The sequence below is a fragment of the Heterodontus francisci genome, chromosome 10, assembly GCF_036365525.1.
Source record: "Heterodontus francisci isolate sHetFra1 chromosome 10, sHetFra1.hap1, whole genome shotgun sequence".
NCBI lineage: Eukaryota > Metazoa > Chordata > Chondrichthyes > Heterodontiformes > Heterodontidae > Heterodontus > Heterodontus francisci.
The window spans coordinates 83792823-84081180 of NC_090380.1; the positions used below are offsets into that span (position 1 = coordinate 83792823).

The window sequence follows — 288358 nt, forward strand, 5'->3', positions numbered from 1 at the left end:
AAGGAGCGCTGAAAATAGGAAAGTCACCCAATCTGGCCTGGGATGCTGAGGGAAGTAAGGGTGCAAATTGCAGAGGTTCTGGCCACAATCTTCTAATCCTCCTTAGATAATGGAGTGGTGGCAGAGAGCAAGAGGATTGCATATGTTACACCATTTTTCAACAAAAGAGAAAGGGATAAATCCAACAGCCTAATGGTGGTGAAGAAACGTTGAGAGCCATTAATCTGGGACAAGAATAATTGGCACTTGGAAAAATGGGTCAATAAATGAAAATAAGCACAGATTTATTAAAGATAAATCATGTTTGACTAAGTTGATTAAGTTCTTTGTTGGAAGTAATGGAGAGGGTTGATGAGAGTAGTGCGGTTGATGTTGTGTATGTGGACTTTTAAAAGGTATTTAATTAAGTACCATTTAATAGATCGATGAGCAAAATTGAAGCCCTTAAGATTAAAGGGGCAGTGGCTGTGTGGATATGAAATTGGTTAAGGGACAGAAAGAAGAGTGGTAATGAACTTTTTTTTCAGACTGGAGGGAAATATCCAGTGGCGGCCTCAGGGTCAGTGTTACAACAGCACTTTTTGATATATATTAATGACCTAGAGTTGGGTATACAGAGAATAATTTCAAAGTTTGCAAATGGCAGAAATTTATAAAGGTTTGACATAACTTCTTTGCTTTTGCACTGTATATCTCTATTTATAAAGCCAAGGATCCCGCATGCCTCTTTAACAACCTTCTCAACTTGTCCCACCACCATCAAAGACCTATGGGGAGAAGTAGTAACAGACTTCAGGAGGCGATGGATTGGTGAAATGAGCAGATACATGTGGAAATTTAACACATAGAAGTGTGAAGTGATTCATCTTGGGATGAAGAATGAGGAGAGGCAGTATAAACTAAATTGTGCAAAAGGAGTTCAGTAACAAGACCTGGATGTCTACATACACAGGTCTTTGATGGTGGTGGGACAAGTTGAGAAGGTTGTTAAAAAGGCATGTGGGATCCTTGGTTTTATAAGTAGAGATATACAGTGCAAAATCAAAGAAGTTATGTTAAACCTTTATGAAGCACTAGTTTGGACCCAGCTGGGCAGGGTTAGGAAGGATGTCAAGGCCTTTGGGACGGTGCAGTGGAGATTTAGTAAAATGGTACTGGGGCCAAAAGACTTCAATTATGTGGATAGATGAAGGAAAGTGGGGTTATTCTTCTTATAGCAGAGAAGGGTAAGGGGAGATTTGATGGAGGCGTTTAAAATCTTGAAGCATTTTGATAGAGTGAATAAGGAGAAACTGTTCCAATGGCAGAAGGGTTGCTAACCAGAGGACACAGATTTGAGGTAATTGACAAAAAGAAGTAGAGGTCTGAAAGGATGGTGGACGGAGATTCAATCGTAATTTTTGAAAGGGGATGACATAAATACTTGAAAAGGGAAAATTTGCTGGGTTATGAGGAAAGAGCAGTGAAATGGGAATAATTAGTTAGCTCTTTCAAAGAGCTGGCAAAGGCATGATGGGCTGAATGGCCTCCTTCTGTGCTGTGTCATTCCATTATTTTATGATTTAGGCCAGGAGAGAAGAGAAAATTTCCAAGAAAAAAAACGCCAATAACTGTGCATCAAATGCTGAGTACAGAAACAAATAATATGTATGGCTTACAGATATAGTTCTAGGTCCTGACAAACGAAAGATTTGAATTTTTTAAGGAGAAAATGTACTTTTCTGTTTAATAATGTATGATTGTAGACTCTGCTGTTACTTTTTGATGCCATTTATCTACTGTGCAGTCTGCTGGTAAGCAACTATACAACATAATGCGCTATATTTATAGGTCTATCTGAATTCAGATAAATAGTTTTGGTGTTCTCAATAAATAATAGGACTCTGATCTTCATCTTTCAAACTCATTTTCTGGGTGATAGTACAAAAATGGTCTTCAAATTTACACTTGCATTGCACAACAGGTTTATCCAACTAGGCATAACAACAGTCGCTTCCATTTATTTAAATAGTGCCTTTAACACAGAAAACATCTGAAGATGTTTCAAGGAGGCATGGGAAGACATGTGTGCTGAGGCAAAGATGGACAGATTAAGAAAGGTAACCAAAAGCTTGGTCAAAGGGGGTAGTGGTGGGAGGGGGTGTGGAAATGTGTGGCAGCTTTCGTTACTGTTTTAAAAGAGAGCAGGGAGGTTGGGAGGCACAGGGGTTTGGGGAGGGAATTCCAGAGTGTGGTACCTACATGCTAGAAGTGCGCCCACTAAGTATGGAGAAAAGGAAGGGATGGGTGGATGCAGAAGATGCACTCCCTCAGTACTGCAGTGGAGTATCCCTGGAAACCCTGGAAACTTTTTAATAAAGAGACTGTAGTCAAGGTTGGTCTTTGCCCACAATTTCTTTTTGCCAATTACTGTATTGCAGAAGGACTTTGAATATGGCGTACAGTATTAGAAATGTTTCTATTCAAGGTAATCTGTGAAAAAACAATCAATGCTTAATAATAAAAACAACTAAAACACAAACCACAATTTTTTTAGCCTCTCATTTATTAAAAACATATTTTGAATGACTTTAGGTGCCATGAACCCTCAGTCAATTACTGTGTGCTAATAATCCTACCAAGCCTGAGGCAATTCAAAGGTCATTAAAAGTAATATTCTGTGTCAAGCATTGTAAGTTATTGAGTGCTTTATATGATTCAAAAATCATTCTTACTGTGTTTCAAAGGCCATGGACTCTAAAAATTATTCTTTATTTGGAATAGAGTTATATAGTCGGACTCATTTTCCTCACTAAGTCACATGCAATTACAGCTGCATAAGACCAGATAGCATGTTTGATCTGCATGCAAATACAGACATTGGTGACAAGGATAATTTTAGTTTGGGACAACTATAGCGTTCATATATTTATATATATATTCAAAAAACCCAACCAGGTCATACGTGGTTAAATAGATTTAGCGGGCTGGAATTTGTTCTCCCCTGGATGTCGGGTTCCATGGTGGGGGGGGGGGGGGGGTGGCGGCCTGAAGATGCCTCTGGGAGAGGGCTGCCATGCACCCTGATGCCAGGAGGGTACGGCTCGATATTACAGGTGACAGCGAGACCTCGTGGCTGCCCCCCTGCCACTCGGCAACGGGACCCCAATTTGAATATTTAAATAAATTAAAATGAATTAATTAATGAAACTCACATCACCGCCTGATGTCCCACTGCAATCTTCGACCCCATGGCCGGCACTCCCGTGCCTTTAGATCCCTGTCCAGGGAAATGGGGCGCCACACTGGTGGGGGGGGGGGGGGGGAAAGGGGAGAGGAGGTAGGTTTATCAGTGCGGCGGGGGCAGGGGGAACAGGGAAAAATTAATGTCATTGGTGCAGGGGATGGTGGGAAGGGTTGGAGTTGAAACTTTGTGCAGTTTGTGGGCGGAGGGGAGGTCAGACTGTAAAAAGTAAGTGTTTTGGGGGGAGGAAAGGCAAATAATTAATTTGTTGTTGTGGGGGATGGGAGAGGGGCAAAAAAATTGTATTTATTTATTTTGTTTCACTTCACCATTAAATATTTAAATTTCCCAGTTGGGCTGACAGCCCTTTAAGAATGGTGTACTTTAATAATGCGCACAGGCAGCTGACGCTCATTGCCGGGGCGGACTGCCCACCCCCACCCCGGCTATTTAAATGAGCTGCCACATGGAAGATTGTGAAAATCGGCATTGGGCACATAAGATCCATCTCAATCGGGGTAAATCTGAATGTAATCATTTGTATCTGAATAAAATGTGACTGTTTCCAAACATTTTAAACAACTCTTGTTCAAATTTGTATTTAGTATGCTTGCCCACTTGGCCTCTCATCTCCTTAGCATTTAGATTACACAAAAAATGATCAATAAACATTAATTCTTCACATGTCTCTAACTGCAGAGTAAAGCTAGATTCATTACACAAGTTCTCATACATTTTCAATACTTGCAAATTGATAACCTTTATCATGTGTGTGAATGTTTCTGGGGTTGTACCGTTCAGGTCATATTTAAATTTGCATATGACTAATATCCCACAGAGAGATCCTGTGCACAGTCCATGGGGGATGAGAAAAAGTGTGAAAAACGAGCCAAAAAGTAGTGGGAAAAGTTAAGAGAGATGACTGAAAAGAGATTTTGAGAAGATTTTTAACTGCAGGGAGAAAGAAAGCAAGGTGCAGGGTACTAGGAAGTGAACTTCACAGAATACAGTTAAATCGACAAAAGGGAGAATGAGATGCACGGGGCTAGAATTGGAGGAGCGATGGGTACTAGCTGGGGAGTAAGGGTGGAGTTGTTTGTAGCAGCACAGCAGCCTGAGACTGTGAAGCTATATGTAAAGGTTATTGAGAATTTTGGATTCCGTATGTTGGGGAAGTTGATAAAGATAGTAAGATCAGCAGATCATTGTGTGTGTCAGAAGGCTTTAGATGAGTTGAGTTTGGAAAGGGTGGAACTCAGGAGGCTGTCAAGAAGGGTATTAAAGAAATTGAGTCCAGAAGGAACAAAAGTGATTCCCTTTGGGTTGCCAGCTGTCTGGAATTGGACCAGAAAGTCTGATCTTTGAGTACACTGTGGAAATTCTTGTAATGTAAACCAGATACCATAAGTTCAGTTTGTAAAATTGTAACAGTTTTTCCACCATTACTTTGTCATAATAGTCACTAAGGGAAGTAGGGGTGGAAATTATGGAGGCCCTGGCTACAATCTTTCAATTCTGCTTAGGTAAGGGAGCAGTACCAGAGAATTAGAGGATTGTAAATGTTACACCCTTGTTCAAAAAAGTAGAGGGGGATAAACCATGCAACTACAAACCAGTCAGCCTGACGGCAGTGATGAAGAAACTTTTAGAGCAATAATCCAAGACAAAATTAAATAAGCACTTGGAAAAATATCAAGTTAATAAATGAAAGCCGGCACAGATTTGTTAAAGGCAAGTTATATTTGACTTGATTAAGTTCTTTGATGAAGTGGTACAAATTGCGGGCTGACAAGTCCCCGGGTCCTGATGGACTTCATTCTCGGGTGTTAAAAGAAGTGGCTAGTGAGATAGTTGATGCGTTGGTTTTAATTTTCCAAAATTCCTTAGATTCGGAGAAGGTTCCATTAGATTGGAAAATAGCAAATGCAACTCCTTTATTCAAAAATATGGGATTGGTGTAGGATTAGCATGAATAGGCGGTTGATGGTTGGCACAGACTCGGTGGGCCGAAGGGCCTGTTTCAGTGCTGTATCTCTAAATAAATAAAAAAGGGAGGGAGACAGAAAGCAGGAAACTACAGGCCAGTTAGCTTAACATCTGTCCTCGGGAAAATATTAGAAGCTACTATTAAAGACTTTATAGCAGGGCATTTAGAAAAATTCAAGGTAATCAGGCAGAGTCAACATGGTTTTGAGAAAGGGAAATCATGTTTAACCAATTTATTGGAGTTCTTTGAGGGAGTTACATGTGCTGTGGATAAAGGGGAACTGGTGGATGTATTGTACTTAGATTTCCAGAAGGCATTTGATAAGGTGTCACATCAAAGGTTATTGCAGAAAATAAAAGCTCATGGTGTAGGGGGTAACATATTGGCATAGATAGAAGATTGGCTAGCTAACAGGAAACAAAGAGTCAGAATAAATGGGTCATTTTCTGGTTTGCAAGATATAACGAGTGGTGTGCCACAGGGATCTGTGCTGGGGCCTCACTTTTTAACAATTTATATAAATGACTTAGATGAAGGGATCAAAGGTATGGTTGCTAAATTTGCTAATGACACAAAGGGATATAGATAGGTTAAGTGAGTGGGCAAAGACCTGGCAAATGGAGTATAACGTGGGAAAGTGGGAAATTGTCCACTTCGGCAGGAAGAATAAAAATGCATATTATCTAAATGGTGAGAAATTGCAGAGCTCTGAGATGCAGAGGGATCTGGGTGTCCTAGTGCATGAATTGCAAAAGGTTAGTATGCAGGTACAACAGGTAATTAGGAAAGCTAATAGAATGTTTTCATTTATTGTGAGGGGAATTGAATACAAAAGTAGGGAGGTTATGCTTCAGCTATACAGGGCATTGGTGAGACCACATCTAGAGTACTGTGTACAGTACTGGTCTTCTATTTAAGGGAGGATGTAAATGCATTGGAAGCAGTACAGAGAAGGCTTACTAGACTAATACCTGGAATGGGCAGGCTGTCTTACGAGGAAAGATTGGACAGGCTAGGCTTGTACCTGCTGGAACTTAGACGAGTAAGAGGTGACTTGATTGAAACATATAAGATCCAGAGGGGTCTTGACAGGGTGGATATGGTAAGGATGTTCCCCTTGTGGGAGAATCTGGAACTAGGGGTCACTGTTTAAAAATAAAGGGTCGCCCATTTAACACAGATGAGTAGAAATTTTTTCACTCAGAGGGTAGTGAATCTTTGGAATTCTCTTCCTCAAAAGGCAGTGGAAGCAGAATCTTTCAATATTTTCCAGGCAGAGGTAGATAGATTCTCGATAAGCAAGGGGGTGGAAGGTTATCGGAGGAAGAAATGTGGAGTAATCAGTTCAGCCATGAATTTATTGAATGGCGCAGCAGGCTCAAAGGGCCGAGTGGCCTACTCCTGCTCCTAATTTGTATGTTTGTATGTAAGTAACAGAAAAGATTGGTGAGGGTAGTGTGATGGATGTGTATGTGGTCTTTCATAAGGTATTTGATAAAGTACCACATAATAAACTTATTAGCAAAATTGAAGCCCATTGGATTAAAGAAACATTGGCAGCATGGATGCAAATTTGGCTAAGGGATGAAAGGGAGAGTAGGTTCTAAACGGTTGTTTTTCAGACTGAAGTATAGGAGTTAGTGTTAGGACCACTGCTGTTTTTGATATATGGACCTGACTTGGGTTTACAGGGCATAAGTTCAAAGTTTGCAGATGACTTGGAACTGTAGTCAAAAATGAGTAGGATAATAACAGACTTAGAAGGGCACAGGCAGACGTGCGAAATGGGTAGGCATGGGATGACATTTAAAGCAGAGAAGTGTGAAGTGATTAATTTTGGTGGGAGAAAAGACCAGAAACAACATAAATGGTGCAATTTTAAAAGGGGTACAAGAACAGAGACACTTGGGGGTGTACCTACACAAATCTTTGAAGGTTACAGGACAAGTTGAGAAGGCTGTTAAAATGGCATACTGGATCATTGGCTTAAAAACAGAAGCATGGAACACAAAACCAAGGAAGTTATGGTAACTAATTATAAAACACTATTTGGCCCAGTTGATGTATTGTGGCTAATTCTGGGCACCACACTTTAGCGAGAATATCAAGGCCTCAGATAGGGTGTAGAGCAGGGTTGTCCAACATACGGCCCGTGGGCCAGCATCCGGCCTGCCAAAGGTTTCCATCTGGCCCGCAGGTGTAAACAGTATTCAGGCTGTTCTTCAACCTCATCGGGATCCGTGACTGGAGGTGAGAAATTTCCCATCGTCTTCTTGCAGACTGTTTTAAAAAAAAAAAATTGCGCTGAGGTTCACAGCTGACAGATCCTGACATCGGGAACAGCAGTTTCTGAATTTCAGACAGATTTGGGATTTTTTAAAAGCCCACCAGAAAACTGACTTTGCCACTGGCTTTGCAACTGATTTGAGATTTTAAAAACAAACTGACCAACCATCTTCTGAGTGTTCCCGCTCTCTGCAACTGTCGGAGAGAGAGAAAAGGGGGGGGGGGGGGCAGAGAGAGAAAGGGGAACAGAGAGAGAGAGGGACAGAGAGGAGGGCACAGAGAGATGGAGAAAGGGGAACAGAGAGAGAGAGGGATAGAAGGGGCAGAGAGAGAGAGGGAGAGAGAGAGCGACCAAGGGGGACAGAGAGGGGGCAGAGAAAGAGATAAAGGGGGACAGACAGAGAGGGGGGAGCGGAGAGAGGGGGAGAGAGAGTGATCAAGATCACTCCTGACAGAATGACATCTATCAAGAATACATCGCATCACTACAAGTGTGCGAGCAAACACTGACTACTTGTGCAAGCAAAAAAATGCCAGGTATCTCACTAAATCAGTGTCCAACATAGTGACCAGAAAGTAAGTCAATAGTCTTCTCATTTAAAACTTCTTGGCAAAAGTGCAACTTTGTTGTTGTATTGATTAATAGCAAGATAAATTTTAATGCCTTTATCTTTCCGCAATTGTCTCATCGCCCACCCCATGTAAGACAAAAATTGTAATGTGGCTCACCCCACGCGAAAAGGTTGGACAACCCTGGTGTACAGGGGATTTATTAGAATAGTATCAGGGATGAAAAACTTCAATTATATGGAGAGACCAGAGAAGCTGGGCTTATTCTCCAGAGAAGGTTTAAGGGAGATTTGACAGAGGTGTTCATAATAATGTATATAGTGGGGGTCCCCAAAGGTCAGTATTAGTATCATGACTTTTCTTGACATTATTAATGACCTCGACTTAGGCGTACACGGCACAATTTCAAAATTTTCAGATGACACAAAACTTGGAAGCATTATGAACTGTGAGGACAACAGTGATAGACTTCAAGAAGGCATAGACAGTTAGGTGGAATGGACAGACATGCGGCAGATGAAATTTAATGCAGAGAAGTGTGAAGTGATAAATTTTGTCAGGAAGAACAAGGAGAGGCAATAGAAAATAAATGATACAATTCTAAAGGAGTGCAGCAGCTGATGAATCTGGGGGTATATTTACACAAATCATTGAAGGTGGCAGGGCAGGTTGAGAAAGTGGTTAATAAGGTGTCATGCAGGCCCCCACCTGCCAAGAATGAGTCACATTAATTTTGCCACATTAACATTAAATTTCAAATTGTTGCTGGGAAGAGAGGGCCTGTGACAAGGGGTTGCCAGGCCCCTGGCTGGACAAACATTTTTGCATATTAACAGACAGTACTTGGAACAAAGGAGCTATCCCCTGCTCCAATACAATACACAAAGAGACATGGTCAAACCAGTTAGTCACATGATTAACCTGCTTGGCAGTCTGGTTTTTTTACTGAATTGTTGTGGTTGAACTGGCAGAAAACAGAATGCTTCTGGCTGGCTCGTCACAGCCTCTCCTATCTGTCTGCCTGCTCCCATCTCTTTCTCACCAGCTTCTGAATCTATTAAAAACACATAAATCCCAAGAGAGAAAAGTCTCCTACAGTTAACAAGGTTTATAAAGAATACTGGGCCCCAACAAAAAACAAGATCTACCTACAAGCAAGGACTTTACAGTGAGCTCGAAGGCCCGTAACAAAAACTCTTCAGATGTTGCCTCAAACTTTTCCACTTTATTTCTTCTGCCCCTATCTGCATGTGTGTATTGTGTGTGTATGCTAGTGTGGGCGCGTCGTGTATCCGTAGGTGTTAACCGAATTAATGTTTAACAAAATTTCATTTTTCTTCTTTAAACCTGAGAAAGCCTGTTGTGCTGGTTTCTTTGCCTTATAATTGGAAAGCGGTGAACAAGGACTCAACAAGGGGGAGCTAAAAACACAGTGTGTTAAAAATTAAACCCTGTTAAGTAAGGCCAGGTGAAGGTTGGTAGGGACCCCTCGACAGCTTTCCCACCTGGTCGGAACAAAGGCATATGGGGGAATCTGGGCTTTATAAATAGAAGCATGGAGTATGAAAGCAAGGATGTCACCGTGAGCCTTAATAAAGCAGTGGTTCGGCCTCAACTGGATAACGCAAGATATTGTGAGCCTAGTCAAAAAGAAAAAGGAAGCATTCGTAAGGGCTGGAAGGCTAGGAACAGACGAATCCCTTGAGGAATATAAAGACAGTAGGAAGGAAATTAAGCAAGGAGTCAGGAGAGCTAAAAGGGGTCATGAAAAGTCATTGACAAACAGGATTAAGGAAAATCCCAAGGTTTTTTATACATATATAAAGAGCAAGAGGGTAACTAGGGAAAGGGGCGAGGTACTAAATGAGTACTTTGCATCAGTATTCACCAAAGAGAAGGACTTGGTGGATGATGAGCCGAGGGAAGGGAGTGTAGATAGTCTCAGTCATCTCATTATCAAAAAGGAGGAGGTGTTGGGTGTCTTGCAAAGCATTAAGGTAGATAAGTCCCCAGGGCCTGATGGGATCTACCCCAGAATACTGAGGGAGGCAAGGGAAGAAATTGCTGGGGCCTTGACAGAAATCTTTGCATCCTCATTGGCTACAGGTGGGATCCCAGAGGACTGGAGAATAGCCAATGTTGTTCCTTTGTTTAAGGGTAGCAAGGATAATCCAGGAAATTATAGGCCGGTGAGCCTTACGTCAGTGGTAGGGAAATTACTAGAGGATTCTTCAGGACAGGATTTACTCCCATTTGCAAACAAACAAACTTATTAGCGAGAGGCAGCATGGTTTTGTGAAGGGGAGGTCGTGCCTCACTAATTTGAATGAGTTTTTTGAGGAAGTGACAAAGATGATTGATGAAGGAAGGGCAGTGGATGTTATCTATATGGACTTCAGTAAAGCCTTTGACAAGGTCCCTCATGGCAGACTGGTACAAAAGGTGAAGTCACACAGGATCAGAGGTGAGCTGGCAAGATGGATACAGAACTGGCTCCGTCATAGAAGACAGAGGGTAGCAGTGGAAGGGTGATTTTCTGAATGGAGGGGTGTTCCGCAGGGATCAGTGCTGGGACCTTTGCTGTTTGTAGTATATAGAAATGATTTGGAGGAAAATGTAGCTGGTCTGATTAGTAAGTTTTTTTTATTTAGAGATACAGCACTGAAACAGGCCCTTTGGCCCACATAGTCTGTGCCGACCAACAACCACCCATTTATACTAACCTTACAGTAATCCCATATTCCCTATTACCGACCTACACTAGGGGCAATTTACAATGGCCAATTTACCTATCACCTGCAAGTCTTTGGCTGTGGGAGGAAACCGGAGCACCCGGGGAAAACCCACACAGACACAGGGAGAACTTGCAAACTCCACACAGGCAGTACCCAGAATCGAACCCGGGTCCCTGGAGCTGTGAGGCTGCGGTGCTAACCACTGCGCCACCCAAGTTGCGGACGACACAAAGGTTGGTGGAGTTGCGAATAGTGATGAGAATTGTCAGAGGATACAGCAGGATATCGATCGGTAGGAGACTTGGGCGGAGAAATGGCAGATGGAGTTTAATCCGGACAAATGTGAGGTAATGCATTTTGGAAGGTCTAATGCAGGTGGGAAGTATACAGTAAATGGCAGAACCCTTAGGAGTATTGACAGGCAGAGAGATCTGGGCGTACAGGTCCACAGGTCACTGAAAGTGGCAACGCGGGTGGATAAGGTAGTCAAGAAGGCATACGGCATGCTTGCCTTCATCGGTTGGGGCATAGAGTATAAAAATTGGCAAGTTATGCTGCAGCTGTACAGAACTTTAGTTCGGCCACACTTGGAATACTGCGTGCAATTCTGGTCGCCACACTACCAGAAGGATGTGGAGGCTTTGGAGAGGGTACAGAAGAGGTTTACCAGGATGTTGCCTGGTCTGGAGGGCATTAGCTATGAGGAGAGGTTGGATAAACTTGGATTGTTTTCACTGGAACGACGGAGGTGGAGGGGCGACATGATGGAGGTTTACAAAGTTATGAGCGGCATGGACAGAGTGGATAGTCAGAAGCTTTTTCCCAGGGTGGAAGATTCAGTTACTAGGGGACATAGGTTAAAGGTGAGAGGGGCAAAATTTAGAGGGGATGTGCGAAGCAAGTTCTTTACACAGTGGGTGGTGAGTGCCTGGAACTTGCTGCCGGGGGAGGTGGTGGAAGCACGATAGCGACGTTTCAGAGGCATCTTGACAAATACATGAATAGGATGGGAATAGAGGGATACGGTCCCCGGAAGTGCAGAAGGTTTTAGTTTAGGCAGGCATCAAGATCGGCGCAGGCTTGGAGGGCCAAATGGCCTGTTCCTTTGCTGTACTGTTCTTTGTTTATGTCCATTTCTGAGCATCACACTTTAGGAAGCATTTGAAGGCTTTAGAGAGGGTGCAGAAAATATTTTCAAGAATAGTTCCAGGGATGAGGGACTTCAGTTACATGGATAGGTTGGAGAAGCTAGGGCTGTTCTCATTGGAGAAAAGGTTGAGAGGAGATTTGATAGCGGTGTTCAAAATCATGAGGGGTCTAAACAGAGTAGTTAGGTAGAAGCTGTTCCTGTTGGTGGAAGGGTCAAGAACTAAAAGACACTGATTCAAGGAGATTGGCAAAAGAACCAAAGGCAGCATGAGGAAGAACTCTTATGCAGCGGGTTGTTAAGATGACGAAACTTCTTGTGGATTGGCGTGCACTCCCACGACGACCAGTGGCCACCAGCAGCTTGACAACAGGCGCCGCACTGAAAACAACTCACAGCATCACTTGGCAGTTTTGTGGGCGGCACTTGGGGCAGAATCTACCTCGCAAGGATTGGACTTCACAGCCATCAGCAAAGGTTCACCAAGAGAAGATACCCCACCTAAATGGACTCTTCCGTAGATGGAAGGATGCCAACCAACCAACCAGAATCTGGAATGCACAGCCTGAGAGTGTGATGGAGGCAGATTCAATCAAGGCTTTCAAAAGGGAATTGTGTAATTATCGAGAAGATTTGCAGGGCTATGGGGAAAAGGTGGGAGTGTGGGACTAGCTGAGTTGTTCCTGCAGAGAACTTGCATGGACATGACGGGCTGAATAGCCTCCTTCTCTGCTGTAACCATTCTGTGATTCTATAATGAATGGTTTTGATAGAGTAGATAAGGAAAAACTGCTTCCAGTAAGTAACCAGAGGGCACAGATTTAAGACTAGCAAAAGAATGAGAGATGACATGAGGGGAAAAAAAATTATGCAGCAAGCTGTTACAATCTGAAATGCACTGCAATTAGATTAAACGAAAATAAGAACAAAATACTGCGAATGCTGGAACTCTGAAATGGGAACAGAAATTGCTGGAAATACTCAGCAGGTCTGGCAGCATCTGTGTAGAAAGAAAGAGTTAACATTTCAGGTCTATGACCCTTCCTTAGAACTGGCAAAAGTTTAAATGTAGCAGTCTTTTAAGCAAGTGAAAGAGGGGGATGGGGATGGGGTGGGGGTTGGGGAAGAAGAACAAGAAGAAAGGTCTGTGATAGGACAGAGGGAGGAGAGATTAAATGACAGATGTCATGGAACAGATGCAAATGGAGTTTTTAATTCATTCATGGAATGTGGGTGTTGCTGGCTAGGACAGCATTTATTGCCCATCCCTAATTGCCCTAGAGAAGTGCTAAACAGTTATAGTGAAAGACAAAGCGCGAGTCCAGAGAGAGTGCTAATGGCAGAATAATGAACAGTTCTGTACAAAAACAAAAACATGAAAAACAAGTTTAAGACTAGAACATGGTTAAAAATAAATAAAAGAAAAAATATATTAAAAAAAGTAATAAATAAATAAAAAAATAATGGGGCTCATGGTCTGAAATTTCTGAACTCAACATAGAGTCCAGAAGGCTGTACAGTGCCTCATCAGATGATGAGGTGCTGTTCCTTGAGCTTGTGTTGAGTTTCACTGGAACGCTGCAGCAGGCTGAGGACAGAAATGTGAGCATGAGAACAAAATGGTGAATTAAGATGGCAAGCAAACTGGAAGCTCGGGATCATGTTTGCGGACCGAACAGAGGTGTTCTGCAAAGCAGTCAACCAATCTGCGTTTGGTCTGCCCAGTGTAGAAGAGACCGCATTCCATTTGCATTCTGTTCCATGACATCTGTCATTTAATCTCTTCCCCCTCCGTCCCATCACAGACCTTCCTTCTTGTTCTTCTTCCCCCCCCCCCCCCCTCCTACTGCTCAAAGACTGTTACATTTTTCACTTTTGCCAGTTCTGATGAAGGGTCACAGACCTGAAAGTTTAACTCTGTTTCTCTCTTCACAGATGCTGCCAGCCCTGCTGAGCATTTCCGGCACTTTCTGTTCTCATTAAATTAGACTACTGTTCTCAGTTCAGTCAAAGTACATGCTCAATGGGTCATTATGTTTTCTAATGCTATAATTGAAAATGCATCATTGCCAATAAAGAACACAGGAGACTGTAACATGTCGTCTAACTCTACAAAAGTTATATTCTGTAACACAGCAAGCTCCTCAGTAGAAATCAAATACTGGAGAAACCAACTGGATGTTTTGAAACTGAATGATCTAATCAGATCGAATAAAAACTAACCTGCTTATCTGCCTGGATAATTTTTGATTTGACTTGTGCAGACAGGTTACATTCATCCTCACACTGCTAGCGTTAACCTTCTACTAAGGAACAGAAACAGCAGCTTCCATTACCAAGTACTTATGCTGCCCCCTTCTGATGTGTTTCCGAAACCAGTCACGAAATATGAAATCATAACTCCAAAGATGATAAACCACATTCCATAATGTATTTTATTTATAACAGACAATGAAATTTTCATGTTAAAATCAACATTTTTATGACATTGCTGGTAGGAAACAAACTGTGACAAACCTGTTACATGATATTTTTAAAATACATAAATGATTTATAATTGAGAAACTACATTAAGAATTTTAACTTATCTAAAAAAGTGTAAACCTGATCAACTTCTCTTAATTCGTAGGGAAAATAAAACTGTAAGCATCTAGTTAAAACTAATTAGGTCCACCCACACCCACACAACATTGGCAACTTTAGAAGGATTTCATGCAGTTAATACTGTTAGGATCATCTAAGGTACAAATAAAACTAGATTATGATACCCTTTTAACTGAAAAATTTCACGACAAGAAAATTTGCTTTTATAATCTGTCAGCAGATTGTGTAGGCAGGTGTTCTGCAACAAAATAAATCTTGTCCATCTAAATGTCTATCGCAACTGGCTGGGAGAAAATCCTACAGCACTTTGTAGCTGTTGTCTACTACTTGAAATAGAGTGTGTCCAGTACAGTCTACAACTCCTGGATTGATCAAATCAGTAGATGAAATATACAACAAAATGCAGCAAATTCATTTGTATTATTCCAATGCTATTATACTTTACTAAAAAAAAGTTTAACCATTCTACATACTAATAGGAGTCAAAACTTTACCTTTGGTGACATCAGTGGATGAATGCTTAATATATTTGTATGACATACCTCATAGATATTTTAATGGAGGTGTCAATTCTTACAATTGTATTTTGCATTTATCTCCTAATATTGAACTGATTTTTCTTGAGTTAAGATCAAGTGATCTCAGGGAAACACACTGATGCTAGTTTGCTGATGAACAAAATAATGGTCCAAAATTTGCTATCAAAGTAACGGTAAGGCTAATAGTGCTCAGCATTATTTATGTGCAAATGCCACACAACTTTGAGGCGAGGGCAGATGCACAATTAATGAGCAAATCAAAAAGGTGCTGTTGAAGATGCACTACTCTGCTGTCAGTTTCACACAAAAAAAAACTTCACTGCCTGGCTCCCTATTCAAATGCAATGAGCAGCATAAAGTTCCTGTCCTTTGTGTGGTGGATACGAAGTAAACAAGGCACAGTAAAAATTAAATTGTCATTTCAAGCCCAAGTACCCTTATGCAATAACTGTTAACTACTGCCAGTCAACCTTTTTGGCATTGAAAATTAACTATTACTAGGGTAGAGTCTCATTCCTTTGGGTTTTAATTATTGTTGGAGATTTTTAAAAAATATACATTTGATAAACTTTTGCGTCTCTTTTCTCTCTCTCAATCCAATCTTACACACTTATCAAATGGCAATGGGTCGAAAGGGTAGAATTTGGGGTGCTCCTTGGTTGAGGGAGGAGAGAATGGGAATGTAGTTTTCTGTAAAATCAGGTATTAATTTTATAAATGAGGAAATATTCTTAACATAATTGTGGTCATTGATATCAATACAAACTATTATTACGTGTGTATTAATAAAGAACACATGAACTGAATCAGGGTCTTCTTGGTAGCTTGTTCCTTGTGAATGATGTCATAGGGCCAATTAGTCAAGAGAATTTTGTCAGTTTGGGTGTCAAGCTGAGGTGATTATTGTTGAGTCAACTGGATTGAAATAAAGCAGATCAGAAGCAGAACTTAGTACACTAATTTCCTCATTGGCTTTAATGATATTATAAACTCAAGTCTACTTTTAAAGTTGGTAATGTTGAAGCCTTAGAACAGTCAAGGGTATGCTGGCCAACAATTTTCCCTCAACCCATGTTACAAAAAATATGCATTAATTGGCCACTGATCTTATGGCTGTTTGTGGCCTGTTGCTGGCACAGATCAGTTACATTAGCTCTCATAACAACAGCCACTGCACTTTAAAAAGAATTTTTATATGCAAGACTTTGAGATATTTCAGTGTGATAGAACACTAAATAAATATAAGCATTATTATTTTGAAAAGCATATAAATTATATTCTTGTTCAAATTAATAAAATGTAAACTGGATGACATATAACTAAAGCTGTACCAGAAGCACTAAATATTTTGCATGATAAATATCTCTCTCACTCATGACAAGTGCCAGACCTGCACTCGGAGGGTAAATGCAGTAGCTATGATATGTTTTTGGGTTATATAATAAACAGAGGGCATCCACAACTATTGTTATTTTCACAGGCATACAATAAGCACAATTTTTCCCCAGTAGTACAGTAAGGAAAACAATTCTAAATTATACACTAATGTTAATGTCATAGGCTTTTTCTGAATGCTATCTAAAATTTTCACAACTTCTCCTACATTGCACTTCTGACTGCATTGGCTTGATTGTTTTCCCTCAATTGTTTTGACTGAACATTCACGCTCTTTCTCGTTGGCATAAGTTGTTATTGTTCTTCCACTTCTTTCACTCTTCAACTAAGCAAGTGTATTTATGGCTCCTGTTTAAAAAAATACTTTCTCAGTTGCCTTGATAACTCAGTTGATAAATTCACTTCTGGGGGCTATTGAGATGATAGGTCCCATGTACAAACCCCTAGTTACACGGAGGAAGAAAATACAAATTTGTTTAAGAGTTCTGGCTCCTGAATACTAGCCTGTGATCCCTGCTGGAAGTTCATGTGCCTGGACGTCAAAGAGGGACAGTATGCATGACCATATATAATGAGGCGCTATAGTAAAGAAGACTGATATTTTGTTAAATAAAAGTTCTATTACGTGTTTTCTATCTTCTACATTTCTTAAGTTTCACCAGGGAGTAAGGCAAAATAAAAATATTGTTTCTTTACACCCCTGATTCCATCATCATAACATTGGGCATGAGAAACTGAATAAAAATGAAAAGGTATATACACATCAAAACTTCAAAGGATGCTGAAGTTATCAAGAGCTAATTGCAGTCAAAGAGAACATTGTGAACAGAGATATCCAAAAAATTTTAAACCAAGAGGTTCTGTACAATCAATCTGTAGTTGAATGAACAAAATTATTCTGTTAGTTCATTTTAAATATAGGTGTTTTTCATAATCTAATGAATATATTCTTGCTTGACTGTCCAATTTGTCTAATACTACTAAAATAGAGAACCTTATTTTTTTGAGAGCTGTGGGTAGTCCTCTGGCTTTAGTACAAGAATCCTGCAAATGGGGCACGTGCTTTGTTCCTTCAGCCAGTAATCAATACACTGGAAAGAAAAATATAGTAGTTCAGATACTAGAGAATATAGTTAGGAGGCAAGGCAGAAAAATACCTAAATTACAATTACATTACTGGATGACAGAGAAAAATAATTTAAAACCAGTTTTCAGAACTAATGTACAGGGATAGTAGGAGCACAGTGCCCTTCAATCAAACTAAGTCTCCATTTAAAGATATAAATGTTGTACAGCCAGGATTAAAAGTTTACACGTTTAAATCACAATTAAATGTTTCTGTTATTGAATTTTGTGCAGTCACAATCACTTATGTAAAGCAACAAAATTAAAGGGGATCGCTATTCAGTGGCATTGTTGGAAAGTGTATGCGTGCAGATGATGAACAAGAGCACAATGGGACTTAGCTATAATGCCCTTACTGTTGTCTTGACTCTCACTGTCCAGGCTCATAATTGGAAAATGAGCCAAAATCCACAGAACTAAGTCAGCATCTTTACAGACAATGTGCAGGAGGAGTGGGGGGGTGCGGGTGGTGATTTCAAAAATAAAACGCAATTGAAACTAATTGAAGCACCAGGAAAAAGTGGTTTGCAGAACAATTGTTGCAACAGTTTAAAACATAAATTTTGGTGGCTCAGTTGTGGGCTAAACCAGAATTATTTTGACAAACTATAGATATAGCTATGGCCATCTTAAAGTTCATTGCAATAAAGTTAGCATTCGCCATCATTCTCTGAAACCTTACTACACCTCTACCTCAGGTATCATCCTTATTAAACCTAAATCATCCATTCAGCATGAGAGGCATTAATTTTTCCTGTGCTCTTACAATAAATTAATATTTATTTTTGATTATACTTTTTGCAAGTGCCATATTGAGCATGAGTTAGCTCACAAGTTATGAAACACCCTCTTGCAGACCAGCTATGATATCTGTCTACATAAACATTTTGATGGCATCAGTTCCACTTAAAATGTCACACTTCAGGGTGTCAAGTTATTGTGGTGAAAAAGGGAAAAGCAATCATTTCATGCTGTTTTTCCTGACCTGGAGCCAGGCTGCAAATTTCCCTGAACATGCAGCAGTTGAACTATAATTGACCATAGACTGTGTTTACAGTAATTATACTTCGTGACTTTACAAGCCAGGTAAATAGAGATCCACCCTTGCAGCAGAATAATACATTGTGCATTGTAAAATCTACGTTGCCATTATGAAACGGCCACAGGAACACAACCAAAGTGTTTGTGTGTGTGTGTGTGTGTGTGCCACACAAACAAAAATGAAGATGTTCATGTTATATCTGTAACGTTTGATTTTCTCAGAAAATGTCTTAACATTTCGTGAATGGGACCATCAGACCTCATATTTTAGCTGGCAGTGTTACCTAGGTTTTAATGCATTAATCTTTATTGCTAAATAAGTTACAATCATCCGAATTCATGCCTGAGAGAGAAAGAAAACCATGTTTGGCTGCTTAAAGAACATAATAAAAGGGCTACAATAAAAGAACTGCCAAACAGAAATTCCCATGTCGAAAGCTACATTCATTGTTTCATAGTAGGAGGCAAACAGAAGTTTCTTCTGCTTCTATGACAAATATGCAATGTTTCCGACATTTGCACATGCACAGCCTTAGTGCCCTGAAAGGTACTGCCATTGCAGCTGGCTACTTCAGCTCATGTTATTAAAAATGTTCATTTTATTTCCCAGGGCCCTGCTCTGAATCACATTGCTGCACTGAAGGGCAGTTCCCATGAGTAGTGCTGCGAGAGAACCCTAGTAAGAAAAATAAGATTGAAACACACAATTACATATTCACAGCTTTCTTTATGTGCTTTTAAATTAGAAATTATTTTAATACAATATAATTTTACTGATGTTGTGAAGATCTGTTCTATGCAATGTTATTAGAGCCCTGAAACCTTTTCAAATAATCAGCACAACAATCTCAAGCAATTCAGAATTAACAATTCAATTCCTCTTGTATGCACAAAAGAGATGCAAATGCTGACCTATAGTAAGTAAATGAATATTCTTATATTGACATGTTGGGAATGAGCAGCATAAAAAGCAAAACTGGAGAAGAGGCAGAAACAATTGTATCATCACATATATTGAAGAAAATTGGAAAGCAATATATAGCATAATTTTTATTTATCAAAGTTTTATGGTAAGAATTTCTTATTGAAAGTGCTCGAGAAGTGTATTTTTGAAGCAACTCTGAATTTGCAGAAACCTTGCATCTTTAAAAGGACTTTTGCATCGAATGTGAGAACTAACACCTGTTGCTACACCCTGAAAGAAAAGCTATGTGAAGCCTTCTACAATTGAAATTCTTTGAACGTCTACCCAACACAGATTGTTCATCAACCTCGCCTGGAAAGAATTCGAGTGGCATCCAACTATTTGACTTTGGGACACCTTGCCAAACCAAAGAACTTCCTTCCAGATCATTGCAGTCTAAGTTTTTTTTTTAAATTCCTTCTATTCCTTTGAAACAGCTGTAACCAAAAATCCCCTTTTTTCCCATTAACCCATTTCTGGATGTATGTGCGTGTGCATGAAGAGGAGGGAAAAAATATGGAGCTTTAATATCTCAATTCGCATATATATATATATATATATATATATATATTTACTTCATTATTGGTTAAGACTTGGTTTTATAATAAATGGATAATTTTTGATGGTTATTAAAGAAACCTAGTTGGTGTGCTTTATTCTGGGGACAAATAAGAGTATCTAATTGGCTGTTTCGCTAAGTGGGAAAATTAATTGATATGCTGTGACCTGTGGAGATGTGGGACTGAATTAACAGTGCATTCCTCCTGCCTCGGTCATAACAATTTGTACTGATGCAGTTTTTGATTTTAATAAAAATTAAACTTTATTGACTGGATTCCATATTTTCCCAGTTGGAGAATAATCACCCCCATCAATTGCATTTCTAATTTTTAAACTGTAGATATTTAACCAACAACACTAATTCTAAATTACTGTGGTGTGCACAAGTCACTAATTTGGTGAACATATGAATTAACAGAGACCTGACATTGGCCATTGTACTCAGTTGGATAGTGCTCATTTTGTGCTATTTAACAAGCAAGTGTTTCATAAAGTTTGGAGTTAAAGTACTTAAGATTTCAAAATCCTTCCCAGAGAATTCTTCTGTAATTCTTTAGTTATAGAGTAAACACTATATTTTAAACAGGAGACACAATTAAAATTGCAACAAATCCTACTGGGTGTATAAAATTTATAACTTCAGCAAATTCATGTTAAAAAGTCTATGTATGTAGAGCTGTCAATCGTACGTCAGTGGGACAGAAACAATTTATGAAAACATAGCTGTCTACAAACAGACACTGTAAAGCAACTTCAGATCTCTCAGTTGTGCATGATACACCGAATAATCGCTCAGCAAGCTGAACTGTTACCTATTTCAGTGGCAACACTAGTAATTCCCCATTACGTTCTTTGTGGTATTATCTGGGGTGGAACACTGGGAACTCCATGTACTTATACCAGTGACAAACTACTAGTCCAGGATGTATGTCTTGGAGGAAATGGTTATTTCTGCCTTGGAATTTTTGAGCCAAGTAAAAATTAAGTAAGCATGCTCTTTTAACTTACATTACAGTTCTTCAAGTTATTGGTCTGGATAACAATCAGTGCTTAACAAGACCACAACAGCAGTACATTGGAGAAACTGCTATAAAAGCATACCCACCTTTCTGTGGAAAATATGCTTACATTCCAGCTCATAGCAATCCTTTGGGGGAACTAATTCCTCATGGCAAATGACGCAAGGGTCTTCCTCAATACTCTTGTGTACAAAAGCATAAAATTACAATAGATTAAAATGTCATGAATTTTAGACTTTAGTTTGAAATTCAGGTTACATGCACTTCAAATTTTAATTCCAGATCAGGACCAGAACTGCTTTTTGACACACTTAGACATTTCTGCGGCTCTTGAAGTGAGTAGCTAATCATCAGGGATGGAATTTGCTTAATTGTCAGGGATGCCAGCCAGACATATTGGGCTGGATTCTATTTCGGGGGCAGGGTACCCAGTGACGGGCCTGAAAGCAAAGGCCGACCCAGTCCTGGCCATTTGTCGATCCCCCGGCCACATACAATGGCAGGTAGGCAGGCAATTAACTACCTGCTGTTGGGGATGCCGTTCCCTTTAAGGGACAAGATCCCACCCGAAGAGCTACTGGCCAATTAGAGGGCCGACAGCTCAGCAGTGCCGGGAGCAGCGGCCACTGCTAGAACTGCAGGAGGCCCGGAGTAGCAGCCACGGAGGAGGCCCTGAATGAAGGCAAGTGGGGTTGCGGTCACTGGGGCTAGTCAGGCAGGCTCGGCAAGGGGTATGGGGGGGCGGTGGCGGGGGTATCACTGCTCAAGGGGCAGCCCTTGCTGCTGGGAGGGCCCTCCGTGGGCCACAGGGTGCCAGATCTGGGGGGGGGGGGCTCCACCTCAGCCCACATAGAGGCCGCCCAGTATGTGACGGAGAACCCTCTTGCTGTTGTTAAAGTATCAGTGGTAGCTGGAAGAGACCCATAAGTGGCAAAAAATTGACCACTTAAGGTCTCGGTGGCAAGGCTATCTTTGACCTTCCCTGCTCGTTGTAAAATTCCATGGTGTCGAGAACGCGATGGGAACTCCAACGCCACCCCCCCGGCCCACCGCACTCCTCCACCTTCCCTCGCCATTTTATGCACCCCAGCCTGCCAGACCATCCCTGGAGGGCTGGTAAAATCCAGCCCATTGTGTGAAGTAATCAAGAGCAATGATGTTATATTCCGTCATTCCTCTTTCCTCCACCAGTTTTCTCTTATTTTATTTCCCATCCCTTCTGAAGCTCAAATGGAAGGACAACTCAATTGGGACTTACTGTCCTCCAGTAATTTGCCAAAGTGGTTATTATTCACATATAGGGGTACAAATTCGTCTTGGGCATTAGAGCAAACTGAATGGTAATGAAATGGCCTGCCTGCTATACATCCTGCCAAATATCCAATTCTATTAATGTTAACTGAACATCATTTGGGTCATATAACAGGCCATGGGTGCAATATCACCCATCTTGCACTACAGTCCAAAATGAACTTCTACTCCACTGGCTCCAACAAGTGCAGGAAGACTATTTCAAACACAACTGGTGGCGAGGTGAAAAAATGGTGGCCCGACCGTGCTGGCCGCATGCCATAGAGCCGCAGCAATCTTTCATATGATGGCTCATTTTCATCCCCGGAGCGGGCTGACTGTCCCCAGAAATGGCGTCAGCTGCCTGTGCGCAGGCGTTGATGCCATTTTTTAAAGGGCTGTCAGCCCTACTGGCTAACTTAAATATTTAAAGATAAATTGAATTAAAATAAATACATCTCTTTGCCCCTCTCCCAACCCCCAATAACAATTAAATTAATTATTTGTCCTCCACCCCACCAAAACACCTTTACCATCTGACCGTCACCTCGCAAACTGCACAAACTTTCAACTACAACCCTTCCCACCATTCCCTACACCCATGACATTAATTTGAACAGTGCTGTGCCTCATTCCCCAGACAGGGATCCGAAGGTGCGGGAGTGCCAGCCACCGAGCAGAAGATTGCAGCGGGACATCAGGAGGTCATGTGAGCTTCATTAAATCAATTATTTTAATTTATTTAAATATTCAAATTGGGGTCCCGTCGCCGAATAGCAGGGGGCCATGAGGCCTTTCCACTGCTGGGAATATTGGGCCGGGCCCTCCCGACGCGGAGTGCGTGGTGGCTCTATCCCGGAGGCATTTCCCAGACCCCTCTGCCACGAAACGTGACTGCGGGGGGGCGGTAAAATTCAGCCCGTTGACTGTTTGCTCCAAAGAAGTGCATTTAAAATTACGAAATATCAGTTATCTAATTAGAATACAATGTATTCTGCATCAGTTATTTCAGTAACTATATTATAGAAATGCAATCAATATCTGAGTTTATTTTATACCTGCTGCTGCACAAACTTCTTAGAAGCTTTTTGATTCTCAACAGCTATCCACAATTCTTGTTCAATTTGTCCTTGATCAACAAAACTACTTAATTCTGACCTGAAAGAAAAAAATTATATACAATTACACAATGTTATACAGATAATGGTCCCGTTTTGTGCCGGCAACTATCCCTGTGTCTTAGTGGTGAGTCCCAAGCTGCACCCTATATTGGTCCTTGGGCATAATTACCATTGAGCCGGGAAGCTAGGGGCTGTAACTTACAGTTTTTTAGTGAAGCGGGACTGAAGACTGGGCTGGCGCAACACCAGCAGTGGTCTGTGGATAAGAGTTGAAGGGGGACAATTGAGGAAGTGAGCAGAGAGGGTGGGGGGGTGGATGTTGGTGAAAGGTGGTGGCAGGTGGCTGCAGAGATGGGGTTGGGGCAGGTAATAGTGGCTGGCAGCGTCCTACGTTCTTTGAGTTTGGGGTCAGAAGGAGTCCTCCTGCTCCTCGTTCAGGTATAATTATATTTTAAAACCATACCTGTTGGTTGCAGCCTAATGGACAATCCTTTTAAGGACTGCCTATTAGATAAAAACAGGTCTACTTGCAGCCTGAGTGCAGCTGGCACCAACTGTCTCAGGGCAAACCAATCTTGCAATTCTGGCTTCAAAATAAGTAAATGTTAGGCCTCTTACTTGCGCTTCAAGCTTGTAATGAGCTTATGCTTTCTGATCGCCATTGCGGAGAGTTAGAGGCTGTTTAGCATGCAAGAAACAAACACTGCGCAGCCGGATTTCTAGGCCATAGCATCTAATTTAAATACCAAAGCTCCTACCAGGTCAGGGTGATATTCCCTTCCTATAGCACGCATCATTATAGCCTTTTCTGAGTAGCACTGTTAATTTGCTAGCAATTTACATTGTGAAATTATGCAAGCTAAGAACTAAGAAAGACTAAGTTCATTTCACATTGGAAACTTACAGCTGACAGAGAAACATGACTCATCCAATTGTTGGACTTGAATGGAGACCCTGAGACAAAAAATTAGTGCAGAGTCATTATGCCAACTGTGCCCAGGAACAAAATTTATTCTTCCAGGGACAATGCAAAATGTCTCCAACAACAATGTTACCTCATTTTAACTCACTAGTGTCTCTAAAGACATAGACATATTTGGAAACACATAGGTTTTATCCTGTTTTGTATCTCTTATACGATGGATGGTAAAGGCAAAAGAAAATAGAAGCCACTACCTGCAGCCATCGAAATCAGGAAATGTGTGTAAAATGGGAAATTTTACTTTCCCAAGGGATTTGTTGGTCCATTGGTGAGCCTTCTAACATTGAGGGCAGGGCAACTGACAGATTTGTAGATAACATAAATAATCTTTTCCTAACACAACATGTTAGTGAGGAAATTAGGGATAAGCAGGTACTTGATTTAGCTCTTAGTAGCAACGCTGATGCAGTATCAAATACCTAGGCAACAGTGACTACAACAGCGTTAGATTCAACTGAAGTTGACAAGAACGTTATGCTAGTGCCAGATCACAAGAGCATTAGATTTGCAAAGATGACAATGGATTTGAATCGGGTCGATTGGGTAACCTTATTAGGTAGGGAAATTACTAATACAGAAGAAAAATGGAATACCTTTAAATGCAAAAGAAATCCATGAATGGCCCCAGAGTTAAAAGGCCATATAGTAAAACCTTGGTATCCTGGCTAATATCTATCCTCCGTTAACATCACAAAAACAGATTACCTGGTCATTATCGCATTGCTGTTGTGGGAGCTTACTGTGTGCAAATAAGCTGCTGCGTTTCCTACCTAACAGTGACTACACTTCAAAAGTACATAATTGGCTGTAAAGTGCTTTGAGTTGTCCAGTCGTCGTGAAAAGCACTATATAACTGCACGTCTTTGTTTCTTTTAACAGTAGTAACTATAGCAAAATCTTTTTCAGCTATGTTAGGAGCAATGTTTTTGCTAAGCCATGTGTGTGCATGGCCACGCAGCAGCCTGGAAGGTACTGCGCAGGTCTTGTTCAGTGTTAAATACTACGCCTGCGAAAAAATTTAAAGGTACCACACATTGTAAAACTGGCTGCAAACAGCATAATTTTACAGGGAACATTAGTCAGGAGTCAAAGGGTTGTTAATGACTGCACAAGGCCGTTGAAGGCTCCCTCAGGACAGATGGCGAACTTGCAGAATATGGCAGAAATTTTAAATCACTACTTTGTATCCATCTTCAGTGGATAATAGTCAGTTACTGATGATGCAGTGTACAGATGACTCTAAAATTGGAAGTGTCAAACTGGATGTGGATATAGCCTTGGACAAAATAAAACATCTCAAAACAGATTGGACTGCTTGCCCTGATGACATTAACATAAAGGTGCTCAATGAATGGCAGCTGTGTTCAGCTTGCTCATACATTTTACTGTTGGCTAGAGTCTGGGATTGTTCCCATGTTCTTGACGAAGGCCCAAATGGTGTCAATAGTCATAAAGGTTAACAAGATAGAAACAGGAAAATACAGACCTGTTAGCATAACTTTGGTTGGAGGAAACTTGCAAGAAGGGATCATTAGAGATACTCTATTTGGCTGTATTGAAGAAAAGTGGCTATTAGAGTCTCTTAATTTGGCTTCTGAAAATTTTTTGAGGATTGGTTGAGTTTTTTGAGGAAGTTACTAGACTGCTGAACAAGGGAGGTAGCCTAGTTGACATCATATAATTGAATTTTCAAAAAAGCATTCAACAAGGTACCTGTCATGCAGGCCCCCACCTGCCAATAATGAGGCACCTTAATTTTGTCACATGGACATTAATCTTAAAATTGTTGCTGGAAAGAAATGAGGGCCTATCACAAGGAATTGCCAGGCCCCTTGCCAGAAAGACATTTTTGCACACTAGCAGACAGTGTTGGAACAAAGGAACCAGTCCCTGCTCCCCAATATACAGAAGACTTGGTCAGAACAGTTTAGTCACAGGACTAACTGGCTGTTGCAGAGTTTTGAACTGAGTGTTATAAATTGGCCACAGAGAATTTGAACTCAAAGCTGTTTGCTCTTGGACTGAAAAGACCTCTCATGACTGGCTCGCCACAGCCTCTCCTGTCTGCTCACATCTTGTTCTCACCAACTTTGGAATCCATTGAAGACACAGGAATCCTAAGAGAGAAAAGTCTCCTAAGGTGAGCAAGGTTTAAGAATAATACTGGGCCCCAACGAAAAGCAAGAATTACCTACAAGCAAGGACTCTACAATGAGCTCGAAGCACAGTAACAAGAAACTCTTCAGATAATGCCTCAAATCTCTCCGCTTTATTTTTCTTCTGCTCTTCTGTCTCTATTTGCATGTGCGTATCGCGTATGCATGCTAGCGTGGGGCGGGGCATGTATCTGTAGGCGTTAACCGAATTAGAGTTTTAAGTTTAAGTTTTAATAAATTTCACTTTTCTTCTTTAAACCTAAGAAAGCCTGGCTAATACCAACTTGTGTATACCATGCCGGGTTCAGACTTTAAGACTTGAGTGAGAAAGTAATCTCGGTATTAAGTACATAAACTTCTTGAGGCTCATGTTAATGCCGCAAGGCTGGAGCAAAAACAAATATTGGGATAATCTAATACAAAACAAAAAGCACTACACTATTCTCAATACAAAACCATAGTTAGGTGTCACCTAAAATACTGTGTCCAGTCTGGGTTCCCTTGCACAAGAGGTGACATGGAAGCCAGGAAAAGGTTCGGTGGAAGGCCACTAGACTGATACCAAGCTTAAAGATCCATAGTTACCACAATAGAGAGCGAGGTCTTCTTACTTTAGTAAAGTGTAGACAGCATGAAGATTTGATTGAGGTCAATAATAATGAAGGGATTAGACTCTTGCCAAGTTTATAGACTATTTGAGTTAGATGGATTATAGAGAATTTAGGTAAAATAAAAGCAAAATACTGCGGATGCTGTAAATCTGAAATAAAAACAAGAAATGCTGGAACCACTCAGCAGGTCTGGCAGCATCTGTGGAAAGAGAAGGAGGGTTAACATTTCGGGTCAGTGACCGTTCTTCGGAACCCCGAAGTTCCGATGAAGGGTCACTGACCCGAAACGTTAACTCTGCTTCTTTCCACAGATGCTGCCAGAACTGCTGAGTGGTTCCAGCATTTCTTGTTTTTATGTAGAGAATTTAGGGACATGCATACAAGTCACGTGAGCATAGAACTGTTAAAAAGCAGAAGGTTTTCTTTTTGCAGAGCTATTGACCTCTGGAACAAGTTGCTGGCTAGTAGACTGAGTATGGATTTACTGAAATGGCTCAAAAGGAAGCTGGAAAAATTCTTAATTATGGCTGAGACGCAGCTCATAAAAGATAGGTGAGGCATGAGCAATGCATATCATAGGGGTTTGATACAACTGAGTGGCTTGCTAGGCCATCTCAGAGGGCATCAAGAGTCAACCACATTGCTGTGGGTCTGGTGTCACATGTAGGCCAGACAAGGTAAGGACAGCAGATTTCCTTCCCTAAAGGACATTAGCGAACCAGATGGGTATTTACAACAATTGACAATGGTTTCATGGCGTCATTAGATTAGCTTTTTAATTCCAGATTTATTAATTGAATTCAAATTCCACCTTCTGCCGTGGTGGGATTCAAACCCATGACACCAGAGCAATACCCTGGGTCTCTGGGTTACCAGACCAGTGACAATACCACTACGTTACTGCCTCCCCAGATCAAATTTCTGGAACTCCCTTCCTAACAGCACTGTGGGTGTACCTACTCCACATGGACTGCAGCGGTTCAAGAAGGCAGACCACCACCCCCTCAAGGGCAATTCGAGATGGGGAATAAATGCTGTCCTAGCCAGCGATACCCACACCCTATGAATGAATTTTAAAAAAACATGCCCATTGATCTCCTGCTTTTAGGAGTCAGAAAGGATTTTCTCAGATTTCACCCCACCTTGAAATAGCCTAGGATTTTTCTCTTTTTTTTTTACCTCTCCCAGGAAATTATGTAGCTGCTAGTGGTTGGGGGCTTTAGAACATAGAATGACAGAGAAAGAAGCCCTTTGAGTCCATGCCAGCTCTCTGCAAGAGCAATCCAGCTAGCCATACTCCCCCACCCTTTCCCTGTAGCCCTGCAAACTTTTCTCTTCAGGTGCTTACCCAATTCTCTATTGAAAATCCAGGGTATTGGGGGTAATGTGTTGACATGGATTGAAGATTGGCTAACACACAGAAGGCAGAATGTCGGGATCAATGGGTCTTTTTCAGGTTGGAAAGCCGTAACTAGTGAGGCGCCACAAGGATCGGTCCTAGGGCCTCAACTATTTACTATCTATATCAATGACTTGGAGGAATGTAGTGTATCCAAATTTGCTGACAATACAAAAATAAGTGGGAAGGCATGTTGTGATGAGGCCATAAAGAATCTGCAGATGAATATAGATAAGTTAAGTGAGTGGGCAAAAACTTGGAAGATGGAGTTCAATGTGGGAAAGTGTGAGGTCACCACTTTGGTAGGAAGAATAAAAAGGCAGATTATTATTTAGATGGAGAAAGACTACAAAATACTGCAGTACAAAGGGATCTGGGTGTTCCTGTACATGAAACACAAAATGTTAGCATGCAGGTGCAGCAAGTAATTAGGAAGGCAAATGGAATTTTGGCCTTTATTGCGAGGGGGTTAGAGTTTAAAAATAGGGAAGTATTGTTACAACTGTACAGGCTGTTGGTGAGGTGACACCTGGAGTACTGTGTACAGTTTTGGTCTCCATATTTAAGGAAGGATATACTAGCATTGGAGGCAGTTCAGAAAAGGTTCACTGGACTGATTCCTGGGTTGAAGCGCTTGTCTTATTAAGAACAGCTAAACAGATTAGGCCTTTATTCATTAGAGTTCAGAAGAATGAGAGCTGATTTTATTGAAACATAAGATTTTAAGGGAGCTTGACAGGGTAGATGTTGAGAATATGTTTCCACTGGTGGGGGAATCTTGAACTAGGGTACATAGTTACAAAATAAGGGGGCACACATTTAAGACTGAAATGCGAAGGAATTTCTTCTCCCAAAGGGTGCTGAATCTCTGGAATTCTCTACCTCAGAGTTCTGGAGGCTAAGTCACTAAATGTATTTAAGGAGGAGATAGCTAGATTTTTGAAATCTCGAGGAGTCGAGGGGTATGCGAAGCAGACCTAAATGAGGAGTTGAGGCCTGGGACAGATCAGCCATGATCATATTGAATGGTGGGGCAGGCTTGAGGGGCTGAATGACCTACTCCTGCTCCTAGTTCTTATGTATCTGCCTCCACCACCCTCTCAGGCAGTACATTCCAGATCCTAATCACTCGCTGCATAAAAAGGTTCTTCCTCATGTCGCCTTTGGTTTTTTTGTCAATCACCTTAAATCTGCGCCTTCTGTTTCTCTTTAACTGGACCTCTCATGATTTTGAACACCTCTGTCAATCTCCTCTCAACCTTCTCTTCTGGGAGAACTACCCCAGCTTCTCCAATCTATCCACGTAACTGAAGTGTCTCATCCCTGGAGCTATTCTTGTGAATCTTTTCTGCACCCTCTCTAAAGCCTTTACATCCTTCCTGAAGTGCGATGTCCAGAATTGCACACACTACTCCAGTTGAGGCCAAACCAGTGTTTTATAAAGGTTCACCGCAACTTTTTGCTTTTTGTACACTATGCCTCTATTTATAAAGCCCAAGATCCTGTAGGCCTTTTTAACTACTCTCGTTACCTGCCCTGGCATCTTCAATGATTTGTGCACAAATACCTTTGTTCCTGCACCCCCTTTAGAATTCTACCCTTTAGTTTATATTGCTTCTCCTTGCTCTTCCTACCAGAATGTATCACTTTGCCCTTCTCTGCATTAAATTTCATCTGCCACATGTCTGCCCATTCCATCAGCCTGTTTATGTTCTCTTGAAGTATATCACTATCCTGCTCACAGTTCACCATACTTTCCAAGGTGATGGGAGATCATGATGCTGAATTGCACCATGACAATATGGAACAGTTTCGATGGATTTACCTGCCTGCCACTTTTGTACATGTGTATCTTAGATTTTATGTGATCATGACCCATTTCTAAATAATATGACACACTGATGCCAAAGTGCGAAATATAAAATTTAATAGCATAATTTCATCATATTGTAGCCTCAGTTTTAAAAGATATTGAAATTTTGATACATGAAGTTAGATTTCTTAGTTTCAATGAAGGTAAGAAAAAAGAAAGTTCCACAGGCATCATTTGCCTGCTGTCCTCCAACGCACAATTCAGGGAAGAAGTGAGGATTTAATGATGACTGAATTAATGATGATTGAATTAATTATGTCAAATTTATTGTTCCTGCAAGAAAACAAAATACTTATGGGGTCCCATTTGGATTCTATATTCTATGCCTAGTTTAGAAAGGGGCAAAATTTCATTCTTTTTTCAGCAATTTTCTCCCCTGCCACCCTTGATTCATTAACTTCTTGTTGGGTTATAACATGAGTGCCTTCCAATACGTCATCTGTTGGAAGACTATTTTACCACAGGGAGCACCATAGAGGAGACAAACTCTTTGTACCTAATTGCTGCACACACTCAATTCTAGTGTCGTTGGTTTGCAATTATGAATGGAAACCTGGCTGCTTAATCCAGGTGCAATAAAGACAATTGTAGTACCAAACTGAGACCTCCAAACTCATTACATAATGACAATGGAACCTGGGATCTGCATGGATTACCTACTCACTGGATAATCTTGCTAAGCCATTGGGAAAGCCTTCATGGTATATTTATGAGGCGATGATTGACAAAATATTTTTGAAATTACCAGTGCTGCTGATAGCTGTGTAGATTTTCATTCATTTATACCTGGTTTAGGATTCTGGTAACTGATGAAATAGTATCAATATGATTGTAGCCAAAAGAAAGTTAAATTGGAACAACTCGCATATTTTGCAATTTTCATATGATATCCAATTCTGGAAGAAAGTGAGATTTCAATGGTAGAAGGTTGATGAGAATCAGATAAAGAAACATTTCAAACCCATTGGAATCATTGGCCTACAAAAGATGCTCCTAAGCTATAATCATTAAGTATGCTCAATGGTAATGACATTGACTTCATTAAGACATCAGTGCCAAACATAAAACTTAGAACTGGTTTTATACCTACCTGTTTGCATACCCTTGTAGTAGGCTGGATGCTGCAGTGGCTGTGGTAGCAGCAGTTGTGGTTGTAGCATGCATTTGTAGAGAATGCTGAGCCCCTGGTAAATACCGAGAGTTCACTTTCCTTCCAGATTTCTACAAGCAGAAGTTAAATTTAACAGATAAATTTGTAGGTAAATATGCAATATTTCCAATGTTAAACTCTCTCCAGATTCCCTATTAATACCAAGTTTCAAGATCTTCTTAAATATTTGTCGATAAAGGCAGTGTTGAAGCTGAGCCATAAAGATGAAATTCAATTCATGGTCTGTGCTCATATTAGCTATTCTCAGCATGGCTAGCAGTGGGGGTACCCCAAATGACATTATCATACCTGATCCTGGTGATGTTGGGAACATAGAGAACAGGAAAACATGAACAAATGATCCAGGGAAGGGATAAGTCAGCTAGCGTTATGCTCCTGATTGTTATCTAGTGATTCCCCGATGGAAAGCTTTTTTTTTATTCTTTCAGGGGATGTGTGTGTCGCTGGCTATGCCAGTATTTGTTGCCCATCGCTAATTGCCCTTGAGAAGGTAGTGGTATTGCCCCTTCCTGAACCGCTGCAATCCATGTGGTGCTGTAAGGAAGGGAGTTCCAGGATTTTGACCCAGCAACAGTGAAGGAATGGCGATATAGTTCCAAGTTAGGATGGTGTGTGGTTTGGAGGGGAACTTGCAGGTGGTGATGTTCCCTTGTGTCTGCTGTCCTTGTCCTTCTAGGTGGTAGAGGTTGCAGGTTTGGAAGGTGCTTGAAGGAGGCGTGGCGCGTTGCTTTTTGTATATGATACACACTGCTGCCACTATGCGCCAATGCTGGATGCTATGCACATTAGTGAGAAGGCGAGGCTTAAATATTGGATATAATGTCTCTCATAGTCAAATGGCGTCCAATATTCACTATTTACTCTCTATTCTTACACAGTATGACTACTAGAACGCAATACCAAAATGGAACTTAAGGAAGTCAATATTTACAGGAGAAGTTGGGGGGAGGGGGGGTGGGGGTTTAGAAGATAAGGGTAAAATAGATTGTAAATATGGAATGTCTTGCAGCTTGTTGGGTAAGTGCACTAACTAGTGTGATACTGATTCATACAAGCCATTAAGGTCCCAATTTTAATGCCATGTTTGTGCTCAGCTAGGATAGTCATGTGGGCACTACAATGGCTTCTGTAGACCAAAGATAAGAAATATATCAGAAAGTGCTCCCACATCTGATATATTTGTGTGTGTGTGTGTGTTTGTGCACGTGCGTGTTTGTGTGTGCGTGTGAGAAAGAGAGAAAATAACGACTCTGCACAACATTTTGCATGACTCTGATGTCTCAGGTTTCAATAACCTGCCAATACTCAAACAGGAAGCTAGCAGTTGTCCATATTAGATTAGATTAGATTAGAGATACAGCACTGAAACAGGCCCTTTGGCCCACCAAGTCTGTGCCGACCAGCAACCACCCATTTATACTAATCCTACACTAATCCCATATTCCTACCAAACATCCCCATCTGTCCCTATATTTCCCTACCACCTACCTATACTAGTGACAATTTATAATGGCCAAATTACCTACCAACCTGCAAGTCTTTTGGCTTGTGGGAGGAAACCGGAGCACCCGGAGAAAACCCACGCAGAAACAGGGAGAACTTGCAAACTCCACACAGGCAGTGCCCAGAATCGAACCCGGGTCCCTGGAGCTGTGAGGCTGCAGTGCTAACCACTGCGCCACTGTGCCGCCCAAGTGCTGACAGCCATCCATATAACCATATCTCACCATGAGTCAGCATCTTTAGAAAAGGGGAGCAGGCTGGGAGTAAAATGCAGTAAGGATCCTAATTACATGATTTTGGGGTTTTCTCCAAATCCAACTGCATTTCCTTCTTTTGGTGCTATGGTGGAGCTCTCCAAATATATAAAAAGTGATACTTCTTCAAAAACTGCAGTCATCACTAAAAATACTGCATCTGAAACGTAGTCAATATATTTTCTTCAGATTCTTTTCACCCAATCAAAATTGCTATCTCTCTTAAAACACACACTTATACCCATTAAACCAGTCATGTCAGGGTCCCTCATTCTTTGAGGTGCTGATTTACAAAGTGGACTCAAATCTTTAATTTGAGCTAAACAAATATCCATCTCCAAAAGATGCGACCACAATTAAAATGAACATTCCAGATTAGTTCTTGTATATTACGAACATTCCTGTGGATTCACTTCAACTAGACTTATACCAAATATAATGGGAAAAAATCTGGAGGTAGACATCTGGTTATATTGGTTTAAGTCAAACTTTGGACTGATTTAATGTGAATCCACACTATATTAAAACACATGTTAAACAAAAGTGTATTATTATGTTCTTCCTATTTCTTCAGAGTTAAATTGAAATTCCAACATTTCCTTACAACTCAGTCGTTCATGTTTTCCTGTTCCCAATATCACTGAATGAGCTTGCTGTATCTTTCTAGTTTTTTTTGTCCATTATAACTGCAATTGAATCAAGTATCCACTTATCCAGACTCCACTGCACAAAGAAAACAGACTACTTACTAGAATGTGCAAAGCGAGAGGGGTTGGTGGTTCAGGATTGCTGAGTACAGGAAGATTTCTCAGTTTGGCTCCATTTTTGATCAGATAGATATGATTGCTGAAATTTGTCTAAACAGTGAAGAAAAAAAAGTTTCCAGTTAATAATCACTACTTAGTATCACTTTCTCCATTGGAAATGAATTTGATTCAAATTATAGATCATCACGAGGGAGTATCTATACTGCTTATTGTGGTCCTGAGTCTTACAGTCCAGGGAGGTTTCAAGTCTGATTCTGGTTTGTATTGAGTTAATTAACTGATCTCAGTTGGTATTGTGAGAGGGATACCAGAATTAGTTCCATTGCCCCTGAGATAGGAAGAACAAAAAGCCAAGTCTGAAGGGGATCAGACTAGCTCTATTAAGTAGATATGGATATGGCAGTGTCAATACATAAGAACTTAAGAAAAAGAAAAATTTCCTTACAACCCATTCATTCATGTTTTCCTGTTCTCTATGTTCCCAAAATCACTGAATGAGCTTGCTGTATCTTTCTAGTTTTTTTGTCCATTATAACTATAATGGAATCAAGTATCCACTAATCCAGACTCCACTGCACGGAGAAAACAGTCTAATTACCAGAATGTGCAAAGCAAGAGGGGTTGGTGGTTCAGGCAATACGGCCCCATGAGCCTGCTCTGCCATTCAATAAGATCATGAATATTCTACAACAATTCCACTTTCCCACCCGATCCCCATATCCTTTGATTCCCTCAGTGTCTAAAAATCTATCAATCTCGGATTTGAATATATTCAATGAGTTTCCCAGCCCTCTGGGGTAGAGAATTCCGAAGATTCACAATCCTCTGAGTGAAGAAATTTGTCCTCAGCTCAGCCTTGAGACTATGACTCACAGTTCTAGACTCTTGAGCCAGGAGAACCAGCTCTCAGCATGTCAAGCCTGTTAAGAATTTTATACATTTCAATGGGATCCCGTCTCAATCTTTTAAACTGCAAATAATATAGGCTCATTCTACTCAATACCTCCTCATAGGACAACCTTCTCATTCCAGGAAATCAATCTAGTGAACCTTCTCTAAGGTATATATATCAATCCTTAGGTAAGAGGACCAAAACTGTACAGAGTACACCAGGTGTGGTCTCATGAAAGTCCTATATAATTATACTCCAACTCACTTGCAATAAAGGCTAACATACCATTTGCTTGCTGTACTTGCAATGATTTATATTCACAATTTAATTCCATCAGAAATTCCCTCATGTCTTTGAGCTGTTAAATACTTGAAAACGGCTTGCCAGACACCGTAAATTTATTCTTGGAACCAAGCTATTTGATATGTAGGCCAGGTGTCAAAAGAAAAACAGATAAAATAGCTGGTGTTCATAGTCTATCTGTCAGAGTAGGAAAATTGATTAATAACTTATTTGCACATCTGCTAACAAGGGACTGCTTTGATCTGAGGTCTTCTTCAAATGAAGCTGACAGCTTCAAAGCGAACCACAAATAGAACTTAACAGCGGTCTTCATAGAATCACAGAAGGCCATTCATCCTGTCGTGCCCGTGCCAGCTCTTTGAAAGAGCCATTCAATGTGTTCCACCCCCCTGTTCTTTCCCCATGGTCCTGCGATTTTTTTATTTGTTAATTCACAATTCTCCCCTACACATCCAAGTTGTGGTAATAGGAGAGGCTCAGTGGAGTGAAAGTGTCCACATTATATTCCTCAAAGACTCAGTTAAAAGATTTTGAAAAAAGAGTGATGTTTATTACCTTTTGGAATGGACTGAATGTGATGGGTAGCCAAGGTAATCAAAAGTAGAATGCATAGCTAGCTGGATTCAAGTCAAATAGCACAGACTAGGAGGTAAAGGGAAGCTATTCAGAGTGGCAAAAGGTGGAAAGTGGGATCCCACAAGTATCAATGCTGGGACCTCTGTTGTTCACAATTTATATTAACAACTTAAACTTCGGAATCAAAAACACAATCTCTAAATTTGCAGATGACACCAAATTGGGAGTTGGTCAATACTGAGAAGGACTGCAACAAATTGCTAAAAGACATTTAAAAAACTTGCAGAATGGGCATCTAATTGGCAAATGAATTTCAAGATAAGAGTAAGTTTTACATTTTGCTAAAAAAAAATAATGTCACATATTACTTAAAAAATAACAACCTAAATGGGTTAGAGGAGCAAAGGGATCTGGGAGTACAAATACACAAAACACTTTAGGTAGTGACATAGGTTAATAAGGCATTAAAAAAAGCAAATCAAGCATTGATGTTTACTTCTACAGGATTAGAATTGAAAAGTGGAAAAGTTACGCTAAACTTGTGTGATCTAACCAAGGTTTGATATTATAAAAAAGATAGCGAGGCACTGGAGAGGGTGCAAAAAAAGATTTACAAGGATGATACCAGAACTTCGAGATTATATCCAGTAGGAAAGGATGAACAGGTTGCGTCTCTTTTCTCTTGGAAAGCAAAAGCTGAGGGGTGACCTAATAGTAGTCTTCAAAATTAAGAAAGGTTCTGATACAGTAGACACAGAGAATGTTTTCATATGTGGGGAAGAGTGAAACTAGAGGCCATCAATCTAAGATAGTCACCAAGAAATAAAATAGGGAATTCAGAAAAATCTTTACTGGAGAGTGGTGTGAATGTGGAACCCACTACCACAGGGAGTAGTTGAGGCAAATAGTATAGATGACTCGATGGGCCGAATGGCCGCCTTCTATGCCGTAAATGACTCTATGTATCTAAGGGGAGGTGAGATAAGCACATGAGGTAGAAGAGAATACAGGGTTATTCTGATAGAGATAGATAGCAAAGGACAGGAAAAGGCTTGAGTACAGCATAGTGTGAAGTGATTCATTTTGGTAGGAAGAATGAAGACAGGTAATATAAAATGAAGGGTACAATTCTAAAGGGGCACAGGAACAGAGGGGCTTGGGTGTATATGTGCACAAATCATTGAAGGTGGCAGGGCAGGTTGAAAAAGCAGTTAATAAAGCATACGGGATTCTGGGCTTTATTAGTACGGGCATAAAGTACAAAAGCAAGGAAATTATGATAAACCTGTATAAAACGCTGTTTCAGCCTCAACAGAGTATTGTGTTCAATTCTGGGCACCAGACTTCAGGAAAGATGTGGAAGTATTGGAGAGGTGGCAGAAAGATTCATAAGAATGGTTTCAGGAATGAGAAACTTCAGTTACATGGATAGATTGGAGAAGCTGGGGCGGTTCTCCTTGGAGAAGAGAAGATTGAGGGGAATCGATGGAGGTTTTCAAAATCATGAGGGGTCTGGACAGAGTAGATAGGGAGAAACTGTTCCTGTTGGTGGAAAGGTCGAGAACCAGAGGTGACTGGCAGAAGAAGCAACGGTGAGATGAGGAAAAACTTTTTTATGCAGCGAGTGGTTAGGATCTGGAATGCACTGCCTGAGAGTGTGGTGGAGACAGCTTCAATCGTGGCTTTCAAAAGAGAATTGGATAATTCTCTGAAGAGAAAAAATCTGCCGGCTGCGGGGAAAAGTTGGGGGAGTGAGACGAGTTGAGCTGTTCTCGCAAAGAGCAGGCATGGACATGACGGGCTGAACGGCCTCCTTCTGTGCCGCAACCATTCTATGGGCAGGATTTTATATCCCTGCTGCCAGGTGGCCATTTTACATATTCACAGCGACTGCCCTTCCAATCACATGATGGGGGTAGCCTTGGTGACACCGTTCATGGCGCCACCTGTTGAAGGAGTAGGAGCTGGCACCATTTTTAAAAGGCTGCCAGTCCTGTAAATAGTACATCATAATGCAGAGTTCACCCCTGTCCCTAACCCATCAGTGTGCTGAGTTCACTTCCTCCCCCCACCCATCAGTGTGCTCAGTTCACTTCCTCCCCCCACCCATCAGTGTGCTCAGTTCACTTCCTCCCCCCACCCATCAGTGTGCTCAGTTCACTTCCTCCCCCCACCCATCAGTGTGCTCAGTTCACTTCCTCCCCACGCCCTTCAGAGTGCTCAGTTCACTTCCTCCCCACGCCCTTCAGAGTGCTCAGTTCACCTCCTCCCCACGCCCTTCAGAGTGCTCAGTTCACTTCCTCCCCACGCCCTTCAGAGTGCTCAGTTCACCTCCTCCCCCCACCCATCAGTGTGCTGAGTTCACCTCCTCCCCCCACCCATCAGAGTGCTGAGTTCACCTCCTCCCCCCACCCATCAGAGTGCTGAGTTCACCTCCTCCCCCCACCCATCAGAGTGCTGAGTTCACCTCCTCCCCCCACCCATCAGAGTGCTGAGTTCACCTCCTCCCCCCACCCATCAGAGTGCTGAGTTCACCTCCTCCCCCCACCCATCAGAGTGCTGAGTTCACCTCCTCCCCCCACCCATCAGAGTGCTGAGTTCACCTCCTCCCCCCACCCATCAGAGTGCTGAGTTCACCTCCTCCCCCCCACCCATCAGAGTGCTGAGTTCACCTCCTCCCCCCCACCCATCAGAGTGCTGAGTTCACCTCCTCCCCCCACCCATCAGAGTGCTGAGTTCACCTCCTCCCCCCACCCATCAGAGTGCTGAGTTCACCTCCTCCCCCCACCCATCAGAGTGCTGAGTTCACCTCCTCCCCCCACCCATCAGAGTGCTGAGTTCACCTCCTCCCCCCACCCATCAGAGTGCTGAGTTCACCTCCTCCCCCCACCCATCAGAGTGCTGAGTTCACCTCCTCCCCCCACCCATCAGAGTGCTGAGTTCACCTCCTCCCCCCACCCATCAGAGTGCTGAGTTCACCTCCTCCCCCCACCCATCAGAGTGCTGAGTTCACCTCCTCCCCCCACCCATCAGAGTGCTGAGTTCACCTCCTCCCCCCACCCATCAGAGTGCTGAGTTCACCTCCTCCCCCCACCCATCAGAGTGCTGAGTTCACCTCCTCCCCCCACCCATCAGAGTGCTGAGTTCACCTCCTCCCCCCACCCATCAGAGTGCTGAGTTCACCTCCTCCCCCCACCCATCAGAGTGCTGAGTTCACCTCCTCCCCCCACCCATCAGAGTGCTGAGTTCACCTCCTCCCCCCACCCATCAGAGTGCTGAGTTCACCTCCTCCCCCCACCCATCAGAGTGCTGAGTTCACCTCCTCCCCCCACCCATCAGAGTGCTGAGTTCACCTCCTCCCCCCACCCATCAGAGTGCTGAGTTCACCTCCTCCCCCCACCCATCAGAGTGCTGAGTTCACCTCCTCCCCCCACCCATCAGAGTGCTGAGTTCACCTCCTCCCCCCACCCATCAGAGTGCTGAGTTCACCTCCTCCCCCCACCCATCAGAGTGCTGAGTTCACCTCCTCCCCCCACCCATCAGAGTGCTGAGTTCACCTCCTCCCCCCACCCATCAGAGTGCTGAGTTCACCTCCTCCCCCCACCCATCAGAGTGCTGAGTTCACCTCCTCCCCCCACCCATCAGAGTGCTGAGTTCACCTCCTCCCCCCACCCATCAGAGTGCTGAGTTCACCTCCTCCCCCCACCCATCAGAGTGCTGAGTTCACCTCCTCCCCCCACCCATCAGAGTGCTGAGTTCACCTCCTCCCCCCACCCATCAGAGTGCTGAGTTCACCTCCTCCCCCCACCCATCAGAGTGCTGAGTTCACCTCCTCCCCCCACCCATCAGAGTGCTGAGTTCACCTCCTCCCCCCACCCATCAGAGTGCTGAGTTCACCTCCTCCCCCCACCCATCAGAGTGCTGAGTTCACCTCCTCCCCCCACCCATCAGAGTGCTGAGTTCACCTCCTCCCCCCACCCATCAGAGTGCTGAGTTCACCTCCTCCCCCCACCCATCAGAGTGCTGAGTTCACCTCCTCCCCCCACCCATCAGAGTGCTGAGTTCACCTCCTCCCCCCACCCATCAGAGTGCTGAGTTCACCTCCTCCCCCCACCCATCAGAGTGCTGAGTTCACCTCCTCCCCCCACCCATCAGAGTGCTGAGTTCACCTCCTCCCCCCACCCATCAGAGTGCTGAGTTCACCTCCTCCCCCCACCCATCAGAGTGCTGAGTTCACCTCCTCCCCCCACCCATCAGAGTGCTGAGTTCACCTCCTCCCCCCACCCATCAGAGTGCTGAGTTCACCTCCTCCCCCCACCCATCAGAGTGCTGAGTTCACCTCCTCCCCCCACCCATCAGAGTGCTGAGTTCACCTCCTCCCCCCACCCATCAGAGTGCTGAGTTCACCTCCTCCCCCCACCCATCAGAGTGCTGAGTTCACCTCCTCCCCCCACCCATCAGAGTGCTGAGTTCACCTCCTCCCCCCACCCATCAGAGTGCTGAGTTCACCTCCTCCCCCCACCCATCAGAGTGCTGAGTTCACCTCCTCCCCCCACCCATCAGAGTGCTGAGTTCACCTCCTCCCCCCACCCATCAGAGTGCTGAGTTCACCTCCTCCCCCCACCCATCAGAGTGCTGAGTTCACCTCCTCCCCCCACCCATCAGAGTGCTGAGTTCACCTCCTCCCCCCACCCATCAGAGTGCTGAGTTCACCTCCTCCCCCCACCCATCAGAGTGCTGAGTTCACCTCCTCCCCCCACCCATCAGAGTGCTGAGTTCACCTCCTCCCCCCACCCATCAGAGTGCTGAGTTCACCTCCTCCCCCCACCCATCAGAGTGCTGAGTTCACCTCCTCCCCCCACCCATCAGAGTGCTGAGTTCACCTCCTCCCCCCACCCATCAGAGTGCTGAGTTCACCTCCTCCCCCCACCCATCAGAGTGCTGAGTTCACCTCCTCCCCCCACCCATCAGAGTGCTGAGTTCACCTCCTCCCCCCACCCATCAGAGTGCTGAGTTCACCTCCTCCCCCCACCCATCAGAGTGCTGAGTTCACCTCCTCCCCCCACCCATCAGAGTGCTGAGTTCACCTCCTCCCCCCACCCATCAGAGTGCTGAAGTTCACCTCCTCCCCCCACCCATCAGAGTGCTGAGTTCACCTCCTCCCCCCACCCATCAGAGTGCTGAGTTCACCTCCTCCCCCCACCCATCAGAGTGCTGAGTTCACCTCCTCCCCCCACCCATCAGAGTGCTGAGTTCACCTCCTCCCCCCACCCATCAGAGTGCTGAGTTCACCTCCTCCCCCCACCCATCAGAGTGCTGAGTTCACCTCCTCCCCCCACCCATCAGAGTGCTGAGTTCACCTCCTCCCCCCACCCATCAGAGTGCTGAGTTCACCTCCTCCCCCCACCCATCAGAGTGCTGAGTTCACCTCCTCCCCCCACCCATCAGAGTGCTGAGTTCACCTCCTCCCCCCACCCATCAGAGTGCTGAGTTCACCTCCTCCCCCCACCCATCAGAGTGCTGAGTTCACCTCCTCCCCCCACCCATCAGAGTGCTGAGTTCACCTCCTCCCCCCACCCATCAGAGTGCTGAGTTCACCTCCTCCCCCCACCCATCAGAGTGCTGAGTTCACCTCCTCCCCCCACCCATCAGAGTGCTGAGTTCACCTCCTCCCCCCACCCATCAGAGTGCTGAGTTCACCTCCTCCCCCCACCCATCAGAGTGCTGAGTTCACCTCCTCCCCCCACCCATCAGAGTGCTGAGTTCACCTCCTCCCCCCACCCATCAGAGTGCTGAGTTCACCTCCTCCCCCCACCCATCAGAGTGCTGAGTTCACCTCCTCCCCCCACCCTTCAGAGTGCTGAGTTCACTTCCTCCCCCCACCCTTCAGAGTGCTGAGTTCACTTCCTCCCCCCACCCTTCAGAGTGCTGAGTTCACTTCCTCCCCCCACCCATTAGTGCTGAGTTCACTTCCTCCCCCCACCCATTAGTGCTGAGTTCACTTCCTCCCCCCACCCATTAGTGCTGAGTTCACTTCCTCCCCCCACCCATTAGTGCTGAGTTCACTTCCTCCCCCCACCCATTAGTGCTGAGTTCACTTCTTCCCCCCACCCATCAGTATGCTGAGTTCACTTCCTCCCCCCACCCATCAGAGTGCTGAGTTTACCTCTGCCCCCCACCCATCAGAGTGCCGAGTTTACCTCCTCCCCCCACCCATCAGAATGCTGAGTTTACCTCCTCCCCCCACACATCAGAGTGCAGCTTACACCCCTTCCCCGCACCCCCACCCTTCAGAGTGCAGAGTTTATCTCCTTCCTCCTACCCACCAGAGTGCAGAGTTTACCCCTTCACCACCTGGATGGTGCCAGCTTTCCCTGGATGGGAAAGTGAAGGTGCCTGAGTGCTGCTTGTCATGCTGAGGATCGGGAACTGAAGGTAAGATCACTGCGGTCATGGAAACGTATTATTTAAACATAGTAACTCAGGTCCCATTGCATAGCAGGGGGGGAGGGGCCACCAGGAAGATCGGGCCTGACAATTCTCTCCCCCCCCCACCCCACCCCCACCACGGAACCCGACATTGGCCTGGGAACAAAATCCAGCCCTACGATTCTAAATGCTGGTATAGACTGATTGGGCTGAATATGCTATGTAATTCCATGCACAAAAGATAACAAAGGGCTAACTGTCACTCTTGTGCATTACTCCCTTACAAGGCATGTATAAGGTTGAAAGTTTTAGTTCGTAAGAGATGTGGGTCTGCTTATATAACCTGTTTTTTGCTAAAATTGTAGCTAGGATACCATAGCAACACACAGTTCAAGATTTTTCAGAAAAGCATCAAAATAAGGATGAAATTTATAGGTATATATTAATGACAATTTGAATAGATTCAAATTATTAATTTAGATCTATTTACAAAATTATAATACTCTATGAAAAGAAAAAAATAAATTAAAATTTAGACAAGTACATACCTTTGTGTATTCAATTTTACTTCTGAGATCAGCAGCAACAGCTTCCCACTTGTTTATCGCAGCCGGGATCTGTGATGGGTCAGCAATCTGCCTGCAATTTAAGGGTAGTGTATATGTGTACAAAGTAAACATCTCAGCCTAGGATCTCAATGATGCCACACCCGTTTTTCAAGCCTCTCTCATACTATACTGCGAATACAAAGCAAGGGCAGAAAGTAAGCTGTGAGCAGGACACAAAGGCCAGGATTTTATCCAGGCGATGGGGGTATTGACCTCCGGCAAAAGCACTGCTGAGAACACCACATCGCCCCTTCTGTGGGAAGCCCGCTGAATCAAGTGCCAATTAGGCACTTAATTGGACAGTGGCGGGCCTTCTACGGGATCAAGGACCCCGGCGACGGAAGTCCCACGGAGGTGGTGGCTGCTGCCAGTGGAGCACCCACCCGAGGCCTAGAAGCAATGTTGGACAGAGGCCACAGATAGGTCAGGGTGGGAGGGGTCTCATGGAGTGGTGGCCGCGGGGGAGGTGGGTGTAGGGGGGTCGGCAACAAGGGCAAGGGATGGCTCTCAGCAGGCCCCACTTTGCGATGCCGGGTCCCTTGTTCAGGCACTGTGCCTTTTAACGAGGGACCACCACCCACCACTGCCACCCACCCCCACCACCCCCCCCCCACCCCCCCAAACCACAGGAGCTGGCAAACAACCTGCATGGTTATTCTTGCCGTGCTTCCTGTGCAGTGATAGGCTTGGCCACAGCCGGGCTAATTGCAGTGGCAGTGGGATGAGACCCTTAATTGGACATTAATCACCCACTTCAGGGCCTCAACTCGCAGTGCAGTAGGAAGGCTGTTCACAGGCCTTCCCACCTGGACTTAATTTCAGCAGAGGCCGGAAGGTGGCAGGGCTCCTGAGGTTATTCGCTTTGGTAGGAAGAATAGAAAAACAGAATATTTTAAATGGTGAGAAACTATTAAATGTTGGCGTTCAGAGGGATTTGGGTGTCCTTGCACAAGTAACACAGAAAGTTTACATGAAGGTACAGCAAGGCATTAAGAAGGCAAATGGCATGTTGGTCTTTATTGCGGGGGGGGTTGGAGTTCAAGACTCAGCAGGTCTTGCTGCAATTGTACTGGACTTTGGTGAGACCACACTTGGAGTACTGCATACAATTGTAGTCTTCATACCTAAGAAAGGATATACTTGTCTTACAGTTGGTGCAACTAGATTGAGTCCCAGGATGAGAGGGCTATCCTATGAGGAAATATTGAGTAGAATGGGCCTACATCTCTAGAGTTTTGAAGAATGAGGTGCGAACTCATTCAAACACACAAGATTCTGAGAGGCTAGATAGGGTAGAAGCTGAGAGGCTGTTTCCCTTGGCTGAAAGAGTCTCAGGGTAAGAGGTCGGTCATTTTAGACTGAGATGAGGAGAAATTTCTTCGCTCAGATGTCTGTAAATCTTTGTAATTCTCTATCCCAGATGACTCTGGATGCTCAGTCATTGAGTATATTCAAGGCTAAGATCGATTAGACTTTTGGAATAATAAGGGAATCAAGGCATATGTGGATCAGGCATAAAAGTGGAGTTGAGGTCGAGGATCAGCCATGATCTTATTAAATGGTGGAGCAGGCTCGAGGGACCCTATGGTCTATTCCTGCTCCTAGTTCTTATGTTCTTAAACATTGTGTCAAAAGTGCGTTGCCCTGTATTTTGGTAAAGGCAGTAAAAGGGATGTCCAAGGCCCATGCCTGAAACATGCATTAGGCTCTTTGCATAAGTAAACTATGGGCCCAAAACTTGTTTGAGGCTCCCTTTCCAAAACTGGGCTCCCCTTGATTGCATTAAGGAACGCATGGTCTCTGTGCAGCCTAACCAGTGGCCCTTAATGGAACCAAAAAAGAAAAGCTACTCCTAAGCAGCCAAAGCTAAAAAATGAACATGATTGTCAGAAATTTGGGTAGTTAAAGTTTAGAACTCTGATTGGTTAGTTTGATGACAGCACAGTCTATAAATAGAGTTTAATGAGGCATAGATTCATTCTGTTCAAATGTAATCAGTCTATAGTTATAAGACAAATAATAGACAACTTTCTGCAGAATTCATTAAAATCAAATAAATACCCCTTTATCTTATCCCTAAGCATGCTTAGCTGATGTTCTGTCTCCAACAGGGCATCCTGCAGGTTCCTCAGTAAGAAATCTCTGCGCATCTCCAGCAAAAGACACTATCACAGAAACATAACCACTTCAGTATATATTCCTTTCGTTCAATTTTGGTTCAAGTCTACCTTTATAAAGAACATAATGACAAACCACATTTAGGCAGAGAATCTAGAGAACAATACCTCCCCTGATAAACATTAAATTAATCTGGAAAGCATTTCTGTGAATATAAAAGGCCATCAATATGATTTGAAAAGAACGTTTCTGTTGATTAACATTCAGAATGTAAAACCAGCCAATCTAATAACTGAAAAGTACTAAGTGTACTAAGATATCACAATAAATGTAATGATCTATTACGGTTTCAACTGTGGAATTAGTATTTGTACACAGGTTAAGTTGGTCTTTATTGTAAGATTAAAAACTATATGGCCCCGGCATTTATGGGGCTATGGGGAGGTGAGGAGGGAACGAGGTTGCTGGTGGGAGTAGTTTTGCAGTTGGGAATCCTGCAGGTAGGGTTTCCCCTCAGGTGATGTTGGAATTTTTGGAATCTGTTGCCCAGCTGTAGCCAGCCAGAATGAGGGGCAGGCGAGCTGGCTATTGAGAGGATAGGCCTGCGGCATGAGGTTGCAACCAAGGAGGACATTGATGTGGCAGCTTGGTGAGATTGTGGATCAGAGGTTGGGGGATGGTGGGGGCGGGGGGGAGCGGAAATCATAGGTGGGGGGCGCTGGAGAGATCAGGTGGAGTTAAGGGCAGAGAAGATTGGGGGGCCCATGGAGAAGATCACAGGCTGGGGAAGCCATTGGATCACAGTGGGAGGTGGAGGGGAGGGAGAGAGGGGGTCTGATTGCTGGGGAGGTTAACAAGGTAGCTTGGTGGGCCGGGGCAGCATCCCTGTCCTCTTGGCCCACAAGCAGTACCAGAAAGGCACTTACCTATTCCATCTAGCGGTCATCACCTCCTTTCAGCGACCGAGCTTCCTGAGGCCTGGGAAACCTGCCAGGCTTGAAATGCGTTTGTTTTGGGTTTGAAACTTAAAAAAAATTTACTTCTCAAACTTGAACCTAATCCACCTGTTCTTTGCGGATTAAAATGACCTATGTGTCTGCTGCCACGTTTTCAATTTGTAAATCAGCTCACGTTCTGAATGTGCCTCAACAGCAATTACTCACTTTTCTCATTAAACTGAACCTTAAGGTATTGCGGTCAATTCACCAATTGTGGCATTAGTAAATGGCATTAATAAATTGTAATGTTCCACAAGTATTCATGATTAAAGACATGAATCTGATTTAAAAACGAAATGGATAACAACTTATATTTGTATAGTACCTTTAACACAACAAAACTTCCCAGAATGTTTCACAGGAGCATTATAAAACAAAATATGATACTGAGCTAAAGCCTGGCTTGGTATAAGATTAAAACCTGACTCAGGCCCGACCTGACAACAGCCAACCCGAACCCGACCCAGGCCCGAGTCCTTTAATTTTTTTAAATGCCCGACCCGAAAATAACAAACATAATATATTAAATATAGATAAAAATGAAAACAATATGAAACAAAATAGTACAGTCCAGCCTGACCAGACTCCGAATGCTGGATGCAGAATACAGATCTGACCTGAACCGAACCCGACAAGTGCAGTTGGGTTTGGTCGGGGTCGAGTCGGGTAGCCAGGCTTTACACCACGAGATATTGGGCGAGATTTTAAATCGCGGGTTGGAACCCTGACATTGCAATGACTTCTGGGTCCCTACCCTGTGCCAGTGCAGAAATGCACACTCATCACAATTTTTAATCAGCAAGACTTTAATTGGCCTGGAGTGGAGTTTGCCACCCAATTAGCGGCAGCAGACTTAGGAAGGAGTCAAAACTAAGGCAGCAGTGGGCCTGATTTAAAGAGCGGGTAGCAGCCATGACTAGTGGGCTCGGAAGGCCCATGTACCGAGGCAGCTGCTGAGCTCCCCCCCACCACTGTTTTTCTGACAACTTGCTGGAGGCGGTGACTGCACACAGGAGCATTGTCTTCCCTGCCAGTGACAACAGAAGACTCACCAAGAGAGCATGACTGAAGGTGGCACACGAGATCAGCAGCAGAGGAATGGTGAGGAGGAACTGGGTGCAGTGCCGTAAATGCTTCAATGACCTTCTTAGGCCTGGCAAGGTGAGTGCCAAAAGGGCGCAGCTGGTATGCTTCCCGGTCAGCAGTCACCACAGTGTAAAAGAGAGGGGCATCCTGGGGAGGCACAGAGTTCTCCTCACCATGAGAGAGGAGTTGCGCAGCCACAGGGACGCTGGGGAAAGAGAAGCAGGAGTCTGTAGCAGATAGCGTGAAAAGATTTCAACATCTTCATGTTCAAGGGATGCGTGGCAATGTTCCCTGTGCCACGAGTTGTTAATGCATAAGCTGTCATCTTTTTGCTTTAAGCAGCAGAAGCATCTATTGACTGTCCAGATCTCCCATCAACATCTTGTTATGACTCTCACAGGGCAAGCGGTAGAGTAACAGGAGTCCATGCTCAGAGAACAAGCTCCTGAGGAGTCAGAGAAGGAAGAGACCTCGGAGCCTGCACTGTCACATCTTACAAGCGTACCCTCCACCAGAGCAGACGCTCGCACCTTGATGGGTCCTTGTGCGTCATTGGAGAGGTGGAACAGGGTGAGGAGAACTCTTTGCGACCCCCGGATGCCCCTTATGATCCTGTCTTTTTTTTTCCGGGAAGAATGCGGTGTGCCTTTAAGGCTGGAAAAAGAGCCATACTGCTTTAAGGCAGTAAGCTCTAAAGACTGATTCAAAGGTTGCATTCTCGTTACCTTGGATACAGCCACCTGGACTGAGCATCGAGAGATACATTTGTTACAATTTAATTTTGAACTGGCTTATAGTGGAAAACAGTCAGTTCTAACAGGAGAAACAGAGAGACAGCTGTGTGTTAGTACCTGAAAGGAGAAACAGACCATTTAAACTGAAGGAAAAGCGTTTAGTCTGTTTATTTATTATTCTCTCAAAATTCTAAAAAAAAAGTCAAGCCAAAATAGAGATCTCTGATAATTTAAACTGAAGGAAGGGAAGTTAGACGGTGACAATCTTTTATCCCTCAAAATTCTAAAGCCAGATTGATTCTATTGAAAGTGGTTGCAAGTTGTTGATCTACTGTGGTCATCGCTGGAGAAGGAAAGCATCACTTACTGCTGGAATTAGACTATGGACTGTTCAACTGTTGAAGAACCTTTTTCTCCCCATCGGACGGCTGTGAGGACTTCAAGCAACCTTGGACTTTTCACCTCCAGCAGGAACATAAATTTGCAAAGACTCTAATCTTTTCTATTTTAAATGTTGTTTATATCTTAGTAGTGTTTAAAAATTTAGTTTTTTAAATTAAATTGTTAATTTGTTGATTTAAAGGTGCCTGGTTTAGTTAGCCTCATTCGGGGGATAATAAAATGGTACAATTTGGCTGGGTCTTTCTTTAATTTGGAAAGTTTTAAATTTATGTTAGGCGATCTGTGGAGGGACGGGATTGAATTAACAGTGTGTTTCTCCCACCACAATCAGAATCGTATATTTTGATTGGGGGCTTTGACTGGAGCGGTCCTTTGTTATCTATCTCTTTTGGGAGGAGGCACAGCCAACTGTGGCCAATACCCCTTGAAGGATGGAGGACAATTGCACCCCTGCTCAGCATTGTGGAGATTCATTGCTTTAGGAGTCACAGAACAGGCGGCTCTCCCTAGAGAACCAGCACGAGGTGTGTGCCCACGTATCGGAGCTACCAGAGACTCTGCGGAGCCATGGGGTGAGAGTGGAATGCAGGAGTCCATTCATCTCATCTGCTCCAGTGCTTTGAGCTCATAAGCTCCTCCCTTGAGAGAGTGTCCAACCACTTGGAGAGCCATGTGCTGCATCACTCAGAGTGGATGCAGGAACAGCGCACTAACATGTACCAGATGCATGCCAGATTCAGCAGCACTGACCTATCAGTGGCGCAAATGGCAGAGAGAAGCATGGAGTGGATGCCCCAGCGATCAAGGGCGCCGTGAAAGGGCTCAGAAGGTGACAGATAGCGATGAGGGGGACACCCCTCATGGTGCTCCGTCATCATCCTCCTCCTCCATGGCCCACCACGGATGAAACATCTGTGCAGTCATATCCTGTGACAGAGGCTGCCCCCACAGTGTTGCTGGCGCAGCAGCTTTGGAGGTGCCCCGTCGGCATCTCCACGATGAGGACGACTGCCACAGACAGGAGGAGTATCTTGTAGGAATGGCATTATCAGCGGCCACGTCAGTACTGTCACTTTTTGGGTCACTTGGGTGTTTAGAATATAAATAAGGCGATGTTGCTGGCAACATAACCACTAGATGCCACAGTACTAGCACATGCGCAAATGTGGACTCTTCCACTGAAACGTCACTGTCTGCAAAGTTCGGGCAGCTTCCAGAATTAAAAATGGCACTGCTCAATTTATCACAGAAAATAACTTCAACTCGAAAATCCCCTGAAAGGCTGCTATTGGCGCCTCCATCCCACCCCCAACAGTCCCCCACTGCTCCTGCCACTGCTTCATTTGTATCATTTCTTGGAACTGTTCTGATTTTTTTTGACAACACAAGAACTCTGGTATGATACTGCTCCTCGCTCCACCACGACCCCACCCCCCCCACACTCCACTCTCCGACTGCTCACTGCCCGCTCCTCATTTTCAACGCCCCCGCCATTCTGCTCTCCAGCCACTTGCTCCCCATATCCCCCCACTCCCTGCTCTCTGGTTGCTTGCTCCCCCCCCTACACCGCTCTCCGGACGCTCACTCCTCGCTTCCCCCTCTCCATCCCACTCGCTCCCCGCTTCCCTCCAGCAGCTCCGGGCCACACCACTTCCCTCTTTTCGGCCACTCGCTCCCATATTTGATAGTTCCTCACTGTGCCACCTGAAGAAGCAAGGTGGGCCGTGAGGGACAATGGGCCGACGTAGGAGCAAGCGGTCGAGAGGACAGAAGTGGCACGGCCTAGAGCTAGCTGCTGGAGAGCGGGGTGGTGGTGGTGGTTGGGAGCGGACCGGGGGGAGAAGGGGAAGCGAGCAGAGGGGAGCGAGCGGGGAAGCGAAGAGCAGGGAGCGAGCGGCTGGAGAGTGGAGTGGCTGTGGGGTGGGAGGTGGGAGGCAGAAGCAGCGAACAATCGGCCTGGGAGAGGGGTAGAAAATATTGAGGCCTGGAGCAAGAGGCTGTGGGGGAGAGCGGCCAGTGGGGCGGGAGAGAGTAGCTGAGTAGGGGGAAGCGGGTACCTGATGACGTTTTCCCGCGCATGCACCAACAAGTGGGAAGCTGTGCAAGCACACACCTTAGTGCAAGTTAAGACATGGACAGCAGAGTCTTAGATGACTTCAAGTTTACAGCGGTTAGAATGTGGGAGACCAGCCAGGAGTGCTTTGGAACAGTCAAGTCCAGAGGTAACAAGGGCACAATCAATGATTTCAAAAGGAAATTGGATGGGAACATGGGGGAAATAAACTTGCAGGGCTACGGGGACAGAGTAGGGGAATGGGACTGACTGGATTGCTCCAAACAGAATCGGCATGGAATCGATGGGCCGAATGGCCTCCTTCTGTGCCCTAATGACTCTACGATTCTATGAATGAAGGTTTCAGCAGCAGATGAGTTGAGACGGGCAGAGTCGGGCGATGTTACAGAGGTGGGAATAGGCAGTCTTAGTGACGACACAAATATGAGGTTAGAAACTCATCTCGGAGTCAAAAATGCAAACAGATTGCTTTAGTCTCAGACTGTTGCCAGGGAGAGGGATGGAGTCGGTAACTAGGATACAGGGTTTGGAGCAGGGACCGAAAACATTGGCTTCAATGTTTTTGTTATTATTTTTTATTATTGACTTCGCAATATTTAATTGGAGGAAATTTCTGCTCATTCAATACGGAACGGTGAATAAGCAATCTGATAATTTAGCAACATTGGAGGAGTTGAGAGAGATGGTGGTGAGCCAGAGCTGGGTGTCATCAACGTACATGTGAAAACTAATACTGTGCTTTCAGATGATGACACTGAGGGCAGCAGTTAAATGAGAAATAGGAGGAGCCAACGATCAATCCTTGGGGGACACCAGAGGTAACAGTGCAGGAGCAGGTAGAGAAGCCACTGCAAGTGATACTCTGGCTACAATTAGATAGATAAGAATGGAACCAGGTGAGAGCAGTCCCACCCAGTTCAACAACAGTGGAGAGGCATTGGAGAAGGATGATGTTGTCAACTGTGTCAAAGGCTGCAGACAGGTGAAGGACAAGGAGGGATAGTTTACCTTTGTCACAGTCACATAGGATGTCATTTGTGAATTTGATTAGAACTGTTTCAGTACTACGGCAGAAGAGGAAACCTGATTGGAGGGATTCAAACATGGAGTTCCAGGAAAGATGGCATGGATTTGGGAGTGACAACAAGTTTGCAGAGCAAAGCGAGGTTGGAGATGGGGCGATAGTTTGCAAGAACTGTGGGGTCAAGGATTGGTTTGAGGAGAGAGAGAGAACCCCTGAAGAGAGAACCGTTAACAATATTGGCTATATGTGGTAAACCTAGATCAATAGCAGAATTATAATCTGAAAATCAAATTTAAAAAAGGAATATTTGTATGATTCAGACTGTTAAAGTAAGAGTTTATGATATTCCATAATGTGGAATAATATTGGGAAGTTATTCCTCTCATCCCAAAAAATGATTCTTGCATACCACTCAGAACTAATAAGTCAACTCCTTTCTAACCAGCATTCCATTTTGAGGCACAAGTGAAGAATAATCCAAACCATAGATCCTATCTAAGCACAGTAATCACACAAGGTATGGGTTAACCTCTTTTACAAAGGCAAAATGCATATATTTCACACACTAGCATGACCAGCTTTTTGGCATTCTATTTGGCTGCTGGAGCACCACAGCCAAGTCACAAATTACATATGAACATACGAATTAGGAGCAGGAGAAGGCCACTCAGCCCCTCAAGCTTGCTCTGCCATTCAACAAGATCATGGCTGATCTGACTGTAACCTCAACTCCACATTCCCGCCTACCCCTGATAATCTTTCACCCCCTTGCTTATCAAGAGTCTATCTACCTCTGCTTTAAAAATATTCAAAGATTCTGTTTCCACCACCTTTTGAGGAAGAGAGTTCCAAAGACTCACAACCCTCAGAGAAAAGATTTCTCCTCATCTCTGTCTTAAATGAGCGACCCTTATTTTTAAACAGTGAGCCCTAGTTCTAGATTCTCACACAAGAGGGAGCATCCTTTCCACATCCACCCCATCAAGACCCCTCAGGATCTTCTAGAATCATAGAAGGTTTAAGGCACAGAAAGAGGCCACTTGGTCCATCATGTGTGTGCCGGCCCGAAAAACGATCCACCTATTCTAATTCCCCTTCCAGCATTTGGTCCGTAGCCCTGCCGCTTACTTGAGGTGCAGCTCCAGACTTCTTTTGAATGAGTTGATGGTCTCTGCCTCAACTACCCTTTCAGGCAGTGTTCCAGACCATCACCACCCTCTGGGTGAAAAAGCTTTTTCTCATCTCCCCTCTAATTTTTCTACCAATCACTTTAAAACCACACCCCCTCGTCATTGACCTCTCTGCTAAAGTGAATAGACCCTTAACATTCACTCTACCCAGGCCCCTCAAAATTTTGTACATTTCAATCAGATCTCCTCTCAGCCTTCTCTGTTCCAAGGAGAACAACCCCTGCCTATCCAATCTTTCCTCATAGCTGCATTATTCCAGTCCTGACAACATCCTTGTAAATCTCCTCTGTACCCTCTCCAGTGCAATTACATCCTTTCTGTAATGAGGTGACCAAAACTGCACACAGTACTCAAGTTACCTAACCATGAGTTATACAGTTCCAGCATAACCTCCCTGCTCTTGTATTCTATACCTCGGCTAATAAAGGAAAGGATTCCATATGCCTTCTTAACCACCTTATCGACCTGTCCTGCTATCTGCAAGGATCTGTGGACATTCACTCCAACGTCCCTTACTTCCTCTACGCGTCTCAGTATTTTCCCATTAATCGTGTATTCCTATGCCTTGTTTGTTTGACCTCCCAAATGCATCACCTCACGCTTCTCCAAGTTGAATTCCATTTGCCACTTTTCTGCCCATCTGACCAGACCATCAGTATCTTCCTGCAGCCTACAGCTATCCTCCTCGCTATCTACCACACAGCCAATCTTTGTGTCATCCGCAAACTTCTTGATCATGCCTCCTACATTTACATCCAAATCGTGAATATAACCACAAAAAGCAGGGGACCCAGTACTGAGCCCTGTGGAATGCCACTGGAAACAGCCCTCCAGTCGCTAAAACACGAGTCAACAATTACCCTTTGTTTCCTGCCACTGAGCCAATTTTGTATCCACTTTGCTGCATTTCCCTGGATCCCATGGGATTTTATTTTTTTTAACCAGTCTGCCATGTGGGGCCTCATCAAAAGCCTTGCTAAAATCCATGTAGATCACATCAACTGCACTACCCTCATCTAACTTCCTTGTTACTTCTTCAAAAAATTTGATAAGTTGGTCAAACAAGATCTTCCCTTAACAAATCCATGCTGACTATCCTTGATTAACCTGTGCCTTTCTAAGTGACAGTTTATCCTGTCTCACAGAATAGATTCCAATAATTTGCCCACTACTGAGGTTAGAATGACTGGCCTGCAAGTATTCGGTCTATCCTTTGCTCTCTATTTAAACAGAGGTACAACATTAGCAATTCTCCAATCCTCCGGCACCACACCTGTATCCAGTGAGGACTGGAAAATGGTGGTCAGACGCTCTGCTATTTCCTCTCTTGCTTCTTTTAAGCCTAGGATACATTTCATCTGGCCCTGGTGATCTATCAACTTTCAAGGATTCTAATCCCATTAATACTTCCTCTCTCCCTATTTTGATCACATCCAATATTTACACTCCTCCTCCTTAACTACAATATCAGCATTGTCCCCTTCTTTTGTGAAGACAGATGCAAAGTGTTCATTAAGAACCATACCAATACCTTCCACTCCGACACATAGATTACCTTTTTGGTCTTTTAGGGGCCCTACTCTCTCCTTAGTTATCCTCTTACTCTTAATGTAAAGATAAAACATCTTTGGGTTCACCTTGATTTTGCTTGCCAATATTCTTTCATGCCCTCTCTTTGCTTTCCTAATTTCTTTTTTGATTTCACCCCTCCACTTTCTATAGTCCTCTCGGTTTTCTGTAGTATTGAGTTCTCCGTTTTCGGACATAAGCTTTCCTTTTCTATCTTATCTTATCCTATGGGCTCCTTGACATCCATGGGGCTCTAGATTTGGCCGCATCACCCTTTTTCTTTGTGGGAACATGTTTACCCTGTACCCCTTGAATCTCCCCTTTGAATGCCTCCCACTGTTCTGACGTTGATTTATCTTGAAGTAGCTGTTTCCAGTCCACTTTTGCTAAATCACTCCTCAGTTTAGTAAAATTGGCCTTGCCCCAATTGAGAACTCTAACTCCTGTTCTATCTCTGTCCTTTTCCATAATTATGTTAAAACTGAGTGAATTATGACTTATAGGTTTCAATCAAGTTGCCTCTTACTCTTCTGAACTCCAGAGGATACAAGCCTAGCCTGTCCAACCTTTCCTGATACCTGTTCCCGGTATTAGTCTAGTAAACCTTCTCTGCACTGCTTCCAACGCAGTCACATCCTTCCTTAAATAAGGAGACCAATAATGTACACAGTACTCCAGATGTGGTCTCAATAATGCCCTGCATAACTGAAGCACATAGAAACACAGAAAATAGGAGCAGGAGTAGGCCATTTGGCCCTTCGAGCCTGCTCTGCCATTCATTATGATCATGGCTGATCATCCAAATCAGTTCCGAAGAAGGGTCACTGACCCGAAACGTTAACTCTGCTTCTCTTTCCACAGATGCTGCCAGACCTGCTGAGTGGTTCCAGCATTTCTTGTTTTTATTTCAGATTTCCAGCATCCGCAGTATTTTGCTTTTATCCAAATCAGTAGTCTGTTCCGGCTTTCGCCCCGTACCTTTTGATCCATTTAGACCCAAGAGCTATATTTAACTCCTTCTTGAAAACATACAATGTTTTGGCCTCAACTGCTTTCTGTGGTAGCGAATTCCACAGGCTCATCACTCTCTGTGTTAAGAAATTTCTCCTCATTTCAGTCCTGAAAGGTTTACCCCGTATCTTTAGACTATGACCCCTGGTTCTGGACTCCCCCACCATCGGGAACATCCTTCCTGCATCTACCCTGTCAAATCCTGTTAGAATTTTATAGGTTTCTATCTGATCCCCCCCTCACTCTTCTGAACTCCAGCGAATATAATCCTAACCCACTCAATCTCTCTTCATACGTCAGTTCCGCCATCCCAGGAATCAGTCTGGTAAACCTTCGCTGCACTCCCTCTATAGCAAGAACATCCTTCCTCACATAAGGAGACCAAAACTGCACACAATATTCCAGGTGTGGCCTTACCAAGGCCCTGTATACCTGCAGCAAGACATCCCTGCTTCTATACTTGAATCCTCTCGCTATGAAGGCCAACATACCATTTGCCTTTTTTGCATGCTTACCTTCAGCGACTGGTGTACGAGAACACCCAGGTCTTGCTGCATATTCCCCTCTCAGTTTATAGCCATTCAGATAATAATCTGTCTTCCTGTTTTTGCTACCAAAGTGGATAACCTCAATTATCCACATTAAACTGCATCTGCCATGCATTAGTCCACTCACTCAACTTGTCCAAATCACCCTGAAGCCTCTCTACATCCTCCTCACAACTCACCCTCCCACCCAGTTTTGTGTCATCTGCAAATTTGGAGATATTACATTTAGTTCCCTCATCTAAATCATTAATGTATATTGTGAATAGCTGGGGTCCTAGCACCGATCCTTGCAGTACCAGACTAGTCATTCAGAAAAATACACATTTATCCCTACTCTTTGTTTCCTGTCCGCCAACCAATTTTCGATCCATCGCAATACACTATCCCCAATCCCATGCCCTTTAATTTTACATGCTAATCTCTTATGTGGGACTTTGTCGAAAGCCTTCTGAAAGTCCAAATAAACCACATCCACTGGCTCCCCCTCATCAACTCTACTAGTTACATCCTTGAAGAATTCTAGTAGATTTGTCAAGCATGATTTCCCTTTCGTAAATCCATGCTGACTCTGTCCGATTTCACCACTGTTCTCTAAGTGCTCTGTTATAAAATCTTTGATAACGGACTCCAGAATTTTCCCCACTACCGACGTTGGGCTGACTGGTCTATAATTCCCTGCTTTCTCTCTACCTCCCTTTTTAAATAGTGGGGTTACATTAGCTACCCTCCAATCTGTAGGAACTGTTTCAGAGTCTATAGAATCTTGGAAGATGACCACCAATGCATCCACTGTTTCTAGGGCCACTTCCTTAAGTACTCTGGAATGCATACCATCAGGCCCTGGGGATGTATCAGCCTTCAATCCCATCAATGTCCCCAACACCATTTCTCTACTAATACTAATTTCTTTCAGTTCCTCTCTCTCACTAAGCCCTGTGTTCCCCAACATTTCTGGTACGATATTTGGGACAGAACCAAAGTATGCATTTGGTTGGTCAGCCATTTCTTCATTCCCCATAATAAATTGCCCTGTTTCTGACCGTCAGGGACCTACATTTGTCTTCACCAATCTTTTTCTCTTCACATACCTATAGAAACTTTTACAGTTAGTTTTTATGTTCCCCGCAAGCTTGCTCTCGTACTCTATTTTCCCCCTCTTAATCAATCCCTTGGTCCTCCTTTGCTGAATTCTAAACTGCTCCCAATCCTCAGGTCTGTTGTTTTACCTGGCAAATTTATATGCCTTTTCCTTGGATCTAATGCTGTCTCTAATTTCCCTTGTAAGCCATGGTTTGGCTACCTTTCCCATTTTACTTTTGTGCCAGACAGGGATAAACAATTGTTGCAGTTCATCCATGCATTCTTTAAATGTTTGCCATTGCCTATCCACCGTCATCCCTTTAATTAATGTTTCCCAATCCGTCATGGCCAACTCGCGCCTCATATCTTCGTAGTTTCCTTGACTAAGATTCAGGACCCTTGTCTCAGAATCAACTACGACACTCTCCATCTTGATGAAGAATTCTATCACATTATGGTCGCTCGCCCCAAAGGGGTCTCGCACCACTAGATTGTCAATTATTCCTTTCTCATGACACAATACCCAGTCTAGGATGGCCTGTTCTCTAGTTGGTTCCACTAACATTTTTTGCCCCTTAGTGTTTCTCAGCTCTACCCATACAGATTCCACATCGTCAGAGCTAATAACTTTCCTCACTATTGCGTTAATTTCCTCTTTAACCAGCAATGCAACTCCACTGCCTTTTGCTTTTTGTCTGTCCTTCCTAAATACTGAATATCCCTGGATGTTCATTTCCCATCCCTGGTCACCTTGCAGCCATGTCTCTGTAATCCCGACTATATCATACCCGTTTACATCTATTTGCGCAATTAATTCATCCACTTTATTGTGAATGCTCCGCGCGTTAAGGCACAAAGCCTTAAGGCTTGTCTTTTTAACATTACTTGTCCTCTTCCCAATATTTTTCACTGTGGCCCTGTTTGATTCTGGCCCTTGATTTCTCTGCCTATTACTTTTCTTATTCCCCTTACTGTCTTTTGTTCTTGTCTTTAATCCCCCCTCCTCTGACTTCTTGCAAAGGTTCCCATCCCCCTGCCATTTTAGTTTAAACTCTCCCCAACCACTCTAGCAAATACTCCCCCTGGGACATCAGTCCCAGTCCTGCCCAGGTGTAACCCGTCCAGTTTGTACTGGTCCCACCTCCCCCAAAACCGGTCCCAATGCCCCAGGAATCCAAAACCCTACTCCTCACACCATCTCTTCAGCCACGTATTCATCCAATATATCCTGCTATTTCTACTCTGACTAGCACGCGGCACTGTTAGTAATCCTGAGATCACTACCTTTGAGGTCCTACTTTTCAACTTACTTCCTAGCTCCCTATATTCTGCTTTTAGGACCACATCCTTTTTTTAAAAATCTATGTCATTTGTACCAATGTGTACCACGACCACTGGCTGTTCACCCTCCCCCTTCAGAATGTCCTGTAACCGCTCTGAGACATCCTTGACCATAGCACCAAGGAGGCAACATACCATCCTGGAGTCTCTTTTGCAGCATCAGAAACGCCTATCTATTCCCCTTACAATTCAATCCCATATAACTATTGCATTCCCATACTTTTTACTCCTCCCCTGTGCAGCAGAGCCAACTGTGGTGCAACGATTTGGGCTGTTGCTGCTTGCCCCTGACAGGCCATTCCCCCCAACAGTATCCAAAGCAGTATACCTGTTTTGCAGGGGAATAGCCACAGGAGATTCCTGCGCTGCCTGCCTAGTCCTCTTGCTCTGCCTGGTGGTCACCCATTCCCCTCCTGCCTGTGGGGTCTGAGCCTGCGGTGTGACCACCTCTCTATACATTCTATCCATGATACTCTCCACCTCGTGGATGCTCCACAGTGTCCCCAGCTGCCGCTCCAGCTCCAAAACACGGGGTCCAGGAGCTGCAGCTGGACACACTTCCTGCACACATGCTGGTCCCGGGCACTGGAAATGTTCCCGGCTTCCGACATAAAGCACCAGGAGCATACCATGGCTTTGAGCTCTCCTGCCATGAGTTAACCCTTTAAATTAAATTAAACCTTCTGGAAGACCTTAATGTCCAATAATATCAGTTACTCTAGGGCCCTTCTTCCCTGGTCCTCGTTACTACAGAACATCCTAAATAAAACCTACTTACTATATTTGAAAGAAACTTTAAACTTTTCTTACCTGAGCACAACCTCCCTACTTTTGTATTCAATTCCCCTTGCAGTAAACTATAACATTCTATTAGCTTTCCTAATTACTTGCTGTACCTGCATACTAACCTTTTGCGATTCATGCACCAGGACACCCAGATCCCTCTGCATCTCAGAGCTCTGCAAGTGCTCACCGCTTAGATAATATGCTTCTTTTTTATTCTTCCTGCCAAAATGGGCAATTTCACATTTTCCCACATTATACGCCATTTGCCAGATCTTTGCCCACTCACTTAACCAATCTATACCCCTTTTTAGCTTTATGTCCTCTTCACAACTTACTTTCCGACCTATCTTTGTGTCATCAGCATATTTAGTAACTATACCTTCCTTCCATCACAAGTCCCTTCATCCAAGTCATTTATGTAAATTGTCAAAAGTTGAGGCCCCAGCACTGATCCCTGTGGCACACCACTCGTTACCTCTTGCCAACCAGAAAATGACCCATTTATGCCTGCTCTCTGTTTTCTGTTAGCTAGCCAATCTTTTACCCATGCCAATATGTTACCCCTACACCATGAGCTTCTTCTGCCTTCTGGAAATCTACAGTCCATCCACAGCACATGTTACTTCTTCAAAGAATTCCAATAAAATGGTTAGACATGATTTCCCTTTCACAAAATCATGTTAGTGCTGCCTGATTACCTTGAATTTTTCTAAGTGCCCTTCTATAACGTCTTTAATAAAAGCTTCTAATAGATTCACTGTGAGAGATATTAAGCTAACTGGTCTGTAGTTTCCTGCTTTCTGTCTCCCTCCCTTTTTGAATAAAGGAGTTACATTTGCTATTTTCCAATCTAATGCAACCTTCCCTGAATCTAGGGAATTTTGGAAAATTAAAAGCAACCCTTCAACTATCTCATGATCCCACCAGTTGGAGTTATACCTAGCACAAAGGAAGATGGTTGTGGCTGTTGGAGGTCAATCATCTCAGTCATAGGACATTGCTGCAGGAGTTCCTAGGCTAGTGTCCTAGGACCAACCACCTTCAGCTGCTTCATCAATGACCTTCCTTCCATCACAAGATTAGATGTAGAGATGTTCGCTGATGATTGCACAATGTTCGGCACCATTGACGACTCCTCAGATAATGAAGCAGCCTGTGTCCAGATGCAGCAAGTCCTGGACAACATCCAGGCTTGGGCTGATAAGTGGCAAGTAACATTCACGCCAGTGCCAGGCAATACCATCTTAAACAAGAGATGATCTAATCATCTCCCCTTGATGTTCAATGGAATTACCATTGCTGAATCCCCCACTATCAACATCCTGAGGTTACTACTGACCAGAAACTGAACTGGACGAGCCCCATAATTACCGTGGTCAGAGGCTGGAAATTCTGCGGCGAGTAACTCACCTCCTGAGTCCGCAATGCCTGTCCACCATCGACAAGGCACAAGTCAGGAACCTGATGGAATACTCTCCACTTGCCCGAATGGGTGCAGCACCAACAACACTCAAGAAGCTCGACAACATCCAGGACAAAGCAGCCCGCTTGACTGTCACCCCATCCACCACCTTCAACATTCATTCCCTCCACCACCAATGCACAGTGGCAGCAGTGTGTACCATCTACAAGATGCACTGCAGCAACTCACCAAGACTCCATCGACAGCACCTTCCAAACCTGTGACCTCTACCACCTAGAAGGACAAGGGCGGCAGATGCACGGGAACACCACCACCTGCAAGTTCCCTTCCAAGCCACACACCATCCTGACTTGGAACTATATCACCGTTCCTTCAATGTCACTGGGTCAAACTCCTGGACTTACTTCCTAACAGCACTCTGGGTGTACCTACACCCCAAGGACTGCAGCAGTTCAAGAAGGCAGCTCAGCATAATCTTCTCAAGGATAATTAGGAATGGGCAATAAATGCTGACCTAGCTAGTGACACCCACATCCCATAAACGAATAAAAAATAACTAGCCACTTCTTTTAAGACCCTTCAACACGCAGACCTTTCAGCAGTAAATTACATTGGTTAAAGTTTGACTAGGAATGAGAATTTTGACTTATAATTTTCTTCTCAGTCCTTAGGAATGCTGAATCCAAGAGTTACATTTCCACGACCACTGTGGTAACCTCAGAACAGATCAGGGATCACACTGAGAGATCTCTTAATCTGTATGGATCAGTCCCATCCAACATGATGCTTTACCGAGTGAACATGGGAAGAAATCACAGGGCACTACTTCTGTGAATATGAAGGCACAGCACTGTGGGTCATGACAGCACTGTTGGTGTACCTACCCCACATGTACTGCAGTGGTTCAAGAAAGCAACTCACCACCACCTTCTCAAGGGCAATTTGGGGTGGGCAATATATGCTGGTCTAACCAGCAATGCCGACAGTCCATGAACGAATAAAAAAAACCTTTCCGTACTAAAACAAACTGAAATTTTTTCTTGACTTTTTTGGAATAATGCAAAGCAGTTAAGTTTTGTTGCATGCAACAGAATGCAGAAGAAAAACTGCCCATAAACATAACTTATTGATAGAATAGCTAATGTATTGTTCATAATGCTCAACAAATTTACAAACAAACTACCACATCAACTGCCACATATTTCTAGATTAAATTTCAAGAAATTGAAACAAAATTTGGGCTTCAAGTCATAATACTACATCATCTGATCTTCTGTTACATACTTGACAAGTTGAAATGCAGACTGATGTAGCATTAAAAATTAACATCTAAGTATCAGTAAGTACCCATCAACCAATCTCTGTAAGCCTGTCCAGATTTCTCACCTCCTGACTAATTGCTTTCCTTGTATTCTCTGTTTCAGTTTGTTGTGCAATTGCAAGCTCTTCCTCCAGCTGTAGCTTTTCATGGCGCCATTGTTCTCTGCGAAAATGTCAAGAGGACTTAAAATATTGCGTACTGCAAAGCGATAAGTGGATTATTGTACCAAACTGAATGTCAGCAGCTCAAATACTGCACTTGTCAAAAGCAGATGCCACAAGGGACATGGCAGGTTAAATGGATCTATTGGACTGCAGTGTAACAGTTTCCCTATCTTGTTATTTATTCAGAGGTTCTTTGTACAGTCCAAAGATCAATCTAGTATTAAGTTATATTGAAGTTTCATCCATAAGAGTAGTTTAATTTACAAACAATCAGACAGCTAGGAAGCCGCATGAACACCACTGTAAAATATTACTGCAAAGTGGCATATTTTAAATCATCCTTGATAAGTACTTTTTAAGAAGTAAAATGATTGAACTATGTTTTAATAGCACACAGTCTTTTTATTTCTACCAATTGTGTGGCAACACACAATCACCGTCATTGATATCTTAGGAAAATAGATAGCAGAGGGTCAGGCTTTTAAGGAGAGCTTAAAAGATATGAATTTTGTATAAACATAATCTGTCATTAGTTAGAAATACAAGGGTAAATTGATTAGATGACAGGAAAATTGGGAGCATCATGAATCAAATTCTGCACCGGATTCTCTGATTTGCACCCCTGGCAAACAAGGCTCTGTGCTGGGGCATTGTTGTAAAAACATAAACTGAATATAGTGAACATAGACATATAGTCATATATGTTCTGCTAATACCAAAGGTCAGAAAATCTGGCCCATTTCCCGAAAGTGATGATACATCTGAGGGATAACAGCTTAAAAATTTCACATTTCCCATCTGCCATGTTGGATCTCCTTCTTTCTAGTCTTTTCTAATAATGTCACCTAGAGGAAGGAACCACCTGTTTCAGGAAATTCAATTCATTTTAACAGGGTCTGTGACTTTAGATCAGTCTGACAGCCTATACAAAGTTGCCTGGTTCTGGCAAAACAAGCTACTGGCTGGATATACTGCATATTTAGGCAGTGGCATGTGCATTTTTAATTATAATTGTGTGGAGATTGGGGAAACACTTTGAACAAATAGTTTCCCTTTTTAGGATTTACATTATAGTTTATTGACACATATTTATATTTGAGCTCGCCTCCTATCAGATGTACGTTATGCAATCTATAGCTCAACTTCAGATGAATAATGATGCATTCCACTGTTACTTCAGGACAATATCATCTATTTATATAGCGCCTTTGACGTAGTAAAATATTGCAAGGCGCTTCAGCAGCAGTGCTATCAAACAAAATTGGCACTTAGCCACATAAGGAGGTAATGAAGGGTTCTGATGAAGGGTCACTGACCAGAAACGTTAACTCTGTTTCTCTCTCCACAGATGCTGCCAGACCTGCTGAGTATTTCCAGCATTTCTTGCTTTTATTTCACATCAGGAAGTATTGGGGCACAAACCAAAAGCTTGGTCAAAGAAGTGGGTTTTAATGAGTGTCTTAGAGAAGGAAAGTGGGGTAGAGGGCTTTAGGGAGGGAATTCCAGAGTTTCGGACCTTGGCAGCTGAAGGCACGGCTGCCAATGGTGAATAGGTTATACAAGTCTTTTACACTAGTGACAATTGGTAATACCTAGTATTGTCAATGAAATGTTCCGTTTATTCTTTTAGGACTGTTAGTCTAGAGCAGGGATGGGACAACTTGTGACTTGTGAGCTGCATACAGCTCAGCTATGGAGAAAATGCAGCTCTCTAAATTTTTTGTTTAGTTGCCCTGCCTAAGTGCACAGATTCAAAGTGAGGAATGGAGAATAACAAATGACACTATCAATCACCACAGAACAGGCAGTCTATTTCCACTCTCAATCTAACTTATGTTCTTTCTTCTCTGGTTCTTGAACTTTGAAACTTCAACCAGCTGCGTCTAGAGCATAGATTTACTCCAGATCACTGCATTAATTCAGACACATCTACTTTCATTGCAGGAGAATTATCAACAATGTTCAAAAATTAAATGCTTTAAAAGGTTATAAACTACAGTACTTACTGTTCACTTTGCAATTCCTTTTTTAGTTTCACAATTTCCTCATTCTGGTCATCTACTGATTTTTTGCTTCTTTTAAAAAAAGAAAAATAAAGTACATAAGAAGTCCCCATGAAAATCCCTTGAGAATTCTGAAGTATCCATCTAAATATATTTAACACTGTTGTGCCTAGGGCACATTTGGCATACCACAATTTTCAAATACTTATATACCCATAGGGTAAAAATTAGTGACTGACTGAAATAAATAATTCTTCCAAGGAGAGTTGACTGGGCAAAATGGGCACACCTGAATTTCTAATGATCACAGATGGAGGCCATTTTGCCTGGCTTGCCTTTGCTGAAACTAATTCCAATATGCCAGGAACTCAATTTCGCAAGTTGCACCGTTCAGCTATTGAACCACTCGTGTTTTTTTTCTTTCGCTTTTAGCAACTTCTGCTCAATTATTTTAAACAGCTGAGTCATATCTCAAAAACTTTATTCCACTTTTTTTAAACAGACAGGCAGCGTACTTTTTAAAAAAGAGTATGTGTGAGTAAAAGACAGACTACTGATTACACATGTTTGCAGCTTTTGTTTTGTGATCTCTAAATTTCAGAAGGAAGACTTGCATTTTATACAGCACTTTTCACAACTACCGGACATTTCAAAGTGCTTTACAGCTAATGAAGTACTTTTGATGTGTAGTCACTGTTGTAATGTAGGAAACGCAGCAGCCAATTTGCACACAACAAACTCCCACAAACAGCAGTGATAAGGACAAGATAATCTTTTTTTGTGATGCTGATTGAGGGATAAATATTGGCCAGGACACCAGGGATACCTCCCCTGAAGTTCTTTGAAATAGTGTTATGGGATCATTTACATCCACCTGAGAAGACATGTGGGGCCTCAGTTTAACATCTCCTCCACATGATGGCATCTCCGACAGTGCAGCACTCCCTCAGTACTGCACTGGAGTAGGACTTAAACCCAGAATCTTGTGATTCAGAGGCGAGAATGCTACCAACTGAGCCACAGCTGACACGTGAGGTGCATTAAGCTGAAAGATGGAGTGATTTTCATCACAATTTAAGTTAATTTTTCAAAAAAAGTAAATTTTGAAATGGCCTCTAATTATCACCTCTATCATGTTGTCAGTTAGAACAGCTTTAGCCTCTGATTGTTACCTGGGTTATGTTAAGATCATAAGATCATAAGAAATAGGAGGAATAGGCCGTTCGGCCCCTCGGGCCTGCTCCACTGTTCAATAAGATCATGGCTGATCTGATTGTGACCTTAATTCCTACTTCCTGCCTGCCCCCCATAACCCTCGATTCCCTTGTAGATCAAAAATTTGTCTAACGCAGCCTTGAATATATTCAATGACCCAGCCTCCACTGCTCTCTGGGAAGAGAATTCCAAACATTAACGGTTAATAGTTAGAAACTGCAAACATTCTAATAACAACTGTCTGAAACAGAGCCTTTGGCTGGAACCATGAATTGCTGGGATTAAATTCTCGCTGGGCTAGACTCCCATCCAAGATCTAACAGAACTGACTTTACATGTATCCTGTTATGCTTTTTCTTCCTGTGTTCCAAGGAAGTAGGACAGGTATTCCTCCCTCAAATCTTTTCTCTGTTCAGGGTTTCATCCAATAGGCTTGTCAACCAAACTCATTCCGAAGAGTATACTTGAGGCAGATAGTCTTCTATTTCTCTGAAGCAACACAATGAATTAGTTATTTCCCCCGGTTACTATGGAACACAGTAAGGATAGTTGGCTTATCAATACCCTTTTTGTCTCAGCTACTGAAAGGAGGGTTTTAAATCTGTTTCAAATTACTTAATTTTCATCACAGGATTTAAACATCCCTCATTTTGAAATTCTTTCTGTGGAAAAATTGTCAAACCCCTGCCCCGTCTGCATGACAATCAAATTTTTGCTCCAATATACTAGTTTCCTTGCTTTCTGACTTAGCTTAATCGACTAATGAACACTTTACAATCCTCCTTACACCACTTTACTAGAGAAAGTATCTATGCAGTTTTATGCATACCAATCACAAATAAAACATCTATATTCCGCAGATACTGGATCAAAACAAGGTTGACCATTTTCTGAGAGTAAAGCTGGGATTTAACCCCATATATAGTGTGATGGAAAGATTAAAAAATTGTACTATGATACATTGATAAAATTGTTTCATTTTTGTCACAGTCTAGTTTCCCATTTGGTACTGGAAATCTTTTTAATTTCCCAGTATGCATTATTTTAAAGTCCTTTTTTAAAAGTCTGGTTCTACACATTATTTTTAAAAGATTCCTGTTGCTTGCTAGTTTTTACACTTGCTGGTTTTTTTTTGGAAGTCTGGCTCCAATTGTCTATTCTTGAAATTTAGTCTATTTTTGAGGTCCTGTTTCATAATACGAATTAGTGGATAATTCAAGTTCTTTAGAGGAAAAGACATTTTGAATTGCTAGTAGGCAAATATTTTTTCAGTATATTAGTATCTTAAAATCTTATGTTTGTATGCATTTGGCCTACAAGGTCATACTTCCTCTGGACACGACTTAGATGGAGAGACAGAGAATAATGTATCTAAAGTTTGCTGCGAGCTAAGTGGGAATATCAGCTGTGAGGAAGACACAAAGAGGCTACAATGCGATATAGACAGATTAAGTGAATGGGCAACAAGGTGGCAGATGGAGTATAATATGGGGAAGTGTGAGGTGAACTTTGGTTGCAAGAAGAGAAAGACAAAATTTTTTTTAAAAGGCGTGAAACTTGTAAATGTTGATGTTCAGAGAGACTTGGGTGTACTCGTAAAAGGAACACAAAAAGTTAGCATGCAGATACAGCAAGCAATTAGGAAAGCAAATGGCATGTTGGTCTTTATTGTAGGGGATTGGAGTACAGGAATAAAAAAGTCTTGCTACAATTGTACGGAGATTTTGTGAGACCACACCTGGAATATTGTGTGCAATTCTGGTCCCTATATTTCAGGAAGAATATAATTATATTGGAGGTAACACAGCAAAGATTCACTAGATAGGTTCAAGGGATGAGAGGGTTGTCCTATGATGTGAGGCTGAGTAAATTGTGTCTATATTTTCTGGAATTTAGAAGAATGAGAGGTGATCTCATAGAAACATTCAACATTCTGAAGGGGCTTGACAGGGTAGATACTGAGATGTCGTTTCCACTGGCTGGGGAATTTAGAACAAGGGGACTGAGTTTCAGGATAAGGGGCCGATCGTTTAGGACTGAGATGAGGAGAAATTTCTTCAAAGGGTTGTGAATATTTGGAATTCTCTATTGCAGAGGGTTGTGGATGCTCCATCATTGAATATATGTAAGGCTGAAAAGACAGATTTTTGGTCATCAAGAGATATGGAGAGCAGGCGGCAATGTGGAGTTTAAGCCCAAGATCAGTCATGACATTACTGAATGGTGGAGCAGGCTCCATGGACCATACGGTCTACTCCTGCTTCTATTTCTTATGTTATATTATTATTGTCACACTTTAGGGTCAAAATTTACAGTATCAATTTATATGTCGACATTTAAAATAGAAATGGATTATGTAAACTATCAATACTAATGGGTAGATTTTCTTGTAAAAATAAAAGTGAGGCTAATAGCATTCACTGTTTCTTTATGTGCAAATCAAACAGTAACTTCCGGTGACCACGCATACACACTTAGACGCAGAAATCCGGAAGTTGTTGTCAGAGGTGCCATGCTCCTTCAAAAGCTTCCCAAAAACAGCATCGTGTCGTTTGTTTCCCTGATCAAATGTACTGAGCGGCGTGAATTCACTGTACTTACCTTGTAGATACCAAATAAATTCGCCAAAATATGTTCGGGCTTGTCTACTAATCTAATCTATGGATTACAAAACTTTAAAGAAAAAAAATGCACCAAACATTTCAGTGCATAAAACACCTACCCCGGCCTAGAAAACTTTTCATTTTACAATTTTTTTTGTTGGTATTTTCCCATTAAGTCTAGGACTAGCATCACTTATGCCAGATCTGGCAGTGACTTCGTTTCATAAGCTTAAAGGTTTCCTTTTTTTTGTATACGTTTTTTGTTTTGCGATGTTTTAAATTTTTTTTTAGCTTTTTCCAATGTTTAGAATTTTTTTTCTTCAGTAAATGCAAGCTTCATGGTCCAGTATCAGTAACCTTTTAACAGTATGACAAGTCTTAATTACTGACAAACAACCTCTCTGGCACTGAAAATTAACTTTTTACAAGGGTGCAGTCTTATTCCTTCAGCTCTTAATTATTGTTGCAGATTTTTAAAAAAAGATTTAATTTTTTAACCTTTTTCTTTCTATCTCTTATCTATCTCTCTCCTAAACTAATCTTTCTTCCCCTCTCTTTACTTCAATTTATGTACCTGATTTGACTTGAATTAAATTTTTTCACTGACACTTCCTGGTTCAGACTGAGTTGATTGTTAATGGTTCTTCAATCTGATTGGATAAGGAGATACGCAGTTGTTTGCCTAGTTCACACAAGTCTCAGATGCCCTGCAGAGGGTGCTGCACTTTTTGGATGGTTGATTAACAGGAAATGTGCTGTGCAAATGCCCATAGAAAGTCTATGGTAAGTACAATTCTAATGAACAGCACACAGAAAAGTCAGGCCAAATATAAAGTTCAAGTATTATTTCAAATCAGGAATGCATGATTTTTAAAATGGGGACTGAATTGTATCTCTGCACCTTGGTCCAATTATCTCTGTCCTCTAACCTTACCTCATTTGAAGACCAGATTTAGTTTTGACTCCCCATGTGAAACAGTAAGGAGGATTGACTAATGCATATGGACAGTCAGAAGATATAAAGAAAGAAATACGTTGCATTCATATAGTACTTTTTATACCCTCAGCATGTCACAAATCGCTTCACAACCAATGTAGTCAATGTTGGGAAATGAGCTGCTTCATATGAAAGCAGATCTGTTGTAGCACTTCTTATGGCAAGTGAGATAATATGGTTTGTGGAAGGGGTTATTGGTTTTTAATTATTTTGAGAGCGATCTGAAACTAGTTAAGGTAGTTGAGTAAGTGAGGATTATGGGCATAGTGAATAGTTGGCATGGAAAGTACTGAAGATCTGTTGGGGAGAGGTATAATTGTTACTTGGGAGAGGTGAAGAGATGGAAAGGTAACGAATAGTTGAGGGGTGAACACATTTCACTCAAACCAAGCTGTGACATCACCAAGAATCCAAGTTCAAAATGCATCTTATTATTGTTTCAAACATCACATTTTGGAGCTGGGATCGGGAGGGGTGACACAAAACACATTAAGTTCACCCAGTGTGCAGGGATTTCTTCTTTGTAAGGTGCAGAATGGCGAATGCAAATTCACTTTTAATTAAATAACAAGGTATAGATTAAGGACAGGCCATTCAATTTGTCAACCCTATCATGCAGGCCCCCCCCCACCCAAGAATGAGGCATATTAATTTTGCCACATGGACATTAAATTTCAAATTGCTGCTGGGAAGAAGAGAAGGCCTGATATAAGGGGTTGTCAAGTCCCTGGCTGGAAGGACATTTTTGCATATTAACAGACACTGCTTGAGACAAAGGAACATTCCCTGACCCATCCAATACACAAAGCCAGAAGTGGTTATATCAGTCACGTGACTACCCTGCTGGCCAACTTGGGCAGTTTTAAATTGTAGAAACAGTGTTTGAACTGACAGAAAGCTCTTGGCTCCTGGAGTGAAAAGAGCTTCTCCTGTCTGCTCCCATCTCTTTCTCACAGAACTCCCAAAACCCACTGAAGACATGTGAACCCCAAGAGAGAAAAGTCTCCTACAGTGAACAAGGTTTAAGAAGAATACTGGGCCCCAACGAAAAGCAAGAACATATCTTCAATCAAGGACTCTGCAGCAAGCTCAAACCACAGAAATAAAAAACCCTCCTCAGAGATTGCCTCAAACTTTTCCACTTTGTTTTTTCTTCTGCACTTTGTTGTCCCTATCTGCATGTGTGTATAGCATATGCATGCTAGCGTGGGCACATCGTGTATCTGTAGGCGCTAACTGAATTAGAGTTTAAGTTTTAATAAATTTGAATCTTTCTTCTTTAAACTTAAGAAAGCCGGCTTGTGCTCATTTAGAGTCCAGGTCTGGATTTTACCTTAGGCGGTCGAGAATTCACCACCGGCGTGAAAGTCGGTGGCGAACCCATGTCCGCCTAGCCTGGGGATCTGGCCCGCAGTTTACAAGTCCCCGGGCTTTAATTGTCCCGAGGCGGGACTTCCACCCACATGAGGGAGCAGGTCCCACCTCAGTGAGCTGTCGGCCAATCAGCAGGCCAGCAGCTCTTAGTCCCAGCAGCGCCAGCGGGAGCAATGGCCACTGCTGGGACTGCAGCCCAACTGATACCATGGATCCGAGGAGGGAAGGTAAGTAGGGGCTCACCTCAGCAGGGGGATCGATCCTTCCTTGGTGAGGCTGGAGTGGTCGTTTGGGGGGAGGGGAGGGGCAGCCCTCAAATGAGCACCCTCCACCTGATTGCCATGGCACCACCGACCACCCACAACCCCACCCACCCACACCACCCCCCACCCAGCACCCCTTGATTGGCTTTAGGCGGGCGGGCGGGCCGTTTCCCACCCCTCGCCTGACGCCGTAGTAAACTTGTCCGGAGGCGGAAGTGGGGCGGTTAGGCCTCCCGGAGCCTGCTGCTCAATTTTACGCCGCCCCCACGCCACCATCCGATCTGCTGGGATGGCGTAAAATTCAGCCCTTAGAGTCATATAGCACAGAAACAGGCCCTTCGGCCCAACGCGTCTGCACCGACCATCAAGCACCCATCCAATCTAATCCCATTTTCCCGCACTTGGCCTGTAGCCTTATATGCTATGGCATTTCAAGTGCTTATCTAAATACTTCTTAAATGTTGTGAGGGTTCCTGCCTCTACCAGCTCTTAACACAGTGTGTTCCAGGTTCCAACCACCCTCTGGGTGAAAAGATTTTTCCACAACTCCCCTCTAAACCTCCGGCCCCTTACCTTAAATTTATGCCCCCTGGTTATTGACACCCTGGGTGAAAAGATTTTTCCACAACTCCCCTCTAAACCTCCGGCCCCTTACCTTAAATTTATGCCCCTTGGTTATTGACACCTCTGCGAAGGGAAAAAGTTTCTTCCCATCTATCCTATCAATGCCCCTCATAATTTGGTATACCTCAATCAGGTCCGCCTTCAGTCTTCTCCGCTCCAAGGAAAACAACCCTTGCCTATTCAGTCTCTCATCATAGCTGAAATGCTCCAGCCCAGGCAACATCCTGGTCAATCTCCTCTGCACCCTCTCCAGTGCAATCACATCCTTCCTATAGTGTGGTGACCAGAACTGTACACAGTACTCCAGCTGTGGCCGAACCAGCGTTTTATACAGCTCTAACATAACCTCCCTGCTCTTATATTCTATGCCTCGGCTAATAAAGGCAAGTATCCCGTATGCCTTCCTAACCACATTATCTACCTGTGCTTCTGCCTTCAGTGATCTATAGAGAAGCACCCCAAGGTCCCTTTGACCCTCTGTACTCCCAAGTGTCCTACCATCCATTGTAAAATCCCTTGCCTTGTTAGTCCTCCCAAATTGCATCACCTCACACTTCTCAGGATTAAATTCCATCTGCCACTGCTCCGCCCATCATTTCTTTGCCTTATAATTGGAAAGCAGCGAAAAAGGATTCACCAAGGGGGAGCTAAAACACAGTGTGTTTAAAAATAGAACCCTGTTACAGTAAGACCAGGTTAAGGCAGAAAGGGACCCCGCGACCTCTTTCTCACCTGTTCGTAACAACCCTGTTCACGTTAATGTGTACAATTTCATATTGGTAGGAACATGAAAGTCCTTCCTCTGAAGTCTGATTAGTTATCCCAAATTGGACATGTAATGCATTGCTCCCACTTCCTTCAGCCACTGACAAGATCAAAAATACACAACTTAGCTTCAAGGTAGCCCCCAGTATACAACTCTGGCAGGGAAAAGTGGCCATGCAGTAAAGCAAATCTTGATTAACATATAATAAATCAGTACCAAACAATGTGTAAGTTGATGTGTAATTCAGGTGTTAAAAGCAATTACAATTTATCAAGTATTTTAAGTTTGTGGACCACACTTTTTCTGCTTGAAACATCAAGTTGATTAATAACGTGCTCATACGATTACTGTGAGAGGACTTTTGAGGTGCAGTATCAGTAACCTGGCTGGAAGGAATATAACTACGCTAGTTTTCCCTATCCTGCAGTTTCACTTACTGCAACCTCTAATTTTCTCATCATGGTGGTAAGACACAATTCTGTGGACAAAGAAGCACCCACATAATTTTTATCCAATTCTCAGTTAAATGATTCTGAAAAAGGCTTTAAAATTTGAGACCATTTTAATATTTCTGAGACAGAATGAAGTACTGCATATGTACGTCAAGCAGCCTACAGGGTTAGAAAAGGCACAAAAGGAAAGCTTATGTCCGATACAGAGAACCCAATACTATCGAAAGCCAAGAGTATAGAAAATAGAGGGGTGAAATCAAAAAGGAAATTAGGAAAGCAAAGAGAGGGCATGCAAAAGTATTGGCAAGCAAAATCAAGGTGAACTCAAAGAAGTTTTGTCAAAACATTAAGAGTAAGTAAGAGGATAACTAAGGAGAGAGTAAGGCCCATAAAAGGCCAAAAAGGTAACCTATGCGTAGGGGCTGAAGATGTTGGTATGGTTCTTAATGAATACTTTGTGTCTGTCTTCATGAAGGAGGGGGACGATATAGATATTGTGGTTAGGAGGAGGAGTGTGAAGTATTGGATGTGATAAATATAGGGAGAGGGGAAGTACTAATGGGATTAGAATCCTTGAAAGTTGATAAATCACCAGGGCCAGATGAAATGTACCCTAGGCTGTTAAAAGAAGCAATAGAGGAAATAGCAGAAGGTCTGACCATCATTTTCCAGTCCTCACTGGATACAGGTGTGATGCCGGACGATTGGAGAACTGCTAACGTTGCACCTCTGTTTAAAAAGGGAGCAAAGGATAGACCGAATAATTACAGGCCAGTCAGTCTAACCTCAGTAGTGGGCGAATTATTGGAATCTATTCTGTGAGACAGGATGAACTGTCACTTAGAAAGGCACAGGTTAATCAAGGATAGTCAGCATGGATTTGTTAAGGGAAGATCTTGTTTGACCAACTTGATCAAATTTTGTGAAGAAGTAACAAGGAAGATAGATGAGGGTAGTGCAGTTGATGTGGTCTACATGGATTTTAGCAAGGCTTTTGATGAGGTCCCACATGGCAGACTGGTTAAAAAAAAAAAATCCCATGGGATCCAGGGCAATGCAGCAAAGTGGATACAAAATTGGCTCAGTGGCAGGAAACAAAGGGTAATTGCTGACGGGTGTTTTAGCGACTGGAGGGCTGTTTCCAGTGGAGTTCCGCAGGGCTCTGTATTGGGTCCCCTGCTTTTTGTGGTACATTTTAACGATTTGGATGTAAATGTAGGGGGCATGATCAAGAAGTTTGCGGATGACACAAAGATTGGCTGTGTGGTTGATAGCAAGGAAGATAGCTGTCGGCTGCAGGAAGATATTGATGGTCTGGTCAGATGGGCAGAAAAGTGACAAATGGAATTCAACTTGGAAAAATGTGAGGTGATGCATTTGGGAGGTCAAACAAGGCAAAGGAATACACGATTAATAGGAAAATATTAAGAAGTGCAGAGGAAGTAAGGGACCTTGGAGTGGATGCCCACAAATCCCTGAAGGTAGCAGGACAGGTTGATAAGTGAGTTAAGAAGGCATATGGAATCCTTTCCTTTATTAGCCAAGGTACAGAATACAAGAGCAGGGAGGTTATGCTGGAACTGTATAACTCATTGATTAGGTAACTTGAGTACTGTGTGCAGTTTTGGTCACCTCATTACAGAAAGGATGTAATTGCACTGGAGGGGGTACAGAGGAGATTTATGAATATGTTGCCAGGACTGGAAAAATGTAGCTATAAGGAAAGATTGGATAGGCAAGGGTTGTTCTCCTTGGAACAGAGAAGGCTGAAGGGTGATCTGATTGAAATGAACAGGCCAGTGACTAGGGGGCATAGATTTAAAGCAATTGGTAGAAAAAGTAGAGAGAAGATAAGGAAATATCTTTTCACCCAGTGGGTGATGGGGGTCTGGAACTCACTGTCTAAATGGGTCGTTGAGGCAGAGACCCTCAGCTGATTCAAAAGGAGTCTTGATATGCACTTCAAGTGCTGGAATGTGCAGGTCCACAGACCAAATGCTGGAAGGTGGGATTAGGATAGGTGGGATTGTTTTTGGTCAGCACAGACACGATGGGCCTTAAACTTTCTATGATTCTGTGATAAGTCAAGCATTACATTATTATCTGCTGTAGTCTTTTTGCTTCTGTGTAATTATGAAGCTTGTAAATAAACTCAATTACTAATGTTAGCTTGAACTATATTATCTGACAGCATGGCATTTTCCATGTTTCGATATGGACAAGGTTATGTGCTGCAAGCTGTTGTAAAAGAGTAATTGTTAATTCTGTGGCATGTTACCCCCATTCACTTAAACAGCAGTGCTGTGACATACAGAAGGAGAGGAAGCTGGGAGATGGCCCAAATTGTAATAGTCATAATTGTTTTTATAAACTCTACAACCAATGCATAATTACACTCTATTTTAAATGCTATGGTACCTTTCACACTGATATCTTTTGGCTCTAATTTGTTCTTTGACTTTCATTAATTGTATCTGATGATTTTTCTGCTCCTGGATCAGCTTGCAAGATTCCTCCTGGAGTTGATGGTGGATGCTTCCAATTTCTTGCTGGAGGCCCTGAGGGATGCAGAAGAAAATGCAGTTTGCCTTTTAAATAAACACATTAAAAACAATTTGTAACTGAAATGTGAACAGACTTGCAGAAACGAATTAATCTGACCACCCAAAAATTTCTTAAATGAGCATGGGGTAGGTGCATGACTAAGAAACAGCACTGCAGTAGTCGGAGGAAAGACTTTGATCTCTATTGGGCTGCATGCCAGGATTCTGACTACAAGCCGGGTTGCTTCCCGCAGAAGATGGGTGGAGAAAAAAATCAGTCATCCTTAAATGACTGTTCAAAGTGAATAGTTCATGGAGGCATGGCAGTGATATGGGAGCACAATAAATGCTTGCCTCTCAGCTACAAGATGTGTGCAAGCTAAGGCAAAGATCAAATACAAAGGATATAAAATTTAGCCTTCTAACACTACAATTATCTGACCAATCTTTTCAATCTTTAATTTTTTTTATTCTTTCATGGGATGTGGGCATCGCTGGCAAGGCCAGCATTTGTTCCCCATCTCTAATTGCCCTTGACAACTGAGTGGCTTGCTCGGCCATTGCAGAGGGCAGTTAAGAGTCAACCACATTGCTGCGGGTCTGGATTCACATGTAGGCCAGACCAGGAAGGATGGCAGATTTCCTTCCCTAAAGGACATTCATGAACGACATGGGTTTTTATGACAATGGCGGCACCATTTCTGAGACTACCTTTCAAATCCAGATTTTTATTAATTAATTGAATTTAATAATTGATTGAATTTAAATTTCATCAGTTGCCGTGGTGGAATTTGAACCCGTGTCCCCAGGCCATTAGCCTAAGCCTCTGAATTACTAGTTCAGTGACATTACCACTACGCTACCGTCTCCCATATTTAGCAATAATTGCTCATGATTATGCAAAATTATGCTGATGAAAATAATTTAAAAAGACGCTGCGAAGCATTTTCCAATACAAGCTATTAAAATGTTTACATTATCCAATTATAGAAAAGAGCTGAAAATTATCTTTAAAACACTGCTCTGCATGCATATAAAATTGCGATAACTATCCATGCCATCAAATCCATACATTCCAAATGGTACTCATTTGAAATAAATGGTTGGATAGATAATGGATGTAATGGTTGGATAAGACAGAAAAACAAAATTAAATATTGATAACTAACATCACTTTCCATTCTTTCATAATTTAGCTTCGTAGAATGGCAGATGTATTTTCATTAACAATTCCAGCAAATCTATTTTGATATTAATCCCTTGCACTGGCCAATTACAATTACAACATGAAATTCTTGCTGCTTGAAACTATCTTTCAAATTTCCAAATGTTTATTAAAAAAAATATTCTATTAAAAACATATTTCTACATTAGGGATTTTAAAATTTGAATTGTGAAGATCAGTAACCCGCTGTTAACACAGTACTCTTTTATCTGGCTCCAGCCCAGACCAACTCTCCACTTGCTTCCGGCTGATTCAAAGAGTACTACATGAAAATGGCGCGGAGAGTCTCAACAGAGTTCCTTCTTCTTCTTCTTTGGCCTCCTTATCTTGAGAGACAATGGATACGCGCCTGGAGGTGGTCAGTGGTTTGTGAAGCAGCGCCTGGAGTGGCTATAAAGGCCAATTCTAGAGTGACAGGCTCTTCCACAGGTGCTGCAGAGAAATTTGTTTGTCGGGGCTGTTGCACAGTTGGCTCTCCCCTTGCGCCTCTGTCTTTTTTCCTGCCAAGTACTAAGTCTCTTCGACTCGCCACATTTTAGCCCCGTCTTTATGGTTGCCCGCCAGCTCTGGCAAACGCTGGCAACTGACTCCCACGACTTGTGATCAATGCCACAGGATTTCATGTCCCGTTTGCAGACATCTTTAAAGCGGAGACATGGACAGCCGGTGGGTCTGATACCAGTGGCGAGCTCGCTGTACAATGTGTCTTTGGGGATCCTGCCATCTTCCATGCGGCTCACATGGCCAAGCCATCTCAAGCGCCGCTGACTCAGTAGTGTGTACAAACTGGGGACGTTGGCTGCCTCGAGGACTTCTGTGTTGGAGATACGGTCCTGCCACCTGATGCCAAGTATTCTCCGGAGGCAGCGAAGATGGAATGAATTGAGACGTCGCTCTTGGCTGACATACGTTGTCCAGGCCTCACTGCCGTAGAGCAAGGTACTGAGGACACAGGCCTGATACACTCGGACTTTTGTGTTCCGTGTCAGTGCGCCATTTTCCCACACTCTCTTGGCCAGTCTGGACATAGCAGTGGAAGCCTTTCCCATGCGTTTGTTGATTTCTGCATCTAGAGACAGGTTACTGGTGATAGTTGAGCCTAGGTAGGTGAACTCTTGAACCACTTCCAGAGCGTGGTCGCCAATATTGATGGATGGAGCATTTCTGACGTCCTGCCCCATGATGTTCGTTTTCTTGAGGCTGATGGTTAGGCCAAATTCATTGCAGGCAGCCGCAAACCTGTCGATGAGACTCTGCAGGCACTCTTCAGTGTGAGATGTTAAAGCAGCATCGTCAGCAAAGAAGAGTTCCCTGATGAGGACTTTCCGTACTTTGGACTTCGCTCTTAGACGGGCAAGGTTGAATAACCTGCCCCCTGATCTTGTGTGGAGGAAAATTCCTTCTTCAGAGGACTTGAACGCATGTGAAAGCAGCATAGTTCCTTAGTAGGCATAGATAAACACCATAAAATAGCCACACTTCTGCACAAATTCGTATCAAACTGAAAACTTTCCTTCAGATGGGACATTATACCAGTCGGCCTTCTCAGGTGGACATAAAAGAGCAGCGATATTCTGCCTGGCGTCTTGGCCAATATTCCTCTTTCAACTGACACTACCAATACAGATTATCTGGTCATTTTTTTCATATCTGTTTATGGGAACTTGCTGTGCACAGAATGGCTGCCACGTTTCCCTATGTTACAACAATGACGGCACTTCAAAAGTACTGTGTTATCTGTAGAATGCTTTGGAATGTCCTTAGGCCATGAATGGCATTATATAAATGCTATCTTTTTCTTTTTTCAGGTATGGAAAGAATAAGGATCAGTTGCATAGAAATATAGCTTCAGTACAGATTTAGGTTAAGGCACATTTATGTAACAAAGCATAGTCAGATTTGGTAATGATGGTAGTTTTCCTTCCTAAAGGACATTAATGAACCAATTGCTTTATTTAACAATTCAACCATTTTATAATACTGATAGATTAAAAAAAAACTGAAATCAAATTCTGAAACTGCCATGGTGGGATTTGAACTTATGTTCTCTGGATTATTACTTCAGTAACATAACCATTATTAACACTTTGGTGACTTAAATGTCTTGCATGCCAGTGACAGCAGGAGGCCTTCAGCGACTTTAACCGCTAGGCCTTATTTAATTTAGTGTGCCTGCCGGACTGAACATTGAGTTCAATAATTTCAGAGCATGACGGGCCCCCCATTTTACTTTTATTTTTAGTTATTTTTTTTAAACATTTTTTTGTGTGTTTATTTCATTTCATCTTAGTTTGTTCAGTTTGCTTACCCACTGTTTTTTTTTTCATGTTTGTGCTTGCTGCTGTTCAATCTTCAGTCCGTTAACACCCTATCTGTACCAATGCTTTGTCTTTCACCACACAATTAACATATTGTTTGCCTTTGCTCCATGACCTTCTGGTCAGTTATTCTGTGACCTTGTCCAATCTACACCTTCTCCTTTGTTATCTCTTGCCCCACCCCCACTTTACTTGCTTATAATCTTTGACATTTCTAATATTTGCCAGTTCCGAAGAAGGGTCACTGACCCAAACCGTTAACTCTGCTTCTCTCTCAACAGATGCTGCCAGACCTGCTGAGTATTTCAAGCATTTCTTGTTTTTATTTCAGATTTCCAGCATCCGCAGTACTTTGCTTTTATTTTAGTCCTTATTTAAATGTTGCCGGCCTACTTCTAACGTGGAATGTTCGGGAAGAGGATGCAGAGCGTTGTCTTCTCCGCTTAGGCTCAGGTTAAAATTCAATCTCAGATAAAGTTCAACTCATATAACCGGACCCTGATTTAAATAAATTCATCAGGCCTGCTTTACATGGTTGCCTCAGCTACCTTCATATTAAGATCACAGAGTTAAATTGACCCCATCTGCATGTTATCTGTTCCATTAGCAAACTTGCACAGAGAGGAGAAATGCACTCTCACTTTACAACTCACATTGCACCAATCCATTGATCTTGTACACTGTAACATGTATATTTGATGCAGTCAGGACATGAAGTACATGACAATATCTCAGTCATCTGTTGACAACTTTTCCTCCCAACAGCTACCCCTAGCAGTGGGATTACACAATTTGCCATGTTAATGAGTAAAGGAACATTAGTAAAGCCAATTAAAATACTAGAATAAGTGCCTACTAAACCAAGTGTTTTTTTTAATGTTGATGTATGTCAAGCATAAGCTAAACACTGGTTAAACTGAAGCCACTGTTTTCAGCTCCCACCACAAACATATCAGTCTCACTCCTTGGCTAAGGTTCCAGGCTGAACCAGACTGTTCACAGCCCCCAGCTTCCTGTTTAACCAGGAGTTGAGTTTTCAACCCCATATTTCTCACACCTTTGTAACATCGCCTGTCTCCATTCCTACTTCAGTCCATCCAACGTTGAACTTCTCAATTATGCCCTTGTCACCTGTAGACTCAATTATGCCAATGTTCTCTTTGTAGCCTTCTGAAATAGTTTATCAAAAGTCCCACTGCCAACGAACATTTGGGGCTCTTCTGCTTGTTAGGTGGAAAAGTAAGCTGTGTGGAAGATGTAAAGCAGCTGCAAAAGGGTACAGAAAGGTTAAGTAAGTGGGCAAGAACTTGGCAGGTGGACTATAATGTGGAGCAATATGAAGTTATCCACTTTGCTAGGAAAAACAGAAAAGCAGAATATTTTTTAAATGGAGAGAGACCGGGAAATGTTGGTATTCAGAGGTACCTGGGTGTTAATTGTATATTAATTGTAAGCAGGTGGTGGGCATTAACTGGGGAATCGCTTGAACCCAATAAATATACACAGATTAAAACTGGCTGTTCAGTTCGGAGGTATATGCTTGTAATATGTAACTCTATAAATAAATATAAAAATGTCTAAAGATTGGCTCCAGTTATATCCTTTACCAACTGGCTTTCTGCAATAGAACACTGGGCATCCTTGTACATGAATCACAGAAGGTTAACATGCAGGTACAACAACCAATTACAAAGAGGTTGGAGTATGAGAGTAAAGAAGTCTTATTGCAATTGTATCGTGTCTTAGTGAGACTACGCCTGCAGTACTGTATACAGCTTTGGTCCCCTTACCTAAGGATGGATATACTAGCCATAGAGGAAGTGCAACAAAGGTTCACTAAACTGATTGCTGGGATGAGGGGATTTTCCTATGAGGAGAGATTGAGTAGACTAGGCTGTAGAGATTAGAAGGATGAGGGGTGATCTCATTGAAACATATAAAATTAAGAGTCACTTCTCAGATACTGAAGCAGTCCATACCCTCATGCAGCCAAGACCTGGAAAAATTCAGGCTTGGGCTACTTAAGTGGCAAGTAATATTCATGCCACACAAGTGTCAGACAATGACTATCTCCAACAAGAGAGAATCTAACCAACTTCATTTGACATTCAATGATGTTACCATTGCTGAATCCCTACCATCAACATCCTGAGGGGTCACCATTAACCAGAACTTAACCGGATTAGTCACATAAATACTGTGGCTACAACAGCAAGAAAGAGGCTGGGTATACTGAGGCAAGTAACTCACCTCCTTACTCCCCAAAGGCACAAGTCAGGACTGCGATGGAATACTCCCCAATTGCCTGGATGAGCGCAGTTCCAACACTCAAGAAGCTCGACACCGTTCAGGACAAAGCAGTCCAATTGATTAGCACTCCATACACCACCCTAAACATTCAATCCCTCCACCACCATCACACAGTGGCAGCAGTGTGTAATGTCTCCAAGATGTACTGCAGCAACTTGCCAAGACTTCTTCAACAGCACCTTCCAAACCCATGAACTCTATCATCTAGAAGAACAAGGGCAGCAGGTGCATGGGAACACCAGTACCTGCAAGTTTCCCTCCAAGTCACATACTCCTACTGACTTGGAAACATATCACTGCTCCTTCATCATTAGATCAAAATGCTGGAATGTCTCAAAATAAAGGGTCAGCCATTTAGGACTGAGATAAGGAGAAATTTTTTCACTCAAAGGGTTTGTGAACCTTTGGAATTCTCTATCACAGAGAGCTGTGGATGTTCAGCTGTTAAGTATATTCAAGTCAACTGATAGAGTTTTAGATACTACAAATCATAGGATATGGGGAGTGTATGGGAAGGTGTAGCTGCGGCAGATTATCAGCCACGATCTACAGAATGGTGGAACAGGCTTGAAGGGCTGAATGGCCAATTCCTGCTCCTATTTCTTATGTTCTTATGATTTTATTTTGAGAAAAATATACAACTGAGGAAGCAAACCATCCAGAAACTAATAGTAGCTTTCAATAGGAGATCATGAACTATCACAGCCAGGCTGCTGCAGTGAGACTTAGTAACAGCTTTAGCTTTGGCATCCTTTCTCTACTTACAAAAATACTTCCGAAATATTTCTTCACTCACCAGGGAATTCTCTCTCCTAGCTGGCAACAAACAAAACCTTAACAAGTGCCTTTTGTTGTACTTTGATGACAGATATGAAGACTTCATTTCATATTCAGCATGCTCATTGATTAATAATACTGGCAATGACAGGAATTCCTACCCCCTGCTTTTACTTAAAGTATTAAATCAGTGTATCAGAAATATCTTTGTATACATAGGTAAATTGCAAGGCAAGTGTCTTATTCCTTTGAACTAAAGCAGCACTGTAGCTTCCTATTGTCTATTCTTGATATTTGTTTAAGTAATGGTAAACGTTAGGCATATACCTCGCACTGTTTCTCATTCTCTTGGATTCTTTGTTTCCATACTTTAATTTCAAGATGGCTTTCATTTTCTAATTGTTTGCAGCTGTCACGCAGGTCTTCGATAGTATGTATCAATCTATTCCTCTCTTCCTCTATTTGCTTGAAAGTACCCTGTAAAAAGGAAAAACAGAACTTAGTCTAATCAAAGGATATCTGATCAGATTTTTAAAAAAAACTTTATTTTTGCAATTTTGAGAACTATACATGAAATGTTATGAATGAGTTCTGTATAGATCAACAAGAGACAGGTTTTAAATGCCTATTTTTTCCATCACACGGTATATTACACAGCAAAATGAGGCCATGTTCAAACTAAGTGACAAACTGTTGGGATTAGCTGTGTGCTAACGATGTGAGTGTTTTCCACTTCTCACTTGATCAATCCTCATAGCCTCTCTGTGGGCGGTGAAATATGGGCACTTTTGTGTTGCACTCATTCCCAGTGTGAGCTTGAGTTGAAACTACTGAATAAATTTCACGTAGGACCCACAGACAGGAGATTTCAACACATCAGTCTGAGATGAATTCAAACTCATATTGCAGAGGTGAAAGAGCAGTGTGAAAACTGGGTAAACTATAGTAGAGAAAAGGAAAAAGTCAATAACTTCATTGTGTTTCTAAAAACAAAATTATTTAAACTACCTTAAAATCAACATCATCAGTGTTGACGCTAGCATCAACCATTCTGTTCAAAATCTGCAAACAAAACAGAGCAATAAGTGATAGAGCAACACACGATTTTTCACATTTCTCCTCCAGCCCAGAAGTTAACACTATTTACTTTTATAAATTAACCCATTTAATAGTTTATTCAGCTAACTTCTTTGAGAGCAATGGAAAAATTGCATTTATGCAACACAATCATATTTTAGAAACGCCACAAAGCACTTTACAAAAATGATTTACATTGTGTAGTTACTGTTGTTACATGGAATACCAGAACTGCCTGTTCTTCCTTGAATAATGCCCTGACATTTTTAACATCCAAGTGAAACACTGGAACAGACAGACCTAGGACACAGTTTAATGTCTTATCCAAAGGACAGCACCTCTAATAATGCAACACCAACTTAGTACTACACTGAAAAATGTCAGCCTAAATGATGTGTTGAAGTCCTGGACTAAGACTTGGGCTCATAACCGTCTGACTCAAAGGTAAGAGTGCTACTACCTAAGCCGAACTGACAACTAAGAGGACATGAAGAGCAGTTCCCTAATTTTTGCATCATAGGTACTTATTTTTGGTACAGTTTATATGGATAGTATGGAAATGAGAACTTTTTTGGAGTGAACTGAATACTGTTAATACGAACTAAACAAACAACAGTAATGATGCTCAACTTATCTAATTACATGATTTGGGGTACACAAATAAATACAGTACAATAAGTACAGTACAGTTAGGGCGGCACAGTGGCGCAGTGGTTAGCACCGCAGCCTCACAGCTCCAGCGACCCGGGTTCAGTTCTGGGTACTGCCTGTGCGGAGTTTGCAAGTTCTCCCTGTGTCTGCGTGGGTTTCCGCCGGGTGCTCCGGTTTCCTCCCACCTCCAAAAGACTTGCAGGTTGATAGGTAAATTGGCCATTGTAAATTGCCCTAGTGTAGGTAGGTGGTAGGAGAATGGTGGGGATGTGGTAGAGAATATGGGATTAATGTAGGATTAGTATAAATGGGTGGTTGTTGGTCGCACAGACTCGGTGGGCCGAAGGGCCTGTTTCAGTGCTGTATCTCTAAATAAATAAATAAAATAAATAAAAGCTGTCAAAATGCACCAGCATAACAAATAAAATGCTCCCTTCATTACAGTTTAAAGTACTGCCTGATATGAATTTGTCTGCCAAATTTGATCAGTGTCAACACTGTTGGGTCAGAATTACTTGAGTGCCACCTAATGGCAAACAGCTTCATCTGCAAGGGAGAAAAAAATAAAATGTATAACCAACCTCACTGCACAAAGGCTTCCTGTCAGTCACTCAGCATCATTCACATGAAAAGGTTGGTCAGCTATCCAAGGTGAAGGAGACAAGAATCCAGCAGGAAAGATAAAAATACAAATCTAATAATATTCATGAGGTCATTACTAGAAACACGAGTAGACTACTGGATGGCTGCAGCTGCAACACCACATAAAAGCTCACCACATCCAGCACAAAGCAGTGTGCTTGATTGGTGTCTCTGCTACTGAACTCAGTATCCACTCCCTCCATCGCAGGCATGCTGTGGTTGCAGTATGTATAACCTGCAGGACATACTGCAAAACTTGCCAAACCTGTCACAAAAGCATTTCCCATCCTGGGGACAACTGCCACAAAGAAGGACAACAGTAGAAACAGCATGTGGGCATCATCACCTACAACTTCTTTACCAAGTCACAACTCATCCTGACTTGGGCATACATTGCCATTCTTTCATAGTTGCTGGGTCAAAATCTTGCAATTCCCTACTTATCACTGTGGGAGCACCAACACCAAAGACTGCAGTGGTTCAGGAAGAGGTCCAGCAACACATTTTTACCAACTAGGAATTGGCAATAAATGCCATCCCACCAGTGGGACAGGTGAACAACTTAAAAAAAAAAGCTTGGAAAATAACTTTGATGTACAACTTGCACTTAAATATAATTCTCTACTGATAAATCTGACATAAACTTCCCCTATACACAATATATCCAATTCACTAGTAATCACTGGTCTGCTGTTAAATTAACTCAATGAGGTATTTACATGCATATAAGCTCCCTGTAAATATATTGGAAGTGGGCAGCCTTTAGTTAAAAATAAACCACCCACACAATTCTCCGCACAGTGAGAGATGGTGATGTAATGGTAATGTCACTAGACTAGTAATTCAGAGGACCAGGCTAATGTCCTGGGGAAACGGGAGTTAGTGGAATTTAAATTCAATTATTTATTAAAAATCTGGAACTGAAAACTAGCCTCAGTAAGGCATCATCATCAACTGTTGTAAAAACTCATCCAATTCACTAATGTCCCTTAGGGATGGAAATCTGCCATCCTTACCTGGTCTGGCCTACATGTGACTCCAGACCCAAAGCAATGTGGTTGACTCTTAACTGTCTTCTGAAATGGCCTAGAAAGGCACTCAGTTGTACCAAACTGCTACAGAAAAGTCAATGCACTGGAGGAGTTCAAGAAGGTGGTCCACCACAACCTTCTCAAGGGTAATTAGGGATGGGCAATGCCTTGCCAGTGATGCTCACATCCCAAGAAAGAATTTAAAAAAGTTCAAGTACAGCACTTTAACATGAGAATATAATTCAGGTGCTGTTGATGAGATTGTACTTCAGACTATATACTACTTACCTTCATCTGGCTAGTCTCCTCATTTTCAAGTTCTTCTTCACTTCTACTGTTGGAATCACAGGATTCAGCTGCAGAAGCAGCAGAAACTAGAAAAGCTGCAGACATCCTCTGATTATCCCTGCGATCAGGTGTCGTCGCTAAACTGTCCTGCACAAGTTTCAAACCTAACACAGTAAAACAGAAAAATAAATTTGAAACTTGTGGAAAACCCATGTCAAAATTATACTCCAGAAGTTAAAAATATTCCAAAGTTTTGTGTAACATTTAAACTGCATTCATGACTAACCCTCGATTCTCTACCCCCAAAGGTAGGTAGGATGAGACACATATAATCTGCTTCCTCCTGCATCTACCTTTCCTTCCTATCCATTTACTCAAAGGAGCTTTGCGTGCTTATAAAATTCAGGTTACCTGTTTAGGGCATCCACCTTTTTGAACCATCAGCACCGATGGTTAGGAATTTAACAGTTTTTTTGAACATTGAATTCAGGAATTAAGTAGGACACTTTTTTTTATGTCTTTCAACCCACTCTCAACTTAACGTGTTTCCTGAAGTTCATAGAATAGAAAACAAAAGCCGAAACTAGTTTGCAATCAGCACACTTGCCATTTTATCTCAACACACATATACACAGACACACAGTCAATTAAAAAAAAAATCTCATTTTAAATTTTACCTGAATAGAGCTTTTAAAATTTGAATTAAAATTATTTAAAGAATAGCTACTGGGCTGAAACTATCAATACAACTGACTGAATGATACTGATGTATCCTGGGAAATTAAGTACATTGTACATGCTCAGGTTCCACAATTCACATTCAGTGCACAGCTTCGGGTTAATATATCAAGTCCCAGGCTAGTCTTTTGTTAGAGACTGAGGCTTCAAGTAAAAACTTAATGAAGGCATTAAGAAACACAAATGACAATACAATTTTTCAATTTCATCGTGTTGAAGCATGGGTAAAAGAGGGTTCAAATGTACAGAACTGATTTCAGCATACACTGAATAACAGACAGTAAGGTTCCCTCTGCTACAGCACAATAGAGAAAGGAAGAGATGGAGAGAGAGAAATAAAAAGAGACATCACTTGAACTAAACAACTGCATTTTTACTGTGGCATGGACCATGACAGAACAGAAATGATACTGTTTGGCAGTACCCCTTAAGACTTAATTAAAATGGCCTGGAGGGAAGAGATGAGAAGCCTAAAAAAGAGAAAAAGCAGATGTTTGAAAAATACAGTCATCTTCACCCAGGTCAATTAGTGGTGTAACATTACTCAATGGTCACATTTATATTTAGTAGCTTAGAGAGTACAGTTGCACGTGAACAACATATGAATAGGCCACTCTCAGCATAGATTTAGATTAGTAATTTGTAGTCAAGAAAGGTACAGTGAATTGTCATTTGAATTCAAACCAGCAACACTAAGGTGAAGAACTAAACTCGAGACACATTGTTTTCCCAACTAAACTTTGGTTGGTTGTATATATTTTATCTTATTTGAAGCATTAAACTTTGAACTAGTGAAACTTTGCTGTGGCAGGGCAGCTAATGGCATCTGCAATTAGTTAGACTTGCCCTTGCACATTTAGGATTTTAAATTTTTTGCTGGCAAGTTGCTGGAAGTGTGAGCTGACAACATTGCAGCGTGGGAAAAAGGGCATCTGAGACCCGAGTGAACAGAATAAGCAACTGTGTAACTCTTTAACCAATCAGATTGAAGGATTGTGAAGTTAACAATGCAAGGACAGAGGAGGAAGTGTAAATTAGAATGGGGGACTGGCAGTAATTAACATTTATCATGCTGTTCAAAGGGAACTTAGACTGGAATGGACAAGACTTAACTTTCTGTGGTGAATTTAGTTCATATCTACCGCACTAGTACAGCAACTTCAACCCATTCAATGCAGTTCAATGGTGAGGCAGACAGCGAGATGCTGTTTTCAGAAGGCTAATGACGGAGCAGCGCATCTCAGACAGCAACCTTTTGATTTTTGAGTTTAATCGCTTATTTGACCCGCTTGTAGCTGAAGTATCATTTTCATGTAAATAATAGCAAACGTCATTAGTCTGTCATTTTGACAGGAAAATCTGGGCCATCGTCTGACCATTACTGATCTCTCATAACTAGCAGAAGCTGGCTAGTTAACAAAGTTGCTGTGAAATATGTTTTTTAAATCTTTTGTTGTGGGCTCTAGAAATTCAGTTACTGAGGGAAAAGATGGAAGATTGAAACAAAAAATTGGGAACATGATATCGTTCGACTGCAACAGGACATAGATAGCTTAGCAGAATGGGCAGACATGTGGCAGAGAGCATTTAATACAGAGAAGCTGGGGTTGTTCTCTTGCAGCAAAGGAGATTGAGGGGAGATTCAATAGAGGTGTACAAGATTATGACAGATTTAGATAAGGTAGACAAAGAAAAGCTATTCCCATTAACTGATGGTACAAGAACAAGGGGACACAGATTTAAGGTTTTGGGCGAGAGATGCAGGGATGATGTGAGGAAGAACTTTTTTTACGCAGTATGTGGTAATAACCTGGAACTTGCTGCATACGCAGGTGGTGGAAGTGGAGATGAAGAATGATTTCAAAAGAAAACTGGATGGGCACTTGAGGGAAATAGACTTACAGAGCTATGGGGTACAGCGGGGGAATGAGACTGATTGGATTGCTCTACAGAGAGCTGGCATGGACTTGATGGGCTGAATGGCCTCCTTCTGTGTTCTAATGACTCAAGAATAACTATATTTTGAGCGATTTGTAGGAATCCGGCAGTCAGACTACGTAATGACAAGATGAGTGCACTTGGCAGATCTGGCAGCCATCTGTCTTGTGAGATGATTGTTTGCGTCTTGGTTGTCAACTCTGTGTTAAACATTGCCTAGTGTTGCTCAGGAGGTCCACTCTGACATGGCAACCTCTGCCACACTTGTTGCAAATGAAGGCAGTGGGTTGGGAAGGTGCAGGATTTGCTGGCCTCCGTTTTCCCTGGGTCCTCTTCTCAGCCAGCTGAGCTTTCTCTTTCTCCTTGCCTCTTCCAATGCCCCTCTAAACAGACAGCCTCCAAAGGACCTGGCTGCCAGTGGCTGTCTCCCAGTTGCATGTGTCAATATCCACCATCTTCATACTTTGCTTGCCGGTGTCCTTGTAGCGGAGTTATGGATGTCCAGCAGGTTGTGTTCCAATGTTACCCCGTCATAGCTGACCTTACCACTCATGTTGTCATGGAAGGAGGGAATCACACTGAGCAGCAGATTGAGCAATTACAAGATGAGTTAACTTAGCAAAACACAGTATAAATGTCTGACACATACAGATGAATTTTCCTTGCCCTGTGATGGCGGGCTTGAAGGCTGGGAAAATAGGGGGCAGCTGCGTTGGAATGGGTCCCCAACTCATTCCTGCTGCCAGGGAAGTTTCCCATGGGCAGATGGGGGCCGGATCGGCTGCCCGCACCATGGGGGTCAGCAGCCAATTAAGCTGATTACAGACCCAATTAGGTCCAATTTTGTGGGTGCACTGGCATTTTGCCGTCGACGGAGCAGCCCCCATCTCCATGTAGGCGACTGGTGGTGTCATCGGAGTCGGAGGCTCCATGCCCCAAACAGGGAACTGCTGGCAGGAAAGGCTGCACCCAGTGCACAAACGATGCACACAGATAGGTTTCCCCTCCACTTCGAGGTGCCTAACGACTTCACCCGTAATAATTTTATCTTTAAATACCCGCCTCTGACGGTGTCTCCATGTTGAGGCTCCTTTGTGGTCCATGACCTGCTTCAGCAACATCCAACATCCTGGTGGTGCTGCCAAGGCTCCAGAGCTGTCGGCCCTCTGATTGGGCTGGCAGCACGACAGCCCGCCCGCCATCCTTAATAAGATGTTGAGTTTGGAGGTGGCAATTAGGAGACCGCCTCTGAGAAGACTGCACTGTCGGGTGTGCTGCCGGTAAGCGCGGGCTCGGATCACCCATTTTGTCCCGAAGCTAGTGGGAACATTCAGGCCATGAAGTGCAAAAAAAACTATTAACATGAAATTAGGTTATGTAGATGGGAAGTGCACACAAAGAAAGCCTTTTATTTATATTTAAAAAATTAAAAGTTCCATTTACTCACCGACACACGTGCTCAAGTACTTTAATGTCCTACTTTTCTGCAACATTTAATCAGAAGTCAAACATATTCTAACCTGCCACACCTAATTGGGCCTTTCTTCCCAGGTGACTGACTCCCCGCCCAGTCTACCAGCTCTGACTTCCACTTTTTCAGTAGCTGCAGCATACATTGGAAAAGTACATTAAAGCAAATCAAAGGCAATCAAACAGCTGCGAGCTAGATGTAAATGACAGGAAGTTTAAATGCATTCAACAATGATTCTTTAGAATTAGGATAATTTATACCTTCTATTATTGCATTTCACAAATTTAAGGTGATTGGCAAAAGAAACGACGACATGGGGAAAAAGTGTTTCATGCAGCGAGTGGTTAGGATCTGGAGTGTGATGGAGGCAGATTCAATCAAGGCTTTCAGAAGAAAATTGGATAATTGTAAGGAAAAAGAATTGCAGGGCTATGGGAAAAAGGAGGGGGAGTGGGACTAGATGAGGTGTTCTTGCAGAGAGCCAGCATGAGCACTCAACCCCTTTTCTTATCGATGCAAAACCAGCTTAAAATGTGTTGTAATTCATCTCTCTCTTTCTAAGAACATAACAGTTCTACAATGTCTTCCAACTTCTTAATTGACTGTCAGTCAAACAAAACCAGGGTTTGACCTTCAGAGACCTTTTCACATTTAATAACTAGTTAAATAGGTGGTTGAAAGAAAGGTGAATAAAGGGATTTCAAAACAGGGAAGGGACATGGGATTAGTGCTACTCCTTGTATGGAAGATAAATACCAACACTGACTGGTTGCTAAGTGCTGTAATTTTTCTGTAACCTGACCTGTAACTGACCCCAGCATTCATTTAAAAAATCCAAAGCAATTACACCTTCTAATCTTAAAAGAATAGACACCTAGATTCTATTCTAGCTGCTTTTACAGTCCTGTACTTGTAAACCAGGAGACTCACATATAAATTTTTTCTTCATGTGTGCTTTTTTTTTGCTCCATTTCTTTTTGCAATTATTCTCAGTTATACAGCACAGTCATATATTTAGACACTGTTGCACGATTTAGGGGACATGATGCAGAAAGTTAGAATGACATAAGAAAGCCTTATTGGCTGGCAGCCAGCCAGGGGCCTGTTTCCAGCAAAATTATAGATTTTTTTTAAAAAGCTAAGTTGCTTTAGTTGTCAGTTGCGGCGACATTGATGACTGTTGATGAAAGATTTCAAAACTATCGCAATTCAGCCAGAAAGATCCCTTTTGCAAGGTACCTGGCTGCAGCAGAATACTAGCAGATTTCTAGACATCTTGTAGCAGTAGACAAAGAATAGGAAGTAGGTTCAGGTTCAATGAGCACATAATTTTTTCTAACTGGGTTATTTTCAATAGTGCCAGAAATCACAATGACCTGGGGGTGGTGGAACCAGGCAAGCAAGTAGGGAGCAGATCAGCCTTCCAACACCTCGGTGGGATCCACAATCAGATTGGCATTAGGATGAAATTTTGGAGTTTCTTCAACTCTGGGTACCAGTCATCACTATTTGAAGGCACTGCACTGTGTTTGACTCAATTGTGCTTTGGATTCTGTGCAACAATTCGCCAACAGGATTGCATATTTGGACAGTCAGAAAATATGAAAGATTGTGCTCTCCCCACCAAAGCCTCTCCAGTATTCTGCTGAGGCTTTGAGGTTCCATCTGTATGCGTGTGTCTGAATGTTGATTTTATTTAATATGCTGTTCCTTTAATTTCATGTCAGTGAAAATTTTATTTGCTATGTTGCAAATGGATTTATTGATTCAACTGAGGTCTTTCATTCTCAGGCTATCTTTTCTGTATGAGCACAAGTTTTATATATGCCGAAGAAACTAACCTGGCTGAGGGCTTGGGGATCTAATGTAAAGGCCGGCTTGGGTCTGCAAATAAAACCCAACCTGAGACCGACAGAACAACATCCGACCCCAGCCTGAACCGGCCCGAGTCCTTTCATTTTTTCCCACGCCTGACCCGACCATCTGTTAACCTAGCTTCCGTTTTTCACTTTGTTGCTTATCTGCACAAGCTTAAAAAAACTGCAACTAAACAAGCTTTCAAGTCCAAAAAGTACATTAACATTGGAGCCACGTACCAGAAGTGGTGATAGAGTGTGTCCGACCCAGATATACCTAACCCGAGCCCGAATGCCAGACCTGGAAGAGCCACCTGACCCGAACCCGACACATGTCATCAGGTCCCGTTGGGTTTGGGTCAGGTAGCCATGCTCTAATCTAATGAAGGTTTTCAGAGCTGTAGATGGCAAGTGACTGCCTTTTTCCTGGTTCCTATTATTTAAACAACATTCCTCCATAACTTAAATACAGAGCAGTAAAATGCAAGGAAAATTACAAGAAAACTAAATTTATAGTTAAATACAATGACACTGAGGTAACTGATCCTGTAAATGGACTACTCTTCTCAGTGTGGGGATATGCTCACCTGCAAGCACATGGAACTGAATTTTACAATTACGTAATATTCAGCTGTATGAAGATAACAAAATTTAATTAAAAATAAATCCAATCCCCTCAGCTGGAAAAAAATTCCAAGAAAGAAAAATTGGAAATAGATGAAAACTGCAGCATCTGTTCCATTCGATCTTCTGGCATGCTGCATTAGTTCACCAAGGTACTCTACACATTAGAAACAGAATTTACCAACTGATAACAAGCTCCTTTGACGGAAAACACATAAATACAAAGTAACATTTTGTAAATTATATTTTAACATTCATGCAGTTGCAGAAGAGCAACAATAAAAATAATTTCCACTACTTATGATGCAGCTAACCGCCTGAGATGTTTATATTGCCTGGTTCAAACTGCAAACTTTCTTTCACTGCAGAGAGCACTAAGTAGATGCAGCACTCATCTCCCAGTGATTAAAATGTCAATGCTCAGAGAAGGTGAGATTGAGCATCTACACTCAAAGTTTACATCACCTCCAGGTAGATTTAATAAATGCTTAAGAATCTAAGATATAATTTAAGTTCTTCTTAAACCAGGTCTGGAATTATACTTAATGCAGTGTCAGGCTACCTCCTCCAGGGACTCCCAACTTCAGAGTGAAGCACTGCTTTCTTTCTTGTTCGCGGGATGTGGGTGGCGCTGGCTAGCACAGTATTTATTGCCCATCCCTAATTGCCCTTGAGAAGATGGTGGTGAGCTGCCTTCCTGAACTGCTGCAGTGCTTAGGGTGTAGGTACATCCACAGTGCTGTTAGGAAGAAAATTCCAGGATTTTGACCCAGCGACGGTGAAGGAACGGCGATATAGTTTCAAGTCAAGATGGTGTATGGTTTGGAGGGGAACTTGCAGGTGGTGGTGGTCCCATGCATCTGCTGCTTTGGCTTGCCTTGTCCTTCTAGGTGGTAGAGGTCGCGGGTTTGGAAGGTGCTGTCTAAGGAACCTTGATGAGTGCAGTGCATCTTGCATATGGTACATGCTGCTGCCACTGTGCATCGGTGGTAAAGGGAGTGAATGTTGTAGGTTGTAGATAGGGTGCCAATCAAGCAAATTTATTTATTTAGAGGTACAGCACTGAAACAGGCCCTTCGGCCCACTGAGTCTGTGCCGACCAACAACCACCCATTTATACTAATCCTACATTAATCCCATATTCCCGACCACATCCCCACCATTCTCCTACCACCTACCTACACTAGGGGCAATTTACAATGGCCAACTTACCTATCAACCTGAAAGTCTTTGGCTGTGGGAGGAAACCGGAGCACCCGGCGGAAACCCACACGGTCACAGGGAGAACTTGCAAACTCCGCACAGACAGTACCCAGAACTGAACCCGGGTCGCTGGAGCTGTGATGCTGCAGTGCTAACCACTGCGCTGCCCAAATTGCTTTGTCCTGGATGATGTTGAGCTTCCTGAGTGTTGTTGGAGCTGCACCAATCCAGGCAAATGGAGATTATTCCATCACACTCCTGACTTGCACCTTGTAGATGGTGGACAGGCATTGGGGAAACAGGTGGTGAGTTACCCGCTGCAGAATACCCAGCCTCTGACCTGCTCTTGTACCCACAGCATTTATGTGGCTGGTCCAGTTCAGTTTCTGGTCAATGGTGACACCCCCCCAACCCCCCCAGGATGTTTATAGTGGGGGATTCAGCGATGGTAATGCCATTGAACATCAAGGGGAAATGGTTAGATTCTCTCTTGTTGGAGATGGTTATTGCCTGGCACTTGTATGGCACAAATGTTACTTGTCACTTATCAGCCTAAACCTGGATGTTGTCCAAGTCTTCCTGCATCTGGGCATGGGCTGCTTCAGTATCTGATGAGTCACGAATGGTGCTGAACATCGTGCAATCATCAGCAAACATCCCCATTTCCGACCTTAGGGTGGAGGGAAGGTTATTGATGAAGCAGCTGAAGATGGTTGGGCCGAGGACACTACCCTGAGGAACTCCTGCAGTGATGTCCTGGAGCTGAGATGATTGACCTCCAACAACCACAACCATCTTCCTTTGTGCTAGGTATGACTTCAACCAGCGGAGAGTTTTCCCCCAATTCCCAATGACTCCAGTTTTGCTAGGGCCCCTTGATGCCATACTCGGTCAAATGCTGCCTTGATGTCAAGGGCAGTCACTCTCACCTCAGCTCTGGAGTTCGGCTCTTTTGTCCATGTTTGGACCAAGGCTGTAATGAGGTCAGAAGCTAACTGGCCCTGGCAGAACCCAACCTGAGCACCAGTGAGCAAGTTATTGCTGAGCAAGTGCCGCTTGATAACACTGTTGATGACCCCTTCCATCACTTTGCTGATGATCATGAGCAGACTGATACAGCGGTAACTGGCTGGGTTGGATTTGTCCTGCTTTGTGTGTACAGGACATATCTGAGCAATTTTCCACATTGCCGGGTAGATGCCAGTGTTGTAGCTGTACTGAAACAGCTTGGCTAGGGGTGCAGCTAGTTCTGGAGTACAAGTCTTCAATACTTTTGTTGGAATGTTGCCAGGGCCCATAGTCTTTGCAGTATCCAGTGCCTTCAGCCGTTTCTTGATATCACATGGAGCGAATTGGATTGGCTGAAGACTAGCATCTGTAATGCTGGGACCTCAGGAGGAGGCTGAGATAGATCATTCACTCGGCACTTCTGGTTGAAGATGGATGCAAATGCTTCAGCCTTGTCTTTTGCACTGATGTGCTGAGCTCCCCCATTGTTGAGGATGGGGATATTTGTGGAGCCTCCTCCTCCTGTCAGTTGTTTAATTGTCCACCACTATTCACAACTGGATGTGGCAGGATTGCAGAGCTTAGATTTGATCTGCTGGTTGTGGGATCGCTTAGCCCTGTCTATTGCATGCTGCTGATGCTGTTTGACATGCAAGTAGTCCTGTGTTGTAGCTTCACCAGGCTGACACCTCATTTTTAGCTATGCCTGGTGCCGCTCCTGGTCTGCCCTCCTCCACTCTTCACTGAACCAGGGATGTCCCCCGACTTGATGGTAACGGTAGAGTGGGGGATATGCCGGGCCATGAGGTTAGATTGTGGTTGAATAACATTCTGCTGCTGCTGATGGCCCACAGCGCCTCATGGATGCCCACTTTTGAATTTTTCTATCTGTACAAAATCTATCCCATTTACGAGGGTGGTAGTGCCACACAACGTGATGGCGGTTACCCGCAATGTGAAGATGGGACTTTGTCTCCACAACGACTGTGCGGTGGTCACTCCTACCATGGACAGATGAATCTGTGACAGGTAAGTTGGTGAGGACGAGATCAAGTAGGTTTTTCCCTCACCACCTACTGCAGACCCAGTCTAGCAGCTATGTCCTTTAGGACTCGGCCAGCTAGGTCAGTAATCGTGCTACCTAGCCACTCTTGGTGATCGACATTGAAGTCTCCCACCACCCCCCCCACCCCACCCCACCCCCCAGAATACATTCTGTGCCCTTGCTACCCTCAGTGCTTCTTCCAATTGGTGTTCAACATGGAGAAGCACTGATTCATTAGCTGAGGGGGAGGAGGGCAGTAGGTAGGAATCAGCAGGAGGTTTCCATGCCCATGCTTGACCTGATGCCATGAGAATTCATGGGGTCCAGAGTCAATGTTGAGGACTCCCAGGGCAACTCCCTCCCAATTGTATACCACTGTGCCACCACCCCAGGTGGGTCTGTCCTGGGATGGTGATGGTGGTGTCTTGGACATTGTCTGCAAGATATGGTTCCGTGAATATGACTATGCCAGGCTGTTGCTTGACTCATCTGTGGGACAGCTCTCCCAATTTTGGCATAAGCCCCCAGATGTTAGTAAGGAAAATTTGGAAGGGTCAACAGGACTGGGTTTGCTGTTGTCGCCTCCAGTGCCTTGTTTGATGCCGGGTGGTCCGTCTGGTTTAATTCCTCTGTGAAGCAGAAACCATTTGTGGTATGTAGTACTGCTAAAGGTGCAGCACAAGTGTACCACTTGAGTAGGGACATTACCATGTGGAGAAATATATATATAATTCTGCTACCTTGGGTCCATGGTGGCAGACAATCTGCCCCTTGATGCAGAGCTCAGTACAAGCATAGGGAAAGCAGTTACCACCTTCGGCCGACTTACGAATCATGCACGGGATAACACCAAGCTGACTCTTAAGGCCAAGCTGATGGTTTATAAGGCCTGTGTTCACAGCACCTTGCTGTGTGGCTGTGAAACATGGGCGATTTACAGCTACCAGGAAAAGAAGCTCAATAATTTCCATCTTCACTGTCTGCGGTGCATTGTGGGTATATCCTGGCAGGACAAAATCACAAATGTGGCAGTCCTCTCAAAGGCAGAGCTTCCAACTGTGTTGGCACTAAACAGAGGAGGCTTAGGTGGATCGGACACGTCCGCAGGATGGAAGGCGGTCGTATATCCAAGGACCTTCTGTATGGTGAGGTAGCCGGAGCCAGATGACCAGTGGAACGTCCAAAGCTGCACTTCAAGGATGCTTGCAAGTGTGACATGAAGGCCCTAAATGTCGACTATCGCACTTGGGAGTCACAAGCTGGCGAAAGAGGGAAATGGCGACACATCTGTGGACTGCTGTGCACTACCACGATGACCAGTTGCTACAGTCAATTGACCTCAGGCACCAACGTCAAAAACAACAACTCGCAGCGTCACTTGGTAGCTTCACATGCAGCATTTGTAGCAGAACCTGCCTCTCAAGGATTTGCCTTCACATCCATTAACAAAGGTGCACCAAGAGAAGACACCCTACGTAAATGGATTGTTTGCTGTGTGTCCATCATCTTTTGTAGATGGAAGGATGTGAACAACCATTTCCCAGGATGGTAATGTACAGCTGTTGTCAACTTAATCTTATTGGAGCTTGGTGTGATACAATGTTTAGTTGCATGTGAGATTGACAGCATCTTATTTGGGACTCTGTCATTCATGAATTATAAGGCCACCATCGCTATGGAAAGTAAAATTCATATCATATCGAACTCAATAAGGCATTTGTTAATACTGTGACAAGCATCTGCTTGGATACAGTTAGACTACTAATCAGGACAGATAAGAGATTCAAAAATATTATGGATGAATTACAAAATCAAAACTTCTATATAATCTCTCTGGTTGATAAGCTGTTTTTGTGTTTGAATGAATTAGTGGAATTATTGATTTCTGGTGGTCTGCAGGATTGTGTCTTGTCATAATTACTTTCTTCACAATTTACACGTTACATGAAAAAAGGAACAAGGTTGCAAAAGATAACATGATGTTTGAGAATGATATCGAAATCATGCTACATTTTCGTATCGTCACTTGTCAGCGAATTAAAAACACCATGGGGTAAATTTTCATCCTCATTGTATAGGTGGTAATATGGCAGAGCGGATTGCCTGTCCAGCCGTTCAGAATTCAATGGAATGAAAATTGGATGATCTCTATAATGGGCAGGCAATCTACTTTTATCAGATTACTGCCCATACAGTGATGAAAATATACTTCTTTATTATAACAACAAATGGGTTACATTAACAAGTGACCCCACTGAAAAAATTTTTCTAATAAATATATCTTGACTCTGTTATGAAAGTGCTTCCATTTTAAAAATTTTTTTGAGGACTCATGTTTTAAAATTGTCGAAATGGATTCATTTGAAAGACTGAAGATATTCCATAGATGCTGGACTTTGTTTTTTTTTTAAAAGGTCACTCGAAGGACTTGAAATTTTGTTTAAAAACAACCCTTTACTGGATGACATGCCTTAAGCTAAGTAAACAATAAGAACCTTGGTGACTAAAGGAGTTGTTTACACAGAAGTGACATATCAAGATTTATGGTGCTCAAGAGTTGGTTTTGTTTTGGATATTGTTTAGAGTCAGTTGGGTGTCAGCCCGCTAACAGAGAAGCCATCAGCTCATTCTTTTCCACTGCTTTGAGAAACCTTGAGAATCCAGTGCGTGGACTGGAGAAATTGTTACCACATTTCTCCTGAAAAGCCTGCCAGACTTATCCTCGATGTCGCCTGAAGAGAACTGCTCCAAAAAAGATTCCAGTGACAGCCGTCAATGAGTATCTGGATGTCAGACTCAAAAGGGCCAGCGGGGAACATCACATATTTTCTCCTTTCCCCCTTCAAGAATTAGCAAGTATTTGGCCAAAGTATTTTTTTTGTCTTTTTGTAAAGAGATCTCGGCAGAGAAATCTTCTTTATTTTTTCTTAAACCGGTGTGTGCGCGCATGTGTGTTGGGCTAATTTAGAAGGGGACTTCCATACTTCAACCTGCGTATTAATGCCTTGCATCTTTATAGAATAAGTCTTTCTGTATAATAAAGTAATAATTTTGTTGTTTATTGAAGAAACCTGGTTGGTGGATTTTATTCTGAAATACAAAAAAGATTATATAATTGGCCGTATCGGTAACTTGGTAAAACTTTCAAATATATGTTGTGACCCATGGAGAAGTGGAACTAGAGAAACATAGTGCACTCCTCCAGTCTAGGTCGTAACAATTCATAAAAGGGTGACAGAAATATTGTTTTACTGCTAGTTTTAAAGAAACAAGATCATTGTTTCTGCTATAAAATTTAAAATTGCTGCTATGGAATTAAATCTCACTCCTATGTAAAGCCGAGGTTAATCAGACTAGTTATATTTTCACCTACTAAGTATTCATCATCCTAAAAACACGCCAACGATGACAAATCATTTCATGTGCAAATCATAACTGACAAATCAGCAAGAAAGGAGCAAAAGCAAAATATTGCCGATATTGGAAATCTGAAATAAAAGCAGAAAATTCTGGAAATACTCAGTACATCTGACAGCATCTGTGGAGAGAGAGAGAGTTAACATTTCAGGTCTGTGACCTTTCATCAGAACGGCAAGAAGGGAAGGTGATTCGACCATAAGCAGTGGCTGCTTTAGCTGTAACAATAATGGAAGTTAAAATGCAACCTTTGCTCCTTCTGTGCCATAAATCTTCTGGGGTTTTTTCCTGTTGATAACTTTATTCTCCTGAATTCATGATAAGTTTCTGGCCTTGCTACTATACTTTCCATGAGTAGATGAAGGGGTGTTGCAGCAAAGTACTGGCTTGAATATAAGTGCGAAGTTCAGTATTAAATGTATTAAGCCTACTCTCTACATTGACTTGTTCCAACTATACAGTCTAACCAAGGTCTATTAGATTATCTCAGACCAGTTCTTCTTCAGACATCTTTTCTACAAAGCAGATATTCCAGTTTAGACTGCTTGTGCCGCTAATTGGGAAAGAATCTGTGGTAGAGAGATACAATTGAGCTCTACTGGTGCACCACTTGACACTTAAAAATGAGTTATGTTTGCAATTTAATTAGAGTTTGAAACAAGTTTAAAGCCAGAATCCTTTTAATTGCTGCTTCCTTAATTATTTCGCTGGTGTCTTTTGTAACCTGTCTTTTCTGTTTTTACTGAGAGAGATGTATGGTTTTTCAGTTTTGTGTTAACAGAGTTCATCACACTCCTTAATGAGAATAAAACTGCTCGCTATGAGATGAATGTGCAGGTAATTGCCTCTCGCTGAGCAGAATGGCTACGCGCTACCTCCATTAGTAACCAACTGGCTTTCTCAAACTGTAGTGGTTTAAAGCATACTGGTTCACACGATGTTGACTATAGCATGTTGTTTCTGATATGCTTAATGATCTGATATGATTTATGGGCCAATGTGCTTCATGAGTATGTTAAGGGAAATAAGTGGTTTAGGTAACTAATGTGTTGTGTCATTGAGTGGTAGAACATGAGATCCCAGCTGAGATGCAACGCACAGTGCATTCCTTTTAAAAAAATGTTTTCGTGGGATGTGGGTGTCGCTGACAAGGCCAGCAATTGTTGTCCATCCCGAATTACCCTTGACAACTGAATGCCTTGCTAGGCTACTTCAGAGGGCAGTTAAGAGTAGGCCAGACCAGTTAAAGACTGCAGATTTCCTTCTCTAAAGGCCATTAGTGATCCATATGGGTTTTTATGACAATCGATAATAGCTTCATGGCACCATTACTGACACAAGCTTTCAATTCCACATTTTTATTAATTAATTGAATTGGATTTGAACCTGTGTCCCCAGGGCATTAGCCTGGGCCGCTAGATTACTAGTTCAGTGGCATTACCACTATACCACCATCTCCCCTCTTCCTGACTGTACAAAATAGGTTAGGCCATCTTCTTATCAAGTGGCACTAAGGTTGCATATATGCGCCTAAAGTTCTGCAGGACGGTCAGGATTGAAATACTGAAATCAATAACATAAAAATTCTAAGTTGAAAGCCTTTGGTACCAATTATTCTCAGATATTCTCCACTCATGTGAATAAAAATAAGGTCAACTCTACCAGTTCCTGTAGCTTCAGACTCCTGTAAGAGTTCTTGATTCTGCTCCTCAGGTATTTCACTGTTCTGAGTCAGGGAACTGCAAAAAGACACAACAATGGCCAATAGAACAAAGTGCATCATTTCTGAAAGAATGACTACTGCCCTGTGATTGCCTTTTAACACAACCATTTAATTATTAAATAACTACAAAATACCACTATTGTAGCTGCCAAACCATCCTAGACTAATTTGAGACAATTTTACTGGCAGATTTTCTTAGTTTGGTGTTGCATTCAGAGAATTTTCCTCCCACTATAAAGAAGGCTTAAATGACCGTGAGAAAGGCTGGATGAATCAAGGAATCCTACTCTGGCAACTAAACCACTGAACAATTGTTGAAAAAGGTGGAGCAGAGGAAAGAGATTTTCTTTCTAGGCCATGGTCACACAGTTCTCAGTGGCCCACAAAGCAGAGCAGAGAGCAGTAAAAGCTATTAATGCTAGGAGTACTGTCCACAAGGCCATGCTCCACTGCAGGAAGGAATTCAATGATCTGATCAGGAAGGGAAAGGAAAGCCTCATGCATCATCCATAATGAAATATGTAAGCTATCTGGCAATCCCATTATCAGTCCCCTCCTAAACTTTAATTTCCTTCTCTAATTCATCAGAAACCACTGTGCACCTTATAGCCTCTTCTGACACTTGTCACCCACTTTGACAAGAATGGATAAGGAAAACATACTGACACAATCCTTTAACTGCAGCTGCATGATTCAACCTCAGTCTGATAATCCTTAGCAATATTACTTTGCATCATTAGGTGGACCACTAGGCCTTAATTCCTCAGTAGTTGTCTCTGCAGGAGAGAACAGCACATAGCTAGAGAGATAACAACCACCAGAACTGACCAGCAACAGTTCAATAAGGGCTGAAATCATAAAATCGCAGAAGATTTACGGCACTGAAAGAGGCCACTGGGCCCATTGTGTCTGTGCCAGCCGAGAAACGAGCCACCCAGCCTAATTCCACCTTCCAGCATTTGGTCCGTAGCCCTCTAGGTTACAGCACTTCAGGTGCATATCCAGACACCTTTTAAATGAGTTAAGGGTTTCTGCCTCAAATACACTTTCAGGCAGAGAGTTCCAGACCCCCACCAACCTCTGGGTGAAAAGATATTTCCTCATCTTCCCTCTAATCTTCCTACCAATCACTTTAAACCTATGCCACCTAGTCACTGACCTCTCTGCTAAGGTAAATAGGCCCTTCACATCTACTCTATCCAGGCTCCTCACAATTTTGTACATTTCAATCAGATCTCCCCTCAACCTTCTCTGTTTCAAGGAGAACAACCCCAGCCTATTCAATCTTTCCTCATAGCTGCATTTTACCAGTCCTGCCAACATTCTTGTAAATCTCCTCTGTACCCTCTCTAGTGCAATTACATCCTTTCTGTAATGAGGTGACCAGAATGATTTATACAGTTCCAGCCTAACCTCCCTGCTCTTATATTCTATACCTCGGCTAATAAAGGACAGGATTTCACTGCCTTCATAACTACCTTATCGACCTGTCCTGCTACCTTCAGGGATCTGTGGACATTCACTCCAAGGTCCCTCACTTTCTCTACACCTCTCAGTATTCTCCCATTAATCTTGTATTGCTTTGCCTTATTTGAACTCCCCAAATGCATCACCTCACATTTCTCTGGGTTGAATTCCATTTGCCATTTTTCTGCCCACCTGACCAGTCCATCGATATCTTCCTGCAGTCTATAGCTATCCTCCTCGCTATGAACCACACGGTCAATTTTTGTGTCTTCTGCAAACTTCTTGATCGTACCCCCTACATTTACCACCAAAGCAGGGGACCAAGTCATGAGCCCTGAGAAATGCCACTGGAAACAGCCATCTGGTCACAAAATCAACCGACTACCATTATCTTTTGTTTCCTGCCACTGAGCCAATTTTGGATCCAGCTTGCTACATTCCCCTGGATCCCATGGGCTTTTAACCAGTCTGCTATGTGTGACCTTGTCAAAAGCCTTGCTGAAATCCATGTAGACCACCTCAATTGCACGACCCTCATCAATCCTCCTTGTTACTTCTTCAAAATATTCAATCAAGTTAGTCAGACAAGATCTTTCCTTAACAAATCATGCTGACTATCCTTGATTAATCCGTGCCCTTCTAAGGAACAGTTTATCCTGTCACTCAGAATTGATTCCAATAATTAGCCCACTACTGAGGTTAGACTGACTGCCCTGCAATTATTTGGTCTATCTCTCACTCCTTTTTTAAACAAAGATGCAATATTAGCAGCCCTCCAATCCTTCGGCACCGTATCCAATGAGGACTGCAAAATGATGGACTGACCCTCCGCTCTTTCCTTCCTGGCTTCTTTTAATAGCCTGGGGTACATTTCATGCGGCCTCAATGATTTATCCACTTTCAAGGATGCTAATCCCATTCATACTTCCTCTCTCCCTAGGTTTATCACATCTAATACTTCATACCCCTCTTCCTTAACTGCATTATCTGCATCATCCCCCTCTTTTGTGAAGACAGACGCAAAGTATTCATTAAGAACCATACCAACATCTTCCGCCCCTACACATAGGTCATCTTTTTGGTCTGCTGTGGGCTCTACTCTTTCCTTAGTTATTCTCTTACTCTTAATGTACTGAGAAAACAGCTTTGGGTTCACCTCGATTTTGCTTGCCAATATCCTTTCATGCCCTCTCTTTGCTTTTCTAATTTCCTTTTTGATTTCATCCCTCCACTTTGTGTACTCCTCTCGGCTTTCTGTAGCAGAGTTCGCGGTGTGGACAAGAACTTTCCTTTTCTGCCTTATCTTACCCTGTAAGCTCGCCATCCAGGGAGCTTTATATTGGGCTGTCTTACCCTTTTTTACTCAGAACCCATTGAATCGCCCCTTTTAATGCCTCCCACTGCTCTAACACGGAGTTACCTTCAAGTAGCTGTTTCCAGTCCATTTTCGCTAAGTCACTCCTCAGCTTAGTAAAATTGACCTTGCCCCAATTGAAAACTCTAACTCCTGTTCTATCCTTGCCCTTTTCCATAATTATGTTAAAACTGACTGAATTATGATCACTACCACCAAATTGCTCTCCCACTGCCACCCCTTCCACCTGCCCTAAAACTAAGGCAAAAACTGCGTCCTCTCTTTTTGGACGCTACATACTGGCCAAAAAAGTTCTCCTGAATGCACCTCAAGAATTCTGCTCCCTCAATTCCTTTCACATTAAAACTACCCCAGTTAATAGTGAGGTAGTTAAAATCCTCTCCTATCTCTGCCACATTGTTTTTGCACTTCTCAGAGATTCGCATACATATCAGCTCTTCTATCTCCCTCTGACTGCTTGGGCATCTATGGTACACTCCCAGCAGTGTGATTGCCTCTTGTTTGTTCCTTAGTTCAATCCATATGGCCTCAATTGATGAACATTCTAACCAATCATCCCTCCTCACAGCTGTAATTGTTTCTGTGACCAAAATCGCAAACCCCCCCCCCCATTTTTATCCCCCTCTCTATCGCGTCTGAAAACTCTGTAACCAGGAACGTTGAGCTGCCTGTCCCTCCCTAAGCAATGTTTCTGTAATAGCTATGATATCATACTGCCACGTCTCTGTCTGTGCCCTCAGCTCGTCTGGTTTATTTGCTATACCCTTTGCACTGAAGAACATACCCTTTAGCACTAACTTTATTTTCTAACTTTTGTTTCCACTGCGTTCCAGACTCATCTGCTAATTTTCTGCCTTCCCTTTTCATTTCTGATTTTGTCCCAACTGCGTCTACCCTTAGGTCCCTGTGCCCCTGCCAAACTAGCTTAAACCCTCCCCAACAACACTAATGAAACGTTCCACAAGAAACTCAGTCCTGGCTCTGTTCAGGTGCAAATCGTCCAGCCTGTACAGGCCCCAATCTCCCCCAGAGCCGGTCTCAATGTCCCAAGGATCTAAAGCCCTCCCTCCTGCACCATTCTTCCAGCCACACATTCATCTGTCTTATCCTTCCATTCCTGTACTCACTTGCATGTGGCACTAGGAGCAATCTGGAGATTACTACTTTTGAAGTCCTGCTTGCTAATTTCTACCTAGCATAGTAAACCTTTCTGCAGGACCACATCCCTCTTTTTACCTAGTCATTGGTACCAATGTGGACCACGACTGTTGGCTGTTCACACTCCCCTCGCAGGATGCTCTGCAGCCACTCAGTGACATCCTTGACCCTGACACCAGGGAGGCAACAAACCATCCTGGATTCACGTCTAAGGTCACAGAAACATCTGTCTGTTCCCCAAACTACCGAATCTCCTATCACTATCGCTCTTCCAGTCTTCCTTGTGCCCCCCTGTGCAGCTGAGCCACCTGTGGTGCTATGGCCTTGGCTCAGATGAACCATCACTTTCCTCAGTATTCAGAACTGAATACCTGTTGGAGAGTGAGACGCACTCAAGAGTCTCCTGCACTACCTACCTGTTTCTTCTTGACTGTCTGGCAGTCACCCATTCCCTCTCTCCCTGTATACTCTTAAGCTGTGGGGTAACCACATCTATAAACGTGCTATCCACAAAGCTCTCATCCTCACGAATGCACCGCAGTGTCACCAGCTGCTACTCAAGTTCCGAAACATGGAGCTCAAGCTGCTGCAACTGACGACACTTCCTGCACATATGATTATCCACGACCAGAGAGGTATCCTGGAGTTCCCACGTAGCACAGGATGTGCACTCCAGAGGTTGGAGCAGCCCTGCCATTCCTCTATCTATAGATAGTAACCTTGGTATTACAACTAAACCCTATTAATAAAACTTGCTGCTAATACTAATAACCCTACCAATAGTAACACACCTTACCAATAGTAATAACCTGACTACTGCTCATACTAAACTTAACCAATACTAATATACCTTATCACTATTAATATACCCTACTAATACTAAACGGTTACCAGTAGTAGTAATAACCTAACCAATAGTAATAAACCTTATTTAAAAATAAAAGATAAGACTCACCAGCTACTTGTTATTAACACTTAATATTTTTAATGTTTTTAAACATCCAGTTAAGACTCAGTCCCTAAGCAGCAAATACTCACCAGCCAATCAACTCACCGCATTCCTGCGATGTCACGGTTCGATTTCGTTTTTTTTTTCCAAATGTAGAGGGAGTTGGTTCCTTGCAGGTCCACCGCTGCCGACTCCCTCCAGGTAAGTGAAGGCCCTGAGCCTGGATCTGGATTTATACTCTCTCTGGTAGTTGGTTCCTTGCATGTCTGCCACTGCTACCGCCGCTCTTGACTCCCGCCAGCTAAGTGTTGGGGCAAGCAGGCAGGCGATGAAGAAGCCGAAGACTTTACTGCAGCTCAAGTTTGTTACGATTTTCCTCTGGTGCTGCCTCATCTTCCGTGTATCCTGCAGGCCTTCTGTTCATCCTCATCCATTTCTTCCAGGTAACACATATTGAGAGCTATTACAAAAGGCAGTCCATCCTCGCAGCTTATAAAGTAGCTCCCAGAACTCAGAGATGTTTCCAAAGCTGGATGTTCGTCAAAACTGGACAACTCCAAATACCAGATCTGTGTCCAAATACTGCTGTACCTTTCTCTGCCTTTGTAAATGTAACTCTCAGAACCACTCTGTATTCAAGTGCCCAAGTACCAATCGACCTATGCCTGCCATTAACAAAGGAAATGGGTTTTGCAGGTCAATTTGACATCACAGGAGTGACAAAATTAGATAATGCGGGCACAGTTTGGGGACAGGGCTATGGGAGAAGAGACACAGCATTGCAGGTCTCTGCCCAAATTTCCAGATTGCCATGTGCTGCCAATTGGCACACTTTGGGCACTCGGACAAGGAAAATCAGTCCCATTGGTGTCATTCATAAATGCATAAGCAAAGCTGAATCAAGAAGCAGCACAAGAGGTAACATTCTCCATATTTCCAAGAGATGAATGCAATATCAAATGTCATGAAGGTGCTTCCATTATTAATATTTTTGAGGACTCGTGTTTAAAAGATTGTGAAAATTTGAAAGACCGAGATGCCGCCTGGATTTGTTTTTTTTTAAAGGGTTACTGGAAGGAAGCTTTGGATTTGAAGTGCTAAAATAAACATAAGGAGCCTTGCTGGCTATGGGAGTTGTTTACAGAGAATTCACATGTCTAGGTTTATGGTTGTCAGGAGTTTTGGCTTGGACTATTTGAATGCTTAGTTGGTATGTAGCCTAAGAGAGAAGCTACCTAACTCATCCTTTTCCACCTGTTTTGGAAAATCTTCTGAGAATCCAGTGTGACAGCTGAAACCACTAATGCCGCAATTCTCCCGAAAAGACTACAAGACTACTCCTCGATACCTCCTGAACAGAACTGCTCAGGAAAGACCCCAGTGACAGCTGTCCATGCGAACCTGAACGCACGACCAAAGGCCATCTGGAACATTCCATATCTTATCCGTTTTCTTCAAGAATTGACAATAACTTGGCCAAAGTATTTTTTTAAAAGTTGATCTCTGCAGAGCCAGTTTTTTGCATTTTTGTTTTCTTTAACCGGTGTGTGCGCATGCGTGTATGTTAGGTTATTTTAGAAGGGTATAAATTTATACTTTCATATTTCAAACTGTGTGTTAATAAGCTTTGCATCTTTATTGAATTATACTTGTTTTATAATAAATCAATAATTTTGTTGTTGTTGTTTAAAGAAACCTGGTTGGCAGATTTTGTTCATTCTGAAACTAATATAGATAAAGTATATAACTGGCCATATCAGTAACTGGATAAAACATTTAAACATACGTTGTGACCAGTGGAGTAGTGGAACTAAAGAAGACAGTGCTTTTTTCCAACCTCGGTTGTCACACAAAGCAATAGGCAAGTCGGGTGCTCACTATATTTGAATTTTCACAGCAAACTTTACAGCAACAGCATTAAATTCAGTGGTCCTATTTAGCTACTTCATCTTTAGCGAAGCTCAGCTAATAGGTAGTCAGCAGCATGGTGTCTCCAGCACTGCAGCTGTCACAACACCCCAGAAAAGAATGCATATGGTAAGTATGTTCATGGTTGTGAATATCATGATATGTATGTTAATGGATTGAATCTTTGGAATTCTCTATCCCAGAGAGCTGTGGATGCTCAGGTGTTGAGTATATTCAAGACTGAGATTGATTGAATTTTGGACACTACGGGAGTCAGGGGATATGGGAATAGGGTGGCAAAGTGGAATTGATGGAAAAGATCAGCCATGATTTTCCTGAATGACAGAGCATGATCAAGGAGCCTTATGGCCTCCTCCTGCTCCTATTTTCTATGCTCTTTTGTATTGACACTGCCCTACGCATATCTACTTAATAGAGCTTGTCCAATCACCTTCAGATCATTGTATTCAAGTGGCTATTGTTACAACTGAGGTGGGAGGAGTGCACTGTTTATTCTCGTTCCATTTTCTCCACAGGTCACAATATATATTAGAACTTTTTCCTACTTACCGATACAATCATAGACACTATTTATATTCCAGAATAAAACACACCAACCAATTTTCTTTCATGAACAACAACATGATCAGTTTATTATAAAACAAGTTTTAACCAGTAACGAAGTAAAGCATAAACACACAGATTGAAATATTAAAGTTCCCATTTTACCTTCGTCCCTCACACTCGCACATACACCGGTTAACCATAAAAAGGATTTTGTTTTTAGCGCTCTATTACAGACAAAAACACCCACTTGGGCTGAACACTTGCTCATTCTTAAAGAAACAGCAGATGAGTTATGTTGTGTTACAAAGCTGGCATACAGTCTGGCCTCCGAGTACACACAAACGGGTCAATGGGATCTATTAGAACAGTTCTTTTCAGGCGGTGTTGAGAATTAATTTAGCAGACTTTTCTTCAAAGACAGGAGATGAGATGAGTTGACACAGTGATCTTCTCAGGGTCTTTTAGAGAGGTGCTGGAAAGCTGAGCTGGTTTGTGCTCTTCTCTCCTCGGGAATTCTCTCCCTTTTTATGCAGATCAAACCCAACTCAAAAGCGAAACCAACAACAGGAGGTCAACCTTTTGCCCTCCATCAGTCTTGACCTGTCACTTCTTTGTAAACAACTTCTCCAGTTATTCAAAGTTCTCTGTTATTTATTGAGCTGCAAGTCAGGTAGTTTCCCAGAAAGGCTTGTTGTTGTTGCTGGAAGTCAGGTGGTTTCCCGGAAAGGCTCATTTTCCTCACAAGACCTCTCAGTTACCCTTTTAAAAAAACATTTCCAGGGAATGTTTTTCAAAGTCAAGTGATGCCCTTTGAAAACCCCAAAGTTTAACATTTCTTCAATCTTTCAAAAATGAATCCTCAAAAATATATTTAACAAAACAGAGGCACTATTGTAATACTATGTACTGGAAACTCTGGTTTCCTACAAAACATGAAATGCCACTGAACATGCACATTTGCAAGATGTTACACGGCACACGTACGTGCTTAACAGATTTTAAAGGCAACTCGTCGTGGGGAAAATAACCCTATAGTGCATGTGAGGTAATGCTGCTAAAGAGCCTCATTTACAAATCAGTATCCCTCAGCGCAACAAAAACAGTAGTTAAAACATTCCGTTCTGCAAAAGTTTGGAATGTTAGATGTGAATTGTTGGTGTACTACAAAATTTGCAACATTAGTATAAATTTGGTTAATAGTGACAAAAACCATCTACTGACTGATTTTCATTTATATGTGTAATCAGGTCAAACAAAATAGATCCCTTAAATGCACCAAAGGAGAAATCCAGGATTATCACAATATGATTATAAATAAATTTTAAGAACTTATAAATTAATAAGTATAACAAAGATGCGATTACAAATCTGAATTCTCACTGTTCTGATCAATTTGAAAAGGACATTTTCTTTCTGCCAATCAACCCCCCCTCCCCGCAAAAGGCATCAATGATTCCATATGTATGAATTTCTCTCCTGTACCTCACCAAGTGGCTATGTGATTCAAGAGAGTGAGTGTGAGAAAGCTATTTTGATAGAAGCACCACAGGTTAGCAATTTCTGTCTTCAACCAACATTCAGACATGCACACTTTCCAGGGGTCAATAGTTAACAATCAGGCACATCAACAAACCTGATATTTACCCCTGCTTTAGCAACAACAATTTGCAGTTATATAGTGCCTTTAACATAGTAAAATGTCCCAAGGCATATTGCAAGTGTATTATCAAACAAAATTTGACACCGAGCTATAAAACGGGATATTAGGACAGAGAAGAGTTAGATTTTAAGGAGTGTCTTAAAGGAAACAAGAGAAGTAGTGTGGCAGAGTGTTTTAGGGAAGGAATTCCAGAGCTCGGGGCCTAGGCAATTGAAGGCATGGCCCCCAGTGGTGGAGGGTCTAAAATTGGGGATACCAAGGGGCCACAATTGGAAGAGTGCATAGATCTTGAAGGATTGTAGGGCTGGATGAGGTTACTAAGATAGGGAGGGCTGAGGCCATGGAGGGATTTGAAAACAAGGATGAGCATTGCTGGACTGAATGCCAATGTAGGTCAACGAGCACAGGGGCAATGGGTGAATGGTGTTGGTGTGAGTTATAATACAGGCAGAGTTTTGGATGAGCTCAAGTTTATGCAGTTGGAAGATCTGAGGCCAGTCAGGAGAGTATTGGAATAGTCAAGTCTAGAGGTAACAAAGGCATGGGTGAGGGTTGCAATAGCAGACAAACTGAGACGGGGTAGAATCGGGCGATGTTATGGAGGTAGAAGTAGGCAGTCTTGGTGATGGAGCAAATTTGTGGTCAGAAGTTCATCTCAGTGTCAAATATGATACCAAGGTTGTGACAGTCCTGTTCAGCCTCAGACAGTAACCAAAGAGAGGGACAGAATCAATGTCTAGGGAACAAGTTTGTGGTCAGGAGCGAAGAGCATGGTCTTCCCAATATTTAGTTGGACAAAATTTCTGTCATACAGTACTGAATGTTGGACAAGCCGTGTGACAAATCAGACACAGTGGAGGGGTTGAGAGAGGTGCTGATGACATAGAGTTCGGTGTCATCAGTGTACATGTCCTAGCCTGGTGGTGTTGATGTCAACTCCCACCCAACTGAGAATAGCTAACTAAAAACAGAATGGATTAAAACATCAGACTTTCTGGTTTGCATGACTCCGTTACACATTGTCTTTAGCAACTGTGCCTTTTGGGAAACTTCAGCTGTCAGTAAGACTCAGTAATAGTACTCTCGCCTGAGTCAAAAGGTTGTGGGTTGAAGCCCTACTCTGATTTGACCACAGAATCTAGGCTCACATTTTGATGCAGTTTTGAGGTGCTGATTTTGGATGAGATGTTAAACTGAGACCCTGTCTGTCTGTCCACGCAGATGGGTTTAAAAGATCATAAAGAACCTTTCTGAAGAGGAGTCAGGGTTCTCTCAGTGTGCTGACCAACATTTATCCTTCAACCAACAGTACCAAAAGACAGGTTAACTGGTCATGTTTCTCATTGCTGTTTATGCTTTGCTTTGTGAAAATTGGCTGCCACATTTACTTACAGTACAACAGTGACTACATTTCAAAACAAGTCCAACTATTGTGAAGCACTTTGGGAGGCCCTAAGTATCAGAAAGGTGTTCTATGAATGCAACAACCGTTTTCTGAAGATTAATAAAATTAAGAATTGGATTGAAACTGGACAAGCTCCTTTAACAACTAGCCCTGATGGATGGTTAAGAAAGCATAATTATAGAGCTAGCCTACAACCTGCAAGTAATTGCAAACAATAAGCTCTGAAAAACAGCACAACATACACTCCGTGAAAGAAACCAACAAGGCAGGTCTAATTCGGTAGGGGTCATTTATACTACTTCATACTGTCACGGTCTTGTTTTTTTTCTCTCCTCAGAAATATTGCATGCGCCTTTAAGACTGTAAAAAGATCATTGCATTTTTAAAACAAAAAGTTCCAGAGACTGAGTCTGTCAGAGTTCATTCTGGTTGCCACGCAACAGTAGCAAGAGAGAGGTCACGTGATTCAATGTTGCAAATTGACTTTTGAAAAGTAGCTGGCACAGACTGGTTTGGTGAGAAACTGTCTCAGCAACTGAATGAAGAGGCAGTTTGATTTCGCTCTCTCAAGAAGATTTGACAAAGCAACAAGCCGAATTAATTCCTTAAGAAAAATAAGAAAAGCTTTTCTTTCTTGTCAAAGTATCGGTATTGCTCTGTTCATCACTGAAGGGACAGTTAATGCTACAACAGCTGAACTGCTAAATTCCTATCTTTGAAAAACCTTTTTTCCCAATTTGGAAAGCTTAAAGAAATATGCTGCAACCTGTGGAGCGACGGGACTGAATTGACAATGTGTTACTTCCACCGTGATCAGAATCATGTATTTTAATTGGGGGCTTTGTCCTGCGCAGTCATATCATATTTTTAAATTAGGGGCTCGTCCAGGATCGAAACATATTTAATTAGGTGGCTTGTGTCTGGGATCAGAATCAGGCTAATTTGGAGGGCTCGCGTTTGGAATCATATTAATTGCTCGTCTCTGGGATAAAATACAAATTGTGCTCTTGAGTCTGGGATCATATCAATCGGAAACTCGATTGTTGGGATCCAAATTGTCGGGGCGGCACAGTGGCGCAGTGGTTAGCACCGCAGCCTCACAGCTCCAGCGACCCGGGTTCAATTCTGGGTACTGCCTGTGTGGAGTTTGCAAGTTCTCCCTGTGTCTGCGTGGGTTTCCTCCGGGTGCTCCGGTTTCCTCCCACAAGCCAAAGACTTGCAGGTTGATAGGTAAATTGGCCATTAGCAATTACCCCTAGTATAGGTAGGTGGTAGGGAAAATATAGGGACAGGTGGGGATGTGGTAGCAATATGGAATTAGTGTAGGATTAGTATAAATGGGTGGTTGATGGTCGGCACAGACTCGGTGGGCCGAAGGGCCTGTTTCAGTGCTGTATCTCTAAACTAAACTAAACAAAACAAATCTAACGTCAATTACGAAAAAGAAAAGGAACCAGGAAACTTATACAATAAGGTACTGTCTATACCACTGTAATGGCATTAGCAGTTGCAGTAGGGTTTTTGGGAAGCAGAATGTTTCCCCCAGTGACTTGATTACTTTAACTAACAATCTAAAAGAATTGGTAGCAAAATTGGGGTTAGAATTGAAATCAGGTGCCAAAAATGCAGAGATAATTGACATAATAGCCCAACATCTGGAATTAGAAGACGACGACAACGACAATAAGAGACAAGGAGGTCGTAAGACAGAGAATGATGCAGTGGTATTGGCTAGAATTCTATTAGAAATGAGAAAACTTTTCAGAGAGAAAGTGAAAGAGGACAGGGAATTTAGGTTAAAAGAGATGGAACTAAGAAAAAGGGGTGGTCTTGACTCCAGGGAAAGTTCAGGTCAGGAAGAATCTAAATTCAGCTCAGGACCCAGCGAAAAGCTGTTTACATTTATACAAGTTCTTCCTAAGTTTGAGGAAAGCAACATGGAGGCATTATTCATATCTTTTGAAAAATAGCCAAACAGATGAAATGGCCGAAGAAAAGCTGGACACTGCTTATGCAAAGCAGGTTTGCAGGCAGAGCTCATGAAGTTTATGCCATGCTCCCTGAAGAGGCTTCTGCAGATTATGTGATGGGAACATACGGAGATTGGCTGGGCAGACATATGTAGAACATGAGAGGGTGAAGAAAATTAATTTTGACAGTTGGATTAAAGATGGAAATCACATATGAGAAGCTTTAAGAGTTGATTCTCTTGGAGGAATTTAAAAACTCCATTCCTTCAGTAGTGAGAACTTGTGTAGATAACTTGCAAGTTTTGAAAGCAAGACAAGCAGCGGAAATTGCTGATGATTCTGATCTTGTGAATAAGCCAAAACCTTTTGCCCATCACCCCCATAAACCCAAGAAGGATAGGAAATGGGAGAGTGAAAGAAGGCAAATAGACGAGGACCAGAAGGAACAGCTGGGAATGCCCCAGGATCACCTCCTCAGGTCAGGAAGGAAGGTGCTGAGGGTAGAAGTGAGGTTTGAAAGTCGAAGTGTCATCATTGCCACAAAACAGGTCACCTTCGTTTAGAATGCTGGAAATTGTGAGGTAAACCCATAGGACTTGTTGGGGTATGCAAAACTAATGCAGAGGAAAAGACTCTGACAGAGTATAACAGACCAGGCTGTAGCTTTAACGACAGTTGTAAAACCAGATACTAAAACTAAAAGGAGTCTGAGGTTAAGAATAAAATACCCGAGAGTTATAATGAATTTTTGTCAAAGGGGAGAGTAACTCCATATCCTATAAGTGAGGCAGGAAAACCTATCATTATACTCAAGGATATGGGCGCAACCCAAACATTCGTGCTGGGGAAAGATATAACGTTTCCACCAATGTGTGCCTTGAATGCCAAAGTTTTGGTTAATGGAATTGATGGGGAGTATATACCTGTGTCTTTATATAAAGTATGCCTAGAGAGTGACTTAATATCTGGGATAGTAACTGTAGGAGTTGTCCACAGTTTGCCAGTAGAGGAAACTGATCTACTCCTAGGAAATAATTTGGCTGGATCAAAAGTAAGTTGCTCCTATAATTACAGAGGAACCAAGTGGAATTAAGGAAATGGAGCAATTACAGGAACAAATTCCGGGAATATTCCTACGTGTGTAGTCACTTGAGCAATGGCTAAACAGGATCCATTGTCGGAGGTAAAAGTGGCACCACAAGCAGATAGCCAAGTATCTGAAACCTTATTTGGGGATTTAGACAGTCCAAATGAGATGTTTAACAGATAGTCTATCATTGCAGCACAGCAAGCTGATCCAGAAATATACCGAATGGCACAGACGGCTCTGACAGAAGGCTATAATATGGCAAAGGGGTTTTGAGGAAGAAATGGAGACCTGCAGACGAAGACTGGACAGTTGGTAAACAGATAGTGGTACCACCTAAATATCGCCAAAGATTATTAAGGTTAGCACATAACATTCCTTTTGCAGGACACAGGGGAATTCAGAAGACCTAATCACGTTAAGCCAATATTATTACTGGCCGGGTATTACAAAGGATGTGAGACAATTTTGTAGGACATACCATACCTGTCAAATGGTGGGAAATCCACAACCTACCATAAAACCGGCACAACTAGTTCCCATACCAATGATTGAGGAACCATTTAGCAGAGTATTAGTAGACTGTGTAGGACCCTTGCCAAAACAAAAGCGGGACATCAATACATACTTACTAACATGAATATGGCTACTCCATTTCCAGAGGCCATTCCTTTGAGGACAATTACAGCTAAATAGTAGAAAAGTTAACCCAGTTCTTTACGAGATATGGGTTACCACTTGAAGTTGAATCACATCAAGGTTCTAATTTCATGTCTAAGATATTTCAAGAAGTCATGGGCAATTTGGGAATTAGATAGTCGAAATCTTCAGCATATCACCCACAGTCGCAGGGAGCTTTAGAGAGATTCCATCAAACTCTCAAAACAATGATTAGTATATACTGTCACGAATACCCACACGACTAGGATAAAGGACTAGATTTTCTTTTATTTGCCACCAGAGACTCACCAAATGAGTCTACAGGCTTCAGTCCTTTCAAATTGGTTTACAAACATGAAGAGGTCCTCTAAAACTTATAAAAGACAGATTCTTGGAACAAAAGAATGAATCTTCGATACTGGACTATGTATCTGTGTTCCGGGAAAGGCTCACGTAAGCTTGCAGTGTGGTTCAGGAACACTTAAAAGCATCCCAAGCCGATATGAAAAAATAGGCAGACAAGAACGTAAAAGCCTGCGATTTTCTACCAGGGGATGAAGTTTTAGTGTTACCGTTACAGGGAGAACAATTAACAGTACGGTTCAGTGGCCCATAGAGAGTGATTAAAAGAGTGGGTAAGGCAGGTTACTTGATTGACACCCCGATCGGCGGAAGAAGAGCAGGTTGTGTCACATCAATATGCTAAAACAAATATTATCGCAGGGAGGATGATAAGCCAGTATAGCTATGTCAGGTAATCACGACTGTTGAGAAGGAAAAGGATAGTGAGGATGAGGCAGAAGCAGGCCTAAGAAATTCTCAGATTGAACCTCCAACTATCAGATAAGCAAATACAGAATGGCTAGGAAAATTAGACAACATGCTTTTGCACTTAGAGGCAAAACAACATGAAGACCTAACCAGGCTTTTGACAACATTTAAAAGAATTTGTAGGGATAAGCCAGGATGTACAATCTTAGCCACACATGATGTGGATACAGGGGGCACCATTCCTTTAAAACAACATCCTTGCTGCTTGAGTCTGGACAAACAGGCCCAAGTGAATGCAGAGATCCAGTACATGCTGGAAAACAATTTGATCGAATCTAGTCAAAGTAGCTGGAGGTCACCAGTAGTTTTAGTACGTAAACCTGACAGGTCAACCCGATTTTGTATAGACTATAGAAAAGTCAATGCGGTAACAAAGGTAAACTCCTACCCAATTCCGCGTTATAGAAGACTGTATCGATAAAGGGGCAGTTCTGAGTTTCTTACCAAGATCGGCTTGTTAAAGGGATACTGGAAAGTTCCTTGACTCCTCGCTTTTGTAACACCTGACGGTCTTTATCAGTGCCGGGTGATGCCATTGGGGCTAGAAAAAATGCCCCAGCCACTTTTCAAAGATTAATGAATCAGGTGGTAGTCAGTATTCCTAACTGTGTAGTACCAATATACAATAACACTTGGCAAGAACACTTAAACAAGTTAAAAATTCTGTTCAAAAAGTTACAAGCCATGGACTTCGTGATAAATTTGGAAAAAACGAATTCTGAAAAGCAAGAGTAACTTACCTCGGACACATAGTGGGGCAAGGACAGATATTGCCAAAAACGGCAAAGGTACAAGCCTTAATGTAGTTCCCTATCCCTAAATCTAAACGGGAAATAATGAGGTTTTTAGGGATGTGCGGTTTTGACCGGAAATTTGTACGAAATTTTAATACTGTGGCTGCTCCGTTAACTGACTTGCTCAAAAAAGGTTAAACAAAGTAGTATGATCAGATGAATGCCAGGCAGCTTTTGAAAAGCTAAAGGCAATCCTAACAAATGAACCAGTGTTGGCTGCTTCAAATTTCGCTAAACCCTTTAAAATAGCGACCTGGGGGTTGGTGCAGTCCTATTGCAAGACGACGAATTGAGCATAGAGAAACCAGTAAGGTATTTTTCCAGAAAACTAAATTATCAAAAAAAGTATTCCACTGTGGAAAAAGAAATGTTGATACTTTTACTGGCTCTCAATTATTTTGAAGTAAACGTCCGCTAGGACTATAAAGAAATACTAATATACACTGACCATAACCCATTAACATTTGTGGAAAGGTTTAAAAACCGAAATGCTAGAAACTTTAGATGGAGTCTGTTTTTACAGCCTTATCATCTAAGGGTTGTATATATTTCAGGGAAAAATGTTATCGCAGATGCTTTGCCACGGATTTAATCATGTTAACTCATATAGATGGCAATGGTATTAAGAAAATGCTGTAAATTATTAGTAAAACAAATGGTGCGTAAATGTGGGGAAAAAAAAGTTAGTGTTTTTCCAATTTCTTTTTTTTTCTTGCAATGTAATGAAACCCATTTCGGGAATGGCTTTTCATTTCGCCAGGGGCGGAGGTGTCACGGTCTTGTTTTTCTTTGCTCCTCGGAAATATTGTGTGCGCCTTTAAGACTGTAAGAAGTTCATGGCATCTTTAATACAGAAAGTTCTGGAGACTTAGTCTGCCAGAGTGCATTCTGGTTGCCAAGCAAATTGACTTTTGAAAACTAGCTGGCAGAGCCTGGTTTGGAGACAGAGTGTTCCAGCAACTGAAGGAAGAAGCAGTTTTATTTCTCTCCCTCACAAGAAGATTCTACAATGCAACAAGCCAAATTAATTCCCTAAGAAAATTAAGAAAAGCTTTTTCTCTTAACAAATTATCAGTAATGCTGTGTTCATCACTAAAGGGACAGTTAATGCTACAACTGCTAAATTCCTATCTTTGAAGGACCTTTTTTTCCCCCAATTTGGAAATCTTAATGAAATATGCTGCGACCTGTGGAGGGACGGGATTGAATTGACAGTGCGTTACTTCCACCACGATCAGAATCATATATTTTAATTGGGGACTTTGTCGTAACCAACAAGGCAGGTCTAATTCTGTAGGGGTCATTTATACTACTTCATACTAAAGCTGCAATTACTGTCCAGATGTGGAATCCAGTACCAGAGCCTGAACTGGCACTGGGCAATGTAGAGCAAAACCCCTTGGAAGAGGGAGTCCGTTTCAGTCCAGGGCATGTTTATAGTTTATTGCTGATATAAAGTCATTGGCTTTGCAATGCATATAAATGCATCTTTTAATAACAACCTTGCTATCCACAGTATCTTTCCTCAATACACAGTCAGCAAAAGCAATCAGAATTAGCCATTCATTGTTATTTTCCACATGTCAGACTTTCACTATACAATGTAAGTTGATAAAGTGGCATTATGTATAGTTTACAGACACAAAATCTGTAAAGCGGCTGCAAAACACCTAACAAGATGCAAAAATAAATGTTTACTTAGTTATGGCCAAAAAAGTTGATTTTAAAAGTTGAAAACATTAAAAAAATCATGTATGATCATCTGTTTACTGGCTTCTTGTGAAAGAAACAAATTGTGGAAATATTAAGAGTTCTGAACTACAATAAAGGATTCTTACCTTTTTAATTCTTTGAGCATTTCAGCTTCCTGTGGAAGTGTCTGGGCAGCAGCTTCTGTCTTTTTACCCTGTATTCACATAGTAATTATTTTTTAATGGCAGTACTTCATTTAAATTTAGACAGATACAACATTGCTGATGCGTAAAGAGGGGTTCTCCTATGAGTAATGGAGGTACATTGAGGTCAGGAGCGTTCTTTACACAAGTGTTAATTCTGTAATTAGGACTCAAAGACAGTCCAGTCAAAACAGGATTGGACAGTATGGTTGTAGACCATGTAATATTTTTTTTAAGAGGACACCAGATCTTACACTGATCCTAAATGTTGTAAGCAAGCCTTGACAACTCAGTGCCCCAGAGATGGGAATGGAGTTAAATGTTTTAACTGTAGGTTCGGGACTAGCATGTATGATCAGGGATCCTCCCGCATAGAAAAGGACACTGATAAGATACACAGTTGGTTAATGTAAGTATGAAGTTACTTACCCTCACCTTTGGAGACGTGAATTCAATTCTAGACCAGGAAAAGGCAGGTAATTTATCCTATTAACTGAGTGTGTTAATTGATTTACAATGTATTCTATAATTGGACAGTAGTAAATTATCTCACACCTTTAGAATGATTTACTACTTTATTTTGAGATACTGTTCCTGTAAATTTGCACTATAAATAGATCAGCCAAATCCACAAAACACTTTCTATATTTTGGTTTAAGGTTAGGAATCCAAAGTAATCCAATATAATTTATGTTAAGGGACTACATTATCAAGGACCGGTTCCTCAACTTTATGCACATGGATCTTTTGTAAATAAATTTAGTAATTTTAAACAAACATCCATGCTGCATGAAGACTTCAAAACAACTTACTTGACATCCTGACTTTGGCTGAATTTCAGTCAAGAAACAACTACATACACAGTCTAAAAGTCAAAATCTGTGACTGATATTTGCATGTGCTAAACTCACGGGATGGCTGGGAAAGGTCTGTGGGCCAGAAAATAGTTTTATTTGCCCACAAATATCGGTGGTTGGTGCATCAATGTTTATATTTGCCATTGATGACACCGCTTCTGCCATTGGGGCCAAGGATAACCACTCCTTGAAGTGGTTCACCACTCCTTCAAAAGCAGTTATACTGACCCCTTCACATAATGGCACTGCTGCCAAATTGCCAAAGTCAGGACTCCAATTGATGGCAATGTTGTAATGTAAAGGGTATGTAAAGCTGCAATACTCAATAGGCCTTATAGTCAGTCTGTATCAAACATTCCACAGAAGTAGACAAGAAATTTATCTTACAAATGACCATGGTGATTTTCACTACAATCAAATCAAGCTGTTTTAAATGGAAAAGACAATGCCAATAAACTTATGATTATTTAGGGAAAGTTAAGCATAGAATTTAAATTGTTTACAATTATGCTTCACAACATTGCAAAATCGTACCTTTTTACCTCTTGACTTTTTCCGTCTTTTCTTTGCTTTTGAGTCTCCTGTTGCCTATGTGTACAAAATGAATGAAAATAGTGCTTTTAAACTACTGAGAATTTAAAAAAAAATCAAAATGAACTTTTGAATAGCCTTACAGTATATTGACTAAATGCTCAATTCAGAACAAAGTAATTCTGGACCTGAAATTTGCTGCTGCGTTTAATCCAAATTCCAAGATTACAGTTCGTATAATCTGTAAACTTCTTGATTGTTGTGTGTGAGAAGAAAGCTAAAACCACTTGTTCATGGCAAGCAGTAAGTGTAGCTCCTGCTGGACTTATGGCTATAAATGCAGTCTATAACTTGGGCTATTATCCCAGTCTTCCAATATAAAATGGGAAGTGTGTGGTGACAAATAATTCTTCTTGCAAAAGGGTAAATGCAAAAATTGATATTCAATGTTTGCAATATGTATTTTATTTCCATAATTTTTAATGACACTAGGCCAATTAAGTGCACAGTAGGATTTTATTTCATGTGGCGCTGAAAATTATAAATCTGTAAGAATTTTCCAAGGTTAAGTTATACATAGTTCTGCGTCTGTTGGAACACTGAGGGAAAATGGCTGCATTCAATATCAGGGGTTGCAAGGCCCATTCCTTGGTCATGCAAGGTTAAATTTTTCATACATGCACACAAACAAAAAACTGGGTAGGAAGAGATGCTATCTGATCTACAGATCCATCCAGATTGCTTTTCACTATAAAAAGTGATGATGCAGCATGGCTTAACTATTGAAGCATAAAGACCTGTTACAATGAGGATAAATACTAACAGTGCTTGTTGTATTGCATCAAGCCTTTTACCAGCCACCACCACAAATTGCAAACTACTAAACAACATTCACTAAATATCATGGTAACATTGTGACTTAGCAGAAGTAACCAGTAACAGTACTTTGAAAGCGTAATAAGCGCAATGAAACAAAATTCACTAAGAATATGCTTGCACTCTTGATTTGTTCCATCTCTTGCAACCACTTCAATTCCGAGGTCTCATCATTGACCATGCCATCTTTTGCCTTTTCCTCAAATTCCTTTCCTCTATCCTCTCTTTATACATGTTCAATACAAAATATGAAACACTCATGGATTTTTTCTACTCAAAAGTTGAAACTATCCACAAAGCGGCATTTGGTTCCTCCTCATATACCTGCTGCTCGACCTCCCCCAAGGTTTGCGCCAACTCTACCTCCAATCCATTGTCACTCTGCACTTCTTTCCCATCTCCCTCTCCAAGCTAATCTCTTCCACAAAACCGCCTCCCCTCTTGTTCCCTCCCCACCCACTTGCTGAACATTCAGCCTTCTACCTTCTTTACTTGCCAACATTGTAAATAGTTCTTCTTACTCAGGCTCTCTGTAAAGTGCCTTGGGAAGTTATCTCATACAGACTGCAGTACTTCAAGAAAAAAAAGCTCACTATCACCTTCTCGAGGGCAACTAGATATGGGAAATAAATGCCGGCCTTTCTAGCAATGTCCACACCCCAGGATTGGAAAAGAAAATAGCCACTTGAGGGGCCAAAGGAGAATTTATGCTTGTGTATTAGCACCATCTAATGAGCCTGGAGAGGAGGGGAAAATCATTTTTAAAATAATTAGAACAATTCCAAATTTCTTATTAAATCCTTTAAGAATCAATAAAGTGTAAGGAATACTGAGCATACATGAACTCAACAAGTGTCAGTACAGCTTGCTTCAAATGCAGTTCATTACCACCTGATTATTCACTTGACCTCTGTCTACAAATAGTGATGCAATATTTGCCATTGACATAGAGATGAAGAGATACCAAAGAACATGTGATTCTATATTGGATTCAGAAAGTCAGTAACATACAGGAACAGGCTTTGAAAACTCGTCCTCTGAAGTCTCCTTTTCCTTCTGCTCTTCTTTAGCATCAACCACTCTTACCCCAAACCTTTTGGTTTGTTGCCCTGAAGTACAAGAGGTTTGATTATTTTTTTTAAAACATGCATAAAGTATTCAAAAGAGGCATTCCTGTTTGACAGAATATTAATTTGGGATGCTAATTCATATTAATTGAAGGTTAAACCATAGGAACAAGAGTTGGGAATACTAGTAGTACAATAAGCAACTGTTTTCAATTCTCTTCACTGTGATCTGGGGCTGCTAAATTCAATGAACCACTTGCAGGAGTTAAGAACTAATGGCTAATAATCATAATTCGGGATCCTTTGTCCTTTGACATACAAAATTCTTAGAGGGTTGTTTTTAGTACATGACATTTAAAAAAAATCTTATCAAGTACATCAAAAAGAAAAAATAGATAATTATTCTGTTTGCATATCAAAGCAAAATAGCAACCTCTCATAGTCATTGCCATAATGTAAAAACATTCCAACACAAATAGAATTATATAAAATTTTACAGCACAGAAACAGACTATTCAGCCCCATAGATCAATGCTGGTGTTTATGCTGCACTTGAGCCTCTTCCCACCTTACATCATCTCAGTCTATCAAAATATTCTTTCTCTCATGTACTTATCTTAAATTCTATCCCTTAAATGCATCTATGCTAATTGCCTCAACCATTCCATGTGGTAGAGTGTTCCACATTCTCACCATTCTGAGTAACGAAGTTTCTCCTGAATGTAAAAACTATAGGTTTGGAAAATTTGTAATCATTTTCGGTCATTAGATGATCTTCAGTGGCATTCAAACAAAATTTGAAGAAAATTGTGCCTCTATCATTTTGTAAATGTCCCTCTCCCAACTTCCCAATCTAATTATTTTCATCTCTCTCTCCATTCAGCTTGCCTGCCACTCTGTCTCCCTCCTTATGCCTTGTACACTTTCTCTTGCCATCACTGTGTCTTACTTTAATTCCCATAATCCAAATCTCTGCTTGTTTGTTTCATCTTGCTATTCCTCTTAACTTCTCTGTATGCCTCTCACACTTTCTGTCTTGACTTTTCGCATGCTTATTTGCTACTCTCTGACAGACTTTTCCTTGCATCTGTCTTGAAGACCTGAGGGTCAGGTGTGTGCCTAGATTAAGAGTGACTGGGATGCCAGACAGTTTAGCAAAGCTAGGTGACTTGGGCTTGGAGGGACCTAGTAGGTTGGGGCAATGGCTGCAAAGTGATAGTCAAGCTGGGAGTCTAGAGATTGGTTCCTGGTAACTGCAAGAGTTATAATGCATTAATAGTAGTATAATTAACTTGCATCAGACGTGGAGCACAATGGACAAAATCTTTTTGTTAACATCTAGATGTTGAATTGATGAATTATTCCTATAAACCCCAACAGATCAATAATTACAAAATAATGCATATAAATATCCAATAGATAAATTGCTATGTAAGCACCTAATCAATTAATTATATAAACATCAAACAGATCAATATAGGTGCGCAGCATTATTTTCTTTACACAGCAAAAAAACAATCAGCCAAGAGAGGACATAATGAAGCTTCTGTGCACATGCACTTTCCTGAATTTGTCACAGGCTGTCAAGTCTGAAGAGAGCGTGTAGCCAAGATTGGGATTATTCATTAGGCTGACTACAGTGCAACAGGCTGCACCAGAAAATGCAGTTAGGAGTGACTGGAAGATGTCAGTGATTTTTGTCTGAACCGTTTAACTTTTAAAAACATTTTATTATATTCGGATTGGGATTGAAGAAACATCATGACAACTATTTGACAGATAAATTTTCTTTTGCTCAATTGTGATTGGAGGATTTTTTTTGGTGCAGTCTGTTCGTGGATATCTCAGATCTGACTGATCTCTGATTACAAAATTCTAGGATTTGATCGGTTCGAGGGGAAAAAGGGCCAGTAGATTTTGGTCTCTGATTAAGTGATGTTGTGGCATGTGATTGGTTGAAGGAGCTGCGATTGCTGGATCTGGGAGTGCCACTGATTGAAATAAATTTGCAATATGGGCTAGATCTAGTGGAGCTGGCAGGGCTCCTGGCACAGGTTGAAAAAGTAGTAGGAAAGGCCGCGTCAGCTATTCAGAGACCCCCAGGTCTATTTAAGGGCAGCCTGGCAATTAACTGCCTGGCGCTGGGATCCCTTTAAGGATGGGGATCCTGCCTCCAAGAGCTGCTGGCCAATCAGAGCACTAACAGCTCAGTAGTACTGGCAGTGCCACCAGGAGCAGTGGCCACTGCCGATAGTACAGGAGGCCTTGGAATCAGGCCTATCGCTGGAGACCTGGACCCAAGGTAAGTGCGGCAGGGTTGCTGGGGCCAATCCAGCAGGCCCCAACAATGAGGGGAGGTAGGGTGGGCATTGAGAGCAGGGGGGGGGGGGGGGGGGGTTCAGGGAGGTGGGCTATTTTCTACCAGGGACCCTCCATGGGCCACAGATTGCCCACGGAGGAGGGCCCCCTGACACCACCAAGCCTGCAGGGAGGTCCCCTCATTTTGCTGGGCAACCTCCCCGCATAGCGGACGCCCCCCTCACCTCTGGCATAGTGCTAGTGGTGGGTGTGGAGGGGGGGAGCGGGGTGAAAGAGGCCCTTAAGTGGCTGATAATCGGCATCTTAAGAGCCTCAACTGGCCTCTGGGAGAGAAGGCAATTGTCAGCGTATGCCGCCCCCAACTTAATTGCGATACAAGGAGAAGGTGATGGGCCCTCTGCCTCCGCATCGAAATTCTATGGCCCCCACGCCTCCTATCCCATCTCCAGCGGGCCTATTAAATCCAGCTGATAGATTCCTACACAAAGCTTTCAATAATAGGAATTTTTGATTTTGTACAAAGATATGAAAGAACCATTGTAGGGGTGAAACTCCTTTCATCTAGTTATTTCAAGGTTATTGATGGGAGACATTTTACTAATAAGTTGCTTCATCAGATTTACTCTATATTCAAATATACAAATGAAATACCACATGGAAGGGATAGCCAGAGTGATGTTAAAAAAGCAGTTCTCCAAAAAGAGCGCTTGACTGCTGTAAGGCTTACCTGCACACAGACCCTCTGCCAGTGAACAAGCACAAACTGAATCGATACCTAAACAAATAGAAACAACAATGCCACACTCATGAAGTAAAAGGCAAAAAACAAGCAAAGAACTTGCAAATCCATACACAATCCAGCAGCCTTAAATTCAGATGTAGCTTTGCAAGAAACTATAAGCTTGAAGGAAGCAACTGGTCAGATGGAAGTGACCATTCAATTTATCCTTTCCATCGATACCTATGGTGCTACCAGCACCACACCAATTGTTTCTTCAATAATTCCAGAGTTTTGCCTCCTGCCCCTAGGTGGAAGACTATTCTAGGTATTAATCGCCCTATGTAAAGAAGTACTTCTCCACATCAGTCTTAAACTTGCACTTTACTATATTATACTATATCCCTTTGCCCTATAGTCATTGTATAACTTACAATAGTGATCACGATCAACCTTTTTCATTCCACTTAGCATCTTACATACCACTAAGAGCCCACTCATTTGTTTTCCTTCAGTCTAAAAAATTAAAATTTTGAAACTTTGCAACATCAGTTCTTTGATATTGGGCATCAGCCTTGTGTCCCTTCTCCACATCATTTCCAAGACTTGGATATTTCCTTGTCCTTTGAAGACCAGAACAGATACCTGTGTAGCCTGACAACAGCACAATTTGAGGTTAGTCTGATGGCTTCAGACTTTGTACTGTTTTGACAATTAGCTCAGCATTGATCGCTTTGCTTATTTGCAGTGACAGGATATGGCCATTGTTCAGTTTATTCTCCAAGATTTATTTCAACCTGTCCTGTTGCTCGTTCTACTTTATTCATTGAGCAAGCACGCCCCCATTTTTTTTCTTTCAACATGTAGTATTGTTCCTACTGAATTTCAACCACCAAGGTCCTCCTGTATTTTCTTGCCTGCTTCATCAGACTTGAATTTCTGCAAATGTGACCAACTTTTATTGTATTTTTGAATCTAAGTCATTTATACAGATTAGGAAGATTAGGTACCCAAGAATGATTCCTTGGAACAACAATTTTAATGATTTGAGAAAGGATCTGGCACAGGCAGACTGGGGAAAAAAAGGTTGACCAGGAAATGGTTTGGATACAAACCAAGCACATTCCCATAAACAGGAAAAGTGGGGCATCCAAGCTAGAGTTCTCTAGATGACAAAGAAAATAGAGGTTAAACTAAAACAGAAAAAGGAGGTTTATGACAAATGTCAGGTACAGAATACAACTGAATACGAGGCAGAATATAGTGTGTGTAGCGGGAAACTAAAAAAGCATAAGGAGTGCAAAGAAAGAGTATGAGAAAAGATTAACAGCTAATATATAAAAGGGAACCCGAAAATCTTTTTATAACCATATAAAAAGTAAAAGGATAGTTAAAGGAATGTTGGGGCCAATTAGGGAGAAAGATAAATCTTCTTGTGGTGACAAGAGGGCATGACTGAGGCACTAAACAAGAACTTTGCACCTGTTTTGACAAAACAGGAGGATGAAGTTAATGTTGGAGTAGAGAAGGGGAGAGTTGAGATATTGGATAGGATAAAAACACATAAAAGGAGGTGGTAATAGATATCACTCAAAGTAAATATTTCACCCAGTCTAGATGGCATGCAGCTGAGGTTGCTGAGGGAAGCTAGGATGGAGAGCAGAAACTCTGACCACAATTTTTTAATTCTCCTTAGATATTAGAGTGATGCCAGAGGACTGTAAATGTTACACCCTGTTCAAAAAAGGGGAGAGGGATAAACCTGGTAACTGCAGACCCATCAGTTTAATGCCAAAACTACTAGAAACAACTGTCAAGGCCAAAATTAATTCACACTTGGACAGCATGCATCAATTAGGGTCAGCCTGCATAGATTTGTTAAAGGCAAATCGTGTCTGCCTAACCTGATTTGAGTTATTTGATGAAGTAACAAAGAGGATTGATGAAGGTAGTGCAGTAGATGTACATATGGACTTTCAAAAGGCATTTGATAAAGCACCTCATAACAGACTCATTTGGAAAATAGAAGTGCATGGTATTAAAGGGACAGTGGTACCTTGGGTATGAAATTGACTAAAGGAGGAGGCAGAGAGTAGTGGTGAAGAGATATTTTTTTGAGTGGAGAGAAGTATGCAGTGGTCTCCTAGGGTCGGTATTAGGACCATTGCTTTTCTCATTATTGTATAAATGACCTGGACTTGGGTCTCAGGTGCAGAGTTTCAAAGTTTGGGGATGATACAAACTTGGCAATGTAGAAAACAGTGAGCACGATAGCAGTAGACTTCAGCAGGACAGACACAAACTGGTGAAATGGACAGAGACATGGCAGATGCAATTTAATGCAGTAAGTGTGAAGTGAAGCACTTTGGCAGAAACAACACATCTAAATGGTACTATCTGAGAAGGGGTGCAAAATCAGAGGGACCTGGGGATGCATATTCACAAATCTTGGAAGGTGGCAGGGCAAATTGAGAAGGTGATTAAGGAAGTCTATGGGATACTTGGCTTTGTAAATAGAGGCACTGAATACAAAAACAAGGAAGTCATGCCTTTACAAAGCTCTGGTTAGGCCTCAGCTAGAGTATGGAGTACAATTCTGGGCACCACACATTAGGAAGGGTGTCAAGATCCTGAAGAGGGAAGAGAGGAGGTTTCCCAGGACAATACCAGAGATGAAGGAGTTCAGTTATGTGCAGAGATTGGAAAAGCTGGGATTGTTCCTGTAGAGAAGAGTGTTCCCTTAGAGCAGAGAAGGTCAAGGAGAAACCTAATAGAGATATTCAAAGTAATGAGGGATTTTGATAGAGCAAGTTCAAAGATACTATTTCATCTGGTAAGTGGGTTGGTAACTTGATGTCATTTATTTTAAATTAAAGGGGAATTATAGGGGAAATTCCTTCACACAGAGAGTTGTCAAGCTCAAACAGGCTATATGAAAGGGTGGTGGAATCAAATTCCATAAGAAATTATAAAAGGCAGCTGGACATGCACTTGAAGTGGGCTAATTTGCAGATTATGTGGAAAATGTTGGGATGTGGGACTAAACTGGACAACTCTTTCAAAGAGCTGGGACAAGCTTGATGGATGAACAGCCTTCTTCTGCACTGCAGATTCTATGATTCGCACACATCTTCCAAATGATTGTTCTATCCCCAACACACATATAGGTATGGTCTGTTGGAAAACTTAGAATTTTTTATTAAAATAGTGCATCCTGTTCACCTTTTTTTTCTTCACAATTAATTTTCTAATCAAAAAAACTAACATTTGGATTTATCTGTAATTATTTGAGACCAAATCAACCATTATTTCCCCAAAGACTATCTTAACAGTCACTCTGCCTCCCTTCACAGAGGCACTCCTCTTCCTTTAACCATTGCACCTCCCTGCAACAACTGTCGCCCCTCACTGCCACTAGCTCTCGAACTATCTTTGCCAATCAACAGGGGCACTCCCACCCATGAACCACTGACCCCCATTTAGCAAAGGCACAGTTCCTCTCCAACCATTACCGACCAATTAAGATAAAAGTTCACCCTCTCTAACAATCTCCCAATGCCCTTTTCCTCCTCAATTCACACCAGCACTCTCCTTCTCCTCCAATTTCATATGAGCATGCTTCCAGATCTCCTTCCTAAGGGATTAACTTATTCTGGAATAGAGAACAACACCTGGGATACAGTTCCCTGAGATGCCTTGAACCTCAACCAAGTGGTCATCCTTCAGGCTATTCAATCAAATGTTGAACTATAACCCAACCCTTTTGTACCCTCCAAGTCTGGACATGCAGACTTTTCACCAGGAGTTATTGGGCATTAAAAAAAAAATCAAGAAAAACTTACATTTTATAACTTAAGATAGAAATGAGAATCAACTAAATAACAGGCATATTCTAAGGACTTGTTCAGATTCTGGACCAGTTTACCTCTTTTCTTTCTTGCCCCAACCCTTTTATTGTTTTGCCCTTCATTGAATTAGAGTGGGAAACGACTGGCTTGTGTCAAGGGTAGGTTTGAATCCCTTTACCTCTTTCCCTTCCTGAAGGTGACAGTTCCACTAGTATTGGTTACACTCCAGTAGTTTACGAAAGTGGCAGGGAGATTAAGCCAAGTCAAATCCTGTCCTTACCTGATGATCACATAATTATTTTTTCAGGAAATTTGATGATTTTCTCCTCCATATCCTAGGGATCCGAAGCACAAATTCAATGCACTACCAATGCCCAAGAGATCACTTAACCTAGTAGAGCCCAAGAGAACTTTCCTGATCTGCATGACTGTGTACCAATCTGGATAATGCGCTTACCAAATGAGCCAGAGAGAGATGGTCAAGATTCAGTGTTGAAGAAGTTGCAGGATTTCTGTTGCTACTCCATGATTTTACTTTTGAAGCTGCTGCAATTTTTTTAATGCATCAGATTTTTAAAAACAATTCAATAAATCTAGGAGTAAAATTAAACATAAAGGGGGTAGCAGCTGTTTTCTGTCACAGGCTCAACTCAGATAAAACAGAAAGGGTTTTGGTCCACTTCCTCTAACTGTTGTTAAAGGTCTGGTGTGAAATGATTTGTAATGGAAAATAAGACGACATCCATTGCAAACAAATGAACATAATCTAACAGGAATTTTATAAAGAAATAAATAAAATTTACCATTGTGATGTCTAACAATAAGTTCTTCCAAAAGTTGCGACAGCGGTTTGTTGAAGTATTTTTCCATGTATCTCTTATCAATGAACACAACGTTCATTGGCTGCAAGCGAAGTTCTTGCATCTTCTTATCATTGACTCCAAGGTGAACAAGTATCTCTGCAGCTTCATTCCATATTCTGTCAAACTTTTCATAAGTTAGATCGGTGTGGAAAATGTCTTTTAAAAGGTGATCTCGCATCTCACAAATCCGCCGCAAATAAGCTCCCGGCGAAGCATCAGATCTTGCAAGCCTCCCAGTCCAGCCTTTTTTGGGACGGGGAAACTTCTTCATAAACACAGCAAGAAACTGAAACAAAGGCAATGTAAAATGCAAAGTTTTTGATTTCTCTGTCGAATAAATAATATTCATCCATTTTCTTCTGACATTGTTAAAATCTGTTCCCTCTAACCGATTCTTGATTAAGACTTTATTCTTTGTAACTTCTTCTTCTAATTCCTCTGGTGAGATGTGGGTATCAAAAATACTCCGAACAGCCTTCGTGCCTTCCACATGTATTAAATGAAGCAGGCGATACACATTAACGTAGCACTTCTTTATTAATAGCGGTTTGACTGGCAATTGAGGGTCAAATTGTGGACAGAAGGGTCCAGCTAAAATAAAATATGAAAAAGGGAAAAATTACAGCAATTGCAGAAGTTCACACCTAATATGTCTTCTTTAAAGAAGTTGCATAAAGGAAATGAGTTGCATACAGCAAGTTAGTTTGCAAAGGCAGGACTCACTATCAGACCATATTATAAGCTCTTCCAGCTCATAAGCTAAAGACAGAAACACATCTCAGTGGTGACTTAATTTCACCTGAAACACTGTTACAAGGGTGACATTATACAATGTGCCCCAATTGTGCCAATCGGGTTATACGAAGCACAAACACTAGAAAGACACCTTTCTCCAAAATTTGAGGTTATCACTGCACATATTTCAGGCATGCTTGTAATACATGAAACAGTACACACATGCCTGCACAATGGTGAGCTGAGCTCCAGAGAAAGCTGTCCAATGATTACTTTTATTTGTGTTTTGTCTGTTTATCCAAGTAATCTGAGGTATAATATCAGCTCAGTGCATCACACTTGCTAACACAGTAATATTCCTCTGGCAGGCTACCATTTTTTTCAATGGAAGCAAGACAGATGGAAATGGTATAGGATTAGCAACTTGATATGTCTTTGTATCACCATCATAGGTGGTGAAGGTGGTGCAGAAATATTAGAATTTGGTTATCTTGTTACTTTCACTTTATTATAAAATAGTTTCAAATGTGCATTGATGAGGAAGAGGCAGGATAATTTCAGTCAGCCCCTGATTTGACTGGAACGTAATAAAATCAATCAGCTTCCAGGAAGCCATTTTACATCACTTGGGATTGTCATTGTGCAACAGAATTTAAAAATCTTTTTGGATTCTATTAACTTACTGCAGAGTCTTTGTTTGGCTATGCTATGATACAATGGTTGCGGAATTTCTCAAGACTATTTTACCAGTAATTTTTGGATTGAATTCTGTGACTCTGGACATTATTCCATGAAACTGTAATTGATTAATAGAACAGAATGTGAGGTTTGGTTTACTGCAGGATTCCCCAGGATCTGGCAGTAGCAGAGGAGGGTTGGGGGAGGTACCATGGTGTCTCAGCTGTAGCGAGGGTGACAGTGTCAGGAGACTCGAGGATGGGTGAGCGTTCAGGCACAGTGCGGGGAGATTGCAAGGTCAGGGTGCACTGCAGAGTAGCGTCCCCTGGTTTAGGAGCATTTCAGGAAGGTAAAAACATTTGGGAACATTGGAAGGAGATACTAGTGTGTGTGAGCACTAGTGGCACAGAGTACTAGGATGTGATAGCACTACAGGGCAATAGTGCAGGCAGCACTGGAAGAGGAATGGGTTTGGCAACATAGGACACAATGATTCTGATTATATTTGTAAATAAACATAAATTTTCTAAGAAACTTTTCATAAAGTTGGTGATAGTTTAAAAGGAAAACCAACAACCTTTTTAAGGATTACCAGGATCAGCTGGTCAGTTGATAAGAGCCTCCATTTGGGATAAAGGGTCACAGCACTGAAACAAACGGCCCTCATCAAATTCACAAACGACATCCTATGTGACTGTGATTATGGTAAACTATTTCTCCTCATTCTTCCCAACCTGTATGCAGTCTTTGACACAGTCGACCTGAAACATTAACTCTGTTTCTCTCACCATAGATGCTGCCAGACAAGCTAAGTATTTCCAGCATTTTCTGTTTTTATTTTTAATATTTTCTAATGTCTCCTGTGAAGTGCCCTGGGACATTTTACTATGTTATAAGCACAATATAAATGCAACTTTTTGTTGTCTACACTAAAAACATAACCCCACTTTTTCTCTTTTCAGATGATTAAGGGTTTGGTGCATATTTCCACCGTTTTTGTCTTCATTTCAGATTTTCAATATTTGCGATTATTTTTTCGACCAACTTTCCGAAGAAGGGTCACTGACCCGAAACGTTAACTCTGCTTCTCTTTCCACAGATGCTGCCAGACCTGCCGAGTGATTCCAGCATTTCTTGTTTTTGTTAAAAATACTTTTGTTCTGTCTATTTTCTGAGGGGTGAGAAGGTGAGAAATTTTCTTTAAATGGATAAATTATCAGTAGAACTAACTTTAAGGATTTACTGACGCTGCAATGAAGTAACTGAATTAAAGACAGAATCATCAGCACAACTTTCCAAAGGTTGCAATAAACAATCATATATTGGGAAAGATTTCCTTTTATACTGTGTCACAAAATTATTAATCTGTTTCTAAAGAAAGTATTTACAATTTTACTATACATAGCACACAGAGGAAAGTGTTCCAATTTTTGCTTACTTCTGCCCTTCCATTTATTTTTCCTCTACCAGTACTTTTGTTTGAATAGTGGGAGAGGATATATTTGGTGGACTACTGAGACGAGTTAGTGAGCCCAAAAACATAAAGAAGCGAAAATAATCAGTTTCCTTGAGTTGCTGTGTCAATGACTAAAACATAACTCTCTGCAGGTTACATTCTCATTTTTGTTTGCTTTTTTTCTTTGTCAGGTCGCTTCCGTGTTCCTGTTAGCATCTCTCCCAATGATATGGCTGAATTGTGTGGGAAGTTACACGTTAAGACCTGGTGAGAAAGAGGTCTAGGGTTCCCTTTCAGCCTTCATTTGGTCTTACCGTAACAGGGTTTTATTTTAAACACACTGTTTTTTAAGCTCCCCCTTGGTGAATCCTTGTTCACCGCTTTCCAATTATAAGGCAAAGAAACCAGCATTAAAAAGCTTTCTTAGTTTTAAAGAAAAAAAGTTGAAATTTATTAAAATTGAACTTAAACTCTAATTTGGTTGATGCCTGCGGATACACGACATGCCCAGTCGAGCATGCATACGCGATACACACATGCAAATAGAGACAGAAAAGAGAAGAAAAATAAAATGGAAAAGATTGAGGCAATATCGGAAGAGTTGTTGTTACGGTTCTTCGAGTTCGCTGTAGAGTCCTTGATTGTCAGTAGATCTTGCTTTTCGTTGGGGCCCAATATTCTTCTTAAACCTTGTTCGCTGTAGGAAACTTTTGTCTCTTGGGGATCATGTGCCTTCAGTGGATTCAGAGATGTGTGAGAAAGAGATGGGAGCAGACAGGAGAGATCTTCTCAGTTCAGGAGCAAACAGACTTTCTGCCCAAACTGTTTGTACAAATTCAAAAAACTCAGGTTGCCCAGCAAGTTAGTCATGCGACTAGCTGGTTTGACCACGTCTGCTTGTGCGTTCGGCCATCGAAGCAGTCAACCTGGAATGCGAGCTCCCCCACCTTCAACGTCTGGTGATCAAAAGTCCATTGTGGGTTGAATGAGTCAGGGAATGGTCCTTCATCCTTTCCAAGCACTGTCGGTTAATATGCAAATGTCTTTCCAGCCAAGGGTCCATTGTGGGTTGAATGTGTCAGGGAATGACTGCTTTTTGCTTCCAAACACTGTATGTTAATATGCAAATATCTTTCCAGCCAAGGGTCCATTGTGGGTTGAATGTGTCAGGGAATGACTGCTTTTTGCTTCCAAACACTGTTAATATGAAAATGCCTTTCCAGCCAAGGGTCCATTGTGGGTTGAATGTGCCAGGGAATGACTGCTTTGTGCTTCCAGACACTGTATGTTAATATGCAAATATCTTTCCAGCCAAGATCTGGCAATTTTTTTTAAAGCAAGTCCTTTCTTCACTTCAACAACAGTTTGAAATGTAATGTCCATGTGGCGAAATTAATATGCCTCATGCTTGGCAGGTCACACACATGAACAGAAATTTCTGCCAGATATTTAAACTCAAGCCAATTAATAAGTAAAAGCTCCTTTCTGTCCACAGATCCAGGTTTTCATTGGCAGACAGGAAATGGGGTGAGAAGTGGCATACTCTCCTTCCTTCTACCAGGCCCATCAATCGAGGGCTTTGTGCTGAAAAACGAACTCTTGGGCTGGGCTGGGCTGAGCTAAACTGTTCTCTACAACAAAAGCAAAATACTGCAGATGCTGGAAATCTGAAATAAAATCAGAAAATGCTGGAAATACTCAGCAGGTCTGACAGCATTTGCGGAGACAGAAACAACACTAGTGTTTTAGGTCTGTGACTTTCATCAGAACCGAGAGGTCACATAGCTGAAATGTTAACTCTGTTTCTCTCTCCACAGATGCTGTCAGAGCAGGGTGGGCGGGGGCAGGCAGAAGACAGTTGAACTCAAAGATGAACTGAATCAAGTTCCTCTACAGCAAACACATTTTGGTTTTGTTTAAAGTTAGTTCATTTCTTCATCATTTAGGATTCAGCATCCGTGTACCGCACGCAATATCAGAAAGACAGCACCACCTACTGGAGTAACAGGTACTGCTTGAAATCCAGTGACCTATCATATCTTCTATATATTACTGTGATTGTTATACATGTTGTCAGAAAGGCCTAAAGGATTACAATGGATATTTTAGTGTTAAAAGTGCTAATTTACTTCTGTAATCAGAAGAAATTCTGTCACCACTACACAGATTAGACAAAACAAAACAATTACTTTGTTCATCAAATGCTTTCAGGAAACTGTTGATGTATGGTCCCAGATAAGGAAGTTTGTGTTGATGTTCCACTAATGTAAACCACATGTCTGCCACACACAGAATGGTTTTTTTGGTGAACAGGATGTGCATAAAACGTTCTGCTCCCTCTTTATAGTTGTACTTGCATAAATCGTTGCTCTCTGATTCCTTCAGCATTCCTGATTTCACAAAGTATTCAGCAAAGCTCTCCACGCCGTATTCCTCCAAGACGTATTTAAAAACGTCGGCATATTTCTTAATGAAGAACATGCAGCAACTGTCACCTAAACAACACAAAGCCAAGGGTAATACGTAAGACGGCACAATTTATTGTTACAGTAATTGTAAAGACACTACCCAAAAATGCTTAAAGTTTGGCTTGTTTAGGCAGGATATTCATCTAACATTATCGGCCATGTATCTCGAGAACAATCTTGGAGCAGGTGTGTATTGAAATTTCTAATTTTGGCCAAATGCTCAACTTGAGTTTTCTACTTTTGACTTAGTTACTGGGAATTTCACTAACACATGGGAGCAATACTTTAACAGACAATAGCATGAATGGTGCTGCACTTTATTCATATAAATTATTCATTTCTTCCTAAATGTGACCTCATTTGGTATCTTTAGTTCATTAAGTCCTTACTATAGATTCTATATACGTATTTTCTGTTTTTTGAGAGGCCAGATTAAAGAGATACTGATTGATTGATTAAAGGGAATGTGGCGCCTGGTTTCTGCAATCTGATAGGCTGAAAGGAATCTACAATATTAGTTTCACACAAATAAAATAATGTAATAATATATATTTTAAAATATGTATTCATGTTTCAACCTAATGTAACTGAAGTAAAGCAATACTGTGGGAAGAGAAGTAATTTTTAAAAATTCATTCATGGGATGTAGGCATCGCTGGCTAGGCCAGCATTTATTGCCCATCCCTAATTGCCCTTAAGCTGGTGGTGAGCTGCCTTCTTGAACCGCTGCAGTCCTTGGGGTGTAGGTATACCCACAGTGCTGTTAGGAAGGGAGTTCCAGGATTTTGACCCAGCGACAGTGAAGGAACGGCGATATAGTTCCAAGTCAGGACGGTGTGTGGCTTGGAGGGGAACTTGCAGGTGCTGGTGTTCCCATACATCTGCTGCCCTTGTCCTTCTAGGTGGTAGAGGTCGTGGGTTTGGAAGGTGCTGTCTAAGGAGCCTTGGTGCATTGCTGCAGTGCATCTTGTAGATGGTACACACTGCTACCATTGTGCGTTGGTGGTGTAGGGAGCGAATGTTTGTGAATGGGGTGCCAATCAAGTGGGCTGCTTTGTCCTGGATGGTGTCGAGCTTCTTGAGTGTTGTTGGAGCTGCACCCATCCAGGCAAGTGGAGAGTATTCCATCAGACTCTGGACTTGTGCCTTGTAGATGGTGGACAGGCATTGGGGAGTCAGGAAGTGAGTTACTAGCCACAGGAATCCCAGCCTCTGACCTGCTCTTGTAGCCACAGTATTTATGTGGCTGGTCCAGTTCAGTTTCCGGTCATTGGTAACTCCAGGATGTTGATAGTGGGGGATTCAGAAATGGTAATGCCACTGATCAAGGGGAGATGGTTAGATTCTCTCTTGTTTAAGATGGTAATTGCCTGGCACTTGTGTGGCGCGAATATTACTTGCCACTTATCAGCCCAAGCCTGGATGTTGGACATGGGCTGTTTCATTATCTGAGGAGTCGGGAAAGGTGCTGAACATTGTGTTATCCCCATTCCTGACCTTATGATGGAGGGAAGGTCATTGATGAAGCAGTTGAAGATGGTTGGGCCTCGGACACGACTCTGAGGAATTCCTGCAGTGATCTCCTGGGACTGAGGCGATTGACCTCCAACAACCACAAGCATCTTTCTTTGTGTTAGGGTATGACTCCAACCAGTAGTGAGTTTTCCCCCTGATTCCCACTGACTCCAGTTTTGCTAGGGCTCCTTGATGTCATACTCTGTTAAATACTGCCTTGATATCAAGGGTAGTCAATCTCTCACTTCTGGAGTTCAGCTCTTTTGTCCATGTTTGCACAAAGGCTGTAATGAGGTCAGGAGCTGTGTGGTCCTGGCAGAACCCAAACTGAGCATCAGTGAGCAGGTTATTGCTGAGCAAGTGTCGCTTGATAGCACTGTCGCGACTCCATCCATCACTTTGCTGATGATCAAGAGTTGACTGATGTGGGGTAATTCACCGGGTTGGATTTGTCCTGCTTTTTGTGTACAGGACATACCTGGACAATTTTCCACATTGCTGGGTAGATGCCAATGTTGTAGCTGTACTGGAACAGCTTGGCTAGGGCTGTGGCTAGTTCTGGAGCACAAGCCTTCAGTACAATTGCTGGAATGTTGCCCATAGCCTTTGCAGTATACAGTGCCTTCAGCCGTTTCTTGCTATCACGTGAAGTAAATTGGATTGGCTGGAGACTGCCATCTATGATGCTGGGGACCTCAGGAGGAGGCCGAGATGCATCATCCACTCGGCACTTCAGGCTGAAGGTGGATGCAAATGCTTCAGCCTTATCTTTTGCACTGAGGTGCTGGGTTCCCCCATCATTGAGGATGGGGATATTTGTGGAGCCTCCTCCTCCTCCTGTCAGTTGTTTAATTGTCCATCATCATTCACAACTGGATGTGGCAGGACTGCAGAGCTTCAACCTGATCCCTTGGTTGTGAGATCGCTTAGCCCTGTCTATCACATGATGCTGTTTGGCATGCAAGTAGTCACGTGTGGTAGCTTCACCAGGCTGACACCTCATTTTGAGGTAGGCCTGGTGCTGCTCCTAGCATGCCCTCCTGCACTCTTCAATGAACCAGGGTTGGTCCCCTGACTTGATGGTAATGGTAGAATGGGGGAAATATGCTGGGCCATGAGGTTACAGATTGTGGTTGAATACAATTCTCCTGCTGCTGATGGTCCAAAGCGCCTCATGGATGCCCAGTTTTGAGTTGCTATATCTGTTTCATTTAGCAAGGTGGTACTGCCACACATCATGATGGAGGGTATCCTCAATGTGAAGACGGGACTTTTGTCTCCACAAGGACTGTGCGGTGGTCACTCCTACCAATAATGTCATGGACAGATGCATCTGCGACAGATAGATTGGTGAGGACAAGTTCAAGTAGATTTTTCCCTCATGTTGATTCCCTTACCACCTGCCACAGAACCAGTCTAGCAGCTATGTCCTTTTGGACTCGGCCAGCTTGGTCAATAGTGGTGCTACCAAGCCACTCTTGCTGATGGACATTGAAGTCCCCTACCCAGAGTACATTCTGTGCCCTTGGTGCCCTCAGTGCTTCTTCCAATTGGTGTTCAACATGGAGAAGCACTGATTCATCAGCCGAGGAGAGGCAGCAGGTGGTAATCAGCAGGAGGCTTACTTGCCTACGTTTGACCTGATGCCGTGAGACCTCATGGGGTCCGGAGTCAATGTTGAGGACTCTCAGGGCAACTCACTCCCAAATGTATACCACTGTGCCGCCACCTCTGCTGGGGCTGTCCTGCTGGTGGGACAGGACATACCCAGGGATGGCGATGGTGGTGTCAGGGACATTGGCTGTAAGGTATGATTCTGAGTATGACTATGGCAGGCTGTTGCTTAACTAGTTTCCCAATTGTTAGTAAGGAGGACTTTGCATGGTCGACAGGGCTGGCTTTGCCATTGTTGTTTCCAGGGCCTCGATCGATGCCAGGTGGTCTGTCCAATTTCATTCCTTTTCTTACACTTCATAGCGGTTTAATACAACTAAGTGGCTTGCTAGGCCATTTCAGAGGGCATGTAAGGGTCAACCAAATTGCTGTGGGTCTGGAGTCACAGGTAGGCCAGACCAGGTAAGGACGGCAGATTTCCTTCCCTAAAGGACATTAGTGAACCAGATGGGTTTTTACAACAATTGACAATGGTTTTATGGTCGCCATTATACCAGCTTTTTAAATTCCAGATTTGCTAATTGAATTCAAATTTCACCATCTGCCGTGGTGGGATTCAAACCCATCTCCCCAGAACATTAGCCTACGCATATGGATTACTAGTCCAGTGACATTTCCACTACACCACCGCTTCCCCTTAGGCTAATACTAATTTTCTCACTGGAACAAACATTCAGTACAAGATGTTAAATGAAAGAAAACTGCACTCTCCTCATGCTGTTCTAGCATGTAGGGATCAGACATATTACAGTCCCAGTCAAAAAGGCCCCTCTTGAACACCTGAGGGAGGTCCATCAATATATGATTTATACTACATTGAACAAAGCTGGCATCATAACCATTTTTAGTACTTCAAAACAGTAAAAAGTTAAGATTACCGACCATGTAGTCTGAAGACTCTTTAAATGATCTGCATACTCCACAAAATAGGATTAAATTGGTAATGCAGCATGTGGCTTTCCTCAAATTAGATAATCTATCTTTCTTCCTCATATCCTCCATACACCAAAGGAGCATACCAAAGTAGTAGAATTTGGAAAAAGGTCCCAGTGCAGCCATAGCACCAGCTGCCAGGGTAGAGCCATAGAGTCACTTACAGCACAGAAGGAGGCCATCTGGCCCATCGAGTCCATGCCAGCTCCCCATGGAGCTACGCTGTCAGTACCACTCCCGGCTCAATCCCCATATTCTAATAAATGATCAAAAGCCACAATCACATCTAAACATTAATGCTTTGTAAACTTGTAGGATTTTGCCATTTGGTTGCTTTACAGATAATGCCACTTGTAAGATATAGATAGCCCTCTCTAATGGTTTCTAAAATCCTTGCATCTGTATTAACTTCCCTATTTTGCTGTCAATTTTATAGGGCTAGGTCTCATGGAAGGAGACACGGTAAAGGCTGCTTAGTGTGGATTCTGTTATGCAGTGGAGAGCCATTCTCAAGTACTGAATGTGCCATAAAAGGGTATTGCTGACTCCTGATTACAAGAAGCATGACTTTTATTGAATTAGGCACAGTGCAAGTGGATTGGTTTAAGGCACTGAATCAGCCATTCTTCATTCCAGTTTGTCCAAGAAATCTGATCACCTGAAATATTGTGTATATGTTCTCTTTAGTTTACATGTTATTCAGAAGTAATTAAAATAGATATATCCTTTACAGCAACTGGTGCCAATATGACCCTGGAGTGGTTCAGCACTGGCATACTTCTTGAATCAAGTGGCAGTGCCAAGTCTGTGTCACTGCTCAACTCCAGAAATTTGCCAACACCAATTAGTGTTAAAACATCCTGGCACCACTTTGTGCCAACATGATTTCAGAGCAACTTGATGCATCCCTGGTGCTGGATGCTTGTATTGTGTCATTGGCACAATTAAGTGCTGAAATTTCCATTAGTACTGCTAAGTGTCAAGAAATGTTCAAGAATATTCAACCAAGTGGCGAGACAATTTCTGATTGGTGATTCTGGGGTTGGAATACTGCCTTTTTCAATTTTGCTCTCAATACGCTCTTTGTAATTAAGTTTGGAGAACCCAACAAACTGTAGCAGGCAGTGGTGTTTCGACAAACATTTTATGCATTAATCATTTATCATTGCAATTGTTAATGGGGTAATTAAGTTTCCCCATTATTTAAACCTTTGCCTTGGGTTGATATTAACACACTGTCTCAACTGAGGATGCACTGCTTTTTGTTTTCATGCAAACATTGGCTGGAATTTTACGTGATGGCAGAGGCCCACCCACAGTCTTAAAAGTCGGGGGCAAGCCTATCTCCCCTGGGCCTGGAAGTCATGTAGCTATTTTGCGTGGCCCAGGCTCCTAATTGGCTTCGGACGGGACTTCCGCCACCAATCAGCGGGCTGGCAGCTCCTCAGTCCCTGCAGCAGCACCAGGAACGTTGGTCACTTGCTTGGACTGCACCCAGACAGAAGAGCACCATGGATGGCAGCCTCCATAAAAGTGAGTGGGGTTTCAGGCCTTGCCGGGGACAATCGGCTGGACCCCGGTGAGGGGAGTAAGGGTCATTCAGGAGGACGGGGAGGCACTCTATTGGGGCGGCTTGTGCTGCTGGGGGGGCCCTCTGTGGGGCACTGGGTGCCTGATTAGCAGGGCCTCCACCTTGGGCCCGCAAGGAGGTTGCCTGGTATTACTGGGCGAGGTGAGAGTGACTGCCCTTGATACCAAGGCAGCATTTGACAGAGTACGACATCAAGGAGCCCTAGCCAAACTGGAGTCAATGGGAATCAAGGGATAACTCTCCACTGGTTGGAGTTGTATCGAGCACCAAGGAAGATAGTTGTGGTTGTTGGAGGTTAATCATCTCAGCTCCAGGACATCACTGCAGGAGTTCCTCAGAGTAATGTCCGAGGCCCAACCATCTTCAGCTGCTTCATCAATGACCTTCCTTCAATCATAAGGTCAGAAGTGGGGATGCTTGCTGATGATTGCACAATGTTCAGCACCATTCGTGATTCCTCAGAAGCAGTCCGTGTAGAAATGCAGCAAGACCTGGACAACATCCAGGCTTGGGATGATAAGTGGCAAGTAACATTCGCGCCACACAAGTGCCAGGCAATGACCATCTCCAACAAGAGAGAATCTAACCATCTCCCCTTGACATTCAATAGCATTATGATCACTGAATCCCACACTATCAACATCCTGGGGGTTACCATTGACCAAAGTAGCCATATAAACTGGACTGGAGTAGCCATATAAATACCGTGGCTACATGAGCAGGTCAAAGGAATCCTGCGGCGAGTAACTCAACTCCTGAATCCCTAAAGCCTGTCCACCATCTACAAGGCACAAGTCAGGAGTGTGTTGAAATACTCTCCACTTGCCTGGATGAGTGCAGCTCCAACATCACTCAAAAAGCACCCCTTCCACAAACATTCACTCCCTCCACCACCGACACATAGTGGCAGCAGAGTGCATCATCCACAAGATGCACTGCAGCAATGCACCAAGGCTCCTTAGTCAGCACCTTCCAAACCCACGACCTCTACCACCTAGAAGGACAAGGGCAGCAGATGTATGGGAACAACGCCACCTGCAAGTTCCCCTTCAAGCCACATACCATCCTGAATTGGAACTATATCGCCGTTCCTTCACTGTCACTGGGTCAAAATCCTGGAACTCCCTTCCTAACAGCATTGTTGGTGTACCTACACCACATGGACTGCAGCGGTTCAAGAAGGCAGCTCACCACCACCTTCTCAAGGGCAATTAGGGATGGGCAATAAATGCTGGTCTAGCCAGCGATGCTCATTTCCCATGAACGAATAAAAAAAAAACCACGTGGCCAATTTCTGTGTCATCTGCAAACCTCTTGACCATTCCCTTTACATTTACATCCAAATCATTAATATATAGCACAAAAATCAGGGGACCTTGTACTGAGCCCTGCGGAACCCCACTGGAAACAGCCTTCCAGTTGCAAAAACACCCGTCAACAATTACCCTTTGTTTCCTGCCACTGAGCCAATTTTGTATCCACCTTGCTGCATTCCCCTGGACCCCATGGGCTTGTATTTTTTTAACCAGTCTGCCATGTGGGACCTGGTCAAAAGCGTTGCTAAAATCCATGAAGACCACATCAGCTGTACTACCCTCATCAATCCTCCTTGTTACTTCTTCAAAACAGTCAATCAAATTAGTCAGGCACAACATTCCCTTAACAAATCCATGCTGACTATCCTTGATAAACCTGTGCCTCTCTAAATGACAGTTCATCCTGTGTCTCAGAATAGATTCCAATAATTTTCTCACTACCGAGATCAGACCCACTGGCCTGTAATTATTCGGTCTATCCCTGGGTCCCTTTTTAAAAAAAGGTACAACGTTAGCAGACCTCCAATCCTCCGGCACCACACCTGTACCAGTGAGGATTGGAAAATGATGGTCAGACCCTCTGCTATTTCCTCCCTGGCTTCTTTTAACAGCCTAGGGTACATTTCATCTGACCCTGGTGATTTATCCACTTTCAAGGATGTTAATCCGATTAATACTTCCTCTCTCCCTATGTTGATCACATCCAATACTTCACACTCCTCCTCCTTAACTACAATGTCTGCATCACTCCCTCTTTTGAGAAGACAGGTGCAAAAAGAACCTGAAAGAAGATAAACAAAAGGCCAACTGGAAGGTTTATAATGTAATCTGCTCTTGATGAGGAACCAGAGTTTTTCCTTTAATGAGAGGTAGACTCACAGAGCAGAGAACACAGCCTCTTTAACTCGGGAAGAAACCAGTCAATGCTATGCACATGTCCCAAGGCTTTATAGGACAGAGAAGTACTGACCACATCTGCATCATCAAGACGATATTTTTATGTGCCTATACTGCACAAGGGTCCCCAAAACCAACTAAACAAGAATTTACATTTATATACCACTTTTCATGTCCTCAGGATATCCCAAAACATTTCACAACCAATTGGTTACTTTTGAAGTGCAGTCCCTGTTTTGTAAGCAAATGTGCATACAACAAAAAATTGCAAACAGCAATGAGGCGAATAACCAATTCATCTGCCTTGATGGTACTGGCTGAGGGATGAATGTTGCCTAGGACATCAGAATTCCTTGCTCTTCTTTGAAAAAGTACCACAGGATATTTTCTGTCCATCCAGAGAGGGTCTTGGTTTAATGTCTTAGGTGGCAATACAACATTTCCTTTGTACTGCCTGCTTAGATTAAGTCAGTAGTGGAGGTCAACTCACAAGTTTCTGACACTCAGAAAAACTGCTATTGCTGAGCTAAGCTGAAACACAGTACACTTGTAAGACTATAAAGGTTTACTCCTCAAGAGTGTTGATGATGCTAAAGAAGTAGTAAATAAGTTTAGGAAGGAAGCATTCTAAAGAGAACCTTTCACGATATATTTCTTTTCTGGGTGAGGTGGGAAGGGGCTTAGTCAGGTGGTGGAAACATGAGAACGCTTTACTTTGAAAGTAATCATTCCTATTCCGAAGTGTTGAACATTGTTCCACTTTAAATGCCAGTGGTATTGAGCACTTAAAAACCTTCAAGTGCAAGGGATTTGTTTTATCAAATGATAAAGTCTAAGGGAATATTCAGGAATATGAGACAGAAAGAACGCTAAAATCAAAAAGAAGTGGGTTAGTAGATGGAATAGGAAAGGAGTCAAATTGCCAACTATGAGCCTAAAACAGGCATAACAATGACCAATTTAGCAATGCATAGACTCACGCTTGATTTGCATAGAAGTTCGGGCTACTGCTAAATTGGTTGCTGCTATTTTTTAGGTGGCCTACTGCAAGAGGCTACTGTAGTTACATTAGACCCTGACTCTTGAATTTGTTTGCCCTCGAAGGAACTTGCGATATGCAAGCTCCAACATGCATTTCTGGGTCCTCAGCAGCCTAACTAGCGGTCCTTAAAGAGATTGCTGGAGGCCGCACAAATAAGGCCCAAGAATATTGAAAAGTTTTAGTATTTTAGCAGGAGTGCTCCTCCTGACTCCATAAAACTGCGGCTGCTGTCAGCCCATCCACATCTCCTCATCCAGAACTAGGACTCGATGCGAGGCAAAATTGGTAAGGCCTGTAAGAAATGGCTGTCCAACGACCTTATAAAATTTTAAGAAATCAGTTGAATATTTTAGAAATAGCTTTCTCTCTTTTTCTGCCTTATTAAGAAAGATTTTTCAGGAGCCTGTCAGAGCTGACACAGACACAGAATAACAATCAGGATAGATTTACTTTCAGGGAGCCTGTTATTTGAGCCAGAACACAACATAGAAGCTGGCCTTTGTGTAGCATTGCTGGGCTTAATATGTGGAACCTCATGCCCTCTTAATTAAACTGTCTGGGTGAAAGTAACCAGATGTCCTTCCAAGACATAAGCAGAGGGATGACCTCAAGGACTAGGGTCTGGAGTGGGAGGGTTATACTTTGGGTACCTGTCCCTTGATAATTGGACAGGAAGATGTAATTGAACGATTAATTGCTTGAGACACTCACCAACCCTTAAAACTAAAGTTTAGAAAAGGACAATCAAGAATGAAAAAGCATGGAATAAGGGAGGAGACTCTTTAGGGTTGCTGGCTTTGCTTAACACACTGATCAGCCTAAAGGCGTGCAGGGGATTGTTACGGAATGCAGCAGAGACCAGGCTGTTCTGTCCACCCGATCCAGAACTGGGAAACCTTCTCACCTGTCACGGGTTTTATGTCTACTATATCTATTCTGATTATGTGTTGTATTTGAACTGTTGCTTCTAAATTCATCACTTTAAACTAAAAGGCTTGTGACTCCTCAAATCCTTTGAGTAATGTTATTCCTGATCAAATCTTACAAGCCCCAATAGGTGAGTTGTGTTGGGCTGCTTCATTGGCACCTGCAGCTTTCCTGCTTTACTCTGATGAGGCTCGAGGATCTCAGACTTAGTTTTACATCTTGGAGCTAACAAACTGATTTTGTGATAAGATGGCAAACCATTTGTTCAGCGCTGGCTGGATTACCAATTAACTTCAGCTGAACCCCATTAAACGGAGCAGCTGGAACAGCTAAACACTCCTCACCAGTGGTGAAAAAATTGACGCTTCAGCAATGCTCGACATTCAGAGAACACATTTAGTTTCACAAATGTGAAAGGATCCTAATTCCAGGGTGAACAGTCAACATTAATAAAAATACTGGATAGAGCAGAAAAAAAATGACAAACATCAAAGTAGAAACTAAACCAATAGAAGCATACTCACTGCATCCCTGCATATACTCAGCCCAGTTTAGTGCTTCTGCATTTAGTATTACTGGGTCCCGCATGTGAGAAACAAACTGCCTTAAGATGCCATTGTTATTTATTTGCAAAAGGTGATCCAGCAGAGCTCGAGTCCTGTCGTTCTTAACAGGATATCTGGTGATGTTATTCAAGGAGACGAAATCCAAAGTGCCAGATGTTAAGAGTTTAAGAAGGAGTCGATCAACATCCAGCATTCCTTTCTCAATGGACAATCTTTCTACAGTGAGTTCTCGCAATAAATAGCACTTCTTTGGTTCTTTCAATGGCACAGCAGCTGTACGGAAACAAAAATGAATAGAAAATTAACAAGGTATCTTCTATTTTACTTATGGCAAATCAACGTTCCTAAAACTTTTGGAATGTTTAATGGGATCTCAGACTTAAGTTTTTTTGCTGTTACATCGACACAAAAACTGCAGTAAAAGTGGTCATTAGAATGATGTTCTTTGCACTTGTTCTTGGGAAAAGCTCATTAAACCTTGTATTATCTTAAACCAGGCAATGGAATCTGTGGTCCAGCAGTGCACCAACAGCATGGAATTCCTGGCTTTATTATACAGTACAAAACATCCATAAATTCACATTGAGTGCAAGACTAAATGTGAAAGCACCCCAACAACACAGATTAACAGAGAAATTTTCTAAGGACATTTTCCCTCGCCTGACATTTTCATCTTTTACTTCTCCTTCCCTGAATGAACTGACTTCTATAGTCACTTTTTAAAAGTCATTCTTCATGTGTGAGCCTATACAAGTGCCAACACAATATAACGTAAAATGCAGGTGAGTGAAGAACATAAGGCAGGCCAGTACTACAAGAAAAGCTATCGGATCCATCAATGCACATTCCTCTAAGATCGCCTTCCATGATTATATTAAAAGTTCATTTTAAACAACCTCAATGTTTCTGTTCGACTGCATTCCTTGACAATTTATTCCAAAGATTTATCACTCAGTTTCTTCAAATATACCCAATTTTCAACTTCTATGATACATCAGCCCGGGGACTGAAATAAATAAGGAATATATCGAAATGCGGTTGCCAAGGACCTTAACCTTCAGTATTTGTCCTAACACATTTAAAAGTGAAAAAGCAACTTTTAAAACACAGTGGGCACCACTTTCTCATGTTTCAAATCCTACATGCTGAAAAAATGTCACAATTCTAAGCATTCCTGCTACTTCACAGAAAGTGATGATCAACAACTGGGACAGTTTTATGTAATAAAAGCAAAATACTGCAGATGCTGGAAATCTGAAATAAAAACAAGAAATGCTGGAACCACTCAGCAGGTCTGGCAGCATCTGTGGAAAGAGAAACAGAGTTAACGTTTCGGGTCAGTGACCCGAAACGTTAACTCTGCTTCTCTTTCCACAGATGCTGCCAGACCTGCTGAGTGGTTCCAGCATTTCTTGTTTTTATTTCAGATTTATGCAAGTTTTATGCTGACAAAGCATTGAATTTTATTTCAGTGTCGATCTCTACAGCTATCAGTTACAAGGAACATTCAAACCACCAGTCCTGGCTAGATTTTAATGCTGATTGCTCCAATGAAAAGACGTTGCAGCTATACAAATCACCCAGCCACAAATAAATTCCATTTTCTGGCTATTGTCAATGAAAATAAGGAAATAGTGAACATGTTGAATGATTAATTTGCATCAATATTTACAGTTGAGAAAGAGGTCAGCATGCTGGACAACTCACGGAAACTAATACTGAATCAGGGACGGAATCCACCAAAATTAATGTAAGTGTTACGACCAAGTGAGCAATGTATCTAGGGGTCTTGTGCTGTCTTTACCTGGTCTTACTGTAACAGGGTTTAATTTCAAACACACTGTATTTTGAGCTCCCCCTTTGTGAATCCTCGTTCACAACTTTCCAATTATAAGGCAAAGAAATGAGCACAAACAGGCTTTCTGCGGTTTAAAGAAGAAAGATGAAATTTATTAAACCTTAAACTTAAACTCTAATACGGTTCACGCCTATGGATATATGACGGTGCCCATGCTAGCATGCACACGTGACATAAACATGCAAATAGGGATAGAAAAGAGCAGAAGAAAAGATAAGTAGAACGGGTTCAGGCAATATCTTGTTACTGTTTCTTGAGCTCACTGTAGTCCTTGATTGAAGATATGGTCTCGCGTTTCGTTGGGGCTGAGTAGTCTTCTTAAAACCTTGTTCAAGTAGGAAACCTTTCTCTCTTTGAGTTTCATGTGTTTTCACAAGATTCAGTTCCGTGGAAAGAGATGATGTTCTCAATCCATGAGCACACGGCGTTCTACTCAAAATCCTTTGTTGGAAGTTCATATTCTCTGCAACAGCCAGTTAGTCATATGACTAAAACTGATCTGACCACTTCTGTGTATTGGGGAAATAACTGCTGGGTCCCCATTGTTTCAACGTTGTCTGTTACTATGCAAATGTCCTTCTAGTCAGGGCTTGCAATTTTAAGTTGTAATGTTCTTGTGGCGAAATAATGTGTGCCTCAGTCTTGACAGGTGAGGGGTTTGCTTGACATAAGCAAAACAACAGTAATAAAGAAAATAACAGCACTAAAGAGTGACAAGACCCAGGGTTTTAAAGGAAGGGGGCCAGAGCATTGCAGATGCTCCAACTGTTAGCTTAAGCTCTCTTGATTCGGGAATCATTCCTTTAGATTGGAAAATTGCCCACATTACTCTGCTGTTTAAGAAACTTGACAGAGGGAAATCGGGTTAGCCTACCATCTGTTGTCAAGAAATTACTAGAGCCTATAATTAAGCATAGAGTGACTGAACACCTTCAAAATTTTCAGCTGATCAGAGAAAGCCAGCATGGGTTTGTAAAGAGTAATCATACCTGACTGTGATTAAATTTTTTTGAAGGTGAAGGTAAACAACAGTGAAATATCTATGGATGTTATCTATAAGGACTTCCCAGATATGTCCTGCCCACAAAAAGTCCTTATAGATAACAAAGGACTTCCAAAAGGCATTTGATAAAGCCCCTCATATGAGACTGTTAGCTTACTCTACCATTACCATCAAGCCAAGGGACCAGCCCTGGTTCCATGAGGTGTAGGGGAGCATGCTAGCAGCAGCACAAGGCACAGCTAAAGACTACAACACAGGACTACATGCATGCTAAACCGCCAAAGCAGCATGCTATAGACAGAACTAAGTGATCCCACAACCAATGGATTAGATCAACGCTCTGCAGTTCTACCATACCCGGTCATGAATGTTGGTAGACAATTAAACAACTAACCAGAGGAGGAGAATCCATAAACATCCCCATCCTCAATGATGGGAGACCCCAGCACATCAGTGCAAAGGCAAGGCTGAAGCACTTGCAACCATCTTCAGCCAGCAGTACGGAGTGGATAATCTATCGCGGCCTCCTCCTGAGGTCCCCAGATTCACAGATGGCAGTCCGCAGCTAATTGGATTCACTACATGTGATATCAAGAAACGGCTGAACGCACTGGATACAGCAAAGGCTATGGGCTCTGACAACTTCCTGGTTGTAGTACTGAAGACTTGTGCTCCAGAACTAGCTGCGCCCCGAGCCAAGTTGTTCCAGTACAGCTACACAAATGGCATCTACTCAACAATGTGGAAAATTGCCCAGATATGTCCTGCCCACAAAAAGCAGGATAAATCCAATTTGGCCAATAACTGCCCCAGGAGTCTACTCTCAATCATCAGCAAAGTAATAAAAGTGTTGTTGACAGTGCTATCAAGCTGCACTTATTCAGCAATAACGTGCTTACCGATGCTGTTTGGGTTCTGCCAGGGCCACTCTGCTCCAAACTTCACTACAAAGCTTGGTCCAAACAAGGACAAAAGAGATATTCAAGAGGTGAGGAGAGGGTGACTGCCCTTGACATCAAGGCAGCAACTGACCAAGTGTAGCAATACTGAAGTCAATGGAAACGAGGGTGAAAACTCTCCATTGGTTGGAGTTATATCTAGAACAAAGGAAGATGGTTGTGGTTGTTGGAGATCAATCATCTAAGTCCCAGGACATCGATGCAGGAGATCTTCAGGGTAGTGTCCTCGGCCCACCATCTTCAGCTGCTTCATTAATGATCTTCCCTCTTCGTAAGGTCAGAAGTGGGAATGTTCGCTGAAGATTGCATAGTGTTCTGTACCATCTACAACTCCTCAGATACTGAAGCGGTTTGTGCCTGCATACAGCATGACCTGGACAACATTCAGGCTTAAACTGATAAGTGGCAAGTAGCATTCAGACCACACACGTGCCAGACAATGACCATTTCCAACAAGAGAAAATCTAACCACCGCCCCTTGATGTTCAATGGCATTACCATGACTGAATCCCCCACCATCAACATCCTGAAATTACCACCAATCAGAAACTTAACTGGACCAGTTACATACTGTGGCTACAAGAGTAGCTCAGAGACTGGGAATTCTGCGGTAACTCACATCCTGACTCCCCAAAGCCTGTCCAACATCTACAAGGCACAAGTCAGGAGTCTGATAGAATACTCTCCACTTGCCTGGATGAGTACAGTTTCAACATTCAAGAACCTCAACATCATAAAGTATAGCATAAAGTAGCCCACTTGATCGACACCCAATCCACCACCTTAAACATTCGCTCCCTCCATTACTGGCAGCACTGTGTACCATCTATATTGCACTGCAGCAACTTGCCAAGGTTCTGTCGACAGCACCTTCCAAACCAGCGACCTCTACCATCTAGAAGAAAAAAGCAGCAGATGCATGGGAAAATCATAACCTCCAAGTTCCCCTCCAAGTCACACACCATCCTGACCTGGAACTATACAACTGTTCCTGGGTCAAAATCCTGGAACTCCCTCCCTAACAGCACTGTAGCAGTACCTACACCACAAGGACTGCAGCATTTCAAGGTGGCGGCTTAACACCACCTTCTTGAGGGTAATTAGGGATGGGCAATAAGTGCTGGCCTTGCCAATGACGCTCACAACCCAAGAATGAATAAAAAAGCTAAAGTTAAAGCTCATGGAACTAAATCCAAATTATTGACCTGGTTAGGAAATCGGGTGAAGGGCAGAAGACAGAGAATAGTGATAATGGACAGGTATTCCAAATGGCAGGGTGTGACTGGGAATGCGGCACAAGGAAGCATAAAATTACAGACAGAGATTGATAGGGTAAGTGAAGGGCAAAACTGTGGCAAATGGATTTCAATGTTGGCAAATGTGAGGTCATCCACTTTAGACTAAAAAGGATAGAGCAGGGTACTTTCTAAATCGTGAAAAGCTAGCAGTGGAGGTCCAAAGAGAAGTGGGCATCATTAATATGTAATGAAAGGCACAAAGAAAAATCAAAAAGGCTAATGGAATGCTGGCCTTTCTATGTAGAAGACTAGAATACAAAGGGGTAGAAGCTATGTTTCAGCTATTCAAAGCCCTGGTTAGACCACACCTGGAGTATCGTGAGCAGTTCTGGGCACCACAACTTGGAAAGGATATGCTGATCTTGGAGGGACTGTAGTGTTGATTTACTAGAATTATACCTGGACTCCAAAGGTTAAATTATGAGGAGCAATTACACAAACTAGGATTGCATTCCCTGGCATTTAGGAGGGCTGATTTGGTTGAAGTTTTCAAGATATTAAGGAAAACAGATAGGGTAGATAGAGAAAAGCTATTTTTGTTGGTTGGGGAGTCTAGGATTAGGAAGCACGGTCTAAAAATTAGAGACAGACCTTTCAGGAGTGGAATTAGGAAACATTTCTATGCACAAAGGGTGGTAGATGTTTGCAACTCTCTTCTGGAAAGACAACTGATGCTAGATCAATTGTTAATTTTAAATCTAAGATTAATAGATTTTTGTTAACCAAAGGTATTAAGGGATGTGGAGCACAGGTAGGTAAATGGATTTGAAAGGTCAAGTTATGTGAACATATGTTATCTTTATATATTTGCAGTTAGGTCATAGATCATCCATAACCTAATTAAATGGCAGAACAGACTCGTAGGGCTAACTGGCCTACACTTGTTCCTTTGTTTGTACTGCAGAACAATTTTGTTCCATAATTGCAGTGGCATAAGTATTGCACAATTCTGCTAAACAATCTGAAAAACATTACAAAGAGCTGTTGCTCAGTATTTCGCTTTGACTTTTAAAAAAGTAAAATGGACACAATACCAAACGCTTTTCCAAAAACTGTATATAGGGATTTACATATGCTGCAAGAGTTATTCATTATTATAGAACTTCTTAAAGAAGACATGGTTCAGTAACATCCAGTGAAGATTTAGATTTCACAACACTGGTGCCACAGATGAAGGGGAAGCAATGCATTTGGATTCCCAAAAGGCATTCGATAAGGTGTCACATAAAAGGTTACTGCACAAAATAAGAACTCAAGATGTCGGTTGTAATAAATTAGCATGGATAGAGGATTGGCAAACCATCAGGAAACAGAGATTCAGGATAAATGGACCATTTTCAGGTTGGCAAACTGCAACTAGTGGAATGCCACAGGGATCAGTTCTGAGGCCTCAACTATTTACAACCTATTTTGATGACTTGGTTGAAAGGACCGAGTGTACTGTAGCCAAATTTGCTGACGATACAAAGATAGGTGGGAAAGCATGTGGTGAAGAGCACACAGAGAGTCTGCAAAGGTATATAGATAGGTTAAGTGAGTGGGCAAAAATTTGGCAGATGGTGTATAATGTGGGAAAATGTGAGGTTATTCACTTTGGTAGGAAGAACAGAAAAGCAAAATATTATTTAAATAGAGACTACAGAATGCTGCAGTGCAGAGTGATGTGGGTGTCCTTGTACATGAATCAGACAATATTAGCATGCAGGTACAGCAAGCAATTAGGACGGCAAATGGATGTTGACCTTTATTGCAAGAGGAATGGATTATAACAGTCGGAAAGTCTTGTTACAACTGTGCAGGGTGTTGGTGAGACCACACCTAGAGTTCTGCACACAGTTTCGGTCTCCTTACTTAAGGAGGAATATACTTGCATTGGAGGCAGTTCGGAGAGGGCTCACTCGATTGACTCTCGGGGTGAAGGGGTTGTCTTTTGAGGAAAGGTTGAACAGGCTGGGCCTATAGATTTTGGAGAATGAGTGAATGAGTGCTGATTTTGGTGAAACATAGGATTCTGAGGGGGCTTGACAGGTTCGATGCTGAGAGAATGTTTCCCCTTGTGGGGAAATCTAGAACTGGGGGCACAGTTTCAGAATAAGGGGTCTCCTATTTAAGACTAAGATAAAGAGTAATTTTTTCTCTCAGAGGGTTGTTAATCTTTGGAATTCTCTACCCCAGAGAGCAGTGGAGGCTGGGTCATTGAATACATTCAAAGTTGAGTTAGAAAGATTTTTGATCTACAAAGGAGCCACGGGTTATGGGGGGAAGGCAGGAAAGTGGAGTTGAGGCTACGATCAAATCAGCCATGATCATATTGAATGGTGGAGCAGGCTCGAGGGGCCATGTGACCTACTGCTGCTCCTAGTTCTTATGTTCTAACCTGCATGTAGTTCCTTTGATAGTGCTATTTCTCAACTTTTTTTGGCTTTAGTACCATGCAATACGCCTGGAAAGGGACAATATGGGCCAACTACTGAGAGATTTTATCACTGGGATGTGTTGAGCCTGCTGTGCCAGAAGCATTTATACTGCTCATGTGGTGCTGCTGCCTCCAGAGACACTGGCAAAGTCACTTCTTTAGGTGAGCCTTGCCGCTTCCAAATGTAGTAAGGTCACCTCATTTACCATTACAGTAACAAAGCTGAATTCAGGTCTCCAATTGCTACTGTGGTATATTGTAAATGCAGGAAGAGTCACCACATTTTCATCTTAATCTTGCCCTAGATCTGAGAAGATAACAGTGGAAAGAATACAACTGAAGTATTTTGCAAACTTGCTCCACTGTGATTTGAGATGGCCATAATTAATCCTTTTGTAAAGTTTCTTTTCTTTATTATGTATCTGGTTTCAGTTTTACATTGGACAGGCTAACTGTAACATAATCAATCTTTATTTATAATCCCAGTATGGATGTGTTACTGTGTAAGCGAGATGACCGGAAAGCACACTGAATGAATGGCCCAGAGAAGAACTTATGTGCTGCCAGAAACTCTAATTTCAGTTAGAAATATTTTCCAGGATAATAGATATTAGATACCATTTTGAAGCTTATCCTTAACTGTCATTTGAACTGCACTATCCTAAAATGGAATGACTTGAATGACCTGTGACCCATCTTGGTGTGGAAAGAGAATCCAAACTATGCTTTTAGGCAGCTAACACCTAGTGATACTGGTGGGAATAGTTTATGATCTACACATTGTTGGCCTCCTATTCAAAGGAGAGAACATACTGAAATACAAAGAGGGAGGAGAAAATAAAGAGATTCAACTGGGACTTGTGCTATATGTCATGCAGGCTCCCACCTGCCAAGAATGAGGCATATTAATTTTCTCATGAACATCGATTTTAAACTTGCTGGGAAGAGAAGGCCTGTTACAAGGGCTGCCAGACACTTAGCTGAAAAATATTTGCATACTAACAGACAATGCTTGTGGACACAAAAGGACCATTCTCTGATACATTCAACCCACAATGGATTTTGATCACCAGACATTGAAGGTGTAAGGACGAGCATTCCAGAGACTGCCAAGGTGATACAATCCAAAAAAGCCAGGACTGGTTAAACCAGCTGGTCACATGACTAACTAGCTGGTCCAGGGTTTTTTGAACTAGCCACAGAGAGTTTGAACTCAAAAAGACTGTTTGCTCTGGAGTGAGAACACCCCTCCTTTCTGCTCCCATCTCTTTCTCACAAGCCTCTGGACAGTTTAAGGACCCATGAACCGCAAGAGAGAAAAGTCTCCTACATCGAACGAGGTTTAAGAGGCATACTGGGCCCCAACGAAAAGCAAGACCTACCTACAATCAAGGACTCTACAGGGAGTTTGAATAGTAACCAAAATCATCTTCAGATATTACCTCAAACTTTTCCACTTTATTTCTTCTGCCCTTTTCTGGCTCTATCTGCATGTGTGTTTCGCAAATGCATGCTAGCGTGGACGCATCATGTATCTGTAGGCGTTAACTGAATTAGAGTTTAAGTTTAATAAAGTTCAACCTTTTTTCTTCAAACCTAAGAAAACCTGTTTGGCTAGTTTCTTTGCCTTGTAGCTGGAAGTTAATGAACAAGGATTCACTAAGGGGGAGCTAAAAAAAAAAAAAATGGTGCATTTAAAATTAAACCCTGATATGGTAAGACCAGGTGATGGCTGAGAGGGAACCCTGGACCCCTTTCTCACCTGGTTGTAACATACAGTAAAGTTTGTATCTTGATCTGTTCTTTGTTGCGTCTGGTCTCCCACTCCGGCAAACAGCAGACCAGAGTAAAATGCCCCGTGACAGAACCAGTTACAATATTTGTCTTTTCAATCAACAAGTTGAACGAATGTTGGTTCAGAATCTGAAAACTTGTATTAGGATTAATTTTCTGTCCAGTAGACTCTGAAGGAAGTGGGATTGCTCTGGCAAATATCTGGCAGAGATATGATAGGCTAAATGGCCTACTTCTGCCCTGTAATCTACTTCAGCTCCAAGAAATTTACTACTTTTTTCAGCCTAAATCTGGTTTTCTTTTGGTACTAAATTAGGATTGCTGGTAGCATTTATATGAATGTATGTCAGATTAATCTGGCCACCCTTTTATGACAATTTAGCCATTATTTTGGAGTTATCACCTATTTCACCAAGATATAAAAAAAATCTTATTTCATCAATGATTTCAAGAATTTTCAATGCCCACCTCTGATTAGTGTGATGTGTTTTGTAATATGATTATACTTTTAAAATTGTGATTTCTAAAAGTTTAAGATAGAGTCAGGAAGATCAAGGGACCTCACTTCCACTCTGCTAAAGGACAAGACAGATCAAAGACTTTTTTTTGAAAGAGAGAGTTTGCAGGTGTTAACACCTGAAGAATAGGTTTCGCCCTCCCAGACTTTCAGGTCATAAAACAAGGTCAGTGATCCTGAAAATGCAAATGTAGCAAGCAGTTGTTAATATCTGGAATCAATGTAAGGCCCTGGTGGCTCTGTGAAACAAAACTTCTGGACTTTTCACATTGGAACAGGACAATAAGCTATTGATTTTTGAGTCTGGATAATTTAACAGATTTCCTGAAGGCAGGCAGGCTGTAAGTGAGGAAACCAGAGGTCATGGTCTAAAGGCAGGTTGTAAGAAGGCAGCCCAGCGGTTCCAGCCTGAGAGTAGGCTGTAAGGAAGACATCTAGCGTTTGTGGCCTCGAGAGAGAGGGGTAGGGCTAGGCACCTGCTCTTGGAAGCCTGATACAGCAAAAGGCCGTGAAGACTGGAACCTGTTTTGAAAGTTGAAGTTTACGGAGAAGTAGAAGACCAGCAGGATTACCAACAATCGCCTTATTCACGGACGTCCAGGTCGGAAGAGCTCGGAAAAGTGAGCGAAAAGGTCTGGGAGATGCAACCCATTGCTACTGGGAGGAGTGTGGGACTTTAAACCGCAAAGGATTTCACCATCAAAAAGGACTGTGTAATGTATAACTGTGGTGTGATGTTTTCAAGTATTTTAATAAGTGAAAATACCTTTCTTTGTAAGTAATTGATACCCCAAATTACAAAGTACTATTTAACAACAGTTCACCTACCCAGGCTCAACTATCACCAGTAACCTGTCTCTCGATGCAGAAATTAACAAGCGCATGGGAAACTCGTCCGCTGCTATGTCCAGACTGGCCAAGAGAGTGTGGGAAAATGGCGCACTGACACGGAACACAAAAGTCCAAGTGTTTCAAGCCTGTGTCCTCAGTACCTTGCTCTACGGCAGTGAGGCCTGGACAACGTAGGTCAGCCAAGAGCGACGTCTCATTCCATCTCCGCTGCCTCCGGAGAATCCTTGGCATCAGGTGGCAGGACCGTATCTCCAACGCAGAAGTCCTCGAGGCGGCCAACATCCCCAGCATATAAACCCTACTGAGCCAGCAGCGCTTGAGATGGCTTGGCCATGTGAGCTGCATGGAAGTTGGCAGGATCCCCAAGGACATGTTGCACAGCGAGCTCGTTACTGAAATCAGACCCACCGGCCGTCCATTTCTCCGCTTTAAAGACGTCTGCAAACGCGACATGAAGTCCTGTGACACTGATCACAAGTCGTGGGAGTCAGTTGCCAGTGATCGCCAGAGTTGGCAGTCAGCCATAAAGGTGGGGCTAAAGAATGGCGAGTCGAAGAGATTTAGCAGTTGGCAGGATAAAAGACAGAAGCGCAAGGGAAGAGCCAACTGTGTAACAGCACCGACATCCAATTTTATCTGCAGTGCCTGTGTAAGAGTCTGTCACTCTAGAATTGGCCTTTATAGCCACTCCAGGCGCTGCTTCACAAACCACTGACTACCTCCAGGCGCTTACCCATTGTCTCTCGAAACAAGGAGGCCAAAGAAGAAGAAGAAGAAGATGATTTAGTTAATGGGGATTTCTTTTAGTTTAGTTGTTATAAAAGTCCTAAAACATGAATCTCGTTGTGTAATTCTTTAAATTGGTCTGAGGGCTCATATCTCGTATTTTAACGTTAACGGTCTCACTGTGGTTGTAGCAGAATCTTGAGGTACTCGGTATGGTCTTCTTTCTTTCATTAATGCTTTGAACTTTTAATCAGTGAGGTCTGATTTTTAGGTCCCTTTATCTGTCCTATGTTGCTTTGTACTGCTGTAATCTATAACTCAGGTAAAATCTAGAAATATCAAGTTGCATACAGCTTATAAAGGTCAAATTGCTAATTTCTGGTGGCAAAGGACCAAACTTGTATAATATAGCAATAAATTAACAAGTGAATTAATCATCAGAAAATAGTACTCTTTTTCAGATCCCATCCTCCATGCACTACTGGAGTGAGCTGGTGCTCAGTCACATCCACTCGGGGAAAAAAAAACACATAAATGATCATCTTTAATGATGTCTTGCATTGTCACAGACATCATGGCCGGAATTTTACACTGGGCGGACGGGAGCTGGACTCCGACGTAAATGTCGGTGCCGAACCCGTTTCCACCCAGCCTGGGGATCCGTCCCGTATTTTACGGATCCCCAGGCTTTAATTGGCCCGAGGCGGGACTTCCACCCACTTGAGGGAGGAGGTCCTGCCTCAGTGAGCTGCCGGCCAATCAGCAGGCCGGCAGCTCTTAGTCTCAGCAGTGCCACCGGGAGCGGTGGCCACTGCTGGGACTGCAGCCCAACTGACCGAGGAGGATACCAAGGAGCCAGGACTGAAGGCAAGTTTGGGGTGCCTCACCAAGGGAATCGGTCGTGCCCCGGTGAGGCTAGGGTGGTCGTTGGGGGGGGCGCATCTTGGATCCTGGGGTTGGGTTGGGAGGCAAGGGCTAGGCTCCCCCCCTGCCACAACCCCCCCGGGGTGCGGAAAGGCCGCCAGCTATAGCTGGGCGGCCTTTCACGTCCCCAGCACACCCGCTTGCCACGGGTAAAATACCCGTGGAGGCAGGCGAGGGCCCTTAGGTGACCATTAAGTGGCCACTTAAGGGTCTTGATTGGCCTCAGGCGGGCGGGCCGCTTCTCACCCCCCGCTGGAACTCCGTAAACTTGGTCGGAGGCGGAATCGGGGCGGTTAGGCCTCTGGGAGCCTGCCGCTCAATTTTACGCCGCCCTCATGCCACCATCCGACCCGCTGGGGCGGCGTAAAATTCCAGCCCTTGTGACTATTCCTGCTCTTGCATTCTCAAGTAAAGCTCAAACTAGGCTTCAATTTGTTTTTCACAACATCAGGTTCAAATGTTCACTCCCTGTATGTGAAATCCATTTTTAAGGGAAAAAAGTGTATTACACACTGTATGAAAATTTGAATTTACAGAATCACAGAATAATACAGTGCAGAAGAGGCCCTTCGAGTCTGCACCGATGCATTAAAGGCACCTGACCTGTTTACCTTTTTAAAATTATTAATTTAAATTATAAACAAAACCCAACTCTATTTCTTGAATATATTGGAGAGATCAGTTCAATTGCTTTCTTCAAATGACAAACAGCAAGGTACCTGGTTACAGAGATTGTCCTATGTACCTCACAAGAAGGCATTATTTTAAGCAGCTACAAAAATGAAACCAATTACTATGAAGATAAAACAAGAGCACATAGATTCTACTAGCTTTTGTTTCAACACTCGTGCCATTTCAGCACTAAATGGTACCAAAGTACAATCTCAGCTCGATACCTCTACTGAATTCATGCCAGCTAAGGGAAAGAATGAGTTGGTGCCAGTCTTTCTAATTACCAGTGCCAAATCAACACTGAACCAGGGACATGGGTCCAACTTGACAGCACTGAAGGGTTGACACTGCTGCATGCAATGTCAGGAACAGATTGGTACCTGGACAATCCCATCCTCTAATCTTTCCCCACATTATGTACTGGTACATTAAACAAAATAAAGTTTTTTTTGTTCATACATTTCTGAAGTTCTGCAGTATAGATAACAATGCTGATGAATACAACTTTTTTTTAAAATTTGTTTGTGGGATGTGGGCATCGCTGGCTAGGCCAGCAGTTATTGCCCATTTCTAATTGCTCTTGAACTGAGTGGCTTGCTAGGCTACTTTAAGGCATTTTAAGAGCCAACCACATTGCTGTGGATCTGGAGTCACATGTAGGCCAGAGCAGGTAAGGACGGTAAGATTTCCTTCCCAAAAGGACATTAGTGAACCAGATGGGTTTTTACAACAATTGACAATAGTTCCATGGTCAGCATTAGACTAGCTTTTTAATTCCCAGATTAATTGAATTCAAATTTCACCATCTGTCATGGTGGGATTCGAACCCATGTTCCGAGAGCAGTAGCCTGGGTCTCTGGTCCAGTGCCATTACCACTACGCCACCATCTCCCTGAGCATTTAATAAACAATCCCAAGGATTATACACAACTGTCCTTGTAAAGACATTAAAAGACAGTTTAAAAAAAAGGTAGTTTCTAAGAAATAAAAAGCAAAAGTAATTTATAAATGTTTGAAAAGCAGAAATATGCAAAGCCTTTAAAAATGAAAGGACATGCATAATCAGTTGTTGCAAGAAGAGAACTATTACCACATACCTTTCTCCAGGTTTTGTGTGTCTGAGGACAACCTGATATGATGTAAAAAGTGCCTCTGCCTATGAACAACCCTTTCCTGCAATTCCCTCAGCACCGCTATTTCAATGATGACTAAACAATTGAGAAATGGCATCTTCCTACCTTTTAGGAGGAGCCTAGAAAAGATTTGGTCACAGATGTCCTTGTCCAAATGTACATAGGTCCAGATATTGCGGTCCCAATAGCAGTGAATGCTGAGACGTTTACTGCTACTGAGGGCCGGAACAGCACCACAAACCCCAGCAATTGCACGTGCGCCGAAAACTGGAGGTTACGGTGTGCCTCAATGGGCTCTGAAGGAGCACATGCTGATAGTTCCACTAGGCTGCTTTGTAAAACAGCAGGGACCTGTAATTTGACAATTTGGGCTGATTGCCCAGAAGTTACCCTCATTTTCTTGTTTTTTTTTAGGGCCGATACTAGCAGGCGCAGAGCCTGCTCAGGAACACTTCCACCATTTGGAAGGAATAAAAACAGAAAATGCTGGAAATACTCAGCAGGTCTGGCAGTATCTGTGGAGAGAGAAACAGAGTTAATGTTTCAGGTCGAGACCTTTCATCCATTTGGAAGGCACTGGCAGCAGCAATGTTGATGAATTTGTTGGTTGTGTTAGAACTCTGTTCATGTACATGAACTTAATTATAAATTTTCACTGCAATTTGCAACAAAAATATCACTAGTCAAAATATTGAGATTCTCTGTTGCAAACAGGATTAAAAAAGATGTTACTCCATTTTTACTTTGTAAATATTCTAGAAATAAAATCAAAGAACAAATTCAGTAGAAACCAATTTTACCCAGATTTATATTCAACAGAAATGTGCAGTCAGCCATTTTTGCAGCAGTGCAGAAAAAATTCATCCAGGGAACTGTTATAAACTGAAGAAAATCATTCAGAGAGCCCTTATACATTGAAACAAATCATCCTGAGAGCCCCACTGGTGATGAGGAGTGAGGCTTATAAAGAAGATTAAAAGAAAGCATTTCTCCTCAACTTGTCAGTGAGAGAAGCTGGGCCATCCTCTAGAAAAATTAGCATTATGAGAAGCAGAACCTCAGGCAGCATGGCCAGTTTGCTCAGAGAGTGATGCAGGCAAGGGAATGCAGTTTATACTTTCCAAAGCAGTGAATGAAAAATTATCTTTAGACAGCTTAAAATGTTCACATTAAAATTAAGTTTAACCTTAACAATGAATGTCACATGACAACCAGCAGTCTACATGCAAATTAACTGGAGACATTTTCTGTCCTACAAAAGCAAAATACTGCAGATGCCGAAAATCTAAATTAAAAAATAAAAATCTGAAGAAGGGTCATCGACTTGAAACATTAACTCTGTTTCTTTCTCCACAAATGCTGCCAGACCTGCTGAGTATTTCCAGCATTTCCTGTTTTTATTTCACATTTCCGGTCCTGTTTGAAAACGACAGGTTTGAGGCTTATTATATATAGCTGACGGTATATTCACATCTGCATCATTTAGGAAAATCTGGATTTCGAAGACACAGAATCCTGAACAAAGCAAAAAAAGTAAGCCAGAATTATAGATTGAAATTGCATTCTTTAATGGATGATCTTTGAACCTTTACTTGATAGCAAAGAGTGCAGAAGGGAATCTTTGAAGTATATGGGCTTATGATTTTTCCAGTTTGGGCAATATGATCTTAGGAGTTGTTCAGATGAGTGTTTGAAGCAGAATACATTCACCAATAAGCATCTGTTAACACCATTAAATTATATGCAACGCTGTCAGTGCAAGAGATGACAAGCAGAGACAACTGTTTACTGTGGACTTAATAAAGGATAGTAAAAACAAAGCACTTGTGTTTCTCCACTGCCTTCTTTCCGGAAAGCACTTTGTCTTAACAGTGTAATAAGGATTATAAATCCTAGTTTTTGCTCATCCTTTCCTAACACATGTTTGAAGACTGGGGCGCGATGGGGCAGAAGCTTCTTCTGAATCACTCCAGACAGTTTCAATGCAGTTCCAGACTAGGAGAGAAAAGGAAGGAGATTCATGTGCTACCAGTGTGAGATGGTGTCTGAATTTATTTTATGTCAAAGATGTTCGTTAGGAGTAGTCACTGGATGGTCAAAGTTTGTTACGGTATTTACAAGTGTTTGATTTAAAAGTTTATAACAATTTTTCAAAGTTTTTGAAAGTGTTTAAAAGTTGCAAAAAGTGCTCGAAGTGTTTAAAAGAATTTAAAATCATAAGAAAACAATCACCTGCCTTTGAGCTGAAGAGTGCCATTAAGGGACGTGTCTTCATCTTGTGACATCATTGGGGGCATGGCTTTGCCAACAATTTGCCACACTGCTGGGCCTCGCAGATCCTTCCGACGTTGGACCATGCTGCAGCAAGAAGCACAAGTTCTCGCTGCAGCCCACCTAAGGTAACTTTGTATTTCTTTGTGCAGTCTGCGGTGAACACCGTTGCTTTGTCACTGACCGCAAAATTCAGGCCATAGTATCTCTATCTTCCATCCATCCCCCACAATGACATGTGTGCTCCCGCTAGATTGCAGATGTATTATGCGAAGAGTTTAATTCCCTCAAAAGATTTATTCTTATGCTGATTAACTTGACAGCCCAATGATGCCCTCCTGTGGAGGCAAGTTGCACCTTCTCATCATCTACTCTTCAGAAACATTATTCAAGGAGTAAATCATATGACACTGAGAAAAGTGTGGAGGAGAAAGATTGTGGTGCTTCATCTTGTGGACAGTATCTTGGTTCAAAGTTATTTAAGAAGGGAGGGAGGAAGAAACCAGTTAACTTTAGATCTGTCAGTTTAACATCAGTTTCGGAAAGTTACTGGAATATATCATCAGGACCAGAGTGACTGAGTTGATCAATAAGAGCATGGATTTGTGAAGAGTAGGTTATGTCTGAATAATCTAGTTGTATTTTTTGAGGAGATCACTAACATAGCTTTCAGTAGATTTGTTGTGAATCTAGAATAGTGGGAATGGAGGTAAAGGCAGTTGTATGTTCCTCCTGCAGAATGTGGGAGGTAGGGGTCGCCAAGAGTGTCCCTGCTGACTGCATCTGCGGGAAGTGCACCCAACTCCAGCTCCTCGCAGACCGCGTTAGCAAACTGGAGCTGGAGCTGGATGAACTTCGGATCATTCGGGAGGCGGAGGGGATTATTGACAGGAGTTATAGGCAGGCAGTCACACCTCAGGTAAAAGAAGTAGGTAGATGGGTTACCGTCAGGGGAAGGAAAGGGAACCAGCAGGCAGTGCAGGGATCCCCTGTGGCCGTTTCCCTCAACAACAGGTATACCGTTTTGGATACTGTTGGGGGGGACGACTTACCAGGGGTAAGCAATGGGGTGCAGGTCTCTGGCACAGAGTCTGTCCCTGTTGCTCAGAAGGGAAAGGGGAAGAGGAGCAGAGCATTAGTCATTGGGGACTCCATAGTTAGGGGAACAGATAGGAGGTTCTGTGGGAACGAGAGAGACTCACGGTTGGTGTGTTGCCTCCCAGGTGCCAGGGTACGTGATGTCTCTGATTGTGTTTTTGGGATCCTTAAGGGGGAGGGGGAGCACCCCCAAGTCGTGGTCCACATAGGCGCCAACGACATAGGTAGGAAGAGAGATGGGGATTTAAGGCAGAAATTCAGGGAGCTAGGGTGGAAGCTTAGAGCGAGAACAACCAGAGTTGTTATCTCTGGGTTGTTGCCCGTGCCACGTGCTAGCAAAGAGAGGAATAGGGAGAGAGAGGAGTTGAACACGTGGCTGCAGGGATGGTGTAGGAGGGAGGGTTTCGGTTTCCTGGATAATTGGGGCTCTTTCTGGGGTAGGTGGGACCTCTACAAACAGGATGGTCTTCACCTGAACCAGAGGGGTACCAATATCCTGGGGGGGAGATTTGTTAGTGCTCTTCGGGGGGGTTTAAACTAAATCAGCAGGGGAATGGGAACCTAAATTGTAGTTCCAGTGTACAGGCTGTTGAGAGTAGTGAGGTAGGGGATAAGGTTACAGGGACGCAAAAGGGCACTGGCAAGCAAGAACTTGGTTTAAAGTGTGTCTACTTCAACGCCAGGAGCATCCGGAATAAGGTGGGTGAGCTTGCAGCATGGGTTGGTACCTGGGATCCTGATGTTGTGGCCATTTCAGAGACATGGGTAGAGCAGGGGCAGGAATGGATGTTGCAGGTTCCGGGATTTAGATGTTTCAGTAAGAACAGAGAAGAGGGTAAAAGAGGGGGGGGTGTGGCATTGTTAATCAAGGAAAGTATTACAGCGGCAGAAAGGACGTTTGAGGACTCGTCTACTGAGGTAGTATGGGCCGAGGTTAGAAACAGGAGAGGAGAGGTCACCCTGTTGGGAGTTTTCTATAGACCTCCAAATAGTTCCAGAGATGTAGAGGAAAGGATAGCGAAGATGATTCTCGACAGGAGCGAGAGTAACAGGGTAGTGGTTATGGGGGACTTTAACTTTCCAAATATTGACTGGAAATACTATAGTTCGAGTACTTTAGACGGGTCTGTTTTTGTCCAGTGTGTGCAGGAGGGTTTTCTGACACAGTATGTGGACAGGCCAACCAGGGGCGATGCCACATTGGATTTGGTACTGGGTAATGAACCCGGCCAGGTGTTCGATTTAGATGTAGGTGAGCACTTTGGCGATAGTGATCACAATTCGGTTAGGTTTACCTTAGCGATGGGCAGGGACAGGTATATACCGCAGGGCAAGAATTATAGCTGGGGGAAAGGAAATTATGACGCGATTAGGCAAGATTTAGGATGTGTAGGATGGGGAAGGAAACTGCAGGGGATGGGCACAAACGAAATGTGGAGCTTATTCAAGGAGCAGCTAATGCGTGTCCTTGATAAGTATGTACCTGTCAGGCAGGGAGGAAGTTGTCGAGCGAGGGAGCCGTGGTTTACTCAAGAAGTTGAAGCGCTTGTCAAGAGGAAGAGGGCGGCTTATGTTAGGATGAGACGTGAAGGCTCAGTTAGGGCGCTTGAGAGTTACAAGCTAGCCAGGAAGGATCTAAAGGGAGGGCTAAGAAAAGCAAGGAGAGGACACGAGAAGTCATTGGCGGATAGGATCAAAGAAAACCCTAAGGCTTTCTATAGGTATATCAGGAATAAAAGAATGATAAGAGTTAGAACAGGGCCAATCAAGGATAGTAGTGGGAAGTTGTGTGCGGAATCAGAGGAGATAGGGGAAGCGTTAAATTAATATTTTTCGTCAGTATTTACAGTAGAGAAAGAAAATGTTGCCGAGGAGATTACTGAGATACAGCCTACTAGGCTAGATGGGATTGAGATTCACAAGGAGGAGGTGTTAGCAATTTTGGAAAGGGTGAAAATAGATAAGTCCCCTGGGCCAGATAGGATTTATCCTAGGATTCTCTGGGAAGCCAGGGAGGAGATTGCAGAGCCGTTGTTGTTGATCTTTATGTCGTCATTGTCGACAGGAATAGTGCCGGAAGACTGGAGGATAGCAAATGTTGTCCCCTTGTTCAAGAAGGGGAGTAGAGACAGCCTTGGTAATTATAGACCTGTGAGCCTTACTTCGGTTGTGGGTAAAATGTTGGAAAAGGTTATAAGAGACAGGATTTATAAGCATCTTGAAAAGAATAAGTTCATTTGCGATAGTCAGCACGGTTTTGTGAAAGGTAGGTCGTGCCTCACAAACCTTATTGAGTTTTTCGAGAAGGTGACCAAACAGGTGGATGAGGGTAAAGCCGTGGATGTGGTGTATATGGATTTCAGTAAGGCGTTTGATAAGGTTCCCCACGGTAGGCTATTGCAGAAAATACGGAAGTATGGGGTTGAAGGTGATTTAGAGCTTTGGATCAGAAATTGGCTAGCTGAAAGAAGGTGGTTGATGGCAAATGTTCATCCTGGAGTTTAGTTACTAGTGGTGTACCGCAAGGTTCTGTTTTGGGGCCACTGCTGTTTGTCATTTTTATAAATGACCTGGATGAGGGTGTAGAAGGGTGGGTTAGTAAATTTGCGGATGACACGAAGGTCGGTGGAGTTGTGGATAGTGTCGAAGGGTGTTGTAGGGTACAGAGGGACATAGATAGGCTGCAGAGCTGGGCTGAGAGATGGCAAATGGAGTTTAATGCGGAGAAGTGTGAGGTGATTCACTTTGGAAGGAGTAACAGCAATGCAGAGTACTGGGCTAATGGGAAGATTCTTGGTAGTGTAGATGAACAGAGAGATCTTGGTGTCCAGGTACATAAATCCCTGAAAGTTGCTACCCAGGTTAATAGGGCTGTTAAGAAGGCATATGGTGTGTTAGCTTTTATTAGTCGGGGGATCGAGTTTCGGAGCCACGAGGTCATGATGCAGCTGTACAAAACTCTGGTGAGGCCGCACCTTGAGTATTGCGTGCAGTTCTGGTCACCGCATTATAGGAAGGATGTGGAAGCTTTGGAAAGGGTGCAGAGGAGATTTACTAGGATGTTGCCTGGTATGAAAGGAAGGTCTTACGAGGAAAGGCTGAGGGACTTGGGGTTGTTTTCATTAGAGAAAAGGAGAAGGAGAGGTGACTTAATAGAGACATACAAGATAATCAGAGGGTTAGATAAGGTGGATAGTGAGAGTCTTTTTCCTCGGATGATGATGGCAAACACGAGGGGACATAGCTTTAAGTTGAGGGGTGAAAGATATAGGACAGATGTCAGAGGTAGTTTCTTTACGCAGAGAGTAGTAGGGGCGTGGAACGCCCTGCCTGCAACAGTAGTAGACTCGCCAACTTTAAGGGCATTTAAGTGGTCATTGGATAGACATATGGATGAAAATGGAATAGTGTAGGTCAGATGGTCGGCGCAACATCGAGGGCCGAAGGGCCTGTACTGCGCTGTAATGTTCTAATTCTAATTCTGATAGCGGATAGAGGTGTCTCTATTGACTTTTAGAAGAAATTTGATTAGGTACAGCACAAGAGATTAATAGCAAAAGTAAGAGCATATGGAATTTGAAGTAACCTTGGCATAGTCAGCAATCACTTGGGAGGTAACAGTCAGAACAGGGGATCAAGAGATTGCCAGGATATCACAAGTGGTGTTCACCAGCGATCTATACTTTGGCCTCAGCTTTCCATATACATAAAATGACTTTAATGAAGGAACAGAGAGTTGTATATCTAAGTTTCAAATGACACTAAATTAGGAAGCACTGTAAGCTGTGCAGATGAAAGTAGGAAATAAGAAATAGACAGATTAAGTGAATGGACAAAACTATGGGAGAAAGAAAATTTAGATCCAAGAAAGACGAATCAGAATATTTTCTTAATTGTGAAAAATTGGGAGCTGTGGAGGAGTAAAGGGGTTTAGGTGTCCATAGACACAAATCACGGAAAGCTACTGCACCGGTACAAAAAGGTTAATGGAATGTTGGCCTTCATCTTGGGGATTGGAATACAAAAGGGCTGAAAGATGCTTCAGCTGTATAGTCTTGGACAGACCTGAAGTACTGTATTAAAAATGATGAAAGGATCTGATAGTGTATGTACAGTTCATGCAGATCCCCACCTGCCAAGAATGAGGCATATTAATTTTGTCATATGAACATTCATTATAAACTGTTGCTGGAGTGAATAAATGACTTTTTAAAGAAATCACCAGACATTTGGGCTGGAAGGACATTTGTATACTAAGAGACGCTGCTTGTGGAGACAAAGGACTATTCCCTGATCCAATTAGCCCAAATGGATTTTGATCTTTAGACACTGAAGGTGTAAGGAAATGCATTCAAGGGACTGCTAAGATAATACAATCCACAAATGCAGAAGTGGTTAAGACAGCTAGTCACATGCCTGACCTGCTGGCCAACTTTCTTTTATTTGTGCCTCACAGAAAAGAACAGAAGGCAGTTTTGCAACTGAAGCTGGAACAAGCAAGCCTCTCTCTTCTGGCTGTCTCTCTCTCTCCCAAGCCATCGGACCCATGGAAGACGCATAAACCTCAAGGAGAGAAAAGACTCCGACATTGAAACAAGCTGAAGCGTGAACTGGGCCCCAAAGAACAGCAGGACTTACCGGCAACCAAAGACTCCACATTGAACTCAACGGACAGTAAATAACGAACAGATATTGCCTCAAACATTTCCCCTTTATTCTTTCTACATTTTCTGTCTCTATCTGCACGTGTATTTATCGCATATGCTTGCTAGCGTGGCCGTGTCGCATATTCATAGTCGTTAACCGGATTAGAGTTTAAGATTAATAAACTTCTCGCTTTCTTGTTTAAGTCTAAGGTAACCTGTATGATTTCATTGCCTTACGATTGGAGCAGTGAACAAGGAATCACTGAGGGGGAGCTAAAAACAGTGTTTTAAAAATTAAACCCTATTACGGTTAAACCAAGCAAGGGCTGAGAGGGTACCCCTAGACCCCTTTTTACCTGGTCGTTCTTTTTTTCTTTTCTTTTGGGCCTCCTTATCTCGAGAGACAATGGATACGCGCCTGGAGGTGGTCAGTGAGTGACCTCTCCATGGCGCATGCCTGGGCAAATTTATGGAGGTTGAGAGTTGCCCAGTCGTCAAAACCCCCCTCTCGGCCTTTCTGGTGGGGTCCAAAGGAGTGCAGGACACGACGTTTGGCACCAGTATGGCTGCAGGAACTGCCGGAAACATGCCAAAGGTGACACATGACCGCCTACGGGGTTCCGCTCCGGATTTTCTGTTAGGGTTTACTCCCTTAGCCTTGGTCTCTCCCGAGACGCCCACAAGGCAGTGGGGTTGTTGGGGCCCCTACACAGGTGTAGGATGGTGCCGGTGGGAGGAGGGGATGCAAGGGGGAGGGGTAGAGGGAGGGGGTGGGGGGGGTGCAGGGGAAGGGGGTGCGGGGTGAAGATGGTGCGGGGGGGGGGCGGGCTGGGACGGGGTTGTGAGGGGGTGAGCTGAGAGGGTGGAGCAGGGAAGGGGACGGGGGTGGAGGGGGGGGTGGAAGGGGGGTAAAGGGGGGGGGAGGGGGGGTGGAATCTGGTGCAGGTAATAAGCCATTTCCTCAGTGCCCACCATCGACGTCCGGAAAGCTCATCTACGTCCTTCGGGAGGTGAAGCATCTTTTGGCAGACTTAGAGGTGGTTACATTTGCTAAGGGTTTTTTTTTTTGCAGTGGTTTAAATAAAAGCATGCAGCATTGCCGACAGTGCGCTGCAGATGCTCTCCGAGCCATCTCCCGCGGGCGCTTTGAAGTTGCGGCCGGGGGGGCCGCTCGTGGATGTTTTGGGTGTTCGGGGCACCTTTTCACAGGACTTCTCTCGGGTCCCGCAGCTCCTTCTTCACCTCAATGGACTTACCGCATGCCGTGGCTGCAGACACTCTGGACTGTGACCTGGTCGTACCATAAGTGAAACTATTTCTTCTCGTGGAGGAATCCAGAACAAGGGACAAAATAAATTTACAGATAGCCCTTGTAGAAGTGAAATCAGGAAATACTTTATCATGTAAAAGGTAGTGGAAATCTGGAACTCTTGCCCCCAAAATGCTGTGGATGCCAGATCAACTGAAATCTTTAAAACTGAGATCACAAATTTCTTTTCAGGTAAGGGATCTGGAACAAAGTTGTGTAAATGGAGTTGAGGATAGGACAGTCCATGATATGACAGAATAGCAGAATAGATCCAAGGGGCTCAAAGGCCTTTTTGTTCCCATGATTCTTCACCTGAATAGCAGCTTTGGTTTCAGTATGGCATGCAAGTGAGTTGTAAGCACAAATCTTTAAGTCTTATTTGATTTACCTTTTCGATTGTTTGCCACTCCAGACATCCACTAAATGTTTACCCAAAATGCTAGTCTGTTTCCATTTAAATTAGGAAGCAGTTAAGACAGAATTTTGATCCAAAACTGAGTTTGTGAAATGATTCCACTGCATCAAAGTACAGGTTTGCTATATTAAATCATACTATACTTACCAATTTGATGATAACCTTTCAGTATTACTAAAGTAGCATTTTATATATTCCATCATGGCAGCCTGAGTTCTCAAGCAGACTAACATTAATAATATGTTATACAGCTAACCAGATATTACTACTTAGATTTAGTATCTGGTCAATCTATTCCTATAACCAGGTTTGTGTTTCTCTGCAGGTTCTTCTGGTACTATTTTGGATATATCCAGCAGCATATGGAGAATGCAGTCTGAAGAAGGAATAACTATTTTAGTAACTTTTATTTTTTTTTAAAGAAGCATCCCCAACACAACATTTGCCCAACCATCCCAGAGGCCTTGAGTTCATATTTCTTTTATTAACAAACATAATATGAACGGAAGCTTAAGGAGTGGGCACAATGTGGGACTGCTAAGAAACACGTGGAGTGCCTAAGGTGACAATGTTTCTGGAATTTTTCCAGGATATGACCTGATGTTGTCTCACTCCAGCTTGTGTAAAGGCTGCATCTTAGAAGAAAGATGAGGAAACTACCAAAGTTTATTTTTCCAGTTGCATGATTATTAAATATGCCTAAATGTTTGCCCAGATTTAAAAATAGGCCTCCGTGTTATCTGATCATACCACCAACTGTAACAGAAACCATACTGCATCAGGTCCACGGTCATATTTCTATTTTATGCAATGTAAAAAGATATCAAAGTATTCCATCATTAATTGACATTGACAATATCTAATATATTCAACATCAGCAGACACTGACTAGATGCCTGGCATCTGCTATCACTGGGATTGTTTGATGAACAGAAATATTTGTAAACACTATTGTTTGGCTAAATATAAGCATTGAAATCTTATCTAAATATCTAGAAATACAATATATTAAAGATTTATTACCTTTTTCAGGGCAGAAAGCTTCATTGTTTGCTTCAGGCACTTGCTTTGTCCTAGGAAAGAATTTAAACAGGTTTGTTGTGGAATTTCTCAATGAACTCAGCACAGACTGGGTATTGAACCAATGAGCTTCTTGTCTGTTTTGCTCAACTACTCACTGAATAAAATTGCTGAACACTACTAGAAACATGCATTTCTATCTTTAACACTGGAAACAGCCTGGGTACTTTTAAACTCTAAGACTACCGGCAGCTCTCTGCAACACTAAGCTCCTGGACGCAGACAGCTTTTTTTGAGGTTCAACAGAATTGCCCTCAATTGGGAGAGAGGACGCAAATCAACTGGTTTCATCCACAGAACAAGTGTAAATGAAAACAGAAAAATAGCAAAAGTCACTACAGGCTAAACCTACAATTAGAAATAATGAAACTAACAATTGTGCTTGTGCTCTTGCTGTTTTACTTCAGTGACGGCTCGATATATAAAAACATTTTTAATTTAAACCCAATAATTTGAACACAAATCAACAATAAATAAGGATGCTTTTGTAATTTGATTCGTAATTCTTGCTACACACGCACTTTCATTTGTGATTTTTATTATGTATTAAGATTACTGATTTCTTCGATTTTTACTCCTATCATCATCCTATTTCCTACATCACTTGGCATTACATGTGTCTTTAGATTTTTAAATAGTTTAATCAAATCACAGCTACTATGTATAGCAGGGATGCCAAGGCTGACCCTTGGAATTCTCTACTGGTTTTGCTTTACAACTAGAGCTATTACCATTGATCACTCCCCTTTGTTTCCTGGTATTCAGCAAATGTCATAGAGTCAGAGTTCTACAGCATTGTCCAACATCTGCTTTCTTTGCTTAGCCACAGCTGTTAAAGACTCTCGTTTATCCCAAATAAATGGACTTTATTTTTCAATGAACAGCAATCTTCTGTTATTTATTTGTTACAAGTGCATCGCTTACCTAGCCTCACTTGAGCTTTGTGCATTAGAATTCATCTGCAATAAAGAAAAAACAGTTATTCAAGGGCATAATACAACTTCATTCATGAATTGTGAATGATGTTTGATTGAAATGATCACATAAAAAGTCTTTTAAAAAATATTTCCAAACATACAACATTATGAATGTTTCCAGAACATGGTGGATGACAGTATTTTTAAATGTTGTGGCATGGTGTGATAAGCTTTTTAGCAATGACTTCCCACATGACCTTGGTTGATGAACCGAGCGGTTTTCCCACAGAACACAGGGAATGAGAAGTCATCGTGATTGCTCCTGTACACCTCCTCCACCCTCAAAAGCAACACCACTGGACAGCTGCTGGTAAGACATTTATTCTTGTGAGAAAGTAACCTTACCAGCGAGTATTGCATGATACAGGAGAATTTAATATGCAAAACCTAACTACAGTACTTAAAAAAAGAAAAAGCTGGGGTAAACTGATAAAGATGTTTAAAATGTTAAAAGGATTCGACAGAGTAGATATAGAGACACTATTTCCTCTGGTGGGAGAATCAAGAATGAGTGGATATAATCTTAAAATTAGAGCTAGATCATTTAGGATAGAAATTAGGAAGCACTTTTTCCACACAAAGGGTAGTAGAAATCTGGAATTCTTTCCCCTAAAAAGCTGTGGATGCTGGATAAATTGGAGCTTTCAAGACTGAGGCTGATGGACTTTTGTTAATTGAGGGTTTCAAGGGATTATAGAGCCAAGACAGAAAAATAGATTTGATGATATCATGTCCAGTTAAGACATATATTCTACTTTTAAGATACAAACTTTATTCAATGTGGACTCTTGGAAATTGATTTTTCCTTTTAGAAAAATGGTCAATGTGCTGCAAGATAACTATCGAAGGTCAGATGACCTGGCCTGTGTATTCAAACTGTCTCACTGTCTCGAAAGGACAAAAGGATACATTCCAGACCAAGAGATGTCAACCATACCCATCTTGAAACCATCATGAGATACTCCAGAACTGAATGGATTTCTTTTGAGACAAAGATGTGAAGTAGACACATCATAACAAAATAGTACCCATCCAGACAGCCAAAGAGCATCCTGGATTCCACATCCTCGTCTGTTGTGTGATCACACCAGGGGAGAAGGCCATGTGTCAAACAACAAAACTCCTAACATGATGAATTTTTACCTTAAAAGGCAACCATCTCAAGAGAGAGGGAGAGATCATAGCAACATCATGGAAGGAGTCTAGCCAGGGGCTGTGGAAAGACCCAGCCTAAACAAGAAGCAACCCTGTTGCTAATTCTACACTGCAAATTGGTGCAGCAGAGAACTGAAAGTGACCGCCACCTCCAGTCTGAAATCTTAACCACCAGAAATCTACAACACCTCAACACGTTCAAGACTACAAACACCCAGGCCTGCACCTTTGAAAGAGCACGTCCTACTTAGAAGGTTCAACAGATTTACTGTAAACCAAGAACACCTACCACACATTGAACTCTTACTCTTTACCTATCTATCCTCTCGAGTGTGTATGTGAGAGTGAATGAATGTGTGAGTGATGTTTCAGGGAATAAATATTGTTCGATAGTTATTTTTCTGTTTTAACCCTACAAGAAAACCTGCCATTTGTCTGTTTATTGACCCTAAATACATTTGAGCTAACTCATCATTTTAAACAAAACACGACTGCAGTCAGTTAGAAGGTGAACAGTGGGAACCATCTACACCCCTTACCACCTGTCTGCAACAATGTACAGACCAGCCATGATCTAACCGAGTGGCACAGCAGACAGGGGAGGCTGAATGACCTATTCCTATGCTGAATATTCAAATAAAACTAAGGATCGAATAGAACTGTGGTGTCCCTCATATCAGCAGAGTGTAGTATTACAAAATTAAGACCTGTCATGTATTTTACTTCCCTTCCTTCCTTATCCCACTTCAATGTAATCCAAGTACTGTGCAAGTGAAGCCCAATTTTGTGCTTTTAAAGTGATAATTTGGCAACAACTAAATCTAAGCACTCAAAATCTGATTGAGCCAATTGCCCAAATACACCAGCATCACTAGCTGCAATCCAGTATTGAGTTTAAGACCAGGTGTAAGTAGACTACTGTGAAAATTGATCCATTCATTTTGATCACTGCTCTACTGCAACAAAAATTTGCATTTATATGCCACCTTTAATGTCGCAAAATGGCTCAAGGCACTTCAACAGAAGAACTATCAAATGAAATTTGACACCGAGCCATGTAAGGAAATATTAAAACAGATGACCAAAAATTTTGTCAGAGGCATGTTTTAAGGCTCATCTTAAAGGATAGAGTAAAAGAGGTTTAGGGAGGGAATTCCAGAGCTTGGGGCCTAGGTAGCTGAAAGCATGGCTGCCAATGGTGCAGCAATTAAAATCAGGAATTCACAAAATGCTAGAACTGGAGGACCGCAGATATCTTGGAGGGATGTAGGACTGTAGGAGGTTACAGAGATAGAGAGGGGCATGGCTATGGAGGGATTTAAAAATAAGGTTGAGAATGTTAGCAACAGCTACACAGAATCATATGATGCAGCACAAAAGGAGGCCATTCAGCTCATCATGTCTGCTCTTTGAAAGAGTGATCCAATTAATCCTACTCAGAAGCTCTTTCAAAATAGCCTTATAAATCTTTCCATTTCAAGTATTTATCCAACTGCCTTTTGAAAGTTATTACTGAATCTCTTTTCACCACCCATTGAGGCAGTGCATCCATAACAGCTCACTGTGTAACTTATCTTGTTCCTCATGCCACCTTTGGTTCTTTTGCCAACTACCTTAAATATGCATTCTCTGCTTAGCGACTGGAACAGTTGCTCCTTATTTACTCTATGTGATTTTGTACACCACTGCCAAATCTCCCCTTAAACTTCCCAGCTCTAAGGAAAACAGCCCAAGTTCTCTGGTCTTTCATCCTGGATACATTTCTAACAAATCTCTCATCACCTTCTCTTAGGCACTGCACAGATATCCTTCCTAAAAGTGTGATATCCAAGATTGGCCACCATCTGGATCCTAACCAGAGTTTTATAAAGGTTTAGCTAATTTCCTTGCTTATCTATGTCTCTGTTTCTAAAGCCAAGGATCCATGTATCTTTTTAACAGTCTTATAAAGTTTGTGCGCGCATACCCCCAGGTCGCAGTTCCTGTACTCTTTAAAATGTGCCATTTAGTTGGTGTTGCCTCTCCTCATTCTGCCTAGCAAAATGAATCACAACACTGCCAACTGTCTGCCCATTTCACCAGTCTATGTCTTCCTGAATTCTATCACTATCCTCCTCACAGTTTACTATATTTCTGAGTTTTGTGTCATCTGCAAACTTTGAAATGATTCCCTATCGGGCATACCCAATTCCAGGTTAATATACATCAAGAGTAGCAGTAGTTCCCAACACCAATCTCTGAGGAACATCAGTGCACACTTGCTTTGAGTCTGAGAAACAACCGTTTATCTCTGCTGTTTGTCCCTTAGCCAATTTCATATTCATTCAGCAGTGCCCTTTTAATCCCGTTGGCTTCAATTTTACAAATAAGTCTATTACATGGTACTTTATCAAGTTCATATACACAAAATCAACTGCACTGCCCTCATCAACTGCATCCATTACTTCAAAGAACTCAAACAAGTTAGTGATATTTCTTGCCTCCAGGCATGTATCTTTTGAACAGTCTTTTAAAGTTTGTGCGCGCGTATCCCCAGGCCGCAGCTCCTGTACTCTTTAAAATGTACTATTTAGTTTGTATTGCCTCTTCTCATTCTGCCTAGCAAAATGAATCCCATCACTGCTCAGCACTAAATTTCAACTGGGGCTTTTCATTTAAAGATAACGTTCAGTGTTTTAGTGTAGGGTAGCCAGGGATAGTAAAGACTTCGCCCAAATAATTTACGGGACTGTGCTGTGGAACCTTCAACTCATCCATTTCAGTGGAAATGAAGATTTCGGATGATGAAATCCAAAGTCAATTCTTTACAGTCTGTATGCTTCTTTAGTTACTTTTATAATGTACTTAGTGCTGTTTGTTTTTGTTTAAAAAAAAAGTCATGCTGAATGCAGGCCTTAGAAAATTCATGAAGTATTCTTTGGCGTTAGCGGCTAGCTTTAGGAGACCCAAGCTGTGACAATGGTGCACAGTAGCATATTGTTTATGTTAATAGACTAGTAATCCAGAGGTATGGACTAATGATCTGGATATCTAAGTTCAAATCCCACCATGGCAGGTGGGGAATTTAAATTCAGTTAATTAAATGTGGAATAAAAAAAACTAGTATCAGTGATAGTGACCATAAAATTATCGGACTGTCGTAAAAACCCATCTGGTTCACCAATGCCCTGTGGCGAAGGAAATCTGCCGTTCTTACCAATACGTGACTCCAGAAACACAGCATTGATGTTGACTCCTAACTACCCTCTGAAATGGCCTAGCAAGCCACACAGTTGTAATCAAAGCGGTGGCTCACCACAAACTTCTCAAGGACAATTAGAGATGGATAATGAATGCTGGCCTCACCGATGAATGAATGAAAAGAACTGTTGACACTAGCTTCGCACTTTTAATAGAAAAGGTTTTATGCTGATGTCCATGAAATTTCCCCCAGTATCCATACTGGTTAGACAACAAATTAAAATCTTGTGATTAGTGTGCAAACAGCTCAATCTGCTCCACCAAAATATGTGAATACACGGCTCGAAGAAGCCTTGTAAATGCTATTATTTAAACCATGATTAGTTTATAAAGGCACCTAGGACTTATCCAAAGATTAGCATTTCCATCCTTAGCACTTATCCCAACATCAAAGTTGTCCTTTAAGGAGGACATTCGGACTCAATTGACTTTTTCTCATTTTACAACATTGGTCTTCTTTCTCTTCTGAAGCACTTCCTGTACTTATCATTTGTACTTATGCTCCTGTCCCTCAACTCAGCAACACAATCTAGTCAAGTAGAATCAATGACCTAAAAAAAAAGATAATTCTAGCCTGAAGTGGTGTGAGAGCTGGCATTGCATGTCTGGAAACTGTATCACACCAAGGCAGGTAAGGGACTGGCACTTACAGTAGGCAACTCCAAAACGTCAGCTTAGGTCTGGAGCAGCTGTGTATTTATATCACTAAATTTATGTTTCTCAAATAGAAAGGATAACATTGCACTATCAATAATTAAACACTCTTCAAACTTATCTTTACAGGTGGCTTAAATTAATTTAATTTCAAAAGGATGTGAGTAATTTTCCAAAATTCCCTAAATTTGGGGAAGGTTCCATTAGATTGGAAAATAGCCAATTTTATTCAAAAAAGGAGGGATACAGAAAGGAGGAAACTACAACTTCAGTTAGCTGAACATCTGTCATAGGGAAAATGTTAGAAGCTATTATTAAAGACGTTATAGCAGGGCACTTAGAAAAATTCAAGGTAATCAGGCAGAGGCAACATGGTTTATTGGAGATCCTTGAAGAAGTAACATGTGCTGTGGATAAAGGGGAACCGGTGGATATATTGTACTCAGATTTCCAGAAGGCATTTAATAAGGTGCCACAACAAAGGTTATGGAGGAAAATAAAAGCTCATGGTGTAGCAGGTAAAAGTTTGGCATGGAGAGAAGATTGGCTAGCTAGCAGGAAACAGGGGTCATTTTCTGCTTGGCAATATGTAACAAATGGTGTGCCACAGGGATCAGTGCTGGGGCCTCAACATTTTGCAATTAAATAAATGACTTGGATGAAGGGACCATGTTGCTAAATTTGTTGATAACACAAAGATAGGTAGAAAAGTAACTTGAGAAGAGAACATAAGGGGGCTACAAAGGGATAAAGATAAGTGAGTGGGCAAAGTTCTGACAAATAAAGCATAATGTGGCAAAATGGCAAATTGTCCATTTTGGCATGAAGAATGAAAAAGCATATTATCTAAATGGTGAGAGATTGCAAAGCTCTGAGATGCAGTGTTTCACGTGTCCTAGTGCATGAATCGCGAAAGGTTAGTTAGTATGCAGGTTCAGCAAGTAATTAGGAAAGCTAATAGAATGTTATAGAAACATAGAAAACATAGAAACATTTAAAAAAATAGGAGCAGAAGTAGGCCATTTGGCCCTTCGAGTCTGCATCGCCATTCAATACAATCACGGCTGATCATTATCGTTTATTGCAAGGAGAATTGAATATAAAAGTAGGGAGGTTATGCTTTAGTGATACAGGACATTGGTGAGAGCACATCTGGAGTACTGTGTACAGTATTGGTCTCTTTATTTGAGAATGGATGTAAATGGATTGGAAGCAGCTGTCACGGTCCTGTGTTGTGTTTTTTTCCTCCTCGGAAATATTGCGGTGCGCCTTTAAGGCTGTAAAAAGATCAAAGATTAAGGCAGAAAGTTCCAGAGGCTCAGTGAGCCAAAGTGCATTCTGGTTGCCAAGCAACATCCATAGAGAGAGAAAGGACAGAGATTCAATGTTGCAGTTTTGACTTTTAAAAATTAGCTGAGCAGCAGTCAGTTGAGAGACTGTTCCAGCAATTGAAGGAAGAGGGAGAACTTTGAGACAATTTAAACTAAAGGAAAAAATGCTGTGTTGTTTCTCTCTCAAAATTCTACAAAGTTTCAAGCCAAATTAATTCCGTAAAAAGTAAGAAAAGTTTTTTCTTTCACAACAAATTATTGAGATCTGCTGTGTTCATCGCTGGAAAAAAAAGAGTTTAATACTACAACAGCCGAACTGTTGAACTCCTATCTTTGGAAGGACCTTCTATTCGCATCGGACCTTGAAAGACTGCAAGTGAACTTTGACTGTGTTGTATTCGAAGACCATTCGTCAGGAACGTAATTAGCAAAGACTTTTTTTTTCTATTTTTTCGGTCAACTAATTTAAAACTGAGTATATGTATGCGAATGCGGGAGTTAGATTTTTAAATAAGTTATAAGGTCTTTGGATATTGCTTTATCTTAGTAGCGTTTAAGATTTTAGTTTCTTTAATAAATAGTTAATTTGTTGATATCTAAAGAAAACCTGGTTTGGTTCGCTTCATTTGGGGATTACTAGATTGTTCAATTTGGTTGTTTTTTACAATTTGGAAAGCTTAAAGAGCGACGGTACTGAATTGACAGTGCGTTGCTCCCACCATATTCAGAATCATATATTTTGATTGGGGGCTTTGTCCTGAGCGGCTGTAACACAGTTCAGAGAAGGTTTACAATCAGGTGAGAAAGGGGCCTAGGGGTTCCCTCTCAGCCTTCACCTGGTCTTACCATAAAAGGGTTTAATTTTAAACATACCGAGTTTTTAGCTCCCCCTTACTAAATCCTTGTGCACTACTGTCCAATTATTCTTTCTTTTTTCTTTTGGGCCTCCTTATCTCGAGAGACAATGGATACGCGCCTGGAGGTGGTCAGTGGTTTGTGAAGCAGCGCCTGGAGTGGCTATAAAGGCCAATTCTGGAGTGACAGGCTCTTCCACAGGTGCTGCAGAGAAATTTGTTTGTTGGGGCTGTTGCACAGTTGGCTCTCCCCTTGCGCCTCTGTCTTTTTTCCTGCCAACTACTAAGTCTCTTCGACTCGCCACAATTTAGCCCTGTCTTTATGGCTGCCCGCCAGCTCTGGCGAATGCTGGCAACTGACTCCCACGACTTGTGATCAATGTCACACGATTTCATGTCGCGTTTGCAGACGTCTTTATAACGGAGACATGGACGGCCGGTGGGTCTGATACCAGTGGCGAGCTCGCTGTCCAATTATAAGGCAAATAAATCAGCCAAATCGGTGTTCTTAGGTTTAAAGAAGAAAGGTTGAACTTTATTAAACTTAAACTCTAGCTTGGTTAATGCCTACGGATACGCAACAAGCATACGCGATAAACAAACATGCAAATCGAGACAGAAAAGAGCAGAAGAAATAACGTGGAAAAGTTTGAGGTAATATCAGAAGATGGTTTTGGTTACTGTTCTTTGAGCTCGCTGTCGAGTCCTTGATTGCAGTTAGACCTTCCTTTTCTTTGGAGCCCAATATTCTTCTTAAACCTTGTTCGATGCAGGAGACTTTTCTCTCTTGTGATTCATGTCTTCAGTGGATTTGGAGTTCCGTGAGAAAGAGATGGGAGCAGACAGGAGAGGCTGTGGCGAGCCAGCCAGGGGGAGGTCTTTGCAGTCCAAGAGCAAACAGTCTCTCTCCCAGTTTAAACTGTCAGTATAATTCAAAAATAAACTCAGGTTGCCCACCAGGTTAGTCTTCTGACTAATGGTATTGTCACAGGACTAGTAACCCAGAGGCCCAGGGTATTGCTCTGGGGACATGGGTTCAAATCCCACCACAGCAGAAGGTGGAATTTGAATTCAGTTAATAAATCTGGAATTAAAAGCTAGTCTAATGATGGCCATGAAACCATTGTCGATTGTTGTAAAAACCCATCTGGTTCACTCATGTCCTTTAGGGAAGGAAATCTGCTGTCCTGATCTGGTCTGGCCTACATGTGACTGCAGACCCACAGCAATGTGGTTGATTCTTACCTGCCCTTTGAAATGGCCCAGCAAGCCACTCAGTTGTATCTAACCACTACAAAGTCAATAAAAAGGAATGAAACCGGATGGACCACCGGCATCGACCTAGGCACCAGAGACGACAATGGCAAACCCAGCCCTGTCGACCCTGCAAAGTCCTCCTTACGAACATCTGGGGGCTTGTGCCAAAGTTGGGAGAGCTGTCCCACAGACGAGTCAAGCAACAGTCTGACATTGTCATACTCACGAAATCATACCTGACAGACAATGTCCCAGACACTGCCATCACCATCCCCGGGTATGTCCTGTCCTACCGGCAGGACAGACCCAACAGAGGTGGTGGCACAGTGGTATACAGTAGGGAGGGAGTTGCCCTGGGAGTTCTCAACATCGACTCTGGACCCCATGAAGTCTCATGGCATCAGATCAAACATAGAAGGAAACCTCCTGCTGATTACCACCTACGCCCTCCCTCAGCTGATGAGTCAGTACTGCTCCATGTTGAACAGCATTTGGAGGAAGCACAGAGGGTAGTGAGGGCACAAAATGTACTCTGGGTTTGGGACTTCCATGTCCATCACCAAGACTGGCTCGGTAGCATCACTACTGACCGAGCTGGTGGAGTCCTAAAGGACATATCTGCTAGACTGGGTATGTGGCAGTGGTGAGGGAACCAACAAGAGGGGAAAACATACTTGACCTCGTCCTCACCAATCTCCTGCCGCAGATGCATCTATCCATGATAGTACTGGTAAGAGTGACCACCGCACAGTCGTTGTGGAGACAAAGTCCCGCCTTCACTTTGAGGATACCCTCCATCGTGTTGTGTGGTACTACCACCATGCTAAATGGGATAGATTTCGAACAGATCTAGAAATCAATAACTGGGCATCCATGAGGCGCTGAGGGCCATCAGCAGCAGCAGAATTGAACTCAACCAGAAACTGTAACCTCATGGCCCGGCATATCCCCCACTCTACCCTTACCATCAAGCCAAGAGACCAACACTGGTTCAATGAAGAGTGCAGGAGGGCATGCCAGGAGCAGCACCAGGCATACCTCAAAATGAGGTGTCAACCTGGTGAAGCTACACCACAGGACTATCTGCGTGCCAAACTGTGTAAACAGCATGCGATAGACAGAGCTAAGCGATCCGAGAACCAATGGATCAGATCTAAGCTCTGCAGTCCTGCCACATCCAGCCGTGAATGGTGGTGGACAATTAAACAACAAACTGGAGGAGGTGGCTCCACAAATATCCCCATCCTCAATGATGGGGGAGCACAGCACATCAGTGCGAAAGATAAGGCTGAAGCATTTGCAACAATCTTCAGCCAGAAGTGCCGAGTTGATGATCCATCTCGGCCTTCTCCTGACGTCCCTAGCATCACAGATGCCAGACTTCAGCCAATTCAATTCACTCCGCGTGATATCAGGAAACGACTGAAGGCACTGGATACTGCAAAAGCTATGGGCCCTGACAATATTCCGGCAATAGTAACGAAGACCTGTGCTCCAGAACTTGCCGCGCCCCTAGCCAAGCTGTTCCAGTACAGCTACAACACTGGCATCTACCCTGCAATGTGGAAAATTGCCCAGGTATGTCCTGTACACAAAAAGCAGGACAAGTCAAACCCGGCCAACAACTGCCCCATCAGCCTACTCTCAATCATCAGTAAAGTGATGGAAGGTGTCATCAACAGTGCCATCAAGCGGCACTTGCTCAGCAATAACCTGCTCAGTGACACTCAGTTTGGGTTCCGCCAAGGCCACTCAGCACCTGACTTCATTACAGCCTTGGTTCAAACATGGACAAAAGAGCTGAACTCAAGAGGTGAGGTGAGAGTGACTGCCCTTGACATCAAGGCAGCATTTGACCGAGTATGGCATCAAGGAGCCTGAGCAAAACTCAGGTCAATAGGAATCAGGGGGAAAACCCTCCGCTGGCTGGAGTCATACCTAGCACAAAGGAAGATGGTTGTGGTTGTTGGAGGTCAATCATCTGAGCTCCAGGACATCACTGCAGGAGTTCCTCAGGGTAATGTCCTCGGCCCAACCATCTTCAGCTGCTTCAGCAATGACCGTCCTTCAATCATAAGGTCAGAAGTGGGGATGTTTGCTGATGATTGCACAATGTTCAGCACCATTCGTGACTCCTCAGACACTGAAGCAGTCCATGTAGAAATGCAGCAAGACCTGGGCAATATCCAGGCTTGGGCTGATAAGTGGCAAGTAACATTCGCGCCACACAAAGAACAAACAAAGAACAGTACAGCACAGGAACAGGCCATTTGGCCCTCCAAGCCTGCGCCGATCTTGATGCCTGCCGAAACTAACACCTTCTGCACTTCCGGGGCCCATATCCCTCTATTCCCTTCCGATTCATGTATTTATCAAGATGTCTCTTAAACGTCGCTATCATATCTGCTTCCACCACCTCCCCTGGCAGCAAGTTCCAGGCACTCACCACCCTCTGTAAAAAACTTGCCTCGCACATCCCCTCGAAACTTTGCCCCTCTCACCTTAAACCTATGTTCCCTGGTAACTGACTCTTCCACCCTGGGAAAAAGTTTCTGACTATCCACTCTGTCCATGCCGCTCATAACTTTGTAAACCTCTATCATGTCGCTCCTCCACCTCCGTCGTTCCAGTGAAAATAATCCGAGATTTTCCAACCTCTCCTCATAGCTAATGCCCTCCAGACCGGGCAACATCATGGTAAACCTCCTCTGTACCCTCTCCAAAGCCTCCACGTCCTTCTAGTAATGTGGCGACCAGAATTGCATGCAATATTCTAAGTGTGTCCTAACTAAGGTTCTGTGCAGCTGCAACATGACTTGCCAATTTTTATACTCTATGCCCCGCCGATGAAGGCAAGCATGCCGTATGCCTTCTTAACTACCTTATCCACCTGCGTTGCCACTTTCAGTGACCTGTGGACCTGTATGCCCAGATCTCTCTGCCTGTCAATACTCCCAAGGGTTCTGCCATTTACTGTATACCTCCCACTTGCATTAGACCTTCCAAAATGCATTATCTCACATTTGTCCGGATTAAACTCCATCTGCCATTTCTCCGCCCAAGTCTCCAACCGATCTATATCCTGCTGTATCCTCTGACAATCCTCATCATTATCCGCAACTCCACCAACCTTTGTGTCATCCGCAAACTTACTAATCAGACCAGGTACATTTTCCTCCAAATCATTTATATATACTACAAACAGCAAAGGTCCCAGCACTGATCCCTGCGGAACACCATTAGTCACATCCCTCCATTCAGAAAAACACCCATCCACTGTTACCCTCTGTCTTCTGTGACTGAGCCAGTTCTGTATCCATCTTGCCAGCTCACCTTTGATCGATCCGGTGTGACTTCACCTTTTGCACCAGTCTGCCATGCGGGACCTTGTCAATGGCTTTACTGAAGTCCATATAGATAACATCCACCGCCCTTCCCTCATCAATCATCTTCGTCACTTCCTCAAAAAGCTCAATCAAATTAGTAAGACATGACCTCCCCTTAACAAAACCATGCTGTCTCTCGCTAATAAGTTTGTTTGTTTCCAAATGGGAGTAAATCCTGTCCTGAAGAATCCTCTCTAATAATTTCCCTACCACTGACTAAGGCTCACCGGCCTATAATTTCCTGGATTATCCTTGCCACCCTTCTTAAACAAAGGAACAACAATGGCTATTCTCCAGTCCTCTGGGACCTCACCTGTAGCCAATGAGGATGCAAAGATTTATGTCAAGGCCCCAGCAATTTCCTCCCTTGCCTCCCTCAGTATTCTAGACAAGTGCCAGGCAATGACCATCTCCAACAAGAGAGAATCTAACCATCTCCACTTGACATTCAACGGCATTTAATCGCTGAATCCCCCACTATCAACATCCTAGGGGCTACCATTGACCAGAAACTGAACTGGAATAGCCATATAAATATCGTGGCTACAAGAGCAGGTCAGAGGCTCGGAATCCTGAGGCAAGTAACTCACCTCCTGACTCCCCAAAGCCTGTCCACCATCTACAAGGGCGGCACAGTGGCGCAGTGGTTAGCACTGCAGCCTCACAGCTCCAGCGACCCGGGTTCAATTCTGGGTACTGCCTGTGTGGAGTTTGCAAGTTCTCCCTGTGTCTGCGTGGGTTTCCTCCGGGTGCTCCGGTTTCCTCCCACATGCCAAAGACTTGCAGGTTGATAGGTTAATTGGCCATTATAAATTGCCCTTAGTATAGGTCGGTGGTAGGGGAATATAGGGACAGGTGGGGATATGGTAGGAATATGGGATTAGTGTAGGATTAGTATAAATGGGTGGTTGATGGTCGGCACAGACTCGGTGGGCCGAAGGGCCTGTTTCAGTGCTGTATCACTAAACTAAACTGCAAGGCACAAGTCAGGAGTGTGATGGAATACTCTCCACTTGCCTGGATGGGTGCAGCTCCAACAACACTCAAGAAGCTCGACACCATCCAGGACAAAGCAGCCCGCTTGATTGGCACCCCACCTACAAACATTCACTCCCTCCACCACCGACGCACAGTGGCAGCAGTGTATACCATCTACAAGATGCACTGCAGCAATGCACCAAGGCTCCTTAGACAGCACCTTCCAAACCCACGACCTCTACCAACTAGAAGGACAAGGGCAGCAAATGCATGGGAACACCACCACCTGCAAGTTCCCCTCCAAGTCACACACCATCTTGACTTGGAACTATATCGCCGTTCCTTCACTGTCGCTAGGTCAAAATCCTGGAACTCCCTTCCTAACAGCACTGTGGGTATACCTACACCCCAAGGACTGCAGCAGTTCAAGGCGGCAGCTCACCACCACATTCTCAAGGGCAATTAGGGATGGGCAATAAATGTTGGCCTGGCCAGCGACGCCCACATCCCATGAATGAATTTTTAAAAAAGCCTCATTCTTGGTAGGCGGAGGTCTGCATGACACCTCCACACCCAATGGAATAAAATGCGATTTGAAAATAGAGCATTTCATCAAAAAGGGTCAAGAGAGAAAATGTACAGGAAAAGAAGCATGCGTCTATCTCTCTCATTCATTCATAAATCCTATAACTTATTACACGTCTTTTCTTGGTGACAGTGCTGCTTTAACTACCCCTTTTTTGGCATCGCAATAAACATGTGGTTCTTTGGTTTTCCTTCAGTTTGCCCATTTCCATGACTGCCTCGGATCTTTGTTCCTGTTGAGGTCAGCAAAGGGGGAGAGTTAGATTTAGCTAGCCTTAAGTAGGAATTTTTTTCCTCAGGAGAGTCAGTAGTGGGCGGGTCAATCCTGAACTCTCTCTCAGTGCTTTGCCGAGTCATGTAAAGACTTTTGACTTCAGGGGATAGGTGGTTCTCTTTTCTTCGGACTGTGGGGTGGATTCTTTGCTCATCTCCCTTTCGTCCTCTGGGACACTCCTGCCTGCAGATATTTGTGCAGACTCTACTGTACTCCCCTGTGGCACTTTGACTAGGTGAGGCATCACCCTCACAGTTTCTCTGCCCCCTAGAGGTCTTTCTTTGTTTATGCAGGTTCCTCTAAATACTGTCAGCAACTCTGGTGGGGTGCTTCTAGTGTCTGCATTTATATAGGAGGATGTGGGGTCTAACTTATCAAATTTTTTGGGGTTGGCTGACAGGACAATAGGGGTTTTCATCCGGGATTTCTCCTGGACTTCCTTTAACCTGCCCTCTTGGTTGCTTTTTCCCCTTCCCTTTCTGAAATTTTGCCAGCCTGTGCCCGCCTGTCCCCTTTTGTTCTTGGTGGGAGTCCCTTACAGTTCACCAACCCTCTGCTGGAGGGTCCTCCTAACACAGGACTTAGGGGTGCGGGTTTCACTATAGGTTGGGGTTTCTCCTCAACCTGGCACATGTGGCAACTCCTGTAGTATGCCACCACATCTTTGTGGAGTTTTGGCCAGTCAAACTGCTGTCTTATGTGGACTTTGGTCTTTCGTATACCGGCTTGTACAGCCACTGTAGTCGCGTGGGCCCTTCTTAATATTTCTCTCCGGTACCTCTGCGGCACCACTAACTGGTGAACTACTTTCCATTCCTTGCTCTCAGGTCTTCGAGGAGAATCCCATTTCCTCATCAATACCGCATTCTTTAAATAGTAGCAATCAGGAACTCCCTCTGCTTCACTTTCAGACTGGGCAGCCTGTGCTAACTCTCACACTACTGGGTCGGCTTGCTGAGCCTCAGCTAGGGAAATGTATTTAATTCATTCCCTGGGACTTCCAACTTCCCAAAGAAAGACTCGGACAGACAGACCTCATAGTCATCTGCCTGCAGTGCCAATGCAGTCTCCACTGGGGGAGCTGGTTTGGTCATGGCCTCACTCATTACACATTCAGGGAAACAACAGGGGTCTATCTCCTGCCACAGCCCTGTCTCTCTGACAGTCTTTCTTTCACTACTGGGGGGAGCTTCCACCTTCACTCCCGCCAGATCATTACCTAGGAGCAGATAAACCCATCCACAGGCAAACTAGGGACAATCTCTACGATCACCGGTCCCGAAAATAGGTCGCACTCCAGGTGCACCTGGTGTACAGGTACAGGCATACACTGCCCTCCAATACCATTCACCACCATTTTGGTGTTCTCTGCACTCTCTGGGAGAAAAATCAGGCCTTTTCCCAGTAAAAGGGATCTAGTGGCCCCTGTGTCCCTGAGGATTACTATGGGCTTGCTTGCACCACTCGAGAGGTACAGAGTTACTCTCCCTTCAGACATAAAACTCTGATAACCCTCAGGAATCCTATTAACTTTTCCTGAACTTGCAGTGGTAAACTTCCTGGGTTGTACTCTTACTGCAGTTAAAGCTACAGCTTGCACTGTTGTGCTCTCCTCCAGGATTCCTTCTTCACTGAGCAGATGTGCCCCGATTAACCCTACAGTTTCTCCCTTTAATTTCCAGCAGTCAGCTTTTAGATGACCTGCCTTATTACAATGGAAGCACACAGGTCTTTGCGTCTCACTCTTTCTCACAGCACCTTCCTTTTTGGCTAGAGGAGGGCCCCCTGTGTCTCCTGATTTTTTTTCTTCCCCAGGACTGCTTGGGCTCCTATCACCTTCCCACCCGTGGTCCTTTTTAGATTTGTGGGGGTGATTAGGAAAGGTTCTCCCTGGGAAACTGACTTATTAATTAAAGCAAACTCATCAGCCAGAATGGCTGCTTGCCGGGCTCTCTGAACCTGCTGCTCCTCTACGTATGTCTTTAGGGAGAGTGGCAGAGAGTGTTTAAATTCCTCTAACAGAATTACTTCTCTGAGATTCTCATAGCTGAACTGTACTTTAAGAACCCTCAGCCACTGGTCAAAAGCCAGCTGCTTACTTGTTTCAAACTCCAGATAAGTCTGATTAGCTTGCTTCTTGATGGCTCTAAACTTTTGCTGATTTTGCTTCAGGTACGAATTCATATGCCTTGAGGATAGCATTTTTTGTCAGTTCATAATTTGATGAACTCTCATCTGGAAACAGGAAATAAACCTCAGGGGCTTTTCTGGTTAACTCGCTTTGTAATAAAAGAGACCAGGTCTCAGCTGGCCATTTTAACTGCCTTGCCAGTTTCTCAAAAGACACAAAAAAACTGTTCCACATCTTCCTCACTGAATTTTGGGATTAATTGAGATAGTTTTAACAATTCTGTACCCAGCCCTGAATAACGCTCCTCCATATTGGCCATGCTTTCGCTGGGGTTACTCTGTTGCCCCCCCAATTAACTCAAGACACTTCTGCTCTGTTTCTTCACATTCTTTCTGGAAGGTTCTTTCTCTCTCTCCTGCCTCTCTCTGTCTTCACGTTCCTTCTGGAAGACTATTTCTCTCTCTCTCTCTCCTGTCTCTCTCTTTCTCTCTCCTGTTCCTTCTCCTCTTTGTCTTCACATTCCTTCCAGAAGGCTCTTTCTTTCTCTCGCTCCTCAAATTCAAGTTTCCTTTGTTCCAACTGTAGCTTTGATAGCAATACCCTGTCTGGGTCTACGTCTAACCCTGTTTCTATTTCTTCAGATTCAAGGGAAAAATGGTTGGCCACTAGTCATGGGAGTTCAGACTTCCTAGCGTTGCCATGTACAGAGATCCCACACTGCTCAGCCATTTCCCTCAACTCCTCCATAGACAGTGCGTTTAACCTATCCCAAGTTACTTCACCCTGGCTTGGAGAACTACTCACTTCAGTTGCAGACATGTTAGCATTTGAGCACACACAACCACAAGAAAACCTACATTGAATTCTTGCTCTTCCCACTTCCAATTTCTCTTGTTTGTCTGTGGGTAAAATCCACAATGGTAGCCCCCAAATTTCTGTTACGATGAGGTGAGAAAGGGGTCTAGGGGTTCCCTCTCAGCCTTCACCTGGTCTTACCGTAACAGGGTTTAATTTTAAACATACCATGTTTTTAGCTCCCCCTTGGTGAATCCTTGTTCGCTACTTGCCAATTATAAGGCAAAGAAACCAGCAAAACAGGTTTTTTTAGGTTTAAAGAAGAAAGGTTGAACTTTATTAAACTTAAACTCTAATTTGGTTAATGCTACGGATACGCGATGCGCCCACGCTAGCATGCATACATGATAAACACACATGCAGATAAAGAAAGAAAAGACAAGATGGTTTTGGTTACTATTCTTCGAGCTCGCTGTAGAGTTCATGATTGTAGGTAGATCTTGCTTTTTATGGGGGCCCAGTATTGACTTTTCTCTCTTGAGGTTCATGTCTTCAGTGGATTTGGAGTTCCATGCATAAGAGATGGGAGCAGACAGGAGAGGCTGTGGCGAGCCAGCCAAGAAAGTCTTTACAGTCCAGGAGCAAACAGTCTCTCTCCCAGATCAAACTGTCTGCACGATTAAAAAAAAACTCAGGTTGCCCACCAGGTTAGTCATGTGACTAGCTGGTTTGACCACGTCTGTTTGTGGATTTGGCCACCTCAACACTCATCCTGGAATGTGGGCTTCCTCACCTTCAATGTTTGGTGATCAAGGCCCATTGTGGGTTGAATGTGTCAGGAATGGCCCTGTGTCTCCACAAGCACTGTCTGTTAGTATGCAAATGCTTTTTCCAGCCATGGCTGATCTGTTTACCAAGTCATTTCCTCGCTCCATCAACAGTTTAAAACCAATGTTCATATGAAAAAATTAATATGCCTCGTTCTTGGCAGGTGGGGGTCTGCATGACACTTATGAGGAAAGGTTGGATAGGCTGGGTTTGTATGTGCTGGTGTTTAGAAGAGTGAAAGGCGACTTGATTGAAACATAGAGCATTCTGAGGGGTCTTGACGGGGTGGATGTGGAAAGGATGTTTCCTCTTGTGAGAGAATCGAGAACCATGGGTCACTGTTGAAAAATAAGGGGTCGCCCATTTAAGACAGAGATAAGGAGAATTTTTTTCTCAGAGGGTTGAGTGTCTTTGGAACTCTCTTCCTCAAAGGGCAGTGGAAGCAGAGCCTTTGAATATTTTTTAAGGCAAAGGTAGACAGATTCTTGATAAGCAAGGGGATTGGTGGGAATGTGGAGTTGAGGTTACAATCAGATCAGCCACGACCTTGTTGAATGGTGGAGCAGGCTCAAGGGGCCGAGTAGCCTACTCCTGCTCCTAATTCATATGTTCGTAATTACTCTCAGTATCATGTTTGCGATTCACTTAAAAAGTCACACTAAGAACTGTGATTAACATCTGACTTTCATTATGAAAGTAAGGATCTATAAAATCTTGTTTGACAGTAATTCAAAACCTTGCTCAAATTTGTCATGCAATTCCTCAACGAAAGTGCAGCCATAAAGGCAGATGAATGGCAAACAGTTGCAGTAGTATATTTTAACTCTCAAACTAACTAGTCACTCGCTCTGCATTTTCTAAGAGCCAAACAGTTCAATGCAAAATTGTTTAACCAGAAAGACTATATTACTTGAGCACTGCAAAAGGGTGAGGGACATAATTATTTATCCACTCCATTTTTTTCTTCAGCTTTTGGCCACAGGCAATCTACCGATAAAGTATAATTGCTGCAGTTCTAAGACCAGAGTAAATAAATACTCACTGGATCTGTACATTTGGAACATCAGCTTCAAAAAGATTACAGGAATGAGAGACAGTACTGTTTGTAAATAGTATCGTAAATTTTTTGCAGTATTTTAAGAAGTTACAAAAGGATCAGAAATACTAAATTCTATTACTAGCTATTCGTAAAATAGGAAAAAAAAGGATTTTCTGATCAGTTTTGTAGGAAAAAAACATTCTGGTAACATTCAACTTAATTAATAGGGATAAACTTCCTGTTATTTTTACTAGTGGATGTAGAATCTACAGCACAGAAACAGGCCATTTGGCCCAACTAGTCTATGCCTGTGTTGATTCTCCACACAAGCCTCCTCCTACTTGAAATCCCTTGTCCCACGCTGCCCTCATATCCCTCGTTGCCTTTGCCACTCCCTCATGCACGCATCAAGCTTCCCCTTAAATGTGTTAATGCTATCTGCTTCAACTACTCCATGTGCAGTGACTGCCATTCTCACCTGCATGTAAAGAAATTCCTCAAACTCTTTATTTAATTTTTTTAATGCCCACTTATATTTGTCTTCTTTTTCTGGACTCACCACAATTGAATGCTAAAAAATACAGTACCACGTTGATACATGCCCTTTACATTTATCCACCAGCATTGTATTCAATTCACCCATTCGGACATCGGCAAAGAAATGTACTTACAGAAGGTTTTTCCAACTTCTTTCTCTTTTCATCCATCCTACAGGAGATCATAGGAAGCATGGTTAGTAATTAAGAATCAAACACACCGACAATGGAAAATAGCAAGCAGGGAAGGAAATCAAGCTATAACTTATGTACACAGACAGTTTAGTTTTTCAATTGGGCGGCACAGTGGTTAGCACCGCAGCGTCACAGCTCCAGTGACCCGGGTTCAATTCTGGGTACTGCCTGTGTGGAGTTTGCAAGTTCTCCCTGTGACTGCGTGGGTTTTTGCCAGGCGCTCCGGTTTCCTCCCACAGCCCAAGACTTGCAGGTTGATAGGTAAATTGGCCATTATAAATTGCCCCTAGTATAGGTAGGTGGTAGGGGAATTGAGGGAAGGTGGGGATGTGGTAGGAATATGGGATAAATGTAGGATTAGTATAAATGGGTGGTTGATGGTCGGCACAGACTCGGTGGGCCGAAGGACCTGTTTCAGTGCTGTATCTCTAATAAATAAATTAAATTAAAAAAATAAAATAAATAAAATGAAATATTTTTTTCTCACTCCAAGATTAATCAAAGCAAATAATGCTTAGAACATAGGTAACCAATGACAAGTATAATCTTGGTTTAGGGTGCATTCAATCCCATATGTTTAGCATCGGTGCAATTATTAAACTTGAAGTGTAAACTCAAGATGCTCAAGCAATGCCCCTATTAAATATATTTAACTCATCACGCATAGTTCATCTTGAGACATTGTTAGTACAAAATGATTGTCGCATTTGTCTATGTGAAAAAAGTTACAGACCTCCAAAGGTAATCTGAAGCGCAGTCGATGTTCAGATGAGTTAAGAACTATAGAAATACTGGTACGATAAAAGTCTACAGTTTATACCGGCCAAAAATTGCCTTGACTTGCATTCAAGCAAGTGTCGAAATTAGTGAGGAGGAAAGCCTTAGATTACAGGACGATATAGATAGGCTGGTAAGATGGGCAGAGCAGCGGCAAATGGAATTTAATCCTGAGAAGTGTGAGGTGATGCATTTTGGGAGAACAAGGCAAGGGAATATACAATGGATGGTAGGACCCTAGGAAGTACAGAGGGTGAGAAAGACCTTGGTGTACTTGTCTACAGATCACTGAAGGCAGCAACACAGGTAGATTTTTTTTAATTCATTCATGGGATGTGGGCGTCGCTGGCCAGGCCAGCATTTATTGCCCATTCCTAATTGCCCTTGAGAAGGTGGTGGTGAGCTGCCTTCTTGAACTGCTGCAGTCCATTTGGGGTAGGTATTCCCACAGTGCTGTTAGGAAGGGAGTTCCAGGATTTTGACCCAGCGACAGTGAAGGAACAGCGATATAGTTCCAAGTCAGGATGGCGTGTGATTTGGAGGGGAACTTGCAGGTGGTGGTGTTCCCATGCATTTGCTGCCCTTGTCCTCCTAGTCGGTAGAGATTGCAGGTTTGGAAGGTGCTGTCTAAGGAGCCTTGGTGCATTGCTGCTGTGCATCTTATAGATGGTACACACTGCTGCCACTGTGCGTCGGTGCTGGAGGGAATGAATGTTTGTAGATGGGGTGCCAATCAAGCGGGCTGCTTTGTCCTGGATGGTGTCGAGCTTCTTGAGTGTTGTTGGAGCTGCACCCATCCAGGCAAGTGCAGAGTATTCCATCACACTCCTGACTTGTGCCTTGTAGATGATGGACAGGCTTTGGGGAGTCAGGAGGTGAGTTACTCACCTCAGGATTCCTAGCCTCTGACCTGCTCTTGTAGCCACGGTATTTATATGGCTACTCCAGTTCAGTTTCTGGTCAATGGTAGCCCCTAGGATGTTGATAGTGGGGGATTCAGCGATGGTAATGCCGTTGAATGTCAAGGGGAGATGATTAGATTCTCTCTTGTTGGAGATGGTCATTGCCTGGCACTTGTGTGGCGCGAATGTTACTTGCCACTTATCAGCCCGAGTCTGGATGTTGTCCAAGTCTTCCTGCATTTGTACACGGACTGCTTCAGTATCTGAGGAGTCGCGAATGGTGCTGAACATTGTGCAATCATCAGCGAACATCCCCACTTCTGACCTTATGATTGAAGGAAGGTCATTGATGAAGCAGCTGAAGATGGTTGGGCCGAGGACACTACCCTGAGGGATTCCTGCAGTGATGTCTTGGAGCTCATTGACCTCCAACAACCACAACCATCTTCCTTTGTGCGAGGTATGACACCAGCCAGCGGAGGTTTTCCGCTGATTCCCACTGACCTCAGTTTTGCTAGGGCTCCTTGATGCCATACTCGGTCAAATGCTGCCTTGATGTCAAGGGCAGTCACTCTCACCTCACCTCTTGAGTTCAGCTCTTTTGTCCATGTTTGAACCAAGGCTGTCATGAGGTCAGGAGCTGAGTGGCCCTGGCGGAACCCAAACTGAGCGTCACTGAGCAGGTTATTGCTAAGCAAGTGCCGCTTGATGGCACTGTTGATAACCTCTTCCATCACTTTACTGATGATTGAGAGTCGGCTGATGGGGCGGTAATTGGCCTGGTTGGACTTGTCCTGCTTTTGGTGTACAGGACATACCTGGGTAATTTTCCACATTGCAAGGTAGATGCCAGTGTTGTAGCTGTACTGGAACAGCTTGGCTAGGGGCGCTGCAAGTTCTGGAGCACAGGTCTTCAGTACTATTGCCAGGATATTTCAGGGCCCATAGCTTTTGCAGTATCCAGTGCCTTCAGTCGTTTCTTGATATCACGCAGAGCGAATTGAATTGGCTGAAGTCTGGCATCTGTGATGCTGGGGACGTCAGGAGGAGGCCGAGATGGATCATCAACTCGGCACTTCTGGCTGAAGATTGTTGCAAATGCTTCAGCCTTATCTTTTGCACTGATGTGCTGGGCTCCCCCAACATTGAGGATGGGGATATATGTGGAGCCACCTCCTCCAATTAGTTGTTTAATTGTCCACCAATCTGATCCGTCGGTTATGGGATCGCTTAGCTCTGTCTATCGCATGCTGCTTATGCAGTTTGGCATGCAGATAGTCCTGTATTGTAGCTTCACCAGGTTGACACCTCATTTTGAGGTATGCCTGGTGCTGCTCCTGGCATGCCCTCCTGCACTCTTCAATGTACCAGTGTTGGTCTCCTGGCTTGATGGTAATGGTGGAGTGGGGGATGTGCTGGACCATGAGGTTACAGATTCTGGTTGAGTACAATTCTGCTGCTGCTGATGGCCCGCAGTGCCTCATGGATGCCCAGTTTTGCATTGCTAGATCTGTTCGAAATCTATCCCATTTTGCAAGGTGGTAGTGCCACACAACACGATGGAGGGTATCCTCAATGTGAAGGCGGGACTTCGTCTCCACGACTGTGTGGTGGTCACTCCTACCAGTACTATCATGGATAGATGCATCTGCGGCAGGAGATTGGTGAGGACGAAGTCAAGTATGTTTTCCCCTCTTGTTGGTTCCCTCACCACCTGCCACATACCCAGTCTAGCAGATATGTCCTTTAGGACTCTGCCAGCTCGGTCAGTAGTGTTGCTACCGAGCCACTCTTGGTGATGGACATTGAAGTCCCCTACCCAGAGTACATTTTGTGCCCTCGCCACCCTCTGTGCTTCCTCCAAGTGGCATTCAACATGGAGGAGTACTGACTCATCAGCTGAGGGAGGGCGGTAGGTGGTAATCAGCAGGAGGTTTCCTTGTCCATGTTTGATCTGTTGCCATGAGACTTCATGGGGTCCAGAGTCGATGTTGAGGACTCCCAGGGCAACTCCCTCCCTACTGTGTACCACTGTGCCACCACCTCTGGTGGGTCTGTCCTGCCGATGGGACAGGACATACCCGGGGATGGTGATGGCAGTGTCTGGGACATTGTCTGTCAGGTATGATTCCGTGAGTATGATTATGTCAGGCTGTTGTTTGACTAGTCTGTGGGACAGCTCTTCCAACTTTGGCACAAACCCCCAGATGTTAGTAAGGAGGACTTTGCAGGGTCGACAGGGCTGGGTTTGCCGTTGTCGTTTCCGGTGCCTAGGTAGATGCCGGTGGTCCGTCCGGTTTCATTCCTTTTTATTGACTTTGTAGCGGTTAGATACAACTAAGTGGCTTGCTAGGCCATTTCAGAGGGCATGTATGAGTCAACCACATTGCTGTTGGTCTGCATTCACATGTTGGCCAGACCAGGTCAGGACAGCAGATTTCCTTCCCTCAAGGACATTAGTGAACCAGATGGGTTTTTACAACAATCGACAATGGTTTCATGGCCATCATTAGACTAGCTTTTAATTCCAGATTTATCAATTGAATTCAAATTCCACCTTCTGCTGTGGTGGGATGTGAACCCATGTCCCAGAGCAATATCCTGGGTCTCTGGGCTACTAGTCCTGTGACAATACCACTACGCCACCGCCTCCCAGATAAGGTGGTTTGGAAGGCATATGGGATACATGCCTTTATTTGCCGAGGCACAGAATATATGAGCAGGAGGTTATGATGGAGCTGTATAAAATTTAAGTTAGACCACAGCTGGAGTACTGTGTACAGTTCGGCTCGCCACACTATAGGAAGGATGTGATTGCACTGGAGAGGGTGCAGGGGAGGTTCACCAGGATGTTGCCTGGACTGGAGCAATTCAGCTATGAAGAGAGACTGGATAGGCTCGGGTTGTTTTCCTGAGAGCAGAGAAGGCTGAAGGGGGACCTGATTGGGGCATAGATAGGGTAGATAGGAAGCAACTTCTTCCCTTAGCGGAAGTGTCAATAACCAGGTGGCACAGATTTAAGCTAAGGGGCAGGAGGTTTAGAGGGGATATGAGGAAAATGTTTTTCACCCAGAGGGTGGTAGCAATCTTGAACACACTGCCTGAAGGGGTGGTAGAGGCAGGAACCCTCACAACATTTAAGAAGTAGTTAGATGAGCACTTGAAATGCCATAAAATGTAATGCTATGGGCCAAGTGCTGAAAAATGGGATTAGAATAGAGAGGCTTAATGGCTGGCATGGACACGGTGGACCAGAGGGCCTCTTTCTGTGTACAACTCTGTGACTCTAAGCAGTATAACCACCATTTAAAGCTCAGAAGGATGCCTTGAAGGGTCACTGACCCGAAACGTTAACTCTGCTTCTCTTTCCACAGATGCTGCCAGACCCGAGTGATTCCAGCATTTCTTGTTTTTCTTCCTAGTCAACTACTTTGTTTGCAGATTTTAGAAGAGAGAATGGGCAAGAGGGAGTTATACAGCAACTACTTCCCTTATACTGGCCTATCTCAACATATAGGCTAGTCACATTTCAATTTGCCTGGGTCTTGCTCTATTATCAAGAACGCTTACTGATGGGAACCTTTTTCATAGAATTACAAGGTTCTCCCCCAGTTTCAAGACCAATTTATTTTAGAAGTAAACACACCAAGAGGTTACTAACCAAATTCTAGTTTTAGACGTAAATGTGGATGGTAATCTTCTCTTTCCATAAGTACACCCAAGTCAATAAAAAAAATCCCAACCAGATTGTTTAATATATAAACAATCTACTAGACATTGTGTGTAAATAAATGAAATGTAATTCACCTGAGAGCTTTGCATAGCAAGGGTCAGCTCAGTCTCTACCCCATGTGAAAACCCATCACCTGAGACTCCCCAAATCAAACAGCTCAGAATTTCACACTGATAGAGTTTCTGTTTGTTCACTGGGACATACCCTCTTAACTAAATCCAAATACCTTAACTAAAATAAAAGGAAAATACTGCGGATGCTTAGCAGGTCTGGCAGCATCTGTGAAGAGAGAAACAGAGTTAACGTTTCAGGTAAGTGACCCTTCATCAGAGCTGAAACATTTCTTTCTCCACAGATGCTGCCAGACCTGCTGAGTATTTCCAGCACTTTCTGTTTTTATTGGATGACAAGAGCCAATGCTTAAAGAACCAAGATTGCATAGTGTGCTACTAAAGCTTGGCCTACTAAATCCATGTCATTTACTGAAACAGAATATTAGTAAACTTTTTAGCTGCTTGTTGAACATAGACATCCTATGTTGGCTCCTATGACTATTGACAGCAAAATGCTCTTTTGCAAACATACAGTAGCACAGGTTAACAATTGATAAGAATCAGAATCTGTAATGGGAAATGTCACTATCTCCACTTGTACTCAAGAGCAATCTCCAGCCTCACTTATGAATATATTAATATTTAACCAATTTACGAGATTAAGACCATGAAGTAACTGGCTCTTTTATGCAAAATTGGAAATTGGTTGAAAAATCACTTTTACTATCATTAAAATTTGGAATTATGAAACTGAAAGAAAAGGCCTGCGTTTACATAGTTTCAAGACCTCGGGACATCCCAAAATGCTTTAGAGTCAATGAAGAAACTCTGAAATGCAGTCACTGGTGTAACTTAGAAATGTTTTTTTTTAAATGTTCTTGAACTATACGTGAGTCAAGGGTTATGGGGAACAAGATCAGACCAGCCATGATCTTACTGAATGACGGAGCAGACTAGAGGAGCCACGTCACGTACTCCTACTCCTAGTTTTTATTTTTTTTTTAAATTCAGGAGCCAATTTGCTTACAGTAAGCTCCCACAATCAGAAATGTGATAACAACCAATTTGTTTAAGTGATGTTGCTTGAAGAATATTGTCCAGGGCATCTTGGGAGAACACCTCTGCTCTTTTTCAAATAGCCGCACAGGATCTTTTATACCCAACTGTGGGGGCAAGTGGGGCTGTGGTTTAACGTCTCATCCAAGCAACAGCAGCTCAGACAACGTAGCACTGCACTGGGAGTGTCAGCCTAGGTCATATGCTGAACTTCTTAGAGTGAAACTTGAACCTGCAACCAACTCAGAGGTGAAGTGTGCCAACCCCAAAGCCGCAGCTGATACAGACAACATTTCAAAATTTTGCAACTGGGTTTTTCTCAGATTACTCATATACCGTATTCCAAAATATTATTTCCTGAAAGAAATCTATCCAATTTGGATTCAAATGAATCATTATTTCCTGTTTTCACTGCCTCCCTTGGAAACCTGTTCCATAGACTCATGCACTGAAACAATGTTTACACCCATTTCAAACATAGGGTCCTATTCTCTAATTCTGTTCTGAGCTAGGTGAAACAACTTGCCATGATCTACATTATGAGTTCAGAGTTTTAAAAACAGCAATCACATCACCTCTCAACCTTCCCCTCCAGTGAGAAATGTCCAGCCTACGTAATCACTCCTCATAATTCAGTTGACTCCATCCCCTCAATCATTCTGGGTACCCTACAGAAAAATGATGTATCCCTTTTTATTGATCTCTGATCTGATTTTCTACCTCTGACTGTGCATCTCCTGTTATACTCCTTATCATAAAGGTAAATTTCAAGTTTGTTCAAAACTGAAAATGGTTCTTTTTGATGGCTAAATAATTTGAGTTAATTTGAAATCAAGCAGTTAATCGCCAGAAGATGGGTTCTACAGGACCTTCTGCTCATTTGATCTCTCAGTTCCAGAATTCCAAACCTGCTCATTGTAGCATCCAATTGTTCCTTCGTGAGTCATTGCCCAACCTCAACCACTCTTCTTCATACCCTGTTATAATTATTGATCACCCTTTTTGAAATGTTCCTCGTCATCTGTTCTAAATTCACCTTTCAGGCTTCTGAGCCAGTGCTCTCTTGTTCTGCTATCTTGGCTTATTTGAAAACACTGTTTCAGCTTGTTTTCTATTTTTTAGGTATCTTTTAAACCTCTATAAAGTCCTCTCTGAGGCATTTTTTTTTAGATCAGGGCAATTCACATAGTTCTTCCGTTTCAGCCAGTTACTAATCCACATTTGCACCTAACCCATAATACTCACCTACATAAGTTAGCAAAAAATGTTTAAACATACTTTAATCAAGAGTCATAAAAGGCTTCCTCTCTCTCCAGTCAATTTATTGAATTCTTTGAAGAAACAGAGTAGACAAGGGTATCGTAGTAGACAAAGTAGGTTTGGATTTTCAAAAGCCTTTGCTACGCTATTAGTTTATCGCTAAGTTCAAAGCATATGGAGTTAGGGAACGAGAAGTGAAATGGCTAACAAATTGGCTACAAAATAGAAAGTAGGGGCTAAAACCAGTTACTCAGGCTGGCAAAGGATGAGAAGTGGTGTTCCACAAGGATCGGTGCTGGGAGCAGCAATTGGCAATAAGCAATTAGGGTTCGGAAAACAAAGTAGATTTTCAACATTTACAGATGACGGCAAATTTTGAGGTGTGTTTAATACTGAGGAGGTCTGAGAAATGAAATAATAATAAGGCAATTAAAAAGCAAAGCAAAGATGTTCATTTCTAGAGGGACAGAATTGAAAATCAGAAGTTATTCTTGTTAAACTCAATAAAACCCCCATGGGAAAAGTGGCCCTACTGTGGCTAACAAGAGAAGTTAAATATAGTATCAAATTAATGGAAGAGGCTTATAACATTATCAAAAAAAGTAGTACGCCCGGGATTGGGAAGATTTTAGAATTTAGCAAAGGATAAACAAGAAATGGGTCAAGAGAGTAGAGAACATGAGAGTTAACTACCAAGAGGCATAAAAACAGATTGTAAAAGCTTCTGTAGCATTGTAAAAGAGAAGGGATTAGCAAATGTAAACATGGGTTCCTTAGAGGCAGAGACAGGAGACTGGCACTGGCCTTCCTACTCCACGAGCCTCAATTTTGTGAAGCAGCCTTTTATGTGGTATTTTGTCAAATGCTTTTTTAAAATCCAAATACTGTCCATTGCATTCCCTTCATCAACCTTCTCTGTTACTGCATCAAAAAATTCAACTAGATTAGTCAAGCACGATCGACCTTTTACAAATTCATACCAACTCTCCCAAACTAACTCAAACCTCTCCAAGTACCTGTTGATTTTTTTCCCTGATTACTGTTTCTAAAGCCTTACCCACCACTGAGGTTCAACTGACCAGCCTGTAGTTACCAGTTATTCTTAAATAAGCGTGTCACATTTGCCACTCTCGAATCCTCTGGCACCTCACCCATATCTAGAGAAGATTGGAAGATTATGGCAAGCCCTTCAATCTCCACCCTCACTTCCTTTAGCAACCTGGGATGCAAACCATCCGGACCAGGTGACTTATCCACTCTAAGCATAGCCAGCCTTTTCAGTACATGCAGCCTTTCAATTTTCACCACATCCATTGCCTGTACCAATATTGTCAGCATCCTCTTACTTAGTAAATACTGATACAAAGTACTAATTATGTACTCGAGCCTTGCCCTACGTCTCTAAGCATACATTATCCTCTTTGTCCTGAATGGGACCCATCCCGCCACTTATGACCCGCTTACTAATTACATGCTGGTCGAAGATTTTTGGGTTCTCTTTTATGTCAACGGCCATTCTATTTTCAAATTCTTTCTTTGCCAGTCTTATTTTCCTCTTCAATGTCTCTCTCAACTTATTGTATTTGGCTTGGTTCTCATTTGAAGAATTCACCTAACGTACATCATACACCTTCTTGTTTCATCTGTTACGACCGACCGCTCAAGTCAAAACCCCCAATCAAAACATATGATTCTGATTGCGGTGGGAGCAACACACTGTCCAATCAGTCCTGCCACTCCACAGATCGCCTAACATATCACTTTAAACTTTCCAAATTAAAGAAAACCACAGCCAAATTGAACCATCTATTAACTCCCGAATTAGATCAACAAATTAACTGTTTAATTAGAAAAACTAAATTCTTAAACACTGTGATATCAACAAAATTTAAAATAGAAAAATTAGCGTCCTTGCAGATTTACGCTTCTGCCGAAGTGAAATCTTCCAATGTGGAACTGTCCAAGGTTGCTTGACGTCCTCACAGCCATCCGATGGGGGATAAAAAAAAAAAATGTCCAACATCCGAAACTTCAACTCCTCTTTCATCTAGTGATGACCTCAGTTGATCAACAACTCGCAAACACTTCAATTAAGCAATTTGGCTTCAGAATTTTGAGGGGTGAAAAAGTGATCAGTCTAAAATTCACCTTCCTTCAGTTTAAATTATCAGAGAACTCTGTTAAGTTCATGCTGGTTCAGCTGTCTGTCTGTTAACTGTGTCTCAAAAGCCAGTTTTTCAGCTAGTTTCAAAAGTAAATTGCAACATCGTATATCGTGTTCTTGGTCTCTGATTGGCTGTATCCCGGGGCACTTTCCTTGCTCTCAGTCCCAGGACCTCGTTGCCTTAAAGCAGTACGGATCCTTTTACAGCCTTAAAGGCACACTGCATACTTCCGAGAAAAGAAAAAAACTACAGGATGATAACACATCATATTCTGTATATCCTTCGCCAGCCAGGCAACGACCATCTCCAACAAGAGAGAATCTAACCATCTCCCCTTGACATTCAATGGCATTACCATCGCTGAATCCCCCACTGTCAACATCCTAGGTACCATTGACCAGAAACTGAACTGGAGTCGCCATATAAACACCTTGGCTACAAGAGCAGGTCAGAGGCTAGGAATCCTGTGGCGGGTAACTCACCTCCTGATTCCCCAAAGCCTATCCACCATCTACAAGGCACAAGGAGTGCGATGGAATACTCTCCACTTGCCTAGATGGGTGCAGCTCAAACAACACTCAAGAAGCTCGACACCATCCAGGACAAAGCTGCCCGCTTGATTGGCACCCCATCTACAAACATTCACTCCCTCCAGCACCGACGCATAGTGGTAGCAGTGTGTACCATCTACAAGATGCACAGCAGCAACACACCAAGACTCCTTAGACAGCACCTTCCAAACTCGCGACCTCTACCGACTAGAAGGACAAGGGCAGCAAATGCATGGGAACACCACCACCTGCAAGTAAGTCCCCTCCAAGTCACACACCATCCTGACTTGGAACTATATCACCGTTCCTTCACTGTCGCTGGGTCAAAATCCTGGAACTCCCTTCCTAACAGCACTATGGGTGTACCTACCTCACATGCACTGCAGCGGTTCAAGAAGGCAGCTCACCACCACCTTCTCAAGGGCAATAAGGGAAGGGCAATAAATGCTGGCCTGGCCAGCGATGCCCACATCCCATGAATGAATTTTTTTAAAAATCCAATGAACCCTGACTTTGGTTCCCCTACCTTTCCCCTTTGTTGGAATGTACCTGGCCTGTACCTGAAACATCTCCTTAAAGATTACCCATTGTTAAGTTACCATTTTTCCTGGCAGTCTTTGGTTCCATTTTACCCTGGCTAGATTCCCTCTCATCCCATTAAAATTAGTCCTCTTCCAATTTAGAAGTGTGTGGTAAACAGTAAGAATGATACCAATCAACTGTAGCAAGACATGGATAGGCTGGCAGATGGAATTTGGTACAGGGAGCTAAAAGATATATTTCAGCAAAGGGGACAGGAAGATGCAATCTTGACTTGATGGCACAGTTCTGGGGGGATGTGCAGGCATGGAGGGACTTGGGAGTTCACGTGAAAAGAACGTTGAAAGTTGCAGGACATACTGAGAGAGTAATTAGCAAACCATAAGGGATCTTGGGCTTCGTAAACAAAGGTATTGAGTACAAAAACGCAGAAGTTATGCTGAACCTGTACAAAGCCCTTTCTGGGCCCCAACCAGACAACTGTGTCCAGTGCTGGTCACCACACTTTAGGAAGAATGTGAGGGTCATTGAGACAGTGCAAAGAATGGTTCCAGGAATGAAGGATTTTAGCTATAAGGTCAGGTTGGAAAATCTGGGGTTGTTCTCTGTGAAGCAAGGGAGATTAGATAGAGGTATACAAGATTATGACAGGTTTAGATAAAGCAGACAAAGAAAAGCCGCGCTTATACGCTGGGGACATGAGTTCAAAACCCACCATGTGAACTGGTGGAATTTAAATTCAATTAATTAATTAATTAATTTAAAAATCTGAAATTAAAAGCTAGTCTCAGTTTCATAGCGCTATTACTATCATCAATTGTCGTAAAAATTCATCTGGTTCGCTAACATCCTTTTAGGAAGGAATACTGCTGTCCTTACCGGGTCTGGCCTACATGTGACTCCAGACTAACAGCAATGTGGTTGATTCTTAACTGCCCTCTGAAATAGCCTAGCAAGCCACTCAGTTGTCAAGGGCAATTAGGGATGGACAACAAATGCTGGCTATGCCAGCGATGCCCATATCCTATGAAAGAATATTTAAAAAATTAGATGATACAGGGACTCTGGGATACAGATTTAAGGTTTTGGGCAAGAGCTGCTGTGGGGAAGTGAGAAAGGATTTTTTTATGGATGTGAGTAGCAATGACCTGGAACTTGCTGGCTACGAGCGTGGTGGAAGCAGAGACGATTAGTGATTTCAAAAGGAAATTGGATGGGGACTTGAGGGAAATAAACTTGCAGGGCTATGGGGATAGAGCTAGGGAAATGGGATTGATTGGAATGCTCTCCAGAGAGCTGACATGTACTCGATGGGCCGAATGGACTTCTTCTGTGCAGTGCTCTATGCCATAGGTAAACCCCAAAATAATGGAATGGAGAATAAAAATAATTAAAATAAAGTTCTAGAGCAACTTTTATGGGGGGCCAGGGGGCGGGAAGGACGAGCTGGAGAAAGTGAAGCTGATCTTCAATCCCCCATTGGGGCTGTTTTGTGCTCCAGGTTGCTACATATCTCTGCTGACAACACAGATCCTAATTTCACACCATTTCATTCCCTTTCACATAACAGGCTGGTTATTCCAAAATGTAATGTTCACTGGCGCAGATTTTTACATTTAAAGGAAACATGAAACAATTACCCAACCGCCCCTGACTACAGCCGCGGTTCATTACTGTCTTAGTGACATTTATAAACTGCAATATTTTTACCTGTTTAAATGTAACCGCACTCCGCCCACAGCCCAGTGCTTCCCCACTACCTCCTTCACCAACAAGGCCAGGAGAGCGCAGGATGGACCAGCCCGTTTCCGCTCTCCCCGGCCTCCTGCAGCGCCACCTCACGACGCCCAGCAACAACCGCAGCCAAGCCAGCTGAAGCCTTAAAGCACAAGCATGGAAAAAGACAGGTGGATTCTTTTTGGGTCAGCTCTTGTGAAGGTTGTCAGACAGGTGTGGTGTTTTTAGGAAGAACGTGATGGACATCCCACAGTCTTCCGGATGAGGCTTTAAACCGAGGGCCCTGTATGCGCTCTCAGGTGGCACAACTTCGAAGAAGAGCGGGGGAATTTTCTCTGGTATCTTGGCCAATGTTTATCTCTCAACCACCATTACTAAAAACAGATTGTCTGGTAAAGATCACATTGCAGTTTGTGGGAGCTTGCTGGGTGCAAATTGGCTCTTGCATTTCCTACATTATAACAGTGACTACACTTCAAATGTAGTTCATTGGCTGTAAAGTGTTTTGGGATGTCCTGTGCCTGTATAAATGAAAGTCTTCCTTTTTTTCTTGAAATCATTGGGTATTGTAAATTAAAGGTATGCTATCTGATTCACAGTACAGAAACAGGTATAAAATTTACTTCCGAGGATATTCAGTCACCTTATGGAAATGGTCTTTTTTTCCAAACTGTAGGAACAATTAACATTTGCTGTGGTAGCAACTGAGTTTGGAATGAACAACTGTGAAGGGAGACAAGACAATTGTGGAAAATATCACTGACTGAGAATTAGGAGACTCCTTTTCTTTCTTTTTTTTATTCAAGCTTTTATTAGTTTGAGTTTGAATCTCCCTGAGTCAGACACCAACTATAACTGATTGGATCAACAGAAGACCTGCTCTCAGACCTTTTCCCATGAAGGCAATCTTCGATAGAGAATTACATTTTTCCAGTATATTACATCTTTATTAACAGGAGAAAAACTGCATCACCTGAAGGAGCAGTTGAGGTATTACCTCTTGGCTTACAACAAACAGAAATGCAACCAGGCATGTGCAATTACAAACTTGATTTTGCAGGCTGCAAAATATCAATTCTGAAAATCCTGTCCAAAAGCTAACTTTAGGTGACTTGTGCATTGATCAGGGATCTAGTACATGGACACTAGTATTAGGCCACAAATAACACACAACAATGTCATCACACAGTCTCCTGAGAGTCAACATCATCATGTGAATGAATACTGGTAGACGTAAAGTGTTAAAGGAGATAGAATGATGAACAGAGTCAAAAGCAGCCAGGAGAATCATAGAATCATAAAATTGTTACAGCCCAGAAGGAGGCCATTCAGCCCATCATGTCTGCATCGGCTCTCCGAATGAGCAATTTGCCTACTGCCATTCCCCCGCCTTTTCCCTGTAACCCTGCACATTCTTTTCAGATAACAGTCCAATTCCCTTTTGAATGCCTTGATTGAACCTGCCTCCAACACACTCTCAGGCAGTGCCTTGCAGACCTTAACCACTCACTGCATGAAGAAGTTTCTCCTCGTGTCACTTTTGCTTCTTTTGCCAATCACTTTAAATCTGTGTCCTCTCATTCTCAATCCTTTCACAAGTGGGAACTGTTTTTCCCTATCCACTCTGTCCAGACCACTCATGACTTTGAATATATCTATCAAATCTCCTCTCAGCCTTTTCTTCTCTAAGGAAAACAGTCCTAACTTCTCTAATCTACCTTCATAACTGAAGTTCCTCATCCCTGGAATCATTCTCTTGAATCTTTTCTTTACTCTCTTCAATGTCCTCACATTTTTCCATAACCTCCTTGCTCTTATAGTCTATGCCCCTATTAATAAAGCCCAGTATACCGTATGCTTTATTAACCACTCTCTTAATCTGTCCTGCTACCTTCAATGACTTATGCATAGAAACATAGAAAATAGGAGCAGGAATAGGCCATTCGAGCCTGCACTGCCATTCATTATGATCATGGCTGATCATCCAACTCAATAACCTGTTCCCGCTTGCCCCCCCATATCCTTTGATCCCTTTCGACCCAAGAGTTATATCTAACTCCTTGAAAACATACAATGTTTTGGCCTCAACTGCTTTCTGTGGTAGCAAATTCCACAGGCTCACCACTCTCTGGGTGAAGTAATTTCTCCTCATCTCAGTCCTGAAAGGTTTACCCCGTATCCTTAGACTATGACTCCTAGTTCTGGACTCCCCCACCATCGAGAACATCTTTCCTGCATCTACTCTGTCAAGTCCTGTTAGAATTTTATAGGTTTCTATGAGATCCCCCCTCACTCTTCTGAACACCAGCGAATATAATCCTAACCGATTCAATCTCTCCTCATACGTCAGTCCTGCCATCGCAGGAATCAGTCTGGTAAACCTTCGCTGCACTCCCTCTAAAGCAAGAACATCCTTCCTCAGCTAAGGAGACCAAAACTGCACACAATATTCCAGGTGTGGCCTCACCAAAGCCCTGTATAATTGCAGCAAGACATCCCTGCTCCTGTACTCTAATCCTCTCGCAATGAAGGCCAACATACCATTTGCCTTTTTTACCGCCTGCTGCATCTGCATGCTTACCTTCAGCGACTGGTGTATGAGACCACCCAGGTCTCGCTGCATATTCCCCTCTCTCAGTTCGTAGCCGTTCAAATAATAATCTGCTTTCCTGTTTTTGCTACCAAAATGGTAGCACATATACACCCAGGTCCCTCTGCGCTTGCAGCACCTTTAGAGTTGTACCCTTTATGTTATATTGTCTCTCCATGTTCTTCCTACCAAAATGAATGACTTCACATTTCTCTGCATTGAACTTCATCTGCCACTTGTCCGCCCATTCCACCAACTTGTCTATTTCCTTTTGAAATTCTACACTTTCCTCCTCACAGTTCACAGTTGTTCCAAGTTTCATACCTGCAAATTTTGAAATTTGCCCTGTACACCAAGGTCTAGGTCATTAATATATCAGGAAGAGTAAGGGTCCCAATACTGAACCCTGGGGAACTCCACTACAAACTTTTCTCCAGCCTGAAGAGCATCCATTAACCACTACTCTCTGTTTCCTGTCACTCAGCCAATTTCATATGCATATTGCTACTGTCCCTTTTAGTCCAGGAGTTATAATTTTGTTCACAAGTCTGTTGTGCAGCATTGTATCAAATGCCTTTTGGAAGTCCTTGTACATCATATCAACAGCATTGCCCTCATCAAGGAAGAGGAAGATCGCCAAACCATGATCATAGTAAAGGAGGATGTCATTTATAACTTTATAAAAGCCTTTTATTTACTCTGGGTAAATCTAAGTTCCAGGGTCTCAAAAAAGGGCGATGGTTATATTGTGAAGCAACAACATGTTCTAGGATATAAGAAAAGAAATAAAAACAAGAAATGCTGGAAATACTCAGCAGCATCTGTGGAGAGGGAAGCAGAGTTAACGTTTCAGGTCAGTGACCCTTCTTCAGAACTAGCAAATATTAGAAATGTAAAAGGTTATAAGCAAGTAAAAAGGGGGTGGGGCAGGAGATAACAAAGGAGAAGATGTAAATAGGACAAGGTCACAGAATAGCTGACCAGAAGGTTATGGAGCAAAGGCATACAATATGTTAATGGTGTGTTGAAAGACAAATAGGGTGTTAACAGACTGAAAATTGAACAGCCACAAGTACAAACATGACAAAAACAGTGGGTAAGCAAACTGAACAAACTAAGATGAAATAAAATAAAATAAACACAAAGCAATGTATAAAAAAAAGGAAAAAGAAAAAAAAACTGAAAATAAAAGTAAAATGGAGCCCATCATGCTCTGAAATTATTGAACTCAGTGTTCAGTCCGGCAGGCTGTAGTGTGCCTAATCGGTAAATGAGATGCTGTTCCTTGAGCTTGCGTTGATGTTCACTGGAACACTACAGCCCTGTTTCATGCCACTCAGGATAGGAAAGGGGTCTGATGAGGTGCTGCTATGCTGAATTGTGCCTTTCATATTGTCATGGAATGAGGTTATGATACTTAGTAGCTTCGGTGGACATCCGATCTTTTCTAGTAGTCTGAAGAGACCACGTCTGCTGACAAGGTCAAAGGCTTTGGTGAGATCAATGAAAGCAATGTAGAGGGGCATCTGTTGTTCGCGGCATTTCTCCTGTATCTGACGAAGGGAGAACAGCATGTCAATGGTATACTAAATTGAAAGAAGTACAAGTAAATAGCTGCTTCACCTGAAAGGAGTGTTTGGGCCTGGGATAGTGAGGAGAGAGAGGTAAATGGGCAGGTATTACACCTCCTGCGATTGCAGGGGAAGGTGCCATGGGAAGGGAACGAGGTGGTGGGGGTAATGGAGGAGTGGACTAGAGTGTCACGGAGGGAACGATCCCTTCGGAATGTTGACAGGGGAAGGGAGGGGAAGATGCGTTTGGTAGTGCCATCACACTGGAGATGGCGGAAATGGCGGAGGATGATCCTTTGGATATGGAAGCTGATGGGGTGGAAAGTGAGGACAAGGGGAACCTTGTCGCAGTTCTGGGAGGGAGGGGAAGGGGTGAGGGTAGAGGTGTGGGAAATGTGCCGGACACGGTTGAGGGCCCTGTCAACCACAATGGGGGGGAAAACCTCGGTTAAGGAAAAAGGAAGACATATCAGAAGCACCGCCATGGAAGGTAGCATCATTAGAGCAGATGCGTCGGAGACGGAGAAACTGAGAGAATGGAATGGAGTCCTTATAGGAGGCAGGGTGTGACGAAGTGTAGTCGAGGTAGCTGTGGGAGTCGGTGGGCTTATAATGGATATTAGTAGACAACCTATCACCAGAGATGGAGATACAGAAGTCGAGGAAGGGAAGTGTCGGAGAGGGACCATGTAAAGGTGAGAGAAGGGTGGAAATTAGAAGCAAAGTTGATAAAGTTATCCAGTTCGGGGCGGGAGCAGGAAACGGCACCGATACAGTCATCAATGTACTGGAAAAAGAGTTGGGGGAGGGGGCTTGAGTAGGACTGGAACAAGGAATGTTCGACATATCCCACAAAAAGACAGGCATAACTAGGACCCATGTGGGTACCCATTGCAACACCTTTTACATGAAGGAAGTGAGTGGAGTTGAAGGAGAAGTTGTTCAATGTGAGAACAAGTTCAGCCAGGCGGAGGAGGGTGATGGTGGATGGGGACTGGTTGGGCCTCTGTTTAAGGAAGAAGCGGAGAGCCCTCAAACCTTCCTGGTGGGGGATGGAGGTGTAGAGAGATTGGACGTCCATAGTGAAGAGGAGGCAGTTGAGGCCAGGAAACTGGAAATTGTCAAAATGACATAGGGCGTCAGAAGAGTCACGGATGTAGGTGGGAAGAGACTGGACCAGAGGAGAAAAGATAGAGTCAAGATAGGAAGAAAAAAGTTAAGTGGGGCAGGAGCAGGCTGACACAATGGGTCTGCCGGGACAGTCCTGTTTGTGGATTTTGGGAAGGAGGTAGAAGCGGGAAGCCCGCTTTTATTTTCATTTTTTTTTGTGTTTATTTTATTTTATTTCATCTTAGTTTGTTCAGTTTGCTTACCCACTGTTTTTTTCATGTTTGTACTTGCGGCTGTTCAATTTCCAGTCTGTTAACACCCTATCTGTACTAATGCTTTGTCTTTCAACACACTATTAACATATTGTTTGCCTTTGCTCCATGACCTTCTGGTCAGCTGTTCTGTGACCTTGTCCTATTTACACCTTCTCCTTTGTTGTCTCTTGCCCCACCCCCATTTTACTTGCTTATAACCTTTTACATTTCTAATATTTGCCAGTTCTGAAGAAGGGTCACTGACCCAAAACGTTAATTCTGCTTCTCTCTCCACAGATGCTGCCAGACCTGCTGAGTATTTCCAGCATTTCTTGTTTTTATTTCAGATTTCCAGTATCCGCAGTATTTTGCTTTTATTTTATTTTATATAAAAGAAAATTTGACATTGTGAAATTGGAAAAGGTGGCGAGATTGAAGGTCATTTTTTAGATGAGGGAGATGATGAAAACTGTGCCCAAATTTCTGAGTGTGCACTGACAGTGAGGAATCTCACCTGATGATCTCCAGTGGAGGCAGGTGATTTTTTTGCTGTCATTGGCTATGTGGAAAATTAGTACCTCACCTCCCCTGCCCCACTATCTCCCCCTCCCCCCACCCCTCCCCACCACCATATTGATCAGGGAAGGAATGAGGACAGAGAACAGGAATGCTGGTGTCATCATCCCTTCACTGATGCTGGTGAACAAGGGAACATGGAGGGGATGTTGGTTGGTCAAGAGCTGAGAGGGAAAGGAGGGCAGGGGAGGAGATGGTGGATGTCATGGATAAAATGAGATCAATGAGTTTATGTGGAAGAAGATGGAGGGAAAGTATGGATTAAAGGTAAACCTTTAGGACATGTCTCTGAACAAATAAATCTAAGTAATTTTTGCTACTTATAAACTGCTCAGCTAAGTCAGGGGGCAATTGTAACAGCTTCTAGTAATTACAACTGCCCTCTGATATCTTGGAGGGTATGCTGTTTTTCAAGGATTGTATTGTACCATGCAATGCACAATATAGTCTGCAGCTAAGATGAACTAATGTCCCTTTAAGGATAAAATATCTAATTGTTGTTAAAGAAACATAGCCTCAGATTAATTAATTTAAGAGTTCACTGAAGGGAATGCTCTTCAGATTACAAATCAGAATCCAGGATGAAATATCTAGTAAAAATACTAAATTGGAGGTGGGGTAAGAATGGGGTGAGACTGGATCTGTGCCAGGTAAATTGAAATCAAAAATTGGCAGGCAAAACTGTAACAGAACAATGGGCTGCTTTTAAAAGGGAGATAGCTCGAGTACAATCGAGCTACAATCCCATGAGCGGGAAGGTAGAGCAAGAGAGATAGTGAGTATGATGAAGCAGAAAAAGGCGGCATATGACATGTCAGATTGATAATACAGCTGAGAGCCAGGCTGAATTTAGAAAGTTCAGAGGGGAAATGAAAAAAGGAAATCAGAGAGGCAAAGAGAGAGTATGACAAGAGACTGTCAGCTAATATAGAAGGGAATCCAAAAGTCTTCTTTAGACAGATAAATAGTAAAAAGGTAGTAAGAGGAAGGGTGGGGCCAATTAGGGACCAAAAAGGGGATCTGTGACTGGAGGCAGAGGGCATGGCTGAAGTACTAAATGAGTATTTTGCATCTGTAATTACTAAGGAAGAAGATGCTGCCAGGGTCTTAGTGAAAGAAGAGGTAGTTGAGATAATGGATGGGCTAAAAATTGATAAGAGGAGGTATGAGAAAGGCTGCTGTACTTAAAGTAGATTAGTCACCAGGACTGGATGAAATGCATCTGAGGATGCTGATGGAAATAAGCATAGATAATGAAGGTACTGGCCATAATCTTCCAATCCTCTTTAGTATAGGGATGGTGCCAGAGGACTGAAGAATTGCAGATGTTACACCCTTGTTCAAAAAAGGGTGTAAGGATAAACTCAGCAACTACAGGCCAGTCAGTTTAACCTCAGTGACAGAAAAGCTTTTAGAGACAACAATCCGGGGCAAAATCAACAGTCACTTGGACAAGTGAGGATTAATTAGGGAAAGCCAGCATGGATTTGTTAAGGGCAAATCGCGTTTAACTAAATTATAGAATCATAGAATCACAGAATGATTACAGCACAGAAGGTGCCATTCAGCTAGTCATGTCCTTGCTAACTCTCTGCAAGAACAACTCAACTAAACCCACTACCCCACCTTTTCCCCATAGCCTTGTCATTTTTTTCTCTTTAGATTAATATCCAATTCTGTTTTGAAAGCCTCAATTGATTCTGTCTCCACCATACTCTCAGGCAGTGAATTCCAGATCCTAACTACGTAAAAAAGCTTTTTCTCATGTTGCCGTTACTTCTTTTGCCAATCACCTTAAATCAGTATCCTCTGGTTTTTGACCCTTCCACCGCCAATGAGAAGAGTTTCTCCCTATCTACTCTGTCCAGATCCCTCATGATTTTGAACACCTCTATCAAATCTCCTTTTCATCTTCCCTTCTCCAAGGAGAACAGTCTCAGCTTCTCCAATCTGTCCACGTTACTTAAGTCCCTCATCCCTGGAACCATTCTTGTGAATCTGTTCTGTACCCTCTTCAATGCCTTCACATCCTTCCTAAAGTGCAGTGCCCAGAATTGGACACAATATTCCAGTTGAGGCCACACCAGTGTTTTATACAGGTTCATCATAACTTCTTGCTTTTGTACTTAATGCCTCAATTTATGAAGCCCAGGATCCTGCTTTCTCAACCTGCCCTGCCAACTTCAATAATTTATGCACATATACTCCCAGGTCCCTCTGCTCCTGCACCCCTTTTAGAATTGTACCCTTTATTTTATATTGCCTGTCCTCGTTCTGCTTATTAAAATGAATCACTTCACACTTTTTTGCATTAAATTTTATCACCAACTTGTCCGCCCATTCCACCAACCTGTCAATGTCCTCTTGAAGTATTATCACCATCTTCCTCACAGTTCACAATACTTCCAATTTTTGTGTCATCTGCAAATTTTGAAATGGTGCCCTGTACACCCAAGTCTAGGTCATTAATATAAATTAAGAAAAGCAGGGGTCCTAATACCAACCCCTGGGGAACCCCATTATATATATCTTCCTCCTGTCCAAGCAAAAACTGTTCACAACTGCTCTCTGTCTGCTACCAGTCAGCCATATCCATGCTGCTACTGTTCCTTTTATTCCACGGGCTTTAACTTTGCTGACAAACCTGTGATGTGGCACTTTATTAAATGTCCTTTGGAAGTCCATGTACACCACATCAACCTCATTACACTCATCAACCCTCTCCGTTAACTCCCAAAAACTAAAGAAAGTTAGTTCAACACAATTTGCCCTTAATAAATCAGTGCTGGCTTTCCTTAATAAGTCCACATTTGTCCAAGTGACTGTTAATTTTATCCTGATTTACCATCTCCAAAAGCTTTCCCAGCACCAAGGTTAAACTGACTGGCCTGTAGTTGCTGGGCTTATCCTTACACCCTTTTTTGAATAAGGGTGTAACATTTGCAATTCTCCTGTACTCAAGCAGACACCTGTATCTAAGGAGGATTGAAAGATTTCTCTGCAATTTCCAACCTTCCCTCAGTATCCTTGGATGCATCTTATCCAGTCCCGGTGACTAATCAACTATTTATATGCCTATAGAAGACTTTTGGATTCCCTTTTATGTTTGCTGCCAGTCTCTTCTTATATTCTCTCTTTGCTTCTTTTATTTGTTTTGCACTTCCCCTCTGAAACTTCTACATTCAACCTGGTTTTCAATTATATTATCCACCTGATATCTGTCATATGCACCTCTTTTCTGCTTCATCTTACTCATTATTTCTTTCATCGTCAAGGGAGTTCTGGATTTGTTTGCCCTACCTTTCCCCATCGTGGGCCTATAGCTCAATTGTACCTGAACTATCTCCTCTTTAAAGGCAGCCCATTGTTCATTTACAATTTTACCTGCCAATCTTTGTTTCCAATTTATCTGGGCCAGATCCATTCTCCCCCTATTGAAGTTGTCCCTCCCGAGTTAATTATTTTTACTCTGGATTGCTCCTTGTCCTTTTCTAGAGTCAATCTGAGCCTTATCATACTATGATCACCATCCCCTATATGTTCCCCTACTGACATTTGATCCACTTGACCTACCTCATTCTCCAGAACCAGATACAGCAATGTTTCCTTCCTTGTTGAACTGGAAACCTACTGATGTAGAAAATTCTTGAGTGAGTTCTTTGATGGGTTAACACAGAGGGTTGATGAGGGTAATGGAGTTGATATGGTATATATGAATCTCCAAAAGCCACACAAGAGGCTTGCAAGCAAAGTTGAAGCCCATGGAATAAAAGGGAAAGTGGTAACATGGATACAAATGGTGGAATGGGTAGACATGTGGGAGATGAAATTTAATGCAGAGAAGTATGGTGATGTATATTTGTAGGAAGAATGAAAAAAGGCAATATAAACTAAAAGGTACAATTTTGAAGTGGGCCCAGGAAGAGAGAGACCTGGGGATATATGTGCACAAATTATTGAAGGTGGCAGGAGGAGGTTGAGAAAGTGATTAAAAAGGCATATGGGATCCTGAGCTTTATAAATAGAGGCATAGAGTGCAAAAGCAAGGGAGTTATGCTGAACCTTTATAAAACACTGGTTTGGCCTCAACTCATTTCTGGGCACCACACTTTAAGAAGGATGTAAAGGCATTTGAGATGGTGCAGAAAAGATTTACAAGAATTTTTTTTTTATTTACTTGTGGGATGTGGGTGTCACTGGCTAGGCCAGCATTTATTGCCCACTGAAAGCATTTAAGAGTCAACCACATTGCGGTGTTTCTGAGTCACATGTAGGCCAGACCAGATAAGGACAATAGCGAACCAGATGGATTTTTACAACAATGGTTTTATGGTTGCCATCAGATTAGCTTTTAATTCCAGATTTTTTATGAACTGAATCCAAATTTCACCATCTACCATGGATGGGATTTGCATCCATGTCCCCAGAGCATTAGTCTAGGCATCTGAATTACTGGTCCAGTGACATTACCACTACACCACCGCCTCCCCAGTAGTTCTAGAGATGAGGAACTTCAGTTGCATGGATAGATTGGAGAATCTGGGTTGTTCTCCTTCGAGAAGAGAAAATTGAAAGGAGATTTGGTCGAAGTTGTCAAAATCATGAGGGATATAGACAGAACTGATAGGGGAAACTGTTCCCATTGGTGGAGTGGTCTGGAACCATAAGACACCAATTTAAGGTGGTTGGTAAAAGAAGCATAGAATCACAGAATTGTTACAGCACAGAAGAAGGTCATTCTGCCAGATGCTTTTGCGCTGGCTCTCTGAAAGAACAATTGACCTATTGCCACTCCCTCGCCTATTCCCTTAGCCCTGCACATTCTTCCTTTTCAGATAACAATCCAATTTCCTCTTGAATGCCTCGATTGAACCTGCCTCCACCACACTCTCAGGTACTGCATTCCCGATTCTAACCACTCGCCAATTACCAAAGGCGACATGAGGCACAGCTTTTTTACGCAGTGTGTGTTTAGGATCTGGAATGCAATGCCTGAGAATGTTGTCACGGAACTGTATTTTTTTTCCTCCACTGATTAAGAACAGTGTGCCTTTAAAAACTACGAGACACAGTGTGCCAGCTGCACCTGCACCTGCAGCAGGAGAGAGAGGTCACATGGTGTACTGTAACAATTTAACTGTGTGTAAAAAACCAGTTGAAACCAGTTTTGTGAAACACCAGCAAAGCATGCTTACTGAAGGAAAGAGCTGTCTATTTCTCTCTGCAGAAATTCTACAATGAGCTACAGACCTGGTTAATTGCCTCAGGAGGAAAAAACCCTTTGAAGAGACCATTTGTATTACTGGAGTAAAGTTTCAACTGAGAGACTGCTGATTTTTAAAAATTCAAGTAGACCCGTTGTTGTGTTCTTCGTTGAAAGTACTGTGTGCCGCCTTCTGCAGCCAAATGCCTATCTACTAAGATATGTCTGCTTCATCAAATTCGTGTGGAGATGTTGAGTGGCATTTGATTATTTTTGCACCAGGATACCTTACCCATCAGGAATGTAATGCACAAAGACTTATAACCTAGTTATTTATTTATTCTTAAGAAACAGCTAATTTTTAAAACATCATTCTTTTTTTAAAACCGGTTAACCGTTAGTTTTTGAGTTTGTGTGAATGGGAGAGTTAGATTAAAGTAAGAAGTTATAAGGTCTTTCGACATAGGTTTATCTTAATAGTGTTGAAAATTTAGATTTTAATAATTAGTTAATTTGTTTTTGTCTAAAGATACCTGGTTTGGTCTGTTTTATTCTGGGGGTTGCGAGAGTGTTTAATTTGGCTCTTTTGGGTGGGAAAACTTTAATAATATGTTGTGACCTGTGGAGTGATTACACTGAATTGACAGTGCTTTGCTCCTGCCTCGGTCGTAACATATTAATTGGGTGTCTTGTCCATGATCAGATTAATTGGATGCTTATGTTTGGAATGACATTAATTGCTATCTCTGGGATAACATATAAATTGGGATCTTGCGTCAGGCATCATATTAATTGCTCTCGCATCTTGGATGCTCGATTGTCGGATCCAAGTCCAACGCCAATTAGGAAAAAATAAAAGGAACCAGGTTTCTTGTGTAATAAGGTACAGTCTATACCATTGGAATGACATGAACAGTTGCAACAGAGTTTCTGGGAAAGGGGAATGTTTCCCTCAGTGACTTGACAACTTTACTAAGAATAAAGTAAAAGAATTGGCGACAAAATTGGGGTTAGAATTGAAATCAGCTGCCAAAAAAGCAGTGATAATTGACGTAATAGCCCAACATCTATAAGTAGAAGAAGAAGAGGAGAGGAAGAAGAAGATAGTAAGTCAGAGAGTAATGCAGTGGAATTGGGTAAGATTCAGTTAGAAATCAAAAAACTGGAACTTGAGCAAGAAAAAGAAATAGCAATAAGAAACCTTGAACTTGAAAAAGAGGAACGGGAGAAAGAGAGGGAATTTAGATTAAGAGAGGTTGAAATAAGACAAAGGGGTGGTTTTGACTCAAGGGAAAATTTGGGTCAGGAAGAATTTGAGTTCAGCCCAGGACCCAGCGAAAAGCTGTTTAAATTTGTACAAGCTCTTCCTAAGTTTGAGGAACGGGACGTAGAGGCATTTTTCATATCTTTTGAAAAAATGGCCAAACAGTTGAAATGGCCAAAGGAAAGCTGGGCACTGCTTATGCAAAGCAGATTGATAGGCAGAGCTCATGAAGTTTGTGCCATGCTTCCTGGCTTCCTGAAGAGGCTTCTGCAGATTATGAGATGGCAAAAAAGGCTATTCTTGGTGCATATGAGTTAGTCCCTGAAGCTTATCATCAGAAGTTTCGGAACATATGGAGATTGGCTGGGCAGACGTATGTAGAATTTGAGAGGGTGACGCAAATTAATTTTGACTGTTGGATACGGGCATTAAAGATGGAAACCACATATGAGAACTTTCGAGAATTGATTCTCTTGGAACAGTTTAAAAATTCCATTCCTTCAGCAGTGAGAACTCATGGAGATAACCTGAAAGTTTTGAAAGCTAGGCAAGCAGCGGAAATTGCTGATGATTTTGAGCTTGTGAATAAGGCAAAACCTCTGTCTGTCACCCCCATAAACCCAAGAAGGATTGAAAATGGGAGAGTGAAAAGAAGGCAAGTAGCTGGGGACGAGAAGGAACAGTTGGGAATGCCCCAGGATCACCTCCTCAAGTCAGAAAGGAAGATGCTAAGGGTAAAAGTGAGCGTTGAGGTTAAGAATAAAATACTCAAAAGTTATAATGAATATTTGTCAAAGGGGAAAGTAGCTCCATATCCTTTAAGTGAGGCAGGAAAACCTATCATTAAACTCAGGGATACAGGAGCAACCCAAACACTCTTGCTGGGAAAAGATATTACGTTTCCACCAGAGAGTGCCTTGAATGCTAAAGTTTTAGTTAATGGAATTAACATGGAGTATATACCTGTACCTTATATAAAGTACACCCAGAGAGTGACTTAATATCTGGGATGGTAACTGTAGGAGTTGTCCGCAGTTTGCCAGCAGAGGGAATTGATCTACTCCTAGGAAATGATTTGGCCGGATCAAAAGTGGCAGTTTCTCCTATAATTACAGAGGAACCAAGTGAAGTTAGGGAAATGGAACAATTACAGGCACAAGTTCCAGGAATACTTCCTGCATGTGTCGTCACCCGAGCAATGGCTAAACAGGATTCATTGTCAGAGATAAAAGTGGCATTATAAACAGATAGCCGAGTATCTGAAACCTTATTTGGGGATTTGGATATTCCAAATGAGAAGTTTAACAGATCTTCTACAATTGCAGCACAGCAAGCTGATCCAGAGTTATACCGAATAGCACAGACAGCTCTGACAGAAGCTGAGGCGAAAGGAGTTCTGTTATATTATATGGCAAATGGGGTTTTGAGGTGGAAATGGAGACTGCCTCATAGACCCGTGAAAAGACTGGGCAGTTGTTGAACAGATAGTGGTACCACTTAAATATTGCCAGGGATTATTAAGGTAACCAGCTTGTGCGAAACGAGTGGCTAAAAGAGCACTGCAGCAAAATAACAATTGTGGTTAGATCCCGAAAACATCTTGTGACATGATGTGATCTTTGGGTGTTACTGAGTGCAGATTTTAATCTCTCCATTTGCTTAAAGAAATGATATTGTCCTAGAGGAAAAGAGAATGGGAGTAAGATTTCTGTTGTTATAGTAAAAATGTAAACAAGTTTTTTTCTTTTTCTTTTTCTTGTCCTTTTGGCGGACATAGGGGTATTCGGAAGACCAAATCACATATAAGCCAACATTATTACTAGTCAGGCCTTACAAAGGATGTAAAGCAGTTTTGTAGGGCTCAGGAACACCTAAAAGCATGCCAAGCCAATATGAAAAAATGGGCAGACAAGAATGCAAAAACCCACAGTTTTCAACCAGGGAATGAAGTATTGGTGTTGTTACCATTACAGTGGGAACCATTAAAAGCATGGTTTAGTGACCCATATAGAGTGATCAAAAGAGTGGGTAAGGTAGATTACTTGATTGACACCCCTGATCGCCGGAAGAAGAATCGGTTGTGTTACATCAATATGTTAAAAGCAATATTATCGCAGGGAGGAGGATAAGCCAGTACAGGTATGTCAGGTAATCAGGACTGTTAAGAAGGAAAAGGATAGTGAGGATGAGACAGAAGGAGGCGTAGACAATTCTCAGATTTAACCTCCAACTATCAGATTAGTGAATACAAAATGGCTAGGAAAATTGGACAACATGCTTTTGCACTTAAGAGGCAAAACAACATCAAGACCTAACCAGGCTTTTCAAGACATTTAAAAGGGTCTGTAGGGATAAGCTGGGATTTACAACCTTATGATGTGGAAATAGGGGGAACCGTTCCTTTAAAACAACATCCTTACCGCTTAGATCTGGAAACACTGGCCCAAGTGAAAGCAGAGATCCTGTACATGCTGGAAAGCAATTTGATCAAACCTAATCACAGCAGCTGGAGTTCACCAATAGTTCTAGTACCTAAAGCTGACGGGTCAACCCAATTTTGTATAGGCTACAGAAAAGTCAATATGGTAATGAAGGTGGACTCCTACCCAATTCCTCGCTTCGAAGACTGTATCGACAGAGTGGGCAGTGTTAGGTTTCTTACCAAGATTGACTTGTTAAAGGGATACTGGCAAGTTCCTTTGACTGCTCGAGCCAAAGAGATATCAGCTTTTCTAACACCTGATGGTCTTTATCAGTGCGGGTGATGCCATTCGGGCTCAAAAATGCCCCAGCTACTTTTCAAACATTAATGAATCAGGTGGTAGCCAGTGTTCCCAACTGTGCAGTATATCTCGATGATGTACAAATATACAATATCACTTGGCAAGAACACTTAAACCAGCTAAAAATTCTGTTTAAAAAAACTACAAGCAGTGGACTTAGTGATAAATCTGGCAAAAAGCGAATTTGGAAAAGCAAGAGTAACTTACCTCGGACACATAGTGGGGCAAGGACAGGTATTTCCAAAAACAGCAAAGCTACAAGCCTTAATGGAATTCCCTATCCCGAAATCTAAACGGGAAATAATGAGGTTTTTAGGGATGTGCGGTTTTTACAGGAAATCTGTATGGAAATTTAGTACTGTGGCTGCTCCATTAACCGATTTGCTACAAAAAAAAACGAAGTAGTATGGTCAGATGAATGCCAGGGTGCTTTTGAAAAGGTAAAGGCAATTTTAACTAATGAACCAGTGTTGGCTGCTCCAAATTTCTCTAAACTCTTTAAAATAGCGATCGAAGCTAGCGCCCTGGGGGTTGGTGCAGTCCTATTGCAGGATGACAAATTGGGCATAGAGAAGCCAGTAGGGTACTTTTCAAGAAAACTAAATTGCCATCAAAAACAGTATTCCACGGTGGAAAAAGAAACAGTAGGATGTTTGCTGGCTCTCAAACATTTCAAAGTATATATTTTTTAAAAATTCATTCATGGGATGTGGGCGTTGCTGGCCAGGCCAACGTTTATTGCTTGTCCCTAATTGCCCTTGAGAAGGTGGTGGCGAACTGCCTTCTTCAACAGCTGCAGTCCATGTGGGGTAGGTACACCCACAATGCTGTTAGGAAGGGAGTTCCAGGATTTTGACCCAGTGACAGTGAAGGAACGGCGATATAGTTCCAAGTCAGGATGGTGTGTGGCTTGGATGGGAACTTGTAGGGGTGGTGTTCCCATGCATTTGCTGCCCTTGTCCTTCTAGTTGGTAGAGGTCGCGGGTTTGGAAGGTGCTGTCTAAGGAGCCTTGGTGCATTGCTGCAGTGCATCTTGTAGATGGTACACACTGCTGCCACTGTGCGTCGGTGGTGGAGGGAGTGAATGTTTGTGGATGGGGTGCCAATCAAGCGGGCTGCTTTGTCCTGGATGGTGTTGAGCTTCTTGAGTGCTGTTGGAGCTGCACCCATCCAGGCAAGTGGAGAGTATTCCATCACAATCCTGACTTGTGCCTTGTAGATGGCGGACAGGCTTCCTGCAGAATTCCTAGCCTCTGACCTGTTCTTGGAGCCACAGTATTTATATGGCTACTCCAGTTCAGTTTCTGGTCAATGGTAGCCCCTAGGATGTTGATAGTGTGGGATTCAGTGATGCTAATGCCATTGAATGTCAAGGGGAGATGGTTAGATTCTCTCTTTTCCACCAAGACAATAAAGAAACACTAATATATACTAACCATAACCCATTAACATTTGTGGAAAAATTTAAAAACTGAAATGCTAGAATATTTAGATGGAGTTTGTTGTTACAGCCTTATCATTTGAGAATTGTACATATTTCGGGGGAAAACAATGTTATCGCCGATGCTTTGTCACAAATTTAACCATGTTAAGTTATATGGATGGTGATAGTACAAACAGAATGCTGTAAATTATCAGTTGAGTGAATGGGTGCATGAATGTGAAAAAACTTTAGTGTTTTTTTCCCAATTTCTATTTTTTTGTTTTGCATTGTAATGAAACACATTTTAATGGTGGGATTTGAACCCATGTCCCCAGAGAATTCGGCTAGGCATCTGAATTACTGGTCTAGTGTCATTACCGTTACAATACGCTACCTCCTCCACAATAATTCCAAGGATCAGGAACTTCAGTTGCATGGATAGATTAGAGAATCTGGGTTTGTTCTTTGAGAAGAGAAGGTTGAAAGGAGACTTGATAGAAGTTGTCAAAATCATGAGGGATATAGACAGAGCAGACAGGGGAAACTGTTCCCATTGGTGGAGTGGTCTGGAACCATAAGACGCCGATTTAAGGTGGTTGGTAAAAGAACCACAGAATCACAGAATTGTTACAGCACAGAAGAAGGTCATTCTGCCAGACATTTCTGCGCTGGCTCTCTGAAAGAACAATCTATCCAGTGCCACTCCCCCGCCTTCTCCCTTAGCACTGCACATTCTTCCTTTTCAGATAACAATCCAATTGCCTCTTGAATGCCTTGATTGAACCTGCCTCCACCACACTCTCAGGTATTGCATTCCAGATCCTAACCACTCGCTAATTACCAAAAGCGACATGAGGGAAAACCTTTTTATGGAGTGTGTGTTTAAGATCAGGAATGCACTGCCTGAGAATGTTGTCACAGAACTGTATTTTTTCCTCCACTGATTAAAAACAGTGTGCCTCTAAAAACTACGGGGCACAGTGTGCCAGCTGCACCTGCTCCTAGGCCACAACAGGAGAGAGAGGGCACACGGTGTACTGTAACAATTTAACTGTGTGTAAAAACTGGCTGAAACCAATTTTGAGAGACACCAGTGAAGCATGGTTACTGAAGGAAAGAACTGTCTATTTCTCTCCGCAGAAATTCTGCAATGAGCTACAGGCCATGTTAATTGCCTAAGGAGGAAAAGACCCTTTGAAGGGACCATTTGTATTGCTGGAGTAAAGTTTCAACTGAGAGACTGCCGAATTAAAAAAATTCAAGTAGACCTATTGCTGTGCTTATCGTTGAAAGAACTGTGTGACGTCTGCTGCAGCCGAATGCCAATCCACAAAGAAAAGTTTGCTTCATCAAATCGCTTGGAGACTTCGAGTGGCATTTGATTATTTTTACACCAGGCTACCTCACCCATCAGGAATGTTACCCACAAAGACTTATAACCTAGTTATTTATTTATTCTTAAGTAACAGCTAATTTTTAAAACATCATTTTTTTTAAAAAAACAGTTTACCATTAGTTTTTGAGTTTATGTGTATAAAATGGGGGAGTTAGGTTAAAATAAGAAGTTATAAGGTCTTTCGACATAGGTTTATCTTAAGAGTGTTTAAGATTTAGTTTTTAATAAATAGTTAATTTGTTGTTGTCTAAAGATACCTGGTTTGGTCTGTTTTATTCTGGGAGTTACGAGAGTGTTTAATTTGGCTGTTCTCCGATGCATATTGACTCAGCACTGCGACGCCTTTAATGCCATGTTCATTCTTAACTCTTTGAGGACAAATTTAGACAGATGTACCGAAGGTGTCAAAACTGAATGAAAGAAATACTGAAACATTGCAAAAAAGAATAAATTTAAAAGTGGGGACTGTTAACAAGCTAATATTCCAATGAAAGATAATCAAAATATTGGTGCATCAGATGTGAAGAAATGCAATGTGCTGGATTTCTAAAGGTACACGAAAGATCTTACATTCATTTGTAAATTCATCCAATTTTGGCAAATTTGGATTCCTGCAGTTGGAAAGCAGCTAATATAACTATGTTATTTGAAAGGTCACAGAGTCATTACATCACTTACAGCATAGAAGGAGGCCATTCAGCCGATTGAGTCCATGCTGGCTCTCTGGAGAGCAATCAATCAGTCCCACTCCCCTGCTCGATCTCAGCAGCTCTGTAAGTTTATTTCCTTCAAGTGCCCATCCAATATCCTTTTGAAATCATTGGTTGCCTCCGCTTCCACCACCCTTGTGGGCAGTGAGTTCCAGGTCATTACCACCTGCTGTGTAAAAAAACTTCTTCTGCACATTCCCCCTGCATCTCTTACCCAAAACCTTCAACCTGTGTCCCCTGGTCCTTGTACCATCAGTTTTGGGAACTGGAAACAGTTTTTCCATGTCTATTTTATCTCAGTCTGTCATTATCATGTAAACCTCTATCAAATCTTTCCTCAAGCTCCTTTGCTCCAGGGAGAACAACCACAGATTTTCCAACCTAACCTTGTAACTAAAATTCTCCATCCCTGGAACCGTTCTAGTAAATCTCCTCTGCACCCTCTCAAGGACCCTCACATCCTTCCTAAAGGTGGTGACCAGAACTGGACGCAATACTCTAGTTGGGGCCTAACCAGAGCTTCATAAAGGTTCAGCATAACTTCTGTGCCTTTGGACTCAATGCCTCTATTTATGAAGGCCAAGATCCCATATGCTTTGCTAACCACACTCTCAATATGTTCTGATGAAAGGTCACTGACCTGAAACGTTAACTCTGCTTCTCTCTCCCCAGATGCTGCCAGACCTGCTGAGTATTTCCAGCACTTTCTGTTTTTATTTCAGCTTTCCAGCATCTGCAGTATTTTGCTTTTATCTCTCAATATCTCCTGCCACCTTCAAAGATCAATGCACATGCACCGCCAGGTCCCTCTGTTCCTGCACAGTCTTTAGAACGGCGCCACTAAGTCTTTATTGCCTTAGTCCCCATAGTATCTTTGCCAGTTCTGATGAAAGGTCAGAGACTGAAACGTTAACTCTGTTTCTCTCTCCATAGATGCTGCGAGATGTGCGGTGTATTTCCAGCACTTTCAGTTTTCATTTCAGATTTCCAGCATCTGCAGTATTTTGCTTTTATTCCCTGAAGTCTATATTGCCTAACCCTAGCCCTTCTGTCAAATTGCATCACCTCACACTTGCCTGTGTTATATTCCATCTGCCACTTTTCTGTCCTTTTTGCTTGTCAAACTATCTCCCGTTGCACAGTTCATATCATCCCCATTGTTTGCCACTCCTCCAAGTTTGGTATCATCAGCAAATTTTCAAATTCTACTCTGTATTCCAAGATCCAGGTCATTTATATATAGCAAATAAAGCAGTGGTCCTAACACTGACCATTAGGGAACACCACTGTCTACCATCCTCCACTCTGAAAAACAACCATTTACCACAACTTGCTGTTTTCTGTCCTGAAGCAAATTTTTTATCCAATTGGGAACTGACTTTCCTATTCCATGAGCCTCAATTTTGTTAACCAACTATTTATGTAGTACATTATCAAACACTTTCTTAAGATTATTAAGAGCAGGTGAGAAAGAGGTCTAGGGTTCCCTTCATCTGCTCTTACTGTAACAGGGTTTTATTTTTAAACACACTGTTTTTAGCTCCCCCTTGGTGAATCCTTGTTCACCGCTTCCAATTATAAGGCAAAGAAACCAGCACAAACAGATTTTCTTAGGTTTTAAGAAGGTGAAATTTTATTAAACTTAAACTCTAATTCAGTTGACGCCTACGGATAGACAACGCGCCCACGCTAGCATGCATACGCGATATACACATGCAAATAGACAGAAAGAGCAGAAGAAAAATAAAGTGGAAAGGTCTGAGGCAATATCTGAAGAGTTGTTACGGTTCTTCGAGCTCACTCTAGAGTCCTTGATTGTAGGTAGATCTTGCTTTTCGTTGGGACCCAGTATTCTTCTTAAACCTTGTTCATTAGAGTCATAGAGTCGTAAAGCATAGAAACAGGCCCTTCGGCCCACCGCGTCCATGCCGACCATAATGCCTATCCATACTAATCCCACCTGCCTGCATTAATTCCATATCCCTTTATGCCTTGTTCATTCAAGTACCTGTCCAGATGTCTTTTAAATGTCGCTATTGTTCCTGCCTCCACCACTTCCACAGACAGCTCATTCCAGATACCCACTGTTCTTTGTGTGAAAAATGTACCCCTGTGATCCCAAATAAACCTCCTCCCTCTCACCTTAAATCTATGCTCTCTAGTTTTAGTCACCCCTACCATGGGAAACAGACTCTGGCTATCTACCCTATCTATGCCTCTCATCATTTTATATACCTCTATCATGTCCCCTCTCAGCCTCCTTCGCCCCAGGGAAAACAGACCCAGCCGATCCAATCTCACTTTATGAGTCAAGCCCTCCAAACCAGGCAATATCCTTGCGAATCTTTTATGCACCATCTCTAGCTTAATCACATCTTTCCTGCAGTGTGGCGACCAGAACTGCGCACAGAACTCCAAATGAGGCCCAACCAACGTCATGTACAACTGTAACATGACGTCCCAACTCTTGTACTCAGTGCCTCGGCCGATGAAGGCAAGCATGCCATACGCCTTCTTCACCACCCTGTCTACCCGTGTTGCCACTTTCAAGGAACTATGTACTTGCACCCCAAGGACTCTCTGCTCAACAGCATTCCCCAGGGCCCTGCCATTCACTGTATATGTCCTGCCCTGACTTCCCAAAATGCATCACTTCACATTTGTCTGCGTTAAATTCCATTTGCCACTCCCTTGCCCACTTTCCCAGTTGATCTATATCCTGTTGTAACCTTAGACAACCTTCTTCATTGTCCACTATACCACCAATTTTGGTGTCATCTGCAAATTTACTAATCACGCCCCTTACATTCACATCCATTAATATATATGACAAACAACAGAGGGCCCAGCACCGATCCCTGCTGCACACTACTGGTCACTGGCCTCCAATCTGAAAAACAACCCTCCACTACCACCCTCTGCCTCTAATCACCAAGCCAATTTTGTATCCAATTTGCCAGCTCACCCTGAATCCCATGTGTTCGAACCTTCTGGACCAGCCCATCGCCCTGCCCTCGTCAATCCACTTGGTCACCTCCTCGAAAAACTCAATCAAATTTGTGAGACATGATTTCCCACGCACAAAGCCATGCTGACTATCCCTAATCAGACCATGCCTTTCCAGATGCATATAAATCCAGTCTCTCAGAATCCCTTCCAATAACTTTCCCACCACTGATGTAAGGTTCACCAGCCTGTAGTTCCCTGGCTTATCCCTGCTGCCCTTCTTAAAAAAAAGCACAACATTAGCCATCCTCCAGTCTTCCGGTACCTCACCCGTGGCTAACGATGATACAAAAATCTCTGCCAGGGCCCCAGCAATCTCCTCCCTTGCTTCCCATAGCATCCTAGGATACACCTGGTCAGGCCCTGGGGATTTATCCAGCTTAATGTGCTTCAAAACCTCCAACACCTCCTCCTTTGTAATGTTGATATGCTCCAGGATATTGGGTGTTCCCTCCCTTGAACTCACTAGCTTCCATGACCTTCTCCACGGTAAATATGGAAGAGAAATATTCATTTAAGACCTTGCCCATTTCCCGTGGCTCCACGCATAGATTGCCACACTGAACCTTAAGGGGACCTACTGTCTCCCTAGCTACCCTTTTACTCTTAATATGCTTATAGAATCTTTTAGGATTCTCCTTTATCTTATATGCCAGGGAAATTTCATGGCCCCTTTTCGCCCTCCTGATTTCCTTCTTTAGTGTAGTCCTACATCCCCTATACTCCTCGAGGGACTCGCTTGATCCCAGCTGCCTATATCTGACATATACCTCCTTCTTTGTCCCGACCAGACCCTCAATATCCCTCGTCAACCAAGGTTCTCTAAACTTGCCAGCCTCGCCCTTCCATCTAACAGGAACATGCCGGCCCTGAACTCTTCCTATCTCACTTTTAAAAGCCTCCCACTTGCCAGACATCCCTTTACCTGTAAACAGCCTCTCCCATTCAACTTTTGAGAGTTCCTGTCTGATGCCATCGAAATTAGCCTTCCCCCAATTTAGGACTTCAACCTGAGGACCAGTCCTATCCTTTTCCATAACTATCTTGAAGCTAATAGAGTTATGGTCACTGGTCCCAAAGTGCACCCCCACTGACACATCAACCACCTGCCCATCCTCATTTCCTAAGAAGAAGTCGAGTGTAGCCCCTTCTCTAGTAGGGCCATCCACATACTGCTTCAGAAAACTATCCTGGACACACTTAACAAATTCTTCCCCATCTGATCCCTTAGCACGAAGGCAGTCCCAGTCAATATTAGGGAAGTTAAAATCACTTACTATTACAACCCTATAATTCCTACACCTATCTATGATTTCCCTACATATATGCTCCTCCACTTTCCTCTGACTATTGGGGGGCCTATAGAATAATCCCATCAAAGTGATCACCCCTTTCTTATTTCTAAGTTCTACCCATATGGCCTCGCTGGACATTCTCCCCGGGATATCCTCTCTAAGTACTGCCGTGATGTCCTCCCTAATCAATAGTGCAACTCTCCCTCCTCTCTTACCTCCACCTCTGCCATGCCAGAAGGATCTGTACCCCGGAACATTGAGCTGCCAGTCCTGCCCATCCCTCAACCACGTTTCCGTAATAGCAATAATATCACAATCCCAAGTACCGATCCATGCTCTGAGTTCAACTGCCTTACCTGTAAGGCTTCTTGCATTAAAGTAAATGCAGTTTAGCCTACCAGACCTTCCACGCTCCCTGTCCTGCCCCTGCCCGCCTGCCTACTGGACTTGCTTGCTTTTACCTCTACATTTGTCTCAACTATCTCATCGGAGAGACTACTACTTTGGGTCCCACCCCACTGCAAGACTAGTTTAAACCCTCCCGAGTAGTACTAGCAATCCTCCCCGCAAGGATATTGGTCCCCTTCCAGTTTAGATGCAACCCGTCCTTCTTGTACAGGTCATCTCTGCAACAGAAGAGATCCCAATGATCCAAGTAGCTGAAGCCCTCCTGCCTACACCCACTCTTCAGCCACACATTCATTTGCCTAATCCTCCTATTCCTACCCTCACTAGCACATGGCACAGGGAGTAATCCTGAGATTACAACCCTTAAGGTCCTGCTTTTTAACCTTCTGCCTAACTCCCTATATTCATTTTGCAGGACCTCATCTCTCTTCCTGCCTATGTCGTTAGTACCAATATGGACCACGACCTCTGGCTGCTCACCCTCCCCTTTCAGAATGTCCTGCAGCCGCTCCAAGACATCCTTGACTCTAGCACATGGGAGGCAACATACCATCCTGGAGTCTCGTTTGTGGCCACATAAACACCTATCTGCACCCCTTACGATAGAATCCCCCATCACTATAGCTCTTTCATCCCTTTTCCTCCCCTACTGTGCAACAGAGCCCTCCGTGGTGCCACGAAGTTGGCTGTTGCTGCTTTCCCCTGGGAGGTCATCCCCCCCAACAGTATCCAAAGCGGTATATCTGTTTGAGAGGGGGATGGCCACAGCGGACTCCTGTACTACCTGCCTGCGCCTACTACTCCGTCTGGTGGTCACCCATCTCTTTTCTGCCTGTGCAGCCATTACCTACGGTGTGACCACCTCACTAAACGTGCTATCCACGACGTCCTCAGCATCGCAGATGCTCCACAGTGAATCCACCCGCAGCTCCAGCTCCATAATGCGGGTAGCCAGTAGTTGCAGCTGGATACACCTCCTGCACACTGGAAGCATCCCTGATTTCCCACATAGCGCAGGAGGAGCAAATCACGGGGCTGAGCTCTCCTGTCATGACTTACCCTTAGGTTAATTAGTTACTCCCTTAATTGAAAAATACTAATTTTACTAGGCGCCTTGTTCTATCCACTTCAATCTAAAATCCTTAAAAAAAACTTTAGCAGTACTCACCTTATCACCAGAGATTTTTTTTCCAACAAAAAAAACAACTTTCCCCTTTTTTTTTTAAAGATATTCCAACAGCTACTACTCACCAACCAATCACCTTGCAGCTCTCCTCTGACGTCACTGTTTGCCTTTTTTTTCAAAACTCCGGCGTGCTGGAAGAGCTCCTCACCGCTCCGCTCTGGGAACGTAAGAGACTGGGCCTCGATCCTCGGGGTCAATTTATAGGCTCCACTCCTGGCGTTCTCCCCACAGGTCCGCTCCGCTCTGGGAAGGTAAGAGGAGACTATGTAGGAGACTTTTCTCTCTTGGGGTTCATGTGTCTTCAGTGGGTTTTGGAGTTCTGTGAGAAAGAGATGGGGGCAGACAGGAGAGGCTGTGGCGAGCCAGCCAGGAGAGGTCTTTTCAATCCAGGAGAAAACAGCTTTCTGCAGACTCTCAGTTCAAGCTGCACAATTCAGAAAAAGCCCCAGACTGCCAAGCATGTTAGTCATATTAATAACTGGTTTGACCACGTCTGTTTGTGGATTGTGTTGGAGCAGGGGATAGCTTCTTTGTTCCAAACACTGTTGCTATGCAAAAACATCTTTCTAGCCAGCGGCCTTGCCAAAGGACTTCTCTTCTTCCCAGCAACAATTTGAAATTTTATGTGGCGAAATTCTTGACAGGTGGGGGCCTGCATGTCAAGATCCATATAGACAACATCCACCACATCCTGTTACTTCATCAAATAATTCAATTAGATTTGTCAAGCATGATCGACCTTTTACAAATCTGTGCTGGCTATCCTTCGTCAACTCAAACCTCTCCAAGTGCATGTTGATTTTTTCCCTGATTATTGTTTCTAAAACCTTTCCCACTACTGATGTTAAACTAACTGGCCTTAGACCCTTTCTTGAATAAGGGTGTCACATTTGCCACTCTCCAATCTTCTGGCACCTTCCCCATATCTAGGGAAGATTGGAAGATTATGGCAAGCCCTTCCACTATCTCCACCCGACTTCCTTTAGCAACCTGGGATGCAAATCATGCAGGCCAGGTGACTTATCTACCCTAGGCATAGCCAGCCTTTCCAGTAAAACCTCCCTCTCAATTTTTACCCTATTCATTGCCTCTACTCTCTCTGCTTCTACCGATATTTTGTCAAATTTCTCTTCCTCAGTAAACAGATACAAAGTACTCATAATGTATGTATTCTAGACTTGCCCAGTGCCTCTAAGCATTATTTCCCTCTTTGTCCCTAATAGGCTCCTTTCTTTATCTTCTTTCTTTCTTTTGGGCCTCCTTATGGACAATGGATACGCGCCTGGAGGTGGTCAATGGTTTGTGAAGCAGCGCCTGGAGTGGCTATAAAGGCCAATTCTGGAGTGACAGGCTCTTCCACAGGTGCTGCAGAGAAATTTGTTTGTTGGGGCTGTTGCACAGTTGGCTCTCCCCTTGCGCCTCTGTCTTTTTTCCTGCCAACTACTAAGTCTCTTCGACTCGCCACAATTTAGCCCTGTCTTTATGGCTGCCCGCCAGCTCTGGCGAATGCTGGCAACTGACTCCCACGACTTGTGATCAATGTCACACGATTTCATGTCGCGTTTGCAGACGTCTTTATAGCGGAGACATGGACGGCCGGTGGGTCTGATACCAGTGGCGAGCTCGCTGTACAATGTGTCTTTGGGGATCCTGCCATCTTCCATGCGGCTCACATGGCCAAGCCATCTCAAGCGCCGCTGACTCAGTAGTGTGTATAAGCTGGGGGTGTTGGCCGCTTCAAGGACTTCTGTGTTGGAGATATAGTCCTGCCACCTGATGCCAAGTATTCTCCGAAGGCAGCGAAGATGGAATGAATTGAGACGTCGCTCTTGGCTGGCATACGTTGTCCAGGCCTCGCTGCCGTGGAGCAAGGTACTGAGGACACAGGCCTGATACACTCGGACTTTTGTGTTCCGTGTCAGTGCGCCATTTTCCCACACTCTCTTGGCCAGTCTGGACATAGCAGTGGAAGCCTTACCCATGCGCTTGTTGATTTCTGCATCTAGAGACAGGTTACTGGTGATAGTTGAGCCTAGGTAGGTGAACTCTTGAACCACTTCCAGAGCGTAGTCGCCAATATTGATGGATGGAGCATTTCTGACGTCCTGCCCCATGATGTTCGTTTTCTTGAGGCTGATGGTTAGGCCAAATTCATTGCAGGCAGCCGCAAACCTGTCGATGAGACTCTGCAGGCACTCTTCAGTGTGAGATGTTAAAGCAGCATCGTCAGCAAAGAGGAGTTCTCTGATGAGGACTTTCCATACTTTGGACTTCGCTCTTAGACGGGCAAGGTTGAACAACCTGCCCCCTGATCTTGTGTGGAGGAAAATTCCTTCTTCAGAGGATTTGAACGCATGTGAAAGCAGCAGGGAGAAGAAAATCCCAAAAAGTGTGGGTGCGAGAACACAGCCCTGTTTCACACCACTCAGGATAGGAAAGGGCTCTGATGAGGAGCCACCATGTTGAATTGTGCCTTTCATATTGTCATGGAATGAGGTGATGATACTTAGTAGCTTTGGTGGACATCCGATCTTTTCTAGTAGTCTGAAGAGACCACGTCTGCTGACGAGGTCAAAGGCTTTGGTGAGATCAATGAAAGCAATGTAGAGGGGCATCTGTTGTTCACGGCATTTCTCCTGTATCTGACGAAGGGAGAACAGCATGTCAATGGTCGATCTCTCTGCACGAAAGCCACACTGTGCCTCAGGGTAGACGCGCTCGGCCAGCTTCTGGAGCCTGTTCAGAGTGACTCGAGTGACTCCACTCCACCTCTTACTACCTGCTTACAATTTACATGCCGGCAGGAGGTTTTTGGGTTCCCTTTTATGTTGACTGTCATTCTATTCTGATATTCTCTCTTTGCCAGTCTTATTTTCCTCTTCACCTTCCCTCTCAACTTATTGTATTTGGCCTGGTTCTCGTTTGAAGACATTATTTCCTTTTACTAGGAGGAATGAGGAGGGACAGTATAAAATAAAACAAAGCACACAATTCTAAAGAAGGTGTCGGAGCAGAGAGAACGGGGGGTATATGTGCACAAATCATTAAAGGTGGCAGGGCAGGTTGAGAAAGTAGTTAATAAAGCATATGGAATCCTGGGCTTTATAAATAGAGGCATAAAGTACAAAAGCAAGAAAGTTATATTGAACCTTTATAAAACTCTGTTTTGGACTCACCTGTCCAATTCTGGGCACTGCTCTTTAGGAAGGATGTGAAGGAATTGGAGAGGGTGCAGAAAAGATTTATGAGAGTGGTTCCAGGGATGAGGGACTTCAATTACGTGGATAGATTGGAGAAGCTGGGGCTGTTCTCATTAGAGAAGAGAAGGTTGAAAGGAGGTTTGATGGATGTGTTTAAAATTATGTGGGGTCTGGACAGAGTAGAGAGGGAGAAATTCTTCCCATTGGCGATGGAAAGTTTGAGAACCAGAGGATATTGATTTAAGGTGAATGGCAAAAGAATCAAAGGCGTGAGGAAAAATGTTTTTACACAGCAAGCGGTTAGGATCTGGAAAGCATTGCCTGAGAGTGGCATAGGCATAGGCAGTTTCAATTGTAGCTTTCACAAGGGAATTGGATAATTATCTGAAGAGAAAATATTTGCAGGACTATAGAGAAAAGGTAGGGCTGTGGGACTAAATGAATTGCTCTTGCAGAAAGCCGCAAAGAAATGATGGGCCGAATGGACTCCTTCTGTTCTATAACCATTCTATTATTCTCTAATTCAATGATTCTAAGGGTCAAAAAAGTACATAAGGTCTATAGAACACAATGTCCAACATCCATAGGAAAAGTCTTTGTAACGATCTTAGAAAACATAACTTTCTAAAGGCCAGTCAGATAAATGTCACGTTTAGCTAATTTGTTAGTTTTCCAAGCTGACACAATAAGAAGGGGAAATGTAATTGATATTATATTCTGGCATTTTCAGAAAGCTTTCAGAAAGCGCCCTTCATTGGCAAATAATGGATATAACAAGGATTCGTGGAAAAAGAAGGAAAGTAAGTTATCGGTTAGATCTTCTTTTGGGCCTCCTTATCTCGAGAGACAATGGATACGCGCCTGGAGGTGGTCAGTGGTTTGTGAAGCAGCGCCTGGAGTGGCTATAAAGGCCAATTCTGGAGTGACAGGCTCTTCCACAGGTGCTGCAGAGAAATTTGTTTGTTGGGGCTGTTGCACAGTTGGCTCTCCCCTTGCGCCTCTGTCTTTTTTCCTGCCAACTACTAAGTCTCTTCGACTCGCCACAATTTAGCCCTGTCTTTATGGCTGCCCGCCAGCTCTGGCGAATGCTGGCAACTGACTCCCACGACTTGTGATCAATGTCACACGATTTCATGTCGCGTTTGCAGACGTCTTTATAGCGGAGACATGGACGGCCGGTGGGTCTGATACCAGTGGCGAGCTCGCTGTACAATGTGTCTTTGGGGATCCTGCCATCTTCCATGCGGCTCACATGGCCAAGCCATCTCAAGCGCCGCTGACTCAGTAGTGTGTATAAGCTGGGGGTGTTGGCCGCTTCAAGGACTTCTGTGTTGGAGATATAGTCCTGCCACCTGATGCCAAGTATTCTCCGAAGGCAGCGAAGATGGAATGAATTGAGACGTCGCTCTTGGCTGGCATACGTTGTCCAGGCCTCGCTGCCGTGGAGCAAGGTACTGAGGACACAGGCCTGATACACTCGGACTTTTGTGTTCCGTGTCAGTGCGCCATTTTCCCACACTCTCTTGGCCAGTCTGGACATAGCAGTGGAAGCCTTACCCATGCGCTTGTTGATTTCTGCATCTAGAGACAGGTTACTGGTGATAGTTGAGCCTAGGTAGGTGAACTCTTGAACCACTTCCAGAGCGTGGTCGCCAATATTGATGGATGGAGCATTTCTGACATCCTGCCCCATGATGTTCGTTTTCTTGAGGCTGATGGTTAGGCCAAATTCATTGCAGGCAGACGCAAACCTGTCGATGAGACTCTGCAGGCATTCTTCAGTGTGAGATGTTAAAGCAGCATCGTCAGCAAAGAGGAGTTCTCTGATGAGGACTTTCCGTACTTTGGACTTCGCTCTTAGACGGGCAAGGTTGAACAACCTGCCCCCTGATCTTGTGTGGAGGAAAATTCCTTCTTCAGAGGATTTGATCGGTTAGATAATCGGCATAAAAACAGGAATCAGAAGGTAATTTAAATTGGTGGAAGGAGCTTAAAAGTGGAATAAAGCAGGTCTAAGTAGTGGAACCTGTACTGTTTTTAATATATAATTAATGACGTAGTCCTACACAGAATGCCCTTGTGGATAAATGCACTGTTACCCATTTAGGTCTGGGACATTGCAGGGCTATATATACCATGCAGGGCCATCTACTAAAGATTATGGAGAAGGTTCAGAGCACTGTGACAAGGACAGTGAGAGGACAAGTAGAGTTTTGGGTGATATTGTTAGGCAAGCAGAATATAAAACTAAGATACTGTACTCAGATTAGACAAGGTCTTGGTGTGGCTGCACTTGGTGGATTATTTCCAGTTTTGGTCCCTATGTATGACCAGGAATATTGAGGCCCTGGAAAATTACAAAAGAGAGTAACTAAAATGATCAGTCTTAAGAACGTTTGTTATCAGGATAGGCTTGATGATTTGGGATTATTTTCATTAGAGAACTGTATGTTTTATGAAGATATGATTGAGCTTTTTAAAGTGTTAAAAAGTTTATGGTCTGTCCATTTGGATGTTCTTTTAGATGAATAGGAATAAAAGAACTAGAGGGCATGTATAAAATATGTAGCCAAACAGTTCGATAAAATGTTAGGAAGTACTTCTTTTCACAGAGTTGTTCCCTTCTGCAGTGGATTTCTGAGGCAGGTTTTGATTACCCATGCTCCTTCGAAAGTGAGCTGGGTAAGTTTTTGAGAGAAAGGTAATTTCAAGTTATAGAGATAAAGAACACAAAAAAACTTGCATTTTTCCGTATCTCATGTCATCCTAAAACATTTTAAAGCCAGTGAAGTACTTGATGAAGTGTAGTTACCGTTGTAATGCAGGAAACATGGCAGCCATTTTGTTCATTACAAACACATAATCTATTTTAATGATGTTAGTTGAGGGATAAATATCGTCCAGGACACTGGAGGAATCTCTCCTGCTCTTCTTCAAAATAATGCCATGGGATCTTTTGCGTCCACTTGAGAGGGCAGACAGTTTAACCTGCTCTCTGAAAGACTGTTAAAGGCAAGCTGTAGAGCAGATGGGCAAAGTGAAATTCATGACTTACCATAGTCTCTTGGAGCTTTCTTGATTGCCTTAGGAAGTCAGAGAGGAATTTCCCAGAGCTTTTATCAAATTGGTCTCAACATTTTCACCTTTGCCATGAGATGGCATGGTTGGGGAGATAGGTTGATGATGTACATGGCTGAATGGGGTGGCTTCATTTTCCCTTCCTTTTTGTTTGTTGTATGGCTATATATATATACATATATGTTTGCTTGACTAGAAATGCTGAAGTGTGTGGATGATAAAAAAGTAGGGCATTGATCATATAATGAGGAAAAATGCAAGCAGATTTGGATGGATTTGAATCTTTCAGATAACCAAATATGGCAGTTGCAATTCAGGATGGATAAAAATAAAGGAGGAGATTGTTGGAGCAGGCAACATAACTGTGCTCAGGAAGCTTAAGAGATGTGATTCTACAGAGAGAATGGATTGAGGACTGCAGTGAGAAAGCAACCAATAATGTTGATCTATCAAAAAGGGATGACAATTTTGGGTCTAATTTCCTTTTACTTTTCCTAAAAATTCTTATTTGTTTTGGAGTCTAAAACATGGCAGTTTTCAAAAATCTGAATTTGGGCAAATTTACCTTCATTTTAGAGTATGACGTGGGAAACATATAGGGGGAGATTTTCCAGGGTCTGCATCCAGGCACACGGCATCATCTGGGTGCAGTGAATCCTGGAAAATCAGGTGGGCTCCTTTAAAGGCATGTGCTCTGTCTCGCCTGATGTTCAAATATGCACTGCGTCCAGCAGCCACAAATCCAGGCAACTCACCTATTGGGCCCACCAGGTCCACTGTGTGCCTTGATGCCATATATTTCCTGGAGCTTATGGAATTCTTTAAACTGTTCCATATTAAATTAATTCAGGACTATATGAGTACAAGAAAATTATGCTTTTTATAGGCAAACTGCTGAACAGCAACCAAGTTTAAATTCACTTATTTTTGTTACAGTATATAGAAATTCATCTCAAAGAGTTAAAGGGTCTGATTTTATCTTTTTCCCCACCAAATGTTCCCTCCTTTTCCTGGAGGTCATGAATCATGTTGGAGTATGGTTTCAGGGTACACCATCAAAGAGGCTATCATGTGCAAGGTGAGATAGTGAATGCCGATGGGCTAATTATTCATGTACTCACCTGACATCCACTTAGGGTCATTTCCTAGCACAAGTCACTGGATAGCAATTAGATGTCAGGTATCTTGCTGATTTCCCCCTGCCAAGCCCAGAGTCACCTCTATTGTCAGCTGTGGTGCCCCCAACCAATACCCAGGCTGAACTCAGCTAAAAGAGCATAGATCAGGGTTTAAATTTGGGATCTTCCTGTTTCATTTGACTCAATACCAAACTGAGCTACGTACACTCTAAGCAATTGGAGTAGCTCTGATTTTATTTTTCATTCTACACTCATACAATCTCATATAAGGTTGTGTGGAAATTTTCACAAATTTACAGTTTTACTCATTTACATCACAACATTGCTGTGTATCTGCTGCCTGTTTGTAAATTATGCCAAAAAGATAATGTTCAGTAACAATAGATGGAGAAGTGGCTAAGAAATAGCAACTTTGAGAAGCAGTAATTTAAATAACTCAATTCACCAGCCATATTTTAACATCATATTTAAATCACAGGATCATTCAAGAGTACTTTTTAACCACTATTTTGTGACATTGTGCTCTATACATTTTCCAATGTGAATTTAATTACTGCACATTGAAAGGCTCTGTTCACTTTAGCTAGATGTATGCAAATATTCCCCTCTTCAATGTGTCACAACACCTGATCCCTGCACAGGTGCAGTTTAAATGAATTAAAAAAAAAACTTTTTCCATTACCAGTGACATAAAAAAATGTCTGTATTGCTATACATTATAAAATATGGCTTGTATTGCTAGTGAAGATAAAATAGAGCCCAACATATCTACTTTAGAAAGCACTATTGGAAGCCCGAATGTTGTACAAAGTCTTCAGTGGAAAGGAAGTTATTTATTTTTGCTCTTTATGGGTTTTCCAACCTAGGATAAGTTGCTTTTTTTCTGCAATCTTCGGTAGAGCAGTATACCTCCTGCAATCATAGCAATACAGATGACAGCTAAGATTCCCAATCCAACTCCCAGACCAGTATACATTCCTAAGGCTTGTTGAGCAGCTAAGGCTGATGCTGGAAGAAAGAACATAAAAGCATAGTTGATTCAGACAAGTTAAAAAAAAAGCCTGGTTTATGTGTAAATAATATGCTTACGAGCTAGCTTTGTTTTTTGCCTTGGAACTAAGTAAGCAATTCATTAGTCTCTGTCCGTAGTCGTAAAACATTACATAGGAACAGACCAATTATGAGCATGCGTAGGCCATTTGGCCCCTGTATTGGAAAACCAGTTTTGGCTGTGAACAGATTCAAGATAGAAGTTATGATGCAGGATGGTAGAGTGCCTTTTAGACATTTTTAAAAAGAAAGCTGCCAAGGCTTTCACTGGGTTTAAACGGTCATAAATGCTAAAAGAAAGATTAGAAGGCATCTTGTTTAAATCAAGTAAGATGACCCAGTGTTATGAAGAAGCATGGTGTATTCGTTATTTTGTATCATTGAATAAAGACAGGTTGTACAGTTTGATTTAAGTGAGTCCAATCAGAACTCCTATTCTGTATCTTCATGTTACTATAAAATAAAGAAGCATATTGATTAGTATCAAGCTTAATGTCATCATGTATTTGCTTAATTCATCTTTGAAGAGATTGAAGAAGCCATCATGTGAAAGGTATGGATATCTGGTTCCAATCATAAGGCGTGCTAGTGTTATGTCCCTGGGTTGTACTGTTGTGCAAGTAGATACAGGTCAGTGTTGGTCATATGTGGGCCGCATAAATGTAACACAGACCAATCACTTAAGGAAGACATCACTGAACATAAGAAGGTATCTCTGGCAGGTCCAAATTCATATCAGTTACTGATATTTTTGGACTGTAAATCAGCTGTCCATCTTTAGGAATACAAAAGAGATCCTGAATGAATTTGAATGTTTGATGTTACATATTTTTCGATGTTCACAATGGGGAAATAGTGTCCATGTTGAGAGTATAGGAATAAGTTGACCATTCCCAAGCACATTCTAATGAATATTAAATGTAGAAAATATCAATGGGCAAATGCTTTATGTTAGCCAAGGTCCACTGACTTTGAAACCATAATTAAGTAACATTTAGTTTTCAATGCTGTTCCCAATCCCACTTTAATCTCTGGCATCTGCTGTCATCTCATGTTTTCTTAATTTTTCCAAAACACTTTTATGAAACATTTAAAATTACTTCTAGCTGTTATTTCCTTTACCTGAATCATCATCTGTATTCACCACTGTGGACAAAAGTACAGAAATAAAAATCATTATTCGTGAATATTAATGTAAAAACTCCCAATTTACATTCATTAGCCAAACCTTTCCAAATTTGTTTTGTCTGAAATACCAGAGTTAAATTCTAAAATTAAGGTTAATGAAGGATTGGCCTTCCATGAGGGAGCATTCTATCTGTGATTGGAATGATCTGTGGACTTTCATCTACTCTGACTAAGATGTGTATTCTTTCCTCTAAAACCACACACTCCTTCACACATACAAATAAAATCATTGTTAGGTAGAGATGAAGTCCAAAATATGCAATTATTAGTTTTGAGGAGGAAGCACAGGATGAGGCAAAGCACTGATGAGGAAGGGGTTCTCAGTGATGGAAGCTGATGAGGACTCATGAAGTAAGACTGGAGTTCCAGTATGCTGATTGTCCATCAGATCTTTGAGGACTTACTTTTTTAGGAAATTATGTAAACACAACAGGAAATCAATGAATATTGGAAAATTGAGCAGCTCAGAGTGCATATCTGTAAAGAGAAATTGAGTGGGTTTCCTTCATAGGCATATGCTACAATCTTCCCAATTTCCAATATTCACTGTGCTCAGCAGCAGTGGATGAGCAGTTAGGAGTAGAGATAGAGACATGAACGTGGGTGTTGTTAGCATACATGTAAAAGACAGTATGCAAACACAGTATGCTAAATTGAAAGAAGTATGAGTAAATCGCTGCTTCATCTGGAAGGAGTGTTTGGGGCTTAGGATGGTGAGAAGAGAGGACGAAAAAGGGCAGGTATTACACCTCCTGTGATTGCATGGGAAGGTACCGTGAGATGGGGATGAGGTGTCAGGGGTAATGGAGGAGTGAACCAGGGTGTCGCGGAGGGAACAGTCCCTTCGGAATGCTGACAGGAGAGAGGAGGCGAAGATGTGTTTGGTGGTGGCATCACACTGGAGCTGGCAGAAATGGCAGAGGATGATCCTTTGGATGTGGATGCTGGTAGGGTGGAAAATGAGGACAAGGGGAACCCTTTCGCGTTTTTGGGAGGGAGGGGAAGGGGTGAGGGCAGAAGTGCGGGAAATAGGTCAGACACGGTCGAGGGCCCTGTTAACCACAGTGCAGGGGAATCCTTGGCTGAAGGAAAAGGAAGACATATCAGATGTGCTGTAGTGGAAGGTTGCATCATCAGAACGGATGCGTCAGAGACAAAGAAACTGGGAGAATGGAATCTGTATAGAAGGCAGGGTGTGAGAAAGTGCAGTTGAGGAAAAGTGGGAGTCAGTAGGCTTATAATAAATACTAGCTGACAGTCTAACACCCAGAGATGGAGACAGAGAAGTTGAGGAAGGAAAGGGAAGTGTCAGAGCTGGACCATGTGCAGGTGAGAGTAGGGTGGGAATTTGAAGCAAAGTTGACAAAGTTTTTCCAGTTCGGTGTGAGAGCAGGAAATGGCACAAATACTTTTATTTTTTTGTTCATGGGATGTTGGTGTCGCTGGCTATTTATTGCCCATCCCTAATTGCCCTTTAGAAGGTGGTGGTGAGCTGCCATCTTGAAGCACTGCAGTCTGTGTGGTGTTGGTATATCAACAGTGCTGCTAAGAAGGGAATACAGTCATCAATATACCAGAAAAAGAGTTGGGGAAGAGACCCTGATTGTTTTCATATATTTATATATTTTAAATATATTTTCATTTTTTATTATTTATTTTTAACCATGTGCTAGTCGAAAACTTGTGCTTCATGTTTTTGCTTTCAGACAGAGCTGTTCATTATTCTGCCATTAGCACTGTCTCTGGACTCATGTTTTGTCTTTCACTACAACTATTTAGCACTCCATTTGCATTCTGTTCCATGACATCTCAGTCATTTCTCTCAAAAACGGCGGCCATTTAAATAGACAGGGCGGGTTACCCCTCCCCCCCCCAATCACGTGGAGGGGGCGGGCTGTCTGTCCCTGACCTGTGCGCAGGCACTGACACCATTTTTAAAGGGCTGTTAACCCTACTGGCTAATTTAAATATTTAATGGTAAAGTGAATTAAAATAAATAAATACATTTCTTTTGCCCCCTCCCACCCTCAATAGCAATTAAATTATTTGCCCTTCCCCTGCAAGACACTAACCTTTACCACCTAACCTTCCCCCCCAAACTGGACAAACTTTCAATTACAACCCTTCCTACCATCCCTTACGCCCATGACGTTAATTTGAACCCCCCCCCGCCCCCCTGCACTGATAAACCTCCTCCTCCCCTTCCCCACTAGTGTCGTGCCTCATTTCCCTGGATGGGGATCCGAAGGCACGGGAGTGCCAGCCACTGGGCCAAAGATTGCAGCGGGTCATCAGGTGGTGACTGAGCTTCATTCATTCATTCATTTTAATTTATTTGAATATTCAAATTGGGGTCCCATCGCCAGCGGCTGGGGGGGAGACCGCCATGAGGCCTCGCCGCCGATGGTAATATTGGGCCAGGCCCTCCCGGCGTAGGGGTGTGCAGTGGCCCTCTGCTGGAGGCATCTTCAGGCCCCGCCCCCGACCCTCCTACCACGGAACCCGACACCTCAGGGTGAACAAAATCCAGCCCATTCACTCCGTTTCTCTCAACACAGATGCTGCCAGACTTGCTGAGTATTTGCAGCACTTTCTGTTCCCAAGTCTATGGTGATGTTGCAAAGGGATAGTATGTGGACAAGCAAAAAGAAGAGAAGGATGAAGCCTTAGTGTATGTCCAATGTGACTGTACAGAGACTGTATAGGAGATGTGCTAACTGCATTAGGACAGGTAAGAGGCAGAGACAAGGGAGTTATTGAGCAATTGAAGTGGTCTTTGCCTGGCATGCAGCAAGACCTGGGCAACATTCAGGCTTTGGCTGATAAGTGGCAAGTAACATTCGCGTCACACAAGTGTCAGGCAATGACCATCTCCAACAAGAGAGAATCTAACCATCTCTCCTTGATGTTCAATGGCATTATCATCGCTAAATTTCCCACCATCAGCATCCTGGGGAGTTACCATTGACCAGAAACTTAACTGGACAGCCATATAAAGGGCAGGTCAGAGGCTGGGAATTCTGCGATGAGTAACTCACCTCCTGACTCCCCACCATCTACAAGGCACAAGTCAGGAGTGTGATGGAATACTTTCCACTTGCCTGGATGGGTGCAGCTCCAACAACACTCAAGAAGCTCGACACCATCCAGGACAAAGCAGTCCACTTGATCAGCACTTCATCCACCACCTTAAACATTCACTCCAGCATGGATGTGTCAAAGGCAGATCATGCTCGACTAATCTAATAGAATTTTTGATGAAGTAACAGAAGGTCGATGAAGGAAATGTGGTGGATGTTGTTTATATGGATTTTAAGAAAGTATTTGATAAGGTACCACATAAAAGGTAGTGTCTAATTGGATAAAAATTGGCTTATGGACAGAAAACAGTGAGTCATAAAAAATGGTTGTTTTTCAGACTGGAGGATGGTAGACAGTGGTGTTCCCAAAGGGTCAGTGTGGTACCACTGCATCTTGGAATACAGAGTAGAATATCAAAATTTGCTGATGATACCAAACCTGGAGGTACGGAAAACAGTGTGGATGATATGAACTGCCTGCAACACGACATAGCAGAATGGGCAGAGAGGTGGCAGATGGAATTTAATTCTGCCAAATGTGAGGTGATGTATTTGGCAGAAGGAATAGGGAGAGGCAATATATACTTAATGACACAGTTCTAAAGAATGTGCAGACACAGAAGGATGTAGGGGTGTATGTGCATCAATCTTTGAAGGTGGCAGGACACATTGAGAGAGCGGTTAATAAAGTATGTGGGATTTTGGGCTTCATAAATAGAGGTATTGAGTACAAAAGCAGGGAAGTTATGCTGAACCTTTATAAAAAGCTCTGGTTAGGCCTCAACTGGAGTATTGTGTCCAGTTCTGATCACTACAGTTCAGGAAGGATGTGAGGGTCCTGAAGAGGGTTCAGAGGAGAATTACCAGAATGGTTCCAGGAATGGGGAATTTTAGTTACAAGGTTATTTACAAAAGCTGTGCTTGTTATCCTTAGAATAAAGACAATTGAGGGGAGATTTAAAAGAAGTGTACAATATTATGATAGGCTTAGATAAGTTAGACAAGGAAAAGTTGTTCCTATTAACAAATGGTACAAGGACTAAGGGACACAGATTGTAAGTTTTGGGCAAGAGCTGCAGGGGGAATACGAAGAACCTCTTTTTTACACAGCGGGTGGTAATGACCTGGAACTCGCTGCCCACAGGAATGGTGGAAGCAGAGATGATCAATGACTTCAAGAGGAATTTGGATGGCTACCTGAGAGAAGTAGACTTGCAGGGCTATGAGCATCGAGCTGAGGAGTGGGACTGACTGAATAGCTCTGTGGACATCCAGCATGGACCTGATGTGCTGAATGGCCTCCTTCTGTGCCATGAATGACTCAATGACTATGATACTCCCTCCACCACAAGCACACAGTGGCAGCAGTGTGTACTATATTGTACCATATACAAGATGCAGTGCAGCAACTCGCCAAGGCTTCTTCAACAGCACCTTCTAGCACCTAGAAGAACAAGGGCAACAGACGTGTGGGAACACCATCACCTACAACTTCCCCTCAAAGTCACACATCATCCTGACTTGGAGCAATATTGCTGTCCCTTCGCTGTTGCTGGGTCAAAAACCTAGAACTCCCTTCCTAACAGCACTATTGATGTGCCAACACCACATGGACTGCAGCGGTTCAAGGAGGCTGCTAACCACCACCTTCTCAAGGGCAATTAGGCACGAGCCACAAATGCAGGCCTTCCAGCAATGCTCACATCCCATGAATGAATAAAAAAAAATTTGAGAGCAGCCTATGCATTGAGGTGTGTGGAAAGCCAGAGAAGAGGGATTTGAGAGTTTGAGAGTGTTGGAAAAGGCTTAGGTGACAGTTTTCTCCAGGGGCAGAGGGGCATGGTAGATAGTACAATGTGGGTATTAGGGGAAGGAAGGACATGATTGGAGATAGTTTTATCTAAGATAGCGATCTTATAGGTTATAAGATTTCTGAAGATAATCAAATCTAGGGAGCTACTTATGGGATGGATGTAAATGTTGGGAGAGAGGACAGAAGTGAAGAAACATCAGAGGAAAGTGGACAGGGAAAATTCAGATCGAGGTTGAAATCAGAGAAGTTTCTCAGTGCAGAGGCAGAGTGAAGAGATGTGGGAGGAATTTTGGCTACAAAGTCAATAGTAGACTTGGAAAGCAGTAATCAAGAAGATTTTGAAGTAGAATTGGGTGGGGTGATGGAGGGTGTGGTGCACAAAGGAAGAAATTGCCAGAAATTTGGCGTACTGCACTTTGCTGTCTCAACGTTACGGCCAATGCTTCAATATTGTGGCTGCCTCTACATTATGAGTACAGATGGTCTTCCAAAAAGTCAAAATCGACCTCCCATGACACTGTGCTATGATCAGATTCTGAGTCATTGTATCAGCTTGAGTACAGCTGATAATATCATTGATAACCATGATAGGTGAGTTTCAGTTCAGATCGTGAAGTCAAGTTGAGGCGCTCAATATTTTGATTTTCACACCAGATTTATGCGAAAGCGAGCAAATTTCATTCTAAATTCATAACATAACAAGTGAATTAATGTATACTCATTATTCCACTAAAACTAGCTCCATCTATTAGAGAAAATTGAGGAAGACAGTGCAATGAGGATTGGCCTCATTATTTGCCTGTTTATTCCCTTGCCTTTAGAATAGTGGTGGAAAATTTTGTTGTTTAATTCTTCTACATTTTATTTTATCTGTATAATAATTTAAAATGGATGAAAGTATAAATACCATTATCATTCTTGGTCCTGATTGGATTGGAGCTAATTACTGAAGGATCAGACAACTTATCCGGTACTGGAGTAGTGACGACGAATGGTGCTTCTCTTTTTTTCCTGTTGCATTGCTAAAGGTGAAGAAATAAGAAAAAATGATACAAATTAAGTTTTCTCTAACTAAAAGTTGAAAAGAGCAGCTGACCTTAATCGGTCTAGAGTACACCACCTTGTTCCACATCTCTAATTCTTTAATCTTCAGTTACAAATACCTTACAAGGCTGCAGATATATATATAAAATAATCTTTTCCATACAAATGTAGGTCATTTGCATATGATCTTGCCCATGCAATTGAGACATGGCCCACTTCTTTGGCGGAAGACATCGTACTTCGCCCAGCAGGGCAGAAACACTGGAACTTCAGACCCCATTTTTCTATTAAAAAATATACTTTTTGTACTTACATTAAAGTCACTGCAAGCGGCTTGTGCACAAAGTCGTGTTATGCAGTGTAGGTAGAAGGTAGAGATAGACAGGTTTCGATGCTTGGTGAAGCGGAATGCCTCAAAGTCGAATCTTGCAAACTGATCCTTCCCATTAGACACTATGTTGGTCTGCTCTTCTCTATTGCATCTATAAAGTCAACTAAATGATTATAGCTAAAATTTCAACAGTAAAGCCCTGATTTTGTGAGTCCTGCAAAAATAATATTGAGCTGTGCCTTCTGTACTGGCAACTCAGAAGGAAATCATGCCGAATTTTATAATGGGAGTTTCTCCCCTCATTTAAATAATTTACTGACACATGAAAGGGGCTTACCCAGGGAACTTGGCTAAGGAGTATAAAATTAGATATTTTAAAGAATTGCATATTTTAATGCATATTTTAAATAACTGCAACTCATTATCAGAGGGAAGGCATGGTGGTGGCAGAAATATGGACTAGTTGTTCACAATGGCACAGTGGAGTCATGCATCCTTTCTATATTAAAAATTTTGGGTCCTGAGCAAGAAGTAGACCAAAGGAAGGTGGCCTATTTGAAGCTAAAGCACTCTGTCTAGTAAAAGCACAGGTGGAAGTTGCATAGAGGGAGGATGCTGACAGAGTCGATGCTGTCAGCTAGGTCCCTTGGATCTGGCTGCAAGTAAGGTATCAATTTGCTGGTAACAGGTGAGGGTCATGTATGACTTTCCATGCATGAGTGAGGAAATAGGTTTCCCTTATCTGCTTAGCTCAGATTAGCAGTGGGTGGTATAGGAGGGGAGGCAGGATGAATCTGCAACTCCGGGGCAGGGAAATCTGTCTCCGTCAGATGAAGGATAGATGGATCCTGCCACCACTTCCTGTTATGTGTGTAAAATTTGACCTGGTGAGATTGCTGTCCTGAGCTATGCGGCTTCCAACAAATAACTGGGCTTAGTAGTGAGGCTACAGCAGTCTTGCAGGACTATCACCTGGTAGTTCATCAGGTAAAAAAAGGAGGCTTATGGCAGATTCAGAGCGCTGAAAACAGCAGAGGCACCAGAGGAGTATAGAAAGTGTAGGGGGGTACTTAAAAAAGTAATTAGGAGAGCGAAGAGGGGACATGAAAAAACATGAGTGGGCAAGATAAAGGAAAATCCCAAGGCATTTTATAAGTATATTAAGGGCCAGAGGATAACTAGGGAAAGAGTAGGGCCCATTAGGGATCAAAGTGGCAATCTGCGTGTGGAACTGGAGGACATAAGTGATGTTTTAAATGATTACTTTTCATCTGTGTTCACGATGGAGAAGGACAATGTAGGTGCAGAGATCAGGGAGGGGGTTTGTTATATACTTGAACATATTAACATTGAAAGGGAGGAAGTATTAGCTATTTTAGCAGGCTTAAAAATGGATAAATCTCCAGGCCCAGATGAGATGTATCCCAGGCTGTTATGTGAGGCAAGGGAGGAGATAGCAGGGGCTCTGAAACAAATTTTCAAATCCTCTCTGGCCACAGGAGAGGTACCAGAAGATTGGAGGACAGCAAATGTGGTACCATTATTCAAGAAGGGTAGCTGGGATAAACCAGGTAATTACAGGCCAGTCTAACATCAGTGGTAGGGAAACTATTGGAAAAAATTCTAAGGGACAGGATTAATCTCCACTTGGATAGGCAGGGATTAATCAGGGATCGCAGCATGGCTTTGTCAAGGGGAGATTGTGTTCAACTAACTTGATTGAATTTTTCAAGGTGGTGACTAGATGTGTAGATGAGTGTAAAGCAGTTGATGTAGTCTACATGGACTTCAGTAAGGCTTTTGATAAGGTCTGGCATGGGAGATTGGTTAAGAAGGTAAGAGCCCATGGGATCCAGGGCAATTTGGCAAATTGGATCCAAAATTGACTTAGTGGCAGGAAGCAGAGGGTGATGGTTGAGGGTTGTTTTTGCGATTGGAAGCCTGTGAGCAGTGGTGTACCACAGGGATTGCTGCTGGGACCCTTGCTGTTTGTAGTGTACATTAATGATTTAGACGTGAATATAGGAGGTATGATCAGTAAGTTCGAAGATGACATGAAAATTGGTGGTGTCGTAGATAGTGAGGAGGAAAGCCTTCGATTACAGGATGATATAGATGGGCTGGTAAAATGGGCAGAGCAGTGGCAAATGGAATTTAATCCTGAGAAGTGTGAGGTCATGCATTTTGGGAGGACTAACAAGGTAAGGGAATATACAATGGATGGTAGGACCCTAGGAAGTACAGAGGGTTAGAGGGACATTGGTGTACTTGTCCATAGATCACTGAAGGCAGCAGCACAGGTAGATAAGGTAGTTAGGAAAGCATATGGGATACTTGCCTTTATTAGCCGAGGCATAGAATATAAGAGCAGGGAGGTTATGATGGAGCTGTATAAAATGCAAGTTAGGCCACTGTTGGAGTACTGTGTACAGTTCTGGGCACCACACTGTAGGAAGGATTGCCCTGGAGAGGCGGCAGAGGAGATTCACCAGGATGTTGCCTGGGCTGGAGCATTTCAGCTATGAAGAGACTGAAAAGGCTTGGGTTGTTTTCCTTAAAGCAGCGAAGGCTGAGGGGGCACATGATTGAGGTATACAAAATTATGAGGGGCATTGATAGGTTAGATAGGAAGAAACTTTTTCCCTTAGCAGAGGGGTCAATAACTGGCGGCATAAATTTAAAGTAAGGGGCAGGAGGTTTAGAGGGGATTTGAGGAAAACCTTTTTCACTCAGAGGGTGATTGGAATCTTGAACGCACTGCCTGAAGAGGTGGTAGAGGCAGGAACCCACACAACATTTAAGAATTATTTAGATGAGCACTTGAAACGCCATAGCAGACAAGGCTACGGGCCCAGTGCTGGAAAATGGGATTAGAATAGATAGGTGCTTGATGTTGTGGCACAGCCATGTGACTGGGCTGTAGTCACTTTGGCCCTAAATAGGTTCCGACTGAGAACTTTCATTCTGGCTCCTCGCCACATGCTGCATCCATGCCTACTAGTCCTCCTGTTAAGACACTCTTTACCAGTGGATAATGGTCTGTACAGATGAGACAGTGAGTCTGACTACAGCATAGAGCGTCACTGACTATAATCCACTCTCTGTGCAGGTTTCTCAGTTGTCATACAATGTGTGCTTCATTGTCAAGAGAATTATGAAGCTGAGAAAGCTTTGCGCATACTTCTTGTGGAGCCTTACACAAACCCAAGTTGGGAATTTGACATCTTGTGGGAGGCACCAATTCAAGCATTGCACAATTCTACTGGTCTTTGCACACATTCTTCATTATGCAACATCCTCGCACAGCTTTCATGCAGGTGGAGGTGGTGGCTGACGGACAGCAAAACAAAGCTTCTAGCTTGAGGCAGTTCTCTGTTGTTGGAGTGTTTCCCAGTGAGGTCAGCAGCTATGGTTGCAGAGCCTGATTTCCTAAAAGCCATCAGCCCACTGTTTCCTCTCCTTCTAAAAATGTCAAAACCATGAGCTGTGATAGAATGAAAGTCATCATACACATCTTGAATAATGGATGTTAACAACAGATACCATCTGAACCTTGGTTAAGTGCATGCTCATGTGGACATGAGGTTGTTATTAGGAACTCTAATAGTCATGTGGGTCACATCTACAATGTGTTGAACTCGAGCATTCCTGCCACATGGTGCAAGCTCTGTACCTTATTAAACTAATGGTTCCTTTACACAGCAAATGTAGTGCTTGTTACTTGCTGATACAGGTGACATGGCAGCTGTGCCCCATGGTTTATTGAAGAATGTAATAACTTGAAGACTTCATCATGTGATAATTTTCTTTCTATGAGATGTTTGCAGGCTACAGTTCAGCAGATGGTACAGCTCTGTAGAAGCTTCTCTTGTGAAGTCGAGGTCCCAAAGGCAGATCTTTTCTGACCTGTATAGGTCTATAAACACAGATTCTGGTGTAGGGATGGTAGTTGAAAAATGTTTTGGATGTTGTTACCACTGCATTTGTTGGCCTTTCATGACTTCCTCATGTATGATGCAGTGCTCTGTTATCAGGACTCCCAAAGGATTTCTCATCCTCAACACTTTATATGGATGATTTAAATGCCAGCAGCAACCAAGAACAACAAAAGAAAGTGCTGGAAGGAAATCCCCCCCAAAAATGTAGCTGTTGGAAACTATTCCCTGAGCTTGGGGTAGCATTCAGGTAAACCTGGACATATGCCAAGTGATTTAATGGCCCATTAATATTTTTTTCTCCAACATAATGCAAGATATTGGTTTTAGCTGGTCTACAGTTTGGTTATTATGATTGCAATTGTTGGAATTTGGAGAGATAACAGCATTGTGTTTCTCCCCTTTCCCCCTAAAATAATATTTTGGGGGTGGGGGGAATTTTGTGTCTACCCCACCACTGGAAGACAAACATGGGTGCCAGTGCATACAATGACCACTTATTGATTTTTTGCTTCATTAGGATTTAAATTAGACAACCCTCCTGAGGAAAGGTAGAAGAATCAGTGGTGCCTTTTTTTTAGGTAAATAATGCTCCACTGTTTTGTGTACTTGGCGTCAAGGTAGGAAGGAGATGGAAATATTTGGAGCAGCAACTCTACATAGGCTGAATTACCTTGTCTCATTCCTAACTTCATACAAGAGATAAAAAAAATTCTCTTGTCAATTCCTTTCCTTCTCAATGTTAATTAAGTTACATAAAGGTTTGAATTTTTCCATCCCGTGGTGGCGGGCTTGGAGGCGGGTGTGTCCAGGAAAATAGCAGGACGAAGCATTGGGACGGCTCCCTGATGCAGTCCCACCACCGGGGAAGTTTCCCAAGAGTGGGCTAGGAAAAGGATTGGCTGCCCGCACCATGGAGCTGACCAGTCGATTCGCATATTTAAGGCTCCAATTAAGGGCAATTTAAAGGGCTCGCTGGCATTTTTACCGGCAGCGGAGCAGCTCTCCACTGCATACCGAGATCGCCAACTTCATGGAGGCGGCCTCCTTGTAGTGGTCCAGGTTGGGGGGTGCAATTTGAGCCAGAGGCTCCATTCATTGGAGAAGACACTGCGCTAATAAACAGCAGCAAGTGCTGCAGTGCCCGTTACTGTGGGGGCCTTGCCCCTCCTGTCTGATGACCGGAACCCTTTTGACCCTTCTTGTATCCCACATTTGTGGCTGGTGACTGGAAATAAAGGTGCCCTCATGCTTCCCAACATATTTCAGCAGCATATTCCTCTGATGGTGGTGCTGCCTATCTTTACATGCTGAATGGCCATTGGCCCTTCAAACTCAGGAAACTGCCCATTATCCTTGGTGAGCGCAGAGGCGGCCAATTAGGAGGCTGCCTCCGGGAAAATAGTTTCTCCAGTCTGGCTCCCAGAAAGTGTGGGCTCGGGACCTCTATTTGGTCCTGACTTCGGGGTCCCAAAGCCTGCAGGGAAATCCTGCCCAAAGTCTCTTTACAATGACATGATATGCCAGATTATAAAAACTGGTAGAAATTGCAAGGAACATTTAGCACAACTGAAATGTTAGCACAATTTAAATGATACATCAGCATTTATTGCAAGGGGGTTGGAGTACAAGAATAGAGAGGTTTGCTGCAATTAGAAGTCTTTGGTAAGACTGCACCTGGAGTCAGTGTACAGTTTTGGTCTCTGTACCTAAGGAACAATATACTTGGCTTGGAGGGGGTGCAACGAAGTTTCATTGGATTCAGTCCTGGGATAAGATTGAATTTTACGAGGAGGTGACGAGATGTGTAAATGAGGGTAAAGCAGTTGATGTAGTCTACATGGACATGGTCCGGGACGGGAGATTGGTTAAGAAGGTAAGAGCCCATGGGATCCAGGGCAATTTGGCAAATTGGATCCAAAATTGGCTTAGTGACAGGAGGCAGAGGGTGATGGTTGAGGGTTGTTTTTGCGATTGGAAGCCTGTGAGCATTGGTGTACAACAGGGATCGGTGCTGGGACCTTTGCTGTTTGTAATGTACATTAATGATTTAGACATGAATATAGAAGGTATGGTCAGTAAGTTCGAAGATGACATGAAAATTGGTGGTGTCGTAGATAGTGAGGAGGAAAGCCTTCGATTACAGGACGATATAGATGGGCTGGTAAGATGGGCGGAGCAGTGGCAAATGGAAGTTAATCCTGAGAAATGTGAGGAGATGCATTTTGGGAGGACTAACAAGGTAAGGGAATATATAATGGGTGGTGAGGACCCTAGGAATTACAGAGTGTCAGAGGGACCTTGGTGTACTTGTCCATAGATCACTGAAGGCAGCAGCACAGGTAGATAAGGTAGTTATGAAGGCATATGGGATATTTATTAGCTGAGGCATAGAATATAAGAGTGGGGAGCTAATGATGGAGCTGTATAAAATGCTAGTTCAGCCAGAGCTGGAGTACTGTGTACAGTTCTGGTCGCCGCACTATAGGAAGGATGTGATTACACTGGAGAGGATGCACAGGAGATTCACCAGGATGTTGCCTGAACTGGAGCATTCCATCTATGAAGAGAGGCTGGATAGGCTAGAGTTGTTTTCCTTCGAGCAGAGAAGGCTGAGGGGGGACCTGATTGAGGTATACAAAATTATGAGGGGCATAGATAGGGTAGATAGGAAGAAACTTTTCCCCCTGGCAGTGGTGTCAATAACCAGGGGGCACAGATTTAAGGTAAGGGGCAGGAGGTTTAGAATTAGAATTAGAATTAGAACATTACAGCGCAGTACAGGCCCTTTGGCCCTCGATGTTGCGCCGACCTGTGAAACCATCTGACCTACACTATTCCATTTTCATCCATATGTCTATCCAATGACCACTTAAATGCCCTTAAAGTTGGCGAATCTACTACTGCTGCAGGCAGGGCGTTCCACGCCCTTACTACTCTCTGAGTAAAGAAACTACCTCTCACATCTGTCCTATATCTATCACCCCTCAACTTGAAGCTATGTCCCCTCGTGTTTGCCATCACCATCCGAGGAAAAAGACGCTCACTATCCACCCTATCTAACCCTCTGATTATCTTATATGTCTCTATTAAGTCACCTCTCCTCCTCCTTCTCTCCAACGAAAACAACCTCAAGTCCCTCAGCCTTTCCTCGTAAGACCTTCCCTCCATACCAGGCAACATCCTAGTAAATCTCCTCTGCACCCTTTCCATAGCTTCCACATCCTTCCTATAATGCGGTGACCAGAACTGCACGCAATACTCCAGGTGCGGTCTCACCAGAGTTTTGTACAGCTGCAGCATGACCTCGTGGCTCCGAAACTCGATCCCCCTACTAATAAAAGCTAACACACCATATGCCTTCTTAACAGCCCTATTAACCTGGGTAGCAACTTTCAGGGATTTATGCACCTGGACACCAAGATCTCTCTGTTCATCTACACTACCAAGAATCTTCCCATTAGCCCAGTACTCTGCATTCCTGTTACTCCTTCCAAAGTGAATCACCTCACACTTTTCCGCATTAAACTCCATTTGCCATCTCTCAGCCCAGCTCTGCAGCCTATCTATGTCCCTCTGTACCCTACAACATCCTTCGGCACTATCCACAACTCCACCGACCTTAGTGTCATCTGCAAATTTACTAACCCACCCTTCTACACCCTCTTCCAGGTCATTTATAAAAATGACAAACAGCAATGGCCCCAAAACAGATCCTTGCGGTACACCACTAGTAACTAAACTCCAGGATGAACATTTGCCATCAACCACCACCCTCTGTCTTCTTTCAGCTAGCCAATTTCTGATCCAAAGCTCTAAATCACCTTCAACCCCATACTTCCGTATTTTCTGCAATAGCCTACCGTGGGGAACCTTATCAAACGCCTTACTGAAATCCATATACACCACATCCACTGCTTTACCCTCATCCACCTGTTTGGTCACCTTCTCGAAAAACTCAATAAGGTTTGTGAGGCACGACCTACCCGTCACAAAACCGTGCTGACTATCTCTAATGAACTTATTCTTTTCAAGATGATTATAAATCCTGTCTCTTATAACCTTTTCCAACATTTTACCCACAACCGAAGTAAGGCTCACAGGTCTATAATTACCAGGGCTGTCTCTACTCCCCTTCTTGAACAAGGGGACAACATTTGCTATCCTCCAGTCTTCCGGCACTATTCCTGTCGACAATGACGACATAAAGATCAAGGACAAAGGCTCTGCAATCTCCTCCCTAGCTTCCCAGAGAATCCTAGGATAAATCCCATCTGGCCCAGGGGACTTATCTATTTTCACACTTTCCAAAATTGATAACACCTCCTCCTTGTGAACCTCAATCCCATCTAGTCTAGTAGCCTGAATCTCAGTATTCTCCTCGACAACATTTTCTTTCTCTACTGTAAATACTGACGCAAAATATTCATTTAACACTTCCCCTATCTCCTCTGATTCCACACACAACTTCCCACTACAATCCTTGATTGGCCCTAATCTAACTCTAGTCATTCTTTTATTCCTGATATACCTATAGAAAGCCTTAGGGTTTTCTCTGATCCTATCCGCCAATGACTTCTCGTGTCCTCTCCTTGCTCTTCTTAGCTCTCCCTTTAGATCCTTCCTGGCTAGCTTGTAGCTCTCAAGCGCCCTAACTGAGCCTTCACGTCTCATTCTAACATAAGCCTTCTTCTTCCTCTTGACAAAGGGACTTGAGGAAAAATCTTTTCACCCAGAGGGTGATTGGAATCTGGAACACACTGCCTGAAGGGGTGGTAGAGGCATGAACCCTCACAACATTTAAGAAGTATTTAGATGAGCGCTGGAAATTCCGTTTCATACAAGGCTACGGGCCAAGTGTTGGAAAATGGGATTAGAATAGATAGGTGCTTGATGGCCGGCATGAACATGATAGGCCGAAGGGCCTGTTTCTGTGCTGTATAGCTCTATGACTCTATAAGAGAGTTTTTCCTATGAAGAGAGATTAAGTAGAATGGGCCCCTGGAGTTTAGAAGAATGTTTTTGATTGAAACATATAAAATTCTTAGAGGGCTTGAAAGGGTCGATGCTGAGAGGCTGTTTCCCCTGGCTGGAGAGTTTAGATTGAGGTAATAGTCTCAGGTTGAAGGGACAGAATTTTGGACTGGGATGAGAGAAAATTTCTTCACTCAGAGGGTTGTGGATGCTCAGTTGTCGAGTAAATTTAAGACTGAGATCGATAGGTTTTTGGGTCCCAAGAGAATGTAGAGATATGGGGCTAGTTCGGGAAAGTGGAGTTGAGGAAGAAAATCAGCCATGTTCGTATTGAATGGTGGAGCAGGGTCGAGGGGCCGTGTTGCCTCTTCCTGTTTCTATTTCTTACAGTCTTTATAACAAAATATAGTGTATTTAATGTAGAAAATATCCTAAAGAACTTTACAAATAAGGGAGAGAAAATAAATAAAATGGACATTGTAATTGTGGGAAAGTTAGCAGAGGTGCCCAAAAGCTTGGATGAAAGCTAGGTTTTGAGAAGGTCTTTAAATGTGGAGAAAGAAGTGAAGAGGTTTAGTGTGGGAATCGCAGACAGTAGGGTTAAGGTGACTGAAGGCTCTGCCACCAATAATGGGCAAAGGGAGGGCCAGATGACATAAAACCATAGTTGTAAGATTGAAGGATGTGAGAAGAGATATAAGGCTAGAAACTTGTCTGACGGCAATGGAACTGAATATTAGGTGTTGCTTATAATGGGTGGCTAATCTGATACCACCCAATGTGCGCCACCACCTGAGACGAATTTCGAATCCATAAATGCTGGAAAACGTTACAGAAAAAGATTGAAATGTGGTAGTGGAGGGATTTTTTAAAAAAGGATGAAGATTTTAAATTCAGTGTGTGTGGGACAGGGAGACAATGTAAGCCAGTGAGGATAGGGATAATGGGTAAATGGTACTTAGTATTGCACAGGATACAGACAGCTAAATTTTGGATGGGTTGGAGAGTGAGAAGCCATTAAGTGGGACATTGGAAAGATTACCCCTGATGCTTCTCCTGTTTGTGCCTGCAGAATGCTCAGTTCCTAGCTGTTAGGGGGAGATAATAGGGGCAAAGACCCATGAAACCAGATTTTCATCCCTTTTACATCACCCCAGGATTTCTGGGGATTTCTTGAGGCACCTACAACAGATGTTATTTACAGCAGATGTAAATAACTTGGAAGGTAGTTCCTGGGTCTTCCATCCTACTTTTATGAATGCAGGAGAATCTATAGAAGCTGTTGTTGGCCCTTACACTTTGTCCCCTCAGATCAAATGGCCTGAGAAGGACATACAGCAAAGCCATTTTTCAGGTGCGATCTGTTTTCTATGTCTAATTGTCCATCCTTAGAGTTTCATGAAATATGAAGGTCACAATGGGGAATGGATGGAAATACATATGAGCCAACTGATCAAAAGAAGTTAAATTGGACTGAAAAGTATTATAATCTTTTAACTTTGGAATACTCACCCAATGAAGAGATCATAAGTTTGGGAAGAATTTAAGTGAAAAGGTGAGGTTGAAGTATAGCAGCGATCAAGAAGGACATTGAACCTGTGTGGTAGAAGATAAATTATAACTAATATGAAGCAAGCTTATGAGAATTTACACCAAGAGTAGGTTATGCCTTTCTTTTCTCTTTGCCTACTTTTAAATTGCCCTGTGAATTTTCTATCCTCCCGACAGCAAGCAATTCAGTTAATTCCTCAATAATGTCTAGGGCGTTGATTTTAATGGACTTCACATGGCATTAATTGGGCAGAAACAGCCTCAAAATGGAGTTGGCAAACTTACCATCCTGTCAACACCATCAGCATGTGGCTAGCTGCATTTTGTATGGAGTCTACTCTTTATGATGGAGATAAAGGTCCTATGATGTAATTAAGACCTCTTTTGTGCTTCAATTGTCATTTTAGGTCAGAGCATGCACTTTACAGGCTGCAGACAGTTCCTAAGGTGGTGGAACGGAGAGGCTCGCCAGAGGTAAGCATTAAATAATTTTTATGTGCTCCTCTGGGGTCACTCCAGACTCCCACCCTAGGAAATGAAAAGCGGGAGAAATGTATAACAGACAGCTGAATTAATATCACCCGCATTACACTATCAACCATGCCTCTGCTCAGTCCGCAAGCGTGACCCTGAGCTCTCGTTGCTTGCCATTTTAATTCACCACCCTCCTCTCACACCCACATTTCTGTCCTTGGCCTGCTACAGTGTTCCAATGAAGCTCAACATAAGCTCAGGGAACAACACCTCATTTTCTGATTATTCACTCTACAGCCTTCTGGACTCAACATTACGTTAAACAATTTCAGAGCATGACTTGCTTTTTAAATTTTATTTATTTATTTTTAATTTATTTTGTTTAATTTTTAACCATGTGCTTGTCTTAAACTTGTTTTTCTTTTTTTTGCCTTTGGAGAGAGCTGTTCATTATTCTGTCATTAACACTCTCTCTGGTCTCATGCTTTGTCTTTTACGACAGCTATTAGCACACCTTTGCCTTTTATTCCATGACATTTCTGTCATTTAATCTCTCCTTCCCTCCACACACTCCTTCCCTTTTGTTCTTCTTCCACCCCCCACCCCGTTTCACTTGCTCAAAGCCTATTACATTTTTAACTTTTGCCGGTTCTGATGAAAGGTCACAGACCTGAAACGTTAACTCTGTTTCTCTCTCCACAGTTGCTGCTAGATCTGCTGAGCATTTCTAGTACTTTCCGTTTTTATTAAAGTCAAAATTACCCCCAATGCCATTTAGACATCCCAATCAGCTACACTGAACAATGCACACAAATTTCCACACATACACATCAGAATTTAGTTTGCACATTTTGTTGTTCTGAGAAATATTATTTTCAGGATTAATCAAGAAACAAAATTTTGTTCTGCATATTGAAGCCCATTACAATGGCTTTTATGATGTTTTATTTATATTTTCAAGAAAGCAATGTTGCCCTCCTAGTTATGAAATCTGTCAATAGTATTTATCATGTAAATCTTTATCTAAGGCAAGGCAAAAATCAGATGATGAATGAGGGCTATAAATTAACATAGTCCATCTTGCCCAAAGACAACTGGACTTCCTTTTAGCTAAATATGGCTCAGGTTCTTGATTCAGAGTGACAATTTAACTGGAAAATCATTCATAAAGAAGTGAATTGTATACTTCCAGTATTAGCGATTTTTCCAGTAAGGATTAATTAGTTCTCAAATTACACTCTGTATTTAGCTTCTGCTAGAAAAAAAACATGAGCCCAAGTATTCAAATGAAATAAATCTTAGTGAGACTTAACCTATAATTTGTAAACAGACCACACTAACTCACATGTGGCATTTCTCAGGCTAATGATCTGTTATAAAACAAAAGGTTGGACTGTTTCATTTATAAAAAATAATCAGAATTTTTCAGGCATACCAGAAAGAACAAATTTTCTTACTTGTTGGTTAAATTGATAGCTTTTACTTCTACATAAATCTTGGTTTTCAAGGTGAGTCCAGTTTCTGGGATGATCAAGGAATTTGTGTATCCTGCGTCCTGAAAAGAATGCAGTTTTGTCACACTTTTGACATGATAGTTGGAATAATTTTTCACAGTAATCTGATTGTCCAACCATTTTTGTAGTCTTAAATCTAAAAATGATTCAAATGGAATAGCATTCATCATTTTGAAAGCCATGTCCTAGCTAATCTCACCTTTCACTTTAGCATGACCTCACACCTGTCTCGATGCCTGTTCGCTCGGTTTTCACCAGCTCATTTGTCTTTTGCCTTTTTGATTTTGAAAGACCTGACCTAGATTCATCTTGGTCTCTTCCCTGAGCTCACTAACTTTATGCAGGATTCTTTCTTTGCTTGCATCTCCTTTCTTCTTTGTGCAGAAAGCTCCATTTTTTGAATCTCTTTCTTCTGTTTCCATCTTCTTGTTCCTCTTGGATTCACTACATCTGACCTTCTGCTCTCTCTCGAATGCCGATTTTAACTCAGGACAAGAGTTTGGCATTGGGTCACCAGGGTGAGTGTCAAGCTCACCTCGTTCTAGTGAGACCCGGGCCATTTTAACTCCAGGGCCTCATTTCCACCTTGTAGGTGAATCTTTATCCCAGTAGGAATTGATATCTGGTCGGTGGACGGGAACAAGATTTTGGGTGGCAGGACATCTCTGACAGGCACCTGCGTGAAAAGTCCCAGGCAGATGTGCGTCAGGCGGCAGGGGAGGTGTTCAGGGGTGATCATGGTCGAAAGAAGCTTGAGGCAGAGGAGAAATAGACTTCAGCTATTTACAATCTATATTAACGGCTTAGATGAAGGGATCGAGTGTAATGGATCCAAAGATTGCCTATGATATAAAGCTAGATGGGAAAGTAAACTGTGAGCAGGATACAAAGGACCCAATTTAACCCAATCAAACCCCACCATTTCCACAGAGCTAAAATCGGGCCTAAAAGAATCTGCAAAAGGATATAGACATGTTAATTGAGTGGGCAAGAAGGTGGCAGATGGAGTATATTGTGGGGAAATGTAAGGTTATTTGCATTGGTAGGAAGAATAGAAAAAACAATGTTTTTTAAATGATGAGAAACTATTAAATGTTGGTGTTCAGAGGGATTTGGGTGTCCTTGTACTTTTTTTTATTCATTCGGGGGATGTGGGCATTGCTGACAAGGCCAGCATTTATTGTCCATCCCTAATTGCCCTTGAGAAGGTGGTGGTGAGCTGCCTTCTTGAATCGCTGCAGTCCATGTGGGGTAGGTACACCCACAGTGCTGTTAGGAAGGGAGTTCCAGGATTTTGACTATGCAACAGTGAAGGAACGGCGATATAGTTCCAAGTCAGGATGGTGTGTGACTTGGAGGGGAACTTGCTGATGGTGGTGTTCCCATGCAATGCTGCCCTTGTCCTTCTAGGCGGTAGAAGTCGCGGGTTTGGAAGGTGCTGTCTAAGAAGCCTTGGTGCATTGCTACAGTGTATACACTGGTATACACTGCCGCCATTGTTCGTCAGTGGTGAAGGGAGTGTTGATGGTGGTGGATGGGATGCCAATCAAGTGGGCTGCTTTGTTCTGGATGGTGTCGACCTCCTTGAGTGTTGTTGGAGCTGCGCCCATCGAGGCAAGTGGAGAGTATTCCATCACACTCCTGACTTCTGCCTTGTAGATGGTGGACAGGCATTGAGGAGTCAAGAAGTGAGTTACTCACCACAGGATTCCTAGTCTCTGACCTGCTCTTATAGCCATGGTATTTATATGGCTACAGTTATATTGGTTCAGTTTTTGGTCAATGGTAACCCCAGGATGTTGATAGTGTGGGATTCAGTGATTGTAATGCCATTGAATGTCAAGGGGAGATATTTAGATTCTCTCTTGTTGGAGATGGTCATTGCCTGGCACTTGTGTGGCGCGAATGTTATTTACCACTTATCAGCCCAAGCCTGGATATTGTCCAGGTCTTGTTGCATTTCTACACGGACTGCCTCAGTATCTGAGGAGTCGCGAATGGTGCTGAACATTGTATAATTATCAGCGAACATCCCCATTTCTGACCTTATGACTGAATGAAGGTCATTGATGAAGCAGCTGAAGATAGTTGGGCCTAGGACACTACCCTGAGCAACTCCTGCAGTGATGTCCTGGAGCTCAGATGATTGACCTCCAGCAACCACAACCATCTTCCTTTTTGCTAGGTATGACTCCAACCAGTGGAGAGTTTTCCCCCTGATTCCCATTGACTTCAGTTTTTCTAGGGCTTCTTGATGGCATACTCAGTCAAATGCTGCCTTGATGTCAAGGGCAGTCACTCTCACCTCACCTCTTGAGTTCAGCTCTTTTGTCCATATTTGAACCAAGGCTGTAATGAGGTCAGGAGCTTGTACAAGAAGCACAGAAAGTTAGCATGCAGGACAGCAAGCAATTAGGAAGGCAAATAGCATGTTGGCCTTTAATGCAAAGGAATTGGAATACAAGAATAAGGAAGTCTTGTCACAAATGTACAGGGCCTTGGTGACACCATACCTGGAGGACTGTGTCGGGTTTTGGTCTCCGTTCCTAAGGAAGGATGTACTTGCCTTTGAGGAGGTGCAACGACAGTTTGCTAGATTGAGTCTTGGAATGAGAGGGTTGTGCTATGAGGAGAGATTGAGTATAATGGGCCTATACTCTCTGGAGTTTAGAAGAATGAGAGGTGGTCTTATTGAAACAGATGATTCTGAGAGAGCTTGACAGGGTAGATGCTGAAAGGCTGTTTTTCCTAGCTGGCAAGTCTAGAACTAGCTGACATAGTTTCAAGATAAGGGGTGGCCCTTTCAGACTGAGACGAGGAAAACTTTCTTCACTCAGAGGGTGGTGAATCTTTGGAACTCTACCCCAGAGGACTGTGCATGCTCAAACATTGAGTACATTCAAGGCTGAGACCGATAGATTTTTGGGTCCCGGATTTAAATTTGTACAAGGGAATGGGTTTTGAATTAATTAAAATCTTGCCCTTTGACTTACAGGAATCAAGGACTATGGAAATCGGATGGGAAAGTAAAGTTGAGGTCGAGGATTAGCCATGATCTTATTGAATGGCGGAGCAGATTCGAGGGGCTGTATGGCCTATTCCTGCTCTTATTTCTTATATTCCTGATCCTCTTGGCCCACAAGGAAACCTTGAAAAAATATTTAAAAACTTACAGCCTGTGCCTGATTTTGAGGCTGCTTCTGCCTGCCGTCAGCTTTCTCTAACTAGCCCTGAATTGATTGTGGATCAACTGCATATTAAAATCATATTTATGAGGTGGCTCACCCTTGCCTGCAGGGAGGCTCTCATACAGTGAGAGAGGACCTCACACACTGCCTGAACAGTGCAGGCACTGCCAACTCGGAGGTGATGGTTCTGCCTTTATTTTAACCACCCACACGCCCTGTTAGCATCGGGCACTGGGGGGTAAAATCAGTCAGTTAATCTTTTCATTGAAAACTGCCTCACAATATCAGCTGTATGAATTCCACTACTTCCTCACCCTTATTACCAGTCTAGATGTTACCATCAAATCTGCAAATGGTGCTATCTTACTGAGGCCAAAGGGCAACTATTTGACTCCTTTTCATAACTTACTTTGACCATTACCCAACTACTGAATATAAAACTAAGTACTGGACTTGAAGTAAGCCTGTCACTTCTGTAGATGGTTGCCCACACTGCCTCCTATCTCATTCCCCTATCCTGCACAATCCTTTCCTATCTTTTTCCCAAGCTTAGAAAACAGCATTGTACATGTAGCCCCATGAGGTCAGCTTTTTCCTGGTTCACTGTAGTCATCTCCTTAGATGTGGTTGCTATTTTCGAATCCTTATCAAATCTCTACCTACCTACATCTGTGACTGCTATTCTTTGCCAATGTGTTAACTCCAATTTCCCTGGCCTCAATTATCTCTTTACTGTGGGCGTTCCATCTCTTTACCGTTCCATACCTTACCAAGGTCCCCTTCTTCTTTGAGCAGGATCTCAACAGATACCTTACTCTGCTTTCTGAAATTATAGAATCATAAATGGCTACAGCACAGAAGGAGGCCATTCGGCCCTTTGTGCCCACACTGGCTCTTTGGAAGAGCAACTCGGCTAGTCCACTCCCCTGCCCTATACCTGTAGCCCTGCAAATATTTTCTCTTCAGGTGCTTATCCAATTTGCTATTCAAGTCTCCACCACACTCTCAGGCAGTGCATTCCAGACCCTAACCACTCACTGTGTAAAAAAGGATTTTCCTCATGTCACCGTGGGTTCTTTTGCAAATCACCTTAAATCAGTGCTGTCTGGTTCTCGATCCTTCCACCAACGGGAATAGTTTCTCTCCATTTACTCTGTCTAGACCCCTTGTGATTTTGAACACTTCTTTAAAATCTCTTCTCAACTTTCTCTTCTGTAAGAGAACAATCCCAGATTCTCCAATCTATCCATGTAACTGAAGTCCCCCATCCCTGGAACCATTCTATTTTATTTTTTATTTAGAGATACAGCACTGAAACAGGCACTTCGGCCCACCGAGTCTGTGCCAACCAAGAACCGCCCGTTTATACTAACCCGACAGTAATCCCATATTCCCTACCACCTACCTACAATTTACAATGGCCAATTTATCTATCATCTGCAAGTCTTTGGCGGTGGGAGGAAACCGGAGCACCCGGCAAAAACCCACGTGGTCACAGGGAGAACTTGCAAACTCCGCACAGGCAGTACCCAGAATTGAACCCGGGTCCCTGGAGCTGTGAGGCTGCGGTGCTAAGCACTGCGCCACTGTGCCGCCCATTGCGCCACTGTGCCGCCCATTCTTGTAAATCTTTTCTGCACCCTCTCTAAAGCCTTCACATCCTTCCTGAAATGCAGCGCCCAGAATTGGACACAATACTCCAGATGAGGCTGAACCAGAGTTTTAGAGAGATTCATCATAACTTCTTGCTTTTGTACTCTATACCTCTATTTATAAAGCCCAGATCTTGTATGCCTTTTTAAACTTTCTCAACCTGCCCTGCCTCCTTCAATGATTTGTGCACATATAATTGCTCTTATTGTTAAACTTTCTCCCATAATGGAGCTTGTTCAATTTTCCAGGCATTTAAATGAACGGACAAAGAAAAATCAGGCAGGCTCTAATAACCCTAGGCATAGGAACATGACGATCTGCTTCCGTATCTTCAGATTCTACTCCGGATATCTTTGTTATAATACATTTAAGATATATATTAATCAAGTCTAAGGGCTGGAGGTCAGATTTTCCTAAATTCATTTATCCAATGTGAATTAAGTTTTGGTGAAATTTTGCAGCTTTGATATCCTACTGACTACACAGATGATCAGATAACTTACACTGTAAAGCTGAAGAGTGAGGGTGCTCCTGAAGGTACCATTATTGTCCTTGATGGCTATACTTACTCCTGCCCTGTAAATGCAATTACATAAATCAATAGTATGAAATCATAATGATAAATTGCATGAAAATCCTCTTATTATCAAACCAATCTATTGGCTATACTGATCACATTGGGCCATGTAATAGAGTTGCAGCAAAAATCTACATAGTTGATTGAATGGTTCAGATTTGCACAGATTACTCAATAGTCAAATCCAAAAATTCACTTCTTTGGATCTTCTGAATCAAACAGGATATTTTCTATAGGGTTGAGATGCGAAAATGAAAACAGGAAAAAAGGTATATGCCATGGGTCCAAATCCTGCTGTGGTGAGTCAGCTAGTCTCAGCAGGGATGCTGATTAGAGCGTAATTTGGCACAGTGCTCTGGGGAAGGTGGAGTTCACTCAGAGTTGCCACTGTTGATCATTTTCTAGTGAGTAAAGATGACATTATTGCGATGTGACGTTGCAGTGTAAAGTAGGACCTGGCCTGATAGGCAGGTGTCCTTCTTGTTCCTGTTCACAGGTAAGTTACAATGGAGGCAGGCAGGAACGCAAGGCAACCCCCACCATCTTACCCCACTGCAGATACTGTTCTCGTTGAGCTTGGAGGAGGTTGGGGAGCTACGGGGAGAGGTTAAAATCTCCCCCTTTGTTTCAGTATGTCAGGTAATAATATCACACGCAGTAATATTAAAAATAGTATGGAAAAAGAAGCAACAAAAATAATTAACTCGTATGTTTTCTAAAAGAGCACATTAACTCTGAACTGTTTAGATGTCCTTTTCAGACTTTTTTAAACTCTAAAGTAGATTCACCTAAACAAATAAGAAGCAAATTCTTCACTTACACATCCACCCTGGTATCATTGATAAAATACTCCAAAGGGTAGGAGCAGGAATACAGATATACCAGTTCCTGGTTGTACGTTATGACATTTGTCACGGGATCATTTGTTTCTATCATACCACTGACATTGACAAACTGGATGTTTGAAAAATCTTTAAAAGCACCCGTTCCTGGAGCACTGGTGATCTGTATATAGAAGAAAATATATATAAATGCCAGAGAAAAATAATTGATGTTTGGAAGATATACAAGACTGAAACATATTCTTAGGCAGTGGTATTCATAACACGGCCTCAGGGTCACATGGAGACCAGTTCCCATTTATTCTCTGCAAACCTTACTGCTCCATTTATTTCAGAGCCTCTGAGATGGTTACTCAGATAAGGATGGCAAATGAGCTGGCATTCAGTGTTCAAAAGACCATAAAATACTTAAGTGTGAGGAAGGTACATTCTAGTTCATTCATTTGGAACAACCCTATAATCCTCTCAACTCTATATATAAATTGTTTCTTTAACGTTTTCTCTCTCTAGCATCCATTTCAAGTGTTGATTATTTTCTGTGAAGCAGAATTTCTTGTTTACAATCCTAAAGTTACCTTTTGCTAGTTTCAAAATGTGTTCCCTTGTCTGTCTCTACAGATTAATTCAAAGTTAATATTCTGAATTATCCTTTTCCTTACCATTTACTGCCTTATATACCGCGAAAAGATCACCTCTGAGATCCCTCCTTTCCAGTCTGAAAGCTCAAATTTCTCCAATCTTTCTTCATAACCGATCTCCCTGATATTGGGGATAAGCCTTGTGGCTCTTCTCTGTACAGCCTCCAGTGCTGGAATATCTCCCCTGTTTCTGGACAACCAGAGATGGGCACAGTATGCAAGGTGTAGTCTAACCAGACTACTATCCAGTTTGAACAGAACTTCCCCTGAATTGTATTCAGTTTGCTGATTGTTGCGATACATTGACTGTACGTGTTTACCAGTAAGTTTACTCCATCTGTAATTATTTCAATACCACACACAGAAGATGCATGATGCTCATTTCCTATCATTTGTATCTAACATTTTTCTGTGATAAATTTATCTGCCATTGCTTGGCTCATTTGCATATCTTTTTTTCATTCATTCATGGGATGGGGGCGTCGCTGGCTAGGCCAGCATTTATTGCCGATCCCTAATTGCCCTTGAGAAGGTGGTGGTGAGCTGCCTTCTTGAACCGCTGCAGTCCATGTGGGGTAGGTATACCCAAAGGGCTGTTAGGAAGGGAGTTACAGGATTTTGACTCAGCGACAGTGAAGGAACGACGATATAGTTCCAAGTCAGGATGGTGTGTGACTTCAAGGGGAACTTGCAGGTCATGGTGTTCCCATGTATTTGCTGCTCTTGTCCTTCTAGTTGGTAGAGGTCGCGGGTTTGGAAGGTGCTGTCCAAGGAGCCTTGGTGCATTGCTGCAGTGCATCTTGTAGATGGTACACACTGCTGCCACTGTGCGTCGGTGGTGGAGGGAGTGAATGTTTGTAGATGGTGTGCCAATCAAGCGGGCTGCTTTGGCCTGGATAGTGTTGAGCTTCTTGAGTGTTGTTGGAGCTGCACCCATCCAGGCAATTGGAGAGTATTCCATCACACTCCTGACTTGTGCCTGTTCGATGATGGACAGGCTTTGGGGAGTCAGGAGGTGAGTTACTCGCCTCAGGATTCCTAGCCTATGACCTGCTCTTGTAGCCACGGTATTTATATGGCTACTCCAGTTCAGTTTCTGGTCAATGGTAATCCCCACGATGTTGATAGTGGGGGATTCAGTGATTGTAATGCCGTTGAATGTCAAGGGGAGATGGTTAGATTCTCTCTTGTTGGAGATGGTCATTGCCTGGCACTTGTGTGGCGCGAGTGTTACTTGCCACTTATCAGCCGAAGCCTGGATATTGTCCAGGTCTTGCTGCATTTCTACACGGACTGCTTCAGTACCTGAGGAGTCACGAATGGTGCTGAACATTGTGCAATCATCAGCGAACATCCCCACTTCTGACCTTATGACTGAAGGAAGGTCATTGATGAAGCAGCTGAAGATGGTTGGGCCTAGGACACTACCCTGAGGAACTCCTGCAGTAATGTCCTGGAGCTCAGATGATTGACCTCTAACAACCACAACCATCTTCCTTTGAGCTAGATATGACTCCAGCCAGCGGAGTGTTTTCCCCCTGATTCCCATTGACCTCAATTTTGCTAGGGCTCCTTGATGCCACACTCGGTCAAATGCTGCCTTAATGTCAAGGGCAGTCACTCTCACCTCACCTCTTGAGTTCAGCTCTTTTGTCCATGATTGAACCAAGGCTGCAATGCGATCAGGAGCTGAGTGGCCCTGGCAGAACCCAAACTGAGCATCGCTGAGCAGGTTATTGCTAAGCAAGTGCCGCTTGATGGCACTGTTGATGACACCTTCCATCACTTTACTGATGATTGAGAGTAGGCTGATGGGGCGGTAATTGGCCAGGTTGGACTTGTCCTGCTTTTTGTGTACAGGACATACCTGGGCAATTTTCCACATTGCAGGGTAGATGCCAGTGTTGTAGCTGTACTGGAATAGCTTGGCTAGGGGTGCTGCACGTTCTGGAGCACAGGTCTTCAGTACTATTGCTGGAATATTGTCAGGGCCCATAGCTTTTGCAGTATCCAGTGCCTTCAGTCGTTTCTTGATATCACGCGGAGTGAACGAATTGGCTGAAGTCTGGCATCTGTGATGCTGGGGACTTCAGGAGGAGGCCGAGATGGATCATCAACTCGGCACTTAAAGATTGTTGCAAATGCTTCAGCCTTATCTTTTGCACTGATGTGCTGGACTCCCCCATCATTGAGGATGGGGATATTTGTGGAGCCACCTCCTCCAGTTAGTTGTTTAATTGTCCACTACAATTCACCACTGGATGTGGCAGGACTGCAGAGCTTAGATCTGATCCGTTGGTTATGGGATTGCTTAGCTCTGTCTATCGCATGCTGCTTACGCAGTTTGGCATGCAAGTAGTCCTGTGTTGTAACTTCACCAGGTTGACACCTCATTTTGAGGTATGCCTGGTGCTGCTCCTGGCATGCCCTCCTGTGCTCTTCATTGAACCAGGGTTGGTCTCCTGGCTTGATGGTAATGGCAGAGTGGGGGATATGCCGGGCCAAGAGGTTACAGATTGTGGTTGAGTACAATTCTGCTGCTGCTGATGGCCCACAGCACCTCATGGATGCCCAGTTTTGCATTGCTAGATCTGTTCGAAATCTATCCCATTTAGCACGGTGATAGTGCCACACAACACGATGGACGGTATCCTCAAAGTGAAGGCGGGACTTCGTCTCCACAAGGACTGTGCGGTGGTCACTCCTACCAATACTGTCATGGACAGAAGCATCTGCGGCAGGCAGATTGGTGAGGACGAGGTCAAGTATGTTTTTCCCCTGTGTTGGTTCCCTCACCACCTGCTGCAGACCCAGTCTAGCAGCTATGTCCTTTAGGACTCGGCCAGCTCGGTCAGTAGTGGTGCTACTGAGCCACTCTTGGTGATGGACATTGAAGTCCCGCACCCAGAGTACATTTTGTGCCCTTGCCACCCTCAGTGCTTCCTCTAAGTGGTGCTCAACATGGAGGAGTACTGAGTCATCAGCTGAGGGAGGCAGTAGGTGGTAATCAGTAGGAGGTTACCTTGCCCATGTTTGCCCTGATGCCATGAGACTTCATGGGGTCCAGAGTCGATGTTGAGGACTCCCAGGGCAACTCCTCCCTACTGTATACCACTGTGCCACCACCTCTGGTGGGTCTGTCCTGCCGATGGGACAGGACATACCCGGGGATGGTGATGGCAGTGCCTGGAACATTGTCTGTAAGGTATGATTCCGTGAGTATGACTATGTCAGGTTGTTGCTTGACTAGTCTGTGGGACAGCTCTCCCAACTTTGGCACAAGTCCCCAGATGTTAGTAAGGAAGACTTTGCAGGGTCGGCAGGGCTGGGTTTGCCATTGTCGTTTCCGGTGCCTAGGTCGATGCCGTGTGGTCCGTCTGGTTTCATTCCTTTTTATTGACTTTGGAGCGGTTAGGTACAACTGAGTGGCTTGCTAGGCCATTTCAGAGGGCATGTAAGAGTTAACCACATTGCCATGGGTCTGGAATCACATGTCGGCCAGACCAGGTAAGGACAGCAGATTTCCTTCCCTAAAGGACATTAGTGAACCAGATGGGTTTTTACAACAATCGACATTGGTTTCATGGCCATCATTAGACCAGCTTTGAATTCCAGATTTATTAATTAAATTCAAATTCCACCTTCTGCTGTGGTGGGATTCGAACCCACGTCCCCAGGGAAATACCCTGGGTCTCTGCGTTACTAGTCCAGTGACAATACCACTACACCACCGCCTACCCTAATCTCTAATTGCCCTTGAGAAGGTGGTGGTGAGCCGCTGCAGTCCTTGGGGTGTAGGTACACTAACAGTGCTGTTAGGAAGGAACTTCCAAGATTTTGACCCAGCGACAGTGAAGGAACGATAATATTGCTCCAAGTCAGGATGGTGTGTGGCATTTGCTGCCCTTGTCCTTCTAGGTGATAGAGGTTGCAGGAAGGTGCTGTCTAAGGAGCCTCAATGAGTTGCTGCAGTGCATCTTGTAGATGGTACATACTGCTGCCACTGTGCGTCGGTGATGGAGGGAGTAAATGTTTCTGAATGGTGTGCTAATCAAGCGGGCTGCTTTGTCCTAGATGGTGTCGAGCTTCTTGAGTGTTGTTGGAGCTACACCCATCCAGGCAAGTGGAGAGTATTCCATCACACTCCTGACTTGTGCCTTGTAGATGATGGACAAGCATTGGGGCGACAGGTGGTGAGTTCCTCGTTGCAGAATTCCCAGCCTCTGACCTGCTCTTGTAGCCACAGTATTTATATGCCTACTCCAGTTCAGTTTCTGGTCAATGGTAACCCCCAGGATGTCGATAGTGGGGGATTCAGCGATCATAATGCCATTGAACATCAAGGAGAGATGGTTAGATTCTCTCTTGTTGGAAATGGTCATTGCCTAGCTCTTGTGTGGCACAAATGTTACTTGCCACTTATCAGCCCAAGCCTGGATATTGTCCAGGTCTTGTTGCATCTGGACATGGACTGCTTCAGTATCCGAGGAGTCGCGAATGGTGCTGAACATTCTGCAATCATCAGCGAACATCCCCACTTCTGATCCTATGATGGTTATTGACGAAGCAGCTGAAGATGGTTGGGCCAAGACACTACCCTCAGGAACTCCTGCAGTGATGTCCTGGGACTGAGATGATTGGTCTCCAACAACCATAACCATCTTCCTTTTTGCTGGGTATTACTCCAACCAACATAAAGTTTCCCCCATGATTCCTATTGACTCCAATTTCACTGGGACTCCTTGATGTCACACTCGGTCATATGCTGTCTTTATGACAAGGGCAGTCACTCTCACCTCACCTCGGACGTTCAGCTCTTTTTTCCACGTTTGGACCAAGGCTGTAATGCGGTCAGGAGCTGAGTGGCACTGGTGGAACCCAAACTGAGCATCAGTGAGCTGGTTATTGATGAGCAAGTGCCACTTGATTGCACTGTTGACGACCCCTTCCATTACTTTGCTGATGATTAAGAGTAGACTAATAGGGCGGTAATTGGCCGGGTTGGATTTGTCCTGCTTCTTGTGGACAGGACATACCTGGGCAATTTTCCACATTGCTGGCTAGATGCCAGTGTTGGAACAGCTTGGATAGGGGCATGCTAGTTTTTTTTTATTCGTTTGTGGGATGTGGGCGTCGCTGGTTAGGCCAGCATTTATTACCCATCCCTAATTACCCTTTAACTGAGTGGCTTTCTCGGACATTTCCAAGGGCATTTAAGAGTCAATCATTTTGGTGTGGGACTGGAGTCACATGCAGGTTAGTCCAGTTGAGGACGGCAGATTTCTTTCCCTAAGGGACATTAGTGAACCAGATGGGTTTTTACAACAATCGACAATGGTTTCATGGTCACCATTAGACTAGCTGGATTGTGTCCCTCAACAGAACGATTATGAGTAATATTGCTCTTTGGAGGGAGGAATGAGGGTTGGACAAGTGTGTAAACCAGCCAATCTACTGTCTCACTTTTTATAATATTATCACTTTTTATACATTTCTTCATCAACATTGTGGAAGTTAATGCTGTAAGCAGATATACATCATATAAAATCTACAGTCATGTTCAATTCTGCCTGTATTTTTGTCTGTATTCAATTAGTGCATACATTGGGAATTAAATGAAAATATGACTAGGTAAGTGGGGAGACCTTGCGATTCCCATTTACATTATTATTATTTATTTACTATCATAAGCTTTTTTTTGTTTAATTTCTACATATTTGTATCAAATAGCAACATATGCTATCAAGTTGATCTAAATATGAAATTCCTTCATGTAACTATAACTGACATACCACCAGTTTGTTTCCACAGGAAGTAGAGTTCACGTCACTGATGGGGAATGAAAACCTGAGAACAGGAGGAGAAACTGATGCATCAACTGTTCCCCGACATTTGGAGTCAGTAACTTCATTGTTTAAAGCCACGTGGCTCTCATTGTAGCCAGCAAAGTAGATTGGGCACAAAAGGATCGACAGTTGCACATCTTGGGTTCCACATATCACTTTGATGTCACTGTTATCTTTAAAGAAAAATGACATAGATTATATTATCATGAATGAAAATGTTGCAGTATTTGACAATAGCCTAAAGATTACTATTACTGGTATTATGGGTTGAACTCATTTATTAGAATGGATTTTAGCTTGGAGCAGGTTTCTGACAAAGTGTCAAACTCACTAGATATAATCAGTTTGAGGCCTGGGCTATATTATCTCCCGGCACCATTTGCATCTCATTTGCTCGCTGCCCACCCAAAATGAGCAGCAGCTGAGATTGAGAACTGGACAGCTCCAGGTAGGTTAACATAATTGAACCTGAAATCTGCCCAAGAACACCAAGGGAAGTTGTGGGGGATTGAAGCCATTTATTGGGTGGGAAAGCAAGCTCAGGGAGGAAGGGAGGAGCCTTCCTGGCTGCAATGAGTGAGTGATTCAGCTGCCTTAAAAAGGGCCCAGTTAAGATGGCAGCCAGCAGGAGTCGAGCAGCAAAGGACAATAATTCTTTGCACAATTATTTTAACCGTGTGAAAAACCATTTCTGTGGGCAGGATAGGCTAAAATTTTTTCTTGTTTTCTGCTGTTTTAGAAAAAGTGTTAACACCTGTGTTAGAACAGTGAACAGCAGAATGCCAGATGAACTTGCTAAACTCTTTCTCCCCATACGTTGTTAAGATTAATTCTAGGCTAGTATTTCTTATAGTAACATAGATTTATATTTGCATAACAAAACTTGGAACAAAATTTTGGCTTTGCTTCTCTCAACTTCCTTGCTTTAACTTTGGTGGAAGATTGGTGGGATCCCTGGAAAAATGGGCGTTTCTCTGAATTTCTGCAAATTTTTCACCAAATTCGCTGTGGGAGATCAGGAAGAACCCTTGTGAAAATTTTGCCTCCTTATGTATTATACCATATGTCCATCAAAATCTCAATATTCTTCCAAAAGATTGTATTTTAGAACTTCACTACAATCTTAATTATTCTAATTGAACTACTGAACATTAAATTATGTTTATCTGTTATACATAATGATTAAGCTGTATTGATGTGATAGTGAGGGTTTAGAGTTGAACTGGTTGATGCTAGCCTGACATTGTTCAAAGGTCATTTAAGTGCTCAGCGTGGCAATGCAGTTACTTTTGTTTGTATTTGTGTGTATTGATTTAGCTATATTTTGCACAGTACTCAAAGTCAATGACTAACTTATTTTCTAAATTCAGATAATATTGGGCACACGAACACCCAGCATTATGTAAATGCTTTGTTTACAATTTTCTTGTCTTTTCTGTTCTCCGCCCTGAAGATGTTGATTCTTTCTGGTGTACAGATGCCAACAGGCTTCTGATATCTCCCCCAAATGGCCATTCTTCATATTGAGCCTGGACAGAAGATGTCAACAGTCCCTGCAATGGCATCATGCTCAAGCCCAATTCTGACCACCAGCAATAGTGTTTTAGAGCCCATGGTTGTTGGGACCAATTGTAGTACCCAACTGCTTTCAAAATATTTTATACAATTAATTATGTGATTAGATATCATTCAGGGCAAGAATCTAAGCCATAAGAACAGACTTGTCATGAAACATGATATGACCAGAGGAGATATCGCTGGTCAGTTAAAAGTGCTTGTGTTGTTACAATTGGCTATGCTACTTCATTTGGCATTTTATAGCAGTAGGATGATAAATCTTTCATTGATATGCGATTACCTGGAAGCCGATAGGTTGCGCCACAATCTTGACCATGAATATTGATATTTTGAGAATTGATCCCTTTGAGAATTGTGATAGCAATCAGTGAATAGATGGGGGACAGCATCTTCTCTGTTTATTGGTCAGACACCTGGGAACACACTGAAATACACCATTACTCCATCACCCTAATAAATGCTGTACATTTTCCTTCTCCCATCCTATGAAGTATTATTGTTACATTTTTAAGTCTTCCTATTCATTGGGCTGAATTTGTTTTCCTCCCGCCATCGGGTTCTGTGGTGGTCGGAGCGCAGGAAGGAGCAGCAGGGGAATGGCAGCGGCTCACCACTGAACCCACGCTGGGATTGCTGGGCCCAATCTTCCCGGCGGTGGGGAAGCTCCGTGGTGGGCCCTCTGCTGCTCTGTGACGGGACCCAACTTTACATATTTAAATTAGCTGTTTGTATTAATTAAAATCTAATCCGCAGCGATCTTACCTGCAGCTCCGGATCTTCAGCACGATGGGCGGCACACACGTGCCTTCACTTTCCCGTCCAGGGAACCAAGGTAGGGAAGGGGAGAACTCTGCATTTTTTAGTGTAGCTGTGGGTGGGGGGGTGCAAGGGGTCAACTCTGCATTGGTAGTGTAGTTGTGGGGGTGGAGGGGAATGGGGCAAATGTGCATTTTTGGTGTAGTTGGGGGGAGGAATGGGGGCATCTCTGCAGTTTCTTCGCAGGGCTAGCAGCCCTTTAAAAATGTTGCCAGCACCTGCGCAGAAACAGTTGATGCCATTCACGCTATCACCAAGGCTGCCCCTGCTACATGATTGGGGGCTGGGGGGCAGCCAAACTGCATATGATAATTGTTATGACCAGGTGAGAAGGGGGTCCATCTCAGCCTTTGCCGGGTTTGACCGTAACAGAGTTTAATTTTTAAAACACTGTTTTTAGCTCCCCCTCAGTGAATCCTTGTTCACTGCTCTCCAATTGTAAGGCAAAGAAATGATCCAGACAGGTTTTCTTAGATTTAAACAAGATAGGTATAAGTTTATTAACCTTAAAACTCTAATTTGGTTAAAACGACTATGAATATGCGACACGACCACGCTAGCGTGCATACGCGATTAACACACATGCAGATAGAGACAGAAAAGGAGTAAGAATAAAGGGGAATCATTTGAAGCAATAGCTGGAAGTCATTTACTGTCCTTTGAATTCAATGTGGAGTCTTTGGTTGCAGTTAAATCTTGCCATTTCATTGGGGCCCAGTGCACGCTTTCAAACTTGTTTCGATGTAGGAGTCTTCTCTCTTGATATTTAAGTGACTTCTGTGGATCTGAAAATTCATGAGACAGAGAGAGCCAGGGAGAGAGACCTTCCTTCTCTGCTGTCTTCAAAGCAGTCTCTGTCTTCAAACTGTCCTGTGAACACAATTCAAAAACCCTGGGCCAGCAGGTTAGTAATGTGACTAGTTTTTTTAACAAACTTTCCTGCGTTTTTGTGGATTCCTTTCATTTTAGCAGACACCCACAGTGGTGATCAAAATCTATTTGGGTTAATTGGATCAGGGAGCAGTTCCATTGTCTTTTTCTAGGCAACTGTCTCTTAGGATGCAAATTTTTCCAGCCACTGCTGATCTCTTTAAACAATTCATCTCTTCAGTCCTGCAACAGTTTAAAATTAATGTTTCATATGACAATATTAATATGCCTCATTCGTGGCAGGTGGGGTCTTCATGACATGATGAGGCCCCGGGCTCAAGATTGCGGTGGTGTGGTGATGTGCAGCCTGGGCGCGCCGTCTGCCATTTTTTATGTCCACCACCGCTCCTGGCGGTGAGACCACAAGATTCAGCCCATTGTGTGGTAACAACATACCCCATCAGAAAGTCTGTTCCCAGTCTTCTGACAACGTCCTTTAACACCTCATTAGGTGTGTGAGGATCCCAGGTTGACTCACCCTCTGATTTTCAATTCTGTCCTTTCACCAGGCATTACTCTATGTAATGCCGTCTCCAATGGACTAGCTGAAATCAGGAACTCACTGTATGTATAGCTGAAAATGTAAGCTTGCTGCCAGCCCACCATCTGATGTATCTTATGCCAAAGTTATTGCCCTGTTTAGTCCCTCTCATATATACTATTTTTAGATTTTGCTTTACAGCTCCACAATAGCATGCCATTGCTTTTTTTCAATTAATAAACCTAACTGAAGGGCCAAGGCATATTGTATTAGATACCATCAAATTTACGAAGCGATGGATAGAAGATGAAGTAAATGAAGAACTCTTAATTGAATGGCAGTCGGCTCGATATTTAAAAGAAAAAAACCCAGAAAATGCTGGAAATACTCAGTAGGTCAGGCAGCATCTGTGGAGAGAGAAACAGAGTTAATGTTTCAGGTCAGTGACCTTTCATCAGATGTGGGTTCTCCTCGGTGATTCTGCTCTAAATAGGGTGGCATATCTTGGAAAATGAGGGGAAAAATCGAGCACCGAGGCCTACTGTAGCTTCACAATCCCATTCACAATTTCCTTCATCATACCTTGCCTGGCTTGCTGCTGTTGTCCCATCTCTGGAAGGTGCATGTAAATACTGGTGGACGGTTTGAGCTTGAGTCCAGGGCTCATTTCCTTCTCATCTGTCCCAGTCATCATTGCTTCCTGGAACCGTCATATGGAAGATGATGGTAGGCCTCGGCTAGGGGTAGTAGTGGTCCCAAGGTCAGGGAATATAGGCACCTGCTGGCGGAGATCTCTTCTGCTTCCAGATAAGCTTCACTCAATAATGTAGGCTTCAGTCTCAGTAAGGTCTACAACGCTGCAACTCTTTTCATCTTTGGGCACTTGCACGCCTTTAAATACCCGGCCACCTCTTATGGTGTGGCAGTGGTAGTCCCACTGTAGCATTATCAACATATTGTGGCCAGGCTCTGGCATGCTGCCCCTTGGTTAGCAGAAATTCAGCCTGAAATCTTTTGTGCATATTCAGTGACCACTGACCCACAGAAATGGATTGGGGTCACGGTGAAGTTGGACGAATGGGTGGAAGAATTCCCACCTACAACTCCACTGCGAAAGAAGGTAATTCAACCAACAATTTCAGATGCTCCTGTTTGCATGGTACTTTCCTTCATCATGGGTAAAATGCATAATCCTATGTGAGAAACTACTCACTGTCATGTTAAAAATAAAACAAATAGTGAAATGCCACCAAGTAGTGTTATGACATATTGAAGAACTTCATAGCAACAATGGTAATCATTAGCAATAACCATTGTGCAATTCGCATCCTTACATATAATTCAATTCAAATATCTCTAGAATAATACAACTTCACATGGGCAAGTCACTGTAAAAATAGATAGCAATAAAATAGTGTAATTATGTATTTTTAGCTGGCCAACCCATATATGAATATTGGGAGAAGTAACAGAAACATCACAAAGTCCAAGTTCTGTAAAAATTAACTAGACTGAACTTGGGGCTTGATTTACTTTTTTTCTGCCAATTTCCTTGCCCCTCTTCCCCTTCTCTTTTCTGAAAATGTTGGCTCATGGTTCCGTGGGCCCTAACAGTCCTCATCCAAAGTGGCTATTCTTCACGGCTGAGCACAGACAACGAGTTTCAGCAGGTTTTTGAACAGTGGAGGCCATCTCAGCTAAACCCGATTCTGTTTTCACTTGACGTTAACACTCACGTGCACTTTCCAGTCAGGGCAAAGAAATTAAACATGGCACCCCTAGCTCATTTTTCCTATCCCAAGGCTTTGAGGCCAAATATAACAGTCCAACTGCTGCCTCAACTGAGATCAGCAAACACAAGTTGAACTGTGCATTTTTTACAGCACATTTACAACTTTGGAGTATTTTCCCAAGATTTCTTTTTCTTGTCCTTCTTCACTTTTGATAGTGTTGCCTACTTCTTTGAATGCAGTTCCATAACACCCTCTGATACCTTGTCCAAGGACAATTTTTAATATATGAATCCAAATGGTGAGTGTCACCCCACTATTTGACTGCTGTGCCTACCCTGTCCTTACTCGATGCCCACATGTGTATTTCTCAGCTAGAGTTGCAGAAGAAGGAACTTATGGCTGAAGTTCTCCTTCCTAACCCATGGTGGGGAGGCCAATTGTAGTACCCTACTGCTGCCCTAATAGAGATCGGCTAACCTAGTGGGCACTAGGGGCTGGATTTTCAAAAGGCTTTGGGGTTGGGACCTGGTGCAGGTGGGAGTTCAAAATCACAGTCCATCGGGATCCCGATGCCTCCTGTTTAGAATTTTCAACAGGCTGGTGGTGGGGGTGGGGGGTGTGGGGGAGGGAGGGGAAGGGAACGGGAAACAAACTTGCCACCAATTAATGGCTCCTTATGCTCGTTAAGGGGGCCTGTGTGGTCATGATTAAAATTTTCAATCTTTAATGCGGTGAACCTGAACAATCTGCTGCATGTTAGTGCACAGCTGTCGTGTTTGCTGCGGGGACATCAGAAACTTTCTCTCCAGTTATTTAAGCTGATCTTTCCTGGGCCTACTTGCACCACTTGTACTACTAGTGCTCTACCGTCATCTAACCACTGCATGGCCATTTCCATCCTGTGGATGCTGCTGGTCCTCTCAGGAGCTGCTTGCTCTCTTTGGCAAGGCAGCGGCAACCCCTAACATGGCATCTGCCTGCTTTTCCCATTGGTGCCAGGTAGGCAGCTCCCTTCCTCCTGGAGGTGCTTGGCGACTCTGCTTGGGTGCTGAGCTCATCTCCTGCCCAATTGGGGCATATATATTTAAAAATAGTGTCGTAAGAGCAGTGCAGCTCAGGCCCAGTGTTGGGACATGGAATTCAACTGGGTGTCAGGTTCCCAACCCTGATTTGAAAATCCTGCCCAGGAGTCCATTGTGAGACCTTCGTGATCTGTATAGTTCTGTTACCCATTGCATAAATTCACTGAGTCAGTGGGTTGCCTTCCTAACATTTTTCAGAAGTTTTAAATATTTAAATTTGGATAAATTTACCAGGCTTCCTTGATTGTTTTTGTTCAATTGCAGCATTTCCATTGAAAATTACTTCACTGTTTTCTTCAAGCCAAACATCTACATAACTCAGAAAACTGTCCAAAGAATACAATGAGGATGCAACTAAACAAATGGAATCTTCAGAGTTAATCCACAGTTGCAAAATGTTATGTATTATTCTCCTGTTTAAAAAAGTTAAACATTATTCCCAGATATACTGTACCATGAAGCATACTGTTACTGTCCTTTTTGCACTATACTCTTGCTATCCTTTTTGGTTCTGTATATGATACATGTTCCATTTTTTTCAAAATACTAGGTAAAATATTTCAAAATGTTGAAGATTCTAAATAAACCAATAAATATTTATGATGTGTATAGATTCTAAATGAGTGCATAAATCATGATTGTGTGTAATACACCTAAATAAATCGATAGTCTGTCATACATCTGGACAAGGCAATAGGTAGTTACAGTATATAATATACTTAATAAATAAATCAATAGGTAATATGTAAAACATACCAGGATGAGACAATCCAGAATACAGTGATACTTCACCTCTTGTATGGTGATGTCTGACTTGTTGGTGTATTTAGTGTTCTATAACTCCTGCACTTTTATAGCACTTTTCTTGGAGCTGATTGGATAGCATCGATGTCACAATGTGGCATAGTTTTCAGATGTAAATTTTAAAATAAAAAAACTAACTTTTCCTTATTACAGGACACAAACACGCCTGAGGCAAAATTTCGAAACTAAACAAGGGGCTTGTCTCCTCACACAGGTATAATGTTCTCAGCTATTGTGATACCAGTTGAAAGCCAAAATATTTGTTCCATTTACAAATCAATTGATCTAAGCAATATGGATTACATTTACCTCTTTTTCTTTTTTTTTGTCTGTGTTTAATAGCCATACCGGCAGGTGGCCCCAATTTTACTTTGGTGGGTTTCATCTTATAGAAATTTGAAAATTGATTTGCATAAATCAATGGCCATTCCATACCTCCCAAACACCCCCAGTATGCAGGTGAATTGTATAAATTATGAATATTTAGTTCTTCCAGGTGTAATGTGTATAAAGTCCAGACAGAATAGCCCCAAGAAAAATTTTGCAAAGCCTGTTTTACAAACCTGAACATGGTGCTCTGACCTGATTCTTGCTCACAGCACTAAACCAGCTTAAAAGCCAATGGCACTGCCCACTAGTCCACCTCCTGCTGAAAGTTCAAACATGACTCTTGGTCAGTGAATCAATGGTTGAATCTTCTTCTTGCCATATTGTTATACCTTCCCTCGCCATGGCTTCACGCAGGCTCTGGAGAAATCTTGGTGGCAGAATGTTGGGTGTAGCATTGCCGAAGGATTTGCAGGCTAGACAAAGCCTGACAGGGACTGTGATGTGAACGCTCCTTCTGTGGCCCCTAATGCGTGAATGACGAATGGGGAAAGAATAATAAGCTGAGGATGGTAATGGACTGAGCTCGTGAGAGGCCTCGGATCTCACCTACCAAACTTCTATTCTGATTGCTGGCCCCCAAATTTAGAAGATGATCATCCCATAATAAGTCAGATTGTTGTAAAGGTGACATTTAGAGCATCTTGTCATATAAAGAACTTAAAGAATGGAACAGGGCATTGCAAAGATGGAGAAAAGAAGAACACACAAGCAGATGAGATGCAGCAAAGGAAATATAGACTGATTGGTTCCCATGGGAAAACCTCAGAAAAATGTCTTGCCTGTCGTATGGAGAGGAGTAGCAGTGGCACTGGTTGCCATGTCTCGCACCCTGAAAACTGAGGAGCAGCACCAGAAAAAGTTCAATGACCTGAAAAAGCATACAGCAAAACCTGGTCAACATCTATAATAAAAGCAAAATACTGCGCATGCTGGAAATCTGAAATAAAAACAAGAAATGCTGGAACCACTCAGCAGGTCTGGCAGCATCTGTGGAATGAGAAGCAGAGTTAACGTTTCGGGTCAGTGACCCTTCTTCGGAACTGACAAATATCTAGGCTTGGGCTGATCAGTGGTGAGTAACATCACCAAGCTCCTCACCATCAACTTCCTTGAGGATCACTGTTCATCTAAAACTCAACTGAACCAGCTTTTTTGGCAACACCTTCCAAACCTATGACCACCATCCAGAATGACAAGGGCACCAGGTGCATGGGAACACCATCATCTCCATGCTCACCTCCAAGTCACACTCCATACTGTCTGGTATTGCTAGGTCAAAATCCTGAAACTCCCTACCTAACATTGTGGGGGATCCTTCACCACACAGATGGCAGCAATTTAAGAAGAAGGCCCATCACCAATATTCCTACGAAGCTGCGCCAACCCAAAAGTTCCAACAAGTCGGCCTCTTTAAATTACCTTGTGTGCACAGTGCTCAAAAAAGTTTAAAGGGGCTGTGCACTTACACGAATCGCTCTCACACTCCGAATAAAAATTAGAGGGAATGCTGCCCATCACCACCTCCTCAAGGGCAACTAGAGATAGATCATTAATGCTGTCCTGACAAGCAATGTACACAACACAAGAATGCATTCAAAAAAATTTCAAAGAGGGTTATGCTCCTACCTTGAACCCAAAATGTGCTCCATGCCCTGTGTGACCCATGAATTAACTCAGGTACTTTCACACCAAGAAAAATTATCTGGTGTCAGTGAGAATATGAGACAGGGTGATTCACGGGGTGCTGGAAGAGTGGGAGTGGGTGAGGATGTGTCACCTTCCCAATGAGACTGAGGAGGTGGTGGTAAACTGCCTTCTTGACAACTGAGTGGCTTGCTAGGATATATCAGAGGGCAGTTAAGTCTCAACCACATTGCTGTGGGCCTAGAGTCACTTATAAACCAGACCAGGTAAGGACAGCAGATTTCCTTACCTAAAGAGCATTCATGAACCAGAATCCAGTAGTTTCGTGGTCGCCATTACTGATACTGTTTTTTTCATTCCGGAATTATTTTGGGATTTGGGTGGGATTTGAACTCATGTCTCCAGACCATTAGTCCAGGCCTCCGGATTACTAGTCCATAACCACAGCATTATGGGTAGTTGCCAGAAAAAGATATTCAGGGAACGTGGTGCTATGTGCAGGCTCTGAGGTCAGTCTCTAAGAGTATATGGCAACTGACGGTTGTGAGTCTGGAACTCACTGCTCTCACTTGTGGAACATCAGAGAAGCTTCTGATTTATTGCAGGAATCAACTGAATTAGTAGCAGCTGCACAGGAATCTTCAAAGCACCTATTTGCTCAAGGCAAACCTGTTTGAAATCACCACATTTTATAGGAGGCTGCAATTTTAACTTAAAGTTTTGGGCAGGAGACAAAAAGATTAACAGTTACATTGGTTAGAATCTTGCCACCTTAGTTTTTGCACGGGCGGAGGGGTCATTTCTGGTCAGAAACCCGGATGTGTGAGTAATGGGCCTTCCAGTTCAATCATATGTAAGATGTTCAATTAGGAACCCACCTCTGGGATCGCCATTCAATTAGAGATGGCAGGCGGGATGATGAGTTGGAGTGCGAAGGAGTATGCAGGTTTAAAGGCCCATTGGCTGCCTTCACAGTGGATGCAGCAAGATTAATGCTGCACTGATTTGGACAAGCAACTTGTGCAGGAAATAGAAATAAGATGGGGAAGAGCTGCATCATGTTATACTCACACCTCCTTGGAGATTATCTTGGAGGCAATGAGGGCATGAAAACAGGTGCTGTTTCTGGAGGATGGGACGAGGAGGCCAGCCAGCATGACCAAGCAAGCATGGCTGGAGGTAGCTGAGGAGGTCAGCAGTCACAGTGTGATGAATAGGACCTGGGAACAGTGCAGGAAGTGTTTCATTGATCACCTGAGGGTTGGATATGTGAGTGATGTCATGAAGGTGCTTCCATTATTAATATTTTTTGAGGACTTGTGTTTAAAAGACTGTGGAAAATACCTGAGAAGATACCTGGACCTGTTTTTTTGAAAAAGGGTCACTGGAAGGACACTTGGGACTTTGTTTAAAAGAAAACACTTACTGGAAGTCACGTCTTAAGCTAGGTAAACAGCAGGAGTCTTAGAGTCATAGAGTCATAGAGTTATACAGCACAGAAACAGGCCCTTTGGCCCATCGTGTCTGTGCTGGCCATCAAGCATCTAACAATTCTAATCCCATTTTCCAGCACTTGGCCCACAGCCTTGTATGCTAAGGCGTTTCAAGTGCTCATCTAAATACTTGTTAAATGTTGCGAGGCTTCCTGCCTCTACCACTTCTTCAGGCAGTGCATTCCAGATTCCAAACACCCTCTGCATGAAAATTTTTTCCCTCAAATCCTCTCTAAACCTCCTGCTCCTTACCTTAAATCTATGCCCCCTGGTTACTGATCCCTCCGCTAAGGGAAAAAGTTTCTTTCTATCTAATCTATCAATGCCCCTCATAATTTTGTATACCTCTATCAGGACCCCCTTCAGCCTTCTCTGCTCTAAGGAAAACGACCCAAGCCTTTTCAGTCTCTCTTCATAGCTGAAATGCTCCAGCCCAGGCAACATCCTGGTGAATCTCCTCTGCACTCTCTCCAGTAAAGGCCTGCTCAGGTCAGGGAAAAAGAACCTGACCCGAACCCGACCGAATCACCGCGGACTCGAGCCTGACCTGGCCCGAGTCCCTCTGAATTTGTCCCGAGCCCGACCCAAACCTGAACCCGCCCCGACTCGACCCAATCATCTCTTTACTCACCTTCAGACTTGGAATCTCCACGAAGCTGCAGCGCATGCGTAATGACATGATTGTGATGTCACTCTCTCACTGTGCAGACTCAGTTTCGTCCTGGACTCCCAGCTCAGGTAAGTTTTTAAAATTTCAATACTTACCAGCAGAGCACTTACCGTGTGTGTCCCGCCCGACCCAACCCGACTCGACTTAACTTGGACTCGGCTTGATCCGACCCGAGCCCGATGGAACTGTTTGGACTTAGAAAAGTCACATGTTTGGATTTATGGCTGTTAGGAGTTTTGGTTTTATTGTTGGATATTGTTTGGAGTTCAGTTGATCTGTATGCTGCTAAGATAGATGCCAACTCATCCTTTTCCAACTGTTTTGAAAAGTCTTCTGAGAATCCAGTGTGATAGCTGAAACCACGGGTATAGTAATTCTCCCAAAAAGCCTACAAGACTACTCCTTGATGTCTCCAGAGCAGAACTGCTCCAGAACGATCCCAGTGACAACTGCATGTGTGTCTAGGTGTACTGGGATGCCAGACTGAAAGTCATCTGGAACATTTCATATCTTATTCTTTTTTTCTTCAAGAATTAACAATTTATTGGCCAAAGATTTTTTTTGTAAAGTTGATCTCTGCAGAGAAAGCTTTTTTATTTTTTCTTTAACTGGTGTGTATGTATGTGTGTGTGTGCCTGTGTGTTAGGTTATTTTAGAAGGATAGATGTTTATACATTCATATTTCAAACCGTGTGTTAATAAGCTTTGCAATCTTGACTGAAAAAGTCTTGTTTTATAATAATTTATAAACAATTTTGTTGTTTATTAAAGAAACTTGGTTGGTGGATTTTTATTCTAAAACCAATATAGATGAAGTATACAATTTGTAGTACCGGTAACTGGGTAAAACATTTAAATATGTGTTGTGACCAGTGGAGAAGTAGAACAAGAGAAAGACAGTGTCCTAGGCCCAACCATCTTCAGCTGCTTCATCAATGACCTTCCTTCAATCATAAGGTCAGAAGTGGGGATGTTCGCTGATGATTGCACAATGATCAGCACCATTCGTGACTCCTCAGATACTGAAGCAGTCCGTGTAGAAATGCAGCAAGACCTGGACAATATCCAGGCTTGGGCTGATAAGTGGCAAGTAACATTCGCGCCACACAAGTGCCAGGCAATGACCATCTCCAACAAGAGAGAATCTAACCATCTCCCCTTGACATTCAAAGGCATTACCATCACTGAATCCCCCACTATCAACATCCTAGGGGCTACCATTGACCAGAAACTGAACTGGAGTAACCATATAAATACCGTGGCTACAAGAGCAGGTCAGAGGCTAGGAATCCTGAGGCGAGTAACTCACCTCCTGACTCCCCAAAGCCTGTCCATCATCTACAAGGCACAAGTCAGTAGTGTGATGGAATACTCTGCACTTGCCTGGATGGGTGCAGCTCCAACAACACTCAAGAAGCTCGACACCATCCAGGTCAAAGCAGCCCACTTGATTGGCACCCCATCTACAAGCATTCACTCCTTCCACCACCGACGCACAGCGGCAGCAGTGTGTACCATCTATAAGCTGCACTGCAGCAATGCACCAAGGCTCCTTAGACAGCACCTTCCAAACCCGCGACCTCTACCAACTAGAAGGACAAGGGCAGCACATACATGGGAACAGCACCACCTGCAAGTTCCCCTTCAAGTCACACACCATCCTGACTTGGAACTATATCGCCGTTCCTTCACTGTCGCTGAGTCAAAATCCTGGAACTCCCTTCCTAACAGCACTGTGGGTGTACCTACCCCACATGGACTGCAGCGGTTCAAGAAGGCAGCTCACCACCACCTTCTCAAGGGCAATTAGGGATGGACAATAAATGCTGACCTGGCCAGCGACGCCCACATCCCATGAATGAATAAAAAAAAAATTCCTCCAAGCTCGGTCCTAACAGTGTCCTGCAACTCTAAGCTGGCAACCTTGTTTCTCTCACCTCTAAGGTAGCCCTCTGTCCAGAAAGGCTATAAGGCACACTATTTACAATAACACAGAGGAATATTTAACAAGGTCCCTTCGTCACCCTTCTATACTCTTATACTCAGATATCACTCACATTCAACCCTAAAGTGATGACTTTGCATGCCCCATTCCACAGTGAATTGCCTATGATCCGCACACTGCACCCCTCATACTCCTAATACTCTTCTTGTTCTCATTGCAGGAGAAGATAACTCCTGGGAGAGGTGTTACTGGCAATCCTGACGCCAATGGAGGCGGAAGCCCTGGAGATTGGCAGGGTGACAGCAAGCTAGGCCACCACCGCAAGAGAGATGGCAGTGCAGCAGAGAGCGGGTGAAAGCATTATGTATTAATCATGCAATTGGATCTGAACAGCTCCTTCATTTTTACAGTTGTATCCATGAGTATCCATTTCAAGCTCAGCACCATGTGAGGGTATGAAATCACTATTGCCTACACGATTCACTAACTGAGGTCTTGACTCTCTCACAGTGACAATGCTGGAACAACATGTGTAGCAGCAGTGGGAAACCATTTGAAGTATTTAAGGAGCCAATTAAGAGCCATTTTCATATGGCAATGGCTCTTTACCAGCAGCACAGGTCACACATCTAGTACTCAGCAACTTTTTAGATTTTTAGATTTAAAGATACAGCACTGAAACAGGCCCTTCGGCCCACCGAGTCTGTGCCGACCATTAACCACCCATTTATCCTAATCCTACACTCCTACCACATCCTCACCTGTTCCTATATTCACCTACCTATACTAGTGACAATTTATAATGTCCAATTTACCTATCAACCTGCAAGTCTTTTGGCTGTGGGAGGAAACCGGAGCACCCGGAGGAAACCCACGCAGACACAGGGAGAACTTGCAAACTCCACACAGGCAGTACCCAGAATTGAACCCGGGTCGCTGGAGCTGTGAGGCTGCAGTGCTAACCACTGCGCCACTGTGCCGCCCTTAGAGGAGGCAAGTGCACAGCAGGTAGTCACTGAGGTCAGAAACTGACACGCACTGAGAAATATAAAGGGGGAAAATGACAAGCCTGAGGTCAGCCATGGGCAGAGGCTTATCAATACGGGAATAGCTCATTGACACTGCTGTTACTGATAGTATTAGTGGTGAAAAATTGCTGCCGGTTCCCGCAGTACAATTGCAGAGCTCAATGGGGCTTCACACCCTTCTGTCTTCGAGCCTGCACAAGGACATGGGCTCCACCTTTTTTGAGGTCGAATAAATCACTGAAGAGGATCTGCAGCATTGCCCAACTCAGAAGCCACAGGGGAAGGGCCAGAACTGTAAGAGGAACAGCAGCTGCAGTTGCAATGCACCTACATGCAGCTGGATGCAGCAGAGTGGTTGGCCGCAGACTATGAGACAGAAGAAGGCGCTACCCTCAGCACAGGTTCTGCAGGCATTGGGTCAGCTTCTTGGACCTCTCAGAGCAGCAGTACCTCCAAAGGCTGATGACACCAGTGCAGAACCCCACAACAGGGGCACTCAAGAGATACAGCCGTTGTCTTTTGATGACCAGAGCAACCACAGAACAGGCCATTGGCTTGCTAAAAATGCAGTTCTGGTGCCTCATAGTGGGCTGAAGGGCCTGTTTGTGTGCTGTATAACTATATGACTCTATGACCAGACTGGAGGTACTCCTCAATATGGTTTTTCAAGGATCTGTCGCATAATGGTGATGTGCTGCACAGCTTGGTGCTACAGAGAGGAGTGGAACTGGCACTGGAGGCTGATGGGGGCTGCTCAGCATCCCTAGAGGAGGAGAAAGAGGAAGATGACGATCAACCAGTGAAGCATGCCTATTCAGAGGTCCTGATGATGCCTGTGCCCATTGACCTGTGTGCCAGAGAAGCCCACAATGCCCTCATCCAGGTAAGATTTACCTGAGTACGGGGTATGTAGCTTTGCATTCTTGGCACTCGGGCCCCCGTGGCAGCAGTTGTGGCTGCAATCAAAACCCATCCCAACATATAGATCTGCTTGCTTCAAGTAAACCTACGCAGCTACCCCTCCCACTCTAACACTATGACTCATCACATTCATTGAGCCAACATCAATTCAGCTCCTAATGGTTAATGTGGAATGAGGTGCGAAGAACTATATGACACCTAGCACGTCCCCAAGACAAACAGCTTCATTGTAATAAAGTTATTCATCATGACAGGGACATTAAAGAAGGCATCCAAGTAAATTCCATTGTGCAACTAAACCCATGTCCATGTTCTCTTCCTGGTACTTCTGCATGGTGCTAGCCCAGTGGCTGGAGAAGATGTGGAGTCAGCCTGCTAGTTTCTCTGCTCTGGCGAATGAGACGCTTGTGGTGCTCGTGGTGTGGGTTGTGGTGCCAGTGAGGGCCCTGCCACAGACTTCTCCACTTGCATTTTGTCTAGGGGCAGCCTTGGGCACGGGGGTATGAAGCAGCATTTGTGGCTCTGTCAGAGGTGCTGAGGGGGCAGTTAGAAACCAAAGGCGCCTAGAGGAGAACCCCCATTGCCATCATCCCTGCCTCCCGCTGCCCTTTGAGGGCCCACCTGCACTCCCTTGCTAACCAAGAGCAGGAAGGCACATGGCTGTGTTTCCATGTAGTTCTGAACCATCACTGCAATTGACCAATCATTGCTACTCAAGGTTACTGACATAGTGTGGAGGCCATAGCAATGATCCTGCATTCACTTGTTGGCCTTCCGCATATGACTCACCATTAAGGTGGCCACACTTTCGATGGTGGAGGTCATGCATTCATATGCCTGAGACATCATGGCACTCATGACATCATTGGATTCCTCCACCTTCTGCGCAAGAGTCCGCACTGCATCAGGGAATTCTGACAGATGGCGACATATCTCCCTTTGATGCTCCACAAGCACCCGCTTTATGTATGACCCCTGAGGCTCAGCATCTGAGCATGGCTGGAGCTGACATCAGTCCTCCAATAGGGACTCCCCACAGCTGGCAGTGCCTCCATCACCTGCTCCTGCTCACATGTGAAGTGTTCCTGACCTTGTGCCACTTGTTCTATACGTGACTGAGGCTCCACCGAGGTGAGTACACCTGCGCTGGTGGAGGGTGCGCGTGACTCATGTGATGGTGCTTCCTCAGAGTGTTAAACTTCCTGGTCTGCACTGCCTCCACATGCCGCTGCAGCTCCTCCTCAGTGATCCACCTGATGTCAGAATAGATGGACCCCATGTCCCTGGGCAGGCTCACAGACATAAGGGTCTGAAAACCCCATTGAGTTGTGAAATTATTCTGCAGGAATTGGTAGCAATTTCTTCACCCCTAACATGATCAATAACAGCAGTCTCAATGCACAACTCCTGTAATGGCAAGTCTCTGCCTATGGCTGACTTCAGGCTTGCCGCTTTCCCCCTTTATAGTTCTCAGTGCGTGTCAGTTTCTGCCTTTAATGACTTGCTGTTGTGCACTCATCTCTCAGTCGCCGAGGTTCAGGTGCGTGACTGCAGCTCTTAACTGGCTCCTTAAATACTTCAATTGGCTTCCCACCACTGCCGCGCATTGCTGACAACGCAAACAACCTGCTACTGGGAAAAATGGGAGGAGTTGAGAAGACGTCGGGATACTGGCCCACCGAAGCCTTTTTTCCGATTTTCCTGGGCACCCCTGCCTCAAAACTCCAAAGGTCTGGGAAATCTCTTCCCATTAGAGCTACTCACAGTTTCCATTTTCCACCATTTGCTTCCATACAATGTGTGTCTCTTTTGTACATGTGCTACTTGGAGGAAGGTGAGAACCAACAACAACAACTTGCATTTATATAATTATATTATATTATTGTATATTATATATATTATAATATATTACATATATAAAAAATATATAGACGGGTGGTGGGATTGGTGTGAGTTAGGACATGGGCAGCAGAGTTTTGAATGACCACAAGTTTGTGGATGGTCGAACTAGGAAGGCTGGCCAGGAGTGCTTTGGAGTAGTCAAATCTAGAGATAGGAAAGGCATGGATTTCAGTCGCATACGGAGGTGGAAATAGGCTGTCTCAGTGATAGTGCAGATATGTGGTAGGACACTCATCTTGGAGTCAAATATGGCACCAAGGTTATGAACAATTTGATTCAGTCTCAGACATTTGCCAGGGAGTGAGACGGAGTCGGTGGCAGGAGGACAAAGTTTGCGACAGGGACAATAAAAGCAGGACAATGGCTTCTGTTTTCCCAATACTTAGTTGGAGGAAATTTCTACTCATCCAATACTGGATGTCGGACTAGCAGTCTGATAATTCAGAGACAGTGAGTGATCAAGAGAGGTGGTGGTGTGGTACAGCTGGCTATCATGAGCTTATATGTGGAAAGTTATGTTGTGATTTTGGATATTGTCGCTGAGGAACAACATGTAGATGAGTAATAGGAGGGGGTCAAAAATTGATCCTTGGAATCACCAAAGGTAATAGTGTGGGACTGGGAAGAGAAGCCATTGTAAATAAATCTCTGACTGATAAGAATGGAACCAGGCGAGTGCAGTCCCACCCAGCTGGACAACAGTGGCGAGGTGGTGGAACAGAATTTGGGTGGTCAACTATGTCAAAAGCTACAGACAGGTTGAGAAGGGTAAGGAATAACTTTTGGATGCCAGAGAAGTGTGACATCATTCAGGAAGAGAACTCCTACCAACTGCTCCCCTGCCAACTTAATATATTGATCATTAATGAATTATCTGGACTTGACAGAGGAGCAATGCCATCAGATGGTCTGATTGGTCAATATGTTCTAAGAGGACCTGCAACAAATTCCAGGGCAGCTGGAGGGTGCCATCTTTAGGATGAGATATTAAACTGAGGTCCCATCTGCTTGCTTGGATGGATGTAAACAATGCCGTGGCACTATTTCGAAGAAGAGCAGGGGAGTTTCCTGGTTTCCTGACCATTATTTATCACTCAATCACCATCTCAAAAACATATCATCTGGTCATGATCACATTGCTGCTTGTGGGAGTTTGCTGCGCACAAATTGACCTGACCGCTGCTGTTTCGTACATTGCAACAACAACTACATTTGAAAAGTACTTCATTGGCTCTAAAGTGCTTTGAGACATCCAGTTGTCATGAAAAATGGCTATATAAATGCAAGTCTATCTTTACCTAAAACTGGTGTTAGGCCCCTTGCATATGTTAATAAGGGGCCTAACATCTGTTTTAGTACCTCTCTTGGAAATTGGTTTGGCACAAATGGAGCACATCTCTAAGCAGTGACTGCTGCTAGAAGGTATGTTTTAAAAGAAAAAATATTTTTCCGTCATTAGGATTTGTGCGGTTGCAGACTGGGACACTAAAATTTGGAGCTCAAAGTCTGTGGCCCATATGGAACGCACTGCCATAACTCCCATGGGAGTGTGGTGGGCAAGGTGTCAATTAGGTTGACACCTTGTCCTGAAGTTTCTGTATGACCTTGTGCGGCTGAGTTTCTTCCCAACCCAAACAAAGTCATCGAAAAAGGTGGGAGAGGGGACACTCTTATGTCATGAATTCCCACATTCTCTCAAAGGCCTCGTAAAGGTTTGATGGCTGCTATGTATTGTATCAGGCCACAGAATGGTAGATGTGGGTCCCAGCATGGTGATTCAGCCCACAGAATGGTAGATGTGGGTCCCAGCATAGTGATTCAGGCCACAGAATGTGCCGTAGCTCCTGAAGAGGACGGTCCATTTTTTGGTGAAGGAATTTTTATATGAGCAATGAGGTAGCTACAATCTTCCTTGGAGGGATACCTGGACTGCAGTGGTTCAGGAAGGAGGCTCACCACCACCTTCTGAAGGGCAATTGGGGATGGGAAAAAATGTTGGCCTTGCCAGTGATGCTCACATCCCATGGAAGAATAAAAAAATGCCTCCCCTAATCCTCCAGTCTTTAGTCAAACTTTCTGACCCTCTATGATTGTGTACTCTTGATGTGCCTTCAGTGGTGTGGGTAACTGTCCTTCCAGTGGGAATGACAGAATCTCCCGTAAATCCTAAAATGCCCACTAGGATCAGCTGTGGGGTTGGGAAGGGGAATTCTTATCAGGTGCAAATCTTAGCAGAAGTGCCAGGATCCCTACTCTGTGGATTCTTTTCTCCTTTGTTTTTAATTTTAAGAACTCACCTATTTATT

At 42.9% G+C, this 288358-nt stretch overlaps 2 protein-coding genes across 4 annotated transcripts; both read right to left on the reverse strand.

Annotated features, from left to right (window-relative positions):
• Window positions 1–2542: 2542 nt before the first annotated feature.
• On the reverse strand, window positions 2543–202796 carry LOC137374581 (E3 ubiquitin-protein ligase DZIP3-like). Of its 3 annotated transcripts, none has more exons than XM_068040905.1 (26): window positions 202719–202796; window positions 189912–189948; window positions 170681–170715; window positions 169700–169749; window positions 144744–145058; window positions 134046–134351; window positions 128928–129578; window positions 124286–124333; window positions 121184–121281; window positions 119300–119353; window positions 117852–117919; window positions 100122–100198; window positions 85160–85323; window positions 82479–82532; window positions 81798–81947; window positions 74716–74855; window positions 64007–64075; window positions 61902–61998; window positions 45193–45296; window positions 43072–43162; window positions 34306–34413; window positions 31719–31849; window positions 23545–23644; window positions 21283–21378; window positions 17481–17577; window positions 2543–7490 (listed from the first exon to the last, which is right to left on the reverse strand). In XM_068040905.1, exons 2-25 carry the CDS (start codon window positions 189945–189947, stop codon window positions 17482–17484), a joined length of 3138 nt encoding a protein of 1045 aa, XP_067897006.1. In that variant the 5' UTR covers window position 189948; window positions 202719–202796; the 3' UTR covers window positions 2543–7490; window position 17481. The 3 variants fall into 3 exon arrangements, with proteins under 3 accessions (XP_067897006.1, XP_067897005.1, XP_067897004.1); XM_068040904.1 differs by lacking the exon at window positions 2543–7490 and adding an exon at window positions 14366–16006; XM_068040903.1 differs by lacking the exon at window positions 2543–7490 and adding an exon at window positions 14366–16834.
• Window positions 202797–235799: 33003 nt separating this feature from the next.
• On the reverse strand, window positions 235800–273131 carry si:ch211-103f14.3 (zona pellucida-like domain-containing protein 1). Its single transcript, XM_068039990.1, has 10 exons — window positions 273023–273131; window positions 268582–268808; window positions 262130–262314; window positions 261236–261308; window positions 255835–255932; window positions 253865–253948; window positions 243426–243594; window positions 242976–243090; window positions 237110–237133; window positions 235800–235945 (listed from the first exon to the last, which is right to left on the reverse strand). Exons 1-10 carry the CDS (start codon window positions 273129–273131, stop codon window positions 235800–235802), a joined length of 1230 nt encoding a protein of 409 aa, XP_067896091.1.
• Window positions 273132–288358: the final 15227 nt, after the last annotated feature.

Excerpts from the sequence above, each read along its gene's own strand:
- LOC137374581 (XM_068040905.1), bottom strand. The coding sequence starts at position 189,947 with ATGGATGAAAAGAGAAAGAAGTTGGAAAAACCTTCT. Across the intron at positions 61,999-64,006 it reads AAGGAATTGCAAAGTGAACA|AGAACAATGGCGCCATGAAA; the intron begins GTAAGTACTGTA and ends ACATTTTCGCAG. Across the intron at positions 21,379-23,544 it reads AGAAGTTTGTGCAGCAGCAG|AGTATTGAGGAAGACCCTTG; the intron begins GTATAAAATAAA and ends TTTGTACACAAG.
- si:ch211-103f14.3 (XM_068039990.1), bottom strand. The coding sequence starts at position 273,131 with ATGACTGGGACAGATGAGAAGGAAATGAGCCCTGGACTCAAGCTCAAA. Across the intron at positions 255,933-261,235 it reads TCACTCTTCAGCTTTACAGT|GACGCAGGATACACAAATTC; the intron begins GTAAGTTATCTG and ends CATTCTTTTCAG. Across the intron at positions 235,946-237,109 it reads GAATACAGATGATGATTCAG|CATCAGCCTTAGCTGCTCAA; the intron begins GTAAAGGAAATA and ends TCTTTCTTCCAG.